This window comes from Ranitomeya imitator, chromosome 6 (genome assembly GCF_032444005.1).
Source record: "Ranitomeya imitator isolate aRanImi1 chromosome 6, aRanImi1.pri, whole genome shotgun sequence".
NCBI lineage: Eukaryota > Metazoa > Chordata > Amphibia > Anura > Dendrobatidae > Ranitomeya > Ranitomeya imitator.
In genome coordinates this window covers 204,792,302-205,080,659 of record NC_091287.1, presented here as the reverse complement: position 1 = coordinate 205,080,659, position 288,358 = coordinate 204,792,302, and the positions used below count along the sequence as shown (strand labels likewise).

Here is a 288,358-nt window from a genome sequence, read left to right as displayed (position 1 = left end):
CAAACTTTTGATCTGTAGATTCAGTGAAACCCATGTTATATATGGTTTGACATTGGACAGGTTTCTGTATGTGGTTTGGCCAGACACGGTCAGGATCAGATTCTTCAAATTGTGCAGTGATCTCCCCGTATAGCGAAACTGTTTTGATTCCCAGAGGATGAAGGTTTTGTAGAAATTGATTAAGTCTAAGAACTGCTGCCATCTGTTTCTGTGTGAAGGACACTAAATTTCTAATTCTGATGGAAGGGGTGAATGATGCCACTGCGCAATTGCTTGTGAGTTTATCCTCTCTGTTTTTATCTCAGCTAAGTGCCTGATGGGAGAGGTGAATGATGCCGCTGCGCGAGTTCTTTATTTTTTTTTGTCTGTGGTGTAGTACTTGCTGGGAGATTTATGTTTAAAGCAACAGTACTGTATTGAAGTAGAAAGAAACTAGGGTGGAGCGACTTTTAGTTTTTTAGGGTCGAGTCGGGTTTCGCGAAACTCAACTATCTCAAAAGTCGAGTCGAGTGAAATCGGCCGATTATCGCGAAAAGTCGGGGATCGACCGAAACACGAAACCCAATGCAAGTCAATGGGGGAGCATAGTCGGCAGTGAGTGGAGGCCAGGAAAACATGTACAGTGCCCATTTTAATGGCAAAAAACATACATTCTTGTTACTGAAGCTTGTCAATCTAAATTTACCTTATAATAATAGTAAGGCATTGGAAATTGGGGGTCATTTGGCTAAAGTTGTGGGGGGTAGGGCTGGTTCAAGTATTTAGTGGGCCCAGGAAATCTGGACCACGTCACGGCAGTGGAGCAGGGAGAGGTAAGTATTTCAACTTTGCAAGTGCTGTGATCCTGAGCAAGCAGGGGGGGCCCACTCGTTGGCATTGGCACTGGCACAGGGCCCCTCAAAGTACGGCGGTGTCTTTGCACGGCGGGGGCGCCTCCCACCAGCAGCGACACTTTTGCGAACTATGAGGGGCCCTGTGCCTGTGACGCCGCCAACGAGTATTCCTCTCCCCACCTGATGAAGGAACCTGCACTTTCATCTGCACCTTCCTCTTTGTCCCCGTGTAAGGTGGTATGGTATGCGGGAAGGGGAACCTGACTTTCAGCAGGGTCACAATCTTGCTGTGTAGCGTGCACGGGGAATGTTGCGTTATGGGTCAATGTACCAGCAGACTCATCTATCACTGGCTGGGCAATGGGCAGGATGAGGAGGAAACACAGATATAGGCCCAAAGAATAAAGTGGGCTAAATGCAGCTCAAAATTGGTAACAGGACTAACCAGGGGGCATTGCTTTGTTCAGTGGAGGACAACTGTAATGAGAGGCTGACACAGAGAGTAGGCCCAAATCAGTAAGTAGTCTAAATGCAGTTCAAAATTGGCAACAGTAGTAAACAGGCGGCACAGCTTTGTTCAGTGGAGGAGAACAGCAAGGAGCGGCAGACACCGATAGTAGTCCCCAACCCAACTAGTAGGCCAAATGCAGTCTAACATTAACAACAACTTAACGAGAGCCTGAAAATGGAAGTTCAGGACAGGAAACCAGGAGAACAGCAAGGAGCGGCAGACACTGTAAGTAGGCCCCAACCCAACTAGTATGCCAAATGCAGTTGTTCCATTTAACAACTATTTAACAAGAGCCTGAAGATAGAAGCTCAGGAAAGGCAACCAGGAGAACACTTGGAGCGGCAGACACTGTTAGTAGGCCCCAACCAAACTAGTAGGCCCACTGCAGTTTTAAAATTCCGATAGGCTGAAAACCAGATAATTGCAGGTCATTTTTTGTAAAGAAGATAGCTGTATTGAGTGGCGCAGCCAGACACTACAAGTAGGCCTTATACCACAAAGTTGGTTCGACGCAGGTTTAAAAAAGGTTACATGGGTACACGGTCTGCATTGGTGTGCTCAGTGGAGAACAATTGGAAGGAGGGACAGCAAAAAGACTTAGTAGGCCTAAAATAACAAAATAGGCTCTATGCAGCTTCGATTATGTGGCAACCTGGAGAACACCTTGGAGCGGCAGACACCGTCTCTACGACCCAGACCCAACTTGTAGGCCTAATGCAGTGTTGTTTCAGGTACTACTTAACGAGAGCATGAAAATTGAAGCTATGGAGAGGCAACCTGGAGAACACCTTGGAGCGGCAGACACCGTCTCTACGACCCAGACCCAACTTGTAGGCCTAATGCAGTGTTGTTTCAGCAACTACTTAACGAGAGCATGAAGATTGAAGCTATGGAGAGGCAACCTGGAGAACACCTTGGAGCGGCAGACACCGTCTCTACAACCCAGACCCAACTTGTAGGCCTAATGCAGTGTTGCTTCAACAACTACTTAACGAAAGCATGAAGATTGAAGCTATGGAGAGGCAACCTGGAGAACACCTTGGAGCGGCAGACACCGTCTCTACAACCCAGACCCAACTTGTAGGCCTAATGCAGTGTTGTTTCAACAACTACTTAACGAGAGCATGAAGATTGAAGCTATGGAGAGGCAACCTGGAGAACACCTTGGAGCGGCAGACTCCGTCTCTACGACCCAGACCCAACTTGTAGGCCTAATGCAGTGTTGTTTCAACAACTACTTAACGAGAGCATGAAGATTGAAGCTATGGAGAGGCAACCTGGAGAATACCTTGGAGTGACAGACAATCTTAGTAGGCCCCAACCAAAATAGTAGCCCCACTGCAGTTGTTCGATTAAAAAACTATTTAAGACGAGCCTGAAGATTGAAGCTCAGGAAAGTAAACCAGGAGAACACCTTGGAGCGACAGACAATCTTAGTAAGCCCCAACCAAACTAGTAGCCCCACTGCAGTTGTTCGATTAAAAAACTATTTAAGACGAGCATGAAGATTGAAGCTCAGGAAAGTAAACCAGGAGAACACCTTGGAGCGACAGACAATCTTAGTAAGCCCCAACCAAACTAGTAGCCCCACTGCAGTTGTTCGATTAAAAAACTATTTAAGACGAGCCTGAAGATTGAAGCTCAGGAAAGTAAACCTGGAGAACACCTTGGAGCAACAGACAATCTTAGTAGGCCCCAACCAAACTAGTAGCCCCACTGCAGTTGTTCGATTAAAAAACTATTTAAGACGAGCATGAAGATTGAAGCTCAGGAAAGTAAACCAGGAGAACACCTTGGAGCGACAGACAATCTTAGTAGGCCGCAACCAAACTAGTAGCCCCACTGCAGTTCGATTAAAAAACTATTTAAGACGAGCCTGAAGATTGAACCTCAGGAAAGTAAACCAGGAGAACACCTTGGAGCGACAGACAATCTTAGTAGGCCCCAACCAAACTAGTAGCCCCACTGCAGTTGTTCGATTAAAAAACTATTTAAGACGAGCCTGAAGATTGAAGCTCAGGAAAGGCAACCAGGAGAACACCTTGGAGCGGCAGACACCGTTAGTAGGCCCTACCGAAGTAGTAGCCCCAATGCAGTTTTCAAATTCCTATAGGCTGAAAACCAGACAATTGACGCTCAGCTTTTTTTAGAGGAGGACAGCTGTATTGAGTGGCGCAGACAGACACAGGTAGTAGGCCTTAAACAAAAAATTTGGCTCAATGCAGTTTAAAAAAGGTTACAGGGGTACACAGGCAGCATTGGTGTGGTCAGCGGAGGACAATTTGAATTAGGGACTGCAGACAGACTTAGTAGGCTGTCCCCTGTGGACCATGCATCCACCACATTAACCCAGTGCGCCGTAATGGACACGTAACCTTCCGTGGACATGCCTACTGGTCCATGCGTCTGTTGTCAGATGCACCTTTCTACTCTTAGATTGCCTGAGTGCATGGACAATGCGGACTTTTTCATGCTGGTGGAGGGCTGGGATGGCTTTTCTTGCAAAAGAAGTGTCGACTGGGTAGCTCGAACCGTGGTACAGCGTAGATCATCTGGGCTTTATAAATATAAAATCAAGAAAAAAAAGTACGCTCTATGCTCTTTCAGCTAGGTTCCAGGGGTACACGGCCAGCATTGGTCTGGTCAGTGGAGGACTATTGGAAGGAGGGACCGCAGACAGGCTTAGTAGGCCTAACATAAGAAAAGTAGGCTGTAGGCACTTAAAAATAGGTTCCAGGGGTACACGGGCAGCAGTGGTGTGGTCACTGAAGGACAATTTCTATTATGGACCGCAGACAGACTTAGTAGGCCTAACATAAGAAAAGTAGGCTGTAGGCACTTTAAAATAGGTTCCAGGGGTACACGGGCAGCAGTGGTGTGGTCAGTGAAGGACAATTTCTATTATGGACCGCAGACAGACTTAGTAGGCCTAACATAACAAAAGTAGGCTCTATGTACTTGGAATTATCTTGCAGTGGTACACAGGCAGCATTGGTGTTGTCAGCGGAGGCCGATTGTAAGGAGTGTCTGACAGTACTCCCAAAAAATAAATAGATGTTAATGTCTCGCAAAACAACAAAACCAAAAAACAAAAGGGTGGCATACTTAGGTACAGGGGTGGGCTCCTCTGCTGAGTTTCAGACCTAGTAATTTGGCGCTAAGTATTTACTGGTGTAAGTATAGGACACTGCCCCTGACTATTTTAAGTAGCATCATACATGTCAACACATTGGTATTGTCAGTGCCAGGCATTGAAGGATGTCAGCGCATAGACTAAACATTGGTGGAGTTGTGAGAGATAATTTTGCAAATCGTAGAGCACTGTTTGAGCTGGGGGGGAACTGTCTTGTGGCCGGTGGTACAGGCCCAGGGACCCTCATGTTACAACGGTGTGTCTGACGTTGGTTGCGCGCCACCACCGCCAGAGATACTTTATTGTACTATGAGGGACCCTGTGGCAGTGCCGTCGACCAAAAGCGTGCACACCCACCTCTTCAGACAAACGGCACTCTCACGGGTGCTCGCGCCAAGTGGGGAGACCACGGCCCCGTAGGGGGAGTTTGCCCATTTAGGGAGGTGTAAACATGTCGTATACTGGACAAACAGCTGCTGCAAATTACGAGATTGGAAAACTCAGTCAGACCAATCCACAAGCAAGACCTTTTCATAGGAAAGCTAGATGTCAGCCGGGAAAGGTGGGGCAAAATAATTCGAAATCCAGGAGTGGTTCATTTTAATGAAGGTTAGATCATCAACATTTTGGGTAGCCAGACGAGTCCTTTTTCCGGATAATATTGAACCAGCAGCACTGAATACGCTTTCTGATAGCACACTAGCTGCTGGGCAAGCAAGCTCCTGCAATGCATATTCTGCCAATTCTGGCCAGGTGTCTAATTTGGATGCCCAGTAATCAAATGGGAATGACGGTTGAGGGAGAACATCGATAAGGGATGAAAAATAGTTAGTAACCATACTGGACAAATGTTGTCTCCTGTCACTTTGAATTGATGCTGCAGTACCTGTCCTGTCTGCGGTCATAGCAAAATCACTCCACAACCTGGTCAGAAAACCCCTCTGTCCAACACCACTTCTGATTTGTGCACCTCTAACACCTCTGGTCTGCTGCCCCTGCAACTCGTGTGAGAACCATCACCGGCACTGTGTGCTGGGAATGCCTGAATCAAACGGTCAACAAGAGTTGATTGTTTGGTTGCTAATATTTGTTCCAGGTTCTCATGTGGCATTATATTTTGCAATTTGCCTTTATGGCGAGGATCAAGTAGGCAGGCCAACCAGTAATCGTCATCGGTCATCATTTTAATAATGCGTGGGTACCTTTTGAGGATACGTAAGGCATAATACGCCATGTGGGCCAAAGTTCCAGTTGTCAAATCTGCGGTTGTGCTGGGTTGAGGGGCAGTTACAGGCAAATCTACGTCACTTGTGTCCCTCAAAAAAACAGAACCCGGCCTTGCCACGCTAACCAATTTCCATTGGCCCCGGAGAAGCTTCCTCATTAAAAAAATACTCATCCCCATCATCCTCCTCGTCCTCCTCCTCCTGTTCGCCCGCTACCTCGTCCTGTACACTGCCCTGACCAGACAATGGCTGACTCTCATCAAGGCTTTCCTCTTCCTCTGCTGCAGACGCCTGCTCCTTAATGTGCATCAAACTTTGCATCAGCAGACGCATTAGGGGGATGCTCATGGTTATTATGGCGTTGTCTGCACTAACCAGCCATGTGCATTCCTCAAAACACTGAAGGACTTGACACATGTCTTGTACCTTCGACCACTGCACACCTGACAACTCCATGTCTGCCATCCAACTGCCTGCCCGTGTTTGTGTATCCTCCCACAAATACATAACAGCACGCCTCTGTTCGCACAGTCTCTGAAGCATGTGCAGTGTTGTTTCATCTTGTTGCAACGTCGATGATTAGGCGATGCTGGGGAAGGTTCAAAGACCGCTGATAGTTCTGCATACCGCTGGAGTGTACGGGCAAACGGCGGATATGTGAGCAAAGTCTGCGCACTTTGAGGAGCAGGTCGGATAACCCCGGATAACTTTTCAGGAAGCACTGCACCACCAGGTTTAAGGTGTGAGCCAGGCAAGGAATGTGTTTCAGTTGGGAAAGGGCGATGGCAGCCATGAAATTCCTTCCGTTATCACTCACTACCTTGCCTGCCTCAAGATCTACAGTGCCCAGCCATGACTGCGTTTCTTTCTGCAAGAACTCGGACAGAATTTCCGCGGTGTCTGTTGTTGCCCAAACACTTCATTGCCAATACAGCCTGCTGACGCTTGCCAGTAGCTGCCCCATAATGGGAAACCTGGTGTGCAACAGTGGCAGCTGCGGATGGAGTGGTTGTGCGACTGCGGTCTGTGGACGAGCTCTCGCTTCTGCAGGAGGACGAGGAGGAGGAGGAGGGGGTGCGAACGGCTACAGCCAACTGTTTCCTAGACCGTGGGCTAGGCAGAACTGTCCCAAAATTCCTGTCCCCTGTGGACCCTACATCCACCACATTCACCCAGTGTGCCGTGATGGACACATAACGTCCCTGGCCATGCCTACTGGTCCATGCATCTGTTGTCAGGTGCACCTTTGTACTCACAGATTGCCTGAGTGCATGGACGATGCGCTCTTTAACATGCTGGTGGAGGGCTGGGATGGCTTTTCTCGAAAAGAAGTGTCGACTGGGTAGCTCGTAGCGTGGTACAGCATAGTCCATCAGGGCTTTGAAAGCTTCACTTTCAATTGACCGGTAGGGCATCATCTCTAACGAGATTAGTCTACCAATGTTGGCGTTCAAACCCTGTGTAAGCGGATGCGAGGATGATTACTTCCTTTTTCTAATGAGAATCTCATGTAGGGTGAGCTGGACTGGAGAGCTGGAGATCGTGGAACTAGCTGGGGTGCCGGTGGACATGGCAGACTGAGAGACGGTTGGAGACGGTATTCTTGCCGGTGCCCTACATGCAGTGTTTCCTACTACGAAACTGGTGATTCCGTGACCCTGACTGCTTTGGCCTGGCAACGAAACCTGCACAGATACTGCAGGTGGTGCGGGAAATGGTGGCCTTACAGTGACGGAAGGGATGTAGCGTTGCTGACTAGCTTCATTGGCCGAGGGTGCTACAACCTTAAGGGACATTTGGTAGTTAGTCCAGGCTTGCAAATGCATGGTGGTTAATTGTCTATGCATGCAACTTGTATTTAGACTTTTCAGATTCTGACCTCTGCTTAAGGTAGTTGAACATTTTTGACAGATGACTTTGCACTGATCATTTGGATGTTGTTTAAAAAAAATGCCAGACTGCACTCTTTCTACCATTGAATACCTTTTCAGGCATTGCAGACTGAGCTTCTTTAACCGGATGGCCATGCTGTCCTCCGACTAGTTTTGGCTTTGCCACGTGTTTTGGGCCAGATACGGGCCCGGCAGATGGAACCTGTTGCGATGTTGATGCCTGCTGCGGCCCCTCCTCCTCCGCTTCAGAACTACTGACGCCTGCACCCTGTTCCCCCAATGGCTGCCAATCGGGGTCAACAACTGGGTCATCTATGACCTCCTCTTCTATCTCGTGTGCAACTTCGTCTGTGTCACCGTGTAAGCCGGTGGTATAGCGTTCGTGATGGGGCACCATAGTCTCATCAGGGTCTGATTCTGGATCAGTACACTGCGAGGGCAATGTTGTGGTCTGAGTCAAAGGAACAGCATAGTAATCTGGCTGTGGCTGTGCATCTGTGCACTCCATGTCCGATTCAACTTGTAATGGGCATGGCCTGTTAACTGTTTCACTTTCTAACCCAGGAAAGATATGTGTAAAGAGCTCCATGGAGTAACCCGATGTGTCGCCTGACGCATCCTTCTCTGTTGTTGTTTTTGCTGAAGAGGACAAGGAAGCGACTTGTCCCTGACCGTGAAAATCCACTAACGACGCGCTGCTTTTACATTTACCAGTTTCAGAAGAGGAGGCAAAAGAGCTAGAGGCTGAGTCAGCAAGGAAAGCCAAAACTTGCTCTTGCTGCTCCGGCTTTAAAAGCGGTTTTCCTACTCCCAGAAAAGGGAGCGTTCGAGGCCTTGTGTAGTCAGACGACGAACCTGGCTCCACAACTCGAGACTTAGGTGCTATATTGCTTTTCCCACGACCACCTGATGCTCCACCACCACTACCATCATTACCAGCTGGCAATGACCGCCCACGGCCACGACCTCTTCCACCAGACTTCCTCATTGTTTGAAAAACGTAACCAAAGTAACGGTATTTGTTACTGCAAAACAACTTACAAGGTGAACTCAAACTTCTGTAGGATTTAGATATCCCTTTATAGGTGGGTGAGACTGCAAGGAAAATCAGGCACAATGTTACACACTAGGTTTTCTGTGGCACAAAATGAGAGAGATGCCACACACGCAGGACTGTCACTCAAGCACAAATGCCAATATTAATCTCCCACTATTTTTTTTTAAGGGAGAATTAAAAAAACAAACAATAAAAAACAGTATTATAGAAACTAGGCTTTCTGTGCCCCACAATTAGAGAGAGATGGCACACACGACTGGCACTCAAGCACAAATACCAATATTAATCTCCCACTATTTATTTTTTTTCAGGGAGAATTAAAAAAAAAAAAAAACAGTACTAGACACTAGGCTTTCTGTGCCCCAAAATTTGAGAGAGATGGCACACACGACTGGCACTCAAGCACAAATGCCAATATTAATCTCCCACTATTTGTTTTTTTAAGGGAGAATTAAAAAACAAAAAAAAACAGTATTATAGACACTAGGCTTTCTGTGCCCCACAATTTGAGAGAGATGGCACACACAACTGGCACTCAAGCACAAATGCCAATATTAATCTCCCACTATTTACTTTTTTTAGGGAGAATTTAAAAAAAAAAAAAAAAAAAAACAGTATTAGACACTAGGCTTTCTGTGCCCCAAAATTTGAGAGAGATGGCACACACGACTGGCACTCAAGCACAAATGCCAATATTAATCTCCCACTATTTATTTTTTTAAGGGAGAATTAAAAAACAAAAAAAACAGTATTATAGACACTAGGCTTTCTGTGCCCCACAATTTGAGAGAGGTAGCACACACGACTGGCACTCAAGCACAAACGCCAATATTAATCTCCCACTATTTATTTTTTTTCAGGGAGAATTTAAAAAAAAAAAAAAAACAGTATTAGACACTAGGCTTTCTGTGCCCCAAAATTTGAGAGAGATGGCACACACGACTGGCACTCAAGCACAAATGCTAATATTAATCTCCCACTATTTATTTTTTTAAGGGAGAATTAAAAAACAAAACAAAAAAAAAACAGTATTATAGACACTAGGCTTTCTGTGCCCCACAATTTGAGAGAGATAGCACACACGACTGGCACTCAAGCACAAATGCTAATATTAATCTCCCACTATTTATTTTTTTTCAGGGAGAATTTAAAAAAAAAACAAAAAAACAGTATTAGACACTAGGCTTTCTGTGCCCCAAAATTTGAGAGAGATGGCACACACGACTGGCACTCAAGCACAAATGCCAATATTAATCTCCCACTATTTATTTTTTTTCAGGGAGAATTAAAAAAAAAAAAAAAAACAGTATTAGACACTAGGCTTTCTGTGCCCCAAAATTTGAGAGAGATGGCACACACGACTGGCACTCAAGCACAAATGCCAATATTAATCTCCCACTATTCTTTTTTTAAGGGAGAATTAAAAAAAAAAAAAGAGTATTATAGACACTAGGCTTTCTGTTCCCCACAATTTGAGAGAGATGGCTCACACGACTGGCACTCAAGCACAAATGCCAATATTAATCTCCCACTATTTTTTTTTTTTCAGGGAGAATTTAAAAAAAAAAAAAAAACATTATTAGACACTAGGCTTTCTGTGCACCAAAATTTGAGAGAGATGGCACCACACAGGACTGGCACTCAAGCAGAAATGGCAATCTTAATCTCCCACTATTTTTTTTTTTTATTTCTGGGAGAACTGGCAAGAAATCAGGCCCACTGTTAGACTGTATGTTTTCTGTGCCAGAAAATGAGACACAGATGCCACACACAGGATTGCCACTGATGCAGATTTGCCAATTTTAATCTGCACCCTTTTTTTTATTCAGGGAGACTAGTGAATAAATGTGGGCCACTGTATTAGAGTATATTTTCTGTGGCAGAAAGTGGCTTGAAGAGATGTAACGAGAAAAAAAAAGAAGGGACTGTCCTACAATTACTATCTCCCTGCAGTTATCTCAGCAATGTATGGCAGGCAGCAATAACAAGGAGTGGACTGCTGCACAAATTAAATCAAAGTGTGGACAAACAAACAAGATGTAGCTGTGCAGAAAGGAAGGAACAACATGATTTGTGCTTTGTAAAAAGCAGTTGGTATGCACAGCGGTGTACAAACAGCAATGCAGCTATCAGGGAGCCTTCTAGGGCAGCCCAATGAGCTACAGCGCTGAGGAAAAAAATGTAGCCTCCACTGTCCCTGCTAACAAAAGGTGGTGTAGGACAGTGGAAATCGCTACACACAAGCGGTTTCGGGGTTAATGTACCCTGCCTAACGCTATCCCTGCTTCTGACAAAGCGGCAGCAACCTCTCCCTATGCTCAGATCAGCAGCAGTAAGATGGCGGTCGGCGGGAACGCCCCTTTATAGCCCCTGTGACGCCGCAGACAGCAAGCCAATCACTGCAATGCCCTTCTCTAAGATGGTGGGGACTGAGACCTATGTCATCACGCTGCCCACACTCTGCATCCACCTTCATTGGCTGAGAAAGGGCGCTTTTCACGTCATTGAAACGCGACTTTGGCGCGAAAGTCACGTACCGCATGGCTGACCCCACACAGGGATCGGGTCGGGTTTCATGAAACCTGACTTTGCCAAAAGTCGGCGACTTATGAAAATACAACCTGCAGTAACCACCGATCGACCAAACCGCTGCACGGCCAGCTCTACCCTACCTACTGTATCCTCACCCATCCCTTGTAGATTGTGAGCCCTCGCGGGCAGGGTCCTCTCTCCTCCTGTACCAGTTGTGACTGGTATTGTTCAAGATTATTGTACTTGTTTATTATGTATACCCCTCCTCACATGTAAAGCGCCATGGAATAAATGGCGCTATAATAATAAATAATAATAATAATAATAATAATAAAATGAACGATCCATTTTGCTCAACCCCAAAAGAAACATTGTAAGTTGAAAGTTGAAAGTAAAATATGGTGCCTGTTTTAGAAGGAAACTTGTAAGCGATTATTTGGTCATCAGTGTTTGTTGTCACCTGCTTCTAGTTGTGTGATTGATATATAGCTAATTGAGGATCAACAAAAGGAGGTAGCCAACTGCACGGCTGATCTAACACATCTGGCCTTCTCACTTTAGTCAGCGGGTTTTTGTTGTGGGTGAGAGGCAAAGAGCCTTCCCACGTTCCATTGAGCTGGGCTAGTAGGTTAGAGGCCTATTACTTCTGGCCTTCCCATTCTAGTCAGCTGATCTAATGGGTGAGAGGCAAAGAGCCTTCTCGTTACATCCTGTAGGTGTACCAGGTTAGAGGCAAGGAGCCTTCCTGCTTGACAGGCTCGCTCTGATCTGCTACATGTGGCCAGTAGACAAGGTCCAGGCACAATACAAGGGCATTTGCAGAATAAAGGTGAGCTGTCTGGAGAATAAGTTGAAGCCATGGGCAACTTGTTCTGTGTGCAGTCAGGGCCCCCAATGGGATCCAAAACAGCTATACAGATTGTAAAAGACAGAGAAAGAGAGGAAGCAGTGAACAATGTGGGACCAATATTGAAAAAGCCAAAATGCCAGACTGGATGTTTGTATGTACAAAACAGGCACAGACAAGGGAGGAAAATAGCAAGTGACTAAATGGTGTCTGTACAGCAATACAGAAGTAAGGTGTTTTATGATTGTTTTGATGCACAAAAGTCCGACTATGACTGACACATTACTGCTACCATCATACCTTTGTTTAACCAGAGACCCAGACAAGACAGATGGATTTGCAAACACTATGGTCAGACAAACCCAGACTGGGTAACCTGTGCTACCGAGCAAAGTGAATTGCACTAAATCCTGTCCGGACAAACATAGTAACATAGTAACATAATTAGTAAGGCCGAAAAAAGACATTTGTCCATCCAGTTCAGCCTATATTCCATCATAATAAATCCCCAGATCTACGTCCTTCTACAGAACCTAATAATTGTATGATACAATATTGTTCTGCTCCAGGAAGACATCCAGGCCTCTCTTGAACCCCTCGACTGAGTTCGCCATCACCACCTCCTCAGGCAAGCAATTCCAGATTCTCACTGCCCTAACAGTAAAGAATCCTCTTCTATGTTGGTGGAAAAATCTTCACTCTTCCAGACGCAAAGAATGCCCCCTTGTGCCCGTCACCTTCCTTGGTATAAACAGATCCTCAGCGAGATATTTGTGTATTGTCCCCTTATATACTTATACATGGTTATTAGATCGCCCCTCAGTCGTCTTTTTTCTAGACTAAATAATCCTAATTTCGCTAATCTATCTGGGTATTGTAGTTCTCCCATCCCCTTTATTAATTTTGTTGCCCTCCTTTGTACTCTCTCTAGTTCCATTATATCCTTCCTGAGCACCGGTGCCCAAAACTGGACACAGTACTCCATGTGCGGTCTAACTAGGGATTTGTACAGAGGCAGTATAATGCTCTCATCATGTGTATCCAGACCTCTTTTAATGCACCCCATGATCCTGTTTGCCTTGGCAGCTGCTGCCTGGCACTGGCTGCTCCAGGTAAGCTTATCATTAACTAGGATCCCCAAGTCCTTCTCCCTGTCAGATTTACCCAGTGGTTTCCCGTTCAGTGTGTAATGGTGATATTGATTCCTTCTTCCCATGTGTATAACCTTACACTTATCATTGTTAAACCTCATCTGCCACCTTTCAGCCCAAGTTTCCAACTTATCCAGATCCATCTGTACTATCTTCTCTTGTATTAACTGCTTTACATAGTGTTATTTCATCTGCAAATATCGATATTTTACTGTGTAAACCTTCTACCAGATCATTAATGAATATGTTGAAGAGAACAGGACCCAATACCGACCCCTGCGGTACTCCACTGGTCACAGCGACCCAGTTAGAGACTATACCATTTATAACCACCCTCTGCTTTCTATCACTAAGCCAGTTACTAACCCATTTACACACATTTTCCCCCAGACCAAGCATTCTCATTTTGTGTACCAACCTCTTGTGCGGCATGGTATAAAACGCTTTGGAAAAATCGAGATATACCACGTCCAATGACTCACCGTGGTCCAGCCTATAGCTTAACTCTTCATAAAAACTGATTAGATTGGTTTGACAGAAGCGATATCTCATAAACCCATGCTGATATGGAGTTAAACAGTTATTCTCATTGAGATAATCCAGAATAACATCCCTCAGAAACCCTTCAAATATTTTACCAACAATAGAGGTTAGACTTACTGGCCTATAATTTCCAGGTTCACTTTTAGAGCCCTTTTTGAATATTGGCACCACATTTGCTATGTGCCAGTCCTGTGGAACAGACCCCGTCGCTATAGAGTCCCTAAAAATAAGAAATAATGGTTTATCTATTACATTACTTACGGTAGTTCTCTTAGTACTCGTGGGTGTATGCCATCCGGACCCGGAGATTTATCTATTACAAGATCACATGTAGTGACATAAGAAGCTGACACAGGAGTGTGGTTAGTGGGTAGTGGGGACACTGACTTTTGGGGAGGAAGTTGTAGAACAGCATGTCACCCCCACTGATCATCCGGTCACTTCCACCACCAGACAACCAACCACATCAGGACCAAGAAGGGTGAGTAGGGTAACACAGATACAGAAGTATTATCCCTGGAGCCCCTCTGACTAGCTAGCTACGCTAAAACAGTTGCCTAACCCTGAGAACCAACCTTTCCCATTTTACAGACAAATAAAGACAATACAACCGAAGTATAAGTGCGCCTGGGAAGACCTAGAGAGTTTAGTGGGTGTGCAAAGGCAGGTGACGTAGTAGGATGCATAACTTAGACTTTTAGAGATGTGACAAAAAGACGCTAAGTAGACTGATTTTTTTTAACACTGGGGCAGCCGGGACTGTGGTACACAAAGACTTTATAATGCCAGACATGACTACTAATGAGATTGTGGAATGTGTGGGGGTAGAGGGACAAATGACTGAAGGGTTCTTTACTAAGCAAATATGACTAAAATTACATGATAGCCAAGAGGTGCTTACAAAACTTATTGTTAGTGACAATACCCCTATCAATTTGCTGGGATCAGATGTGTTGAGTGCTATACAGGCCACCATACAGTACTCTCCTAAAGATATTATAGTCACAAGTCCCCTCTCAGATAAACACTGTGTGTAAAATTGCAGCAATGGTGTATATGACAAAAGCGGTGAAAGTATCACCTGACGCCAGAATGTCTGAGCACAGGTAAATGAGTTAGGTACCAGATACCGTTTGGGCAAAGGAAAAAAAACTGATGTGGGTAGGCTGCCCATTCCCCTGGTCATGATAAAATTAAAAGAAGGAACCATACTAGTGGTGAGCGAGCACTAAAATGCTCGGGTGCTCGCTGCTCGGGTCGAGCAGATTGGAATACTCAGATACTAGGCCAAAACAATGAGCCCAATGTAAGTCTATGGGAAACCTGAGTATTTTTACCGCGATCCCCCCTGGGGATCCTTTTAAGGTCTAAAAACGTCTGAAAATGATGGAAACAGTGCTCAAATGACACAGGAACATCATGCGGATCGCCCTTGGAAGCATTCCTGACTCCTAATTCACAACTTTAAACATTTTTTTCCGAGGTTCATGCCATTTTTCCAGGTGCCACAAAAACGGTAATTAGACCTACCGGTAATTGTATTTATAATATACAGAGTTCCAAAATCATAGCGACAGTCTGGGTAAAGGCACAAAAAAGTAATGGGCCCCCAGACAAATTAAATCCGCTCCATAAATAGCATATAGAACAAGGAGCAAAAAATGGACGGAATTATATATAAACAATGTCTTTTATTGATACAAACATTGAAAGGTAATTATCAGTAGTGAGTCATAATATTTACGGTTCCAATAGATAAGTAAAAGGGAGACCACTTCCCCAAAACACCCCTGACTGTTAGTGAATAGTAGCCCAAACAATAAGGGAAAAGGCAGGGCATAATCCCTGCACAGGATATTCAATAGATGAGCCCATGCAAATATACATACACTGAATGCCCAGATCATACATCCCTAAAGTAGGGGTAGAGTCATGCATCATATAGATAATTAAGGTATGCCGGCAAAAATAACAAATGGGCTTACCACAGGAGGGATGAGGAGGGAGGCGCACAGCCGGAGAGCGACCCCTGACGCGCGTTTCGCGGCGCTGCCACGCCGTTTTCTCAAGGGGATGAGGAATGAGATCAACCAGGACCTTATAATAACCCCCCTGACCCCGGTCACATGGGTATATCCGGCCAATGGAAGTGGCGCAAGCGGCGCATGCGCACTGCGACGGCAGGGTCCTGGCATGGAGACAGGGCGTCAGCCAAAGTGCGCAGGCACCGGGAAAAAGTCCCGGAGCAAGCACACCAGGTGAGAAGGCGCCCGCCCACATGCCCGAGGCGGCCATACACAGTGCGATGCGCACTGCCACATAAATGAACAAGCTGCCAAAGGTATATTAACGGCGAACAGACTGAAGAGAGTGTACCCATTAATTATTGCAGCATCATTGATAACATACAAAGTGAACATACAAACAATAATGTATACATAGTAAAAGTCCCATAAGTTGCTGCATGGGTACATAGAAAGTCCGTTCGCTTTGTAGACAGCCTGTTCTTGTTCCAATATAGGATATTCTCATTTGTGAATGGCAGGAATGTTGATTACTTGAATCCATAGAGGGTGGAGGGAGTCATGCCCATGACGAATTTTACTTTGTTTTTGTGTTGGGGGGGTCGGATATATGCATAAGTCTACCCCTACTTTAGGGATATATGATCTGGGCATTCAGTGTATGTATATTTGCATGGGCTCATCTATTGAATATCCTGTGCAGGGATTATGCTCTGCCTTTTTCCCTTATTGTTTGGGCTACTATTCACCAACAGTGAGGGGTGTTTTTGGGAGGTGGTCTCCCTTTTACTTATCTATTGGAACTGTAAATATTATGACTCACTACTGATAATGACCTTTCAATGTTTGTATCAATAAAAGACATTGTTTATATATAATTCCGTTTTTTGCTCCTTGTTCTCCTTGTTCTATACGGTAATTGTATTTCCAGGAATCCATCCTGACAGCACCATGGAGGATGTCCTTCTTATCCATAGTGGGACAGGAAACCACAAGAGTTTAAAAGGACCCTCCCCCTACGACCCTTCAGTGATTTTCCAAAGTAACACCTCTGGATGGATGCAAAAAAAGAATTTATTTGAACATAACAAACATTATGCAAATGTTACTCGAAATAAGTATGCAGTATAGGGGGAGGGAAATAGGGAGGGAACTAACAGTGCTGTCAGGATGGATTCCTGGAAATACAATTACCGGTAGGTCTAATTACCATTTTCCAGGTCACCATTAACAGCACCATGGAGAAGTACCAAAGGAGATTTTTTGGTTCTAGGGTGGGACAACTGCATGAAGCACCTTCCTGCCAAAGGCTAGCTGAGACGACACTACGTCTAGTTTGTAATGCTTAGAAAAGGTACTGAGACTAGACCAGGATGCAGCCCTGCAGATCTGATCTGCCGAAGCACCCCCTTTCTCTGCCCAAGAAGCGGCTATCGCCCTGGATGAATGAGCTTTTAGGATGCCTGGGGGGCTCTTTCCCTGTGCCTCATATGCTAGGCTAATGGTGGACCTAATCCATCTCGAAATGGTAGATTTTGATGCTTTTTTCCCCTTATTAGGGCCTCTAAAGAGGATAGATTAGTATCCTGTCTCCAGGCCCTAGTTGCCTCCAAGTACTAAAGTACGGTCTCCCTAACATCTAGGTTATGATAAAAAATTTTCCTTCTGGTTTTTGGGAAACTGACAAAATGATGGAAGCACTACCTCCTGATTCATGTTTGAATCTGAGACCACCTTAGGAAGAAAGCCTGGGTCAAGTCTTAAGACTAGTCTATCATCAAATATTTGCAAATAGGGATTTTGAGTGGACAAGGCCTGAAGTTCTCCCAGTTTCTTAGCCGAAGTAATGGCCACTAGAAAGGCTGCTTTGAGGGAAAGATTAGCGATGTCTATATCTCCAGCTAGGTCAAAAGGATTTTTGCACAATTCATTAAGGACCAGGCTAAGATCCCAAGGTGGGATGGCTCTCCTGACCAAGGGTCTTAGCCTCAGAACTGCCCTGGAAAATCGAGCTATCCAGGGGTGGCAGGCTAAGGAAGAATCATAAAATACGCTGAGGGCTGCCACTTGGACTCTCAGAGTACTCGGTTTAAGACCTTTCTTAAATCCCTGGTGCCAAAAATCAAGGATCTTGGGAATGTTAGGGTGATCAAGATCAACCATCGTGTCTCCACAAAAACTGCAGAATTTCTTCCAAATTTTCAAATAAATTGCAGAAGTTACTGGCTTCCTACTTCCTTGGAGGATGGAGATGACCTCTTCTGATAGACCTTTCACTTTCAGGATCTGGCATTCAGGATCCAAGCCGCTATTTGGAGGCTGTCTGGGTTCTGATGAAGAATTGGGTCCTGGAGGAGTAGATCCCTTCTTTTCAGAAGGAGAAAAGGTTTTTCTATCGCCAACTTTCTTAGTAGAGGAATCCAGCTCCTCTTGGGCCAAAACGGAACCACTAGAATGATCTGAGCTCTGTCCTCGTATATCTTCCTGAGGATTCTTGGGATTAGTGCAAGAGGGGGGAAGCATATAAGAGACTCCTGCTCCATGATTGGGAAAGCGCGTCTACTCCCGCCGGTCTTTCCCAAGGGTACAGAGAATAAAAGGTTTTGACCTTCGCGTTCCGTCTGACAGTGAATAAGTCCACCTCTGGTGTTCCCCATCGTTGGCATAGTTCACTGAAAACTTCGCTCTTTAGCTCCCACTCCTTAGCTGACAGCTTCTCTCTGCTCAGATACTCCGCCACTTGGTTCTTCGAACCCTCCAGATGTACTGCTGAAACTGAGAGAACCAATCTCTCCACCCAACCGAAGATTTGATCCGCTAGCCATTGTAATTTTGGATGTCTTGGACCACCCTGATGCTGAAGAAAGCATCAGGGTGCTTACGTCGTCGTGTTGTCCGAGACAATCTTCAGGTGTTTGTTCTTTAGCATAACTTGTGCTGAACAGAGTACCTTCCAAACCGCGTGTAGTTCTCTGTGATTCGAGGAATTCTTGCTGTCTTCTGAATTCCACTGTCCCTGATTGTATCTTCCAAGGACTTGACCACCCCAACCTTGTTGGCTTGCGTCTGTGGTCACCGTAACTGCTGGAGACTGGATCCACGGAACGCCAACCAGGAGATTTATGGGAACAGACCACGAGTGTAGGGATCGTCTGACCTGATGGGATAGACGGAACTCCCTGTCCAGAGGTCTTTCTTCTGTCCCAGGAAGCGAGAACTGCTCTCTGTAACTGATGGGAATGAGATTGGCTCCAGTTGACACAAGGAATGCAGGCTGTCATCAACCCAAGGATCTTCATTGCATCCCTGATGGAGACTCGATTTCTTGAAAAATGGCGAATCTTTCTTATTATATCGGTCCGCTTCTCGTCTGGAAGAAAAGATTGTCTGACATTTGAATCTAGGATAACTCCTAGAAACTTTATTCTTGGTTTGGGTGTCAGGTCTGACTTTGACCAGTTCACCACCCAACCTAATTTCGGCAGAGTGGAGATCACCAACTGACAATCGATCTTGAGCTGCCCTATAGGATCTAACACTATTAGGAAATCGTCTAAATAGGGTACAATAGTGATGTCTCGATTTCTCAGATAAGCCACTATTTCTACAACAAGTTTTGTAAAAACTCTGGGCGCTGTTGCCAACCCAAAAGGGAGGTAGCAAAACTGGTAATGTTAGATTCTTCCTTCCTTTTCTACAGCAAATCTGAGGTATTTTTGGTGATAACTAGGGTTGAGCGAAACGGGTCGGCCATTTTCAGAAGTCGCCGACTTTTGGCAAAGTCGATGAAACCCGACCCCTGTGTGGGGTCGGCCATGAAGTCGGCGATCTTCTGAATCTGGTATCGGAATTCCGATCCCGAGTTCCGATATGTTTGCAATATCGGAAATCGGTATCAGAATCCATATTTAAGTTTAAAATAAAGAATTAAAATAAAAAATATCGCTATACTTACCGTCTGACGCGCCCTGGTACTAACCGGCAGCCTTTCTTCCTTCGAATCAGCTCTTGCAGGACCTTGCAATGACGTCGCGGCTTGTGATTGGTCGCGCGACCGCCCATGTGACCGCTCGCGCGACCAATCACAAGCCGCGACGTCACCGCAAGGTCCTGCAGGCGCTGATTCTTAGGAAGGAAGGCTGCCGGAAAGAAGCAGGGCGCGTCCGAGGGTGAGTATATACCTAATAGGAACATACTCACCCTCGGACGCGCCCTGCTTCTTTCCGGCAGCCTTCCTTCCTAAGAATCAGCGCTTGCAGGACCTTGCGGTGACGTCGCGGCTTGTGATTGGTCGGGCGAGCGGTCACATGGGCAGTCGCGCGATCAATCACAAGCCGCGCCGTCACCACAAGGTCCTGCAAGCGCTGATTCGAAGGAAGGAAGGTTCCCGGTTAGTACCAGGGCGCGTCCGAGGGTGAGTATAGCGATATTTTTTATTTTAATTATTTTACACTTAAATATGGATCGCAGGGCCTGAAGGAGAATTTCCTCTCCTTCAGACCCTGGGAACCATTGGAAACCCAATGCACTGCATTGGGTTTCAAGTTTCGGCCGACCCCGACTTTTTTATAGGATCGGCCGATTTCACTCGACCCGACTTTTGAAAAAGTCGGGTTTCGAGAAACCCGACCCGATCCTATAAAAGTAAAAATCGCTCAACCCTAGTGATAACTGCAGATTGGTACGTGATAATATGCACTCTTTAGGTCTAAAATGCAAATTACCATGTCCTTTCCTAAGAGGGGAATTGTAGAGCGAATGGATTGCATTTTGAACCTCTTGTATTCTAGCTATTTGTTTAGGGGTTTGAGGTTTATTATAGTTCTGGATTCCCCAGAATGCTTTTTGCTATTTCCCGATGAGGAACTGGGGATATTGCTGCCATTCGCATAAGATCTTGGATGTCTAACCACATAGGGGAGACTGAAGAGAGATGGACGTTGAACACAAAAAATCTTTCTGGGGGAGGGGAGTTGAATTCTATCTTGTACCCCTGAGAGATAACCTGGAGAACCCAAGGACTTCTGGTAATTTTCTCCCACTCTATCCGAAAGTTCAACAGCCGCCCTCCTATTCTGTTGGTGTAATTTCTTTCGGAATTCTGATCTGGAAGTCGAGGGACCTAAATCCCTATTTTTGCTCCTATTTTCTCCCCCTTTTTGATAGCTCCAGCTCCCTTGCTTTCCTTTACCCCTATAGTCTGATCTCTGACTATAATAAGTCCTGCGAAAGGGCTGGTACTTCCTACGTTTTTCCTCTGGAAATCCCTTCTTTTCATCTGAAGCTTTTTCCAGGATATCATCAAGAATGGGCCCAAAGACCCTATCCCCTAAGAAAGGGATGGAGCACAGCTTAATCTTAGAATTGGACATCCCCTGACCAGTTTTTCAGCCATATGGCTCTCCTGGCTGTATTTGATAAAGACTGGCCCCTAGAAGTAAACCATTACACACTGAATGGGAAACCACTGGGTAAATCTGACAGGGAGAAGGACTTGGGGATCCTAGTTAACGATAAACTTACCTGGAGCAGCCAGTGCCAGGCAGCAGCTGCCAAGGCAAACAGGATCATGGGGTGCATTAAAAGAGGTCTGGATACACATGATGAGAGCATTATACTGCCTCTGTACAAATCCCTAGTTAGACCGCACATGGAGTACTGTGTCCAGTTTTGGGCACCGGTGCTCAGGAAGGATATAATGGAACTAGAGAGAGTACAAAGGAGGGCAACAAAATTAATAAAGGGGATGGGAGAACTACAATACCCAGATAGATTAGCGAAATTAGGATTATTTAGTCTAGAAAAAAGACGACTGAGGGGCGATCTAATAACCATGTATAAGCATATAAGGGGACAATACAAATATCTCGCTGAGGATCTGTTTATACCAAGGAAGGTGACGGGCACAAGGGGGCATTCTTTGCGTCTGGAGGATAGAAGGTTTTTCCACCAACATAGAAGAGGATTCTTTACTGTTAGGGCAGTGAGAATCTGGAATTGCTTGCCTGAGGAGGTGGTGATGGCGAACTCAGTCGAGGGGTTCGAGAGAGGCCTGGATGTCTTCCTGGAGCAGAACAATATTGTATCATACAATTATTAGGTTCTGTAGAAGGACGTAGATCTGGGGATTTATTATGATGGAGTATAGGCTGAACTGGATGGACAAATGTCTTTTTTCGGCCTTACTAACTATGTTACTATGTTACTATGTTACTATGTAACTGACTCTGCAGTAGCATCTGCTAGAAAACCGGTTGCTAGTTTTAATAGAGGAATTGCTTTAATAATGGTCTCTCTAGGGGTTCTGTCTGACAACTGATCTTTCAAGTCATCTACCCACAAATGCATACCCCGCGCCACGGATGTTGCCGCTATATTTGTGCGGATTACCGCCGCTGAGCTTTCCAGGCTCTCTTAAAGACTCCATCCGCCTTGTGACACATCGGCTCCTTTAAGTTAGAGGAGTCCTCAAATGGAATGGCAGTTCTCTTATAAACTTTTGCAAGAGAAATGTCAATTTTTGGGATATCCTCTCAGTCCTTGACTTCTTCATGATCGAAAGGGAGGCAGAGTCTAAAGTCTTTAGGGATTGATAACCTCTTTTCTGCTTCCTCCCATTCTTCTAGAATCATAGAACGAATATGGGCATTAACAGGAAAGACTTTTGAGGTCTGAGAACGCAGCCCCCCAAACATTTCATCTTGAACCGACGGAGTAGATGCGGGTTCTTCAATCTGCATAGTCTGTCTAACTGCTCCCAAGAGCTCCTCTATATCATTTAGACAAAAACAGACATTTTTTTCCCCCTCTCAGGAGGATCTCTGCTTACCGTATATACTCGAGTATAAGCCGAGATTTTCAGCCCACTTTTTGGGGCTGAAATTCCCCCTCTCGGCTTATAATCGAGTCATACCCAGGGGTCGGCAGGGAAGGGGGAGCGGGGGCTGTCTAATTATACTTTCCTACTCCTGGTGCGGTCCCTGTACGTCCCTGCTTCTTCCAGCGCTGCAGCTTCTTCCTGTAGTTAGCGGTCACATGGTACCTCTCATTACAGTAATGAATATGCGGCCCCACCTCCCATAGAGGTGGAGCCGCATATTCATGACTGTAATGAGCGGTAACAGTGACCGCTCACTACAGGAAGAAAATGCAGCGCCGGGGAACAGACCTGCAGCGACGGCGCCAGGAACAGTATGATGGGGGGCAGTGCGCGATACTCACCTGCTCCTTGTGCCACCGGCGGCGCCGCTATGTCTTCCGCAGTGACGCTCAGGTCAGAGGGTGCGGTGACGCGATTAGTGCATGCTGCCCTCTTCCTGAACGTCGGCACAGAGGATGGGAAGACACAGCGGTGGTCAGCGGTGGAACGGGAAAGGTGAGTATAGCAAGTGCCGGGGGCCTGAGAGGTGAGTATGTAATTTTTATATTTTTTTAATCGCAGCAATAGCATATGGGGCAAATATCTGTATGGAGCATTTGTATTGGGCCATGTTCAGCATTATATGGGGGCAAATATCTGTATGGGGCATCTTATGTGGCCATGCGCAGCATTATATGGGGCAAATGTCTGTATGGAGCATCTTATGTGGCCATGTGCAGCATTATATGGGGCAGTTATCTGTATGGAGCATCTTATGGGGCCATGTGCAGCATTATAGGGGGCAAATGTCTGTATGGAGCATCTTACGGGGTCATAATCAACATTTGTGGAGCATTATATGGGGCATATTTTAATATGAAGCATCTTATGGAGCCCATCATAAAGTGTATGAAGCATTATATGGGGCTCCTGATTCAATATGGATATTCAAAAACACTTTACCTACTGTTGTCTCAATTTATTTTACTTTTATTGGTATCTATTTTTATTTTTGAAATTTACCAGTAGCTGCTGCATTTTCCATCCTAGGCTTATACTCGAGTCATTGTTTTCCCAGTTTTTGGTGGCAAAATTAGGGGGTTGGCTTATACTCGGATCGGCTTATACTCGAGTATATACGGTAATTCTTCCTCTTCCAAATCTGATTCAAAAGAGCTGTCCTCGGATGACAGATCCTATTCTCTCTGTCTTTTCTTGGATCTCTGTGGATCCTGGGGGTCAGACTGGATGGGCTGGAGAAATGTGTTGCCAGATATTGAGGCCTGCAGTGATTCTCTGACAATGGCCCTCATATTTGTCATCAAAGAGGCCTGTTCTTCTCCCACAATACGACTTGTGCATGACTTGCATAGGGACTTCTGCCAGGAATCCTTAAGTCTTATGGCACAAATGGGACATTTCCTGCACTTCCCAGATTTCTTAGCCGTAGGCGCCTATAAAACATAATATATATCTATAGATAAATGTCACAAGGGCCTATACGTGATTAAAGACTCTGAGGGAGCAGGCCTCTGCCTGGGACTCACATGTGCATGGGCCTCCTGCATTATCTCGGGTTTTGCATTATCCTCCATATTGTTGGACAAGACCCCTTAGCCCACACATACCTTTTATACAGTTGCCGCCATGTCCTGGACCTCCAAACACTCAGGGAGTAGGAGGAGAAGAAGACGCTGACCCATGCTGCCAGCTGCGACCCGGAAGTGACATGCATGACAGCCGCGAACCGGAAGTGACTCGCGCAGGAGCGCGATGCGGAAGCGAGCATGTGCCGCGCTCCCAGACTGCAGCCACGCCAATCGCAAACCTCCGAGGTGACCTGCGGCATTACCCCCGTGTCCGCTTACGAAGGATTTTACCCAGCAGAGGCATCCACTGATGGCAGGTACATCGGGGTCTTGCGCCAAGGGTCGAGAGTCCCCGAGGGGAAGCGACCCTAAAACCAGGAGCAGCGCTACACTGGTTGATGCTGAGGGACCCTATAACTCACGTGTCAGCGCGGCAGAGTTTTCTAGTGGGAAGGAAGAGGCCGAGCCCCCCCGAACCTCACTCTCTGCACGGGACAGACGGACGAACTCTCGTCGTTCCCATCCACAGTGGGACAGGAAAAACACTGAAGGGTGGTAGGGGGAGGGTCCTTTTAAACACTCATGGTTTCCTGTCCTACTATGGATAAGAAGGACGTCCTCCATGGTGCTGTCAGGTGGTGACCTGGAAAAACACATTAAAACGAAACAAAAAATGATTTTCCTGACAAATATCTTAAGGCACTTCCTTTGCAGATGAATGACTTGCCTGTAAGGCCAAATATTTAATCCCAGACCGAAAATTTCCTTCTCCACTTAGGCTTAGTTCAGACACAGCGTTTTTGAAGCGTTTTTCAACTTTAACATTGCTTTCAACCACTACAATTGCATTCACTGGGAAATGTCATTGTAACATTTAACAACCCCAGCTGGCCATGTGGTGTTTGACACATAAGCAGACCCATCTTGCTTCATTTATGAAGGAGGAACTCAATGTCACAGAGCCTATTTTTACTGGTGCATCAGGCGGCATTAATCTTCTTAAAGGGCCATTATGAAACAGTGGGTCTCCTAATCTGTTGTAGCCTATGCTGTGAGTGGTTGGGCTGCCAAGTACTACAATACACCACAATATCCCTGTCACAAGATGTCCAGGGGGGACTCCTGAAAAAGTGTTGCATTTAATTCAAGGCCTGCCCTGCTAGCAATTTATATGCACCTCAATAAGCCTTTGAACCCACATACTGGATGGGCCTATGAAAATCCACTTCACAATATGCATTTTGTTCTCCCGTACTCCTTTGTTTTACACATTGGCCGCAAGGCCAGCCCTGCTGCATAGTCAGTCTTATGCACCCCATTAGGCCTTTGAACCCACATACTGGATGGGCCCATGAAAATCCACTTCACAATATGCATTTTGTACTCCCATACTCTTTTTTTACACATTGGTAGCAAGGCTAGCCCTGCTGCATAGTCAGTCATATGCACCCCATTAGACATTGGAACCCACATACTGGATGGGCCCATGAAAATCCACTTCACAATATGCATTTTGTACTTCCGTACTCCTTTATTTTACACATTGGCAGCAAGACCAGCCCTGCTGCATAGTCAGTCTTATGCAGCCCATTAGGCCTTGGAACCCACGCACTGGATGGGCTAATCCTTGCAATACAAATCAATTTCATTCCAAACTACAAAATTCAAGGAATAGTATGATTGAATAGTGTGAGTGCGTACTCTTTTGTATATGTTAACATACAAAGGTTAATAAGTACATATAAGGATTACCGTATATACTCGAGTATAAGCCGAGATTTTCAGCCCAAATTTTTGGGCTGAAAGTGCCTCTCTCGGCTTATACTCGAGTCAATGTGGGCGGCAGGGTCGGCGGGTGAGGGGGTGAGGGCGCTGAGGCATACTTACCTAGTCCCAGCGATCCTCGCGCTGTCCCTGCTGTCCCACGGTCTTCGGTGCTGCAGTTCTTCCTCTCTTCAGCGGTCACGTGGGACCGCTCATTAGAAAAATGAATAGGCGGCTCCACCTCCCATAGGGGTGGAGCCGCGTATTCATTTCTCTAATCAGCGGTGCCGGTGACCGCTGATAGAGGAAGCTGCGGCACCAAAGACCAGCTGTGACAGGCGGGGGCAGCGTCAGGAGCGGCGGGACTAGGTAAGTATTTTATATTCACCTGTCCACGTTCCAGCTGCCGGGCGCCGCTCCATCTTCCCGGTGCCTCCATCTTCCCGGCGTCTGCGCTCTGACTGTTCAGGTCAGAGGGCGCGATGACGCGTATAGTGTGCACGGCGCCCTCTGCCTGATCAGTCAGAGCAGAGACGCCGGGAAGATGGAGGCGCCGGGACCGGACGCCGGGAGCTGCAAGCAAGAAAGGTGAGTATGTGTTTTTTGTATTTTTTTTATTGCAGCAGCAGCAGCAGCGGCACAGATTTATGTGGAGCATCTATGGGGCACAATGAACGGTGCAAGAGCACTATATGGGGCACAATGAACGGTGCAGAGCATATATGGGGCACAATGAACGGTGCAGAGCATATATGGGGCACAATGAACGGTGCAGAGCATATATGGGGCACAATGAACAGTGCAGAGCACTATATGGGGCACAATGAACGGTGCAGAGCATATATGGGGCACAATGAACGGTGCAGAGCATATATGGGGCACAATGAACGGTGCAGAGCATATATGGGGCACAATGAATGGTGCAGAGCATATATGGGGCACAATGAATGGTGCAGAGCATATATGGGGCACAATGAATGGTGCAGAGCATATATGGGGCACAATGAACGGTGCAGAGCATATATGGGGCACAATGAACGGTGCAGAGCATATATGATGCACAATGAACGGTGCAGAGCACTATATGGGGCACAATGAACGGTGCAGGCATATATGGGGCACAATGAATGGTGCAGAGCATATATGGGGCACAATGAACGGTGCAGAGCACATATGGGGCACAATGAACGGTGCAGAGCATATATGGGGCACAATGAACGGTGCAGAGCATATATGGGGCACAATGAACGGTGCAGAGCATATATGGGGCACAATGAACGGTGCAGAGCATATATGGGGCACAATGAACGGTGCAGAGCATATATGGGGCACAATGAACGGTGCAGAGCATATATGGGGCACAATGAACGGTGCAGAGCATATATGGGGCACAATGAACGGTGCAGAGCATATATGGGGCACAATGAACAGTGCAGAGCATATATGGGGCACAATGAACGGTGCAGAGCATATATGGGGCACAATGAGCGGTGCAGAGCATATATGGGGCACAATGAACGGTGCAGAGCATATATGGGGCACAATGAACGGTGCAGAGCATATATGGGGCACAATGAACGGTGCAGAGCATATATGGGGCACAATGAACGATGCAGAGCATATATGGGGCACAGCTATGGGACAATAATGAACGGTGCTGAGCATATATGGGGCACAGCTATGGGACAATAATGAACGGTGCCGAGCATATATGGGGCACAGATATGGGACAATAATGAACGGTGCCGAGCAGAGCACTGTATGGGGCAGAGCTATAGGACAAAATGAACGGTGCAGAGCAGAGCACTGTATGGGGCAGAGCTATGGGACAAAATGAACGGTGCAGAGCACTATATGGGGCAGAGCTATGGGACAAAATGAACGCTGCAGAGCATATATGGGGCACAGATATGGGACAATAATGAACGGTGCCGAGCAGAGCACTGTATGGGGCAGAGCTATGGGAAAAAATGAACGGTGCAGAGCATATATGGGGCACAGATATGGGACAATAATGAACGGTGCCGAGCAGAGCACTGTATGGGGCAGAGCTATGGGACAAAATGAACGGTGCAGAGCATATATGGGGCACAGATATGGGACAATAATGAACGCTGCCGAGCAGAGCACTGTATGGGGCAGAGCTATGGGACAATATGAACGGTGCAGAGCACTGTATGGGGCAGAGCTATGGGACAAAATGAACGGTGCAGAGCACAGTATGGGGCACAGCTATGGGACAAAATGAACGGTGCAGAGCACTGTATGGGGCACAGCTATGGGACAAAATGAACGGTGCAGAGCACTATATGGGGCACAGCTATGGGACAAAATGAACGGTGCAGAGCACTGTATGGGGCACAGCTATGTGGAAATATGAATGGTGCAGAGCACTATATGGCACAGCTATGGGGAAATAATGATCTATTTTTATTTTTGAAATTCACCGGTAAATGCTGCATTTCCACCCTAGGCTTATACTCGAGTCAATAAGTTTTCCCAGTTTTTTGTGGCAAAATTAGGGGGGGTCGGCTTATTCTCGGGTCGGCTTATACTTGAGTATATACGGTACATAAATATAGTGATTATGTAAATATGAATACAGTAAAATAAAATACATACAGTATACTTAGATCATCAGCAAGAGGCTTTTAAACATCATCCATCTGGAATATCAGAGAAGCAACACCAAGACAGAAAACCCCTGGGAGATTACCTACACTGCATGGGCGTCCCCAATTATGCAGATATCAGGACACTGTACATGTACAGGTATGCCAGTATTGGCATCTGTCTTAGTCATGTTTCTCTGGTCTTATATAGTGATTTCCACTATGTAAAAACTATAGTTTCACACACACCTTGACCACTTTTCAAGGTTGGATGAAACTGAGATATCATGGAGTCATCAGACGAGGGGCCATAAACCCCTAGAAAATAAAAGCCACAAGGATTTACAATTACAAACAGCAAACCTATAGAGGCATAGAACTGTTTGTGAAGTGAGTAAAAAAACATTTCTCAAGATTGTGTCACTATGAGCATTGTTTGGCACATCTGTATATGTTTTACATGAAATGCAGCTATGTAATTGTCTGAATGCATTCGGTATACAGTATTTCAATCTTGTTTACAAATTGCCATTTGTATATTCTCCATTTGTACATTTGAGGCAGCCAAAGTTGTGGCTCTCAAGGAGAGAAAGTAATATAGTGGTCAAAGAAATAATTTTAATGAACTACTGAGCCAAACTAACAGCATTGCTTTATCAAATTTATATGAAGTGTATTGTGTCCAATGTGAGCAACCAGGCAACACAAAAAGGAGCTTTTCAAGTGAGCTCTTTAAGGTACACAAATGTTAAGAAGTGTTTGCCATCAAGGATGTGGTTTTACCAATGTGGGGTACCTTTTTTTAAAATATACTATTGCCATCACAGCCCCCCTTGCCCAAACTACACCAGCCTATAACAGTATAAAACATGTTCACCTTGGTGATCTAGTGCCAGTTAAACAAGAGACATTGCAGGAGACAGAGTTAAGAAGTAGGCCCAATGTAATGGTGTGTGTCTCTGAGACGTGTAATGCAGTGCCTGATCTGCCAAACAATTCCCCAATGGGGGTATCTTTTTAAAAAATAGACTACTGCCATCGCAGGCCCCTTGCCCAAACTTCACTGGCCGATAACAGTACTGAGCACGTTAACCCTGATGATCTAGTGGCAGTTAAAGGACACATTACAGGAGACAGAATGAAGAAGTAGGCCCAATGTAATGTCATGCCCAATTCCCCAGTGTGGGGTCCTTTTTTGACTTAAAAAATAGTGCCATCACAGCCCCATTGCCCAAAATTTACTGGCCTATAACAATACTGAGCACTTTCGCCCTGGTGATCTAGTGGCAGATATAAGACAGATTGCAGGAGATGGAATGAAGAAGTAGGCCCAATCTAATGTCATGCCCAATTCTCCAAGGAGGGGTCCATATTTTTAAAAAAATAAGAGTGCCATCACAGCCCCCTTGCCCAAAATGCACAGTACAGAGCACGTTCATCCTAGTGATCTTGTGGCAGTTAAAGGACACATTGCAGGAGACAGAATGAAGAAGTAGACTGTTATGATCTGGTGGCCTAGGAGCAGCATGAGACATACTCTGGAGAAGGTGGTACCTGTACTGAACGCAGACCCTGAACTTAGCAACAAAACTAGATGTAGCCGTGGGATGTACCTAACGCTCCCTAGACACCTTGACACAGCCTGAGGACTAAATACTCCTAAAGAGAGAAACGGAAAACTATCTTGTCTCAGAGAAAATCCCCAAAGGAAAGACAGCCCCCCACAAATATTGACTGTGAGAGGAGAGGGAAATGACAAACGCAGACTGAAATCAGAATTTAGCAGAGGAGGCCATACTAGCTAAATAGAAAGTATAGTACAGAGAACTATGCGTTCAGTATTAAAACACTAGAAAATATCCACCACAGAAAATACAAAACTCCACATCTGACTAAAGACATGGAGGGTATATCTGCATCTCCAGAGATACCGCTTGGCTGCAAAAAATCCTTTCACAGACAAGCTGGACAAGACAATACATGAAAATGCACAGAGCTATAAGGCCCACAGCATGTGGACAGCAAAAACAAAGCCAGGACTTATCTTTCAAGAAAAGCACAGCAAACAGGAGAGACCAGAAAGGGATGTGAATCCTCTAAAAACAATGGACAACTGGCACTGACTAAAGGATCAATCAGGACTAAATAGCTGAGTTCAAATTGCAAAAAGTGAAAACACCTGATAGATGCTGCGATCCACAGACAGCAGCACTACCACTCATAACCACCGGAGGGAGCCCAAGAGCAGAATTCACAACAGTAGACCCAATGTAATGGCATGACCAATTCCCCAATGTGGGGTCCTTTTTTGAATTAAAAAAAAAGTGCCATAACAGCCCCCATGCCCAAAATTCACTGGCCTATAACAGTACAGAGCACGTTCTCCCTGGTGATCTACTGGCATGAGATTGCAGGAGACCGCGTTAAGAAGTAGGCCCAATGGAATGTCATGCCCAATTCCCCAATGTGGTGTCCTTTTTTTACTTTAAAAAATAGTGCCATCACAGCACCCTTGCCCAAAATTCACTGGCCTATAACAGTACCGACCACGTTCACCCTGGTGATCTAGTGGCATGAGATTGGTACAAGACAGATTGCAGGAGACCAAGTTAAGAAGAAGGCCCAATTGAATGTCATGCCCAATTCCCCTATGTGAAATCCTTTTTTTTTAAAAAAAATATGAGTGCCATCACAGCCCCCCTGACCAACATGCACCGTACAGAGCACGTTCACCCTGGTGAACTACTGGCAGGTACAAGACAGATTTTAGGAGACCAAATTAAGAAGTAGGCCCAATGGAATGTCATACAAAATTCCCCAATGTGTTGTCCATTTAAAAAAAATAAGAGTGCCTTCACAACCCCCTTGCCCAAAATGCACCGTATAGAGCACATTAACCCTGGTGATCTAGTGGTTCTGGATGATAACGATGAGGAAAAGGAGGAGGATAACAACAAACAGACCAAGTATTATAGCGTATACCCATGCGTGGTTGTGGAGAGGTGCATGAGAATACACCTCCCCAAAAGAGAGAATGTGTTTGAGGTTATGTTTCGCTGTTTTCACTTGGTGGTGTACAGAAGTCTTTCCCAATCCAGGCCTTGTTCATTTTTATAAGAGTCAGCCTGGCAGAATTTTCAGTTGACAGGCGGATGCAATTATCTGTTAAAATTCCACCAGCAGCACTGAAAACCCTATCTGACATAACACTAGCAGCAGGGCAGGCCAGGACCTCCAAGGTGTAGAGAACCAGTTCATGCCTCGTGTCCAGCTCGGATACCCATCAATTAAAAGGCACAGAGGAATCACTGAGGACGTTTTTACAATCTTCAAGGTACTCCCTCACGATCTTCATAAACATTGCACTTCATGTAACAGCAGCCCCTGCCTCTGGGCCGCCACGACGGGAGGGTCTGAGAAAACTGTCCCAGAACTTGGCCATTGTTCCCTTGCCTGAGCTGGATTGTACTTCTGTCTCTCTTGCTTGGACTCCTTGGCTGTACAACAAACTTTGACGTCTGCTGCCAGCGTTCTCACATGGAGATTTTCTAAGTAATTCCGCTACAAGTGCCCTCGGGTACTGCAACATTTTAGTAAACCTCTCTGCCTCAGGCAGAAGAGATTGAAAGTTCTCCTTGTAGAGTGGGTCTTAAAGTGTCACCAACCAGTAATGAGTGTCATCCATAATTTTGATAATGCGAGGGTCACATGAAATGCAGCGCAACATAAAGTCAACCATGCATGCCAGACTGCTAACAGGCAAGACTTCCATGTCCTCACCAACAGGACGACTGACCAAGCTGTCCTCCTCATCCTCATCTCCCTCCTCCCTGTCCTCAGGCCATCCCCGCTGAACACATGCTAATACAGATGTGTTTGTTGTACCATCTGTACCGCATGAAAGTAGCTCCTGCTCTTCCTCCTCCTCATTGCCTACCAATCCACGTTAAGAAGACATGAGGCTGGGCTGATTGTAATCCCCCTGTATGTTTCCTTGCTCCATGTCCTCGTGCTCTGCCTGAAATGCATCCTCTTTAATTGTGAGAAGAGAGGTTTTCAGAATGCTGAGAAGCAGGATGGTGATGCTCATTATGGTTTCATCGCCGTTCACCATCTTGGTGCAGTCCTCAAAGTTTTGGAGGATGGTACATATGTCTGACATCCATGTCCACTCCTAAGGTCTTATGTGTGGAGTTTGAACTGAATATCGACGCCCTTGTTAATGTTGGTAGTCAACAACTGCCCTCTTCAGCTCACAAATCCTTTCCAAAATATGAAGTGTAGAGTTCCAGCGCGTGGGGACATCACACACCAGTCGGTGAGCTGGAAGCTGCAAAAGCTGCTGAAGCATGGCAAGGGCGGCTGAAACTGTAGATGACTTTCTAAAATGGGCAGACAGATGGCGTACTTTCACTAGCAGATCTGGCAGCTCCGGGTAGCTTTTCAGAAAATTTTGAACCATGAGGTTAAGCACATGGGCCAAGCAAGGTACGTTGTGTGAGCTCACCTTGCCTGAGAGCCGCCAGAAGGTTACGGCCTTTGTCACACACGACCATGCCTGGCTGTAGGTTTAGCAGTGCCATCCAAATATCGGAGTGCTCTTTTAGAGCTGTCTACAACTCTTCATCATGATTAAGGGTGCTTAGTCACCGGAAACGCGTTGACCTTGGTTTTAATTTTTTTGTATGCTGATGTTTTGTCCTTTCACTATATTTTAAGTGAAATAAATTATGGATTTTTCACTATTTCGTTGAGCTGGATCTCCTTCTTTTTCCTGTTCGTCCACGCCCTGACACAGCGGTTCCGTGCTCCGAGCTCTTGGGAATGTCGGTATGGTGAGCTGGATTTTGTTTTTTCCACAACTCTTCTGCATTGTGCAGTTTGTCACCTATGCAGATTAGCTTCAGCACAGCCTGTTGCCATTTGGTTGAGGCAGTGCTGCAGTGCTTCCAGCTTCTGACTGATGTGTTGATGTCAGAGATGGAGGATGAAGAGGAGGAGGAGGTGCAGGAGCTGTAGACTGTGGGGGCAACCCTGATTGACGTAGGGCCAGCAATCCTCAGCGTGGAGAGGATGTGTTCCATCCCAAGTTCTGACTGGGTTCCTGCTTTTACTATGTTAACCCAGTGTGCCATCAGTGAGAAGTACCGTCCCTGTTATGATCCAGTGACCTTGGAGCAGCATAAAAACTTTCACTGGAGTAGGTGGTAACTGTACTGACCGCAAATCCTGATATTATCACCGCAACTAGAAGTAGCCGTGGGGTGTACCTAACAAACCCTAGACACCTCGTCACAGCCGGAGGAATAAATACCCCTATAGATGGAAATAGGAATTCTACCTTGCCTCAGAGCAGAACCCCAAAGGATAGGCAGCCCCCCACAAATATTGGCTGTGAGTAGGAGAGGAAAGACACACACAGGCAGAAAACAGGATTTAGCACAAGAGGCCACTCTAGCTAAAATAAGAAAGGATAGGACAGAGTACTGTGCGGTCAGTATTAAAACCCTTCCAAAAATATCCACAGCAGATTATACAAAAATTCCTCCATCTAACTAAAGATGTGGAACGTACATCTGCAACTCCAGAGAATCCTACACTCAGAGCAGGAATACAATCAAAAAACAAGCAAACAGCATGTGTGCCATAGAAAAAGAAACAGACACTTATCTTTGCTGAATTGGCAGCTAAGCAGGAGAAGCCAGACAGAGGTCCAACACTTCCCAAGAAACATTGACAACTGGCAAGGACTAATGAGTCCTGCAAACCTAAATACCCCAGTCAGAATTGCAATCAGCAGATACACCTGTCCAGGACTGCAGCCCAGGGACAACTGCATTACCACCTACAACCACCGGAGGGAGCCCAAAAGCAGAATTCACAACACGTCCCTGCCCACAAACACTTGTCCACGTGTCCATGGTTAGATGGGCTTTCCCTGTAACAGCATTGTTGAGGGCATGGGTAATGTTGTGGGACACATGCTGGTGTAATGCCGCTACAGCCCACTGTGAGAAATAGTAGGGACTGGGGACCGAGTATCTTGGGATGGCCGCCACCATCAGGTTGCGGAAAGCTTCCGTCTCAACAAGCCTAAAAGGCAGCATTTCTAGCGCAAACAGAAGAGAAATATTAGAATCTATGACTGTGGCCTGTGGGGCATTGAAGGGGTATTTCCACTTGCATTCCAAAGACTGTGTTAAAGACAATTGAAGGCTGTGCTAGGAAAAGGACGTGGACGGGCTTGATGATGATACTGCTTGACTGTGGATCACAACAGGTGCAGGGCTAGAGGCATCTTTACATGCACGGTGTACTGGCGATTGGTTTCTCCACAAAACAGTGTCAGAAGCAGTGGTGTGACCTGCAGGCAGTGGTCCTGGAGCCTTTGGTTCAGCCCACAAAGTCGGGTGCTTTGCTACCATGTGCCTGATCATGCTGGTGGTGGTCAGGCTGGTCGTTTTGCTTCCCCTGCTGATGCGTGCATGGCAGGTGCTGCAAATGGCCTGTTTGGGGTTATCAGCAGAGTGTTTAAAAAATAGTTAGACTAGGGAAGATCTCATAGGTGGAACGGCAACTTAACTCATGTTGGTGTTACGGGGAACGGATGCACACCTTCTTTCTGTGGCCAACACACTGCTTCTTCCTGCCTGTTGGGGGGATATGCCTCCTTCCTTCTGTGTGCTGCTGTCCTTGCTATGCATGTCGTCCTGCCAGGTTTGGTCACTCACTATGTCATCCACCACCTCGTCTTCCACATCCACACCCTGCTCCTCCTCGTGACTTTCTGGAAATTGTGTCTCATCATCGTCCGCCTCTTGTGACACTTTCCCACCATTGCCTTCGTGTGACCGAGGCTGGTCAAAGCTTTGGGCAGCTCTACATGCGATATCATCTGTCCCCACTTGTGGTTGACTGGCAGAGAGTCCGGAATCTTGAAATGGAAAACTGAACAGCTCTTCAGAGTGTCCAAGTGTGGGATCAGTTGTCTCAGGGCACTTGGCATAGTGGGAATTAGGATCAGGGTGAAGAATATCCGGGCCACACTCACGGCTACTCAGACTTGACCATGTGGAAGACATGGTGTTGGTGGTGGTTAGGGTTGAGCGACTTTTAGTTTTTTAGGGTCGAGTCGGGATTCGCAAAACCCGACTATCTCAAAAGTCGAGTCGAGTGAAGTCGGCCGATTATCGCGTAAAGTCGGGGTCGGGATCGACCGAAACACGAAACCCAATGCAAGTCAATGGGGAAGCATAGTCGGCAGTGAGTGGAGGCCAGGAAAACACCTACAGTGCCCATTTTAATGGCAAAAACATCCATTCTTGGTACTGAAGCTTGTCAATCTTAATTTACCTTATAATAATAGTTAGGCATTGGACACTGGGGGTAATTTAGCAAAATTTGTGGGGGGTATGGCTGGGTCAAGTATTTAGTGGGCCCAGGAAACGTGGACCACGTCACGGCAGTGGAGCAGGGAGAGGTAAGTATTTCAACTTTGCAAGTGCTGTGATCCAGAGCAAGCATGGGGGGGCACTCGTTCGCATTGCCACTGGCACAGAGCCCCTCAAAGTACGGCGGTGTGTTTGCACGGTGGGGGCGCCTCCCAACGGCAGCGACACTTTTGCGTACTATGAGGGGCCCTGTGCCAGTAGCAATGCGAACGAGTGGGCCCCCCCACCTGATGAAGGAACCTGCACTTTCATCTGCACCTTCCTCTTTGTCCCCGTGTAAGGTGGTATAGTATGCGGGAAGGGGAACCTCACTTTCAGCAGGGTCAGAATCTGGCTATGTAGCGTGCAAGGGGAATGTAGCGGTCTGGGTCAATTTACCAGCAGCGTCATCTAGCACTGGCTGGGCAATGGGCAGGATGAGGAGGAAACACAGATATAGTCCCAAATACAAAAGTAGGCTAAAAGCAGTTCAAAATTGGTAACAGGAATAAACAGGCGGCATTGCTTTGTTCAGTGGAGGACAACTGTAATGAGAGGCTGACACAGAGAGTAGGCCCAAATCAGTAAGTAGTCTAAATGCAGTTCAAAATTGGCAACAGTAGTAAACAGGCGGCACAGCTTTGTTCAGTGGAGGAGAACAGCAAGGAGCGGCAGACAACGTTAGTAGGCCCCAACCCAACTAGTAGACCAAATGCAGTGTAACATTAACAACTACTTAACGAGAGCCTGAAAATGGAAGTTCAGGACAGGAAACCAGGAGAACAGCAAGGAGCGGCAGACACCGTTAGTAGGCCCCAACCCAACTAGTAGGCCAAATGCAGTGTAACATTAACAACTACTTAACGAGAGCTTGAAAATGGAAGTTCAGGACAGGAAACCAGGAGAACAGCAAGGAGTGGCAGACACCGTTAGTAGGCCCCAACCCAACTAGTAGGCCAAATGCAGTGTAACATTAACAACTACTTAACGAGAGCCTGAAAATGGAAGTTCAGGACAGGAAACCAGGAGAACAGCAAGGAGCGGCAGACACTGTTAGTAGGCCCCAACCCAACTAGTAGGCCAAATGCAGTGTAACATTAACAACTACTTAACGAGAGCCTGAAAATGGAAGTTCAGGACAGGAAACCAGGAGAACACCTTGGAGCGGCAGACACTGTTAGTAGGCCCCAACCAAACTATTAGCCGCACTGCAGTTTGAAAATTCCGATAGGCTGAAAACCTGATAATTGCAGGTCATTTTTTTAAAGAGGACAGCTGTATTGAGTGGCGCAGCCAGACACTGCTAGTAGGCCTTACACCACAAAGTTGGATCAACGCAGGTTTAAAAAAGGTTACATGGGTACACGGTCTGCATTGGTGTGCTCAGTGGAGGACAATTGGAAGGAGGGACCGCAGAAAGACTTAGTAGGCCTAAAATAACAAAATAGGCTCTATGCAGCTTCGATTATGTGGCAAACTGGAGCATACCTTGGAGCGGCAGACACCGTCTCTACAACCCAGACCCAACTTGTAGGCCTAATGCAGTGTTGTTTCAACAGCTACTTAACAAGAGCATGAAGATTGAAGCTATGGAGAGGCAACCTGGAGAACACCTTGGAGCGGCAGACACCGTCTCTACAACCCAGACCCAACTTGTAGGCCTAATGCAGTGTTGTTTCAACAACTACTTAACAAGAGCATGAAGATAGAAGCTATGGAGAGGCAACCTGGAGAACACCTTGGAGCGCCAGACACCATCTCTACAACCCAGACCCAACTTGTAGGCCTAATGCAGTGTTGTTTCAACAACTACTTAACAAGAGCATGAAGATAGAAGCTATGGAGAGGCAACCTGGAGAACACCTTGGAGCGGCAGACACCGTCTCTACAACCCAGACCCAACTTGTAGGCCTAATGCAGTGTTGTTGCAACAACTACTTAACAAGAGCATGAAGATAGAAGCTATGGAGAGGCAACCTGGAGAACACCTTGGAGCGGCAGACACAGATTGTAGACCCCAACGAAACTTGTGGCCCCGATGCAGTTTTAAAATTCCGACAGGCTGAAAACCAGACAATTGCAGCTCATTTTTTTTAAAGATAAGGAGGACAGCTGTATTGAGTGGCGTAGACAGACACTGCTGGTAGGCCTTACAACACAAAGTTGGATCGACGCAGGTGTAAAAAAGGTTACATGGTGTAAGACTCATGTCGGTGTGGTAGTTGGGGGCAGGTATATCTCGCCCAGTTATTTGTCCTATGTGAATTAGGCCGCTCAGTATCTTCAGGATGCTAATGGGTTAACAAGTGCAGGAATAAAGGATGACCAGCTGGGGGTTTCCAGCGTCAGCCTGGGGCACACAGATTGCCTGTCTGTGTGAGACAAACGTGAGTGAGAGCTGTGCTCAAGAATTGTGTGATGTTAGCTGGGTGGGAGAATCCCCCTAGTTGTTGAGATAGCAACGTGTTGGTTTAGTTAGCGCCGGACAGGCTAGGATTTATTTTTATGTTTTGTTTTATCTATGTTGCTTTCACGTTAATAAATCTGACCTGAGGTCAGCCTGCTCAGAAAACATGCTGTACGCCTCAGATTCAATGCACAAACCACGTGACCTTTGACCCCCGCAAAGGCGATCCCGGAGTGTTGTGTCACATTGTGGTGGAGAATGCGGGCATACCGTGGCACAGGCGACAGCATGGAAGACGTGGTGAAAGCCCTAGTACAGTCCACTGCCGTACAGCAGCAGGCCACTGCCGCACAGCACGAAGCTAATCGCTTGATGGCCGCACAGCTGAACGAGTTAGTGGACATGACGGTTGCAGACCGCCAACTGCTCCAACAGGTGGCGCAGCGCCTGGTGAGCATGCCTGACGCTGACCCGGAAGCAGAGTCTAGAAGGATCCATGTGAGTCGATACTGGCAAAAGCTGACTGCAGAAGATGACGTCGAGGCATACCTGACAACGTTTGAGCGAACGGCATTGAGAGAGAAGTGGCCGAAGGCACGATGGGCCGATTTGATTGCCCCGTTTCTCTCCGGCGAGGCCAAAGAAGCTTACCATGATTTGGACCCGGAGGTCGCTCAGGACTTTGAGACGCTGAAAGCTGAGATCCTGGCCCGGCTGGGTGTGACGACGGCTGTCCAGGCACAGAGGGTACATCAGTGGACATACCAGCAAGATAAACCGGCGCGGTCTCAGATGTTCGACCTGATCTACTTGACAAAGAAATGGCTGCAACCCGAGGTACTGACAATACCCGAAATAATCCAGCGGGTTGTCCTGGACAAGTACCTGAGAGTACTACCACCAGCGCTGAAAAGGTGGGTAAGCCAAGGAAATCCCACGACAGCAGATCAACTTGTGGAATTGGTCGTGCGTTATTCCGTGGCAGAAGGACTTCCCGACGACACAGCCAGCCCTCGGTCTGTGCCTCCTCCTCGTGGAACCGGTAAGACTGTTCCAGGGACCACAGGTGAAGGAAAATCGCTTAAAACTGTGGGGGAGGAACCCGGGACTGCTCGCACTCCGAGACCGAGAGTATTGGACGGTGGTCTCAGTAGGTAGGTAGTAGACCTGTTAGGTGTTTCCGCTGCCATGAGAAGGGCCATGTTTCTGCGAACTGTCCTGTTACCGCTGAACCCATGCAGTGCGACGTTATAGACTCTAAAAAACGCATGTCTTTGGTTACACGGCTAGTGAGTGTGAATGCGGGTCAAAATGATACAGCGAAACACCTGTGTGAATTATCTGTTGATGGGAAAAATGTTGTGGCATTACTAGACTCTGAAAGTGTGGTGACTCTGGTGAAAGCTAGTCTGGTGGCACTTCCATCTGGTCCGTCTGACAAGTTTTCTGTAACGTGTGTGCATGGTGACACCTGCTCGTACTTAACAGCGGTCATATGGATTTCCACTCCCTATGGGTCAGTGCAGCACAAAGTGGGACTCGTTCCCGCATTGTTACAGGATGTAATCCTGGGCAGGGATTTTCCCTATTTCTGGCAGTTGTGGGAGAATCAGTTGCTCCTTCACGGTAGCTGCACCCGTGAATCTTCTCCCATGCCATCTGGAGGTCCCGAGTCCCTAGAGGAGACCCCACAGGAAGATGTTGCTGGGGAGGTTAGTGAATCTAACCTTCAGTACCCCTTCTCTGTCATGGCGGGGGAAACGGAGGAAACTGAGGAACCTCAGCGAGAGGCGGAGGCAGACAGCCATCCGGCACCCTGCCTGCCAGATCTTGGAGTCCAGTTGGATGACTTCCACAGAGAGCAAATGAAAGATCCTACCCTGACTCCGGCTAGGAAAAATGTAAAAATGATAGATGGGGTACCCGTAGAACCTGACACTAAGCTAGCGTACCCGTATATGGTTCTTGAAAATGATTTGCTGTACCAGGTAGAAAAAAAAGGGGAAGACACAGTGCAACGGTTAGTGGTACCCAAACCTTATCGGCGGAAGGTACTGGACTTGGCCCACGGACATATAATGGGGGGACATCTGGGGGTACAGAAAAACACAGAAAGGATATCGCATTGTTTTGTGTGGCCTGGCATACATAATGATGTGCGTAACTATTGTGAGTCCTGTCCAGAGTGCCAAATCTCGGCACCTAAACCTCGGTTCCGTAGCCCTTTGGTACCCCTTCCTATCATTGGAGTCCCTTTTGAGAGAATTGGAATGGATTTGGTTGGGCCCCTTCCCTGATCCGCACGTGGGCACCAACATTATCCTTGTCATCATGGACTATGCCACTCGATACCCGGAAGCCATCCCTTTGCGTAACACAGCTACCAAGACGATCGCCAAGGAATTGGTACAAGTGTTTAGTCGGGTGGGAATTCCAAAACAGATACTCACCGACGAGGGGACTCCCTTTATGTTGAGGGTAATGAAGGAGCTCTGCAGACTCTTACAAATAGACCCGTTGCGTACGTCTGTCTATCACCCTCAAACAGATGGCCTGGTTGAGCGGTTCAACAAAACCTTAAAACAGATGCTCCGGAAGACGATAGACAAAGATGGGAAGAACTGGGATTTCTTGTTACCCTATTTGCTGTTTGCCATTAGGGAAGTTCCCCAGTCTTCCACAGGGTTTTCGCCTTTCGAACTGTTGTACGCCCGTCGTCCCCGGGGACTGTTGGATGTCGCAAAAGAAACCTGGGAAGGTCAAGTCACTCCCTTTAAAACGGTGATCGACCATGTAACACAAATGCAGGACCGTATTGCCGCTGTCATGCCCATTGTTAGGGACCATATGTTACAGGCCCAGGGAGCCCAGAGGCAAAGTTATGATAGAGGCGCTAAGGTCCGTACATTTGCATCCGGGGATAGGGTGTTGGTCCTAATCCCTACGGTGGATAGTAAATTTCTGGCGAAATGGCAGGGCGCATTTGAGGTCCTGGAAAGAGTTGATGAAGTGAACTATAAAGTGTACCAGCCTGGTAAGAGAAAACCAGAACAGATTTATCATGTGAATCTGATAAAACCCTGGAAAGACCGCTCTGCCCTAACGGCGGATCTGCTCCGTCCGGTTTGCTCACCTACCGTACCGGAGGTGCAGGTTGCCGAGACTCTCTCGGAATGACAAAAATCTGAGGTTAAGCAGTTTTTGTTACAGAACCGACAGTTTTTCTCGGAAAAACCTGGCCGGACTAAGCTAGTGAAACATGAGATTGTCACAGAGCCTGGCGTCACAGTTCATGTGAAGCCCTACCGGATTCCGGAAGCACGCCGTGAAGCCATCTCCCGGGAAGTGATGGCAATGTTGGACTTAGGAGTCATTGAGGAGTCGCACAGCGCCTGGTCCAGTCCAATCGTGTTGATACCTAAACCGGATGGCTCCATACGGTTTTGTAATGACTTTAGGAAACTGAATGCGGTTTCTAAATTTGATGCGTACCCTATGCCCCGGGTCGATGAGTTGATCGGCCGGCTTGGTAAAGCCTGATACATTACGACCCTGGATTTAACAAAGGGGTACTGGCAGATCCCTCTGGCCGAGGCGGCCAGAGAGAAGATGGCATTTGCTACACCGGAAGGTCTGTTCCAGTATGTCTACATGCCGTTTGGACTTCACGGAGCCCCCGCAACGTTCCAGAGATTGATGGATCGAGTCTTGAGGCCCCACAGACAGTACGCTTCTGCCTACCTGGATGACATCGTAATTTACAGCATGGACTGGGAAACTCACTTCCGGAAGGTACAAGCGGTGATTGATGACCTGCGAGATGCAGGCTTAACGGCAAACCCCAAGAAATGTCACATCGGGCTTGAAGAAGCCCGATACTTGGGCTACGTGATTGGCAGAGGAGTGGTTAAACCCCAGATCGACAAAATACAGGCAATCCAGGGCTGGCCACAACCAGTGAACAAAAAACAAGTACAAGCTTTCCTGGGGATTGCCGGCTATTATCGCCGGTTCATACCCAATTTTGCAGCCATGGCTACCCCCTTGACGGATCTTACCAAAGGGAGGGGTTCCGTCATGGTAAAATGGACCTCAGCTGCTGAAGAGGACTTCCACAGCCTGAAACGGGTTTTGTGCTCTCAGCCCGTACTAGTGACTCCTGATTTCAGCAGTGAGTTTGTGGTACAAACTGATGCCTCTGATACTGGTGTCGGAGCTGTACTTTCCCAGGTGAGGGACGGAGTCGAACACCCGGTCCTCTACCTCAGCCGGAAACTTATTATTATTATTATTATTATTATTATTATTATTATTATTATTATAAACTGAATGTACATGAGCAGAGGTATGCAGTGGTTGAAAAAGAGTGCCTAGCCATTAAATGGGCTCTCGACTCCCTCAAGTATTACCTGGCCGGTAGGAAGTTTAGGCTGATCACGGACCATGCCCCTCTCAAGTGGATGCACCTCCACAAGGACCGTAATAGTCGGGTAACCCGGTGGTTCCTTGCCCTGCAGGCTTACTCTTTTACGGTGGAGCACCGACCTGGGGTGCAGATGGGGAATGCCGATGCCCTGTCCCGAGTGCACTGTTTCAAGAGTGTTCTTGCTCGACCGGAGTGGTCTGAGCAAGGGGGGGGATATGTAAGACTCATGTCGGTGTGGTAGTTGGGGGCAGGTATATCTCGCCCAGGTATTTGTCCTATGTGAATTAGGCCGCTCAGTATCTTCAGGATGCTAATGGGTTAACAAGTGCAGGAATAAAGGATGACCAGCTGGGAGTTTCCAGCATCAGCCTGGGGCACACAGATTGCCTGTCTGTGTGAGACAAATGTGAGTGAGAGCTGTGCTCAAGAATTGTGTGATGTTAGCTGGGTGGGAGAATCCCCCCAGTTGTTGAGATAGCAACGTGTTGGTTTAGTTAGCGCCGGACAGGCTAGGATTTATTTTTATGTTTTGTTTTATCTATGTTGCTTTCACGTTAATAAATCTGATCTGAGGTCAGCCTGCTCAGAAAACCTGCTGTACGCCTCAGATTCAATGCACAAACCACGTGACCTTTGACCCCCGCAAAGGCGATCCCGGAGTGTTGTGTCACACATGGGTACACAGGCAGCATTGGTGTGGTCAGCAGAGGACAATTTGAAGGAGGGACCGCAGACAGACTTAGTAGGCCTAACATAAAAAAGGTGGCTCTGTGCACTTTTAAATAGGTTCCAGGGGTACACAGGCAGCATTGGTGTGGTCAGCGGAGGGCAATTTGAAGGAGGGACCGCAGACAGACTTAGTAGGCCTAACATAACAAAAGGTGGCTCTATGCACTTTTAAATAGGTTCCAGGGGTACACAGGGAGCATTGGTGTGGTCAGCGGAGGCCAATTTGAAGGAGGGATCGCAGACAGACTTAGTAGGCCTAACATAAAAAAGGTGGCTCTATGCACTTTTAAATAGGTTCCAGGGGTACACAGGCAGCATTGGTGTGGTCAGCGGAGGGCAATTTGAAGGAGGGACCGCAGACAGACTTAGTAGGCCTAACATAAAAAAGGTGGCTCTATTCACTTTTAAATAGGTTCCAGGGGTACACAGGCTGTTAGGAGTCGAGTTTCCTCTGCTGCACAGGGGGAATCTCGATCTGTCTCCGCTGTGGTCTCCCATTCTTCTCCAGCCGCAGTGGAGTCTGCTCAGTAGGGACGTCGATACCAGCGTCTCGCTCAGTCTGACTCTGTGCGAAGAGTTACTGCTGCTTTTCCTGCTTCTGCCATTGAAGCCAGTGCTGGGCAGCGACGAGTGGATGTTTCTGGATCTAAGTCCTGCTTTTCTCTGTCTGAGCATGCCCAGGGCAGGATCTCCCGTTGGAGATCGAGGGTCACATGCTCAGGTATTGTAGCACATCCCATTGGTCCTCTTGGCAGGTCCTGAAAGGGCAAAACTTCTGGAGCTGCTTCATGTGCTGCTACTATATAAACTGCGCATGACCGCATGGCCATGCGCTAGTATTGTCTTGTAAATATGTGTGTGTGTTGTGAGTGAAAGTCGCTCTTTAAATAACCCTCCCTATTGAATGTCTGTTCGCGGAAGGTGTATGTTTGCTATCTAGCGCCCGACTTATCCTACAGCACGTAACACACATTACAGCTACCAGTTGCTGTGTCCGCCAGTACGGCGCCGTGCGCTTGCTCTGCGCTTTCCTGACCCAAGCCTGGGTGGTTAGTGGCGTCCGTCAGTGCGGCACTGCACGCACTCTTGTGCCTTTATATTATTATTTATGTTCCTCTGACACACCCAGTTGCGGTGTTGTGCCAGCAAGTGTCTAATCAGACTTCAATCCTGTGTAGGGGTTGAGTCCGCTGACTTCTTGCTTGCGCTTTATGTGCGGTACTGCTTTCCTGTGACGCAACAGGATCGCTTTCTTCACGCAGGGTGAAGTTAACCCATGTGTGTATACTTAGTACCGCCATATAGTCCGTCTTACTAGCAGCAGGGTCTTTTACCTGCACGGTGGACCTCGGACAGCGAACGCACCTAGTTTCTAATTATCTATACTTGGTGCGTTGCGCCGGTCCTTAACACAGGCAGCATTGGTGTAGTCAGCGGAGGCCAATTTGAAGGAGGGACCGCAGACAGACTTAATAGGCCTAACATAAAAAAGGTGGCTCTATGCACTTTTAAATAGGTTCCAGAGGTACACAGGCAGCATTGGTGTGGTCAGCGGAGGACAATTGGAAGGATGGACAGCAGACAGACTTAGTAGGCCTAAAATTTTAAAAAATAGGCTCAAAGCACCTTCGATTATGTGGCAGGGGTACACAGGCAGCATTGGTGTGGTCAGCGGAGGACGATTGGAAGGAGTGTCTGACACAGTTAGTACTCCCAAAAAAGAAATAGATGTTAATGTCTCGCAAAACAACCAAACAAAAAAAAAAGGTGGCATACTTAGGTACAGGGGTGGGCTCCTCTGCTGAGTTTCAGACATAGTAATTTGGCGCTATATATTTACTGGTGTAAATATAGGACACTGACCCTGACTATTTTAACTAGCATCATACAGGTCAACAAATTGGTATTGTCAGTGCCAAGCATTGAAGGATGTCAGCGCATAGACTAAACATTGGTGGAGCTGTGAGAGATAATTTTGCAAGTGGTAGAGCACTGTTTGAGCTGGGGGGGGAACTCTCTTGTGGCCGGCGGTACAGGCCCAGGGCCCCTCATGTTACAACGGTGTGTCTGACGTTGGGTGCGCACCACCACCGCCAGAGACACTTTATTGTACTATGAGGGACCCAGTTGCAGTGCCGTCGACCAAAAGCGTGCACACCCACCTCTTCAGACAAACGGCACTCTCACGGGTGCTTGCGCCAAGTGGCGAGATCACGGCCCCGTGGGGGGAGTTAGCCCATTTAGGGAGGTGTAAACATGTTGTATGCTGGACAAACAGCTGCTGCAAATTAAGAGATTGGAACAGTCAGTAAGACCAGTCCACAAGCAAGACCTTTTCATAGGAAAGCTAGGTGTCAGCCGGGAAAGGTGGGGCAAAATAGTTCGAAATCCATGAGCGGTTCATTTTAATGAAGGTTAGATCATCAACATTTTGGGTAGCCAGACGAGTCCTTTTTTCGGTCAATATTGAACCCGCAGCACTGAATACTCTTTCTGATAGCACACTAGCTGCTGGGCAAGCAAGCTCCTGCAAAACATATTCTGCCAATTCAGGCCAGGTGTCTATTTTGGATGCCCAGTAATCAAATGGGAATGACGGTTGAGGGAGAACATCGATAAGGGATGAAAAATAGTTAGTAACCATACTGGACAAATGTTGTCTCCTGTCACTTTGAATTGATGCTGCAGTACCTGTCCTGTCTGCGGTCATTGCGAAATCACTCCACAACCTGGTCAGAAAACCCCTCTGTCCAATGCCACTTCTGATTTGTGCACCTCTAATACCTCTGCCCTGTTGCCCCCTGCAGCTCGTGTGAGAACCATCACCGGCGCTGTGTGCTAGGAATGCCTGAATCAAACGGTCTACAAGAGTTGCTTGTTTGGTTGCTAATATTTGTTCGAGGTTCTCATGTGGCATGATATTTTGCAATTTGCCTTTATAGCGAGGATCAAGGAGGCAGGCCAACCAGTAATCGTCATCGGTCATCATTTTAATAATGCATGGGTCCCTTTTGAGGATCCGTAAGGCATAATCCGCCATGTGGGCCAAAGTTCCAGTTGTCAATTGTGCGCTTGTGCTGGGTTGAGGGGCAGTTTCTGGCAAATCTACTTCACTTGTCTCCCTCAAAAAGCCTGAACCCGGCCTTGCAACGCCACCAGTTTCTATTGGCCCCGGAGAAGCTTCCTCATTCAAAAAATACTCATCCCCATCATCCTCCTCGTCCTCCTCCTCCTCTCCCGCTACCTCGTCCTGTAGACTGCCCTGACCAGACAATGGCTGACTGTCATCAAGGCTTCCCTCTTCCTCAGCTGCAGACGCCTGCTCCTTTATGTGCGTCAAACTTTGCATCAGCAGACGCATTAGGGGGATGCTCATGCTTATAATGGCATTGTCTGCACTAACCAGCCGTGTGCATTCCTCAAAACACTGAAGGACTTGACACAGGTCTTGTACCTTCGGCCACTGCACACCTGACAACTCCGTGTCTGCCATCCACCTGCCTGCCCGTTTATGTATATCCTCCCACAAATACATAACAGCACGCCTCTGTTCGCACAGTCTCTGAAGCATGTGCAGTGTGGAGTTCCACCTTGTTGCAACATCGATGATTAGGCGATGCTGTGGAAGGTTCAAGGACCGCTGATGGTTCTGCATACGGCTGGAGTGCACGGGCGAATGGCGGATATGCGAGCAAAGTCTGCGCACTTTGAGGAGCAGGTCGGGTAACCCCGGATAACTTTTCAGGAAGCACTGCACCAACTGGTTTATGGTGTGAGCCAGGCAAGGATTGTGTCTCAGTTGTGAAAGGGCTATGGCAGCCATAAAATTCCTTCCATTATCACTCACTACCTTGGCTGCCTAAAGATGTACAGTGCCCAGCCATGACTGAGTTTCTTTCTGCAAGAACTCGGTCAGAACTTCCGCGGTGTGTCTGTTGTCGCCCAAACACTTAATTGCCAATACAGCCTGCTGACGCTTGCCACTAGCTGTCCCATAATGGGACACCTCATGTGCAACAGTGGCAGCTGAGGATAGAGTGGTCGTGCGACTGCGGTCTGTGGGCGAGCTCTCGCTTCTGCAGGAGGACGAGGAGGAGAAGGGGGGACGAATGCCTACAGCCAACTGTTTCCTAGATCGTGGGCTAGGCAGAACTGTCCCAATATTGCTGTCCCCTGTGGACCCTGCATCCAGCACATTAACCCAGTGTGCCGTGATGGACACGTAACGTCCCTGGCCATGCCTACTGGTCCATGCATCTGTTGTCAGGTGCACCTTTGTACTCACAGCTTGCCTGAGTGCATGGACGATGCGGTCTTTTACATGCTGGTGGAGGGCTGGGATGGCTTTTCTCGAAAAGAAGTGTCGACTGGGTAGCTCGTAGCGTGGTACAGTTTAGTCCATCAGGGCTTTGAAAGCTTCGCTTTTAACTAACCAGTAGGGCATAATCTCTAACGAGATTAGTCTAGCAATGTGGGCGTTCAAACTCTGTGTACGCGGATGCGAGGATGAGTACTTCCTTTTCCTAACTAGAGTCTCATGTAGGGTGAGCTGGACTGGAGAGCTGCAGATCGTGGAAGTAGCGGGGGTGCCGGTGGACATGGCAGACAGAGAGGGTTGGAGATGGTATTCTTGCTGGTGCCCTACATGCAGTGTTTCCTACCACGAACCTGGTGATTCCGTGACTGCTTTGGCCTGGCGATGAAACCTGCACATTTACTGCAGGTGGTGCGGGAAATGGTGGGCTTACAGTGAGGGAAGGGATGTAGCGTTGCTGACTAGCTTCATTGGCCGAGGGTGCTACAACCTTAAGGAACATTTGGTAGTTAGTCCAGGCTTGCAAATGCATGGTGCTTAAATGTCTACGCATGCAACTTGTATTTAGACCTTTAAGATTCTGACCTCTGCTTAAGGTAGTTGAACATTTTTGACAGATGAATTTGCGCTGATCATTTGGATTTTGTTTAAAAAAATGCCAGACTGCACTCTTTCTACTATTGGATACCTTCTCAGGCATTGCAGACTGAGCTTCTTTAACTGGATGGCCACGCTGTCCTACAACTGGTTTTGGCTTTGTCCCGCTTTTTTGGCCAGATACGGGCCTGGCAGATGGAACCTGTTGCGATGTTGATGCCTGCTGCGGCTCTTCCTCCTCCGCTTCAGAGCTACTGCCGCCTGCACCCTGTTCCCCCAATGGCTGCCAATCGGGGTCAACAACTGGGTCATCTATGACCTCCTCTTCTATCTTGTGTGCAACTTCGTCAGTGTCACCGTGTAAGCCAGTGGTATAGCGTTCGTGACAGGGCACCATAGTCTCATCAGGGTCAGATTCTGGATCAGTACACTGCGAGGGCAATGTTCTGGTCTGAGTCAAAGGAACAGCATTAGTAATCTGGTTGTAGCTGTGCATCTGTGCACTCCATGTCTGATTCAACTTGTAATGGGCATGGCCTGTTAACTATTTCACTTTCTAGCCCAGGAACGGTATGTGTAAAGAGCTCCATGGAGTAACCCGTTGTGTCGCCTGACGCATCCTTCTCTGTTGCTCTTGGTGAAGAAGACAAGGAAGCGACTTGTCCCTCACTTGTCCACTAACGACGCGCTGCTTTTGCATTTAGCAGTTTCAGAAGAGGAGGCCAAAGAGCTAGAGGCAGAGTCAGCAAGGAAAGCCAAAACTTGTTCTTGCTGCTCCAGCTTTAAAAGCGGTTTTCCTACTCCCAGAAAAGGGAGCATTCGAGGCCTTGTGTAGCCAGACGACGAAGCTGGCTCAACAACTCGAGACTTAGGTGCTATATTGCTTTTCCCACGACCACCTGATGCTCCACCACCACTACCATCATTACCAGCTGGCAATGACCGCCCACGGCCACGTACTCTTCCACCGGACTTCCTCATAGTTTGAAAAACGTGACCAAACTAACGGTATTGCTTACTGTAAAACAAGTTACAAGGTGAACTCTAACTTCTGTTGGATTTATATATCCCTTTATAGGTGGGTGAGACTGCAGGGAAAATCAGGCCAAATGTATAACAGTACACAGCTTCAGTGGCAGACAGATATGCCACTAACAGGACAGACGCGAACTCAGTCGAGGGGTTCAAGAGAGGCCTGGATGTCTTCCTGGAGCAGAACAATATTGTATCATACAATTAGGTTCTGTAGAAGGACGTAGATCTGGGGATTTATTATGATGGAATATAGGCTGAACTGGATGGACAAATGTCTTTTTTCGGCCTTACTAACTATGTTACTATGTTACTATGTTACTATGACGCAGATGCACACACTACCAATAAAAATCTCCCCAGTTTTATTTTTTCAGGGAGAATATTGAAGAAATGTGGCCCTCTCTTATACAATAAAATGTTCTGTGGCACAAAATGAGAGACAGATGGCACACACTGGACTGGCACTGAGGCAGAAATGCCAATCTTAATCTCCCACTATTTGTTTTTTATTTATGGGAGAATTGTCAAAAAAATCTGGCCACGTGATACACACTAGGTTTTAAGTGGCACAAAATGAGAGAGATGGCACACACACTGGTCTGGCACTGAGGCAGAAATGCCAATCTTAATCTCCCACTATTTGTTTTTTATTTATGGGAGAATTGTCAAAAAATCTGGCCAAGTGATACACACTAGGTTTTAAGTGGCACAAAATGAGAGAGATGGCACACACACTGGTCTGGCACTGAGGCAGAAATGCCAATCTTAATCTCCCACTATTTGTTTTTTATTTATGGGAGAATTGTCAAAAAATCTGGCCAAGTGATACACACTAGGTTTTAAGTGGCACAAAATGAGAGAGATGGCACACACACTGGTCTGGCACTGAGGCAGAAATGCCAATCTTAATCTCCCACTATTTGTTTTTTATTTATGGGAGAATTGTCAAAAAATCTGGCCAAGTGTTACACACTAGGTTTTATGTGGCACAAAATGAGAGAGATGGCACACACTGGACTGGCACTGAGGCAGAAATGCCAATCTTAATCTCCCACTATTTTTTTTTTTATTTATGGGAGCATTGGCAAGAAATCAGGCCCACTGTTAGACTGTATGTTTTCTGTGCCAGAAAATGAGACACAGATGCCACACACAGGACTGCCACTGATGCAGACTTGCCAATTTTCATCTGCACCCTTTTTTTTTTTTTTCTTCAGGGAAACTAGTGAATAAATCTGGGCCACTGTAGTAGAGTATATTTTCTGTGGCAGAAAGTGTCTTGAAGAGATATAACGAAAAAAAAAAATAAATAAAAAAAGGGACTGTACTACAATTACTATCTCCCTGCAGTAATCTCAGCAAAGTATGGCAGGCAGCAATAACAAGGAGTGGACTGTTGCACAAAAAAGTCAAAAGTGTGGACAAACAAGATAGCTGTGCAGAAAAGAAGAAGCAACAGGATTTGTGCTTTGAAAAAAGCAGTTGGTTTGCACAGCGGCTGTTGTGAATTCTGTGGCTGAATTCACTCCTGTGGTCACAAGTGGTACTGCAGCTTCTGAGCTTCCTCCCTCAGGTGTTCTGGTGAGCTCGTTGACTGCTTCATTACTTAACTCCGCCTGATGCTGCGATCCTTGCTCCTTGTCAATGTTTCAGTGTTGGATCTGAGCTTCTCCTGATTGTTCCTGTGACCTGCTGCTCTGTATAGCTAAGTGCTTTTTGCTTTTTTGTTGCTTTTTTTCTGTCCAGCTTGTCTTTTGTTTTGCTGGAAGCTCTGAGACGCAAAGGGTGTACCGCCGTGCCGTTAGTTCGGCACGGTGGGTTTTTTTTGCCCCCTTTGCGTGGTTTTGCTTTAGGGTTTTTTGACTGCAAAGTTCGCTTTACTGTCCTCGCTCTGTCCTAGAATATCGGGCCCCACTTTGCTGAATCTATTTCATCCCTACGTTTTGTCTTTTCATCTTACTCACAGTCATTATATGTGGGGGGCTGCCTTTTCCTTTGGGGAATTTCTCTGGGGCAAGTCAGGCCTATTTTTCTATCTTCAGGCTAGCTAGTTTCTTAGGCTGTGCCGAGTTGCCTAGGTAGTTGTTAGGCGCAATCCACAGCCGCTTTTAGTTGTGTTTAGGATAGGATCAGGTGTGCAGTCTACAGAGTTTCCACGTCTCAGAGCTCGTTCTTGTATTTTTGGGTATTTGTCAGATCACTGTGTGCGCTCTGATCGCTAAGCACACTGTGTTTCTGGATTGCCTTCATAACACCTGTCATTAGCAAACATAACAGTACAAGGAGCCAACTAATGATTCTCAATAGAGGGAAAGAAAAAGTTCTGACATCATTTTTTTTTTTTTTTTTTTTTTTCTGCTCTGTGTTCATTTTTTTTTTTCCCCTAGACATTTGAGTGATTCTGGACACAGGTGTGGACATGGATATTCAGGGTCTGTGCTCTTCAATGGATAATCTCGTTATAAATGTACAAAAAATTCAAGATACTATTGATCAGAAATCTATGTTAGAACCAAGAATTCCTATTCCTGATTTGTTTTTTGGAGATAGAACTAAGTTTCTAAGTTTCAAAAATAATTGTAAGCTATTTCTGGCCTTGAAACCTCATTCTTCTGGTAATCCTATTCAACAGGTTTTGATTATTATTTCTTTTTTGCGCGGCGACCCTCAAGACTGGGCATTTTCTCTTGCGCCAGTAGACCCTGCATTGAGTAGTGTCGATGCGTTTTTCCTGGCGCTCGGATTGCTGTACGATGAGCCTAATTCAGTGGATCAGGCTGAGAAAAATTTGCTGGCTTTGTGCCAGGGTCAGGATGATATAGAAGTATATTGTCAGAAATTTAGGAAATGGTCAGTACTCACTCAGTGGAATGAATCTGCGCTGGCAGCTTTGTTCAGAAAGGGTCTCTCTGAGGCTCTTAAGGATGTCATGGTGGGATTTCCTATGCCTGCTGGTTTGAATGAGTCTTTGTCTTTGGCCATTCAGATCGGTCGACGCTTGCGCGAGCGTAAATCTGTGCACCATTTGGCGGTACTGCCTGAGGTTAAACCTGAGCCTATGCAGTGCGATAGGACTATGACTAGAGTTGAACGGCAGGAATACAGACGTCTGAATGGTCTGTGTTTCTACTGTGGTGATTCCACTCATGCTATTTCTGATTGTCCTAAGCGCACTAAGCGGTCCGCTAGGTCTGCCGTCATTGGTACTGTACAGTCCAAATTCCTTCTGTCCATTACCTTGATATGCTCTTTGTCGTCGTTTTCTGTCATGGCGTTTGTGGATTCGGGCGCTGCCCTGAATCTGATGGATTTGGATTATGCTAAACGTTGTGGGTTTTTCTTGGAGCCTTTGCGGTGTCCTATTCCATTGAGAGGAATTGATGCTACACCTTTGGCCAAGAATAAACCTCAATACTGGGCCCAGCTGACCATGTGCATGGCTCCTGCACATCAGGAAGTTATTCGCTTTCTGGTGTTGCATAATCTGCATGATGTGGTCGTGTTGGGGTTGCCATGGCTACAAACCCATAATCCAGTATTGGATTGGAATTCCATGTCGGTATCCAGCTGGGGTTGTCAGGGGGTACATGGTGATGTTCCATTTTTGTCGATTTCGTCATCCACCCCTTCTGAGGTCCCAGAGTTCTTGTCTGATTATCAGGATGTATTTGAAGAGCCCAAGTCCGATGCTCTACCTCCGCATAGGGATTGTGATTGTGCTATCAATTTGATTCCTGGTAGTAAATTCCCTAAAGGTCGATTATTTAATTTATCCGTGCCCGAACACGCCGCTATGCGCAGTTATGTGAAGGAATCCCTGGAGAAGGGACATATTCGCCCATCGTCATCACCACTGGGAGCAGGGTTCTTCTTTGTAGCCAAGAAGGATGGTTCGCTGAGACCGTGTATTGATTACCGCCTTCTTAATAAGATCACTGTTAAATTTCAGTATCCCTTGCCATTGTTATCTGACTTGTTTGCTCGGATTAAGGGGGCTAGTTGGTTCACTAAGATAGATCTTCGTGGTGCGTATAATCTGGTGAGAATCAGGCAAGGAGATGAATGGAAAACTGCATTCAATAAGCCCGAGGGTCATTTTGAGTATCTAGTGATGCCGTTCGGACTTGCCAATGCTCCATCTGTGTTTCAGTCTTTTATGCATGACATCTTCCGTGAGTATCTGGATAAATTCCTGATTGTTTACTTGGATGACATTTTGATCTTCTCAGATGATTGGGAGTCTCATGTGAAGCAGGTCAGAATGGTTTTTCAGGTCCTGTGTGCTAACTCTTTGTTTGTGAAGGGATCAAAGTGTCTCTTCGGTGTGCAGAAAGTTTCATTTTTGGGGTTCATCTTTACCCCTTCTACTATCGAGATGGATCCAGTTAAGGTCCAAGCCATCCAGGATTGGATTCAGCCGACATCTCTGAAAAGTCTGCAAAAGTTCCTGGGCTTTGCTAATTTTTATCGTCGCTTCATCTGTAATTTTTCTAGCGTTGCCAAACCATTGACCGATTTGACCAAGAAGGGTGCTGATTTGGTTAATTGGTCTTCTGCTGCTGTGGAAGCTTTTCAGGAGTTGAAGCGTCGTTTTTGTTCTGCCCCTGTGTTGTGTCAGCCAGATGTTTCTCTTCCGTTCCAGGTCGAGGTTGATGCTTCTGAGATTGGAGCAGGGGCGGTTTTGTCACAGAGAGGTTCTGATTGCTCAGTGATGAAACCATGTGCTTTCTTTTCCAGGAAGTTTTCGCCCGCTGAGCGTAATTATGATGTGGGCAATCGAGAGTTGCTGGCCATGAAGTGGGCATTCGAGGAGTGGCGTCATTGGCTTGAAGGAGCTAAGCATCGCGTGGTGGTATTGACTGATCATAAGAACTTGACTTATCTCGAGTCTGCCAAGCGCTTGAATCCTAGACAGGCCCGTTGGTCGTTATTTTTTGCCCGCTTCGACTTTGTGATTTCGTACCTTCCGGGCTCTAAAAATGTGAAGGCGGATGCTCTGTCTAGGAGTTTTGTGCCCGACTCTCCGGGTTTATCTGAGCCAGCGGGTATCCTCAAGGAAGGAGTCATTGTGTCTGCCATCTCCCCTGATTTGCGGCGGGTGCTGCAAAAATTTCAGGCGAATAAACCTGATCGTTGTCCAGCAGAGAAACTGTTCGTCCCTGATAGGTGGACTAATAGACTTATCTCTGAACTTCATTGTTCGGTGTTGGCTGGTCATCCTGGAATCTTTGGTACCAGAGAGTTAGTGGCTAGATCCTTCTGGTGGCCATCTCTGTCACGGGACGTACGTACTTTTGTGCAGTCCTGTGGGATTTGTGCTAGGGCTAAGCCCTGCTGTTCTCGTGCCAGTGGGTTGCTTTTGCCCTTGCCGGTCCCAAAGAGGCCTTGGACACATATTTCGATGGATTTCATTTCTGACCTTCCCGTTTCTCAAAAGATGTCAGTCATTTGGGTGGTCTGCGATCGCTTTTCTAAAATGGTCCATCTGGTGCCCTTGGCTAAATTGCCTTCCTCCTCTGATTAAGGAACCTTTGTTCTTTCAGCATGTGGTTCGGTTGCATGGCATTCCTGAGAATATTGTTTCTGACAGAGGTTCCCAGTTTGTTTCAAGGTTTTGGCGAGCCTTTTGTGGTAGGATGGGCATTGACCTATCCTTTTCCTCGGCTTTCCATCCTCAGACTAATGGCCAGACCGAACGAACCAATCAGACCTTGGAAACATATCTGAGATGTTTTTTTTCTGCAGACCAGGATGATTGGGTGTCCTTTTTGCCGTTGGCTGAGTTCGCCCTTAATAATCGGGCCAGCTCGGCTACCTTGGTTTCTCCATTTTTTTGCAATTCTGGGTTCCATCCTCGTTTCTCTTCAGGACAGGTTGAGTCTTCGGACTGTCCTGGTGTGGATTCTGTGGTGGATAGGTTGCAGCAGATCTGGACTCAGGTAGTGGACAATTTGATCTTGTCCCAGGAGAAAGCTCAACTTTTCGCTAATCGCAGACGCCGTGTGGGTCCCCGACTTCGTGTTGGGGATCTGGTTTGGTTATCTTCTCGTCATATTCCTATGAAGGTTTCCTCTCCTAAATTTAAACCTCGTTTTATTGGTCCGTATAGGATTTCTGAGGTTCTCAATCCTGTGTCTTTTCGTTTGACCCTCCCAGACTCCTTTTCCATACATAATGTATTCCATAGGTCGTTGTTGCGGAGATACGTGGCACCTATGGTTCCATGTGTTGAGCCTCCTGCCCCGGTTTTGGTGGAGGGGGAATTGGAGTATATTGTGGAGAAGATTTTGGATTCTCGTGTTTCTAGACGGAAACTCCAGTATCTGGTTAAATGGAAGGGTTATGCTCAGGAAGATAATTCCTGGGTTTTTGCCTCTGATGTTCATGCTTCCGATCTTGTTCGTGCCTTTCATGCGGCTCATCCTGGTCGGCCTGGGGGCTCTGGTGAGGGTTCGATGACCCCTCCTCAAGGGGGGGGGGTACTGTTGTGAATTCTGTGGCTGAATTCACTCCTGTGGTCACAAGTGGTACTGCAGCTTCTGAGCTTCCTCCCTCAGGTGTTCTGGTGAGCTCGTTGACTGCTTCATTACTTAACTCCGCCTGATGCTGCGATCCTTGCTCCTTGTCAATGTTTCAGTGTTGGATCTGAGCTTCTCCTGATTGTTCCTGTGACCTGCTGCTCTGTATAGCTAAGTGCTTTTTGCTTTTTTGTTGCTTTTTTTCTGTCCAGCTTGTCTTTTGTTTTGCTGGAAGCTCTGAGACGCAAAGAGTGTACCGCCGTGCCGTTAGTTCGGCACGGTGGGTTTTTTTTGCCCCCTTTGCGTGGTTTTGCTTTAGGGTTTTTTGTAGACTGCAAAGTTCGCTTTACTGTCCTCGCTCTGTCCTAGAATATCGGGCCCCACTTTGCTGAATCTATTTCATCCCTACGTTTTGTCTTTTCATCTTACTCACAGTCATTATATGTGGGGGGCTGCCTTTTCCTTTGGGGAATTTCTCTGGGGCAAGTCAGGCCTATTTTTCTATCTTCAGGCTAGCTAGTTTCTTAGGCTGTGCCGAGTTGCCTAGGTAGTTGTTAGGCGCAATCCACAGCCGCTTTTAGTTGTGTTTAGGATAGGATCAGGTGTGCAGTCTACAGAGTTTCCACGTCTCAGAGCTCGTTCTTGTATTTTTGGGTATTTGTCAGATCACTGTGTGCACACTGTGTTTCTGGATTGCCTTCATAACACCTGTCATTAGCAAACATAACAAGCGGCGTACAAACAGCAATGCATCTCTCAGGGTGCCTTCTAGGGCAACCCAATGAGCTACAGCACTGAGGAAAAAAAAATGTAGCCTCCACTGTCCCTGCAAACAAAATGTGGTGTTGGACAGTGGAAATCGCTACAGCACAAGCGGTTTGGGGGTTAATGTACCCTGCCTAACGCTATCCCTGCTTCTGACGAAGCGGCAGCAACCTCTCCCTATGCTCAGATCAGCAGCAGTAAGATGGAGGTCGGCGAGAACGCCCCTTTTTAGCTCCTGTGACACCGCAGAGAGCAAGCCAATCACTGCCATGCCCTTCTCTAAGATGGTGGGGACTGAGACCTATGTCATCACGCTGCCCACACTCTGCGTCCACCTTCATTGGCTTTGAAATGGCGCTGAACGCGTCATAGAGACGCAACTTTGGCGTGAAGGTCGCGTACTGCATGGCCGACCCCACACAGGGATCGGGTCGGGTTTCATGAAACCCGACTTTGCCAAAAGTCGGCGACTTATGATAATGACCGATCCATTTCGCTCAACCCTAGTGGTGGTGGCTAAGTGACTGGAAGCATTATCCGCTATCCAACCAACAACCATTTCACACTGGTCTGGCTTCAATAGTGGTGTGCTGCGGTCCCCTAGAAACTGGGACAGGAAGATCGAGCAAGAAGATGTGGGTCTTTGTTGTTGCCCACTTTCACCTTGGCCACGGCCTTGTCCTCTGAATGCACCATCAGCATCATGTCCACTTCAATGTCCCTTGCCCCTTGCCTTAACCATTTTAAATGGACTACTGCACTATTTCAAATGCTCAACAAAAATGTAATTGTTAGTAGCGAAATAATATCTGATCAGTATGCCTGCAAATCTATGATTGTTCTAAACCAAACACCAGGCAGGCCTCAGCCTGATCCAACAGACTGCATTCAATTGTTGGGGGCTTTTTGGTGAAGTTAATATATGCTAAATAGTGATGTATACAATTAGAGTATCAGACAGCAAAATAAGAGGTACACTTGGCCTACAATGCACAAACTTGAAGTACACAGATATATGAAGGCTGTCATGGAAATACCACACAGGCAAATATGTGGCCTTTTCTTATAAAATGCCAAATACTGCTGTATATAATTAGAGTATCAGACAGCAAAAAAAGAGGTACACCAGCCTACAATGCACAAACTTGGAGCACACAGATATATGAGGGCTGTCACGGAAATCCACACTGTAAAATGTGGTCTTTTTTTTTCTTAAGATGCAAAAAACTGCTGTATAGAATTAGAGTATGAGACAGCAAAAAAAGAGGTACACCAGCCAACAATGCACAAACTTGGAGCACACGTGGCCTTTTTTTTTAAGATAAAAAATACTACTGTACAGAATTAGAGTATCAGACAGCAAAAAAAAGGTACATCGGCCTACAATGCACAAACTTGAAGCACACAGATACATGAGGGCTGTCACTGAAATACCACACTGTCAAATATTTGGCCTTTTTTTTTAAGATGCAAAAGACTGCTGTATAGAATTAGGCCGGCGTCACACTATGCGTATGAAAATACGGTCCGTTTTTTACGGCCGTAATATGCAGAAATAATCCAGAAATAGTGTTCCGTATGTAATCCGTTGTCAAGGTGTGGCCACATATTTTGCGCATGTAATGTTGCGTATGTAATCCGTATGACTTCCGTACTGCGTTTTTTCCATGCAGCCTGACAAAATGGACATTTATCAGTTTTGTAGGCTGAAATTAATTTAAATCACCATCAGCAACCCTATGTAAAGCCTCTACAACAGGTGGCACCCTCCCTTATGGCCATTTTGTGGTTGTGCATCTGTTGGTGTGTTGTGGTAATGTTTGCACCATGTCTGACGTACTGCACTTCACCCCAACTCAGCGGGTCTTATTTAACTGGGTCTTGTCGCGTCGGTTTGGGCAGCCATACCCTGTGATTGTTGATACGCGAAGGAGGAGAAGAAGATTGTGGGTGCATCCTCTTTTGACCCAACGCCTCACTAAAGGCCATCAGAGGCTCTATACAGCTCTGCGTGCACATCCTGATAAGTTTTACCTATACTGTCGAATGACAATACCAACATTTTATATCTTGTTGGAGACAGTACGTCCAGGACTCACGTATCAGGACACCAGAATGCAAAAAAGCATATCCGCAGAGGAGCGTCTTCTCCTTACTTTAAGGTATGTATTCAACATCCTCACATACTGTATGTTGATGATGTTTTTTTATGCGTTGTTTTCTACCAGCTATTTTTAAAAATATGTGTATATTAGGGCAAAAGCACATTCTAAATATGTATTTGTAATGTTCTACTTATTCCTGTGTTTTGGAATCTACAACATACTTGGGCTTTTTCATGTTTTGTGTAAACTATTGTTACCTACCAACTATTATTTTTTCTGTCCTTTCAGCTTCCTGTCAACTGGATTGTCTTATGCGGGACTACACCTGGAGCTTCTCATTTGTCGGTCCACGATTTCTGGCATTGTGCGCTTAACATGTAATCAAATATGGGCTAAACTACAGGAACTTGTCATGCCTGAGCCAAAAATTGATGATTGGCTCAAAATAGCCCGTGGGTTCAATGACACTTGTGACTTCCCACACTGCACTAGAGCCCTGGATGGGAAACATATCAGGGTGCGTAAGCCGCCGAACTCTGGCTCACAATTCTACAATTATAAGCAGTTTTTCTCTGTAGTTCTGCAAGCTGTAGTTGACAGTAACTACAGGTTTATAATTGTAGACATTGGGGCCTATGGGCGAACAGGAGACTCTAGGGTTTTCAATTCATCCATTATGGGTCGGCGGCTATGTGAAAACCAGTTAGACCTCCCACCACCGCAACAACTCTCAGGCTCCAATGCAGAAGCAGTGCCATATGTTCTTGTGGGAGATGATGTAAGAGGGTGGTGCTGTTATGGACAGTAAGGAACATGCTGTCACTTTAAGAGGCTGCACCCCCTTGTCTGGCATGATGGAATGTTCTGCTTCTCCCCTGCAATAATCGTTGTAATAAACTACTTTGCAGAGTGCAGGTGTGGAGCTGGAGCAGCGTGTGTGAGCTGAGGCTGTTGTAGAGAGGACTTTTTGTGCTGATAGCTGAAAGAGAGAAAAACTGTGTCCTGGTATAGCTGCAAGAGAGCCATGAAGATACAGAGAAAGGGTTTTACAGTTTCCAGGAGCATCCCTAGGATCTAGAAGCAAGGAGAAGACCACGTTTCACAGAGCTGACAGAAAGCCGTGCGCACCACCGTATTGGACTGCTGGGGGCCCCCTGGAACTGGATCTGATTCTCCAACATCACTGTGATTTTGTTCCTGTTTGGTGCACCTGTTAGGGCCTAGTGTAGGCTTCAATAGTCAGTACACGGGAGCCATGTGGCCTGCTTAGTAAAGGCCAGGAAGTGTTGTGAATTCTGTGGCAGAGCTCCCTCCTGTGGTCACAAGTGGTACTTCGGCTGATTCTCTCTGTGAGCTTCCGTTGGTGGAGGAAAGTGGTACTGCGGCTTCTGAGTTTCCTTCATCAGGTGATGTGGTGAAGTCGTTAGGTGCTGCTCTATTTAACTCCACCTAGTGCTTTGATCCTGGCCTCCAGTCAATGTTCTAGTATTGGACCTGTTTCCTCCTGGATCGTTCCTGTGGCCTGCTGCTCTGCATAGCTAAGTTCCTCTTTGCTATTTGTTTGCTGTTTTTTTCTGTCCAGCTTGTCTATTTGTTTTTTTCTGCTTGCTGGAAGCTCTGGGACGCAGAGGGTGTACCTCCGTGCGTTAGTTCGGTACGGAGGGTCTTTTTGCCCCCTTTGCGTGGTTTTTGTAGGGTTTTGTGTTGACCGCAAAGTTACCTTTCCTATCCTCGCTCTGTTCAGAAAGTTGGGCCTCACTTTGCTAAATCTATTTCATCTCTACGTTTGTCTTTTCATCTTAACTCACAGTCATTATATGTGGGGGCTGCCTTTTCCTTTGGGGTATTTCTCTGAGTTAAGGTAGGCTTATTTTCTATCTTCAGGCTAGCTAGTTTCTCAGGCCGTGCCGAGTTGCATAGGGAGCGTTAGGCGCAATCCACGGCTGCCTTTAGTGTGGTTGGTGAGGATTAGGGATTGCGGTCAACAGAGTTCCCACGTCTCAGAGCTCGTTCTTGTTTTTTGGGTTATTGCCAGGTCACTGTATGTGCGCTGACCTCTATGTCCATTGTGGTACTGAATTACCTTTCATAACAAGGAAGGTTATACGTAGAGTAGCATCATTACTCGTTTATTGTTTACATTTGCTTGTTGACATATTTTGAGTCTGTTATAGCTGGAGCATCGTGCTATTTTACAGAAAAGATAAAGTTTATTACTCTTGTAAATTGTCTTTTGCCATTGTATACCCCTGTTTGCATCTTCCTCATTCCCTTCATTCCTTGCCTTCCAATAAATCTACCCTTTGTTGCTTGCACCTCATCTTGTGGACAGTAGTCTTCCTGCACCGTAGTGGTCCCCGGCCATCGCTTCAAGTGGCGCTGCGAGCAGGGTGCTGTCACCAAGATGGAGGCAGCAGACAGCAATGGCGGGAATGCTAATGTTAATGGAGATGCTGTGGGCATTGGTGGAACCCTTGCAAGGACACTCCCTATGGGCACTATATTTAGTGTGCTACCAAAGTTTGACGGCAAGAGTATGCCACTGTTCGACTGGTTGTTCCGCCTGCAAAGCACCCTGAAGATTTATAACATCAGCCCAGACCTTGAAGTGGACATTGCGTTAACTGCCCTAGAGGAAGAAGCCCATAGAAACGTCTGCCTACAACCAGAACTCACCTGCTGTACCCTGAAGGAGCTAGTAAAGTTCCTGGAAGAGATCAATGGTGAGACTGCTAGCGCCGGACACCTTCGCGCCAAATTTTTCTCTAGGCTGCAGCGTGAAGAATATACCCATAGTCCACGGTATTGCTTATAGTCACTTCGATATACATAAACACATATCCTGGTGTGGTATCCCATACCAGAAAAGAAGTGAAAGAAAAGGAAATTGTTAAAATAAAAGAATAAATTTTATTACATAATTTAGTAGCATAATACAACAATAAAATGAATGAAAGAAAAAAGGAGAAAAAAAGAAAACAGGGGGGGGGGGTGGAAAAACACCAGACTACCACGGGAATAAATAGCACCGAAGTCAAATGCTCCTAGAAAAAAAAACAACACAGCCAAAACGGTTATAATAGTAAACTGATGGATTATATCAATTGATATCGCTATTACATCATAATAACTTCAGCCAACTGTAACAGGTACTAAATATAAAGGGTACTTGATATAATATAACAGGTACTAAATATAAAGAGTACTTGATATAATATAAATCCCCCAGAGGAATATACTGACTATCAGAGAGAGTCAAATAACTAAATATATTAAATATGAGGGCTAACAATGAAAGGCTGATAGACCAGAGAATGCAACAAGGGTTGCTAATACACCTGGTGTGTGCACTAAGCACTAACACTGTGCCTGCAATGTAATGTGCCCGGTATGAAGGAGATTCCAAAAGGGGAGGTGGTGGTTACCTGTAGTATAGCTGCTATATCAAAGGAAGGCTGGCTGTGCCGAATGCAGGATGACCGGTGCTATGGTCCCGAGCTATAATCCATCAGTTTACTATTATAACCGTTTTGGCTGTGTTGTTTTTTATATTGCTACATAGCTCCAATATTTCTGCTCCCATTTTTTCTAGGAGCATTTGACTTCGGTGCTATTTATTCCCGTGGTAGTCTGGTGTTTTTCCACCAGCCCCCGTTTTCTTTTTTTCTCCTTTTTTCTTTCATTCATTTTATTGTTGTATTATGTTACTAAATTATGCAGTAAAATTTATTCTTTTATTTTAACAATTTCCTTTTCTTTCACTTCTTTTCTGGTATGGGATACCACACCAGGATATGTGTTTATGCAGCGTGAAGAAGAAGGAATTTCTTAGTATGCAACAGCACTGCAAGAAGTGTTAGCAGAGGTACAGAGAAAGGAGGCGGATGGATTTGGCCGCATGGGCTCTAAAGACCGGATACTCCAGGAGCAATTCATTCTGGGGCTGCACAGCACATCCTTGAGGCGAGCACTGTCAGAACGGGTTCGGACAGATCCAGCTCTTATGTTTTGTCAAATCCTGGCGGAAACAGTGGCCCAAAGTAAAGAGAGCTATGCGTCTGGGGTGATGCGTGTCCAGGGTGCCAATACCAGAGGGGAACCAAACCATCAGGAAGTGCTGGTCCAGGTGGTGCAAGACTTGCAGCGGTCCCTTTTCAACGTGCAAGAGAAACTGACCCAGATGGAGCGAAGAGTGGGGGAACTACAACAGTCTGACCCACCGTACTCATGCAACCATACTTCAGCCCGTCCGATAAGGCATCAGTGGGAGTAAGCCCCCTCCCGTCAGGCATCGGAGGCATGAGGACAGGCTCGATGTACCCCCCGGCGAGGAGGAGGCATCCAATGCTGGGAATGTGGAGGACGGGGGCACCTTGCCAGAGACTGTCGGAACTATACTCAAGGCCAGCGGAAGCCACCATTAAACTACCAACTCCCGCAGTAGTGCGGCACTCTGCGGGGGAGGCGAGGAGAGGGGCCGCTCCATATCATAACGAACACTTGATTGCTGGGAGCCCCATCCTACGTGCTGAATTTGAAGGAGTTCTAGTGGATTGCCTGATAGATACCAGATCACAAGTGACAACGATGCCAGAAGCGTATTTCAAGCAGCATTTCCAGGACCTTGCCAAGCCAGAAAAAGAGACATTGATCCGGTTGTTTGCTGTCAACCAACAACTGATCCCGGTCACAGGGGTCGTGTGGATGAATATTCGAATCTGTGGGCATGAAGTTGGGAGAAAAGGGATCCTGCTAGTCCCTGAGCCTATCAAGGAAGATGTGCCTGTAGTACTGGGAATGAACATCCTACGTGAACTCGATCAGATTATGTTTACCAAATGGGGACCTGGATATTGGAAGAAGGCTACTACACATAAGCCTACTCAAGAAGCCCTTCAACGACTGATCCGCGTCTGTGGGACGCAGAAGAGTGTGCCATCTTATCAGACGGTACGAGTCATCAGGACTCCTAGTAAATAACCTGTATTCCTACCTCCCGAGCGAGAAACTATAGTATATCTTCCAGTGGGGACTCACCGCAACCTTGAAGGGTTGGAAGTGGTTGTTCAGCCTGTGGTAGGCGTAGGAGTGGACCAAGAAGTCATGATAGCTCATACGATAGCTGTTGTCCAGCGAGGACATGTCCCCATAAGAGCTTTGAATGTGGGCCCCGGGGAGGTCACCTTGCCACGAGGGACAGATCTGGCCCTGGTGTACCTACATAAGGGTGAAGTGGTTAGTCAGAAGGAGATGTCTTTATCACCGAAAGAAGGTGTGGGGTGGACCCTAGCAGTTGCTGCGGGGGACAAAGAGACGCCATCCCCGGAGTGGAGTGGACGGGTCATCCTTGATCAAATGGAAGTGGATATAAAACCTCTGGGCACTGTGCGTGTGCAAGCAATAGAAACTATGCTGTGGGAAAATCAGGCCGCATTCGCCCGTCACGCCGAAGATTTCTGCTGTACTGAAGCCATCACACATGAGATACCGACTGGGGAAGCTCGTCCAATTCGAGAATGATACCGGCAGATCCCGCCCAAGATGTATCAAGAGGTGAAAACATTATTGAGGCAGATGCTGGATTCAGGAGTGGTGCGGAGTAGTCAGAGCCCTTGGGCAGCCCTGGTGGTGCTCGTCAAGAAAAAGGATGGGACCATCCGGTTCTGTGTAGATTACAGGAAACTCAATGCCTGCACTGTTCGAGACTCGTATCCGTTGCCCCGCATCGAGGAATCCTTGACAGCTTTGGGGAAAGCCAAGTACTTCTCCACCCTGGACCTAGCAAGTGGATACTGGCAAGTAGCCGTGGCAGAGAAGGACAAAGAGAAAACCGCCTTCATCCTCCCTATGGGGCTGTTCGAGTTTAACCGGATGCCCTTCGGGCTCTCCAATGCTCCAGGCACATTTCAACGGCTGATGGAAAAGTGTTTGGGAGACTTAAATTTTGAGGCTACCCTGATCTATCTAAATGACATCATTGTGTTTTCGGGCTCATTCGAAGAACACCTTGCCCAGCTTGGACATGTACACGGAAGACTGCGGGCTCATAACCTTAAGGTGAAGCCAAAGAAGTGCCACCTCTTCAAGAGAGAGATCGAGTACCTGGGCCACATAGTATCACAAGATGGAGTTCTACCCTCGCCAGAAAAAGTGGCTGCTATCCAGAAGTGGCCAGTCCCTCGAACATTGAGAGAACTCCAGGCCTTCCTGGGACTCGCTGGGCATTACCGCTGGTTTGTTAAAGACTTTGCGAAGGTGACGGGTCCTCTCAATGAGTTGCTGAGGGGGACCGCTGGAGTACCGAAGACCCAGCGCATCCCCTGGGCACAGGGACAAGACGAGGCCTTCCAGGCTATAAAGAATGCCCTTACTTCAGCCCTGATTTTGGCCTACGCAGACTTCGATCAACCGTTCCTGTTGTACACAGATGGTAGCCTTCATGGACTCGGTGCAGCACTTTCTCAGATACAGGATGGACATGAGAGAGTCATCGGGTATGCCAGCAGGTCCCTGCGAGACAGCGAAAGAAACCCTCACAATTACAGCTCCTTCCGGTTAGAGTTCCTGGCCCTGGTGTGGGCCGTGACAGAAAAGTTTGCAGGCTTCCTGACAGGTAACAAGATTCAAGTTCGAACAGACAATAATCCCCTGGCCCACCTTGAGAATGCTAAATTGGGGGCCTTAGAACAACAACTTAGCCAAGTTCGACTTTACCATCCGTTTTCGCTCTGCTACCGAAAACGCAAATGCTGATGGGCTGTCAAGAGTGACTGTGGAGACTCCAGTGGGGGATCTTGATGAGCAACTCGAAGAAGAGGAAACCCCAGACTTTCGCAAGTTTAAGTCCCCAATGGTTGCAGCCCAGTCAAGAAGGGAGGCCTGTGCATTACCCCGGGTCCCTGTGGAGAACCAATGAGGAATGGGGACACGTTCAGGATGAAGACGAAGGGCTGAGACAGATGAAATGGTGGGTAACTCAAAAGCGGAAGCGTGGCAAATAAGAGAGAGATGATCTGGACTCTGAAATGAGGAGTGTGTTACATCAGTGGGATAGACTGGAGGTGCTATATCGTAAGAGGCAACAGCCAAAAGATATGGAAGTAAGGTGGCAAGTTGTTATCCCAGGAAGAATGGCTCATAAAAGTAGCTAAAGAAGCCCACGAATTTGGAGCACACTTCGGCCCCACGAACACCTACCAATGGTTACAACGGTATGTGTATTGTCCCCGGATGGAGTTTGTGGTGGAAGAGGATTGCCAGCAATATCGAGTATGTGACCTCATTAAGAGTACCGAACAGAGGGCACCCATCCAGACCATACAAACTAAGGAACCGCTAGAAGTCTTGATGATCGACTACCTCCTCGTGGGACACTCAGCCCGGGGGCTGCAATACACGTGTTGGTGATCGGTATGATTTCTCTAAGTTCGCAGTAGTCACTCCGACTAGAGATCAGACTGCGGAATCGGCATCACGAGCCATCTGTCAAGACTTCATCTGGGTGTATGGGTGCCCAAAGTGCATCCACTCCGACCAAGGCGCATGTTTCCAAGGCAAGGTGATGGAAGAATTGTATCGTATGTATGACATCGAGCGGTCCCGGACCACCCCTTACCACCCTCAAGGCAACCGAGCTTGTGAACGCTTCAATCGAACCTTACTTCAAATGCTGAGAACATTGGAGGAGGATAAGAAGGCGTGTTGGTCAGACTATCTGCCGGAATTGGTCTGGACCTACAACAATCGGGTCCACTCTACCACGGGTTATACCCCCTATCTACTGTTGTTTGGAAGAGCTGGACGAGAGATCATTGAGCTGAATTTGGAACAGCCAGAGGAGCTGATGGAGCTAACTGTCACCTCATGGGTGAAAGAGCATCCGCAACGATTGCCAATGATATGGCGGTTGGCGGGTCAGCAGCTGCAAGAAAAAGAACATACGGGCCGCAAACCGACTCAAAAGTTACCGCTCCAACCTGGAGACCGAGTATTAGTCAGAGAAAAACGCCCCAAGGGAAAACTAAGTGAGAGATGGGAAGTACAGCCGTACAAAGTTATCGAGCGAGTGTAATGGCCCTGTCTACAAGATACAGATTGAGACTGGGGCATCCGCCCCTAGAGTACTTCACAGAAATATGCTGCGGCCTTACCGGTCTGAGGTCTGTTCTATGCCATTGTCGCCTGAAGGCACTACTCCACTTCCTAAATCTGTCATGCCTGATGGTGAAATCGATGATGAGTGGTGGACTGTCACTGACACAGTAGGGGGGTCCTCAGATGCACAGAGACGGTAATCCCATGGATGTACCAGTACCGCCATGCGAGGAAGAGACCAGACAAGAGCTCACAATGTCTCCTGCAACAAGTGTTTCTCTGGAAGATAGTCAAGCCTTGCCTGACAGCCAAGAGCTTTGGAGATCCCAGAGGTCTAATGCAGGGGTTCCACCAGTCCGATATGTAGAACAGTGTGCTCTGTCTGTTTTTACACCTTTTTTGCCTCCTTTATAGGTGCTGTTTCCGAATTCAGAAAAAAAAAAGAGTATATTTCAGCTCACCCTTAGTTCATCTGTCCGATGTGGTAAGTATCCATCCGAGCACGGAAACAAAGTGTTGCTGCCACAACACTGGTCGACGTGTAGAGAAAGGAAATATGGATCCAGCTCCAGGAATAAAATGTAAAAACTTTATTAGTTCACATTAAAATGCTGCTGAGACATGACCGGCATAGTGGGTAAAGGAGAGCAACCAGCACCCGACTGGACGCGTTTCGAGCAACAAATGTGCCCTTAGTCCTCAGTATGTTTCCGAATTGCACGTTCTTCCATTACACTTTGACCCTGATGCTGTGATGGCTGAGGACGACCATTATTAAGAAGGGAGGCATGTAAGAGGGTGGTGCTGTTATGGACAGTAAGGAACACGCTGTCACTTTAAGAGGCTGCACCCCCTTGTCTGGCGTGATGGAATATTCTGCTTCTCCCCATGCACTTGTTGAGTTCGGGGAAGGTGCAATAGGTTATGTGGTGACAGCTGCCTTCTCTCAATAAATTCGAACACCTCATAGGGGTCATTTGGGAAGGTGCATAAATCAATCAGGATGTGAATACAGCCTCTCACACGTAGCCTCACCTCACGGGGAAGGGGACGTAAGTACCGGGCCAGGCTGCAAGCAAAGGCCTCCTCACCATCATCCGTGGCTGCCCTTGCCAAATAATTAAGGACACCAGCTTCCACATTCCTCCTACTGTCTTGCAGCTCTCTCCTTCTGCGGCCTCTGCGTAAAGGCCCAGCAGCCTGTGGGGAGGACACCAGTGGGACAGTAGGGCTGCTGCTGTGTCCATGATCTTCCTGGCTTACAGGATCTGGTGCTGCTGTTGGTGGTGGTGCTGCATCTTGCACACTTGTTGCTGGATCTTGGGATGTGCAAGCAGATGGTCCAGGAAGGATGGATCTTGAAGAGGCCAAAGAAGGGCCTGCCACCTCTTCTTCTACATCAACCGGATCGAAGACAACCTCCGAGTCTGACCCGGTCTCCCTCTCAGTGAGGTTGGACTGTGTTCTGTTATTAAATTAATAAAATTAATAACCATAATTAAGAGTTTACACAATTGCTAACATATGTGTATTGTGTCGTGAGGTTTTTACTTACGGTCTTAGATCCATACTTGGATCCAAAAAGGCGAGGCGATCATAGTATATATATTTATGTTTTTTGCTAGGAGCTGCTGACCCACTCCTGGCACGCTGCTGCCTTTCCCTTCGATATTGGTTCCTGATGCTGCGCCATCGTCTCATAACATCTTCCACTGCAATGACATAGAATCAAATGTTCTATAAGGTCATTCTGCACATTTCTTAACAACAGTTGTCATTGAGAGATCATATTTTAACGAGGATATTAAAATGTATTTTTAAATGAAGTTAATAAAGAAAAAATTGTTGGAAAAAAAACACAATAAAATGAAACCTCACAAGTACAGGGTCCACACCCCTCTGTACCAGTCTGGCGTTCAAAAGAATATTACCCTACGCAACATCTCTATCTCTGTACGTAACCCCTTTCTCATGTCCACAATCTTTTTTTAACTCAAAATACCTTAAAACCCTGCTGTTCTGTTGGTCAAAAATGACCGACTTTGAACTTCAATATTCTTTAAAATATTCAAGATGCGGCTCTGAAACCCGTGGCCGACCGACCCATCCTCATTTAAGTCAATCAACCACAAGTTTCAGAACCGCATCTTGAACACCCCAAAAAATACCAAAGTTCAAAATAGGTCTCTCCAGACCGAACAGAACAGCAGGGTTAAAAAAACAAAAACCAGACTAAGCCCAAAAAATATCTGCATGAAATCATGTAGGTAAATCATTTTTTTAAGGTAAATTAATGTTGAAAACATGAGTGTACTTACAAAGTTGTGTCCGAACCGCACGTGTGCGTTGGTCAAAATCTGGGAATAAGATCCCACAGATGGTCCTCCAAGCTGCCTCTTTCCAGGCCCGGTTTGAATAGTTGGGATCCCGCTGGACCCATATTTCAGGCCTTTCTTGGACCAGGATGAGGAACATATCCACATTAATTATGGATGCCATGCTGCTTGCAACTCCGTGGAGGCGAGCGCCAGACTTCCAGGATGTCTGTCTGGCTTTTTCAGCTAATTAGCATGTCTGAGCTTCCTGATTGAGGGCTTGGCACAATTCCTGGCACCTGGAGATGTCTGGCGTATTTCTCGCAAGTCACACAGCTGGTCCGTGTGTAATTCGTATTTTTCTCGCCCCCATTGATGTTTTGGTGTATTTTTTGCGCAATACACTGACAAACGCAGTATGCTGCGATTTTCTACGGCCGTATAATACTGTATAATAGGGATGCGTAAAATACGGCAGATAGGAGCTGCCCCACAGAAAAACATTTGTGCAATGCGCATTTTCTGCACCTCTCATACGTCCGTAAAACTCGCTAGTGTGACGCCGGCCTTAGAGTTTCAGACAGCAAAAAAAAGAGGTACATCGGCCTACAATGCACAAACTTGGAGCACACAGATATATAAGGGCTGTCACGGAAATACCACACTATAAAATATGTGGCCTTTTATAAAAAAAAAATGCAACACACTGCTGTAAAGAATTAGAGTGTCAGACAGCAAAAAAAGAGGTACACCATACTGCAATGCACAAACTTGGAGCACAGAGATATATGAGGGCTGTCACGGAAATACCACACTTTAAAATATGTGGCCTTTTTTTAAGATGCAAAATACTGCTCTATAGAATTAGAGTATCAGACAACAAAAAAATAGGTACATTGGCCTACAATGCACAAACTTGGAGCGCACAGATATATGGGAGCTGTCACGGAAATTACACACTGGCAAATATGTGGTCTTTTTTTTTAATTAAATGCCAAATACTGCTGTATAGAATTAGAGTATCACACAGCAAAAAAATAGGTACATTGGCCTACAATGCACAAACTTGGAGCACACAGATATATGAAGGCTGTCACGGAAATAACACACTGGCAAATATGTGGCCTGTTTTTTTTATAAAATGGAAAATATTGCTGTATAGAATTAGAGTATCACACAGCAAAAAAAAGAGGTACAACGGCCAACAATGCACAAACTTGGAGCACACAGATATATGAGGGCTGTCACGGAAATACCACAATGTAAAATATGTGGCCTTTTTTTCTTTAACATGCAAAATACTGCTGTATAAAATTAGAGCATCACACAGCAAAAAAAAGAGGTGCACCATCCTACAATGCACAAAATTGGAGCACACAGATATATGAGGGCTGTCACGGAAATACAACACTGTAAAATAAGAGGCCTTTTTATTAATGATTCAAAATACTGCTGTATAGAAATAGAGTATCAGACAGCAAAAAAGAGGTAAACCGGCCTACAATGCACAAACTTGGAGCACACAGATATATGAGGGCTGTGACGGAAATACCACACTGTAAAATAAGTAGCCTTTTTTTTAAGCTGCAAAATACTGCTGTATAGAATTAAAGCATCAGACAACAGAAAAAGAGGTACACCGGCCTACAATGCACAAACTTGGAGCACACAGATATATGAGGGATGTCACGAAATACCACACTGTAAAATATGTGGTCTTTTTTTTAAGATGCAAAATACTGCTGTATAAAATTATATTATCAGACAGCAAATAAAGGGGTACACCAGCCTTCAATGCACAAACTTGGAGCACACAGATATATGAGAGCTGTCACGGAAATACCACACTGTAAAATATGTGGCCTCTTTTTTTTTAAGGCCGGCGTCACACACAGCGTATGAAAATACGGTCCGTATATTACGGCCGTAATACGCTGAAAAGTCCCGAAAATAGTGGTCCGTAGCTCTACTATACTATCTACTATATAAAGCTGAATGTGTGTATGTGTGTGTGTGTGTGTATGTGTGTGTGTGTGTGTGTGTGTATGTCCGGGATTGGCATCTGCACCGTCGCAGCTACAGCCACAAAATTTTGCACAGTCACACGTATGGACCCCGAGAGCGTCATAGGCTATATTGTGAGGCGAAATTTTAACCCCGCGCGTTCCAATTCACCAAACAATTTTGCCCCTATCTACATAATGGGGAAAAAAGTGAAAGGAAAAGTGTTGGAAGCGTCGCAGCTACAGCAACAAAATTTTGCACAGTCACACGTCTGGACCCTGAGAGCGTCATAGGCTACGTTGTGAGGTGAAATTTTAACCCCGCGCTTTCCAATTCACCAAACAATTTTGCCCCTATCTACATAATGGGGAAAAAAGTGAAAGGAAAAGTGTTGGAGGCGTCGCAGCTACAGAAACAAAATTTTGCACAGTCACACGTCTGGACCCTGAGAGCGTCATAGGCTACGTTGTGAGGTGAAATTTTAACCCCGCGCGTTCCAATTCACCAAACTATTTTTCCCCTATCTACATAATGGGGAAAAGTGAAAGGAAAAGTGTTGGAGGCAAATTGACAGCTGCCAGATGTGAACAAGGGGGACTTAAAGAATGAGAGCGATGGCGCCAAAGAGTATATACCGCACAGTTGCTAAGGTGGGGCCTCGACATGGGATGCTCACCACACACGGGGATATGAACACACACACAAAATGCGCCACACACTACCACGTGCTTGAACACATATACCACCCTCAGCACACATTTCACCACACATACACCAACCTTGCCACATAAAAGTAGAAACACAAAAGTCGCCGCTCAAAACTCGCCACGCGCAAAACTCGCCACATGCAAAAACTAAGCTCACGCAAAACTCGCCACAAGTGCAAAACTCACCTCATGGAAAACTCGCCACACGCAAAACTTGCACACGCGGAAAAATTGCCACATGCACAAAATTTGCAACACATGCAAAAGTTGCCTCACAAAAAGCTTGCACATACTCAAAAGGCACCAGACATAAAACTCACCACGCGCAAAACTCGCCATGCGCAAAACTTGCTGCACACAACTTGCTACACTAACCTGTCACATGCAACTCGACACACAAAAAGTTGCTACACGCATGTTGCCACACAAAACTCATCTCACAAAAGTCGCTACATGCATGTCGCCACACACAACTCAACACACACAACTTGACAAACGAAACTCGCCCTAAAACACACACAAGTCTGGTATTAGCCTTCAAAAATAAAAATCTGATTAATAAGCAGACAAACTACAAGAGCAACAAATGTACCATATAGGAAATACGGCAGCTGTCGGTCACATGACCTGTCTATTATGTGTATGTGTGAGCTAATATATACTGCCAGGGGGGAGGGCTTCCTGTTGGCTGGGGATCAGGCTGCCAATTTATCTTACAAATACTGAGGTAAAAATACTGAGCAAATAACGTGTGAACGAGGTCTAATACAGGAGATCACACAGGTATATACTATATACAGGGGAGATGACACACAGATATATACTATATACAGTAGAGATGACACACAGGTATATACTATATAGAGGAGGAGATGACATACAGGTACATACTATATAAAGGAGTAGATGACATACAGGTATATACTATATACAGGAGGAGATGACACACAGATAAATACTATATACAGGGGAGATGACACACAGGTATATACAGGATGAGATGACATACAGGTATATACTATACATAGAAGGAGATGACATACAGGTATATACTATATATAGGAGATGACATACAGGTATATACTATATATAGGAGGAGATGACATACAGGTATATACTATATATAGGAGGAGATGACATACAGGTATATACTATATACAGCGGAGATGACACACAGCAGGTATATACTATATACAGGGGAGATGACATACAGGTATATACTATATATAGGAGATGACATACAGGTGTATACTATATATAAGGGAGATGACAAACATGTATATACTGAGGTGAAAATGAGAGGTGTGAGGTGAAAATGAAAAGGTGTGAGTGCAAAATGAGAGGAGTGAGGGAAAATAGTGTAGTGATCGGAAAATGACAGATGTGAGGTCGAAATGACAAGTGTTAGGGGGGAATGAGAGGAGTGAGGGGGAAAATGAGAGATGTGATTGGGAAAATGAAAGATGTGATTGGGAAAATGAGAGGCGTGATGGGAAAATAAGAGAAGTGAGGTGCTATAACTAACCACAGATATTTACTATGCCCAGGCAACGCCGGGCTCTTCAGCTAGTCTAATATATAAAGCTGAATGTGTGTATGTGTGTGTGTGTGTGTGTGTGTGTGTGTGTGTATGTCCGGGATTGGCATCTGCACCGTTGCAGCTACAGCCACAAAATTTTGCACAGTCACACGTCTGGACCCCGAGAGCATCATAGGCTATATTGTGAGGTGAAATTTTAACCCCGCGCGTTCCAATTCACCAAACAATTTTGCCCCTATCTACATAATGGGGAAAAAAGTGAAAGGAAAAGTGTTGGAGGCGTCAAAGCTACAGCCACAAAATTTTGCACAGTCACACGTCTGGACCCCGAGAGCATCATAGGCTATGTTGTGAGGTGAAATTTTAACCCCGCGCATTCCAATTCACCAAACAATTTTGCCCCTATCTACATAATGGGGAAAAAGTGAAAGGAAAAGTGTTGGAGGCGTCGAAACTACAGCCACCAAATCTTGCACAGTCACACGTCTGGACCCTGAGAGCGTCATAGGCTATGTTGTGAGGTGAAATTTTAACCCCGTGCTTTCCAATTCACCAAACAATTTTGCCCCTATCTACATAATGGGAAAAAATGAAAGGAAAAGTGTTGGAGGCAAATTGACAGCTGCCAGATGTGAACAAGGGGGACGTAAAGAGTGAGAGCGATGGCGCCAAAGAGTATATACCGTACAGTTGCTAAGGTGGGGCCCGACATGGGATACTCACCACACACGGGGATATGAACACACACACAAAATGCGCCACACACTACCACGTGCTTGAACACATATCACCCTCAGCACACATTTTCCCACACATTCTCCAACCTCGCCACATAAAAGTCAAAACACAAAAGTCGCCGCTCAAAACTCGCCACGCGCAGAACTCACCACATGCAAAAACTAGGCTCTTGGAAAACTCGCCTCAAGTGCAAAACTCACCTCATGGAAAACTTGCCACACGCAAAACTTGCACACGCGGAAAAATTGCCACATGCACAAAAGTTGCAACACATGAAAAATTTGCCTCACACAAAACTTGCACATACTCAAAAGGCACCACACAAAACTCGCCACGCGCAAAACTCGCCATGCGCAAAACTTGCTGCACACAAATTGCTACACTAACCTGTCACATGCAACTTGACACACAAAAAGTTGCTACACGCATGTTGCCACACAAAACTCATCTCACAAAAGTCGCTACATGCATGTCGCCACACGGAACTCAACACACACAACTTGACAAACGAAACTCACCCTAAAACACACACAAGTCTGGTCGTATCCTTCAAAAATAAAAATCTGATTAATAAGCAGACAAACTACAACAAATGTACCATATAGGAAATACGGCAGCTGTCAGTCACATGGCCTGTCTATTATGTGTATGTGTGAGCTAATATATACTGCCAGGGGGAGGGCTTCCTGTTGGCTGGGGATTTATCAGGCTGCCAATTTAGCTTACAAATACTGAGGTAAAAATACTGAGCAAATAACGTGTGAACGAGGTCTAATACAGGAGGAGATGACACACAGGTATATACTATATACAGGGTAGATGACACACAGATATATGCTATATACAGGAGAGATGACACACAGGTATAAACTATATAGAGGAGGAGATGACATACAGGTACATATATATACAGGAGGAGATGACATACAGGTATATACTATATACAGGAGGACATGACACACAGGTATATACTATATACAGGGGAGATGACACACAGGTATATACTATATACAGGAGGAGATGACATACAGGTATATACTATATATAGAAGGAGATGACATTCAGGTATATACTATATATAGGAAAGATGACACACAGCAGGTATATAATATATACAGGGGAGATGACTGTTGTGAATTCTGTGGCTGAATTCACTCCTGTGGTCACAAGTGGTACTGCAGCTTCTGAGTTTCCTCCCTCAGGTGTTCTGGTGAGCTCGTTGGCTGCTTTGTTATTTAACTCCACCTGATTATGTCTTCCTTGCTCCTTGTCAATGTTCCAGTGTTGGATCTGAGCTTCTGGATCTTTCCTTTGGCCTGCTGCTCTGCTTAGATAAGTGCTTCTTTGCTTTTGTTGCTGCTTTTTCTGTCCAGCTTGTCTATTCGTTTTGCTGGAAGCTCTGAGACGCAAAGGGTGTACCGCCGTGCCGTTAGTTCGGCACGGTGGGTCTTTTTGCCCCCTTTGCGTGGTTTTTTGCTTTAGGGTTTTTTGTAGACTGCAAAGTTCTCTTTGCTATCCTCGCTCCATCTAGAATATCGGGCCTCACTTTGCTGAATCTATTTTCATTCCTACGTTTGTCTTTTCATCTTGCTAACAGTCATTATATGTGGGGGGCTGCCTTTTCCTTTGGGGTATTTCTCTGAGGCAAGTCAGGCTTGTTTTTCTATCTTCAGGCTAGTCAGCTCCTCAGGCTGTGCCGAGTTGCATAGGTAGTGACAGGCGCAATCCACAGCTGCCTTTAGTTGTGTTTAGGATAGGTTCAGGTATTGCGGTCTACAGAGATTCCACGTCTCAGAGCTCGTTCTATTGTTTTAGGGTTTTGTCACATCACTGTATGTGCTCTGATTGCTGGCACACTGTGTCACTGGATTGCCTTCATAACAGATGACATACAGGTATATACTATATACAGGAGATGACATACAGATGTATACTATATATAAGGGAGATGACAAACATGTATATACTGAGGTGATGAGGTGAAAATGAGAGGTGTGAGGTGAAAATGAAAAGGTGTGAGTGCAAAATGAGAGGAGTGAGGAAAAATAATGGAGTGATCAGAAAATGACAGATGTGAGGTTGAAATGACAAGTGTTAGGGGGGAATGAGAGGAGTGAGAGAGAAAATGAGAGATGTGAGGGGGAAAATGAAAGATGTGATTGGGAAAATGAGAGGCGTGATGGGAAAATAAGATAAGTGAGGTGCTATAACTAACCACAGATATTTACTATGCCCAGGCAACGCCGGGCTCTTCAGCTAGTATATATATATATATATATATATATATATATATATGTCAGTAGACACATACAGTATATGTATATATATTAATATTTCATCCAGCGCGATATAGCAGAAAGCCGGTAATTCAATTACCGGCTTTTGCTTTCTCCTTCCTAAAACCCGACATGATATGAGACCTGGTTTACATACAGTAAACCATCTCATATCACCATTTTTTTTGCATATTCCACACTACTAATGTCAGTAGTGTGTCTATGCAAAATTTGGCCGTTCTAGCTATTAAAATAAGGGGTTAAATGGCGGAAAAAATTGGAGTGGGCTCCCGCACAATTTTCTCCGCCAGAGTAGTAAAGCCAGTGACTGAGGGCAGATATTAATAGCCTTGAGAGGGTCCATGGTTATTGGCCCCCCCCTGGCTAAAAACATCTGCCCCCAGCCACCCCAGAAAAGGCACATCTGGAAGATGCGCCTATTCTGGCACTTGGCCACTCTCTTCCCATTACTGTATAGAAAATAGTCCCGAAGTCATTATAGTCTAATAATAATACCATGCATACAGTGGCATGTATATGCTAAATAGCATATTTGACAACAGGCAAGAGACGACTCAAAACATAACTAATATAAACAGGAGGACAGTGAGTCAAAGAAATATGCCAATAGTAACAAATGTGAAAAAGCTTTATTAATAGTGAGATAAACAAAAACAAAAAAAAAAAAAAACAGAACTGTTTAAAAAGTATCTATAGTTCAAATGAGCAATCAACACAGAATATGGCAATATTAACAACAGGTGTCAAGCGAGATTCCAATTAAAATAATGAACGGTACACCAAACCTAGATAACTGCATAGGATGTAACATGCTCTGTCAAAAAATGTCCATGACTACGGTACTGAAGGTTATATGCACAAGGAATATATCAAAGTGCATCCATAGACCAGACAGAAACGTATGTCCATGAATATGGGCAAAGAGTAAAGCAGTGAAGCAGGGGTGTATATGTGGAAGGAGTTAAACTAGTCCTTAAGGCAGCATAAATAATGTGTCCTCCATTAGTCCATATCTTATCCACCCACAAACAACTCCCAGAGCATAAAGAGTCGGTCTAGACCAACAGTGTATGTCCTCCAGCTAAACCGCAGAGACAAAGAAGTAAAAAATAGCAGCTAGTAGTTACCCATGTGTTAGAAGGCAGGTGAAACCGATCCTATGTCCCCAACGCACGTTTCGGTGCGGGTACACCTTCCTCAGGGGGCGTGGTTTTGAAGGTAACACAAGACCCTCCCTATATATCCGGCCCTAGGTGTCACATGGTGCGGTTTCCACCAATCACAGTGAGATACCAACACTATTACACAGAAATGCACAGCGCTCATATTAACCCCATATTACCCTGGCTAAATCACATAAAGCAGCGAGTGATGACATCCAGTCCATGCCATCACTGACGTGCTTTTTTGATTAAATATATTGAAATGGGTCTCACGCCGAGGGGTCTGAGGGTCCAAGTTTTTCCGTCCTTTGAGGTGGAGGATTCAGTGTTCAGGCAGAAGTGGGAGGCATTGGCTACAACATGTTCAAAAGGCTTCATGGAGTTATTGGCCCAATCCAATAAGGATACTATAGACTTGTTGGATGGGGAAATTGAAACTATACAGGGAGTGCTCAAACGGGATCTGTCTGAAGTAGAATGGCAAACGCTAAATGGTGAAATGGATAAGGAATTCCAGAAGTGGGAAAAAGATATCTGTACCACTAAGACCACCTGCCTTCTAACACATGGGTAACTACTAGCTGCTATTTTTTACTTCTTTGTCTCTGCGGTTTAGCTGGAGGACATACACTGTTGGTCTAGACCGACTCTTTATGCTCTGGGAGTTGTTTGTGGGTGGATAAGATATGGACTAATGGAGGACACATTATTTATGCTGCCTTAAGGACTAGTTTAACTCCTTCCACATATACACCCCTGCTTCACTGCTTTACTCTTTGCCCATATTCATGGACATACGTTTCTGTCTGGTCTATGGATGCACTTTGATATATTCCTTGTGCATATAACCTTCAGTACCGTAGTCATGGACATTTTTTGACAGAGCATGTTACATCCTATGCAGTTATCTAGGTTTGGTGTACCGTTCATTATTTTAATTGGAATCTCGCTTGACACCTGTTGTTAATATTGCCATATTCTGTGTTGATTGCTCATTTGAACTATAGATACTTTTTAAACAGTTCTGTTTTTTTTTTTTTTTTGTTGTTGTTTATCTCACTATTAATAAAGCTTTTTCACATTTGTTACTATTGGCATATTTCTTTGACTCACTGTCCTCCTGTTTATATTACTTCTCATTACTGTGTAGCGGTGGGATATGGGGTAATGAAGGGTTAATGCCACCTTGCTATTGTAAGGTGACATTAAGCCTAATTAATAATGGAGAGGCGTCAATTCTGACACCTATCCATTATTAATCCAATACTAGTAAAGGGTTAATAAAATACACAAAACACATTATTAAAAATTAATTTATTGGAAAAATCACAAAGGCTGTTGTATTAATTTATTCTACTCTCAATCCATTCACTGAAGACCCTCGATCTGTAAATAAAAAAAAAAAAAAACCAAGAATATACATACCTTCCGAGGATCAGGCACGTCCAACGATGTAGATCCATCTGAAGGGGTTAAAATATTTTGCAGACTCCGCTAATGCAGGATGCTCATTTCTGCAAAACCCCGGCGAATGAAGCTAAATATAGGTCAATGATCTATATTTAGCTTCATTTGCGGTGAGGCGCCCTCTGCTGGCTGTTCCTAGATCGTGGGAACTTTCCTAGAAAGCTCCCTGGCTCGAGTTCATATGAGGACAACCAGCAGAGGGCGCCCTCTTATGATCTCGAAATTTCATCTCAATACTTTGTAATATATCCTTTGTTGGCAATGACAGAGGTCAAACGTTTTCTGTAAGTCTTCACAAGGTTGCCACACACTGTTGTTGGTATGTTGGCCCATTCCTCCCTGCAGATCTCCTCTAGAGCAGTGAAGTTTTTGGCTTTTCGCTTGGCAACACGGACTTTCAACTCCCTCCAAAGGTTTTCTATAGGGTTGAGATCTGGAGACTGGCTAGGCCACTCCAGGACCTTGAAATGCTTCTTACGAAGCCACTCCTTTGTTGCCCTGGCGGTGTGCTTTGGATCATTGTCATGTTGAATGACCCAGCCACGTTTCATCTTCAATGCCCTTGCTGATGGAAGGAGGTTTGCACTCAAAATCTCACGATACATGGCCCCATTCATTCTTTCATGTACCCGGATCAGTCGTCCTGGCCCCTTTGCAGTGAAACAGCCCCAAAGGATGATGTTTCCACCACCATGCTTTACAGTAGGTATGGTGTTTGATGGATGCAACTCAGTATTCTTTTTCCTCCAAACACGACAAGTTGTGTTTCTACCAAACAGTTCCAGTTTGGTTTCATCAGACCATAGGACATTCTCCCAAAACTCCTCTGGATCATCCAAATGCTCTCTAGCAAACTTCAGATGGGCCCGGACATGTACTGGCTTAAGCAGTGGGACACGTCTGGCACTGCAGGATCTGAGTCCATGGTGGCGTAGTGTGTTACTTATGGTAGGCCTTGTTACATTGGTCCCAGCTCTCTGCAGTTCATTCACTAGGTCCCCCCGCGTGGTTCTGGGATTTTTGCTCACCGTTCTTGTGATAATTCTGACCCCACGGGGTGGGATTTTGCGTGGAGCCCCAGATCGAGGGAGATTATCAGTGGTCTGATTTTCTAATTATTTCTCCCACTGTTGATTTCTTCACTCCAAGCTGGTTGGCTATTGCAGATTCAGTCTTCCCAGCCTGGTGCAGGGCTACAATTTTGTTTCTGGTGTCCTTTGACAGCTCTTTGGTCTTCACCATAGTGGAGTTTGGAGTCAGACTGTTTGAGGGTGTGCACAGGTGTCTTTTTATACTGATAACAAGTTTAAACAGGTGCCATTACTACAGGTAATGAGTGGAGGAAAGAGGAGACTCTTAAAGAAGAAGTTACAGGTCTGTGAGAGCCAGAAATCTTGATTGTTTGTTTCTGACCAAATACTTATTTTCCACCATAAAATGCAAAAAAAATGATAAAAAAACAGACAATGTGATTTTCTGGATTTTTTTTTCTCAGTTTGTCTCCCATAGTTGAGGTCTACCTGTGATATAAATTACAGATGCCTCTCATCTTTTTAAGTGGTGGAACTTGCACTATTGCTGACTGACTAAATACTTTTTTGCCCCACTGTATAGTATATACCTGTATGTCATCTCCTCCTGTATACAGTATATACCTGTGTGTCATCTCCCCTGTATATAGTATATATCTGTGTGTCATCTCCTCCTGTATATAGTATATACCTGCATGTCATCTTCTATATATAGCATATACCTGTATGTCATCTCCTCCTGTATATAGTATATACCTGTAGGTCATCTGCTCCTGTATATAGTATATACCTGTGTGTCATCTCCTCCTGTATATAGTATATACCTGTATGTCATCTCCTCCTGTATATGTATGTACCTGTATGTCATCTCCTCCTCTATATAGTATATACCTGTGTGTCATCTCTCCTGTATATAGCATATATCTGTGTGTCATCTCCCCTGTGTATAGTATATACCTGTGTGTCATCTCCTCCTGTATTAGACCTCGTTCACATGTTATTTGCTCAGTATTTTTACCTCAGTATTTGTAAGCTAAATTGGCAGCCTGATAAATCCCCAGCCAACAGGAAGCCCTTCCCCTGGCAGTATATATTAGCTCACACATACACATAATAGACAGGTCATGTGACTGACAGCTGCCATATTTCCTATATGGTACATTTGTTGTAGTTTGTCTGCTTATTAATCAGATTTTTATTTTTGAAGGATACGACCAGACTTGTGTGTGTTTTAGGGTGAGTTTCGTTTGTCAAGTTGTGTGTGTTGAGTTGCGTGTGGCGACATGCATGTAGCGACTTTTGTGAGATGAGTTTTGTGTGGCAACATGCGTGTAGCAACTTTTTGTGTGTCGAGTTGCATGTGACAGGTTAGTGTAGCAACTTGTGTGCAGCAAGTTTTGCGCATGGCGAGTTTTGCGCGTGGCGAGTTTTGTGTGGTGCCTTTTGAGTATGTGCAAGTTTTGTGTGAGGCAAATTTTTCATGTGTTGCAACTTTTGTGCATGTGGCAATTTTTCCGCATGTGCAAGTTTTGCGTGTGGCGAGTTTTCCATGAGGTGAGTTTTGCACTTGAGGCGAGTTTTCCAAGAGCCTAGTTTTTGCATGTGGTGAGTTCTGCGCGTGGCGAGTTTTGAGCGGCGACTTTTGTGTTTCGACTTTTATGTGGCGAGGTTGGAAAATGTGTGGGGAAATGTGTGCTGAGGGTGATATGTGTTCAAGCACGTGGTAGTGTGTGTGTGTGTTCATATCCCCGTGTGTGGTGAGTATCCCATGTCGGGGCCCCACCTTAGCAACTGTACGGTATATACTCTTTGGCGCCATCGCTCTCACTCTTTACGTCCCCCTTGTTCACATCTGGCAGCTGTCAATTTGCCTCCAACACTTTTCCTTTCATTTTTTCCCATTATGTAGATAGGGGCAAAATTGTTTGGTGAATTGGAAAGCACGGGGTTAAAATTTCACCTCACAACATAGCCTATGACGCTCTCAGGGTCCGGACGTGTGACTGTGCAAAATTTTGTGGCTGTAGCTGCGACGCCTCCAACACTTTTCCTTTCACTTTTTCCCCATTATGTAAATAGGGGCAAAGTTGTTTGATGAATTGGAAAGCACGGGGTTAAAATTTCACCTCACAACATAGCCTATGATGCTCTCGGGGTCCAGACGTGTGACTGTGCAAAATTTTGTGGCTGTAGCTTTGACGCCTCCAACACTTTTCCTTTCACTTTTTTCCCCATTATGTAGATAGAGGCAAAATTGTTTGGTGAATTGGAACGCGCGGGGTTAAAATTTCACCTCACAACATAGCCTATGACGCTCTCGGGGTCCAGACGTGTGACTGTGCAAAATTTTGTGGCTGTAGCTTCAATGCCTCCAACACTTTTCCTTTCAGTTTTTTCCTCATTATGTAGATAGGGGCAAAATTGTTTGGTGAATTGGAACGCGCGGGGTTAAAATTTCACCTCACAATATAGCCTATGACGCTCTCGGGGTCCAGACGTGTGACTGTGCAAAATTTTGTGGCTGTAGCTGCAACGATGCAGATGCCAATCCCGGACATACACACACACACATACACACATTCAGCTTTATATATTAGACTAGCTGAAGAGCCCGGCGTTGCCTGGGCATAGTAAATATCTGTGGTTAGTAGGGTTGAGCGAAACGGGTCGAACATTTTCAAAAGTCGCCGACTTTTGACAAAGTCGGGTTTCATGAAACCCGATCCGACCCCTGTGCGGGGTCGGCCATGCGGTACGCGACTTTCGCGCCAAAGTCGCTTTTCAATGACGCAAAAAGCGCCATTTCTCAGCCAATGAAGGTAAACGCAGAGTGTGGGCAGCGTGATGACATAGGTCCTGGTCCCCACCATCTTAGAGAAGGGCATTGCAGTGATTGGCTTGCTGTCCGCGGCGTCACAGGGGCTATAAAGGGGCGTTCCCGCCGACCGCCATGTTACTGCTGCTGATCTGAGCTTAGGGAGAGGTTGCTGCCGCTTCGTCAGAAGCAGGGATAGCGTTAGGCAGGGTCCATTAACCACCAAACCGCTTGTGCTGTAGCGATTTCCACAGCCCAACACCACCTTCGGTGTGCAGGGACAGTGGAAGCTACATTTTTTTTTTTTTTTTCCCCTCAGCGCTGTAGCTCATTGGGCTGCCCTAGAAGGCTCCCTGATAGCTGCATTGCTGTGTGTACGCCGCTGTGCAAACCAACTGCTTTTTTCAAAGCACAAATCCTCTTGTTCCTTCCTTTCTGCACAGCTATCTTGTTTGTTTGTCCACACTTTTTATTTAATTTGTGCATCAGTCCACTCCTTATTGCTGCCTGCCATACCTGGCTGAGATTACTGCAGGGAGATAGTAATTGAAGGACAGTTCCTTTTTTTTTTTTTTTTTTTGTGGGAGATTAAGATTGGCATTTCTGCTAGAGTGCCATCCCTGTCTGTGTCATCTCTCACTCAGTGGGCCATAGAAAGCCTATTTATTTTTTTGCTTGATTTGGGTTCTAAAATCTACCTGAAAAAATCACTACATCAATCAGTGGGAGAAAACTATTGGCCTCAGGGCTTGTGTGCCACTCCTTACTCCTGTGTGTGCCATCTCTCACTCAGTGGGCCATAGAAAGCCTATTTATTTTTTTGCTTGATTTGGGTTCCAAAATCTACCTGAAAAAATCACAACATCAATCAGTGGGAGAAAAATATTGGCCTCAGGGCTTGTGTGCCACTCCTGACTCCTGTGTGTGCCATCTCTCACTCAGTGGGCCATAGAAAGCCTATTAATTTTTTTGCTTGATTTGGGTTCTAAATTCTACCTGAAAAAATCAATAAATCAATCAGTGGGAGATTAATATTGGCCTTTGGGCTTGTGTGCCAGTCCTAAGCGTGCCATCTCTCTCTCTCAGATAGTGGGCCATAGAAAGCCTATTTATTATTTTTTTTATTGGGTTTATAAATTTTCCCTGGAAAAAAAAAAAAAAGTGGGAGATTAATATTGGCCTCTGGGCTTGTGTGCCAGTCCTGAGCGTGCCATCTCTCTCACAAATAGTGGGCCATAGAAAGCCTATTTATTTTTTTGGTTGATTTGGGTTCTAAATTCTACCTGAAAAAAATCACTAAATCAATCAGTGGGAGATAAATATTGGCCTCTGGGCTTGTGTGCCACTCCTGACTCCTGTGTGCGTCTTCTCTCACTCAGTGGGCCCTAGAAAGCCTATTTTTTGTTTTATTTGTTTTCTAAATTCTCCCTGAAAAAATCATTTTATTTTATTTGGTTTCTAAATTCTTCCTGAAAAAATCATTTTTTTTTTATTTTTTTTTTCTAAAGTCTCCCTGAAAAAAAAAAAAAAATCAAATCAGTGGGAGATTAATATTGCCCTTTCTGCTTGTGTGCCAGTCTTGACTCCTGGGTGTGCCATCTCTCTCTCTCTCTCCAATTGTGGGCCATAGAAAGCCTATTTATTTTTTTGCTTGATTTGGGTTCCAAAATCTACCTGAAAAAATCACTAAATCAATCAGTGGGAGATAAATATTGGCCTCTGGGCTTGTGTGCCACTCCTGACTCCTGTGTGCGTCCTCTCTCACTCAGTGGGCCATAGAAAGCCTATTTTTTTTTAATTTGTTTTCTAAATTCTCCCTGAAACAATCATTTCATTTTATTTGGTTTATAAATTCTTCCTTAAAAAATCATTTTTTTTTATTATTTTTTTTTTTTCTAAAGTCTCCCTTTTAAAAAAAACAAAACAAATCAGTGGGAGATTAATATTTACATTTGCGCTTCAGTGACAGTCCTGCGTGTGTGGCATCTCTCTCATTTGTTGCCACCAACAACAGAGTGTGTAACATTGTGCCTGATTTTCGTTGTTGTCTCACCCACCTGTAAAGGGGTAGCTAAATCATACTGAAGTTATAGCTCACCGTGTAAGTTGTGTGACAGCAACAAATACCGTTAGTTTGGTAACGTTTTTAAAACAATGAGGAAGTCTGGTGGAAGAGGTCGTGGCCGGGGGCGTTCATTGTCAGCTGGTAATGAGGGTAGTGGTAGTGGTGGAGCATCAGGTGGTCGTGGGAAAAAAAATATTGCACCTAAGTCTGGAGCTGTGGAGCCAGGTTCGTCGTCTGGCTACACAAGGCCTCGAATGCTCCCTTTTCTGGGAGTAGGAAAACCGCTTTTAAAGCCGGAGCAGCAAGAGCAAGTTTTGGCTTATCTTGCTGACTCAGCCTCTAGCTCTTTTGCCTCCTCTCGTGAAACTGGTAAATGTCAAAGCAGCGCGTCGTTAGTGGATGTTCACGGTCAGGGACAAGTCGCTTCCTTGTCCTCTTCAGCAAAAACAACAACAGAGAAGAATGCAGCAGGCGACACAACGGGTTACTCCATGGAGCTCTTTACACATACCGTCCCTGGCTTAGAAAGTGAAGCAGTTAACAGTCCATGCCCATTACAAGTTGAATCTGACATGGAGTGCACTGATGCACAGCCACAGCCAGACTACTATGCTGGTCCTTTGACTCAGACCACAACATTGCCCTCGCAGGGTGCTGATCAAGAATCAGAACCTGATGAGACTATGTTGCCCCATCACGAACGCTATACCACCGACCGACACGGTGACACAGACGAAGTTGCACACGAGCAACAAGAAGAGGTAATAGATGACCCAGTTCTTGACCCCGATTGGCAGCCATTGGGGGAACAGGGTGCAGGCGGCAGCAGTTCTGAAGCGGAGGAGGAGGGGCCGCAGCAGGCATCAACATCGCAACAGGTTCCATCTGCCGGGCCCGTATCTTGCCCAAAACGCGTGGCAAAGTCAAAACCTGTTGGAGGACAGCGTGGCCATCCGGTTAAAGCTCAGTCTGCAATGCCTGAAAAGGTATCCAATGCTAGAAAGAGTGCAGTCTGGCATTTTTTTAAACAACATCCAATTGATCAGCGCAAAGTCATCTGTCAAAAATGTTAAACTACCTTAAGCAGAGGGCAGAATCTGAAAAGTCTCAATACAAGTTGCATGCATAGACATTTAATCACCATGCATTTGCAAGCTTGGACTAACTACCAAACGTCCCTTAAGGTTGTAGCACCCTCGGCCAATGAAGCTAGTCATCAACGCAACATCCCTTCCGGCAGTGTAGGGCCACCATTTTCTGCACCACCTGCAGTATCTGTGCAGGTTTCTTTGCCAGGCCAAAGCAGTCAGGGTCAGGAAATCACCAGTTTCGTAGTAGGAAACACTGCATCTAGGGCACCGGCGGCAACAATACCATCTCCCACCGTCTCTCAGTCTGCCATGTCCACCGGCACCCCCGCTAGTTCCACGATCTCCAGCTCTCCAGTCCAGCTCACCCTACATGAGACTATGGTTAGAAAAAGGAAGTACTTAGCCTCGCATCCACGTACACAGGGTTTGAACGCCCACATAGCTAGACTAATCTCGTTAGAGATGATGCCCTACCGGTTAGTTGAAAGCGAAGCTTTCAAAGCCCTGATGGACTACGCTGTACCACGCTACGAGCTACCCAGTCGACACTTTTTTTCCAGAAAAGCCATCCCAGCCCTCCACCAGCATGTTAAAGAGCGCATCGTCCATGCACTCAGGCAATCTGTGAGCACAAAGGTGCACCTGACAACAGATGCATGGACCAGTAGGCATTGCCAGGGACGTTACGTGTCCATCATGGCACACTGGGTAAATGTGGTGGATGCAGGGTCCACAGGGGACAGCAAGTTTGGGACAGTTCTGCCTAGCCCACGGTCTAGGAAACAGTTGGCTGTAGCCGTTCGCACCCCCTCCTCCTCCTCCTCGTCCTCTTGCAGAAGCGAGACCTCGTCCACAGACCGCAGTCGCACAACCACTCCATCCGCAGCTGCCACTGTTGCACACCAGGTCTCCCATTATGGGGCAGCTACTGGCAAACGTCAGCAGGCTGTATTGGCTATGAAGTGTTTGGGCGACAACAGACACACCGCTGAAGTTCTGTCCGAGTTCTTGCAGAAAGAAACGCAGTCGTGGCTGGGCACTGTAGATCTTGAGGCAGGCAAGGTAGTGAGTGATAACGGAAGGAATTTCATGGCTGCCATCTCCCTTTCCCAACTGAAACACATTCCTTGCCTGGCTCACACCTTAAACCTGGTGGTGCAGTGCTTCCTGAAAAGTTATCCGGGGTTATCCGACCTGCTCCTCAAAGTGCGTGGACTTTGCTCACATATCCGCCGTTCGCCCGTACACTCCAGCCGTATGCAGACCTATCAGCGTTCTTTGAACCTTCCCCAGCATCGCCTAATCATAGACGTTGCAACAAGGTGGAACTCAACACTGCACATGCTTCAGAGACTGTGTGAACAGAGGCGGGCTGTTATGTTTTTGTGGGAGGATACACATACACGGGCAGGCAGTAGGATAGCAGACATGGAGTTGTCAGGTGTGCAGTGGTCGAAGATTCAAGACATGTGTCAAGTCCTTCAGTGTTTTGAGGAATGCACACGGCTGGTTAGTGCAGACAACGGCATAATAAGCATGAGCATCCCCCTAATGCGTCTGCTGATGCAAAGTTTGACGCACATAAAGGATCAGGCGTCTGCAGCTGAGGAAGAGGAAAGCCTTGATGACAGTCAGCCATTGTCTGGCCAGGGCAGTGTACAGGACGAGGTAGCGGGCAAAGAGGAGGAGGAGGACGAGGAGGATGATGGGGATGATTATATTTTTAATGAGGAAGCTTTTCCGGGGCCAGTGGAAATTGTTGGCGCGGCAAGGCCGGGTTCTGGTTTTTGGAGGGACACAAGTGACGTGGATTTGCCTGAAACTGCCCCTCAAACAAGCACAACCACAGATTTGAGAACTGGAACTTTGGGCCACATGGCGGATTATGCCTTACGTATCCTCAAAAGGGACACACGCATAACAAAAATGATGAACTATGACGATTACTGGTTGGCCTGCCTCCTTGATCCTCGCTATAAAGGCAAATTGCAAAATATAATGCCACATGAGAACTTGGAACTAATATTAGCAACCAAACAATCAACTCTTGTTGACCGTTTGCTCCTGGCATTCCCTGCACACAGCGCCCGTGATCGTTCTAACACGAGCTGCAGGGGCCAGCAGACCAGAGGTGTTAGAGGGGCAGAAATCAGAAGTGGCGTTGGCCAGAGGGGTTTTCTGACCAGGTTGTGGAGTGATTTTGCTATGACCGCAGACAGGACAGGGACTGCAGCATCAATTCAAAGTGACAGGAGACAACATTTGTCCAGTATGGTTACTAACTATTTTTCATCCCTTATCGACGTTCTCCCTCAACCGTCATTCCCATTTGATTACTGGGCATCAAAATTAGACACCTGGCCAGAATTGGCAGAATATGCATTGCAGGAGCTTGCTTGCCCGGCAGCTAGTGTCCTATCAGAAAGAGTATTCAGTGCTGCAGGTTCAATACTAACAGAAAAAAGGACTCGTCTGGCTACCCAAAATGTAGATGATCTAACCTTCATTAAAATGAACCACAACTGGATTTCGAAATCTTTTGCCCCACCTTGCCCGGCTGACACCTAGCTTTCCTATGTAAAGGTCTTGCCTGTGGACTATTCTGAATGACTTTTCCAATCTCGTAATTTGCAGCACCTGATTGTCCAGCATCCGACATGTTAACACCTCCCTAAATGGCCAAAGTCCCCACACGGGGCCGTGGTATCGCCACTTGGCGCCAGCACCCGTGAGAGTACTGTTTGTCTGAAGAGGTGGGTGTGCCCGCCTTTGGTCGACGGCACTGCCACTAGGTCCCTCATAGTACAATAAAGTGTCTGGCGGTGGTGGTGCGCACCCAACGTCAGGCACACCGTTGTAATATGAGGGGCCCTGGGACTGTACCGCCGGCCACAAGACAGTCCCCCCCCCCCAGCTCAAACAGTGCTCTACCACTTGCAAAATTTTCTCTCACAGCTCCACCAATGTTTAGTCTATGCGCTGACCTCCTTCAATGCCTGGCACTGTCAATACCATTGTATTGACATTTTTCTTATGTTAGGGCTTCGAAGCCTGTGTGCGGTCCCTCCTTCCACTAGGCCTCCACTGACCTGTCTACTGCCGCCCGTGTTCCCCTGGAACCAATTTTAAATTGCCTACAGCCAGCCCAATTTATTATGTTAGGGCTTCGAAGCCTGTCTGCGGTCCCTCCTTCCACTAGGCCTCCACTGACCTGTCTACTGCTGCCCGTGTTCCCCTGGAACCAATTTTAAATTGCCTACAGCCCAATTTTTGTTATGTTAGGCCTTCGAAGCCTGTCTGCGGCCCGTTCTTTCCACTACTACTACACTGACCTGACTACTGCCGCCCGTGTTCCCCTGGAACCAATTTTAAATTGCCTACAGCCAGCCCAATTTATTATGTTAGGGCTTCGAAGCCTATCTGCGGTCCCTCCTTCCACTAGGCCTCCACTGACCTGTCTACTGCTGCCCGTGTTCCCCTGGAACCAATTTTAAATTGCCTACAGCCAGCCCAATTTATTATGTTAGGGCTTCGAAGCCTGTCTGCGGTCCCTCCTTCCACTAGGCCTCCACTGACCTGTCTACTGCCGCCCGTGTTCCCCTGGAACCTATTTTAAATTGCCTACAGCCAGCCCAATTTATTATGTTAGGGCTTCGAAGCCTGTCTGCGGTCCCTCCTTCCACTAGGCCTCCACTGACCTGTCTACTGCTGCCCGTGTTCCCCTGGAACCAATTTTAAATTGCCTACAGCCCAATTTTTGTTATGTTAGGCCTTCGAAGCCTGTCTGCGGCCCATTCTTTCCACTACTACTACACTGACCTGGCTACTGCCGCCCGTGTTCCCCTGGAACCAATTTTAAATTGCCTACAGCCAGCCCAATTTATTATGTTAGGGCTTCGAAGCCTGTCTGCGGTCCCTCCTTCCACTAGTCCTACACTGACCTGTCTACTGCTGCCCGTGTTCCCCTGGAACCAATTTTAAATTGCCTACAGCCAGCCCAATTTATTATGTTAGGACTTCGAAGCCTGTCTGCGGTCCCTCCTTCCACTAGGCCTCCACTGACCTGTCTACTGCTGCCCGTGTTCCCCTGGAACCAATTTTAAATTGCCTACAGCCAGCCCAATTTATTATGTTAGGGCTTCGAAGCCTGTCTGCGGTCCCTCCTTCCACTAGGCCTCCACTGACCTGTCTACTGCCGCCCGTGTTCCCCTGGAACCAATTTTAAATTGCCTACAGCCAGCCCAATTTATTATGTTAGGGCTTCGAAGCCTGTCTGCGGTCCCTCCTTCCACTAGGCCTCCACTGACCTGTCTACTGCTGCCCGTGTTCCCCTGGAACCAATTTTAAATTGCCTACAGCCCAATTTTTGTTATGTTAGGCCTTTGAAGCCTGTCTGCGGCCCGTTCTTTCCACTACTACTACACTGACCTGGCTACTGCCGCCCGTGTTCCCCTGGAACCAATTTTAAATTACCTACAACCAGCCCAATTTATTATGTTAGGGCTTCGAAGCCTGTCTGCGGTCCCTCCTTCCACTAGGCCTCCACTGACCTGTCTACTGCTGCCCGTGTTCCCCTGGAACCAATTTTAAATTGCCTACAGCCAGCCCAATTTATTATGTTAGGGCTTCGAAGCCTGTCTGCGGTCCCTCCTTCCACTAGGCCTCCACTGACCTGTCTACTGCTGCCCGTGTTCCCCTGGAACCAATTTTAAATTGCCTACAGCCCAATTTTTGTTATGTTAGGCCTTCGAAGCCTGTCTGCGGCCCCTTCTTTCCACTACTACTACACTGACCTGGCTACTGCCGCCCGTGTTCCCCTGGAACCAATTTTAAATTGCCTACAGCCAGCCCAATTTATTATGTTAGGGCTTCGAAGCCTGTCTGCGGTCCCTCCTTCCACTAGGCCTCCACTGACCTGTCTACTGCTGCCCGTGTTCCCCTGGAACCAATTTTAAATTGCCTACAGCCAGCCCAATTTATTATGTTAGGGCTTCGAAGCCTGTCTGCGGTCCCTCCTTCCACTAGGCCTCCACTGACCTGTCTACTGCTGCCCGTGTTCCCCTGGAACCAATTTTAAATTGCCTACAGCCAGCCCAATTTATTATGTTAGGGCTTCGAAGCCTGTCTGCGGTCCCTCCTTCCACTAGGCCTCCACTGACCTGTCTGCTGCCGCCCGTGTTCCCCTGGAACCAATTTTAAATTGCCTACAGCCAGCCCAATTTATTATGTTAGGGCTTCGAAGCCTGTCTGCGGTCCCTCCTTCCACTAGGCCTCCACTGACCTGTTTACTGCTGCCCGTGTTCCCCTGGAACCAATTTTAAATTGCCTACAGCCCAATTTTTGTTATGTTAGGCCTTCGAAGCCTGTCTGCGGCCCGTTCTTTCCACTACTACTACACTGACCTGGCTACTGCCGCCCGTGTTCCCCTGGAACCAATTTTAAATTGCCTACAGCCATCCCAATTTATTATGTTAGGGCTTCGAAGCCTGTCTGCGGTCCCTCCTTCCACTAGGCCTCCACTGACCTGTCTACTGCCGCCCGTGTTCCCCTGGAACCAATTTTAAATTGCCTACAGCCAGCCCAATTTATTATGTTAGGGCTTCGAAGCCTGTCTGCGGTCCCTCCTTCCACTAGGCCTCCACTGACCTGTCTACTGCTGCCCGTGTTCCCCTGGAACCAATTTTAAATTGCCTACAGCCCAATTTTTGTTATGTTAGGCCTTCGAAGCCTGTCTGCGGCCCGTTCTTTCCACTACTACTACACTGACCTGGCTACTGCCGCCCGTGTTCCCCTGGAACCAATTTTAAATTGCCTACAGCCAGCCCAATTTATTATGTTAGGCCTTCGAAGCCTGTCTGCGGTCCCTCCTTCCACTAGGCCTCCACTGACCTGTCTACTGCTGCCCGTGTACCCCTTGAACCAACATCAGAAAATATAAAAATAAGTATTTTGCTTATAAAAAAGAAAATACTGTAGAGATATCAAATGCAGACATTTTAACATTAAAAACAAACACATACAACAAAAATCTGGTACAGTACTAAAAATGGCCACCAGCTACAATAACTTTCTCCTGCAAGTAGTTAACTGAAAGTTTTTTTCAATTTAAAACACAGATATGGCATCCACCGAGTGTTGTCCTGTCGCGTCTTCTTTATATTATTGCCAAGAAGATGCAAAACAATGAAAATAATAAAATCATTATTTACCAAAAAAATAGAGTAAGTCAAAACCACATTGCAAATAAACATTCATTACAAATAAAGAAGCAGCGCGCGTCCGAGGGTGAGTATATACCTAATAAGAATATAATCACCCTCGGACGCGCCCTGCTTCTTTCCGACAGCCTTCCTTCCTAAGAATCAGCCCTTCCGTGGTGTAGAGAGAGGGTGTGTTACACTCCAAGGTGTTCCCAGGTTGCCTTTCCTGAGCTTCGATCTTCATGCTCTCGTTTAGTAGTTGTCGGAAAGTAGGCTGCATTAGGCCTACAAATTGGGTATGGGGTGGAGAGAGATGGTGTGTTACACACCAAGGTGTTCCCCAGGTTTCCTTGCCATTGCTTCGGTCTTCCGACTCTCGTTTAGTAGTTGTAGAAAACTACACTGCATTAGGCTTACAAAATGGGTGTGGGGTGGAGAGAGATGGTGTGTTACACTCCAAGGTGTTCCCCAGGTTTCCTTGAAATTGCTTCGGTCTTCAGACTCTCGTTTAGTAGTTGTAGAAAACTACACTGCATTAGGCCTACAAAATGGGTATCGGGTGGAGAGAGATGGTGTGTTACACTCCAAGGTGTTCCCCAGGTTTCCTTGCCATTGCTTCGGTCTTCCGACTCTCGTTTAGTAGTTGTAGAAAACTACACTGCATTAGGCCTACAAAATGGGTATAGGGTGGAGAGAGATGGTGTGTTCCACTCCAAGGTATTCTCCAGGTTGCCTTTCCAGAGCTTCGATCTTAATGCTCTCGTTTAGTAGTTGTTGGAAACTACACTGCATTAGGCCTCCAAATTGGCTATGGGGTGGAGAGAGATGGTGTGTTACACTCCAAGGTGTTCTCCAGGTTTCCTCGCCATTGCTTCGATCTTCAGACTCTCGTTTAGTAGTTGTAGAAAACTACACTGCATTAGGCCTACAAAATGGGTATCGGGTGGAGAGAGATGGTGTGCTACACTCCAAGGTGTTCCCCAGGTTTCCTTGCCATTGCTTCGGTCTTCCGACTCTCGTTTAGTAGTTGTAGAAAACTACACTGCATTAGGCCTACAAAATGGGTATAGGGTGGAGAGAGATGGTGTGTTCCACTCCAAGGTGTTCTCCAGGTTGCCTTTCCAGAGCTTCGATCTTAATGCTCTCGTTTAGTAGTTGTTGGAAACTACACTGCATTAGGCCTCCAAATTGGCTATGGGGTGGAGAGAGATGGTGTGTTACACTCCAAGGTGTTCTCCAGGTTTCCTCGCCATTGCTTCGATCTTCAGACTCTCGTTTAATAGTTGTAGAAAACTACACTGCATTAGGCCTACAAAATGGGTATCGGGTGGAGAGAGATGGTGTGTTACACTCCAAGGTGTTCCCCAGGTTTCCTTGCCATTGCTTCGGTCTTCCGACTCTCGTTTAGTAGTTGTAGAAAACTACACTGCATTAGGCCTACAAAATGGGTATGGGGTGGAGAGAGATGGTGTGTTCCACTCCAAGGTGTTCTCCAGGTTGCCTTTCCTGAGCTTCTATCTTCAGGCTCTCGTTAAATTGTGGTTAAATGGAACAACTGCATTTGGCGTACTAGTTGGTTTGGGGCCTACTAACAGTGTCTGCCGCTCCTTGCTGTTCTCCTGGTTTCCTGTCCTGAAATTCTGTTTTCAGGCGCTCGTTAAGTAGTTGTTAATGTTAGACTGCATTTGGCCTACTAGTTGGGTTGGGGCCTACTATCGGTGTCTGCCACTCCTTGCTGTTCTCCTCCACTGAACAAAGCTGTGCCGCCTGTTTACTACGGTTGCCAATTTTGAACTGCATTTGGACTACTTACTGATTTGGGCCTACTCTCTGTGTCAGCCTCTCATTCCAGTTGTCCTCCACTGCAATGCCCCCTGGTTATTCCTGTGTTACCAATTTTGAACTGCATTTAGCCAACTTTATTCTTTGGGCCTATATCTGTGTTTCCTCCTCATCCTGCCCATTGCCCAGCCAGTGATAGATGAGTCTGCTGGTACATTGACCCATAACGCAACATTCCCCGTGCACGCTACACAACAACATTGTGACCCTGCTGAAAGTCAGGTTGCTCTTCCCGCATACCATACCACCTTACACGGGGACAAAGACGAAGGTGCAGATGAAAGTGCAGGTTCCTTCATCAGGTGGGGGGAGGAATACTAGTTGGCGACGTCACTGGCACAGGGCCTCTCATAGTACGCAAAAGCGTTGCTGCCGGTGGGAGGCGCCCCCGCCGTGCAAACACACCGCTGTACTTTGAGGGGCCCTGTGCCAGTGCCAATGCCAACGAGTGGGCCCCCCCTGCTTGCTCAGGTTCACAGCACTTGCAAAGTTGAAATACTTACCTCTCCCTGCTTTACTGCCGTGACGTGGTCCAAATTTCCTGGGCCCACTAATTACTTGAACCAGCCCTACCCACCACAACTTTAGCCAAATGACCCCCAATTTCAAATGCCTTCCAATTATTATAAGGTAAATTACGCTTGACAAGCTTCATTAAGAAGAATGGATGGTTTTGACATTAAAATGGGCACTCTAGGTGTTTTCCTGGCCCCCACTCACTGCCGACTATGCTGCCCCATTGACTTGCATTGGGTTTCGTGTTTCGGTCGATCCCGACTTTACGTCATAATCGGCCGATTTCACTCGACCCGACTTTTGAGATAGTCGGGTTTCGCGAAACCCGGCTCGACTCTAAAAAGGTCAAGGTCGCTCAACTCTAGTGGTTAGTTATAGCACCTCACTTCTCTTATTTTCCCATCACGCCTCTCATTTTCCCAATCACATCTCTCATTTTCCCCCTCACTCCTCTCATTCCCCCTAACACTTGTCATTTCGACCTCACATCTGTCATTTTCCGATCACTACACTATTTTCCCTCACTCCTCTCATTTTGCACTCACACCTTTTCATTTTCACCTCACACCTCTCATTTTCACCTCAGTATATACATGTTTGTCATCTCCCTTATATATAGTATACACCTGTATGTCATCTCCTATATATAGTATATACCTGTATGTCATCTCCCCTGTATATAGTATATACCTGCTGTGTGTCATCTCCCCTGTATATAGTATATACCTGTATGTCATCTCCTCCTATATATAGTATATACCTGTATGTCATCTCCTCCTATATATAGTATATACCTGTATGTCATCTCCTATATATAGTATATACCTGTATGTCATCTCCTTCTATGTATAGTATATACCTGTATGTCATCTCATCCTGTATATAGTATATACCTGTGTGTCATCTCCCCTGTATATAGTATATACCTGTATGTCATCTTCTATATATAGCACATACCTGTATGTCATCTCCTCCTGTATATAGTATATACCTGTAGGTAATCTGCTCCTGTATATAGTATATACCTGTGTGTCATCTCCTCCTGTATATAGTATATACCTGTATGTCATCTCCTCCTGTATATAGTATGTACCTGTATGTCATCTCCTCCTCTATATAGTATATACCTGTGTGTCATCTCTACTGTATATAGTATATATCTGTGTGTCATCTCCCCTGTATATAGTATATACCTGTGTGATCTCCTGTATTAGACCTTGTTCACACGTTATTTGCTCAGTATTTTTACCTCAGTATTTGTAAGATAAATTGGCAGCCTGATCCCCAGCCAACAGGAAGCCCTCCCCCCTGGCAGTATATATTAGCTCACACATACACATAATAGACAGGTCATGTGACCGACAGCTGCCGTATTTCCTATATGGTACATTTGTTGCTCTTGTAGTTTGTCTGCTTATTAATCAGATTTTTATTTTTGAAGGCTAATACCAGACTTGTGTGTGTTTTAGGGCGAGTTTCGTTTGTCAAGTTGTGTGTGTTGAGTTGTGTGTGGCGACATGCATGTAGCGACTTTTGTGAGATGAGTTTTGTGTGGCAACATGCGTGTAGCAACTTTTTGTGTGTCGAGTTGCATGTGACAGGTTAGTGTAGCAAGTTGTGTGCAGCAACTTTTGCGCATGGCGAGTTTTGCGCGTGGTGAGTTTTATGTCTTGTGCCTTTTGAGTATGTGCAAGTTTTGTGTGAGGCAACTTTTGCATGTGTTGCAAATTTTGTGCATGTGGCAATTTTTCCGCGTGTGCAAGTTTTGCGTGTGGCGAGTTTTCCATGAGGTGAGTTTTGCACTTGTGGCGAGTTTTGCGTGAGCTTAGTTTTTGCATGTGGCGAGTTTTGCGCGTGGCGAGTTTTGAGCGGCGACTTTTGTGTTTCGACTTTTATGTGGCAAGGTTGGTGTATGTGTGGTGAAATGTGTGCTGAGGGTGGTATATGTGTTCAAGCACGTGGTAGTGTGTGGCGCATTTTGTGTGTGTGTTCATATCCCCGTGTGTGGTGAGCATCCCATGTCGAGGCCCCACCTTAGCAACTGTACGGTATATACTCTTTGGCGCCATCGCTCTCATTCTTTAAGTCCCCCTTGTTCACATCTGGCAGCTGTCAATTTGCCTCCAATACTTTTCCTTTCACTTTTCCCCATTATGTAGATAGGGGAAAAATAGTTTGGTGAATTGGAACGCGCGGGGTTAAAATTTCACCTCACAACGTAGCCTATGACGCTCTCAGGGTCCAGACGTGTGACTGTGCAAAATTTTGTTTCTGTAGCTGCGACGCCTCCAACACTTTTCCTTTCACTTTTTTCCCCATTATGTAGATAGGGGCAAAATTGTTTGGTGAATTGGAAAGCGCGGGGTTAAAATTTCACCTCACAACGTAGCCTATGACGCTCTCAGGGTCCAGACGTGTGACTGTGCAAAATTTTGTTGCTGTAGCTGCGACGCTTCCAACACTTTTCCTTTCACTTTTTTCCCCATTATGTAGATAGGGGCAAAATTTTTTGGTGAATTGGAACGCGCGGGGTTAAAATTTCGCCTCACAACATAGCCTATGACGCTCTCGGGGTCCAGACGTGTGACTGTGCAAAATTTTGTGGCTGTAGCTGCGACGGTGCAGATGCCAATCCCGGACATACACACACACACACAAACACATACACACACACACACATACACACATTCAGCTTTATATAGTAGATATATATATATATATATATCTATTCTATGTGTACACATTTATTATACCTATTCTACTGTAAGCTGTCAGTGTGATTTTACTGTACACCGCAATGAATTACCGGCTTTTCTCGCTAACACCGCTGCGTATTTCTCGCAAGTCACACTGCTGGTCCGTGTGTAATCCATATTTTTGGGGCTTCCATAGACTTTCATTGACGTTTTATTTGCGCAATACGGTGACAAACGCAGCATGCTGCGATTTTCTGCGGCCGTAGTAAGCCATATAATACTAATCAGTAAAATACGGCAGATAGGAGCAGGGGCATAGAGAATAATTGTGCCGGATTTTTTGCGAGTTTTACGGACGTAGTTTCTGCGCTCTTACGTCCGTAAAACTCGCAAGTGTGACGGCGGCCTAAGATGCAAAATACTTCTGTAAAGAATTAGAGCATCAGACAGCAAAAAAAGAGGTACACCGGCCTACAATGCACAAACTTGGAGGACACGGATATATGAGGGCTGTCAAGGAAATACCACGCTGGCAAACATGTGGCCTTCTTTTTTAACGATGCAAAATACTGCTGTATAAAATTAGAGTATCAGACAGCAAAAAAAGGGGTACACCGGAATACAATGCACAAACTTGGAGCACACAAATATATGAGAGCTGTGACGGAAATACCACACTGTAAAATATGTGGCCTTTTTTTTTTTAAGATGCAAAATAATGTTGTATAGAATTAGAGTTTCAGACTGCAAAAAAAGAGGTACACTAGCCTACAATGCACAAACTTGGAGCACACAGATATATGAGGGCTCTCACGGAAATACCACACTGGCAAATATGTGGCCCTTTTTTTCATAAAATGCCAAATACTGCTGTATAGAATTAGAGTTTCAGACAGCAAAAATAGAGGTACACCGTCCTACAATGCACAAACTTGGAGCACACAGATATATGAGGGCTGTCATGGACATACGACACAGGCAAATATGTGGCCTTTTTTTTTTAAGATGCAAAATACTGCTGCATAGAATTAGAGTATCAGACAGCAAAAAAAGGGGTACACCGGAACACAATGCACAAACTTGGAGCACACAGATAAATGAGAGCTGTCACGGAAATACCACAATGTAAAATTTGTGGCCTCTTTTGTTTTAAGATGCAAAATGCTGCTGTATAAAATTAGTGTATCAGACAGCAAAAAAAGAGGTACACCGGCCTACAATGCACAAACTTGGAGGACACAGATATATGAGGGCTGTCACGGAAATACCACACTGGCAAACATGTGGCCTTTTTTACAAAAAAAATGCAAAATACTGCTCTATAGAATTAGAGTATCAGACAGCAAAAAAAGACGTACACCGGCCTACAATGCACAAACTTGGAGCACACATACTGTATATGAGGGCTGTCATGGAAATACCAGACTTTAAAATATGTGGCCTTTTTTTAATATGCAAAATACTGCTGCATAGAATTAGAGTATCAGACAGGAAAAAAAGAGGTACACCTGCCTACAATGCACAAATTTGGAGCACACAGATATATGAGGGCTAGGGTTGAGCGAAACGGATTGGACAATTTCAAAAATCGCAGACTTTTGGCAAAGTCGGGTTTCGTGAAACCCAACCCGATCCTAGTGTGGGATCGGCCATGAGGTCGCGCCAAAGTCACGTTTCATATGACGCTTTCAGCGCCATTTCTCATCCAATGAAGGCGAACGCAGAGTGTGGGCAGCGTGATGACATAGGTCTCGATACCCACCATCTTAGAGAAGGGCATTACAGTGATTGGCTTGCTTTCTGCGGCGTCACGGGGGCTATAAAGGGGCGTGCACGCCGACCGCCATGTTACTTCTGCCGATCTTAGCATAGGGAGAGGTTGCTGCCGCTTCGTCAGAAGCAGGGATAGCGTTAGGCAGGGTACATCAGAAGAAGGGATATAGTTGATTAACCCCGAAACTGCTTGTGCTGTAGCGATTTCCACTGCCCAACACCACCTTTTGTTTGCAGGGACAGTGGAGTTTTTTTTTTTTTGTGCATCAGTGCTGTAGCTTATTAGGCTGCCTTATAAGGCTCCCTGAAAGCTGCATTGCTGTTTGTACACCGCTGTGCAAACAAACTGCTTTTTTAAAAGCAAAAATCCTGCTGCTCCATTCTGCACAGTTCTATTGTTTCTTTGTCCACACTTTTGTGTGCAGCAGTCCTTTTTATTGCTGCCATACTTGTCCTTTGATCATTGTGGGGAGATTGAAATTGTACTAAAGCCCTTGTATTTTTTGATATATCTGCCAGCCACGTTCTGCCACTTACAATGTGTAGTGTGATACACAGGGCCTGTTTTTTGAGGCAGTCTCCCCCCAAAAAAAAGTGAGATTTAAATTGACAAGAAGTTTCTATACGTCAGTTCTGTTGGTCGTATATCTGCCAGCCACATTGTGCCACTTACATTGTGTACTGTAATACACAGGGCCTGTTTTTTGCTGCAGTCTCCCCTCCAAAAAAGTTAGATTTAAATTGACAACAAGTTTCTATACGTCAGTTCTGTTGGTCGTATATCTGCCCGCCACGTTGTCCCACTTACATTGTGTATGTTAATACACAGGGCCTGTTTTTTGCTGCAGTTTTCCCCCCCAAAAAAGTGAGATTTAAAATGACAACAAGTTTCTATACGTCATGACCCTGGTAATGTCGAGTACCCGGGGTATGATAGGACAACGTCACCACACCTTCTAACACCATAACATTGCCGTTAACTCCAAATAAAAACGTAAGTCAATTTTTTCTTTGGAAATTATAGGCCACAGCAGCCATTTTATTTAACATAAAACAAAATACATTACAATAAACATTAACAATTTTAAAACTAGGAGGAGTCCTTGGAGCTCCCAAGAATCTGGTGATTAACACTGCATAGCCTGAATGCACATCAAACCAAATTACTCCCAGCCGCTACCACCCTGGCTCGGGAGCACCAAAAACCCCAGCGGGTTCACTGTTCATGCTAAAATTCAAGGGGAACTGACCACCTGCCGGAACTCCCTTCCACTATTCACCAGATCCAACAAACAATTTGAATTCCAAAGACAGAGGAGCCATAATCCATTGGATCCCCTAACCCAATTTCCACCAACTCCAAGGACTCCACCCAGCCACCATAACGAGGGTCTTTGAATACCTCAAAGGCCCGAGACCCCACCACAACGAAACGCTATGACCTTCTCCACACCTTCTTGCAAACCAAGAGCCCAAAAATCAATACCAACCGCATTCAAGTGTACCCCATCGGCCCACCAGAAGGCACATCACCCCTCTCCAACTCAAAATGCCTAACAGCTACCCCACCGTTCCTGACCACAAATGATGACACAGCCCTGTTAACTTTTATCCTGGCCTTGTCCAGCTTTTCCAACGACCACATATTCCTCCAGCGTTTGCGCGGCACAATATCAGACCAGACAATAGATAACCCAGGATACAAAAGCCATAAACGCAACAAATCTTGCTTTATGTCCCTGACCAATTCACGAAAAGGCCGCACCCCCAAATCATTACCTCCAACATGCAGCACCAAAATATCAGGGGCCTTATCCAAACTTACAGCATTGTGTATTTCCCGCAAAACCCTACTCCAGGCCATTCCCCTAAAACCAATCCATCTGACCACAGCCGTCTTGCGATCGAATCCCAGCTTCCTATCCTCCGACTGTACATCAGCTTGCAGCGCTCCCCAGTGCACATAGGAATGGCCGAAAATCCACACCAAGAGCGGCAACGGACCTGGAAAATACAAGCACAAATCACTCAAAAACCCGCCCCTGACTTTTTTTTTTATAAATACACAAAAATTCCACAGTTCCAGGGGGCAACCAACCACCTTCTAAGTCCTCACGTGACTGCGATACCTATCGAATTTCCATCTCCCAATCCGCTTAATGGCCTCAACCTCCAAACCCCCAACAGCTGCCTCAGTTGCCGCCCCAATTCGAAACGAGTGAGGTGCGAAACGATCATCATCCAAACCCAAAACTCTAAGCACTTTCCTGAAAACCATATTAAACTGATATCTGGAAAAGATGGAACCATCTTCATGGCAGTGTAGAGGTCCAACCCTACGAAGCATGAGCTCCCAAAAATGTACCAGACAGCCAACCGGACACATTCCCGACTCGGCGACAGCACCTAATACAATCTTCTTACCTCGTCCTTCAGGGACTGTTTTAGAACGGCGTAACCAAAACTCACCCGCCCTTGCGACAAGAAGACATCTTGTGCTAAAATGCCCCCCATCAGTTTTTTGGTGGGAGACACCAGTTCCCCAATTCTCATTGCCGCAAAGAAAGCGAGCGAAAAAGCCAAACCAAAGAGCCGACATTCAAAATCGGACCCACAACAAGAAAACAACACCTCCCTCAATCTTTCCAACAAAGAAAAAGACACGGGACGCCTCAAATCCAAATGACCCTTGCCTCTACGATAGCCCTTCACGGCCTGTCTCACCAAAAAATCTTAGACAAATCCTGTTGCCCCCGCAACTTGAAACTGAAAGCCAGTGCAGCCATAATGCGAGACACTTTCGTACAAGACCAACCCTCAGAAGCCCCACGACTTAACCAAGACAACAGTACCCCTACTTGTTCATCAGTGCCTCCCACACAAGGGCAAGCTGCCAAAACTTCCTCCCAAGACGCCCAAACCGCCTGATAAGCCTCCCATGTTTTTGGAACCAGCGACGACTTGATCAACTCTTCTGCGTCCCTGATTACACAAGCCAAAGGTCCGCCGGACATTCCAATCCGATGACCTCTGCCTCCGGAGCCAACGACCGAAAACACTCGAACTGAAATCGAGAAAGGGAGTCGGCAATAGAGTTACGAATACCAAGAACATGAGACACCGTAACATGAGAGTTCAGGGCCAAACAAGATAACACCAGCTGCCAAAGCACCCGCACCACAGGCGGTGACGATGCCGTAAGACCGTTTACCGCACAAACCACCCCCATGTTATCACAGTTGAAACGAATACGTCTATTACAAAATTCCTGTCGCCACAAATGCACTGACACCAAAATCGGAAAAAGTTCCAGTAAAGCAATGTTTTGCACCAAACCCGACGAAAACCACTCAGTCGGCCAGGGCTCTGCACACCACTCCCCCTTGAAGTAAGCTCCGAAGCCAGTACCTTCAGCCGCATCCGTAAACAGTTCCAATGAATCGCTGTCCATGACTTCGTCCATAAGCAGCGAACGAAAGTTATAAGTCTCCAAAAACGTACTCCAAACTGCCAAATAGGGTTGAGCGAAACGGATCGGTCATTTTCATAAGTCGCCGACTTTTGGCAAAGTCGGGTTTCATGAAACCCGACCCAATCCCTGTGTGGGGTCGGCCATGCGGTACGCAACCTTCGCGCCAAAGTCGCGTCTCTATGACGCGTTCAGCGCCATTTCTCAGCCAATGAAGGTGGACGCAGAGTGTGGGCAGCGTGATGACATAGGTCTCAGTCCCCACCATCTTAGAGAAGGGCATGGCAGTGATTGGCTTGCTTTCTGCGGCATCACAGGGGCTATAAAGGGGCGTTCCCGCCGACCTCCATCTTACTGCTGCTGATCTGAGCATAGGGAGAGGTTGCTGCCGCTTCGTCAGAAGCAGGGATAGCGTTAGGCAGGGTACATTAACCCCCAAACCACTTGTGCTGTAGCGATTTCCACTGTCCAACACCACCTTTTGTTTGCAGGGACAGTGGAGGCTACATTTTTTTTTTCCTCAGCGCTGTAGCGCTTTTTTTTTTGGAAGTGCATTTGGACAGCAAGGTGGATTGCTGTTAAGGGAACTAGAGAAAAAAAATCTATAAATCTTCAGCAGAGCGAGTGTGAGCGAGCTGAGTGTGGCCTCAGCGTAAGTGTGAACGGCGGTAAGTGTGACTTGTGATTAAGTGACTTTGGATTCAGGGAGTTTCTAAGGGAGGAATTACTGAATTGCTGTCTGTTTTTTATTAATACTTTGTATTTATTTTTTATATTTTTTTATTGAACTGTTCTGTCTGGTGAAATCCCCATTAGGAAATGTACTCCACTCTTGTTAATGCCATCCAGTGCACCTCTTGCCACATGTATGCAGTCCTTGAGCAGCCGGTCATGGGTGCATACTGCTGTGCGAGATGTGAGCACGTTGTGCATTTGGAAAACCAGATTCTGAATCTAAATGTGCAGCTGGCAACAATGAGATCCATAGACAATATGGAGAGGAGTCTTCTGCTCACGGAGCAGACGTTCAATGGGACAGATGAGGGGGAGGATGGTGGGATGGAGCTGCAGGACAATGAAGTAGCAAGCTGGGTGACAGTTAGGAAGCGGGGTAGAGGGAAGAGTGCCAGGGAGGCTATTCCTGATCTGGAACACCCCAATAAGTTTGCTAAGTTGGCAGATGAGGGGGGTGCCAGTACAGGGGTAGCACTGCTGCAGCCAGGCATGTCCTCTGAAAGCCGGAGGAGTGACTGCTCCAGTAAGGAGGGAAATAGGAAAGCAGGGCAGGCCAGACAGGTGCTGGTAGTGGGCGACTCAATTATTAGGGGAACAGATAGGGCAATCTGTCACAAAGACAGGGATTGTCGAACGGTGTGCTGCCTACCTGGCGCTCGAGTCCGACACATCGCTGATTGGGTGGACAGATTATTGGGAGGGGCTGGTGAGGACCCAGCGGTCATGGTGCACATTGGCACTAATGACAAAGTTAGAGGTAGGTGGAAGGTCCTTAAAGATGATTTCAGGGAATTAGGCTGCAAGCTGAAAGCAAGGACCTCCAACGTGGTATTTTCTGAAATACTTCCTGTTAGGGAGGTTAATAGGTGGCTCAAGAATTGGTGTAGGAAAGAGGGGTTTGGGTTCCTGCAGAACTGGGCTGACTTCTCAGTTGGCTACAGGCTCTACGCTAGGGACGGGCTGCACCTCAATGGGGAGGGTGCAGCTGTGTTGGGGGAGAAAATGGCTAGAAGGTTGGAGGAGTGTTTAAACTAGGAATTGGGGGGGAGGGTATTCATTTTATAGGAGGGGAAGATAGTGCAGATAGAGACCTGGGCACAAATAAGGAAGATGGGGGTGGCGGTGACATGGGGGGTGGGATTAGAACAGTTAATAATTTTAGAAATAGAAGTACAGAGAGGAACATCAAGTGCATGTATACTAATGCCAGAAGCCTCGCCAACAAAATGGACGAATTAGAACTAATGTTGTTGGAGCATAATTATGACATGGTGGGGATATCTGAAACATGGCTGGATGAGAGCCATGACTGGGCTGTTAACTTGCAGGGCTATAGCCTGTTCAGAAATGACCGTACAGATAAGCGAGGGGGTGGGGTGTGTCTGTATGTAAAATCGTCCTTAAAACCCATCCTGCGTGATAATATAGGTGAATTTAATGAAAATGTAGAATCTCTGTGGGTGGAGATAAGGGGAGGGGGAAAAAATAATAAATTACTGGGGGTTTGTTATAAATCTCCAAAAATAATGGAAGCAATGGAGAATATCCTCGTAAAGCAGATAGATGAAGCTGCGACTCAAGGAGAAGTCATTATTATGGGGGACTTCAACTACCCTGAAATAGATTGGGGAACAGAAACCTGCAGGTCCAGCAAAGGTAATCGGTTTTTGACAACTATGAGAGACAATTACCTTTCACAACTGGTTCAGGACCCACCAACTGCTAGACCTAATATTAACCAACAGGCCAGACAGCATAGCAAATATAAGGGTTGGGGGTCACTTGGGAAATAGCGATCACAAAATAATAAGTTTTCATGTATCCTTTAAAAAGATGTGTAGTAGATAGGGTTGAGCGAAACGGGTCGAACATTTTCAAAAGTCGCCGACTTTTGGCTAAGTCGGGGTTTCATGAAACCCGATCCGACCCCTGTGCGGGGTCGGCCATGCGGTACGCGACTTTCGCGCCAAAGTCGCGTTTCAATGACGCGAAAAGCGCCATTTCTCAGCCAATGAAGGTAAACGCAGAGTGTGGGCAGCGTGATGACATAGGTCCTGGTCCCCACCATCTTAGAGAAGGGCATTGCAGTGATTGGCTTGCTGTCTGCGACGTCACAGGGGCTATAAAGAGGCGTTCCCGCCGACCGCCATCTTACTGCTGCTGATCTGAGCTTAGGGAGAGGTTGCTGCCGCTTTGTCAGAAGCAGGGATAGCGTTAGGCAGGGTCCATTAACCACAAAACCGCTTGTGCTGCAGCGATTTGCACTGTCCAACACCACCCTCGGTGTGCAGGGACAGTGGAATTTTTTTTTTTTTTTTTTTTCCCCTCAGCGCTGTAGCTCATTGGGCTGCCCTAGAAGGCTCCCTGATAGCTGCATTGCTGTGTGTACGCCGCTGTGCAAACCAACTGCTTTTTTCAAAGCACAAATCCTCTTGTTCCTTCCTTTCTGCACAGCTATCTTTTTTGTTTGTCCACACTTTTTATTTCATTTGTGCATCAGTCCACTCCTTATTGCTGCCTGCCATACCTGGCTGAGATTACTGCAGGCAGGGAGATAGTAGCTGCCTGCCATACCTGGCTGAGATTACTGCAGGCAGGGAGATAGTAATTGTAGGACATTCCCTGTTTTTTTTTTTTTTTTTTTTTTGGTGGGAGATTAAGATTGGCAATTTGGCATTTCTGCTAGAGTGCCATCCCTGTGTGTGCCATCTCTCTCACATAGTGGGCCATAGAAAGCCTTTTCATTTTTCTGTATTTTTTTTTGTGGGGTGTATAAATTCTCCCTGATAAAAATACAGTGGGAGATTAATATTGGCCTTTGGGCTTGTGTGCCAGTCCTGAGTGTGCCATCTCTCTCACAAATAGTGGGCCATAGAAAGCCTATTTTATTTTTTTTTGGGTTTTATAAATTCTCCCTGAAAAAAAGGGAGATTAATATTGGCCTCTGGGCTTCTGTGCCAGTCCTGAGCGTGCCATCTGTGCCAGTCCTGAGCGTCCCATCTCTCTCACAAATAGTGGGCCATAGAAAGCCTATTTAATTTTTTTTTTGGTTTTATAAATTTTCCCTGAAAAAAGGGAGATTAATATTGGCCTCTGGGCTTGTGTGCCAGTTGTGAGCGTGCCATCTGTGCCAGTCCTGAGCGTGCCATCTCTCTCACAAATAGTGGGCCATAGAAAGCCTATTTAATTTTTTTTTTGGTTTTATAAATTTTCCCTGAAAAAAGGGAGATTAATATTGGCCTCTGGGCTTGTGTGCCAGTTGTGAGCGTGCCATCTGTGCCAGTCCTGAGCGTGCCATCTCTCTCACAAATAGTGGGCCATAGAAAGCCTATTTAAATATTTTTTTGGTTTTATAAATTCTCCCAGAAAAAAAGGGAGATTAATATTGGCCTCTGGGCTTCTGTGCCAGTTGTGAGCGTGCCATCTGTGCCAGTCCTGAGCGTGCCATCTCTCTCACAAATAGTGGGCCATAGAAAGCCTATTTAAATATTTTTTTGGTTTTATAAATTCTCCCAGAAAAAAAGGGAGATTAATATTGGCCTCTGGGCTTCTGTGCCAGTCCTGAGCGTGCCATCTGTGCCAGTCCTGAGCGTCCCATCTCTCTCACAAATAGTGGGCCATAGAAAGCCTATTTTATTTTTTTTTTGGGTTTCAGAAATTCTCCCTGGAAAAAAAAAGGGAGATTAATATTGCCCTTTGGGCTTGTGTGCCAGTACTAAGCGTTCCATCTCTCTCTCTCTCTCAGTCAGTGGGCCATAGAACGCATATTTTTGGTTTTATTTGTTTTCTAAATTCTCCCTGAAAAAATCATTTTATTTTATTTGGTTTCTAAATTCTTCCTGATAAAATCATATTTTTTTTATTATTTTTATTTCTAAAGTCTCCCTGAAAAAAAAAAAAAAAAAAAACAACCAAAAAAACAGTGGGAGATTAATATTGGCCTTTCTGCTTGTGTGCCAGTCTTGACTCCTGGGTGTGCCATCTCTCTCTCTCTCTCTCTCTCTCTCTCTCTCTCTCTCTCTCTCTCCAATTGTGGTCCATAGAAAGCCTATATTTTTTTTCCTTGATTTGGGTTCTAAAATCTACCAGAGAAAATAACTACATCAATCATTGGTAGAAAAATATTGGCCTCTGGGTTTGTGTGCCACTCCTGACTCCTGTGTGCGTCATCTCTCAGTCAGTGGGCCATAGAACGCCTATTTTTGGTTTTATTTGTTTTCTAAATTCTCCCTGAAAAAATTATTTTATTTTATTTGGTTTCTAAATTCTTCCTGATAAAATCATATTTTTTTTATTATTTTTTTTTCTAAAGTCTCCCTGAAAAAAAAAAAAAAAAACAGTGGGAGATTAATATTGGCCTTTCTGCTTGTGTGCCAGTCTTGACTCCTGGGTGCGTCATCTCTCAGTCAGTGGGCCATAGAACGCCTATTTTTGGTTTTATTTGTTTTATAAATTCTCCCTGAAAAAATCATTTTATTTTATTTGGTTTCTAAATTCTTCCTGATAAAATCATATTTTTTTTATTATTTTTTTTTCTAAAGTCTCCCTGAAAAAAAAAAAAAAAAAACAACCAAAAAAAACAGTGGGAGATTAATATTGGCCTTTCTGCTTGTGTGCCAGTCTTGACTCCTGGGTGCGTCATCTCTCAGTCAGTGGGCCATAGAACGCCTATTTTTGGTTTTATTTGTTTTCTAAATTCTCCCTGAAAAAATCATTTTATTTTATTTGGTTTCTAAATTCTTCCTGATAAAATCATATTTTTTTTATTATTTTTTTTTCTAAAGTCTCCCTGAAAAAAAAAAAAAAAAAAAACAACCAAAAAAAACAGTGGGAGATTAATATTGGCCTTTCTGCTTGTGTGCCAGTCTTGACTCCTGGGTGCGTCATCTCTCAGTCAGTGGGCCATAGAACGCCTATTTTTGGTTTTATTTGTTTTCTAAATTCTCCCTGAAAAAATCATTTTATTTTATTTGGTTTCTAAATTCTTCCTGATAAAATCATATTTTTTTTATTATTTTTTTTTCTAAAGTCTCCCTGAAAAAAAAAAAAAAAAAAACAACCAAAAAAAACAGTGGGAGATTAATATTGGCCTTTCTGCTTGTGTGCCAGTCTTGACTCCTGGGTGTGCCATCTCTCTCTCTCTCTCTCTCCAATTGTGGTCCATAGAAAGCCTACATTTTTTTTCCTTGATTTGGGTTCCAAAATCTACCAGAGAAAATAACTCCATCAATCATTGGTAGAAAAATATTGGCCTCTGGGCTTGTGTGCCACTCCTGATTCCTGTGTGCGTCATCTCTCACTCAGTGGCCCATAGAAAGCATATAGTTTGTTACATTTGTTTTCTAAATTCTCCCTGCAAAAATCTATTTTTTTTTTTTTGGGGGGTTTCTAAAGTGTTCCTGAAAAAAATAAAAATAAAAAAAAAATAATAGTGTGACATTAATATTAACATTTGTGCTTCAGTGACAGTCCTGCGTGTGGGGCATCTCTCTAATTTGCAGCCACCAAAAAAAGAGTGTGTAACATTGGGCCTGATTTTCGCTGTGGTCTCACCAACCTGTAAAGGGGTAGCTAAATCATACAGAAGTTATAGCTCACCGTGTAAGTTGTGTGACTGCAACAAATAACGTTAGTTTGGTTACGTTTTTAAAACAATGAGGAAGTCTAGTGGAAGAGGTCGTGGCCGGGGGCGTTCATTGTCAGCTGGTAATGAGGGTAGTGGTAGTGGTGGAGCATCAGGTGGTCGTGGGGGAAAAAATATTGCACCTAAGTCTGGAGCTGTGGAGCCAGGTTCGTCGTCCGGCTACACAAGGCCTCGAACGCTCCCTTTTCTGGGATTAGGAAAACCGCTTTTAAAGCCGGAGCAGCAAGAGCAAGTTTTGGCTTATCTTGCTGACTCAGCCTCTAGCTCTTTTGCCTCATCTCGTGAAACTGGTAAAAGTAAAAGCAGCGCGTCGTTAGTGGATGTTCACGGTCAGGGACAAGTCACTTCCTTGTCCTCTTCAGCAAAAACAACAACAGAGAAGAATGCAGCAGGCGACACAACGGGTTACTCCATGGAGCTCTTTACACATACCGTCCCTGGCTTAGAAAGTGAAGCAGTTAACAGTCCATGCCCATTACAAATTGAATCTGACATGGAGTGCACTGACGCACAGCCACAGCCAGACTACTATGCTGGTCCTTTGACTCAGACCACAACATTGCCCTCGCAGGGTGCTGATCAAGAATCAGACCCTGATGAGACTATGTTGCCCCATCACGAACGCTATACCACCGAACGACACGGTGACACAGACGAAGTTGCGCAGGAGGTACAAGAAGAGTTATTAGATGACCCAGTTCTTGACCCCGATTGGCAGCCATTGGGGGAACAGGGTGCAGGCGGCAGCAGTTCTGAAGCAGAGGAGGAGGAGGGGCCGCAGCAGGCATCAACATCGCCACAGGTTCCATCTGCCGGGCCCGTATCTTGCCCAAAACGCGTGGCAAAGCCAAAACCTGGTGGAGGACAGCGTGGCCATCCGGTTAAAGCTCAGTCTGCAATGCCTGAAAAGGTATCCGATGCTAGAAAGAGTGCAGTCTGGCATTTTTTTAAACAACATCCAATTGATCAGCGCAAAGTCATCTGTCAAAAATGTTCTACTTCCTTAAGCAGAGGTCAGAATCTGAAAAGTCTCAATACTAGTTGCATGCATAGACATTTAACCACCATGCATTTGAAAGCTTGGACTAACTACCAAACGTCCCTTAAGGTTGTTGCACCCTCGGCCAATGAAGCTAGTCATCAACGCAACATCCCTTCCGGCAGTGTAGGACCACCATTTAGCGCACCACCTGCTGTATCTGTGCAGGTATCTTTGCCAGGCCAAAGCAGTCAGGGTCAGGGAATCACCAGTTTCGTAGTAGGAAACACTGCATCTAGGGCACCGGCGGCAACAATACCATCTCCCACCGTCTCTCAGTCTGCCATGTCCACCGGCACCCCCGCTAGTTCCACGATCTCCAGCTCTCCAGTCCAGCTCACCCTACATGAGACTATGGTTAGAAAAAGGAAATACTTAGCCTCGCATCCGCGTACACAGGGTTTGAACGCCCACATAGCTAGACTAATCTCGTTAGAGATGATGCCCTACCGGTTAGTTGAAAGCGAAGCTTTCAAAGACCTGATGGACTACGCTGTACCACGCTACGAGCTACCCAGTCGACACTTTTTTTCCAGAAAAGCCATCCCAGCCCTCCACCAGCATGTTAAAGAGCGCATCGTCCATGCACTCAGGCAATCTGTGAGCACAAAGGTGCACCTGACAACAGATGCATGGACCAGTAGGCATGGCCAGGGACGTTACGTGTCCATCACGGCACACTGGGTAAATGTGGTGGATTCAGGGTCCACAGGGGACAGCAAGTTTGGGACAGTTCTGCCTAGCCCACGGTCTAGTAAACAGTTGTCTGTAGCCGTTCGCACCCCCTCCTCCTCCTCCTCCTCGTCCTCCTGCAGAAGCAAGAGCTCGTCCACAGACCGCAGTCGCACAAACACTCCATCCGCACCTGCCACTGTTGCACACCAGGTCTCCCATTATGGGGCAGCTACTGGCATACGTCAGCAGGCTGTATTGGCTATGAAGTGTTTGGGCGACAATAGACACACCGCGGAAGTTCTGTCCGAGTTCTTGCAGCAAGAAACGCAGTCGTGGCTGGGCACTGTAGATCTTGAGGCAGGCAAGGTAGTGAGTGATAACGGAAGGAATTTCATGGCTGCCATCTCCCTTTCCCAACTGAAACACATTCCTTGCCTGGCTCACACCTTAAACCTGGTGGTGCAGTGCTTCCTGAAAAGTTATCCGGGGTTATCCGACCTGCTCCTCAAAGTGCGTGGACTTTGCGCACATATCCGCCGTTCGCCTGTACACTCCAGCCGTATGCAGACCTATCAGCGTTCTTTGAACCTTCCCCAGCATCGCCTAATCATAGACGTTGCAACAAGGTGGAACTCAACACTGCACATGCTTCAGAGACTGTGCGAACAGAGGCGGGCTGTTATGTTTTTGTGGGAGGATACACATACACGGGCAGGCAGTAGGATGGCAGACATGGAGTTGTCAGGTGTGCAGTGGTCGAAGATTCAAGACATGTGTCAAGTCCTTCAGTGTTTTGAGGAATGCACACGGCTGGTTAGTGCAGACAACGCCATAATAAGCATGAGCATCCCCCTAATGCGTCTGCTGATGCAAAGTTTGACGCACATAAAGGATCAGGCGTCTGCACCAGAGGAAGAGGAAAGCCTTGATGACAGTCAGCGATTGTCTGGTCAGGGCAGTGTACATGACGAGGTACCGGGCGAAGAGGAGGTGGAGGATGAGGAGGATGATGGGGATGAGTATATTTTTAATGAGGAAGCTTTCCCGGGGGCACGGGAAATTGGTGGCGTGGCAAGGCCGGGTTCTGGTTTTTTGAGGGACACAAGTGACGTAGATTTGCCTGCAACTGCCCCTCAACCAAGCACAACCGCAGATTTGACAACGGGAACTTTGGCCCACATGGCGGATTATGCCTTGCGTATCCTCAAAAGGGACACACGCATTACAAAAATGATGAACGATGACGATTACTGGTTGGCCTGCCTCCTTGATCCTCGCTATAAAGGCAAATTGCAAAATATTATGCCACATGAGAACTTGGAACTAATATTAGCAACAAAACAATCAACTCTTGTTGACCGTTTGCTTCTGGCATTCCCTGCACACAGCGCCCGTGATCGTTCTCACACGAGCTCCAGGGGCCAGCAGACCAGAGGTGTTAGAGGGGCAGAAATCAGAAGTGGCGTTGGACAGAGGGGTTTTCTGACCAGGTTGTGGAGTGATTTTTCTATGACCGCAGACAGGACAGGTACTGCAGCATCAATTCAAAGTGACAGGAGACAACATTTGTCCAGTATGGTTACAAACTATTTTTCATCCCTTATCGACGTTCTCCCTCAACCGTCATTCCCATTTGATTACTGGGCATCCAAATTAGACACCTGGCCAGAATTGGCAGAATATGCATTGCAGGAGCTTGCTTGCCCGGCAGCTAGTGTCCTATCAGAAAGAGTATTCAGTGCTGCAGGTTCAATACTAACAGAAAAAAGGACTCGTCTGGCTACCCAAAATGTAGATGATCTAACCTTCATTAAAATGAACCACAACTGGATTTCAAAATCTTTTGCCCCACCCTGCCCGGCTGACACCTAGCTTTCCTATGAAAAGGTCTTGCCTGTGGACTATTCTGAATGACTTTTCCAATCTCGTAATTTTCTTCACCTGATTGTCCAGCATACGACATGTTTCCACCTCACGAAATGGCCAAACTCCCCACACGGGGCCGTGCTATCGCCACTTTGCGCTTGGACCCTTGAGAGTGCTGTTTGTCTGAAGAGGTGGGTGTGGCCGCTTTTGGTCGACGGCACTGCCACTGGGTCCCTCATAGTACAATAAAGTGTCTCTGGCGGTGGTGGTGCGCACCCAACGTCAGACACACCGTTGTAATATGAGGGGCCCTGTGCCTGTACCGCCGGCCACAAGACAGTTCCCCCCCCCAGCTCAAACAGTGCTCTACCACTAGCAAAATTATCTCTCACAGCTTCACCAATGTGTAGTCTAGCCGCTGACATCCTTCAATGCCTGGCACTGACAATACCATTGTTTTGACATTTTTGTTATGTTAGGCCTTCGAAGCCTGTCTGCGGTCCCTTCTTTCTACAACTACTACACTGACCAGGCCACTGCTGGCCGTGTTACCCTGGAACCAATTTAAAAGTGCCTACAGTCAGCCCAATTTTGTTATGTTAGGCCTTCGAAGACTGTCTGCCGTCACTCCTTCCACTAGACTTCCACTGACCATACACTGCTGCCCATGTACCCCTGGAACCAATTTAAAGTGCCTACAGCCAGCCCAATTTTGTTATGTTAGGCCTTCGAAGCCTGTCTGCGGTCACTCCTTCCACTAGACTTCCACTGACCAGACCACTGCTGCCCGTGTACCCCTGGAACCAATTTAAAAGTGCCTACAGCCATGTGTTATTATTTTAGGCCTTCGATGCCTGTCTGCGGTCACTCCTTCCACTAGGCCTCCACTGACCACACCACTGCTGCCCGTGTACCCCTGGAACCAATTTAAAATTGCCTACAGCCAGCCCAATTTTTTTATTTTAGGCCTTCGATGCCTGTCTGCGGTCCATTCTTTCAACTACTACTACACTGACCAGGTCACTGCTGCCCGTGTACCCCTGGAACCAATTTAAAATTGCCTACAGCCAGCCCAATTTTTTTATTTTAGGCCTTCGATGCCTGTCTGCGGTCCATTCTTTCAACTACTACTACACTGACCAGGTCACTGCTGCCCGTGTACCCCTGGAACCAATTTAAAATTGCCTACAGCCAGCCCAATTTTTTTATTTTAGGCCTTCGATGCCTGTCTGCGGTCCATTCTTTCAACTACTACTACACTGACCAGGTCACTGCTGCCCGTGTACCCCTGGAACCAATTTAAAATTGCCTACAGCCAGCCCAATTTTTTTATTTTAGGCCTTCGATGCCTGTCTGCGGTCCATTCTTTCAACTACTACTACACTGACCAGGTCACTGCTGCCCGTGTACCCCTGGAACCAATTTAAAATTGCCTACAGCCATGTGTTATTATTTTAGGCCTTCGATGCCTGTCTGCGGTCACTCCTTCCACTAGGCCTCCACTGACCACACCACTGCTGTCCGTGTACCCCTGGAACCAATTTAAAATTGCCTACAGCCAGCCCAATTTTTTTATTTTAGGCCTTCGATGCCTGTCTGCGGTCCATTCTTTCAACTACTACTACACTGACCAGGTCACTGCTGCCCGTGTACCCCTGGAACCAATTTAAAATTGCCTACAGCCAGCCCAATTTTTTTATTTTAGGCCTTCGATGCCTGTCTGCGGTCCATTCTTTCAACTACTACTACACTGACCAGGTCACTGCTGCCCGTGTACCCCTGGAACCAATTTAAAATTGCCTACAGCCATGTGTTATTATTTTAGGCCTTCGATGCCTGTCTGCGGTCACTCCTTCCACTAGGCCTCCACTGACCACACCACTGCTGTCCGTGTACCCCTGGAACCAATTTAAAATTGCCTACAGCCATGTGTTATTATTTTAGGCCTTCGATGCCTGTCTGCGGTCACTCCTTCCACTAGACTTCCACTGACCAGACCACTGCTGCCCGTGTACCCCTGGAACCAATTTAAAAGTGCCTACAGCCAGCCCAAGTTTGTTATGTTAGGCCTTCGATGCCTGTCTGCGGTCCATTCTTTCAACTACTACTACACTGACCAGGTCACTGCTGCCCGTGTACCCCTGGAACCAATTTAAAATTGCCTACAGCCAGCCCAATTTTTTTATTTTAGGCCTTCGATGCCTGTCTGCGGTCCATTCTTTCAACTACTACTACACTGACCAGGTCACTGCTGCCCGTGTACCCCTGGAACCAATTTAAAATTGCCTACAGCCAGCCCAATTTTTTTATTTTAGGCCTTCGATGCCTGTCTGCGGTCCATTCTTTCAACTACTACTACACTGACCAGGTCACTGCTGCCCGTGTACCCCTGGAACCAATTTAAAATTGCCTACAGCCATGTGTTATTATTTTAGGCCTTCGATGCCTGTCTGCGGTCACTCCTTCCACTAGGCCTCCACTGACCACACCACTGCTGTCCGTGTACCCCTGGAACCAATTTAAAATTGCCTACAGCCATGTGTTATTATTTTAGGCCTTCGATGCCTGTCTGCGGTCACTCCTTCCACTAGGCCTCCACTGACCACACCACTGCTGTCCGTGTACCCCTGGAACCAATTTAAAATTGCCTACAGCCATGTGTTATTATTTTAGGCCTTCGATGCCTGTCTGCGGTCACTCCTTCCACTAGACTTCCACTGACCAGACCACTGCTGCCCGTGTACCCCTGGAACCAATTTAAAAGTGCCTACAGCCAGCCCAAGTTTGTTATGTTAGGCCTTCGATGCCTGTCTGCGGTCACTCCTTCCACTAGGCCTCCACTGACCACACCACTGCTGCCCGTGTACCCCTGGAACCAATTTAAAATTGCCTACAGCCAGCCCAATTTTTTTATTTTAGGCCTTCGATGCCTGTCTGCGGTCCATTCTTTCAACTACTACTACACTGACCAGGTCACTGCTGCCCGTGTACCCCTGGAACCAATTTAAAATTGCCTACAGCCAGCCCAATTTTTTTATTTTAGGCCTTCGATGCCTGTCTGCGGTCCATTCTTTCAACTACTACTACACTGACCAGGTCACTGCTGCCCGTGTACCCCTGGAACCAATTTAAAATTGCCTACAGCCATGTGTTATTATTTTAGGCCTTCGATGCCTGTCTGCGGTCACTCCTTCCACTAGGCCTCCACTGACCACACCACTGCTGTCCGTGTACCCCTGGAACCAATTTAAAATTGCCTACAGCCATGTGTTATTATTTTAGGCCTTCGATGCCTGTCTGCGGTCACTCCTTCCACTAGGCCTCCACTGACCACACCACTGCTGTCCGTGTACCCCTGGAACCAATTTAAAATTGCCTACAGCCATGTGTTATTATTTTAGGCCTTCGATGCCTGTCTGCGGTCCATTCTTTCAACTACTACTACACTGACCAGGGCACTGCTGGCCGTGTACCCCTGGAACCAACATCAGAAAATATAAAAATAAGTATTTTGCTTATAAAAAAGAAAATACTGGTGAGATATCAAATGCAGACATTTTAACATTAAAAACAAACACACAACTCTAATCTGGTACAGTACTAAAAATGGCCACCAGCTACAATTACTTTCTCCTGCAAGTAGTTAACTGAAAGTTTTTTTAAATTGAAAACACACATATGGCATCCACCGAGTGTTGTCCTGTCGCGTCTTCTTTATATTATTGCCGAGAAGATGCAAAATAATGAAAATAATAAAATCATTAATTACCAAAATAATAGAGAAAGTCAACACCACATTGCAAATAAACATTCATTCCAAATAAAGAAGCAGGGCGCGTCCGAGGGTGAGTATATACCTAATAAGAATATAATCACCCTCGGACGCGCAATGCTTATTTCCAACAGCCTTCCTTCCTAAGAATCAGCCCTTCCGTCGTGTAGAGAGACGTTGTGTTACACTCCAAGGTGTTCCCCAGGTTGCCTTTCCTGAGCTTCGATCTTCCGGCTCTCGTTTAGTAGTTCTTGGAAACTACTCTGCATTAGGCCTTCAAATTGGGTATGGGGTGTAGAGAGATGGTGTGTTCCACTCCAAGGTGTTCCCCAGGTTGCCTTTCCTGAGCTTCGATCTTCCGGCTCTCGTTTAGTAGTTGTTGGAAACTACGCTGCATTAGGCCTTCAAATTGGGTATGGGGTGTAGCGAGAGGGTGTGTTACACTCCAAGGTGTTCCCCAGGTTGCCTTTCCTGAGCTTCGATCTTCCGGCTCTCGTTTAGTAGTTCTTGGAAACTACACTGCATTAGGCCTTCAAATTGGGTATGGGGTGTAGAGAGAGGGTGTGTTACACTCTAAGGTGTTCCCCAGGTTTCCTTGCCATTGCTTCGGTCTTCCGACTCTCGTTTAGTAGTTGTAGAAAAGTACACTGCATTAGGCCATACAAAATGGGTATGGGGTGGAGAGAGATGGTGTGTTACACTCCAAGGTGTTCCCCAGGTTGCCTTTCCTGAGCTTCTATCTTCAGGCTCTCATTAAATTGTGGTTAAATGGAACAACTGCATTTGGCGTACTAGTTGGTTTGGGGCCTACTATCGGTGTCTGCCACTCCTTGCTGTTCTCCTCCACTGAACAAAGCTGTGCCGCCTGTTTACTACGGTTGCCAATTTTGAACTGCATTTCGACTACTTACTGATTTGGCCCTACTCTCTGTGTCAGCCTCTCATTCCAGTTGTCCTCCACTGCAATGCCCCCTGGTTATTCCTGTGTTACCAATTTTGAACTGCATTTAGCCCACTTTCTTCTTTGGGCCTATATCTGTGTTTCCACTTCATCGTGCCCATTGCCCAGCCAGTGATAGATGAGTCTGCTGGTACATTGACCCATAACGCAACATTCCCCGTGCACGCTACACAACAACATTGTGACCCTGCTGAAAGTCAGGTTGCTCTTCCCGCATACCATACCACCTTACACGGGGACAAAGAGGAAGGTGCAGATGAAAGTGCAGGTTCCTTCATCAGGTGGGGGGAGGAATACTAGTTGGCGACGTCACTGGCACAGGGCCTCTCATAGTACGCAAAAGTGTTGCTGCCGGTGGGAGGCGCCCCCGCCGTGCAAACACACCGCTGTACTTTGAGGGGCCCTGTGCCAGTGCCAATGCCAACGAGTGGGCCCCCCCTGCTTGCTCAGGTTCACAGCACTTGCAAAGTTGAAATACTTACCTCTCCCTGCTCCACTGCCGTGACGTGGTCCAGATTTCCTGGGCCCACTAATTACTTGAACCAGCCCTACCCCCCACAACTTTAGCCAAATGACCCCCAATTTCAAATGCCTTCCAATTATTATAAGGTAAATTACGCTTGACAAGCTTCATTAAGAAGAATGGATGGTTTTGACATTAAAATGGCCACTCTAGGTGTTTTCCTGGCCCCCACTCACTGCCGACTATGCTGCCCCATTGACTTGCATTGGGTTTCGTGTTTCGGTCGATCCCGACTTTACGTCATAATCGGCCGATTTCACTCGACCCGACTTTGGACATAGTCGGGTTTCGCAAAACCCGGCTCGACTCTAAAAAGGTCAAGGTCGCTCAACTCTAGTAGTAGAGGGGTTACAAGGACACTAAACTTCAGGAGGGCAAATTTCCAACGGATGAGATAGGATCTTGGTGCAATTAACTGGGACGATATCCTGAGACACAAAAATACACAAAGAAAATGGGAGACATTTATTAGCATCCTGGATAGGACCTGTGCACAGTATATACTGTATGGGAATAAACATACTAGAAATAGGAGGAAACCAATATGGCTAAATAGAGCTGTAAGGGGCGCAATAAGTGACAAAAAGAAAGCATTTAGAGAATTAAAGGAAGTAGGTAGTGAGGAGGCATTAAATAAATACAAAAAATTAAATAAATTCTGTAAAAAGCAAATCAAGGCAGCAAAGATTGAGACAGAGAGACTCATTGCCAGAGAGAGTAAAAATAATCCTAAAATATTCTTTAACTACATAAATAGTAAGAAACTAAAAAATGATAGTGTTGGCCCCCTTAAAAATAGTCTGGGTGAAATGGTGGATGAGGATGAGGAAAAAGCCAATATGCTAAATGACTTTTTTTCATCAGTATTTACACAAGAAAATCCCATGGCAGACAAAATGACTAGTGATAAAAATTCCCAATTAAATGTCACCTGCTTAACCCAGCAGGAAGTGCGGCGGCGTCTAAAAATTACTAAAATTGACAAATCTCCGGGCCCGGATGGGATACACCCTCGAGTACTGCAGGAATTAAGTACAGTCATTGATAGACCATTATTTTTAATCTTTAAAGACTCCATAATAACAGGGTCTGTACCACAGGACTGGCGTATAGCAAATGTGGTGCCAATATTCAAAAAGGGGACAAAAACTGAACTCGGAAATTATAGGCCATTAAGCTTAACCTCTACTGTGGGTAAAATCCTGGAGGGCATTCTAAGGGAAGCTATACTGGAGTATCTGAAGAGGAATACCCTCATTACCCAGTATCAGCACGGGTTTACTAGGGACCATTCATGTCAGACTAATTTGATCAGTTTCTATGAAGAGGTAAGTTCCGGATTGGACCAAGGGAACCCAGTGGATGTAGTGTATATGGACTTTTCAAAAGCTTTTGATACGGTGCCACACAAAAGGTTGATACATAAAATGAGAATAATGGGGACAGGGGAAAATATGTGCAAGTGGGTTGAGAGCTGGCTCAGGGATAGGAAACAAAGGGTGGTTATTAATGGAGCACACTCTGACTGGGTAGCGGTTAGCAGTGGGGTACCACAGGGGTCAGTATTGGGCCCTCTTCTTTTTAACATATTTATTAATGACCTTGCAGGGGGCATTCAGAGTAGAATTTCAATATTTGCAGATGACACTAAACTCTGCAGGGTAATCAATACAGAGGAGGACAATTTTATATTACAGGATGATTTATGTAAACTAGAAGCTTGGGCTGATAAATGGCAAATGAGCTTTAATGGGGATAAATGTAAGGTCATGCACTTGGGTAGAAGTAGGGTTGAGCGAAACGGGTCGTTCATTTTCAAAAGTCTCCGACTTTTGGCAAAGTCGGGTTTCATGAAACCCGATCCGACCCCTGTGCGGGGTCGGCCATGCGGTACGCGACTTTCGCGCCAAAGTCGCGTTTCAATGACGTGAAAAGCGCCATTTCTCAGCCAATGAAGGTAAACGCAGAGTGTGGGCAGCGTGATGACATAGGTCCTGGTCCCCACCATCTTAGAGAAGGGCATTGCAGTGATTGGCTTGCTGTCTGCGGCGTCACAGGGGCTATAAAGGGGCGTTCCCGCCGACCGCCATGTTACTGCTGCTGATCTGAGCTTAGGGAGAGGTTGCTGCCGCTTCGTCAGAAGCAGGGATAGCGTTAGGCAGGGTCCATTAACCACCAAACCGCTTGTGCTGTAGCGATTTCCACTGCCCAACACCACCTTCGGTGTGCAGGGACAGTGGAAGCTACATTTTTTTTTTTTTTCCCTCAGCGCTGTAGCTCATTGGGCTGCCCTAGAAGGCTCCCTGATAGCTGCATTGCTGTGTGTACGCCGCTGTGCAAACCAACTGCTTTTTTCAAAGCACAAATCCTCTTGTTCCTTCCTTTCTGCACAGCTATCTTTTTGGTTTGTACACACTTTTTATTTAATTTGTGCATCAGTTCACTCCTTATTGCTGCCTGCCATACCTGGCTGAGATTACTGCAGGGAGATAGTAATTGAAGGACACTCCCTGTTTTTTTTTTTTTTTTGTGGGAGATTAAGATTGACATTTCTGCTAGAGTGCCATCCCTGTCTGTGTCATCTCTCACTCAGTGGGCCATAGAAAGCCTATTTATTTTTTTGCTTGATTTGGGTTATAAAATCTACCTGAAAAAATCACTACATCAATCAGTGGGAGAAAAATATTGGCTTCAGGGCTTGTGTGCCACTCTTGACTCCTGTGTGCATCATCACTCACTCAGTGGGCCATAGAAAGCCTATTTATTTTTTTGCTTGATTTTGGTTCTAAAATCTACCTGAAAAAATCACTACATCAATCAGTGGGAGAAACATATTGGCCTCAGGGCTTGTGTGCCACTCCTGACTCCTGTGTGCATCATCACTCACTCAGTGGGCCATAGAAAGCCCATTTTTTTTTTTTTTTTGCTTTATTTGGGTTCTAAATTCTACCTGAAAAAATCAATAAATCAATCAGTGGGAGATTAATATTGGCCTTTGGGCTTGTGTGCCAGTCCTAAGCGTGCCATCTCTCTCTCTCAGATAGTGGGCCATAGAAAGCCTATTTATTTATTTTTTTTTTAAATGGGTTTATAAATTTTCCCTGGAAAAAAAAAAAAAAGTGGGAGATTAATATTGGCCTCTGGGCTTGTGTGCCAGTCCTGAGCGTGCCATCTCTCTCACAAATAGTGGGCCATAGAAAGCCTATTTATTTATTTTTTTTTGGTTTTATAAATTCTCACTTAAAAAAAAAGGGAGATTAATATTGGCCTTTGGGCTTGTGTGCCAGTCCTAAGCGTGCCATCTCTCTCTGTCTCTCAGATAGTGGGCCATAGAAAGCCTATTTATTATTTTTTTTATTGGGTTTATAAATTTTCCCTGGAACAAAAAAAAAAAAGTGGGAGATAAATATTGGCCTCTGGGCTTGTGTGCCACTCCTGACTCCTGTGTGCGCCATCTCTCACTCAGTGGGCCATAGAAAGCCTTTTTTTGTTTTATTTGTTTTCTAAATTCTCCCTGAAAAAATCATTTTATTTTATTTGGTTTCTAAATTCTTCCTGAAAAAATCATTTTATTCTATTATTTTTTTTCCTAAAGTCTCCCTTAAAAAAAAAAAAAAATCAAATCAGTGGGAGATTAATATTTACATTTGTGCTTCAGTGACAGTCCTGCGTGTGTGGCATCTCTCTCATTTGTTGCCACCAACAACAGAGTGTGTAACATTGTGCCTGATTTTCGTTGTGGTCTCACTCACCTATAAAGGGGTAGCTAAATCATACTGAAGTTATAGCTCACCGTGTAATTTGTGTGACAGCAACAAATACCGTTAGTTTGTTTACGTTTTTAAAACAATGAGGAAGTATGGTGGAAGAGGTCGTGGCCGGGGGCTTTCATTGTCAGCTGGTAATGAGGGTAGTGGTAGTGGTGGAGCATCAGCTGGTCGTGGGAAAAAAAATATTGCACCTAAGTCTGGAGCTGTGGAGCCAGGTTCGTCGTCTGGCTACACAAGGCCTCGAACGCTCCCTTTTCTGGGAGTAGGAAAACCGCTTTTAAAGCCGGAGCAGCAAGAGCAAGTTTTGGCTTATCTTGCTGACTCAGCCTCTAGCTCTTTTGCCTCCTCTCATGAAACTGGTAAATGTCAAAGCAGCGCATCGTTAGTGGATGTTCACGGTCAGGGACAAGTCGCTTCCTTGTCCTCTTCAGCAAAAACAACAACAGAGAAGAATGCAGCAGGCGACACAACGGGTTACTCCATGGAGCTCTTTACACATACCGTCCCTGGCTTAGAAAGTGAAGCAGTTAACAGTCCATGCCCATTACAAGTTGAATCTGACATGGAGTGCACTGATGCACAGCCACAGCCAGACTACTATGCTGGTCCTTTGACTCAGACCACAACATTGCCCTCGCAGGGTGCTGATCAAGAATCAGACCCTGATGAGACTATGTTGCCCCATCACGAACGCTATACCACCGACCGACACGGTGACACAGACGAAGTTGCACACGAGCTACAAGAAGAGGTAATAGATGACCCAGTTCTTGACCCCGATTGGCAGCCATTGGGGGAACAGGGTGCAGGCGGCAGCAGTTCTGAAGCGGAGGAGGAGGGGCCGCAGCAGGCATCAACATCGCAACAGGTTCCATCTGCCGGGCCCGTACCTTGCCCAAAATGCGTGGCAAAGCCAAAACCTGTTGGAGGACAGCGTGGCCATCCGGTTAAAGCTCAGTCTGCAATGCCTGAAAAGGGATCCGATGCTAGAAAGAGTGCAGTCTGGCATTTTTTTAAACAACATCCAATTGATCAGCGCAAAGTCATCTGTCAAAAATGTTCAACTACCTTAAGCAGAGGACAGAATCTGAAAAGTCTCAATACAAGTTGCATGCATAGACATTTAACCACCATGCATTTGCAAGCCTGGACTAACTACCAAACGTAAGCTTTCAAAGCCCTGATGGACTACGCTGTACCACGCTACGGGCTACCCAGTCGACACTTTTTTTCCAGAAAAGCCATCCCAGCCCTCCACCAGCATGTTAAAGAGCGCATCGTCCATGCACTCAGGCAATCTGTGAGCACAAAGGTGCACCTGACAACAGATGCATGGACCAGTAGGCATGGCCAGGGACGTTACGTGTCCATCACGGCACACTGGGTAAATGTGGTGGATGCAGGGTCCACAGGGGACAGCAAGTTTGGGACAGTTCTGCCTAGCCCACGGTCTAGGAAACAATTGGCTGTAGCCGTTCGCACCCCCTCCTCCTCCTCTTCGTCCTCCTGCAGAAGCGAGAGCTCGTCCACAGACCGCAGTCGCACAACCACTCCATCCGCAGCTGCCACTGTTGCACACCAGGTCTCCCATTATGGGGCAGCTACTGGCAAACGTCAGCAGGCTGTATTGGCTATGAAGTGTTTGGGCGACAACAGACACACCGCGGAAGTGCTGTCCGAGTTCTTGCAGAAAGAAACGCAGTCGTGGCTGGGCACTGTAGATCTTGAGGCAGGCAAGGTAGTGAGTGATAACGGAAGGAATTTCATGGCTGCCATCTCCCTTTCCCAACTGAAACACATTCCTTGCCTGGCTCACACCTTAAACCTGGTGGTGCAGTGCTTCCTGAAAAGTTATCCGGGGTTATCCGACCTGCTCCTCAAAGTGCGTGGACTTTGCTCACATATCCGCCGTTCGCCCGTACACTCCAGCCGTATGCAGACCTATCAGCGTTCTTTGAACCTTCCCCAGCATCGCCTAATCATAGACGTTGCAACAAGGTGGAACTCAACACTGCACATGCTTCAGAGACTGTGTGAACAGAGGCGGGCTGTTATGTTTTTGTGGGAGGATACACATACACGGGCAGGCAGTAGGATGGCAGACATGGAGTTGTCAGGTGTGCAGTGGTCGAAGATTCAAGACATGTGCCAAGTCCTTCAGTGTTTTGAGGAATGCACACGGCTGGTTAGTGCAGACAACGCCATAATAAGCATGAGCATCCCCCTAATGCGTCTGCTGATGCAAAGTTTGACACACATAAAGGATCAGGCGTCTGCAGCTGAGGAGGAGGAAAGCCTTGATGACAGTCAGCCATTGTCTGGCCAGGGCAGTGTACAGGACGAGGTAGCGGGCGAAGAGGAGGAGGAGGACGAGGAGGATGATGGGGATGATTATATTTTTAATGAGGAAGCTTTTCCGGGGCCACTGGAAATTGGTGGCGCGGCAAGGCCGGGTTCTGGTTTTTTGAGGGACACAAGTGACGTGGATTTGCCTGAAACTGCCCCTCAACCAAGCACAACCGCAGATTTGAGAACTGGAACTTTGGCCCACATGGCGGATAATGCCTTACGTATCCTCAAAAGGGACACACGCATAACTAAAATGATGAATGATGACGATTACTGGTTGGCCTGCCTCCTTGATCCTCGCTATAAAGGCAAATTGCAAAATATAATGCCACATGAGAATTTGGAACTAATATTAGCAACCAAACAATCAACTCTTGTTGACCGTTTGCTTCTGGCATTCCCTGCACACAGCGCCCGTGATCGTTCTCACACGAGCTGCAGGGGCCAGCAGACCAGAGGAGTTAGAGGGGCAGAAATCAGAAGTGGCGTTGGCCAGAGGGGTTTTCTGACCAGGTTGTGGAGTGATTTTGCTATGACCGCAGACAGGACAGGTACTGCAGCATCAATTCAAAGTGACAGGAGACAACATTTGTCCAGTATGGTTACAAACTATTTTTCATCCCTTATCGATGTTCTCCCTCAACCGTCATTCCCATTTGATTACTGGGCATCAAAATTAGACACCTGGCCAGAATTGGCAGAATATGCATTGCAGGAGCTTGCTTGCCCGGCAGCTAGTGTCCTATCAGAAAGAGTATTCAGTGCTGCAGGTTCAATACTAACAGAAAAAAGGACTCGTCTGGCTACCCAAAATGTAGATGATCTAACCTTCATTAAAATGAACCACAACTGTTCAACAACAACAACAATCGGAACGTGTCTTTAGTGCCGCAGGTGGTGTACTAACAGACCGTCGCATGCGACTATCCTCCGATAACGTTGACCGGCTTACTTTCCTGAAAATGAACCAGGCCTGGATCTGGCAGGAATTTGCCACTCCTCTGCCTGATTAAGTAATTGGGTGTCATCCAGGTCTCCTGCTGTGTTCATCTTTCTACCACCTGAACTGCTATTCCTGGGCTCCAACACCGCCAGTTGCGGCTCAGAAGTGCAGGCTGCACAGTAAAAACGTACGACCCAGTGTTATTGGGTTTCAGTAACGTCAGCTGATCCCTAGCTGTGTAGCCGGCAATGTGTCCTGCGACCGCCACGCTGGCACAACAACCTAAATGTAAGGGAACCTGTGTCCCCCCCCCGTCGTTTGTTACTGAAAGAGCCATCTTGTGCAGCAGTAATGCTGCACAAGGAAAAGGTAGCTCTTTTTTTTTAGCTCCTTGCACACGCAGAACTTAACACTTATAAAATGTGTTCACTGATACCGTTATACTGTCCCGGGGCTGGGACTTTCCTTCGTAATGTGACTCAGCACAGCCGTCATTCCTACCCCCTTGGTGCCATGCGCTGCCTCCTCAGCGTTGTTTTAAGCTGTCACGGAGCCTGCGCTGTTCTGTTATCCCTTGGGCATGCCCTATTTGCGCTGCCTGTCTTCTGACATAATTTGGTGTCAGGCTGGCTGCGCCTGTGCGGCCGCGCTGCCCGAGATCCCGCCTCGCAGTGTCTTCTGATTGAGTCACACTGCGGGCCTGGGATCCATGGGCATGCGCAGTGCATATCTTCCCCTCGGGCTCTCGCTCATTTCCCTCCGCCTTCTTTAGACTGTGCGCCGTCAGCTGATCCCTAATAGCATGCCACGGCCGTGACACCGCACAGTCTGAAGAAGAGGGAAGGAGGGGAGTGAGAGTCGAGGATATGCACTGTGCATGCCCATGGTTCCAAGGCCCGCAGTGGGATTACGTTAGACGAGACTGCGAGGTGGGATCTGTAGCAGCGTGGACGCACAGGCACTGACAGCCTGACACCAAATTATGTCAGAAGACAGGCAGCGCTAATTGGGCATGGCCAAGGGCTAACAGAACAGCGCAGGCTCCGTGACAGCTTAAAACAACGCTGAGGAGGCAGCGCACGGCACCAAGGGGATAGGAATGACAGCTGTGCTGTGTCCCATTACGAAGGAAATTCGCACCTCCGGGACGGTTTAACGGTATAAGGGGACACATTTTTAGTTTTTACTTCGGTGTTTGCAAGGAGCATAATTAAAAGAGCAACCTTTTCCTTTTGCATCCTTAGAGCTGCACAAGATGGCTCTTTCAGCTACAAACGTCTTGGGGGGGGGGGTTAAAGGTTCCCTTTCAACTTGCTCCAATCAGGCTTCGGCCTACACTCTGTTCCTCTGCTCCTCCTGCTGTCCCTGGGCTCTAACACCGCCAGTTGGTGCCTGGAAGTGCTGTGTGCACAGTCAACAGTCGCTCCTCTGTTATTGGGGTTCAGTAACGTCAGCTGATCCCCAGCTGTGTGTGCGGCAATACCTCCAATCTGCTCCTCCTGCTGTCCCTGGGCTCTAACACCGCCAGTTGGTGCCTGGAAGTGCTGTGTGCACAGTCAACAGTCGCTCCTCTGTTATTGGGGTTCAGTAACGTCAGCTGATCCCCAGCTGTGTGTGCGGCAATACCTCCAATCTGCTCCTCCTGCTGTCCCTGGGCTCTAACACCGCCAGTTGGTGCCTGGAAGTGCTGTGTGCACAGTCAACAGTCGCTCCTCTGTTATTGGGGTTCAGTAACGTCAGCTGATCCCCAGCTGTGTATCCGTCAACGTGTCATGCGACCGCCACGCTGGCACAACTAAAATGTAAGGGGACCTGTCCCCCCCCCCCCCTAGGCGTTTGTTACTGAAAGAGCCACCATGTGCAGCACTAATACTGCACAAGAGAAAGGTCGCTCTTGAAATTATGCTCCTTGCAAACGCTGAACTACACACTCATGTAATGTGTCCCCTCACACCGTCCAACCGTCCCGGAGGTGGGACTTTCCTTTGTAATGTGACGCAGCACAGCCGTCATTGCTAACCCCTTGGCACCGTGCGCTGCCTCCTTAGCGTTGTTTGATTCCGTCATGGACCCTGCGCTGTTATGTTATCCCTTGGCCATGCACAGTTTGCGCTGCCCGTCCTCTGACATCATTTGTTGTCGTCCTGGCTGCGCCTGTGCGTCCACGCTGCCCAAAATCACATCTCGCAGTGTCGTCTAATGTGATCCCACAGTGGGCCTGGCATCCATGGCCATGCGCAGTGCATATACTAGCCTCTCGCTCCCCTTCTTCACGCTTCTTCAGACTAGGCGGCGTCAGCTGATCCCTAATAGCATGCCACGGCCGTGACGCCGCACAGTCTGAAGAAGCAGGAAGGAGGTGAGTGAGAGGCGATGATATGCACTGCGCATGCCCATGGATCCCTGGCCCGCAGTGGGACTACATTAGATTACACTGCAAGGTTGGATCTCGGGCAGCTTGGACGCACAGGCACTGCCAGCCTGACACCTACGTGATGTCAGAAGACGGGCACCACTAACTGTGCATGGCCAAGGGATAACATTACAGCGCGGACTCCGTGACAGAACCAAACAACGTTGGGGAGGTGGCGCCCGGCACCAAGGGGGTTGGAATGACGGCTGTGCTGTGTCACATTACAAAGGAAAGTCCCACTTCCGGGATGGTTTGACGGTGTGAGGGGACACATTATATGAGTGTGTACTTCAGCGTTTGCAAGGAGCATAATTTTCGGAGCCACCATTTTCCATGTGCAGTATTACTGCTGTACAAGATGGCTCTTTCAGCAACAAATGCCTGGGGGGGGGGGTTAAAGGTTCCCTTTCAACTTGCTCCACTGCAGGCTTCAGCCTACACTCTGCTCCTCTTTGATTCCCTGGGTTTCAACACTGTCAGTTGCCAACTGGAAGTGTTGTCTACACAGAAAAAACACTAGGTGATGTGTCAGTGGGGTTCAGCACCGCCAGCTGTTCCCCTGCTGTGTAGTCGGCAACGTGTCCAGCACAAGCCACGCTGGCACAACAGAACAAGAGCTGCCACCAGTGCAGGCTTCGGCCTACACTCTGCTCCTCTCCTCCTCCTGCTGACCCTGGGCTCAAACACCGCTAGTTTTTGCCCGGAAGTGCTAGCTGCACAGAGAAAAACACCAGCCAATGTGTTAGTGGGGTTCAGCAACGCCAGCTGTTCCCCTGCTGTGTAGCCGGCAACGTGACCTGCAAACGCCACGCAGGCACATGAACTGAAATTAAAGGGAACCTGGCCCCACCCCCCCAGGTGTTTCTATGTATAACAGCCACCTAGTACAGCAGTAATGCTGCATTTGTACAAGGTGGCTGACTTTTTATCCTTGCCCACGTGGAACTCAACACGTACAAAATGTGTCTCATTGAGACCATTCCACTGTCCCTGAGGTGTGACTTTCCTTTCTAATGATACGCAGCATCCTCCTTGGTAGCGTTTCCCGTCTTTTGACATCATGGTTAGCTGGCTGCGCCTGTTCATCCGCCCTGCTAGAAACAACGCCCCTCGTTGTCATATTTATTTTGTCAGCGAGGGTGTGATTTATGGGCACGAGCAGTGCATATGTTCGCCTGTCTTAACTCATCTCCTTCCGCCTTCTTCAGACTGTGTGGCCTCCTGGCCGTGGTAGGCGATAAGGGATCAGCTGAGGCCGCCCAGTCTGAAGCAGGTGTAAGGACATGTGTGAGCGGCAAACCTATTTACTGCAAAAGGCCACGAATCCCAGCCATGCAGTGTGTTTTTTGGAAAACACACTGCGGGCCTGGGATTCATATTCATTGCTAACCGCAACGGCCAACATAAAATGAGGTGAGAAGACAGGCAGCGCTCACAGCGCATGGCCAAGGGATCACAATAGCGCAGACTCCTGTACAGCTAATAACAACGCTCATGAATCTGCGCCCAGTACCTAGGTGCAAATTTTGACACCTGTACTGCGTCTCCTTAAAAAGACAAGTCACGCCTCCACAACTGTTTGACAGTATAATGGGCTAAATAGTGTACGTGTTTTATTCAGCGTGTGCAAGGAGCAAACTAAATAGAGCAACCTTTTACTTGTGCAGCATTAATGCTGCACAAGGTGTGGCTCTTGTACCTTGCAACACCTGAGAGGGGGTTAAAGGTAACCTTTGAAATTGGTTCAACTAGGCTTCGGCCTACACTCTGCTCCTCTCCTCCTCCTGCTGACCCTGGGTTCTAACACTGCCAGTTTTTGCCCGGACATGCGATCTGCACAGAGAAAAACACCAGTCAATGTGTCAGTGGGGTTCAGCAACGCCAGCTGTTCCCCTGCTGTGTAGCTTGCATCGTGTCCAGCACAAGCCACGCTGGCACAACCGACCAAAAGCTGCCACCAGTGCAGGCTTCGGCCTACACTTTGCTCCTCTCCTCCTCCTGCTGACCCTGGGCTCTAACACCGCCAGTTTTTGCCCGGACATGCGAGCTGCACAGAGAAAAACACCAGTCAATGTGTCAGTGGGGTTGAGCAACGCCAGCTGTTCCCCTGCTGTGTAGCTTGCATCGTGTCCAGCACAAGCCACGCTGGCACCACCGACCAAAAGCTGCCACCAGTGCAGGCTTCGGCCTACACTTTGCTCCTCTCCTCCTCCTGCTGACCCTGGGCTCTAACACCGCCAGTTTTTGCCCGGACATGCGAGCTGCACAGAGAAAAACACCAGTCAATGTGTCAGTGGGGTTCAGCAACGCCAGCTGTTCCCCTGCTGTGTAGCTTGCAACGTGACCTGCAAACGCCACGCAGGCACATGAACTGAAATTGAAGGGAGCCTGCCCCCCACCCCCAGGTGTTTCTATGTATAATAGCCACCTTGTACAGCAGTACTGCTGCATTTGTACAAGGTGGCTGACTTTTTCTCCTTGCCCACGTGGAACTCAACACGTAAAAAATGTGTCTCATTAGAGACCATTACAATGTCCCGGAGGTGTGACTTTCCTTTTTAATGACACGCAGCACCCCCATTGTTAGCGCTGCCCGTCTTCTGACATCATTGGTTGCCTGCCTGTGCCTGTGCGTCCGCCCTGCCCGACACAACGCCCCTCGTTGTCTCATATATTTTGGCTGCGAGGGTGTGATTGATGGGCATGTGCAGTGCATATGTTTGCCTGTGTTCACTCATCTCCTTCCGCCTTCTTCAGACTGGGTGTCCTCATGGCCGCGGCATGCGATAAGGGATCAGATGAGGCCGCCCAGTCTGAAGCAGGTGTAAGGACATGTGTGAGCGGCAAACATATTAACTGCACAAGGGCACGAATCCCAGCACCGCAGTGTGATTTTTTGAAAACACACTGTGGGTCTGGGATTCATGTCCACCGCTAACCGCAACGGCCAACATGAAAGGAGGTCAGAAGACAGGAAGCGCTCACAGCGCATGGCCAAGGGATAACAAGAGCGCAGACTCCTGTACAGCAAATAACAATGCTCAGGAAGCTGCACCCAGCACCTAGGTGTAAATTTTGACACTTGTGCTGCATCTCCTTAAAAAGACAAGTCATCACGCCTCCACTACTGTTTGACAGTATAATGGGCTAAATAGTGTACGTGTTTTATTCAGTGTGTGCAAGGAGCAAATTAAATAGAGCAACCTTTTACTTGTGCAGCATTAATGCTGCACAAGGTGTGGCTCTTGTACCTTGCAACACCTGAGGGGGGGTTAAAGGTAACCTTTGAAATTGGTTCAACTAGGCTTCGGCCTACACTTTGCTCCTCTCCTCCTCCTGCTGACCCTGGGCTCTAACACCGCCAGTTTTTGCCCGGACATGCGAGCTGCACAGAGAAAAACACCAGTCAACGTGTCAGTGGGGTTCAGCACCGCCAGTTGTTCCCCTGCTGTGTAGCCACCATCGTGTCCAGCACAAGCCACGCTGGCACAAATGACCAAAAGCTGCCACCAGTGCAGGCCTCGGACTACACTCTGCTCATCTCCTCCTCCTGCTGACCCTGGGCTCTAACACCGCCAGTTTTTGCCCGGACATGCGATCTGCACAGAGAAAAACACCAGTCAATGTGTCAGTGGGGTTCAGCAACGCCAGCTGTTCCCCTGCTGTGTAGCTTGCATCGTGTCCAGCACAAGCCACGCTGGCACAACCGACCAAAAGCTGCCACCAGTGCAGGCTTCGGCCTACACTTTGCTCCTCTCCTCCTCCTGCTGACCCTGGGCTCTAACACCGCCAGTTTTTGCCCGGACATGCGAGCTGCACAGAGAAAAACACCAGTCAATGTGTCAGTGGGGTTCAGCAACGCCAGCTGTTCCCCTGCTGTGTAGCTTGCAACGTGACCTGCAAACGCCACGCAGGCACATGAACTGAAATTGAAGGGAGCCTGCCCCCAACCCCCAGGTGTTTCTATGTATAATAGCCACCTTGTACAGCAGTACTGCTGCATTTGTACAAGGTGGCTGACTTTTTCTACTTGCCCACGTGGAACTCAACACGTACAAAATGTGTCTCATTGAGACCATTCCACTGTCCCTGAGGTGTGACTTTCCTTTCTAATGATACGCAGCACCCCCCTTGGTAGCGTTTCCTGTCATTTGACATCATGGTTAGCTGGCTGCGCCTGTGCATCCGCCCTGCTAGAAACAACGCCCCTCGTTGTCATATTTATTTTGTCAGCGAGGGTGTGGTTTATGGGCACTAGCAGTGCATATGTTCGCCTGTCGTCACTCATCTCCTTCCGCCTTCTTCAGACTGTGTGGCCTCATGGCTGCGGCATGCGAAAAGGGATCAGATGAGGCCGCCCAGTCTGAAGCAGGTGTAAGGACGTGTGTGAGCGGCAAAAATATTTACTGCTCAAGGCCACGAATCCCAGCACCGCAGTGTGACTTTATGAAAAGGCACTGTGGGTCTGGGATTTATGGCCATCGTTAACCGCAACGGCCAACATAAAATGAGGTCATAAGACGGGCAGCGCTAACAGGGCATTGCCAAGGGATAACACAAGAGCGCAGACTCCTGTACAGCAAAAAACAACGCTCAGGAAGCTGCGCCAAGCACCAAGGCGTTATTTGGGACACCTGTGCTGCGTCTCCTTAAAAATACAAGTCACGCCTCAACTACAGTTTGAGTGTAGAGTGGGCTAAATTGTGTACGTGTTGCATTCAGCGTGTGCAAGTAGACAAATTAATAGAGCAACCTTTTACTTGTGCAGCATTAATGCTGCACGAGGTGTGGCTCTTGTACCTTGCAACACCTGAGGGGGGTTAAAGGTTACCTTTGAAATTGGTTCAACTAGGCTTCGGCCTACACTCTGCTCCTCTCCTCCTCCTGCTGACCCTGGGCTCTAACAACGCTAGTTTTTGCCCGGAAGTGCTAGCTGCACAGAGAAAAACACCAGCCAATGTGTTAGTGGGGTTCAGCACCGCCTGCTGTTCCCCCACTGTGTAGCCGGCAAAGTGTCCTGCAAACGCAATGCAGACACAAAGCTGAGTCCAGTGCAGGCTTCGGCCTACACTCTGCTCCCCCTGCTTACCCTTTGCTCCAACATCGCTAGTTGGGGCTGTAGGAAGCCAATCTTTGATAGGCAACGCATCTGGGTTCCAGCTCCGCCAGCTGGTTCTCGGCAGTGTTTTTGTCACGGGTACTCCCTCGTGCCAAGCCTGGTTTCAGCACCGTCAGCTGTTTCCTGGTTGTGTCAAGCTCACTGAGACGCCTATGCTTGCCCCGTCATGGTGCGGTCGGGTTAGCCAACTCCAGGGTGCCTCCAGTTTAGGAGCTTCCTATGTGGGCTGCGTGAACTGGTAGTCAAGGCTGGTTCTGTAGTGCCAGTAGGCCCAGCTCCCCCTGTAGGACTGTTGGGGTTCGGTAACTGCGGCTGCCTCGCGGCCTAGCTGTTCTCTCCTCTCCTGTGGGCCTTCGGGTCCACCTCCTGGTTCCAGCACTGTCAGCTGGTTCCAGGCCGAGCCTTTGGCTTAGGTGCCTCCTCCTGGGTATCCGAGTTCCGCCAACGTCAGGCGGTCCTTGGTAGTGCTTTTAAGCGCGGGCACCTACAGCTTAGTAACCGGGTTCCAGCACCGTCAGCTGATCCTCGGTCGTCCCATTGGCTCTTGCACACTGGGGCAACGCATCCGGGTTCCAGCACCGCCAGCTGGTTCTCGGCAGTGTTCTTGTCACAGGTACTCCCTCGTGCCAAGCCTGGTTTCAGCACCGTCAGCTGTTTCCGGGTTGTGTCAAGTTCACTGAGACGCCTATGCTTGCCCCGTCGTGGTGCGGTCGGGTTAGCCAACTCCAGGGTGCCTCCAGTTTAGGAGCTTCCTATGTGGGCTGCGTGAACTGGTAGTCAAGGCTGGTTCTGTAGTGCCAGTAGGCCCAGCTCCCCCTGTAGGACTGTTGGGGTTCGGTAACTGCGGCTGCCTCGCGGCCTAGCTGTTCTCTCCTCTCCTGTGGGCCTTCGGGTCCACCTCCTGGTTCCAGCACCGTCAGCTGGTTCCAGGCCGAGCCTTTGGCTTAGGTGCCTCCTCCTGGGTATCCGAGTTCCGCCAACGTCAGGCGGCCCTTGGTAGTGCTTTTAAGCGCGGGCACCTACAGCTTAGTAACCGGGTTCCAGCACCGTCAGCTGGTCCTCGGTCGTGCCATTGGCTCTTGCACACTGGGGCAACGCATCTGGGTTCCAGCAACGCCAGCTGGTTCTCGGCAGGGTTTTTGACACAGGTACTCCCTCGTGCCAAGCCTGGTTTCAGCACCGTCAGCTGTTTCCGGGTTGTGTCAAGCTCACTGAGATGCCTATGCTTGCCCCGTCGTGGTGCGGTCGGGTTAGCCAACTCCAGGGTGCCTCCAGTTTAGGAGCTTCCTATGTGGGCTGCGTGAACTGGTAGTCAAGGCTGGTTCTGTAGTGCCAGTAGGCCCAGCTCCCCCTGTAGGACTGTTGGGGTTCGGTAACTGCGGCTGCCTCGCGGCCTAGCTGTTCTCTCCTCTCCTGTGGGCCTTCAGGTTCACCACCTGGTTCCAGCACCGTCAGCTGGTTCTCGGCAGTGTCTTTTGCTCTTGTACCTTCTGCTCCCCATCCTGGTTCCAGTACCGTCAGCTGGTTCCGGGCAGAGCCTTTGGCTTAGGTGCCTCCTTCTGGGTATCCAAGTTCCACCAACGTCAGGTGGTCCTTGGTAGTGCTTTCAGGCACGGGTACCTCCTGCTTAGTAACCGGGTTCCAGTAACGTCAGCTGGTCCTCGGTAGTTCCATTGGCTCTTGGACCTTCGGCTACCCATCCGGGTTCCAGTACCGTCAGCTGGTTCTCGGCAGTGTCTTTTGCTCTTGTACCTTCTGCTCCCTATCCTGGTTCCAGTACCGTCAGCTGGTTCCGGGCAGAGCCTTTGGCTTAGGTGCCTCCTTCTGGGTATCCGAGTTCCGCCAACGTCAGGCGGTCCTTGGTAGTGCTTTTTAGCACGGGTACCTCCTGCTTAGTAACCGGGTTCCAGTAACGTCAGCTGGTCCTCGGTAGTTCCATAGGCTCTTGAACCTTCGGGTAGCCATCCGAGTTCCAGTTCCATCAGCTGGTTCTTGGCATTTTCTCAGCCTTCTTGTACCTTCTGCTACATTTCCAAGTTGAAGACCCTAAAGTCGACGACCCGGAAGACCACCCCGATGACGACGACGACGACCCGGAGACCACCCCGATGACGGCGGAGACGACGACGGCGGAGACGACGACGGCGGAGACGACGACGGCTGAGACGACGACGGCGGAGATGACGACACTGGAGACGACGACCCTGGAGACGACGACATGGAAGACCGAGAAGCAGAAGAACAAGAGGCTGCAGAACAAAGAGCAGAAGAACATTAAGCATAAGACTTAATATCAGAGCAAAAGATATTATCTAAATTATATGCAGAAGAAGACTAAGCAGTCTATGGGGGTGAGTCCGTTCCTCCTCGTGGTGCCCCTGGATAAAGCCTGATGCTGCAGGCCAAACTGAACGCGGACAAATGTAACTTTTGTGACTGGCAGAACGGAAGGTGTAATCTTCAAACTTTTATAGATAACAACTACGGGAATGCCTGTCACAAATGAGAATATGATGAAGAAGTAGAATAGGAAGAATAATAACAGTGGAATAAAAAGAATATGTAGAATAGGAATACTAATAATAGTTGAATAAAATGAATATGAAGAATGTAATCAAAAAAAAAAAAAGGTAAAGGATGAAGAAGAAGATGAATAAGGTGAAGAAGAAGTTGATGTCAAAGATGCTGATGATGATGAAGATGAAAGTGTGGGAAAAGAAAAAAAAAAAAGAAAAAAAAGAAGGGGAAGGGCGTGGAATAGTGAAACATCAATATCTGACAAAAAAATTACATAGTCAATATCTTTGTCACTCCGAACGTCTTAAAAAAAAAAACAAAAAACATGCTATTCTATTTGATTGGGATAAACCTCTATGACTTTAATGTCTCCGCCACCTCCCCAAATACATCCGACATTATTCTTAGTTGTTTTCCTTCATGTAGAATGAACCTACAAGGCAAGAAAGGGTTTATTTTAATTCCGATATTTTGGTCCCATTGACTTGCATTGGGATCGGGTATCGGTATCGGCGATATCCGATATTTTTTGAATATCGGCCGATCCTATCCGATACCGATACTTTCCGATATCGGAAGGTATCGCTCAACACTAGTAGTAGGCCTAACATAACAAAATTAGGCTGTAGGCACTTTAAAATTGGTTCCAGGGGTACACGGGCAGCAGTGGTCTGGTCAGTGGAGGACTAGTGGAAGGAGGGACCGCAGACAGGCGTAGTAGGCCTAACATAACAAAATTAGCCTGTAGGCACTTTAAAATTGGTTCCAGGGGTAAACAGGCAGCAGTGGTCTGGTCAGTGGAGGACTAGTGGAAGGAGGGACCGCAGACAGGCTTAGTAGGCCTAACATAACAAAAGTTGGCTGTAGGCACTTTAAAATAGCTTCCAGGGGTACACGGGCAGCAGTGGTGTGGTCAGTGGAGGACTATTGGAAGGAGTGACCACAGACAGGCTTAGTAGGCCTAACATAACAAAAGTTGGCTGTAGGCACTTTAAAATATCTTCCAGGGGTACAGGGGCAGCAGTGGTGTGGTCAGTGGAGGACTAGTGGAAGGAGTGACCGCAGACAGGCTTAGTAGGCCTAACATAACAAAAGTAGGCTGTAGGCACTTTAAAATAGCTTCCAGGGGTACACGGGCAGCAGTGGTGTGGTCAGTGGAGGACTATTGGAAGGAGTGACCACAGACAGGCTTAGTAGGCCTAACATAACAAAAGTTGGCTGTAGGCACTTTAAAATATCTTCCAGGGGTACAGGGGCAGCAGTGGTGTGGTCAGTGGAGGACTAGTGGAAGGAGGGACCGCAGACAGGCGTAGTAGGCCTAACATAACAAAAGTGGGCTGGAGACACTTGGAATTCTCTTGCAGGGGTACACAGGCAGCATTGGTGTTGTCAGCGGAGGCCGATTTTAATGAGTGTCTCCCAGTTAGTACTCCCAAAAAATAAATAGATGTTAATGTCTCGCATTACACCAAAACCAAAGCACAAAAGGGTGTAATACTTAGGTACAGGGGTGGGCTCCTCTGCTGAGTTTCAGACCTAAAGAAAGAAAAAAAAAAAATAAAAACACAAGGCGCCCCCAATGTGTCTCACTTTATTTGAAAGAATACAATCCTTTGCGGGAAATGTGCTCACCTATTTCAGTTGTGAACCAAAGGTCACAACTCCCATGAAGGCATAACCGTAGCAGCAGGTCTCCACAAAAATCCAAAAGGATATTGAGGGTAGTAGTCTTGGGCGAACTGAAGACCGCGCTCACGAGGTAGATTTTAGGTTTTTTATTGAAGCCTACGCGTTTCAAGAGCTTTCTTACTCTCTTCTTCAGGGCCCTGAAGAAGAGAGTAAGAAAGCTCTTGAAACGCGTAGGCTTCAATAAAAAACCTAAAATCTACCTCGTGAGCGCGGTCTTCAGTTCGCCCAAGACGAGTTTCAGACCTAGTAATTTGGCGCAAAGTATGTACTGGTGTTAATATAGGACACTGCCCCTGACTATGTTAAGTACCATCATACATGTCAACACAATGGTATTGTCAGTGCCAGGCATTGAAGGATGTCAGCGCATAGACTAAACATTGGTGGAACTGTGAGAGATAATTTTGCAAGTGGTAGAGCAATGTTTGAGCTGGGGGGGAACTCTCTTGTGGCCGGTGGTACAGGCCCAGGGCCCCTCATGTTACAACGGTTTGTCTGACGTTGGGTGCGCACCACCACCGCCAGAGACACTTTATTGTACTATGAGGGACCCAGTGGCAGTGCCGTCGACCAAAAGCGGGCACACCCACCTCTTCAGACAAACGGCACTCTCACGGGTGCTTGCGCCAAGTGGCGAGACCATGGCCCCGTGGGGGGAGTTTGGCCATTTAGGGTGGTGCAAACATGTCGTATGCTGGACAAACAGCTGCTGCAAATTACGAGATTGGAAAAGTCAGTCAGAGTAGTCCACAAGCATGACCTTTTCATAGGAAAGCTAGGTGTCAGCTGGGCAAGGTGGGGCAAAAGAATTCGAAATCCAGTTGTGGTTCATTTTAATGAAGGTTAGATCATCAACATTTTGGGTAGCCAGACGAGTCCTTTTTTTCGGTTGATATTGAACCTGCAGCACTGAATACTCTTTCTGATAGGACACTAGCTGCCGGGCAAGCAAGCTCCTGCAATGCATATTCTGCCAATTCTGGCCAGGTGTCTAATTTGGATGCCCAGTAATCAAATGGGAATGGCGGTTGAGGGAGAACATCGATAAGGGATGAAAAATAGTTTGTAACCATACTGGACAAATGTTGTCTCCTGTCACTTTGAATTGATGCTGCAGTACCTGTCCTGTCTGCGGTCATAGCAAAATCACTCCACAACCTGGTCAGAAAACCCCTCTGTCCAACGCCACTTCTGATTTGTGCACCTCTAACACCTCTGGCCTGCTGACCCCTGCAGCACGTGTGATAACGATCACCGGTGCTGTGTGCTGGGAATGCCTGAATCAAACGGTCAACAAGAGTTGATTGTTTGGTTGCCAATATTTGTTCCAGGTTCTCATGTGGCATAATATTTTGCAATTTGCCTTTATAACGAGGATCAAGGAGGCAAGCCAACCAATAATCGTCATCGGCCATCGTTTTACAAATGCGTGTGTCCCTTTTGAGGATACGTAAGGCATAATCCGCCATGTGGGCCAAAGTTCCAGTTGTCAAATCTGCGGTTGTGCTGGGTTAAGGTGCAATTTCAGGGATTTCTTAGTCACTTGTCTCCCTAAAAAAACCTGACCCCGGCCTTGCAACGCCACCAGTTGCTATTGGCCCCGTAGAAGCTTCCTCATTAGAAAAATAATCATCCCCACCATCCTCCTCGTCCTCCTCCTCCTCCTGTTCGCCCGCTACCTCGTCCTGTACACTGCCCTGACCAGACTATGGCTGACTGTCATCAAGGCTTTCCTCTTCCTCTGCTGCAGACGCCTGCTCATATATGTGCGTCAAACTTTGCATCAGCAGACGCATTAGGGGAATGCTCATGCTTATTATGGCATTGTCTGCACTAACCAGCCGTGTGCATTCCTCAAAACACTGAAAGACTTGACACATGTCTTGTATCTTCGACCACTGCACACCTGACAACTCCATGTCTGCCATCCTACTGCCTGCCCGTGTATGTGTATCCTCCCACAAATACATAACAGCACGCCTCTGTTCGCACAGTCTCTGTAGCATGTGCAGTGTTGAGTTCAACCTTGTTGCAACGTCGATGATTAGGCGATGATGGGGAAGGTTCAAAACCGCTGATAGGTCTGCATACGGCTGGAGTGTACGGGCGAACGGCGGATATGCGAGCAAAGTCCGCGCACTTTGAGGAGCAGGTCGGATAACCCCGGATAACTTTTCAGGAAGCACTGCACCACCAGGTTTAAGGTGTGAGCCAGGCAAGGAATGTGTTTCAGTTGGGAAAGGGAGATGGCAGCCATGAAATTCCTTCTGTTATCACTCACTACCTTGCGTGCCTCAAGATCTACAGTGCCCAGCCACGACTGCGTTTCTTTCTGCAAGAACTCGGACAGAACTTCCGCGGTGTGTCTGTTGTCCCCCAAACACTTCATAGCCAATACAGCCTGCTGACGCTTGCCAGTAGCTGCCCCATAATGGGACACCTGGTGTGCAACAGTGGCAGCTGCGGATGGAGTGGTTGTGCGACTGCGGTCTGTGGACGAGCTCTCGCTTCTGCAGGAGGACGAGGAGGAGGAGGAGGGGGTGCGAACGTCTACAGCCAACTGTTTCCTAGACCGTGGGCTAGGCAGAACTGTCCCAAAATTGCTGTCCCCTGTGGACCCTGCATCCACCACATTCACCCAGTGTACCGTGATGGACACGTAACGTCCCTGGCCATGCCTACTGGTCCATGTATCTGTTGTCAGGTGCACCTTTGTACTCACAGATTGCCTGAGTGCATGGACGATGCGCTCTTTAACATGCTGGTGGAGGGCAGGAATGGCTTTTCTGGAAAAGAAGTGTCGACTGGGTAGCTCATAGCGTGTTACAGCGTAGTCCATCAGGGCTTTGAAAGCTTCGCTTTCAACTAACCGGTAGGGCATCATCTCTAACGAGATTAGTCTAGCTATGTGGGCGTTCAAACCCTGTGTACGCGGATGCGAGGCTAAGTACTTCCTTTTTCTAACGAGAGTCTCATGTAGGGTGAGCTGGACTGGAGAGCTGGAGATCGTGGAACTAGCGGGGGTGCCGGTGGACAGGGCAGACTGAGAGACGGTTGGAGACCGTATTGTTGCCGCCGGTGCCCTAGATGCAGTGTTTCCTACTACGAAACTGGTGATTCCCTGACCCTGAGTGCTTTGGCCTGGCAACGAAACCTGCACAGATACTGCAGGTGGTGCGGAAAATGGTGGCCTTACAGTGACGGAAGGGATGTAGCGTTGCTGACTAGCTTCATTGGCCGAGGGTGCTACAACCTTAAGGGATGTTTGGTAGTTAGTCCAGGCTTGCAAATGTATGGTGGTTAAATGTCTATGCATGCAACTTGTATTTAGACTTTTCAGATTCTGACCTTTGCTTAAGGTAGTTGAACATTTTTGACAGATGACTTTGTGCTGATCAATTGGATGTTGTTTAAAAAAATGCCAGACTGCACTCTTTCTAGCATCGGATCCCTTTTCAGGCATTGCAGACTGAGCTTTAACCGGATGGCCACGCTGTCCTCCAACAGGTTTTGGCTTTGCCACGCGTTTTGGACCAGATAAGGGCCCGGCAGATGGAACCTGTTGCGCTGTTGATGCCTGCTGCGGCCCCTCCTCCTCCGCTTCAGAACTACTGCCGCCTGCACCCTTTCCCCCAATGGCTGAAAATCGGGGTCAACAACTGGGTCATCTATAACCTCCTCTTCTATCTCGTGTGCAACTTCGTCTGTGTCACCGTGTAAGTCTGTGATATAGCGTTCGTGACGGGGCACCATAGTCTCATCAGGGTCTGATTCTGGATCAGTTCCCTGCGAGGGCAATGTTGTGGTCTGAGTCAAAGGAACAGCATAGTAATCTGGCTGTGGCTGTGCATCTGTGCACTCCATGTCCGATTCAACTTGTAATGGGCATCGCCTGTTAACTGTTTCACTTTCTAAGCCAGGGACGGTATGTGTAAAGAGCTCCATGGAGTAACCCGTTGTGTCACCTGCCGCATCCTTCTCTGTTGTTGTTTTTGCTGAAGAGGACAAGGAAGCGACTTGTCCCTGACCGTGAACATCCACTAACGACGCGCTGCTTTTATATTTACCAGTTTCAGAAGAGGAGGCAAAAGAGCTAGAGGCTGAGTCAGCGAGGTAAGCCAAAACTTGCTCTTACTGCTCCGGCTTTAAAAGCGGTTTTCCTACTCCCAGAAAAGGGAGCGTTCGAGGCCTTGTGTAGCCAGACGACGAACCTGGCTCCACAGCTCGAGACTTAGGTGCTATATTGTTTTTCCCACGACCACCTGATGCTCCACCACCACTACCATCATTACCAGCTGGCAATGAAAGCCCACGGCCACAACCTCTTCCACCAGACTTCCTCATTGTTTTAAAAACGTAACCAAAGTAACGGTATTTGTTACTGTAAAAAAATTACAAGGTGAACTCAAACCTCTGTAGGATTTAGATATCCCTTTATAGGTGGGTGAGACTACAAGGAAAATCAGGCACAATGTTGCACACTTGGTTTTCTGTGGCACCAAATGAGAGAGATGCCACACACGCAGGACTGACACTCAAGCACAAATGCCAATATTAATCTCCCACTGTTTATTTTTATTTTTTTTTTCCAGGGAGAATTTAAAAAACAAAACAAAACAAAAAAAACAGACACTAGGCTTTCTGTGGCCCACTATTTGAGAGAGATGGCACACAGGACTGGCACACAAGCACAAAGGCCAATATTAATCTCCCACTGTTTATTTTGTTTTTCAGGGAGAATTTAAAAACCAAAAAAAGACACTAGGCTTTCTGTGGCCCACTATTTGAGAGAGATGGCACACAGGACTGGCACTCTAGCAGAAATGCCAATCTTAATCTCCCACTTCTTTTTTTTTTAGGGAGAATTACAATTACTATCTCCCTGCAGTAATCTCTGCCAGGTATGGCAGGCAGCAATAACAAGGAGTGGACTGCTGCACAAATTAAATCAAAAGTGTGGACAAACAAAAAAGATAGCTGTGCAGAAAGGAAGGAACAACATGATTTGTGCTTTGAAAATAGCAGTTGGTTTGGACAGCGGCGTACACACAGCAATGCAGCTATCAGGGAGCCTTCTAGGGCAGCCCAATGAGCTACAGCGCTGAGAAAAAAAAATGTAGCTTCCACTGTCCCTGCAAACAAAAGGGGGTGTTGGACAGTGGAAATCGCTACAGTACAGGCGGTTTGGGGGTTATTGGACCCTGCCTAACGCTATCCCTGCTTCTGACGAAGCGGCAGCAACCTCTCCCTATGCTCAGATCAGCAGCAGTAAGATGGCGGTCGGCGGGAACGCCTCTTTATAGCCCCTGTGACGCCGCAGACAGCAAGCCAATCACTGCAATGCCCTTCTCTAAGATGGTGGGGACTGAGACCTATGTCATCACGCTGCCCACACTCTGCGTCCACCTTCATTGGCTGAGAAATGGCGCTTTTAGCATCACTGAAACGCGACTTTGGCGCGAAAGTCGCGTACCGCATGGCCGACCCCACACAGGGATCGGGTCGGGTTTCATGAAACCCGACTGTGGCAAAAGTCGGCGACTTTTGAAAATGAACGATCCGTTTCGCTCAACCCTATAGGCATTGTTTGTATTCTTCCCATGTGAGGATCACAATATAGGAACCCTCTTGTTTGGACCCGTCTGGTCTAGTCCTTGGAGTGTCCCATTTGAAGATCACCCCCTCAGGGCTCACGTCCAGCGGTATGCCCATGGATGTTGGTAGCGGGGGCAGCGTCTCGTTGGCCATGTTGGGAGTCGTTAGGACCAGAACGGTGGCTGGGGGTTGGTCACAGTCCAGGCGGGGAGCGGTCGGTGGGGCAGAGGCACTTCCTGTACCTGCGTCTGATGTGGTACCACCGATGACGATCTGCTCCGCTGATGAGGACGCTGGAGTCAGCTGCCACTTGAACTGCAATTCCTCCAGTACGACCCTCCCGCACAGCTCAGACTTCCATTCCTCCACTGCAGTCGGCTCCGCATCTGGGAGTAAATTGCTCGGTTCCTCCAGCAGCGGCAAGTTCGGGTTCACCTCCAGCCGCCCGAGATGACCCTGGGTCACTTTGCCATTGTTCAGGTACCTGCTGGTCGCCATCTCTGCTCCCGGCACTTCGGCAGCATACGCACACTGCTCCTCCATGTACTGGGGTTCGAGCTCCTTGATTTCTGAGCTCACCATCATCCTGCAGCCGTAGTCGGAGGGGGCGGTCGTTACTCTTGGCGCCGCTTTGGTAGTCTCCTCCCATGTTGGCCCGCCCTTCTTCTTTACCTGAGCTCCTCGTGGTCTGACAATGGCGGCGGTTTTGGTGGGAATTTTGGCGGTAAATGGCAATACACAGTCTTTAAGCACAAACAGTTCAAATACGATTCTGGCACAGTTCTTAGGCACACATGACACGATTTTTCAGGCTTAAGTAGATCCTGTTTGTGACGCCAAAGTTGGAGCGCCCCCACTTCCGGGCAATGGGGTACTCGGCACTGAGTCCTTCAGTTATCAGTGGGGATGTCATGGTGGCTGACATGGTCCACGGCCCTAGGGGAACGTCCGTTGATAAATTGGGGGGCAAAGGTCTTTAAAGGGATAATGTTCGTGATGCCACCTGAGGTATTCGGTCAGGATGACCGACGTTGCTTAGGGGCCCACTGGGGTGATGTTATGTCAGCTAGATGGTATATCTTCCCAAAGGTGAAGTATGTCCCCAGGGCTTCCCAGAGTGTAGATGGTGCATGGTGGTTGATGTAAGGCGCAGTGAATAACAAGGACACAAGGTTGCAGTCTCTTTACCTTTACTGAAGGCTTCAGCATCCACAGTCCAGGGTAGGGACCACTGGGTAGGCAGAGTCCGGCTGATCTGAAGGCAAATCCAGAGTCCCCTTACCCAGAAGGAAATCAGTAGCCTTCCTCTAGTACCTGGGCATTGTAGTACCTCCCTGCTGTGCAACTCGGTAAGGTCCTCACAACTATTGTAGATGTTAAGTCTCTTCCTGTCTGTCCCCCTGATGGATATGACAAAACCATATGACTGGTGGCCTGAGGCTTTTTATAGGGACCCTAGAGAAGCCCCGGCCCCCACAAGTTTCCACCCTGCCTCCTGGGTATATGGTCGGGCAGCCAACTTGGAATCAACTGTTCTGCCCGTCTCTGAAGTAACGGCATAAAGATCCTTACTCCCTCGGTGTTCTGGCTACCGGTACTGCGCTTCAGAAGGAGGCAGCCTGCTTCTAGCTGGTCTCCCGCTGATGTTCCTCTACTGTTGCTATGACTTCGTTGCTCACTCACTGCAACACAATTCCTTTCAATTTCTCTTTCGTGGGATGCTGGCGCAGCTCCGTGTACCCTCATCTTCCACAGGCCGCAGTCTGGAGCTGGCTGGAACCTACTCCAACCAGCCTCTGACAAACTCGGTCGGAACTCACTGACTATCTCCTACTCCCTCCAGTCAGCTTCTGTCTAACTCCCCAACCAACCCACCAGTTTTAAGTGTGAGGAGTGCCCAAATAGATAGAAGCATGGCTCCCCCTGGTGGACTGGAGTGTGAAGTGTGTTTTGTGGTTGTGATACCTGGACAGAAGATCTCTTTCATTGCCTTCAGACGTAACATCACTCCCCCCTGGTGGAAGAATAACATTACTGCAACGACCAGGACTCTGGGGCGCTGCACACGACATAAACGATTTACGTGAATAACTTCTGAAATACACAAAGAGTTGATTATTTTTGGGGCAAATATTATTCAGGACTAGAGTTGAGCGACTTTTACTTTTTTAGGATCGAGTCAGGTTTCGCGAAACCCGACTTTGTCAAAAGTTGGGTCGGGTGAAATCGGCCGATTATTGCGAAAAGTCGGGGGCCGACCGAAGCACGAAACCCAATCCAAGTCAATGGGGAATCAAAGTCGGCAGTGAGTGGAGGACAGGAAAACACCTACAATACCCATTTTAATGCCAAAAAACAGCAATTCTTATTTCTTAAGCTTATCAATCTTAATTTACTTTATAATAATAGTTAGGCATTGAAAACAGGGGCTCATTTGGAAAAGTTGTGGGGGGGGGTGAGGCTGGCCCAAGATTTTCGTGGGCCCGGGATACACGTAATACGTCACGGCAGTGGAGCAGGAAGAGGTAAGTATTTCAACTTTGCAAGTGATGCGATCCTGAGCATGCAGGGGGGCCCACTAGTTGGCAGTGGCACAGGGCCCCTCATAGTACGGAGGTGTGCTTGACGGCGGGCAGCGCCTCCCACTGCCAGAGACACTTTTGCGTTCAATGAGGGGCCCTGTGCCAGTGCCAACGAGTATGCCCCCCACCTGATGAAGGAACCTGCACTTTCATCTGCACCTTCCTCTTTGTCCCCGTGTAAGGTGGTATAGTATGCGGGAAGGGTAGCTTGACTTTCAGCAGGGTCAGATTCTGGCTGTGTAGAGTGCAAGGGGAATGTAGTGGTCTGGGTCAATCTACCAGCAGACTCATCTAGCAGTGGCTGGCCAATGGGCAGGATGAGGAGGAAACACAGATATAGGCCCAAATAATAAAGTAGACTAAATACAGTTCAAAAGTGGTAACAGGACTAAACAGGCGGCATTGCATTGTTCAGTGGAGGACAACTGTAATGAGTGGCAGACACAGTGAGTAGGCCCAAGTACTAAAGTGGGTCAAATGCAGTTCAAAATTGGTAACAGGTGTAAACAGGCGTCTCAGCTTTGTTCAGTGGAGGAGAAAAGCAAGGAGCGGCAGACACCATTAGTAGGCCCAACCAAACAAGTAGGCCAAATGCAGTTTAATATCTGAAACAGGGTGAAAATTGAGGCTCAGCTTTGTTCAGTGGAGGAGAAAAGCAAGGAGCGGCACACACTGTTAGAAGGCCCAACCAAACAAGTAGGCCAAATGCAGTTTAATATCTGAAATGGTGAAAATTGAGGCTCAGCTTTGTTCAGTGGAGGAGAAAAGCAAGGAGCGGCAGACACCAATAGAAGGCCCAACCAAACAAGTAGGCCAAATGCAGTTTAATATCTGAAATGTTGAAAATTGAGGCTCAGCTTTGTTCAGTGGAGGAGAAAAGCAAGGAGCGGCAGACACCATTAGAAGACCCAACCAAACAAGTAGGCCAAATGCAGTTTAATAACTGAAACTGTGAAAATTGAGGTTCAGCTTTGTTCAGTGGAAGACGACTGTAATGGAAGGCATTATCACGATGAGGAAGGTGCTTCACTAATAGGAGGTGCTCTGGAGAAGAAACAATTCAATATACAAAAAACTCCGGCACACTAAGAGTCCAAAAAGAATTTAACTAATTCATATATTTTTTATTATTCAAAATGGGATTTCCAAAAGTAAAGAAGATCGTTCTGTACACTTGAATAGGACATATATAATTTTTCAACGTTTCGGCTAACAAGCCTTTCTCAAGAAATGTCCGTTTGCTAGTACGCAGAACTAGGCAGGGAAATCCACTTGTCAGCGTGTCACCAATGAATATCACACCTGATGCAGATGACCGAGGAACCGTGACCGCTATGTGAAAGGCACGAGTGCCTTTCACATAGCGGTCACGGTTCCTCGGTCATCTGCATCAGGTGTGATATTCATTGGTGACACGCTGACAAGTGGCACGAGTGCCTTTCACATAGCGGTCACGGTTCCTCGGTCATCTGCATCAGGTGTGATATTCATTGGTGACACGCTGACAAGTGGATTTCCCTGCCTAGTTCTGCGTACTAGCAAACGGACATTTCTTGAGAAAGGCTTGTTAGCCGAAACGTTGAAAAATTATATATGTCCTATTCAAGTGTACAGAACGATCTTCTTTACTTTTGGAAATCCCATTTTGAATAATAAAAAATATATGAATTAGTTAAATTCTTTTTGGACTCTTAGTGTGCCGGAGTTTTTTGTATATTGTAATGGAAGGCAGACACAGTTAGTAGGCCTAAATAAGTAAGTAGGCTAAATGCAGTTCAAAATTGGTAACTGGAGTACACAGGCGGCATAGCTTTGTTCAATGGAGGACAGCTGTAATGAGTGGCGCAGACAGACTTAGTAGGCCTAAAATAAAAATGTTGGCTGAAAGCAGGTCAAAATTGGTAACAGGTGAAAACAGGCGGCTTAGCTTTGTTCAAAGAAGGACAGCTGTAATGAGTGGCGCAGACAGACTTAGTAGGCCTAAAATAAAAAAATTGGCTCAAAGCAGTTCAAAATTGGTAACAGGAGAAATTAGGCGGCTTAGCTTTGTTCAATGGAGGACAGCTATAATGAGTGGCGCAGACAGACTTAGTAGGCCTAAAATAAAAAAGTTGGCTCAAAGCAGTTCAAAATTGGTAACAGGTGAAAACAGGCGGCTTAGCTTTGTTCAATGAAGGACAGCTGTAATGAGTGGCGCAGACAGACTTAGTAGGCCTAAAATAAAAAATTTGGCTCAAAGCAGTTCAAAATTGGTAACAGGAGTAACAGGAGTAAACAGGCGGCTTAGCTTTGTTCAGTGGAGGAGGACAACTGTTATGAGAGGCTCACACAGACTTAGTAGGCCTAAAATAAAAAAGTAGGCTAAATGCAGTTCAAAATTGGTAAGAGGAGTACACAGGCGGCATAGCTTTTTTCAACGGAGCAGGACAACTATTATGAGAGGCTCACACAGTTACTAAGCCCAAGTAACGAAGTAGGCTAAATGCAGTTCAAAATTGGTAACAGGACTACACAGGCGGCATTGCTTTGTTCAGCGGAGGAGAACAACTGTTATGAGAGGCTCACACAGATATGTAGGCCTCCCACTCAGGCAGGAACAATAATTATCAACGCCGCGGTCGCTACAACATAACCCAAAAGTCTGCACACGGTATCACTGCCACCAGCTTCGATTAAACGGGTCCGAAGCTAACCCAACACAACAGTAGCGTATTTCCCTTCAGAAGACTTAGGGTACGTTTAGAGCATGGAGAATGAACTAATATTAAATATTATATCCCATAAAAATTAGGCAGTGCTTTATCAAAAATATTTCATAAAGATGTTACAAATGAGACAATTGCAAATATGTACAAGGTAATTATAAAATAAACAGGGATTAAATGAGAAAAGGTAACACTCACATGTTCTCAGTTCATTGCATGGCAGGCAACCATACGTCCCAGCTCATTGGACGTCCTCAGGGCTTCAGGAGAAGACAAGAAGTCAAGAAGAAGACTGAGCTGGGGATCGTGGCAGACAGTTATAGCTTCAGCCTGTGACATCCCAGAAAGGGGTTGGATCACCTCGTCCCTCCTACCTCTTCAGTCTAACTAAACTTTAAACTATTTTCTCTAATTTCTATAACTTCTCTACAAAACATGTCATAGTCATAACAAACCCAGCATTCATCTCGGATTAACGTGGGCATTCTAATGAGATCAAATATGTCCTGTCTGTGATACATATTTACCGAGAAATCCCTACTTCTTTACCAGATGGAGTTAGAAGCCCGTGCTTCGAGGGATGGGTAGGTCCACCAAGGGAGATTAAGATTATATATTTTCGTGTTCGTAACGTAAACGGTTTGCATAATATCTTACAAACACAAAACAAAGGACTTCCATGAATTTTGGAGCCATTTTTCCAGTTCCAGCTAGTGCAGGTGGGAGGGGCGAGTGACTTTCATCGAGCCTGGAATTTATGACCCCAGGGCAATAAAACCCCCTTCTAGCATACAGTCCATAGCCCAGAGAGAAACAAGGAGAGTCAGCTAGAGAAGGGGGGGTTTAGCCCACCTCATGAGCTGAAGAGCAACTAAACTTATATGATATTTCATACCATATCGTGACACCTCCCCTTTTGGTGTGTGCTAGGGAGGCAGAACCCCACGGTATGCCTCCATGGGCACCTCAGTAGGTTCACCCTGGCAGGACAGTCCATCTGCATTCCCATGCTCTTTGCCCGTTTTGTGTTCTATGGTGAAGTCAAACTGCTGAAGGGCAAGGCTCCAGCGTAGCAACCTGCCGTTGGTTCCACACATGGCATTTAGCCAGCACAGAGGGTTGTGGTCAGTCACCACAGTGAAGGGGCGACCGTACAAGTAGGGCTGCAAGCGCTGCAGGGCCCAGACTATGGCCAGGCACTCCTTCTCGATGGTGGAGTATGCCACTTCCCTCGGCAAAAGTTTCCGGCTCAGGTATAACACGGGGTGCTCTTGGTCCTCCGAGTCAACCTGGCTGAGTACAGCACCAAGGCCAAACTCGCTGGCGTCGGTCTGCACCAAGAAGGGTCGACTACTGTCGACCGCTTTCAACACAGGGGCGTTGCACAGTGCAGTTTTCAATGCCTGGAAGGCCCCCTGACAGCCATCTGTCCAGTTGACAATGTGGGGTAGCTTCTTCCTGGTGAGGTCCGTCAAAGGTTTTGCCAGGCTACTATAGTGCTGTACGAAGCGCCTATAGTACCCGGCAGTGCCCAAGAAGGACATCACCTGTTTCTTGGTCACGGGAGTGGGCCAGTTCACGATCGTGCCCACTTTCTCCGGCTCTGGCTTCAGGGTGTTCCCGCCTACCCGGTGCCCCAGGTAGTGAACCTCCCTCATGCCCATCTGGCACTTTCCCGGATTGATAGTCAGTCCTGCTTGGTGAATTCGCCTGAGCACCTCCTCGAGATGCTGCAGGTGTTCCTTCCAGGAGGAACTGAAGATGGCAATGTCATCCAAGTACGCCACGGCATACTTCTCCAGTCCCTGAAGCAGGAGGTTGACCATCCGCTGGAAAGTGGCAGGGGCATTTTTCATGCCGAAGGGCATGACCGTGGACTCATACAGTCCAAAGGGTGTGATAAAGGCGGACTTCTCCTGCGCCTCGGGGCTCAGGGGAATCTGCCAGTATCCTCGACTCAGATCCATTATTGTTAGGTAATCTGTGCCAGCTAACTTATCCAGCAGCTCCCCGATGCGCGGCATTGGGTGCACGTCAGAGGCTGTGATGGCGTTGAGCCCCCTGTAGTCCATGCAGAACCAGGTGGTCCGGTACTTCTTTGGTATGAGAACTACAGGTGATGCCCACGCGCTCTTTGACCGTCGAATCACCCCCAGCTGTAACATCTCATCGATCTCTTGGCGCATAATCTGCTGCACCTGGTCAGAGATTCGATAGGGTGTTCGCCGTAGTGGGGCGTGATTCCCGGTGTCCACCTCGTGGACTGCTAACTGAGTCCTCCCAGGTCGGTTGGAGAACAAGACCCGGAAGGGTTCCAGTGTGGTTTGCAACTGCAACCGCTGGGGTTCAGTTAACGTGGCGCTTACCTCCACGTCCTCGATGGACCCATTGGTCTTGGCTTGGGCCAGCATGTCCAGGAGGGTGTCTTCCTCCCCGTCTTCGGGCAAGCTGCAGTCCGGTAGGACGAAAGGTTCACGTTCGTGATGAGCCTTCATCATGTTGACATGAAAGGCCTTTCGCCTACCCCGAGCGTGGTCAAGTTTGACCTCGTAAGTGACCGGGTTGAGCTGTTGGTGGACGACGTACGGGCCCTCCCAGGCTGCCTGAAGCTTATCCGTTGTTACGGGGACCAGCACCCACACCTTTTGACCCACATGGTAGGTCCACTCTCGGGCGTTCCGGTCGTACCAGTGCTTGCTTCTGATCAGCCTGAGCCTGCGTCATGTTGTCATGCACCAACTGCGTCAAGGTCTGCATCTTGTCACGGAAGCGCATGACATTCTCCACTATGGACACTTCAGAAGGGTTCGGCTCCTCTTCCCAGGATTCTCTTACCAACCCAAGGGGTCCTCGAACTCGCCTGCCGTACAGGAGCTCGAAGGGGGAGAACCCCGTTGAGGCCTGCGGAACCTCTCGGTAAGCAAACAGCAGGTGTGGGAGGTACCGCTCCCAGTCGCGCCCTTGAGTCTCAACCAGCATGCGTAGCATCTGTTTGAGGGTACCATTGAAGCATTCACACAAGCCATTGGTCTGTGGGTGATACGCACTCGATACCAGGTGCTTCACCTGCATTCTCTTACAGGGAGCCTCCATTAGGCGAGACATAAATTGGGTCCCTTGATCAGTAAGCATTTCCCTGGGAAATCCTACACGTGAAAAGATAGCTACCAGGGCATCCGCCACCTTATCTGCCCTAGTTGACGACAGAGCTACTGCCTCTGGGTACCAGGTAGCATAGTCTACCACAGTAAGGATGTATTGCTTTCCAGAGCTGCTGGGGACGGCCAGCAGGCCCACAATGTCCACCGCGATCCTCTGGAAAGGCTCCTCTATCACTGGCAAAGGGATCAGGGGAGCCTTAATAGCAGGCCCCGCCTTCCCCACTCTTTAACAGGTGACACAGGAGCGGCAGTAGTTTGACACATCTGTCCCCATCTTAGGCCAATAGAAGTGTTGAGACAGCCGGGCCTTAGTTTTGCTGATCCCCAAGTGTCCAGCTAGCGGGATCTCATGGGCAATCCGCAACAACTCACCCCGGAATTGCTGAGGGACGACCAGCTGTCTTTCCCTCAACCACTCCTTTTGTGATTCTCCGGGTACTGTCTCCCGGTACAACCTTCCTCGTTCCCAGAACACCTTCTCCTTATCAGTCTCGGAGAAGAGCGTCCCGGCAAGTTGTCTCAAACTCTCTATGCTCGCATCTGCGTGCAGAGCGGCCTGAGACTCCTGGCTAGGGGAAGCCAGAAGCGATGTCAGGGTCCCTTCCCCACGGGAACCCTCTTGGACCTGCTCTGGGTCCACCTCTGGTTCAGTCACAGTGATGACTGAGGAGGGTCTGGAAGGCAGACAGTTATCTGCGTTCCGGGCACTCTGACTGCGGGTGACAGCAGCTACGTAGGCTGTCTCCCCGGGGGTTTCTACAGACCCATCAGCCGGCGTTGCTATGGGCTCTACCTCCCCATCCATCCCCAACACTCCAGGGGCAGTGCTACTTATGGGCCAGTTACCTTCCTCGGTGGCACTGGTCACTTTCATGGCATCATCTTCCCCACGGCTCCCATGCATCTCCCCATTTCCTGTAGCACCGACACTTGCCCCTGCTAGGGGTTCCTCAGCCGTCTCACTCCACAGAGTGCCGTGGCTGGGCACGCCTGTACCTATGGACACATTAACCTTCACAGAAAAATCATTATCAGGTTCAGCTGGCACAGGTACAACATTTTCACCATCAATCCTAGGAAAAAAATGGTTATTAGATGCATCATTACAAGATAAAACATGGTCAGGTAACACATGCGATTTCCCATCATCATCATCATCATCAGGGTTAACATTACCCTTATTAGTAGATTGGGGAGGGGTGTCAGGAACGTAGTATGCAACCAACCTCCCCAAATCAGTCCCCAACAAAACATCAGTGGGCAAATTATCAGACAGCCCCACTTCCTTCACCCCGCTCCCGGCACCCCAATCAATAAAAACCCGGGCCATCGGTAAGGGACAGCTGATGCCCCCAATCCCAGTGACAGTTAGGGTTTTCCCTGGAATGATTTCTTCAGGGGCCGCCAGTTCGGGTCGGATGAGGGTTCGTTCAGCCCCGGTGTCCTTGAGGCCTGTAGCAACATGGCCTCCCACCATGACGTGATGTACGTTGTCACACACCCTCCCAACCACACCACCCACCAAAAGAACTGCTGCATTAGGCCTTGGGGCCTTGGCTGGGGTGTTCTTCTGCTTGGTTGGGCAGGAGGGACTGAGATGACCAGTCTGATTGCAGGAGTAACACTTGCGAGGTTCGGTGGTAGGTCTGGTGCTGTTGGCCACGGGGCCAGGACCTCTGGTGTGTTGGCTGGCAGGGGTACTGGCGTTGGTTAGAGGCTTACCCCCTCTCCAGCTGGTGGTGACTGGCTTCCGCACTTCCGATCTACAGTTGGCCTCATAGGCATCAGCAATCTGTGCTGCTTTCGTCACGTCTTTGGGTTCTCTGTCCATCACGAACTGTCGCACCTCAGCTGGGCAAAGATGAAAGAACTGGTCTTTGATCATCAGGTCTCGCAGCTGTGCAAAGGTGGTCACTGACAGTCCATGGGTCCACTGGTCAATGTGGGTCCCCAGTCCATGCACCACATCACTAAAACTGTCGTGTGGGCCACGTTGGAGGGTCCGGAACTTTCTACGGTACACCTCGGGTGTAAGCTGGTACTTTGCTATCAGGACCTGCTTGATGGCCTCATAGTCACCATCTTGTTCTTGAGGGACGGCAACAAACGCCTCCAGAGCTTTGCCTCTCAGCCTGGGTGTCAGGTATCGTGCCCATTCATCTGTAGGCAACCGGTACTGTCTGCAGGCTTTCTCAAAGGCCCACAGAAAAGTGTCCAAGTCTCCGTCCTTCTCCATAACAGGAAAGTGATCGGGCCGGGGCTTAAGTATCTGAGCGCTGCTGGGCTCACGGCTGGACTAGGACGACCCCTGCATTTGCAGTTGGGCTAACTGCAGTTGGTACTCCCGCTCCGCTTGCCGCTCGGCTCACTGGGCCTGGGTGTTATGAACAAGTAATTCAGAACCACAATGGACATTGAAGTTCAGAGCACACAAAGTGACCTGACAATTACCAAAAAACATAGGACGAGCTCTGAGACGTGTGAACTCTGCTGACCGCAATCCCTAATCCTATCCAACCACACTAGAGGTAGCCGTGGAGCGCTCCTGACCAGTCCTATGCGCCTCGAGCACAGCCTGAGAAACTAGCTAGCCCTGAAGACAGAAAAATAAGCCTACCTTGCCTCAGAGAGATACCCCAAAGGAAAAGGCAGCCCCCCACATATAATGACTGTGAGTTGAGATGAAAATACAAACGCAGAAATGAAATAGATTTAGCAAAGTGAGGCCCGACTAACTGAACAGACCGAGGATAGGAAAGATTGCTTTGCGGTCAACACAAAACCCTACAAACAACCACGCAGAGGGGCAAAAAGACCCTCCGCACCGACTAACGGTACGGAGGTGCTCCCTCTGCGTCCCAGAGCTTCCAGCAAGCAAGAAAAACCAATAAAGCAAGCTGGACAGAAAAAATAGCAAACAAAAATAACACAAGCAAAACTTAGCTTATGCAGAGCAGACAGGCCACAGGAACGATCCAGGAGGAAGCAAGACCAATACTAGAACATTGACTGGAGGCCAGGAGCAAAGCACTAGGTGGAGTTAAATAGAGCAGCACCTAACGACTTCACCACATCACCTGAGGAAGGAAACTCAGAAGCCGCAGTACCACTCACATCCACCAACGGAAGCTCATAGACAGAATCAGCCGAAGTACCACTTGTGACCACAGGAGGGAGCTCTGCCACGGAATTCATAACAGTACCCCCCCCTTGAGGAGGGGTCACCGAACCCTCACCAGAGCCCCCAGGCCGACCAGGATGAGCCATATGAAAGGCACGAACAAGATCGGCAGCATGGACATCAGAGGCAAAGACCCAGGAATTATCTTCCTGACCATAACCCTTCCACTTAACCAGATACTGGAGTTTCCGTCTCGAAACACGAGAATCCAAAATCTTCTCCACAATATACTCCAACTCCCCCTCCACCAAAACCGGGGCAGGAGGATCAACAGATGGAACCATAGGTGCCACGTATCTCCGCAACAATGACCTATGGAATACGTTATGGATGGAAAAAGAATCTGGAAGGGTCAAACGAAAAGACACAGGATTAAGAACCTCAGAAATCCTATACGGACCAATGAAACGAGGCTTAAACTTAGGAGAGGAAACCTTCATAGGAATATGACGAGATGACAACCAAACCAAATCCCCAACACGAAGTCGGGGACCCACACAGCGTCTGCGATTAGCAAGACGTTGAGCCTTCTCCTGGGACAAGGTCAAATTGTCCACTACATGAGTCCAAATCTGCTGTAACCTGTCCACCACAGTATCCACACCAGGACAGTCCGAAGACTCAACCTGCCCTGAAGAGAAACCAGGATGGAACCTAGAATTGCAGAAAGACGGCGAAACCAAGGTAGCCGAGCTGGCCCGATTATTAAGGGCGAACTCAGCCAAAGGCAAGAAGGACACCCAATCATCCTGATCAGCAGAAACAAAGCATCTCAGATATGTTTCCAAGGTCTGATTGGTTCATTCGGTCTGGCCATTTGTCTGAGGATGCAAAGCCGAGGAAAAAGACAAATCAATGCCCATCCTAGCACAAAAGGCTCGCCAAAACCTCGAAACAAACTGGGAACCTCTGTCAGAAACGATGTTCTCTGGAATGCCATGTAAACGAACCACATGCTGGAAGAACAATGGCACCAAATCAGAGGAGGAAGGTAATTTAGACAAGGGTACCAAATGGATCATCTTAGAGAAGCGATCACAAACCAGCCAAATGACCGACATTTTTTGAGAGACGGGGAGATCCGAAATAAAATCCATAGAGATATGTGTCCAAAGCCTTTTCGGGACCGGCAAGGGCAAAAGCAACCCACTGGCACGAGAACAGCAGGGCTTAGCCCGAGCACAAATCCCACAGGACTGCACAAAAGAACGCACATCCCGCGACAGAGACGGCCACCAAAACGATCTAGCCACTAAATCTCTGGTACCAAAGATTCCAGGATGACCAGCCAACACCGAACAATGAACCTCAGAGATAACTTTATTCGTCCACCTATCAGGGACAAACAGTTTCTCCGCTGGGCAATGATCAGGTCTATTAGCCTGAAATTTTTGCAGCACCCGCCGCAAATCAGGGGAGATGGCAGACAAAATTACTCCCTCTTTGAGAATACCCGCTGGCTCAGACAAACCCAGAGAGTCGGGCACAAAACTCCTAGACAGGGCATCCGCCTTCACATTTTTAGAGCCCGGAAGGTACGAAACCACAAAGTCAAAATGGGAGAAAAACAGCGACCAACGAGCCTGTCTAGGATTCAACCGTTTGGCAGACTCGAGATAAGTCAAGTTCTTGTGATCAGTCAAGACCACCACGCGATGCTTAGCTCCTTCAAGCCAATGACGCCACTCCTCAAATGCCCGCTTCATAGCCAGCAACTCTCGATTGCCAACATCATAATTTCGCTCAGCAGGCGAAAACTTCCTGGAAAAGAAGGCGCATGGCTTCATCACCGAGCAATCAGACCCTCTTTGCGACAAAACAGCCCCCGCTCCAATTTCAGAAGCATCAACCTCGACCTGGAACGGAAGCGAAACATCTGGTTGACACAACACAGGGGCAGAAGAAAAACGACGCTTTAACTCTTGAAAAGCTTCCACAGCAGCAGAAGACCAATTGACCACATCAGCACCCTTCTTGGTCAAATCGGTCAATGGTTTAGCAATACTAGAAAAATTACAGATGAAGTGACGATAAAAATTAGCAAAGCCCAGGAACTTTTGCAGACTCTTCAGAGATGTCGGCTGAGTCCAATCATAGATGGCCTGGACCTTAACAGGGTCCATCTCGATAGTAGAAGGGGAAAAAATGAACCCCAAAAATGAAACCTTCTGAACACCAAAGAGACACTTTGATCCCTTCACAAACAAAGTATTAGCACGCAGGACCTGGAACACCATTTTGACCTGCTTCACATGAGACTCCCAATCATCCGAGAAGACCAAAATATCATCCAAGTACACAATCAGGAATTTATCCAGGTACTCTCGGAAGATGTCATGCATAAAGGACTGAAACACGGATGGAGCATTGGCAAGTCCGAATGGCATAACTAGGTACTCAAAATGGCCCTCGGGCGTATTAAATGCAGTTTTCCATTCATCGCCCCGCTTAACCCTCCGTCACATACAATATTCGGACTAACGAGTTCACATACAATGTGCCTGTCAGGCGCCTGCTGGAAAAATACCTATAATATCTAATGTTTGCAATTTCAGTGCTCTAAAAGTGATCAGTGACCTTCATAGGGATGTAATAAAAGAGACTACACATAATCAGTTGCAAAAAAAAAACATTTACTTAACATAAAACTAATAACTATGAAATACAAACTTTTCAAAACTCCCGCCAAATAGTCCCCAGTAGGGTTGAGCGAAACGGGTCGAACATTTTCAAAAGTCGCCGACTTTTGACAAAGTCGGGTTTCATGAAACCCGATCCGATCCTGTGCGGGGTCGGCCATGCGGTACGCGACTTTCGCGCCAAAGTCGCGTTTCAATGACGCGAAAAGCGCCATTTCTCAGCCAATGAAGGTAAACGCAGAGTGTGGGCAGCGTGATGACATAGGTCCTGGTCCCCAACATCTTAGAGAAGGGCATTGCAGTGATTGGCTTGCTGTCCGTGGCGTCACAGGGGCTATAAAGGGGCGTTCCCGCCGACCGCCATGTTACTGCTGCTGATCTGAGCTTAGGGAGAGGTTGCTGCCGCTTCGTCAGAAGCAGGGATAGCGTTAGGCAGAGTCCATTAACCACCAAACCGCTTGTGCTGTAGCGATTTCCACTGCCCAACACCACCTTCGGTGTGCAGGGACAGTGGAAGCTACATTTTTTTTTTTTTCCCCCTCAGCGCTGTAGCTCATTGGGCTGCCCTAGAAGGCTCCCTGATAGCTGCATTGCTGTGTGTACGCCGCTGTGCAAACCAACTGCTTTTTTCAAAGCACAAATCCTCTTGTTCCTTCCTTTCTGCACAGCTATCTTGTTTGTTTGTCCACACTTTTTATTTAATTTGTGCATCAGTCCACTCCTTATTGCTGCCTGCCATACCTGGCTGAGATTACTGCAGGGAGATAGTAATTGAAGGACAGTTCCTTTTTTTTTTTTTTTTTTTGTGGGAGATTAAGATTGGCATTTCTGCTAGAGTGCAATCCCTGTCTGTGTCATCTCTCACTCAGTGGGCCATAGAAAGCCTATTTATTTTTTTGCTTGATTTGGGTTCTAAAATCTACCTGAAAAAATCACTACATCAATCAGTGGGAGAAAAATATTGGCCTCAGGGCTTGTGTGCCACTCCTTACTCCTGTGTGTGCCATCTCTCACTCAGTGGGCCATAGAAAGCCTATTTATGTTTTTGCTTGATTTGGGTTCCAAAATCTACCTGAAAAAATCACAACATCAATCAGTGGGAGAAAAATATTGGCCTCAGGGCTTGTGTGCCACTCCTTACTCCTGTGTGTGCCATCTCTCACTCAGTGGGCCATAGAAAGCCTATTAATTTTTTTGCTTGATTTGGGTTCTAAATTCTACCTGAAAAAATCAATAAATCAATCAGTGGGAGATTAATATTGGCCTTTGGGCTTGTGTGCCAGTCCTAAGCGTGCCATCTCTCTCTCTCTCTCAGATAGTGGGCCATAGAAAGCCTATTTATTATTTTTTTTATTGGGTTTATAAATTTTCCCTGGAAAAAAAAAAAAAAGTGGGAGATTAATATTGGCCTTTGGGCTTGTGTGCCAGTCCTGAGCGTGCCATCTCTCTCACAAATAGTGGGCCATAGAAAGCCTATTTATTTTTTTGGTTGATTTGGGTTCTAAATTCTACCTGAAAAAATCACTAAATCAATCAGTGGGAGATAAATATTGGCCTCTGGGCTTGTGTGCCACTCCTTACTCCTGTGTGTGCCATCTCTCACTCAGTGGGCCATAGAAAGCCTATTTATGTTTTTGCTTGATTTGGGTTCCAAAATCTACCTGAAAAAATCACAACATCAATCAGTGGGAGAAAAATATTGGCCTCAGGGCTTGTGTGCCACTCCTTACTCCTGTGTGTGCCATCTCTCACTCAGTGGGCCATAGAAAGCCTATTAATTTTTTTGCTTGATTTGGGTTCTAAATTCTACCTGAAAAAATCAATAAATCAATCAGTGGGAGATTAATATTGGCCTTTGGGCTTGTGTGCCAGTCCTAAGCGTGCCATCTCTCTCTCTCTCTCAGATAGTGGGCCATAGAAAGCCTATTTATTATTTTTTTTATTGGGTTTATAAATTTTCCCTGGAAAAAAAAAAAAAAGTGGGAGATTAATATTGGCCTTTGGGCTTGTGTGCCAGTCCTGAGCGTGCCATCTCTCTCACAAATAGTGGGCCATAGAAAGCCTATTTATTTTTTTGGTTGATTTGGGTTCTAAATTCTACCTGAAAAAATCACTAAATCAATCAGTGGGAGATAAATATTGGCCTCTGGGCTTGTGTGCCACTCCTGACTCCTGTGTGCGTCCTCTCTCACTCAGTGGGCCCTACAAAGCCTATTTTTTTTTTATTTGTTTTCTAAATTCTCCCTGAAACAATCATTTTATTTTATTTTGTTTCTAAATTCTTCCTGAAAAATTCTTTTTTTTGTATTTTTTTTTACTAAAGTCTCCCTGAAAAAAAAAAAAATCAAATCAGTGGGAGATTAATATTGCCCTTTCTGCTTGTGTGCCAGTCTTGACTCCTGGGTGTGCCATCTCTCTCTCTCTCTCCAATTGTGGGCCATAGAAAGCCTATTTATTTTTTTGCTTGATTTGGGTTCCAAAATCTACCTGAAAAAATCACTAAATCAATCAGTGGGAGATAAATATTGGCCTCTGGGCTTGTGTGCCACTCCTGACTCCTGTGTGCGTCCTCTCTCACTCATTGGGCCCTACAAAGCCTATTTTTTTTTTATTTGTTTTCTAAATTCTCCCTGAAACAATCATTTTATTTTATTTTGTTTCCAAATTCTTCCTGAAAAATTCTTTTTTTTGTATTTTTTTTTCTAAAGTCTCCCTGAAAAAAAAAAAAATCAAACCAGTGGGAGATTGATATTGCCCTTTCTGCTTGTGTGCCAGTCTTGACTCCTGGGTGTGCCATCTCTCTCTCTCCAATTGTGGGCCATAGAAAGCCTATTAATTTTTTTGCTTGATTTGGGTTCCAAAATCTACCTGAAAAAATCACTAAATCAATCAGTGGGAGATAAATATTGGCCTCTGGGCTTGTGTGCCACTCCTGACTCCTGTGTGCGTCCTCTCTCACCCAGTGGGCCCTACAAAGCCTATTTTTTTTTTATTTGTTTTCTAAATTCTCCCTGAAACAATCATTTTATTTTATTTTGTTTCTAAATTCTTCCTGAAAAATTCTTTTTTTTTGTATTTTTTTTTTCTAAAGTCTCCCTGAAAAAAAAAAAAAATCAAATCAGTGGGAGATTAATATTGCCCTTTCTGCTTGTGTGCCAGTCTTGACTCCTGGGTGTGCCATCTCTCTCTCTCTCTCCAATTGTGGGCCATAGAAAGCCTATTTATTTTTTTGCTTGATTTGGGTTCCAAAATCTACCTGAAAAAATCACTAAATCAGTGGGAGATAAATATTGGCCTCTGGGCTTGTGTGCCACTCCTGACTCCTGTGTGCGTCATCTCTCACTCAGTGGGCCCTAGAAAGCCTATTTTTTTATTTATTTGTTTTCTAAATTCTCCCTGAAAAAATCATTTTATTTTATTTGGTTTCTAAATTATTCCTGAAAAAATTATTATTATTTTTTTTTTTTTTCTAAAGTCTCCCTGAAAAAAAAAAAAAAATCATATCGGTGGGAGATTAATATTGCCCTTTCTGCTTGTGTGCCAGTCTTGACTCCTGGGTGTGCCATCTCTCTCTCTCTCCAATTGTGGGCCATAGAAAGCCTATTAATTTTTTTGCTTGATTTGGGTTCCAAAATCTACCTGAAAAAATCACTAAATCAATCAGTGGGAGATAAATATTGGCCTCTGGGCTTGTGTGCCACTCCTGACTCCTGTGTGCGTCTTCTCTCACTCAGTGGGCCCTACAAAGCCTATTTTTTTTTATTTGTTTTCTAAATTCTCCCTGAAACAATCATTTTATTTTATTTTGTTTCTAAATTCTTCCTGAAAAATTCTTTTTTTTGTATTTTTTTTTTCTAAAGTCTCCCTGAAAAAAAAAAAAAAATCAAATCATTGGGAGATTAATATTGCCCTTTCTGCTTGTGTGCCAGTCTTGACTCCTGGGTGTGCCATCTCTCTCTCTCCAATTGTGGGCCATAGAAAGCCTATTAATTTTTTTGCTTGATTTGGGTTCCAAAATCTACCTGAAAAAATCACTAAATCAATCAGTGGGAGATAAATATTGGCCTCTGGGCTTGTGTGCCACTCCTGACTCCTGTGTGCATCTCTCACTCAGTGGGCCATAGAAAGCCTATTTTTTTTTATTTGTTTTCTAAATTCTCCCTGAAACAATCATTTCATTTTATTTGTTTTCTAAATACTTCCTTAAAAAATCATTTTTTTTTATTATTTTTTTTTTCTAAAGTCTCCCTTTTAAAAAAACAAACACAAATCAGTGGGAGATTAATATTTACATTTGCGCTTCAGTGACAGTCCTGCATGTGTGGCATCTCTCTCATTTGTTGCCACCAACAACAGAGTGTGTAACATTGTGCCTGATTTTCGTTGTGGTCTCACCCACCTGTAAAGGGGTAGCTAAATCATACTGAAGTTATAGCTCACCGTGTAAGTTGTGTGACAGCAACAAATACCGTTAGTTTGGTAACGTTTTTAAAACAATGAGGAAGTCTGGTGGAAGAGGTCGTGGCCGGGGGCGTTCATTGTCAGCTGGTAATGAGGGTAGTGGTAGTGGTGGAGCATCAGGTGGTCGTGGGAAAAAAAATATTGCACCTAAGTCTGGAGCTGTGGAGCCAGGTTCGTCGTCTGGCTACACAAGGCCTCGAGCGCTCCCTTTTCTGGGAGTAGGAAAACCGCTTTTAAAGCCGGAGCAGCAAGAGCAAGTTTTGGCTTATCTTGCTGACTCAGCCTCTAGCTCTTTTGCCTCCTTTCGTGAAACTGGTAAAAGTAAAAGCAGCGCGTCGTTAGTGGATGTTCACGGTCAGGGACAAGTCGCTTCCTTGTCCTCTTCAGCAAAAACAACAACAGAGAAGAATGCAGCAGGCGACACAACGGGTTACTCCATGGAGCTCTTTACACATACCGTCCCTGGCTTAGAAAGTGAAGCAGTTAACAGTCCATGCCCATTACAAGTTGAATCTGACATGGAGTGCACTGATACACAGCCACAGCCAGACTACTATGCTGGTCCTTTGACTCAGACCACAACATTGCCCTCGCAGGGTGCTGATCAAGAATCAAACCCTGATGAGACTATGTTGCCCCATCACGAACGCTATACCACCGACCAACACGGTGACACAGATGAAGTTGCACACGAGCTACAAGAAGAGGTAATAGATGACCCAGTTCTTGACCCCGATTGGCAGCCATTGGGGGAACAGGGTGCAGGCGGCAGCAGTTCTGAAGCGGAGGAGGAGGGGCCGCAGCAGGCATCAACATCGCAACAGGTTCCATCTGCCGGGCCCGTATCTTGCCCAAAACGCGTGGCAAAGTCAAAACCTGTTGGAGGACAGCGTGGCCATCCGGTTAAAGCTCAGTCTGCAATGCCTGAAAAGGTATCCGATGCTAGAAAGAGTGCAGTCTGGCATTTTTCTAAACAACATCCAATTGATCAGCGCAAAGTCATCTGTCAAAAATGTTCAACTACCTTAAGCAGAGGGCAGAATCTGAAAAGTCTCAATACAAGTTGCATGCATAGACATTTAACCACCATGCATTTGCAAGCTTGGACTAACTACCAAACGTCCCTTAAGGTTGTAGCACCCTCGGCCAATGAAGCTAGTCATCAACGCAACATCCTTTCCGGCAGTGTAGGGCCACCATTTTCTGCACCACCTGCAGTATCTGTGCAGGTTTCTTTGCCAGGCCAAAGAAGTCAGGGTCAGGGAATCACCAGTTTCGTAGTAGGAAACACTGCATCTAGGGCACTGGCGGCAACAATACCATCTCCCACCGTCTCTCAGTCTGCCATGTCCACCGGCACCCCCGCTAGTTCCACGATCTCCAGCTCTCCAGTCCAGCTCACCCTACATGAGACTATGGTTAGAAAAAGGAAGTACTTAGCCTCGCATCCGCGTACACAGGGTTTGAACGCCCACATAGCTAGACTAATCTCGTTAGGTTTGGAACAGTTCTGCCTAGCCCACGGTCTAGGAAACAGTTGGCTGTAGCCATTCGCACCCCCTCCTCCTCCTCCTCGTCCTCCTGCAGAAGCGAGACCTCGTCCACAGACCGCAGTCGCACAACCACTCCATCCGCAGCTGCCACTGTTGCACACCAGGTCTCCCATTATGGGGCAGCTACTGGCAAACGTCAGCAGGCTGTATTGGCTATGAAGTGTTTGGGCGACAACAGACACACCGCTGAAGTTCTGTCCGAGTTCTTGCAGAAAGAAACGCAGTCGTGGCTGGGCACTGTAGATCTTGCGGCAGGCAAGGTAGTGAGTGATAACGGAAGGAATTTCATGGCTGCCATCTCCCTTTCCCAACTGAAACACATTCCTTGCCTGGCTCACACCTTAAACCTGGTGGTGCAGTGCTTCCTGAAAAGTTATCTGGGGTTACCCGACCTGCTCCTCAAAGTGCGCAGACTTTGCTTGCATATCCGCCGTTCGCCCGTGCACTCCAGCCGTATGCAGAACCATCAGCGGTCTTTGAACCTTCCACAGCATTGCCTAATCATCGACGTTGCAACAAGTTGGAACTCCACACTGCACATGCTTCAGAGACTGTGCGATCATAGGCGTGCTGTTATGTATTTGTGGGAGGATACACGTACATGGGCAGGCAGTTGGATGGCAGACATGGAGTTGTCAGGTGTGCAGTGGTCGAAGGTACAAGACCTGTGTCTAGTCCTTCAGTGTTTTGAGGAATGCACACGGCTGGTTAGTGCAGACAATGCCATAATAAGCATGAGCATCCCCCTAATGCGTCTGCTGATGCAAAGTTTGACGCACATAAAGGATCAGGCGTCTGCAGCTGAGGAAGAGGAAAGCCTTGATGACAGTCAGCCATTGTCTGGCCAGGGCAGTGTACAGGACGAGGTAGCGGGCGAAGAGGAGGAGGAGGACGAGGAGGATGATGGGGATGATTATATTTTTAATGAGGAAGCTTTTCCGGGGCCAGTGGAAATTGTTGGCGCGGCAAGGCCGGGTTCTGGTTTTTGGAGGGACACAAGTGACGTGGATTTGCCTGAAACTGCCCCTCAACCAAGCACAACCACAGATTTGAGAACTGGAACTTTGGCCCACATGGCGGATTATGCCTTACGTATCCTCAAAAGGGACACACGCATAACAAAAATGATGAACGATGACGATTACTGGTTGGCCTGCCTCCTTGATCCTCGCTATAAAGGCAAATTGCAAAATATAATGCCACATGAGAACTTGGAACTAATATTAGCAACCAAACAATCAACTCTTGTTGACCGTTTGCTTCTGGCATTCCCTGCACACAGCGCCCGTGATCGTTCTAACACGAGCTGCAGGGGCCAGAAGACCAGAGGTGTTAGAGGGGCAGAAATCAGAAGTGGCGTTGGCCAGAGGGGTTTTCTGACCAGGTTGTGGAGTGATTTTGCTATGACCGCAGACAGGACAGGTACTGCAGCATCAATTCAAAGTGACAGGAGACAACATTTGTCCAGTATGGTTACTAACTATTTTTCATCCCTTATCGACGTTCTCCCTCAACCGTCATTCCCATTTGATTACTGGGCATCAAAATTAGACACCTGGCCAGAATTGGCAGAATATGCATTGCAGGAGCTTGCTTGCCCGGCAGCTAGTGTCCTATCAGAAAGAGTATTCAGTGCTGCAGGTTCAATACTAACAGAAAAAAGGACTCGTCTGGCTACCCAAAATGTAGATGATCTAACCTTCATTAAAATGAGCCACAACTGGATTTCGAAATCTTTTGCCCCACCTTGCCCGGCTGACACCTTGCTTTCCTATGTAAAGGTCTTGCCTGTGGACTATTCTGAACGACTTTTCCAATCTCGTAATTTGCAGCACCTGATTGTCCAGCATCCGACATGTTAACACCTCCCTAAATGGCCAAAGTCCCCACACGGGGCCGTGGTATCGCCACTTGGCGCCAGCACCCGTGAGAGTACTGTTTGTCTGAAGAGGTGGGTGTGCCCGCTTTTGGTCGACGGCACTGCCACTAGGTCCCTCATAGTACAATAAAGTGTCTGGCGGTGGTGGTGCGCACCCAACGTCAGACACACCGTTGTAATATGAGGGGCCCTGGGCCTGTACCGCCGGCCACAAGACAGTCCCCCCCCCCAGCTCAAACAGTGCTCTACCACTTGCAAAATTTTCTCTCACAGCTCCACCAATGTTTAGTCTATGCGCTGACATCCTTCAATGCCTGGCACTGTCAATACCATTGTATTGACATTTTTCTTATGTTAGGCCTTCGAAGCCTGTCTGCGGCCCGTTCTTTCCACTACTACTACACTGACCAGGCCACTGCTGCCCGTGTTCCCCTGGAACCAATTTTAAATTGCCTACAGCCAGCCCAATTTATTATGTTAGGGCTTCGAAGCCTGTCTGCGGTCCCTCCTTCCACTAGGCCTCCAGTGACCTGTCTACTGCCGCCCGTGTTCCCCTGGAACCAATTTTAGATTGCCTACAGCCAGCCCAATTTATTATGTTAGGGCTTCGAAGCCTGTCTGCGGTCCCTCCTTCCACTAGGCCTCCACTGACCTGTCTACTGCTGCCCGTGTTCCCCTGGAACCAATTTTAAATTGCCTACAGCCCAATTTTTGTTATGTTAGGCCTTCGAAGCCTGTTTGCGGCCCGTTCTTTCCACTACTACTACACTGACCAGGCCACTGCTGCCCGTGTTCCCCTGGAAACAATTTTAAATTGCCTACAGCCAGCCCAATTTATTATGTTAGGGCTTCGAAGCCTGTCTGCGGTCCCTCCTTCCACTAGGCCTCCACTGACCTGTCTACTGCCGCCCGTGTTCCCCTGGAACCAATTTTAGATTGCCTACAGCCAGCCCAATTTATTATGTTAGGGCTTCGAAGCCTGTCTGCGGTCCCTCCTTCCACTAGGCCTCCACTGACCTGTCTACTGCTGCCCGTGTTCCCCTGGAACCATATTTAAATTGCCTACAGCCCAATTTTTGTTATGTTAGGCCTTCGAAGCCTGTCTGCGGCCCGTTCTTTCCACTACTACTACACTGACCAGGCCACTGCTGCCCGTGTTCCCCTGGAAACAATTTTAAATTGCCTACAGCCAGCCCAATTTATTATGTTAGGGCTTCGAAGCCTGTCTGCGGTCCCTCCTTCCACTAGGCCTCCACTGACCTGTCTACTGCTGCCCGTGTTCCCCTGGAACCAATTTTAAATTGCCTACAGCCCAATTTTTGTTATGTTAGGCCTTCGAAGCCTGTCTGCGGCCCGTTCTTTCCACTACTACTACACTGACCAGGCCACTGCTGCCCGTGTTCCCCTGGAACCAATTTTAAATTGCCTACAGCCAGCCCAATTTATTATGTTAGGGCTTCGAAGCCTGTCTGCGGTCCCTCCTTCCACTAGGCCTCCACTGACCTGTCTACTGCTGCCCGTGTTCCCCTGGAACCAATTTTAAATTGCCTACAGCCCAATTTTTGTTATGTTAGGCCTTCGAAGCCTGTCTGCGGCCCGTTCTTTCCACTACTACTACACTGACCAGGCCACTGCTGCCCGTGTTCCCCTGGAACCAATTTTAAATTGCCTACAGCCAGCCCAATTTATTATGTTAGGGCTTCGAAGCCTGTCTGCGGTCCCTCCTTCCACTAGGCCTCCACTGACCTGTCTACTGCTGCCCGTGTTCCCCTGGAACCAATTTTAAATTGCCTACAGCCCAATTTTTTTTATGTTAGGCCTTCGAAGCCTGTCTGCGGCCCGTTCTTTCCACTACTACTACACTGACCAGGCCACTGCTGCCCGTGTTCCCCTGGAACCAATTTTAAATTGCCTACAGCCAGCCCAATTTATTATGTTAGGGCTTCGAAGCCTGTCTGCGGTCCCTCCTTCCACTAGGCCTCCACTGACCTGTCTACTGCTGCCCGTGTACCCCTTGAACCAACATCAGAAAATATAAAAATAAGTATTTTGCTTATAAAAAAGAAAATACTGGAGAGATATCAAATGCAGACATTTTAACATTAAAAACAAACACATACAACAAAAATCTGGTACAGTACTAAAAATGGCCACCAGCTACAATAACTTTCTCCTGCAAGTAGTTAACTGAAAGTTTTTTTCAATTTAAAACACAGATATGGCATCCACCAAGTGTTGTCCTGTCGCGTCTTCTTTATATTATTGCCAAGAAGATGCAAAACAATGAAAATAATAAAATCATTATTTACCAAAAAAATAGAGTAAGTCAAAACCACATTGCAAATAAACATTCATTACAAATAAAGAAGCAGGGCGCGTCCGAGGGTGAGTATATACCTAATAAGAATATAATCACCCTCGGACGCGTCCTGCTACTTTCCGACAGCCTTCCTTCCTAAGAATCAGCCCTTCCGTGGTGTAGAGAGAGGGTGTGTTACACTCCAAGGTGTTCCCCAGGTTGCCTTTCCTGAGCTTCGATCTTCATGCTCTCGTTTAGTAGTTGTCGGAAAGTAGGCTGCATTAGGCCTACAAATTGGGTATGGGGTGGAGAGAGATGGTGTGTTACACTCCAAGGTGTTCCCCAGGTTTCCTTGCCATTGCTTCGGTCTTCAGACTCTCGTTTAGTAGTTGTAGAAAACTACACTGCATTAGGCCTACAAAATGGGTATCGGGTGGAGAGAGATGGTGTGTTACACTCCAAGGTGTTCCCCAGGTTTCCTTGCCATTGCTTCGGTCTTCAGACTCTCGTTTAGTAGTTGTAGAAAACTACACTGCATTAGGCCTACAAAATGGGTATAGGGTGGAGAGAGATGGTGTGTTCCACTCCAAGGTGTTCTCCAGGTTGCCTTTCCAGAGCTTCGATCTTAATGCTCTCGTTTAGTAGTTGTTGGAAACTACACTGCATTAGGCCTCCAAATTGGCTATGGGGTGGAGAGAGATGGTGTGTTACACTCCAAGGTGTTCCCCAGGTTTCCTTGCCATTGCTTCGGTCTTCCGACTCTCGTTTAGTAGTTGTAGAAAACTACACTGCATTAGGCCTACAAAATGGGTATGGGGTGGAGAGAGATGGTGTGTTACACTCCAAGGTGTTCTCCAGGTTGCCTTTCCAGAGCTTCGATCTTAATGCTCTCGTTTAGTAGTTGTTGGAAACTACACTGCATTAGGCCTCCAAATTGGCTATGGGGTGGAGAGAGATGGTGTGTTACACTCCAAGGTGTTCCCCAGGTTTCCGTGCCATTGCTTCGGTCTTCCGACTCTCGTTTAGTAGTTGTAGAAAACTACACTGCATTAGGCCTACAAAATGGGTATGGGGTGGAGAGAGATGGTGTGTTCCACTCCAAGGTGTTCTCCAGGTTGCCTTTCCAGAGCTTCGATCTTAATGCTCTCGTTTAGTAGTTGTTGGAAACTACACTGCATTAGGCCTCCAAATTGGCTATGGGGTGGAGAGAGATGGTGTGTTACACTCCAAGGTGTTCTCCAGGTTTCCTCGCCATTGCTTCGATCTTCCGACTCTCGTTTAGTAGTTGTAGAAAACTACACTGCATTAGGCCTACAAAATGGGTATCGGGTGGAGAGAGATGGTGTGTTACACTCCAAGGTGTTCCCCAGGTTTCCTTGCCATTGCTTCGGTCTTCAGACTCTCGTTTAGTAGTTGTAGAAAACTACACTGCATTAGTCCTACAAAATGGGTATGGGGTGGAGAGAGATGGTGTGTTACACTCCAAGGTGTTCTCCAGGTTTCCTCGCCATTGCTTCGATCTTCCGACTCTCGTTTGGTAGTTGTAGAAAACTACACTGCATTAGGCCTACAAAATGGGTGTCGGGTGGAGAGAGATGGTGTGTTACACTCCAAGGTGTTCCCCAGGTTTCCTTGCCATTGCTTCGGTCTTCAGACTCTCGTTTAGTAGTTGTAGAAAACTACACTGCATTAGGCCTACAAAATGGGTATAGGGTGGAGAGAGATGGTGTGTTCCACTCCAAGGTGTTCTCCAGGTTGCCTTTCCAGAGCTTCGATCTTAATGCTCTCGTTTAGTAGTTGTTGGAAACTACACTGCATTAGGCCTCCAAATTGGCTATGGGGTGGAGAGAGATGGTGTGTTACACTCCAAGGTGTTCCCCAGGTTTCCTTGCCATTGCTTTGGTCTTCAGACTCTCGTTTAGTAGTTGTAGAAAACTACACTGCATTAGGCCTACAAAATGGGTATGGGGTGGAGAGACGGTGTGTTCCACTCCAAGGTGTTCCCCAGGTTTCCTTGCCATTGCTTCGGTCTTCCGACTCTCGTTTAGTAGTTGTAGAAAACTACACTGCATTAGGCCTACAAATTTGGTATGGGGTGTAGAGACGGTGTGTTCCACTCCAAGGTGTTCCCCAGGTTTCCTCTCCATTGCTTCAATCTTAATGCTCTCGTTTAGTAGTTGTTGCAAACTACACTGCATTAGGCCTACAAATTGGGTATGGGGTGTAGAGACGGTGTGTTCCACTCCAAGGTGTTCCCCAGGTTTCCTCTCCATTGCTTCAATCTTAATGCTCTCATTTAGTAGTTGTTGGAAACTACACTGCATTAGGCCTACAAATTGGGTATGGGGTGTAGAGAAACGGTGTGTTACACTCCAAGGTGTTCCCCAGGTTTCCTCTCCATTGCTTCAATCTTAATGCTCTCGTTTAGTAGTTGTTGGAAACTACACTGCATTAGGCCTACAAATTGGGTATGGGGTGTGGAGACGGTGTCTTCCACTCCAAGGTGTCCTCCAGGTTGCCTTTCCTGAGCTTCTATCTTCAGGCTCTCGTTAAATTGTGGTTAAATGGAACAACTGCATTTGGCGTACTAGTTGGTTTGGGGCCTACTAACAGTGTCTGCCGCTCCTTGCTGTTCTCCTGGTTTCCTGTCCTGAAATTCCGTTTTCAGGCGCTCGTTAAGTAGTTGTTAATGTTAGACTGCATTTGGCCTACTAGTTGGGTTGGGGCCTACTATCGGTGTCTGCCACTCCTTGCTGTTCTCCTCCACTGAGCAAAGCTGTGCCGCCTGTTTACTACGGTTGCCAATTTTGAACTGCATTTCGACTACTTACTGATTTGGGCCTACTCTCTGTGTCAGCCTCTCATTCCAGTTGTCCTCCACTGCAATGCCCCCTGGTTATTGCTGTGTTACCAATTTTGAACTGCATTTAGCCCACTTTATTATTTGGGCCTATATCTGTGTTTCCTCCTCATCCTGCCCATTGCCCAGCCAGTGATAGATGAGTCTGCTGGTACATTGACCCATAACGCAACATTCCCCGTGCACGCTACACAACAACATTGTGACCCTGCTGAAAGTCAGGTTGCTCTTCCCGCATACCATACCACCTTACACGGGGACAAAGAGGAAGGTGCAGATGAAAGTGCAGGTTCCTTCATCAGGTGGGGGGAGGAATACTAGTTGGCGACGTCACTGGCACAGGGCCTCTCATAGTAAGCAAAAGTGTTGCTGCCGGTGGGAGGCGCCCCCGCCGTGCAAACACACCGCTGTACTTTGAGGGGCCCTGTGCCAGTGCCAATGCCAATGAGTGGGCCCCCCCTGCTTGCTCAGGTTCACAGCACTTGCAAAGTTGAAATACTTACCTCTCCCTGCTCCACTGCCGTGACGTGGTCCAGATTTCCTGGGCCCACTAATTACTTGAACCAGCCCTACGCACCACAACTTTAGCCAAATGACCCCCAATTTCAAATGCCTTCCAATTATTATAAGGTATATTTCGCTTGACAAGCTTCATTAAGAAGAATGGATGGTTTTGACATTAAAATGGGCACTCTAGGTGTTTTCCTGGCCCCCACTCACTGCCGACTATGCTGCCCCATTGACTTGCATTGGGTTTCGTGTTTCGGTCGATCCCGACTTTACGTCATAGTCGGCCGATTCCACTCGACCCGACTTTTGAGCTAGTCGGGTTTCGCGAAACCCGGCTCGACTCTAAAAAGGTCAAGGTCGCTCAACTCTAGTCCCCAGTTCGACTCTCTCAAAAAAATGTACAAAGAAAATTTTTGAACACAAACTTAATTTTAAGGTACCTTAAGTACTATTAAAAACATATTCAATCTGAAGTAGATGCTGAGGTTTCCCCAGAAAAGTCACACTTGCAGAGCAAATAGCAAGAATTACACACCATTTTTGCATGTATCAGGCAAATTGCTTTATGACATTTGAGACATTCATAATTTGAAAGCCTTCTGGTTCCGCTTTCCGTTTGGCAGGTGGTGCATCTCCTTCTTTTGTGAGGTGGTGCAGATGGTGACTTTTCACCATCATCTTCTGGGCGGAACCTTTTGAGCTGAACTTGAAGGCGAGAGGGGATACCGATTGTTTTCACGCTTCTCCTGCGTAGCTCTCCAAGTACTAGTTCATGGGCCAATTTTTTCAGATACAATCGTCTACGGAGTGGTTCAAGCTTGTTTTCAAGATAAATTACTTGTGAATTTATACCACCCAAATTCAACATAGCAAAAAATATGACCATTGGCCAGCGTGAGGTCTCTATCATCTAACAGCATGTTTGTAACTTCCTCAACATCAAGTTGTTTGGATAAATTGTACATTTTCCTCTCCATTTCAGCAGATAATCTGAAGCAAGAGAAGGAATATGTTAGGGAACTACTGTATATGCCTGAGCAGCACACTTTCTTTTATAAAATCTCCCTTATTTCTATGAAATATCCTCACATTTTGTGCTATACATTCATAAAACAAGCTAAATAAACTATTGTGATGAATAAAAACATAAAATACCAACATTACTGAATGTGACATATTCACATACAATGAGCCTGAGAGATCTGTGCAGCTATATCCTCTCCCCTAAAGCTCTGAAATCCAACTTTGATATCAGGTTTCACAGACCTTCAAGAGACAGGAGACTACCTGGAGGGAGGGGGTTTCCTCACAATCTGGTGAGGAAGGAGAAATGAAAGTAAAAGAGAAGCGCCTGTCAGATCAGTTGTATGTGACGGAGGGTTAATACGCACAAAATTATACGCACCACGAAGATCTATCTTGGTGAACCAACTAGCCCCCTTGATCCGAGCAAACAAATCAGATAGCAGCGGCAAGGGGTACTGAAATTTGACCGTAATTTTATGTAGAAGGCAGTAATCTATACAAGGTCTCAGCGAACCATCCTTCTTGGCCACAAAAAGAACCCCGCTCCCAATGGCGACGATGACGGGCGAATATGACCCTTCTCCAAGGACTCCTTCACGTAACTCCGCATAGCGGCGTGCTCAGGCACAGATAAATTAAACAGTCGACCTTTAGGAAACTTACTACCAGGAATCAAATCAATAGCACAATCACAATCCCTATGCGGAGGTAGGGCATTGGACTTGGGCTCATCAAATACATCCCGGTAATCAGACAAGAACTCTGGGACCTCAGAAGGGGTGGATGACGAAATAGACAGAAATGGGACATCACCATGTACCCCCTGACAAACCCAGCTGGACACAGACATTGATTTCCAATCTAATACTGGGTTATGGACTTGTAGCCATGGCAATCCCAACACGACCACATCATGCAGATTATGCAACACCAGAAAGCGAATATCCTCCTGATGTGCAGGAGCCATGCACATGGTCAGCTGGGTCCAGTACTGAGGCTTATTTTTGGCCAAAGGCGTAGCATCAATTCCTCTCAATGGAATAGGACACTGCAAGGGCTCCTAGAAAAACCCACAACGCCTAGCATACTCCAAGTCCATCAAATTCAGGGCAGCGCCTGAATCCACAAATGCCATGACAGAATAAGATGACAAACAGCAGATCAAAGTAACGGACAAAAGAAATTTTGACTGTACCGTACCAATGGTGGCAGACCTAGCGAACCGCTTAGTGCGCTTAGGACAATCGGAGATAGCATGAGTGGAATCACCACAGTAGAAACACAGCCCATTCTGACGTCTGTGTTCTTGCCGTTCAACTCTGGTCAAAGTCCTATCGCACTGCATAGGCTCAGGTTTATGCTCGGATAATACCGCTAAATGGTGCACAGATTTACGCTCACGCAAGCATCGACCGATCTGAATGGCCAAAGACATAGACTCATTCAGACCAGCAGGCATAGGAAATCCCACCATGACATCCTTAAGGGCTTCAGAGAGACCCTTTCTGAAAATAGCTGCCAGCGCAACTTCATTCCACTGAGTGAGCATGGACCACTTTCTAAACTTCTGACAATAAATCTCTATCTCATCCTGACCCTGACCCTGACACAGAGCCAGCAAATTTTTCTCTGCCTGATCCACCGAATTAGGTTCATCGTACAGCAAGCATCGTCCGAGCGCCAGGAAAAACGCATCAATATTACATAATGCAGGATCTCCTGGCGCAAGGGAAAATGCCCAGTCTTGAGGGTCGCCACGTAATAAAGAAATAATAATCCTAACTTGTTGAACTGGGTCACCAGAGGATCGAGGTTTCAAAGCCAGAAACAGTTTACAATTATCTTTGAAACTCAGAAATTTAGCTCTATCTCCAGAAAATAAATCAGGAATAGGAATTCTTGGTTCTAACATAGAATTCTGAACCACAAAGTCTTGAATATTTTGTACTCTTGCAGTGAGATGATCCACACATGAAGACAGACCTTTAATGTCCATCACTACACCTGTGTCCTGAACCACCCAAATGTCTAGGGGGAAAAAAATGGCAAAATACAGTGCAAAGAAAAAAAAATGGTCTCAGAACTTCTTTTTTCCCTCTATTGAGAAGCATTAGTACTTTGGGCCTCCAGTACTGTTATGAACAAGTAATTCAGAACCACAATGGACATTGAAGTTCAGAGCACACAAAGTGACCTGACAATTACCAAAAAACATAGGACGAGCTCTGAGACGTGGGAACTCTGCTGACCGCAATCCCTAATCCTGTCCAACCACACTAGAGGTAGCCGTGGAGCGCTCCTGACCAGTCCTATGCGCCCCCTGGTTGCCAGTAGGGCCCGTATTCAGTAATTGGACCTCTGCTGCAGCACCATGTTCGCTTGTGCTGGCTTCTGCGGCCTCTGGGCTCTGTGGCCTGGCTTGGTCTGCTTCAAATTGCACCAGTTCAGCGACCATTTGAGCCTTGGTCTTACCCTGAGGGCTTCAGGCCATGGCACGTGCATATCCCAGCAAGAAAGTCCTTCTTCTGCTGGTTGTACCAGGCTTCGCCTTTCACAGCCATGGTTGCCAAATAAAAGATAGGATAGAAAAACGAAGAGAAAGGGAGGGGATAATTACCAGTACACAATTGTCTCAAGACTAATAAACGCTGAGTTACATAGTTACATAGTTACATAGTTATTAAGGTTGAAGGAAGACTATATGTCCATCTAGTTCAACCCATAGCCTAACCTAACATGCCCTAACATGTTGATCCAGAGGAAGGCAAAAAAAACCCATGTGGCAAAGAGTAAGCTCCACATTGGGGAAAAAAATTCCTTCCCGACTCCACATATGGCAATCAGACTAGTTCCCTGGATCAACGCCCTATCAAGGAATCTGGTGTATATACCCTGTAACATTATACTTTTCCAGAAAGGTATCCAGTCCCCTCTTAAATTTAAGTAATGAATCACTCATTACAACATCATACAGCAGAGAGTTCCATAGTCTCACTGCTCTTACAGTAAAGAATCCGCGTCTGTTATTATGCTTAAACCTTTTTTCCTCCAACCGCAGAGGATGCCCCCTTGTCCCTGTTTCAGGTCTATGATTAAAAAGATCATCAGAAAGGTCTTTGTACTGTCCCCTCATATATTTATACATTAAAATAAGATCACCCCTTAGTCTTCGTTTTTCCAAACTAAATAGCCCCAAGTGTAATAACCTATCTTGGTATTGCAGACCCCCCAGTCCTCTAATAACCTTGGTCGCTCTTCTCTGCACCCGCTCCAGTTCAGCTATGTCTTTCTTATACACCGGAGACCAGAACTGTGCACAGTATTCTAAGTGTGGTCGAACGAGTGACTTGTATAGAGGTAAAATTATATTCTCCTCATGAGCATCTATGCCTCTTTTAATGCATCCCATTATTTTATTTGCCTTTGTAGCAGCTGCCTGACACTGGCCACTGAATTTAAGTTTGTCATCCACCCATACACCCAGGTCTTTTTCATTTTTGCCCAGAGTTTTAGAATTAAGCACATAATTATACATCTTATTACTTCTACCCAAGTGCATGACCTTACATTTATCCCCATTAAAGCTCATTTGCCATTTATCAGCCCAAGCTTCTAGTTTACATAAATCATCCTGTAATATAAAATTGTCCTCCTCTGTATTGATTACCCTGCAGAGTTTAGTGTCATCTGCAAATATTGAAATTCTACTCTGAATGCCCCCTACAAGGTCATTAATAAATATGTTAAAAAGAAGAGGGCCCAATACTGACCCCTGTGGTACCCCACTGCTAACCGCTACCCAGTCAGAGTGTGCTCCATTAATAACCACCCTTTGTTTCCTATCCCTGAGCCAGCTCTCAACCCACTTGCACATATTTTCCCCTATCCCCATTATTCTCATTTTATGTATCAACCTTTTGTGTGGCACCGTATCAAAAGCTTTTGAAAAGTCCATATACACTACATCCACTGGTTTCCCTTGGTCCAATCCGGAACTTACCTCTTCATAAAAACTGATCAAATTAGTCTGACATGAACGGTCCCTAGTAAACCCGTGCTGATACTGGGTCATGAGGTTATTCCTCTTCAGATACTCCAGTATAGCGTCCCTTAGAATGCCCTCCAGGATTTTACCCACAGTAGAGGTTAAGCTTACTGGCCTATAGTTTCCGAGTTCAGTTTTTGTTCCCTTTTTGAATATTGGCACCACATTTGCTATACGCCAGTCCTGTGGTACAGACCCTGTTATTATGGAGTCTTTAAAGATTAAAAATAATGGTCTATCAATGACTGTACTTAATTCCTGCAGTACTCGAGGGTGTATCCCATCCGGGCCCGGAGATTTGTCAATTTTAGTGATTTTTAGACGCCGCCGCACTTCCTGCTGGGTTAAGCAGGTGACATTTAATTGGGAATTTTTATCACTAGACATTTTGTCTGCCATGGGATTTTCTTGTGTAAATACTGATGAAAAAAAGTCATTTAGCATATTGGCTTTTTCCTCATCCTCATCCACCATCTCACCCAGACTATTTTTAAGGGGGCCAACACTATCATTTTTTAGTTTCTTACTATTTATGTAGTTAAAGAATATTTTAGGATTATTTTTACTCTCTCTGGCAATGAGTCTCTCTGTCTCAATCTTTGCTGCCTTGATTTGCTTTTTACAGAATTTATTTAATTTTCTGTATTTATTTAATGCCTCATCACTACCTACTTCCTTTAATTCTCTAAATGCTTTCTTTTTGTCACTTATTGCGCCCCTTACAGCTCTATTTAGCCATATTGGTTTCCTCCTATTTCTAGTATGTTTATTCCCATACAGTATATACTGTGCACAGGTCCTATCCAGGATGCTAATAAACGTCTCCCATTTTCTCTGTGTATTTTTGTGTCTCAGGATATTGTCCCAGTTAATTGCACCAAGATCCTCTCTCATCCGTTGGAAATTTGCCCTCCTGAAGTTTAGTGTCCTTGTAACCCCTCTACTACACATCTTTTTAAAGGATACATGAAAACTTATTATTTTGTGATCGCTATTTCCCAAGTGACCCCCAACCCTTATATTTGATATGCGGTCTGGCCTGTTGGTTAATATTAGGTCTAGCAGTGCCCCCCTTCTTGTTGGGTCCTGAACCAGTTGTGAAAGGTAATTGTCTCTCACAATTGTCAAAAACCGATTACCTTTGTTGGAACTGCAGGTTTCTGTTCCCCAATCTATTCCAGGGTAGTTGAAGTCCCCCATAATAATGACTTCTCCTTGAGTCGCAGCTTCATCTATTTGCTTTACGAGGATATTCTCCATTGCTTCCATTATTTTTGGAGATTTATAACAAACCCCTATCAGTAATTTATTATTTTTTCCCCCTCCCCTTATCTCCACCCACAGGGATTCTACATTTTCATTAAATTCACCTATATTATCATGCAGGATGGGTTTTAAGGACGATTTTACATATAGACACACCCCACCCCCTCGCTTATCTGTACGGTCATTTCTGAACAGGCTATAGCCCTGCAAGTTAACAGCCCAGTCATGGCTCTCATCCAGCCACGTTTCAGATATCCCCACCATGTCATAATTATGCTCCAACAACATTAGTTCTAATTCGTCCATTTTGTTGGCGAGGCTTCTGGCATTAGTATACATGCACTTTATGTTCCTCTCTGTACTTCTATTTCTTAAATTATTAACTGTTCTGACCCCACCCCCATGCCACCGCCACCCCCAGAGTTCGTTCTCCAAACTTATTTGCGCAGAGTCCTCGCAAGAACTTTCTGCAAGTTTTTGGTGAGGGGAATGATTGCTCAAACCAAATCACTAATGCTCTAAGATATCCCACCACCTTGCCACCAATTGTCAGAATTCCTTGACCGCTGCCACGAATTTGTCACGATTCACACCATGACCATCACCCCTACGTCACGGGTTGGGGTGACTTTAGGCCAACAGACGGCTATCACATGTGCAGGGGGCTTATCTTGGTTATCCCTCCACTGCTAACCATGCGATGAAAAAACACACACAAGGCTATTGACCTCTTAGTTTACAGCAGGGGCTTATTCTAGGTATCCCACTGCTCTTCAATATACCACAAACTGCAGAGATTTATGTATATCCCGCTTACAGTTCCACTTAACACTTGCAGCTCTCTGGCGCCCCCTTACTCTCAGGTCAGATTAGGTACTGCACCCTGGGTAATTAGTCGCCAGACAGGCTGCCTGCTATGTACTGGCTATTGGGCACGCTGCAGCGAGGCGATAAACTACTCCCACTCAGGCAGGAACAATAATTATCAACGCCGCGGTCGCTACAACATAACCCACAAGTCTGCACACGGTATCACTGCCACCAGCTTCAATTAAACGAAGCTAACCCAACACAACAGTAGCGGATTTCCCTTCAGAAGACTTAGGGTACGTTTAGAGCATGGAGAATGAACTAATATTAAATATTGTATCCCAAAAAATTAGGCAGTGCTTTATCAAAAATATTTTATAAAGATGTTACAAATGAGACAATTGCAAATATGTACAATGTAATTATAAAATAAAAAGGGATTAAATGAGAAAAGGTACCGCTCACATGTTCTCAGTTCATTGCATGGCAGGCAACCATACGTCCCAGCTCATTGGACGTGCTCAGGGCTTCAGGAGAAGACAAGAAGTCAAGAAGAAGACTGAGCTGGGGATCGTGGCAGACAGGTATAGCTTCAGCCTGTGACATCCCAGAAAGGGGTTGGATCATCTCGTCCCTCCTACCTCTTCAGTCTAACTAAACTTTAAACTATTTTCTCTCATTTCTACAACTTCACTACAAAACATGTCATAGTCATAACAAACCCAGCATTCATCTCGGATTAACGTGGGCATTCTAATGAGATCAAATATGTCCTGTCTGTGATACATATTTACCGAGAAATCCCTACTTCTTTACCAGATGGAGTTAGAAGCCCGTGTTTCGAGGGATGGGTAGGTCCACCGAGGGAGATTAAGATTATATATTTTTGTGATCGTAACGTAAACGGTTTGCATAATATCTTACAAAAACAAAACGCCAGCTGCTCCCCTGCTGTATGTGCGGCAATTTCTCCACTCATTTTCTAGCATTGACCTTGGGCTCCAACAACGCCAGTTGCTGCCTGGAAGTGCTGTCTGCACAGTCAACAGTTGCTCTTCTGTTATTAGGGTTCAGTAACGCCAGCTGCTCTTCTTCTGTGTGTGGAAATTTCTCCACTCAGTTTTTAGCTTTGACCCTTGGCTCCAACACTGCCAGTTGCTGCCCGGAAGTGCTGTCTGCACAGTCAACAGTTGCGCCTCTGTTATTTGGGTTCAGTAAAGCCAGCTGCTCCCCTGCTGTTCGTGCGGCGATTTCTCCACTCAGTTTCTAGCATTGACCATGGGCTCCAACACCACCAGTTGGTGCCCGGAATCGCTGTCTGCACAGTCAACAGTTGCTCCTATGTTACTCTCCTTCAGGCCCTGGGATCCATATTCAAGTAAAAAATAAAAAATAAAAAATATGGATATACTAACCCCTCCGGCGGACACTGGACCTTAGCGATGTAACCGGCAGCCTGCGTTCCTAAGAATGCAGGGTGAAGGACCTTCAATGACGTTGCGGCTTGTGATTGGTCGCGTGACCGCTCATGTGACCGCTCACGCGACCAATCACAAGCCGTGACGTCATCGCAGGTCCTTCACTCGCTCATTCTTAGGAAGCTAGGCTGCCGGTTGCAGCGGTTACAACTAGGGCGTGTCCGAGGGTGAGTATATCAATATTTTTTTTTTATTCTTTATTTTACACATGAATATTCATCCCGATACCGATACCAAAAATATCGTAACTCGGTATCGGAATTGCGATACCGCAAATATCGGCCAATACCCGATACTTGCGGTATCGGAATACTCAACACTACTCATTACAACATCATACGGCAGAGAGTTCCATAGTCTCACTGCTCTTACAGTAAAGAATCCGCGTCTGTTATTATGCTTAAACCTTTTTTCCTCCAAACGTAGAGGATGCCCCCTTGTCCCTGTTTCAGGTCTATGATTAAAAAGATCATCAGAAAGGTCTTTGTACTGTCCCCTCATATATTTATACATTAAAATAAGATCACCCCTTAGTCTTCATTTTTCCAAACTAAATAGCCCCAAGTGTAATAACCTATCTTGGTATTGCAGACCCCCCAGTCCTCTAAAAACCTTGGTCGCTCTTCTCTGCACCCGCTCTAGTTCAGCTATGTCTTTCTTATACACCGGAGACCAGAACTGTGCACAGTATTCTAAGTGTGGTCGAACTAGTGACTTGTATAGAGGTAAAATGATGTTCTCCTCATGAGCATCTATGCCTCTTTTAATGCATCCCATTATTTTATTTGCCTTTGTAGCAGCTGCCTGACACTGGCCACTGAATATGAGTTTGTCATCCACCCATACACCCAGGTCATTTTCATTGACGGTTTTGCCCAGAGTTTTAGAATTAAGCACATAATTATACATCTTTTTACTTCTACCCAAGTGCATGACCTTACATTTATCCCCATTAAAGCTCATTTGCCATTTATCAGCCCAAACTTCTAGTTTACATAAATCATCCTGTAATATAAAATTGTCCTCTTCTGTATTGATTACCCTGCAGAGTTTAGTGTCATCTGTGTTATGAATAGGTAATTCAGAACCACAATGGACCTTGAAGTTCAGAGCACACAAAGTGACCTGACAATAACCAAAAAACATAGGACGAGCTCTGAGACGTGGGAACTCTGCTGACCGCAATCCCTAATCCTATCACACCACACTAGAGGTAGCCGTGGATTGCGCCTAACGCTCCCCATGCAACTCGGCACAGTCTGAGAAACTAGCTAGCCCTGAAGATAGAAAAATAAGCCTACCTTGCCTCAGAGAAATTCCCCAAAGGAAAAGGCAGCCCCCCACATATAATGACTGTGAGTTAAGATGAAAATACAAACACAGAGATGAAATAGATTTAGCAAAGTGAGGCCTGACTTACTGAATAGACCGAGGATAGGAAAGATAGCTTTGCGGTCAACACAAAAACCTACAAACAAACACGCAGAGGGGAAAAAAGACCCTCCGCACCGACTAACGGTACGGAGGTGCTCCCTCTTCGTCTCAGAGCTTCCAGCAAGCAAGAAAAACCAAAATAGCAAGCTGGACAGAAAATATAGCAAACAAAAGTAACACAAGCAAAACTTAGCTTATGCTGGGAGACAAGCCACAGGAACGATCCAGGAGGAAGCAAGACCAATACTAGAACATTGACTGGAGGCCAGGATCAAAGCACTAGGTGGAGTTAAATAGAGCAGCACCTAACGACTTAACCTCAACACCTGAGGAAGGAAACTCAGAAGCCGCAGTACCACTCACATCCACCAACGGAAGCCCATAGACAGAATCAACCAAAGTACCACTTGTGACCACAGGAGGGAGCTCGACCACAGAATTCACAACAGTACCCCCCCTTGAGGAGGGGTCACCGAACCCTCACCAGATCCCCAAGGCCGACCAGGATGAGCCATATGAAAGGCACGAACAAGATCGGCAGCATGGACATCAGAGGCAAAGACCCAGGAATTATCTTCCTGACCATAACCCTTCCACTTAACCAGATACTGGAGTTTCCGTCTCGAAACACGAGAATCCAAAATCTTCTCCACTATATACTCCAACTCCCCCTCCACCAAAACCGGGGCAGGAGGATCAACAGATGGAACCATAGGTGCCACGTATCTCCGCAACAATGACCTATGGAATACGTTATGGATGGAAAAAGAATCTGGAAGGGTCAAACGAAAAGACACAGGATTAAGAACCTCAGAAATCCTATATGGACCAATGAAACGAGGCTTAAACTTAGGAGAGGAAACCTTCATAGGAATATAACGAGATGACAACCAAACCAAATCCCCAACACGAAGTCGGGGACCCACACAGCGTCTGCGATTAGCGAAATGTTGAGCCTTCTCCTGGGACAAGGTCAAATTGTCCACTACATGAGTCCAAATCCGCTGCAACCTGTCCACCACAGTATCCACACCAGGGCAGTCCGAAGACTCAACCTGCCCTGAAGAGAAACGAGGATGGAACCCAGAATTGCAGAAAAACGGCGAAACCAAGGTAGCCGAGCTGGCCCGATTATTAAGGGCGAACTCAGCCAACGGCAAAAAGGACACCCAATCATCCTGATCAGCAGAAACAAAACATCTCAGATATGTTTCCAAGGTCTGATTGGTTCATTCAGTCTGGCCATTTGTCTGAGGATGGAAAGCCGAGGAAAAAGACAAATCAATGCCCATCCTAGCACAAAAGGCTCGCCAAAACCTCGAAACAAACTGGGAACCTCTGTCAGAAAAGATGTTCTCTGGAATGCCATGTAAACGAACCACATGCTGTAAGAACAATGGCACCAAATCAGAGGAGGAAGGTAATTTAGACAAGGGTACTAAATGGATCATCTTAAAGAAGCGATCACAAACTACCCAAATGACCGACATTTTTTGAGAGACGGGGAGATCCGAAATAAAATCCATAGAGATATGTGTCCAAGGCCTCTTCGGGACCGGCAAGGGCAAAAGCAACCCACTGGCACGAGAACAGCAGGGCTTAGCCCGAGCACAAATCCCACAGGACTGCACAAAAGAACGCACATCCCGCGACAGAGACGGCTACCAAAACGATCTAGCCACTAAATCTCTGGTACCAAAGATTCCAGGATGACCAGCCAACACCGAACAATGAACCTCAGAGATAACTTTATTCGTCCACCTATCAGGGACAAACAGTTTCTCCGCTGGGCAACGATCAGGTATATTAGCCTGAAATTTTTGCAGCACCCGCCGCAAATCAGGGGAGATGGCAGACACAATTACTCCCTCTTTGAGAATACCCGCCGGCTCAGGCAAACCCGGAGAGTCGGGCACAAAACTCCTAGACAGGGCATCCGCCTTCACATTTTTAGAGCCCGGAAGGTATGAAACCACAAAGTCAAAACGTGAGAAAAACAGCGACCAACGAGCCTGTCTAGGATTCAACCGTTTGGCAGACTCGAGATAGGTCAAGTTCTTATGATCAGTCAAGACCACCACGCGATGCTTAGCTCCTTCAAGCCAATGACGCCACTCCTCGAATGCCCACTTCATGGCCAGCAACTCTCATAGTAACATAGTTAGTAAGGCCAAAAAAAGACATTTGTCCATCCAGTTCAGCCTATATTCCATCATAATAAATCCCCAGATCTACGTCCTTCTACAGAACCTAATAATTGTATGATACAATATTGTTCTGCTCCAGGAAGACATCCAGGCCTCTCTTGAACCCCTCGACTGAGTTCGCCATCACCACCTCCTCAGGCAAGCAATTCCAGATTCTCACTGCCCTAACAGTAAAGAATCCTCTTCTATGTTGGTGGAAAAACCTTCTCTCCTCCAGACGCAAAGAATGCCCCCTTGTGCCCGTCACCTTCCTTGGTATAAACAGATCCTCAGATAGATATTTGTATTGTCCCCTTATATACTTATACATGGTTATTAGATCGCCCCTCAGTCGTCTTTTTTCTAGACTAAATAATCCTAATTTCGCTAATCTATCTGGGTATTGTAGTTCTCCCATCCCCTTTATTAATTTTGTTGCCCTCCTTTGTACTCTCTCTAGTTCCATTATATCCTTCCTGAGCACCGGTGCCCAAAACTGGACACAGTACTCCATGTGCGGTCTAACTAGGGATTTGTACAGAGGCAGTATAATGCTCTCATCATGTGTATCCAGACCTCTTTTAATGCACCCCATGATCCTGTTTGCCTTGGCAGCTGCTGCCTGGCACTGGCTGCTCCAGGTAAGTTTATCATTAACTAGGATCCCCAAGTCCTTCTCCCTGTCAGATTTACCCAGTGGTTTCCCGTTCAGTGTGTAATGGTGATATTGATTCCCTCTTCCCATGTGTATAACCTTACATTTATCATTGTTAAACCTCATCTGCCACCTTTCAGCCCAAGTTTCCAACTTATCCAGATCCATCTGTAGCAGAATACTATCTTCTCTTGTATTAACTGCTTTACATAGTTTTGTATCATCTGCAAATATCGATATTTTACTGTGTAAACCTTCTACCAGATCATTAATGAATATGTTGAAGAGAACAGGTCCCAATACTGACCCCTGCGGTACCCCACTGGTCACAGCGACCCAGTTAGAGACTATACCATTTATAACCACCCTCTGCTTTCTATCACTAAGCCAGTTACTAACCCATTTACACACATTTTCCCCCAGACCAAGCATTCTCATTTTGTGTACCAACCTCTTGTGCGGCACGGTATCAAACGCTTTGGAAAAATCGAGATATACCACGTCCAATGACTCACCGTGGTCCAGTCTATAGCTTACCTCTACATAAAAACTGATTAGATTGGTTTGACAGGAGCGATTTCTCATAAACCCATGCTGATATGGAGTTAAACAGTTATTCTCATTGAGATAATCCAGAATAACATCCCTCAGAAACCCTTCAAATATTTTACCAACAATAGAGGTTAGACTTACTGGCCTATAATTTCCAGGTTCACTTTTAGAGCCCTTTTTGAATATTGGCACCACATTTGCTATGCGCCAGTCCTGCGGAACAGACCCTGTCGCTATAGAGTCCCTAAAAATAAGAAATAATGGTTTATCTATTACATTACTTAGTTCTCTTAGTACTCGTGGGTGTATGCCATCCGGACCCGGAGATTTATCTATTTTAATCTTATTTAGCCGGTTTCGCACCTCTTCTTGGGTTAGATTGGTGACCCTTAATATAGGGTTTTCATTGTTTCTTGGGATTTCACCTAGCATTTCATTTTCCACCGTGAATACCGTGGAGAAGAAGGTGTTTAATATGTTAGCTTTTTCCTCGTCATCTACAACCATTCCTTCCTCACTATTTTTTAACGGGCCTACATTTTCAGTTTTTATTCTTTTACTATTGATATAGTTGAAGAACAGTTTGGGATTAGTTTTACTCTCCTTAGCAATGTGCTTCTCTGTTTCCTTTTTGGCAGCTTTAATTAGTTTTTTAGATAAAGTATTTTTCTCCCTATAGTTTTTTAGAGCTTCAATGGTGCCATCCTGCTTTAGTAGTGCAAATGCTTTCTTTTTACTGTTAATTGCCTGTCTTATTTCTTCGTTTAGCCACATTGGGTTTTTCCTATTTCTAGTCCTTTTATTCCCACAAGGTATAAACCGCTTACACTGCCTATTTAGGATGTTCTTAAACATTTCCCATTTATTATCTGTATTCTCATTTCTGAGGATATTGTCCCAGTCTACCAGATTAAGGGCATCTCTAAGCTGTTCAAACTTTGCCTTCCTAAAGTTCAATGTTTTTGTGACTCCCTGACAAGTCCCCCTAGTGAAAGACAGGTGAAACTGCACAATATTGTGGTCGCTATTTCCTAAATGCCCAACCACCTGCAGATTTGTTATTCTGTCAGGTCTATTAGATAGTATTAGGTCTAAAAGTGCTGCTCCTCTGGTTGGATTCTGCACCAATTGTGAAAGATAATTTTTCTTGGTTATTAGCAGAAACCTGTTGCCTTTATGGGTTTCACAGGTTTCTGTTTCCCAGTTAATATCCGGGTAGTTAAAGTCCCCCATAACCAGGACCTCATTATGGGTTGCAGCTTCATCTATCTGCTTTAGAAGTAGACTTTCCATGCTTTCTGTTATATTTGGGGGTTTGTAACAGACCCCAATGAGAATTTTGTTACCATTTTTCCCTCCATGAATTTCAACCCATATGGACTCGACATCCTCATTCCCTTCGCTAATATCCTCCCTTAAAGTGGACTTTAGACAAGACTTTACATAGAGACAAACCCCTCCTCCTCTCCGATTTTTACGATCCTTTCTAAACAGACTGTAACCCTGTAAGTTAACTGCCCAGTCATAGCTTTCATCTAACCATGTCTCGGTTATTCCCACTATGTCAAAGTTACCTGTAGATATTTCTGCTTCTAGTTCTTCCATCTTGTTTGTCAGGCTTCTGGCGTTTGCGAGCATGCAGTTTAGAGGATTTTTTTTTGTTCCAATCTCCTCACTGTGGATTGTTTTAGAAATGTTCTTACCTCCCTTCTGAGTATGTTTTCCTGGGTTGTCTTTGTTCGAGTCTAATGTTTTTCTTCCCGTCCCCTCTTCTTCTAGTTTAACGCCCTCCTGATGAGTGTAGCGAGTCTTCTGGCGAATGTGTGTTTCCCAGGTTTGTTGAGGTGTAGTCCGTCTCTGGCGAGGAGTCCATCATACCAGTAATTCACACCGTGGTCCAGGAATCCAAATCCTTGTTGTCTGCACCATCGTCTTAGCCAGTTGTTTGCATCAAGGATCCTGTTCCATCTCCTGGTGCCATGCCCATCTACTGGAAGGATAGAAGAAAAAACTACCTGTGCATCCAGTTCCTTTACTTTCTTCCCCAACTCTTCAAAGTCCTTGTAGATTGTCGGTAGGTCCTTCCTTGCCGTGTCATTGGTGCCAACATGTATCAGAAGAAATGGGTGGACGTCCTTGGAGCTGAAGAGCTTTGGTATCCTATCGGTCACATCCTTGATCATCGCACCTGGAAGGCAGCATACTTCTCTTGCAGTTATGTCCGGTCTGCAGATGGCTGCTTCTCTGCCTCTCAGTAGTGAGTCTCCCACCACCACCACTCTTCGTTGCTTGTTGGCTGTACTTTTTGCTGTCACTTGTTGCTGTGTGCCCTTTTCTTTTTTGCTTGCTGGTATTACTTCATTCTTAGGTGTGCCATCTTCATCCTCTACAAAGATTTGATATCGGTTCTTCAGTTGTGTGGTTGGTGATTTCTCCACGGTCTTCTTGCTTCTTTTGGTCACATGCTTCCACTCATCTGCTTTTGGAGGTTCTCTGACACTTTTTGCACCTTCTGTGACCAGTAGAGATGCTTCTGTTCTGTCTAGAAAGTCTTCATTCTCTTTGATGAGTTTCAAAGTTGCTATTCTTTCTTCCAGACCCCGCACCTTTTCTTCTAAAAGGTCCACTAGTCTACACTTCTGACAGGTGAAATTGGATTCTTCTTCTGGTCGATCTGTGAACATGTAGCACATGCTGCAGCTCACCATGTAGGTTGTCACATCTGCCATGTTGCTCCTAGATCCTGCTGACTTGCTGTGTGTTTTCCTTCATGTGTAATCTACTCAGCCAAGCTCTCTTGCAATAATGTCCTACAGGCAAAAATTCACGCGCCGTAAGGCGCGCGGTTTGGTGATGCTTTCGAAGCAGCTGGTCCCAGCTGTACCCAACGATCTTCTAGCTTAGGGAGACTTCGCTTCTCCCAGAAGGCACCTGGAATATGCAAATTAGCCTCCTGAAGCTTGAATCCCTGGTTTGGTGATGCTTTCGAAGCAGCTGGTCCCGGCTGTACCCAACGATCTTCTAGCTTAGGGAGACTTCGCTTCTCCCAGAAGGCACCTGGAATATGCAAATTAGCCTCCTGAAGCTTGAATCCCTGGTTTGGTGATGCTTTCGAAGCAGCTGGTCCCGGCTGTACCCATGTACCCAACGATCTTCTAGCTTAGGGAGACTTCGCTTCTCCCAGAAGGCACCTGGAATATGCAAATTAGCCTCCTGAAGCTTGAATCCCTGGTTTGGTGATGCTTTCGAAGCAGCTGGTCCCGGCTGTACCCAACGATCTTCTAGCTTAGGGAGACTTCGCTTCTCCCAGAAGGCACCTGGAATATGCAAATTAGCCTCCTGAAGCTTGAATCCCTGGTTTGGTGATGCTTTCGAAGCAGCTGGTCCCGGCTGTACCCAACGATCTTCTAGCTTAGGGAGACTTCGCTTCTCCCAGAAGGCACCTGGAATATGCAAATTAGCCTCCTGAAGCTTGAATCCCTGGTTTGGTGATGCTTTCGAAGCAGCTGGTCCCGGCTGTACCCAACGATCTTCTAGCTTAGGGAGACTTCGCTTCTCCCAGAAGGCACCTGGAATATGCAAATTAGCCTCCTGAAGCTTGAATCCCTGGTTTGGTGATGCTTTCGAAGCAGCTGGTCCCGGCTGTACCCAACGATCTTCTAGCTTAGGGAGACTTCGCTTCTCCCAGAAGGCACCTGGAATATGCAAATTAGCCTCCTGAAGCTTGAATCCCTGGTTTGGTGATGCTTTCGAAGCAGCTGGTCCCGGCTGTACCCAACGATCTTCTAGCTTAGGGAGACTTCGCTTCTCCCAGAAGGCACCTGGAATATGCAAATTAGCCTCCTGAAGCTTGAATCCCTGGTTTGGTGATGCTTTCGAAGCAGCTGGTCCCGGCTGTACCCAACGATCTTCTAGCTTAGGGAGACTTCGCTTCTCCCAGAAGGCACCTGGAATATGCAAATTAGCCTCCTGAAGCTTGAATCCCTGGTTTGGTGATGCTTTCGAAGCAGCTGGTCCCGGCTGTACCCAACGATCTTCTAGCTTAGGGAGACTTCGCTTCTCCCAGAAGGCACCTGGAATATGCAAATTAGCCTCCTGAAGCTTGAATCCCTGGTTTGGTGATGCTTTCGAAGCAGCTGGTCCCGGCTGTACCCAACGATCTTCTAGCTTAGGGAGACTTCGCTTCTCCCAGAAGGCACCTGGAATATGCCAACATCATAATTTCGCTCAGCAGGCGAAAATTTCCTGGAAAGGAAGGCGCATGGCTTCATCACCGAGCAATCAGAACCTCTTTGCGACAAAACAGCCCCCGCTCCAATTTCAGAAGCATCAACCTCGACCTGGAATGGAAGCGAAACATCTGGTTGACACAACACAGGGGCAGAAGAAAAACGACGCTTTAACTCTTGAAAAGCTTCCACAGCAGCAGAAGACCAATTGACCACATCAGCACCCTTCTTGGTCAAATCGGTCAATGATTTAGCAATACTAGAAAAATTACAGATGAAGCGACGATAAAAATTAGCAAAGCCAAGGAACTTTTGCAGACTCTTCAGAGATGTCGGCTGAGTCCATTCATAAATGGCCTGGACATTAACAGGGTCCATCTCGATAGTAGAAGGGGAAAAATGAACCCCAAAAATGAAACCATCTGAACACCAAAGAGACACTTTGATCCCTTCACAAACAAAGAATTCGCACGAAGGACCTGGAACACCATTCTGACCTGCTTCACATGAGACTCCCAATCATCCGAGAAGACCAAAATATCATCCAAGTATACAATCAGGAATTTATCCAGGTACTCTCGGAAGATGTCATGCATAAAGGACTAAAATACTGATGGAGCATTGGCAAGTCCGAATGGCATAACTAGGTACTCAAAATGGCCCTTGGGCGTATTAAATGCAGTTTTCCATTCATCGCCCCGTTTAATACGCACAAGATTATATGCACCACGAAGATCTATCTTAGTGAACCAACTAGCCCCCTTAATCCGAGCAAACAAATCAGATAGCAGCGGCAAGGGGTACTGAAATTTGACCGTGATTTTATTTAGAAGGCGGTAATCAATACAATGTCTCAGCGAACCATCCTTCCTGGCCACAAAAAAGAACCCTGCTCCCAATGGCGATGACGACGGGCGAATATGACCCTTCTCCAAGGATTCTTTTACGTAACTCCGCATAGCGGCGTGCTCAGGTACAGATAAATTAAACAGTCGACCACTTGTGTGGTACCACTTGTGACCACAGGAGGGAGCTCGATCACAGAATTCACAACACATCTGCAAATATTGAAATTCTACTCTGAATGCCCCCTACAAGGTCATTAATAAATATGTTAAAAAGAAGAGGGCCCAATACTGACCCCTGTGGTACCCCACTGCTAACCGCTACCCAGTCAGAGTGTGCTCCATTAATAACCACCCTTTGTTTCCTATCCCTGAGCCAGCTCTCAACCCACTTGCACATATTTTCCCCTATCCCCATTATTCTCATTTTATGTATCAACCTTTTGTGTGGCACCGTATCAAAAGCTTTTGAAAAGTCCATATACACTACATCCACTGGGTTCCCTTGGTCCAATCCGGAACTTACCTCTTCATAGAAACTGATCAAATTAGTCTGACATGAACGGTCCCTAGTAAACCCGTGCTGATACTGGGTCATGAGGTTATTCCTCTTCAGATACTCCAGTATAGCATCCCTTAGAATGCCCTCCTGGATTTTCCCCACAGTAGAGGTTAGGCTTACTGGCCTATAATTTCCAAGTTCAGATTTTGTCCCCTTTTTGAATATTGGCACCACATTTGCTTTACGCCAGTCCTGTGGTACAGACCCTGTTATTATGGAGTCTTTAAAGATTAAAAATAATCGTCTATCAATAACTGTACTTAATTCCTGCAGTAATCGAGGGTGTATCCCATTCGGGCCCGGAGATTTGTCAATTTTAGTTATTTTTAGACGCCGCCGCATTTCCTGCTGGGTTATCACTAGTCATTTTGTCTGCCATGGGATTTTCTTGTGCAAATACTGATGAAAGAAAGTCATTTAGCATATTGGCCTTTTCCTCATCTTCATCCACCCAGACTATTTTTAAGGGGGCCAACACTATCATTTTTTAGTTTCTTACTATTTATGTAGTTAAAGAATATTTTAGGATTATTTTTACTCTCTCTGGCAATGAGTCTCTCTGTCTCAATCTTTGCTGCCTTGATTTGATTTTTACAGAATTTATTTAATTTTTTGTATTTATTTAATGCCTCCTCACTACCTACTTCCTTTAATTCTCTAAATGCTTTCTTTTTGTCACTTATTGCGCCCCTTACAGCTCTATTTAGCCATATTGGTTTCCTCCTATTTCTAGTATGTTTATTCCCATACGGTATATACTGTGCACAGGTCCTATCCAGGATGCTAATAAATGTCTCCCATTTTCTTTGTGTATTTATGTGTCTCAGGATATCGTCCCAGTTAATTGCACCAAGATCCTCTCTCATCCGTTGGAAATTTGCCCTCCTGAAGTTTAATGTCCTTGTAACCCCTCTACTACACATCGTTTTAAAGGATACATGAAAACTTATTATTTTGTGATCGCTATTTCCCAAGTGACCCCCAACCCTTATATTTGCTATGCGGTCAGGCCTGTTGGTTAATATTAGGTCTAGCAGTGCCCCCCTTCTTGTTGGGTCCAGAAACAGTTGTGAAAGGTAATTGTCTCTCATAGTTGTCAAAAACTGATTACCTTTGCTGGAACTGCAGGTTTCTGTTCCCCAATCTATTTCAGGGTAGTTGAAGTCCCCCATAATAATGACCTCACCTTGAGTCGCAGCTTCATCTATTTGCTTTGCGAGGAGATTCTCCATTGCTTCCATTATTTTTGGAGATTTATAACAAACCCCTATGAGTAATTTATTATTTTTTCCCCCTCCCCTTATCTCCACCCACAGGGATTCTACACTTTCATTAAATTCACCTATATTATCATGCAGGATGGGTTTTAAGGACGATTTTACATATAGACACACACCACCCCATTGCTTATCTGTACGGTCATTTCTGAACAGACTATAGCCCTGCAAGTTAACAGCCCAGTCATGGCTCTCATCCAGCCACGTTTCAGATATCCCCACCATGTCATAATTATGCTCCAACAACATTAGTTCTAATTCGTCCATTTTGTTGGCGAGGCTTCTGGCATTAGTATACATGCACTTTATGTTCCTCTCTGTACTTCTATTTCTTAAATTATTAACTGTTCTGACCCCACCCCCCATGCCACCGCCACCCCCAGAGTTCGTTCTCCAAACTTATTTGCGCAGAGTCCTCGCAAGAACTTTCTGCAAGTTTTTGGTGAGGGGAATGATTGCTCAAACCAAATCACTAATGCTCTAAGATATCCCACCACCTTGCCACCAATTGTCAGAATTCCTTGACCGTTGCCACCAATTTGTCACGATTCACACCATGACCATCACCCCTACGTCACGGGTTGGGGTGACTTTAGGCCAACAGACGGCTATCACATGTGCAGGGGGCTTATCTTGGTTATCCCTCCACTGCTAACCATGCGATGAAAAAACACACACAAGGCTATTGACCTCTTAGTTTACAGCAGGGGCTTATTCTAGGTATCCCACTGCTCTTCAATATACCACAAACTGCAGAGATTTATGTATATCCCGCTTACAGTTCCACTTAACACTTGCAGCTCTCTGGCGCCCCCTTACTCTCAGGTCAGATTAGGTACTGCACCCTGGGTAATTAGTCGCCAGACAGGCTGCCTGCTATGTACTGGCTATTGGGCACGCTGCAGCGAGGCGATAAACTACTCCCACTCAGGCAGGAACAATAATTATCAACGCCGCGGTCGCTACAACATAACCCAAAAGTCTGCACACGGTATCACTGCCACCAGCTTCAATTAAACGAAGCTAACCCAACACAACAGTAGCGGATTTCCCTTCAGAAGACTTAGGGTACGTTTAGAGCATGGAGAATGAACTAATATTAAATATTGTATCCCAAAAAATTAGGCAGTGCTTTATCAAAAATATTTTATAAAGATGTTACAAATGAGACAATTGCAAATATGTACAATGTACATGTGCATTAGTATACATGCACTTGATGTTCCTCTCTGTACCCCTATTTCTTAAATTATTAACTGGTCTAACCCCACCCCCCATGACACCGCCACCCCCAAACTCCTTATGTGTGCCCAGGTACCTATCTGCACTATCTTCCCCTCCTATAAATTGAATACTCCCCCCCCAATTCCTAGTTTAAACACTCCTCCAACCTTCTAGCCATTTTCTCCCCAGCACAGCTGCACCTTCCCCATTGAGATGCAGCCCAACCCTAGCGTAGAGCCTGTAGCCAACTGAGAAGTTGGCCCAGTTCTGCAGGAACCCAAACCCCTCCTTCCTACACCAATTCTTGAGCCACTTATTAACCTCCCTAATCTCCCGTTGCCTCTCTGGCGTGGCACGTGGTACAGGCAGTATTTCAGAAAATACCACGTTGGAGGTCCTTGCTTTCAGCTTGCGGCCTAATTCCCTGAAATCATCTTTAAGGACCTTCCACCTACCTCTAACTTTGTCATTTGTGCTAATGTGCACCATGACCGCTGGGTCCTCACCAGCCCCTCCCAGTAATCTGTCCACCCGATCAGCGATGTGTCGGACTCGAGCACCAGGTAGGCAGCACACCGTTCGACGATCCTTGTCTTTGTGACAGATTGCCCTATCTGTTCCCCTAATAATTGAGTTGCCCACTACCAGCACCTGTCTGGCCTGCCCTGCTCTCCTATTTCCCTCCTTACTGGAGCAGTCACTCCTCTGGCTTTCCGAGGACATGCCTGGCTGCAGCAGTGCTACCCCTGTACTGGCACCTCCCTCATCTGCCAACTTAGCAAACTTATTGGGGTGTTCCAGATCAGGACTAGCCTCCCTGGCACTCTTCTCTCTACCCCGCTTCTTAACTGTCACCCAGCTTGCTACTTCATCGTCCTGCAGCTCCATCCTACCATCCCCTCCTCATCTATCCCATTGAGCGTTGCTGCCCGGACATGCTGTCTGCACAGTCAACAGTTGCTCCTCTGTTATTGGGGTTCAGTAATGCCAGCTGCTCCAATGCTGTGTGTGCGGCAATTTCTCCTGCTCCCTCCACAATTAGACTACAACAGATATAAAACTTGCTCCAATTAGGCCTCGGCCTACACTCTGCTTCTAGCATTGACCCTTGGCTCCAACACCGCCAGTTGCTGCCTGGAAGTGCTGTCTGCACAGTCAACAGTTTCTCCTCTGTTATTGGGGATCAGTAATGCCAGCTGCTCCCCTGCTGTGTGTGCGCCAATGTCTCCTGCTCCCTCCACAATAAGACTACAACAGATATAAAACTTGCTCCAATTAGGCCTCGGCCTACACTCTGCTTCTTGAATTGACCCTGGGCTTCAACACCGCCAGTTGCTGCCCGGAAGTGCTGTCTGCACAGTCAACAGTTGCTCCTCTGTTAATAGGGTTCAGTAATGCCAGCTGCTCCCCTCCTGTGTGCGGCAATTTCTCCATTCAGTTTCTAGAATTGACCCTGGGCTCCAACACCGCCAATTGCTGCCCGGAAGTTCTGTCTGCACAGTCAACAGTTGCTCCTCAATTCAATTCAATTCAATTCAATTCAAATTCAATTTAAATGAGCTTTATTGGCAGGACTAAGTACATGTTAGCATTGCCAAAGCATATGGTAAGCATATGCTCCTCTGTTATTGGGGTTCAGTAACGCCATCTGCTCTCCTGCTGTGTGTGCGGCAATGTTTCCTGCTCCCTCCACAATAAGGCCGGCGTCACACTCAGCGTATAAAAATACGGTCCGTAATTTACGGCCATAATACGCAGAAAAGTCCCCAAAATAGTGGTCCGTATCTCCTGTGTAGGCAGGGTGTGTCAGCGTATTTTGCGCATGGCATCCTCCGTATGTATTCAGTATGGCATCCGTACTGCGAGATTTTCTCGCAGGCTTGCAAAACCGACATACAATGTATCCATGTGCTCCCAAAAACATATGTACTGTTTATATATATATATATACAGTGGGGCAAAAAAGTATTTAGTCAGTCAGCAATAGTGCAAGTTCCACCACTTAAAAAGATGAGAGGCGTCTGTAATTTACATCATAGGTAGACCTCAACTATGGGAGACAAACTGAGAAAAAAAAAATCCAGAAAATCACATTGTCTGTTTTTTTAACAATTTATTTGCATATTATGGTGGAAAATAAGTATTTGGTCAGAAACAAACAATCAAGATTTCAGGCTCTCACAGACCTGTAACTTCTTCTTTAAGAGTCTCCTCTTTCCTCCACTCATTACCTGTAGTAATGGCACCTGTTTAAACTTGTTATCAGTATAAAAAGACACCTGTGCACACCCTCAAAAAGTCTGACTCCAAACTCCACTATGGTGAAGACCAAAGAGCTGTCAAAGGACACCAGAAACAAAATTGTAGCCCTGCACCAGGCTGGGAGGACTGAATCTGCAATAGCCAACCAGCTTGGAGTGAAGAAATCAACAGTGGGAGCAATAATTAGAAAATGGAAGACATACAAGACCACTGATAATCTCCCTCGATCTGGGGCTCCACGCAAAATCCCACCCCGTGGGGTCAGAATGATCACAAGAACGGTGAGCAAAAATCCCAGAACCACGCGGGGGGACCTAGTGAATGAACTGCAGAGAGCTGGGACCAATGTAACAAGGCCTACCATAAGTAACACACTACGCCACCATGGACTCAGATCCTGCAGTGCCAGACGTGTCCCACTGCTTAAGCCAGTACATGTCTGGGCCCGTCTGAAGTTTGCTAGAGAGCATTTGGATGATCCAGAGGAGTTTTGGGAGAATGTCCTATGGTCTGATGAAACCAAACTGGAACTGTTTGGTAGAAACACAACTTGTCGTGTTTGGAGGAAAAAGAATACTGAGTTGCATCCATCAAACACCATACCTACTGTAAAGCATGGTGGTGGAAACATCATGCTTTGGGGCTGTTTCTCTGCAAAGGGGCCAGGACGACTGATCCGGGTACATGAAAGAATAAATGGGGCCATGTATCGTGAGATTTTGAGTGCAAACCTCCTTCCATCAGCAAGGGCATTGAAGATGAAACGTGGCTGGGTCTTTCAACATGACAATGATCCAAAGCACACCGCCAGGGCAACGAAGGAGTGGCTTTGTAAGAAGCATTTCAAGGTCCTGGAGTGGCCTAGCCAGTCTCCAGATCTCAACCCTATAGAAAACCTTTGGAGGGAGTTGAAAGTCCGTGTTGCCAAGTGAAAAGCCAAAAACATCACTGCTCTAGAGGAGATCTGCATAGAGGAATGGGCCAACATACCAACAACAGTGTGTGGCAACCTTGTGAAGACTTACAGAAAACGTTTGACCTCTGTCATTGCCAACAAAGGATATATTACAAAGTATTGAGATGAAATTTTGTTTCTGACCAAATACTTATTTTCCACCATAATATGCAAATAAAATGTTAAAAAAACAGACAATGTGATTTTCTGGATTTTTTTTTCTCAGTTTGTCTCCCATAGTTGAGGTCTACCTATGATGTAAATTACAGACGCCTCTCATCTTTTTAAGTGGTGGAACTTGCACTATTGCTGACTGACTAAATACTTTTTTGCCCCACTGTATATGTCAGTGAGACACACATATGTATATACATACTAGATTGTGGCCCGACTCTAACGCATCGGGTATTCTAGAATATGCATGTCCCCGTAGTATATGGACAATGATGATTCCAGAATTCGCGGCAGACTGTGCCCGTTGCTGATTGGTCGAGGCAACCTTTATGACATCATCATCGCCATGGCAACCATTATGACATCTACGTCGATACTGTGCCCGTCGCTGAATCAGAAACGTGGGATTTCTACGTCCTTTATGACATCATCGTCGCTGTGCCCGTTGCTGGCGGCCTCGACCAATCAGAGACGCGGCATTTCCCGGACAGACAGACAAAAAAACCCTTAGACAATTATATATATATATATATATATATATATGTATATATATATATATATATAGTAGTGTAGTGACCAATGGTACAGCCAGGGGGTGCTGTGTGTGCGCTGCAAGATGCACTTGGAGGCATAATTCTGATGAAACGGTGACTGGCAGAATTGTAGACGGCCGGTATGTGTGTCGCAGAGGAGGACACTCTGCGCTGTCAATCTAAGTTATGTTGTGGTCTGGGACCTGTAGTCCCACATGTAAATGTGTAAATTCTAATGGGAGATTGGCAGGGCTAGTTGTGTGAGATGGGCAGGACAAAGTAGCCACACATCCACACACTCCCATCCAGGGGAGTGGTTAAGGGTATATAATGTGACCAGGGTGTGGGTCACATGTTCATGTTTGGTCTTGGAGTGTGGACCTGAATGGTCTATGCCAGAAGGTCCTGGAAGCCTGTGTTGGAAGCCCTGGAGTATAGGATTCCTGAAGAGCACATGGCAGGACTCTGGACCTAGCACACGCCAGTGTGTGGAACGGATGGAGATCCATGTTGAACTGACCGGGGTCAGAGCGAGAAACGTCTGAAGGATACCTCTGTGGAGGAGAGGTATCTGAGAAACCTGTGCGGCACCAACATGTAACGGAAAGGGATCCGTGTTATGCTAACCGGGGTTAGAAGAGTGAGAGACATTGTGTACGGGGCACCTCTGAGGCCAAGAGGTGTCCAGGAACCTGTGAAGGTCGCCAGCAGGTAACGGACGAGGTCCGTGTCTTAAGCTGACCGGGGGCAGAGACGAACTGTGGTAAAGTTGCATATATCCAGATACTGTTCAAGCTGTTACTAAGTCCCTGTGGATGTGGTTTATGTTATGCGAAATAAACCGAAAAGACTGTGTTTTTGATAGAAAACTGTGCCCGAGTGTGTTAATCCCGTGCCAAGCGAGTGTCCCCCAAGACATGTAGTAGGCGCTATGCTACTATATATATATATATATATATATATATATATATATATATATATACAGTGGGGCAAAAAAGTATTTAGTCAGTCAGCAATAGTGCAAGTTCCACCACTTAAAAAGATGAGAGGCGTCTGTAATTTACATCATAGGTAGACCTCAACTATGGGAGACAAACTGAGAAAAAAAAATCCAGAAAATCACATTGTCTGTTTTTTTAACATTTTATTTGCATATTATGGTGGAAAATAAGTATTTGGTCAGAAACAAAATTTCATCTCAATACTTTCTAATATATCCTTTGTGGGCAATGACAGAGGTCAAACGTTTTCTGTAAGTCTTCACAAGGTTGCCACACACTGTTGTTGGTATGTTGGCCCATTCCTCCATGCAGATCTCCTCTAGAGCAGTGATGTTTTTGGCTTTTCGCTTGGCAACACGGACTTTTAACTCCCTCCAAAGGTTTTCTATAGGGTTGAGATCTGGAGACTGGCTAGGCCACTCCAGGACCTTGAAATGCTTCTTACGAAGCCACTCCTTCGTTGCCCTGGCGGTGTGCTTTGGATCATTGTCATGTTGAAAAACCCAGCCACGTTTCATCTTCAATGCCCTTGCTGATGGAAGGAGGTTTGCACTCAAAATCTCACGATACATGGCCCCATTCATTCTTTCATATACCCGGATCAGTCGTCCTGGCCCCTTTGCAGAGAAACAGCCCAAAGCATGATGTTTCCACCACCATGCTTTACAGTAGGTATGGTGTTTGATGGATGCAACTCAGTATTCTTTTTCCTCCAAACACGACAAGTTGTGTTTCTACCAAACAGTTCCAGTTTGGTTTCATCAGACCATAGGACATTCTCCCAAAACTCCTCTGGATCATCCAAATGCAAATGCAAATGCAAACTTCAGACGGGCCCGGACATGTACTGGCTTAAGCAGTGGGACACGTCTGGCACTGCAGGATCTGAGTCCATGGTGGCGTAGTGTGTTACTTATGGTAGGCCTTGTTACATTGGTCCCAGCTCTCTGCAGTTCATTCACTAGGTCCCCCCGCGTGGTTCTGGGATTTTTGCTCACCGTTCTTGTGATCATTCTGACCCCACGGGGTGGGATTTTGCATGGAGCCCCAGATCGAGGGAGATTATCAGTGGTCTTGTATGTCTTCCATTTTCTAATTATTGCTCCCACTGTTGATTTCTTCACTCCAAGCTGGTTGGCTATTGCAAATTCAGTCTTCCCAGCCTGGTGCAGGGCTACAATTTTGTTTCTGGTGTCCTTTGACAGCTCTTTGGTCTTCACCATAGTGGAGTTTGGAGTCGGACTGTTTGAGGGTGTGCACAGGTGTCTTTTTATACTGATAACAAGTTTAAACAGGTGCCATTACTACAGGTAATGAGTGGAGGAAAGAGGAGACTCTTAAAGAAGAAGTTACAGGTCTGTGAGAGCCAGAAATCTTGATTGTTTGTTTCTGACCAAATACTTATTTTCCACCATAATATGCAAATAAAATGTTAAGAAAACAGACAATGTGATTTTCTGGATTTTTTTTTCACAGTTTGTCTCCCATAGTTGAGGTCTACCTATGATGTAAATTACAGACGCCTCTCATCTTTTTAAGTGGTGGAACTTGCACTATTGCTGACTGACTAAATACTTTTTTGCCCCACTGTATATATATATAAATTTTAATATTTCATCCTGCGCGAGATAGCTTTAAAGCCGGTAATTCAATTGCCGGCTTTGCGATCTCCTTCCTAAACCTGACATGATATGAGACATGGTTTACATACAGTAAACCATGTCATATCCCCATTTCTTTTGCATAATCCACACTACTAATGTTAGTAGTGTGTATGTGCAAAATTTGGGCTGTCTAGCTATTAGTTTAAAGGGTTAAATGGCTGAAAAAATTGGCGTGGGCTCCCGCGCAATTTTCTCCGCCAGAGTAGTAAAGCCAGTGACTGAGGGCAAATATTAATAGCCTGGAGAGGTTCCATGGTTATTGGCCCCACCTTGCTAAAAACATCTTCCCCCAGCCACCCCAGAAAAGGCACATCTGGAAGATGCGCCTATTCTGGCACTTGGCCACTCTCTTCCCACTCCCCTGTAGCGGTGGGATATGGGGTAATGAAGGGTTAATGTCACCTTGCTATTGTAAGGTGACATTAAGCCAGATTAATAATGGAGAGTGTAATGCAGAGATGTCCTTGCTGTGCAGTGAGAAGGCAGTGACCCATATAAAGTTCAAAATAAAGTCTTGTTTATTTTGTAGCATACTCACAAACCGAAAACATAAGCAAACAAGTCCTTTGGTATACAGCCGGGAAAAACAAAGACAGTCCACAATCCATTGCCGTGAACGTATTACACCACTGTGTACGCTGGGTGTCAGGCTTTTTAGGCTCTGCCTGACCCTTGTTGCTCCACACGGAAGGAGCTCCACATAAGCCTCCTGCTAGGTCTGATTCCCAGACCAACACTGACACACCCAAACTCTCTTGCAGGGTTTTTTTTTCTTTCCTCCAGATTCTATGGCCATGGGCCACTATAAGATCTGGGCTGGAGGAAAAGGACCGGCCCCACTACCTTCCTGCAGTCCATTTCAAAAATAAAAGCCCATACCGGGTTTCCCTGAATAATTTCTGGGACAAATAACTTGACCCAGTTCACACTCACTTTTATTCTTTCCTGTGTCTCACAGGCAACCTGCTGTGAGCACAGGGCACTCCAGCGGATCTAATATGCTTCTAAGCACATCCTAGGGGAAACATAGCGACCCTCGCATATGACATCGGTCACTGCCTCACATACCTCCCCCTCTGTTCAGACTTGTGGGGTTGAACATTTGTCAGCATACATGGTGCCCGTGACAGGGCATCGGCATTTCCCTGTGATTTCCCAGCCCGATGTTCCACAGAGAACCTGAAGTTTTGTAGGGACAAGAACCATCTGGTCACACGGGCATTCCTCTCTTTTGGATTTCTCATCCAGACGAGGGGTAAATGGTCCGTTACCAACCGAAACTGACGCCGGAGCAAATAATAGCGTAGGGACTCCAAGGCCCATTTAATCGCCAGGCACTCCTTCTCCACTACGCTATAATTTTTCTCTGCTGGGGTCAGTTTCCTGCTTAAATAGGTGACTGGATGCTCATCCCCGTTCACCTCTTGTGACAGCACCGCTCCTAAGCCTACCTCTGAAGCATCAGTTTGCACAATAAAGGTTTTCTTGAAGTCGGGGCTGATGAGGACCGGCTGTCCACACAATGCCGACTTCAGACACTGGAATGCTTCCTCTGCTTGAGGATTCCACTTGACCATCACCGTTTTCTTCCTTTTTAACAGGTCCATTAGGGAAGCCGATTTACCTGCAAAATTGGGTATAAATCGACGGTAATACCCAATGATGCCAAGGAATGCCCTCACTTGTTTGGTACTTAAGGGCTTGGGCCAGTTTTGAATGGCTTCAATTTTGTTCACTTGGGGTTTGATAACCCCCCGGCCGATCACGTATCCTAAGTACAGGGCTTCTGTGAGACCTATCGCGCATTTCTTTGGGTTTAACCCTGCGACTCTAAGAGACTCCAGCACTGCTTATACCTGGGACAGATGAGTATCCCAGTCAGTACTAAAGATGACTATGTCATCCAAATAGGCCGACGCGTAACCTCTATGTGCTAACACAATGTCCATCAGCCTCTGGAATGTGGCCGGAGCCCCATGTAACCCAAAAGGTAAGAAAACGTATTGAAAGAGACCCTCTGGGGTTATAAAAGCAGTCTTTTCCTTCGCTGACTCTGTTAAGGGAACCTGCCAGTAACCTTTTGTGAGATCCAGCGTGGTGAAGTACTAGGCCTTCCCCAGTCTCTCAATTAGCTCGTCCACTCGTGGCATGGGACAGAGGTCAAATTTTGACACTTCATTTAACTTCCTAAAGTCATTACAGAAGCGTAATGACCCATCTTGTTTTGGTATTAGAACAATGGGGCTAGCCCACTCACTTCGGGACTCCTCAATGACTCACAACTGAAGCATTTGCTTTACCTCAGCCACGATGGCTTGCCTTCGGGCTTCTGGCACTCGGTACGGTTTCATCCGCACCTTAACCTGGGGCTCAGTGACAATATCATGCTGAATCACCGAGGTTCTCCCTGGCAGCTCTGAGAGCACATCCATATTCTGCTGTACCAAAGCTCGAGCCTCCCGGCACTGCTGTTTTGTGAGGGCATCATTGACTTTTACCTCACAGCCAGCTGTGTCCTTGGCCAGTGCCAGAGGAACCTCCGATTGTATGAGCGTAGTTGGTTCTGTGACCAAACATTCTCGGTCCTTCCAGGCCTTTAGCAAGTTGACATGGTACAACTGCTCGGGTTTTCTTTTCCCGGGTTTGTACACTTTGTAATTCACTTCCCCCACCTTCCCCCGTATCTCATAAGGCCCTTGCCACTTGGCCATGAGTTTACTCTCTGGGGTGGGTACTAGTACCAACACCCGGTCTCCTTCTTTAAAGGACCTGACCGTGGCAATTTTATTATAGGTACGGCTCTGAGCGGCCTGGGCATCCAACAGATGCTCTTTTACTATGGGTTGCACGACAGCAATCCGATCCTGCATACTTGCCACATACTCGATAACACTCTTATGTGGAGTGGGCTCCGGTTCCCACGTCTCTTTGGCTACATCCAGCAGTCCCCTCGGGTGCCTGCCATACGATAGCTCAAATGGGGAGAATCCCGTGGACGCCTGCGGTTCCTCGCGTATGGCGAACATTAAATATGGCAATAACATATCCCAATCCCTCCCATCCTTGGCGACCACCTTTTTGAGCATGGCCTTGAGGGTTTTATTAAACCTCTCAACCAACCCGTCGGTTTGTGGATGGTACACTGACGTACGTAATATTTTAATTTGGAGCAATTTACATAGCTCCTTAGTCACTTTAGACATAAAAGGAGTTCCCTGATCCGTAAGAATCTCCTTGGGTACCCAAGGCGACAAAACATGGCAAACAGTTCACGAGCTATTAATTTAGCCGAAGTGTGCTGGAGCGGTATCGCCTCTGGGTATCGGGTGGCGTAGTCTACGACTACTAATATGTGCTGGTGGCCCCGGGCGGATTTTACTATTGGTCCTACCAGATCCATCGCTACCCGCTCAAAAGGTACTTCTATGATGGGGAGAGGCACTAATGGACTCCGGTAGTTCTTGGTGGGTGAGGTTAGTTGACACTCAGGACATGTGTCACAGTACTTTGTAACCTCAGCGTAGATACCAGGCCAAAAAAACCTCTGTAATATGCGCTCTAACGTCTTTTTGGCCCCCAAGTGCCCCCCCAACATGTGAGTGTGAGCCATGTCGAGCACTGCCCGACGATAGGGTTGGGGCACTACCAGTTGTTCCACCACCTCATCCCAGATTTTATCAACCCTGTACAGTAACTCCTGGTTGATCATCATCCGGGGAAACTCCTTTTCTGCACCAGGTTGTTGTGCCACACCCCATTCACCTCGATTATTCTTTCCCTTGCCCGGGTCAGAGTGGGATCCTGGAGCTGGGCAGTCCCAAACTTACCAGGTTTCACCTCCAGCTCAGGAATTGGTGGATTCTCTTCTACTTCTCCTGCCAACACCTCTAGGGGAAACCTATCGGGATTACACACTGTCCCTATCGTGGCGACCCCTACGGCAGGTGTCCCTGACTCGGGATCTTCGGGTTCTGCACCCGGAATGCTTTTTACCCTGAGAGGGTTAACTCTGGTCTCCCAGAGGGACCAGAACAAGGGCAAGTCTCTACCCATCACGGTTCCATACGGAAGAGTCTTTACCACTCCCACCACATGTTTTATCTCTCCACATGGAGTGGAGAACGTGACCTCCGCAGTCGGGATCTCTCGGAGGTCCCCATGTATGCACACTACCCCCACCTTTTGTCCATTAGGACTGTCCCCAGCAACCAGGGACCCGTGTACCAGGGTCACCAAGCTCCATGAGTCCAAGAGAGCATCCGTCTGGTACCTGTTAACGAGTACTCTGCACAGCTGAGGTTCGGTACCAGCAGGGTCTGTAGTGGCAATGCAGACTGGCTGGGCATACATAGACACCCGGCGGGTATACCCGCAGTCCATGGGCTCTGTTGTTAGGGGGCAATTAGCAACCACATGTCCAGGTTCTTGGCACCACCAACACGTAATGACTGTGGCACGAGGTAACCTTGGGGCCAGTTTAGGGGACACCGGTCTGTGGTCACTCTCTTTCCGAGACAACCCCTCTGCACGGACTCGGTCCGGTTTTGTCCCAGTGGAGGGTCGTGGACTTTTCTCAGACTCCTGAGCTGGCGGAGCCTTACGTGATAGCCGAAGCGGAGCAGTGTCCCGTATAAAGTCCTGGGTGGCCTTATATCGCTCTATCAGACCTACAACCTGGTCTATGTTACCCGGGTCCCCTTGACCCACCCAACGCTGTATGGCTGCTGGCGAAGCCCTCACCAGTCGGTCGACCACCACCCTCTCCACTATCTGACTTGTGGATAAAGTCTCAGGTTGGAGCCACCATTTCACAAGCTGCAGTAAGTCAAAAATCTGAGACCGGGCAGGCTGGGCTTCCAAAAAAGTCCAAGAAAACACCCGTTGAGCTCTCACATAAGTATTAACCCCCAGTCGGGCAAGGATCTCACCTTTTAGCTTGGAATAGTCCTGGGCATCCTCCCGACTGAGGTCAAAGTAGGCCTTTGGCGCATCACCCCTCTAGAACGGAGCCACAACTTCAGCCCACTGTGCTGCTGGCAGATTCTCCCGCTCTGCCGTGCGCTCATAGTTGGTGAGGAAAGCTTCCACGTCATCTTCCGGACTCAATTTCCTCAAAGCAGAGCGGACCTTGTCTCGGGCATCGCGACGTTCCGGGGTCGGTGCTGGAGGTGCCTCACGCAGGGCTGTAATTTGCTGCAGCAACAGGTTATTAGTTTGTTGCTGTGTGAGGACCAGATGCCTCAGGATCTCCTCCATTTTGTCTGTAGGCCTGAATTGTAATGTAGCAGGCTTAATAACAGACATGCAAATAGTGTTGGGGTATGCCTTAATTCACACTGCCCGCATTCTCCACCAAATGTGATGCAGCGATGTCCTTGCTGTGCAGTGAGAAGGCAGTGACCCATATAAAGTTCAAAAGAAAGTCTTGTTTATTTTATAGCATACTCACAAACCGAAAACATAAGTAAACAATTCCTTTGGTATGCAGCCGGGAAAAACAAAAACAGTCCACAATCCGTTGCCGTGAACGTATTACACCACTGTGTACGCTAGCATGTCAGGCTTTTTAGGCTCTGCCTGACCCGTGTTGCTCCACACGGAAGGAGCTCCACATAAGCCTCCTGCTAGGTCTGATTCCCAGACAAACACTGACACACCCAAACTCTTTTGCAGGGTTTTTTTTTCTTTCCTCCAGATTCTATGGCCATGGGCCACTATAAGATCTGGGCTGGAGGAAACGGACTGGCCCCACTACCTTCCTGCTGTCGGTTTAAAAAATAAAAGCCCATACCGTGTTTTCCTGAATAATTTCTGGGACAAATAACTTGACCCAGTTCACACTCACTTTTATTCTTCCCTGTGTCTCACAGGCAACCTGCTGTGAGCACAGGGCACTCCAGTGGATCTAATATGCTTCTAAGCACATCCTGGGGGATACATAGCGACCCTCGCATATGACACCGGTCACTGCCTCACAAGAGGCATCAATTATGACACCTATCCATTATTAATCCAATAGTAGGAAATGGTTACAAAAAACACACACACAATATTGCAAAGTATTTTAATGAAATAAACACACAGGTTGTTGTAATATTTTATTCCACTCTCAATCCACCTGAAGACCCTCGACCTGTAACAAAGTAAAAATAATAAACCAACAATATTTCATACCTTCCGTCGATATGTCCCACGATGTAAATCCATCTGAAGGGGTTAAATTATTTTACAGGCAGGAGCTCTGCTATAATGCAGCTGTGCAGTGGCTACTTACTGGTGCTATACTTTAATGCACATGCACCTTATGATTTAATGTATTATTTTGCACTAAGGGGCAAATGCTACTGGTGATTCCAGGTTACCCTGGTATTGTGTCTGCACATGTATCACTTTATTTGATTGTCTTTTGAAAACTATATATGATATGTAATGTGAACTATCAATAAATTTGACTTTTTACTCTTATTACCCAAGAAAACTCTTGTTTCTCCCTGTAAGTATGTCTGTTTGAGTGGGTATAATTTCTCTTGTTGTATGGGCTAATTATAGCCTTCTATGCTGACAGAATTATGTCAAAGAGGTTGTGGTGGCTAATATATATATATATATATATATATATATATATTTATATTACTGTAGCATAGTGCCTACTACGTGTCTTGGGGGACACTTGCTTGGCACAAGATTCAAGCACTCAGGCACGATACCTCACATGAGTCTGGTTTATTAAACTGCATAGACCATATGATGTACAGTCCATTGCAATACAGCCACGAAACATTAAAGGACATCAGACAGTCCATGTAGCAGATAGGCTTTTTTGCTGTATATTACAATCCCCTTGTCCGGGGTTACCTCTCAGGAGTTCCACTCCTCACACTGACTTCACGTCAGTCCCAGGTCCTCAACACAGACCGTCCAGGTCTACGGTCTCCAGGTGCTTCCAGGACGACTCCACTCCCAGGAGTAGGGTTGAGCGACCTTGACCTTTTTAGAGTCGAGTCGGGTTTCGCGAAACCCGCCTATCTCAAAAGTCGAGTCGAGTGGAATAGGCCGATTATCGCGAAAAGTCGGGGATCGACAGAAACACGAAACCCAATGCAAGTCAATGGGGGAGCATAGTCGGCAGTGAGTAGAGGCCAGGAAAACATGTACAGAGCCCATTTTAATGGCAAAAACATCCATTCTTGTTACTGAAGCTTGTCAATCTTAATTTAGCTTATAATAATTGTAAGGCATTTGAAATTGGGGGTCATTTTGCTAAAGTTGTGGGGGGTAGGGCTGGTTCAAGTAATTAGTGGGCCCAGTAAATCTGGACCACGTCACGGCAGTGGAGCAGGGAGAGATAAGTATTTCAACTTTGCAAGTGCTGTGATCCTGAGCAAGCAGGGGGGCCCCCTCGTTGGCATTGGCACTGGCACAGGTGTTGTGAATTCTGTGGCTGAATTCACTCCTGTGGTCACAAGTGGTACTGCAGCTTCTGAGCTTCCTCCCTCAGGTGTTCAGGTGAGCTCGTTGGCTGCTTTGTTATTTAACTCCACCTGATTCTGTCTTCCTTGCTCCTTGTCAATGTTCCAGTGTTGAACCTGAGCTTCTGGATCTTTCCTGTGGCCTGCTGCTCTGCTTAGATAAGTGCTTCTTTGCTTTTGTTGCTACTTTTTCTGTCCAGCTTGTCTTTTCGTTTTTGCTGGAAGCTCTGAGACGCAAAGGGTGCACCGCCGTGCCGTTAGTTCGGCACGGTGGGTCTTTTTGCTCCCTTTGCGTGGTTTTTTGCTTTAGGGTTTTTTGTAGACTGCAAAGTTCTCTTTGCTATCCTCGCTCTATCTAGAATATCGGGCCTCACTTTGCTGAATCTATTTCATCCCTACGTTTGTCTTTTCATCTTGCTAACAGTCATTATATGTGGGGGGCTGCCTTTTCCTTTGGGGTATTTCTCTGAGGCAAGTCAGGCTTGTTTTTCTATCTTCAGGCTAGTCAGCTCCTCAGGCTGTGCCGAGTTGCATAGGTAGTGACAGGCGCAATCCACTGCTGCCTTTAGTTGTGTTAGGATAGGTTCAGGTATTGCGGTCTACAGAGATTCCACGTCTCAGAGCTCGTTCTATTGTTTTTGGGTTATTGTCAGATCACTGTATGTGCTCTGATTGCTGGCACACTGTGTCACTGGATTGCCTACATAACAGTACAAGGAGACACCTAATGATTCTCAATAGAGGGAAAAAAGAAGTTCTGACATCATTTTTTTTTCTCAGCTCTGTGTTCAGTCTTTTTTTCCCCCTAGACATTTGGGTGTTTCAGGACACAGGTGTGGACATGGATATTCAGGGTCTGTGCTCTTCAATGGATAATCTCGTTACAAATGTACAAAGGATTCAAGATACTATTGATCAGAAATCTATGTTAGAACCAAGAATTCCTATTCCTGATTTGTTTTTTGGTGATAGAACTAAGTTTCTTAATTTCAAAAATAATTGTAAGCTATTTCTGGCCTTGAAACCTCATTCTTCTGGTAATCCTATTCAACAGGTTTTGATTATTATTTCTTTTTTGCGCGGCGACCCTCAGGACTGGGCATTTTCTCTTGCGCCAGGAGACCCTGCATTGAGTAATGTCGATGCGTTTTTCCTGGCGCTCGGATTGCTTTACGATGAGCCTAATTCAGTGGATCAGGCTGAGAAAAATTTGCTGGCCTTGTGCCAGGGTCAGGATGATATAGAAGTATATTGTCAGAAATTTAGGAAGTGGTCAGTACTCACTCTGTGGAATGAATCTGCACTGGCAGCTTTGTTCAGAAAGGGTCTCTCTGAGGCTCTTAAGGATGTCATGGTGGGTTTTCCTATGCCTACTGGTTTGAATGAGTCTATGTCTTTGGCCATTCAGATCGGTCGACGCTTGTGCGAGCGTAAATCTGTGCACCATTTGGCGGTATTGTCTAAGATTAAACCTGAGCCTATGCAGTGCGATAGGACTATGACCAGAGTTGAACGGCAAGAACACAGACGTCTGAATGGTCTGTGTTTCTACTGTGGTGATTCCACTCATGCTATTTCTGATTGTCCTAAGCGCACTAAGCGGTTCGATAGGTCTGCAGTCATTGGTACTGTACAATCCAAATTCCTTCTGTCCATTACCTTGATATGCTCTTTGTCATCGTATTCTGTCATGGCGTTTGTGGATTCAGGCGCTGCCCTGAATCTGATGGATTTGGATTATGCTAAACGTTGTGGGTTTTTCTTGGAGCCTTTGCGGTGTCCTATTCCGTTGAGAGGAATTGATGCCACACCTTTGGCCAAGAATAAACCTCAGTACTGGACCCAGCTGACCATGTGCATGGCTCCTGCACATCAGGAAGTTATTCGCTTTCTGGTGCTACATAATCTGCATGATGTGGTCGTGTTGGGGTTGCCATGGCTGCAAACCCATAATCCAGTATTGGATTGGAACTCCATGTCGGTATCCAGCTGGTGTTGTCAGGGGGGTACATGGTGATGTTCCATTTTTGTCTATTTCGTCATCCACTCCTTCTGAGGTCCCAGAGTTCTTGTCTGATTATCAGGATGTATTTGAAGAGCCCAAGTCCAATGCCCTACCTCCGCATAGGGATTGTGATTGTGCTATCAATTTGATTCCTGGTAGTAAATTCCCTAAAGGTCGAATATTTAATTTATCCGTGCCTGAACACGCCGCTATGCGCAGTTATGTGAAGGAATCCCTGGAGAAGGGACATATTCGCCCATCGTCATCACCACTGGGAGCAGGGTTCTTTTTTGTAGCCAAGAAGGATGGTTCGCTGAGACCATGTATTGATTACCGCCTTCTTAATAAGATCACTGTTAAATTTCAGTATCCCTTGCCATTGTTATCTGACTTGTTTGCTCGGATTAAGGGGGCTAGTTAGTTCACTAAGATAGATCTTCGTGGTGCGTATAATCTGGTGAGAATCAGGCAAGGAGATGAATGGAAAACTGCATTTAATACGCCCGAGGGTCATTTTGAGTATCTAGTGATGCCGTTCGGACTTGCCAATGCTCCATCTGTGTTTCAGTCATTTATGCATGACATCTTCCGTGAGTATCTGGATAAATTCCTGATTGTTTACTTGGATGACATTTTGATCTTCTCAGATGATTGGGACTCTCATGTGAAGCAGGTCAGAATGGTTTTCCAGGTCCTGCGTGCTAATTCTTTGTTTGTGAAGGGATCAAAGTGTCTCTTCGGTGTGCAGAAAGTTTCATTTTTGGGGTTCATCTTTTCCCCTTCTACTATCGAGATGGATCCGGTTAAGGTCCAAGCCATCCAGGATTGGACTCAGCCGACATCTCTGAAAAGTCTGCAAAAATTCCTGGGCTTTGCTAATTTTTATCGTCGCTTCATCTGTAATTTTTCTAGCATTGCCAAACCATTGACCGATTTGACCAAGAAGGGTGCTGATTTGGTTAATTGGTCTTCTGCTGCTGTGGAAGCTTTTCAGGAGTTGAAGCATCGTTTTTGTTCTGCCCCTGTGTTGTGTCAACCAGATGTTTCTCTTCCGTTCCAGGTCGAGGTTGATGCTTCTGAGATTGGAGCAGGGGCGGTTTTGTCACAGAGAGGTTCTGGTTGCTCAGTGTTGAAACCATGTGCTTTCTTTTCCAGGAAGTTTTCGGCTGCTGAGCGTAATTATGATGTGGGCAACCGAGAGTTGCTGGCCATGAAGTGGGCATTCGAGGAATGGCGTCATTGGCTTGAAGGAGTTAAGCATCGCGTGGTGGTATTGACTGATCATAAGAACCTTACTTATCTCGAGTCTGCCAAGCGCTTGAATCCTAGACAGGCCCGTTGGTCGTTATTTTTTGCCCGCTTCGATTTTGTGATTTCGTACCTTCCGGGCTCTAAAAATGTGAAGGCGGATGCTCTGTCTAGGAGTTTTGTGCCCGACTCTCCGGGTTCATCTGAGCCGGCGAGTATCCTCAAGGAAGGAGTCATTGTGTCTGCCATCTCCCCTGATTTGCGGCGAGTGTTGCAAAAATTTCAGGCGAATAAACCTGATCGTTGTCCGGCGGAGAAACTGTTCGTCCCTGATAGGTGGACTACTAAAGTTATCTCTGAACTTCATTGTTCGGTGTTGGCTGGTCATCCTGGAATATTTGGTACCAGAGAGTTAGTGGCTAGATCCTTCTGGTGGCCATCTCTGTCACGGGATGTACGTACTTTTGTGCAGTCCTGTGGGATTTGTGCTAGGGCTAAGCCCTGCTGTTCACGTGCCAGTGGGTTGCTTTTGCCCTTGCCGGTCCCAAAGAGGCCTTGGACACATATTTCGATGGATTTCATTTCTGACCTTCCCGTTTCTCAAAAGATGTCAGTCATTTGGGTGGTCTGTGATCGCTTTTCTAAAATGGTCCATCTGGTGCCCTTGGTTAAATTGCCTTCCTCCTCTGATTTGGTGCCTTTGTTCTTCCAGCATGTGGTTCGTTTGCATGGCATTCCTGAGAATATTGTTTCTGACAGAGGTTCCCAGTTTGTTTCGAGGTTTTGGCGAGCCTTTTGTGGTAGGATGGGCATTGACTTGTCCTTTTCCTCGGCTTTCCATCCTCAGACTAATGGCCAGACCGAACGAACCAATCAGACCTTGGAGACATATCTGAGATGTTTTGTTTCTGCTGACCAGGATGATTGGGTGTCCTTTTTGCCGTTGGCTGAGTTCGCCCTTAATAATCGGGCCAGCTCGGCCACCTTGGTCTCTCCATTTTTCTGCAATTCTGGGTTCCATCCTCGTTTCTCTTCAGGACAGGTTGAGTCTTCGGACTGTCCTGGGTGGATTCTGTGGTGGACAGGTTGCAGCAGATCTGGACTCAGGTAGTGGACAATTTGACCTTGTCCCAGGAGAAGGCTCAACTTTTCGCTAATCGCAGACGCCGTGTGGGTCCCCGACTTCGTTTTGGGGATCTGGTTTGGTTATCTTCTCGTCATATTCCTATGAAGGTTTCCTCTCCTAAATTTAAACCTCGTTTTATTGGTCCGTATAGGATTTCTGAGATTCTCAATCCTGTGTCTTTTCGTCTGACCCTCCCAGACTCCTTTTCCATACATAATGTATTCCATAGGTCGTTGTTGCGGAGATACCTGGCACCTATGGTTCCATCTGTTGAGCCTCCTGCCCCGGTTTTGGTGGAGGGGGAATTGGAGTATATTGTGGAGAAAATTTTGGATTCTCATGTTTCTAGACGGAAACTCCAGTATCTGGTTAAATGGAAGGGTTATGCTCAGGAAGATAATTCCTGGGTTTTTGCCTCTGATGTCCATGCTCCAGATCTTGTTCGTGCCTATCATGTGGCTCATCCTGGTCGGCCTGGGGGCTCTGGTGAGGGTTCGGTGACCCCTCCTCAAGGGGGGGTACTGTTGTGAATTCTGTGGCTGAATTCACTCCTGTGGTCACAAGTGGTACTGCAGCTTCTGAGCTTCCTCCCTCAGGTGTTCTGGTGAGCTCGTTGGCTGCTTTGTTATTTAACTCCACCTGATTCTGTCTTCCTTGCTCCTTGTCAATGTTCCAGTGTTGGACCTGAGCTTCTGGATCTTTCCTGTGGCCTGCTGCTCTGCTTAGATAAGTGCTTCTTTGCTTTTGTTGCTACTTTTTCTGTCCAGCTTGTCTTTTCGTTTTTGCTGGAAGCTCTGAGACGCAAAGGGTGCGTCTGGTTTATTAAACTGCATAGACCATATGATGTACAGTCCATTGCAATACAGCCACGAAACATTAAAGGACATCAGACAGTCCATGTAGCAGATAGGCTTTTTTGCTGTATATTACAATCCCCTTGTCCGGGGTTACCTCTCAGGAGTTCCACTCCTCACACTGACTTCACATCAGTCCCAGGTCCTCAACACAGACCGTCCAGGTCTACGGTCTCCAGGTGCTTCCAGGACGACTCCACTCCCAGGAGTAGGGTTGAGCGACCTTGACCTTTTTAGAGTCGAGTCGGGTTTCGCGAAACCCGCCTATCTCAAAAGTCGAGTCGAGTGGAATCGGCCGATTATCGCGAAAAGTCGGGGATCGACCGAAACACGAAACCCAATGCAAGTCAAAGGGGGAGCATAGTCGGCAGTGAGTAGAGGCCAGGAAAACATGTACAGAGCCCATTTTAATGGCAAAAACATCCATTCTTGTTACTGAAGCTTGTCAATCTTAATTTAGCTTATAATAATTGTAAGGCATTTGAAATTGGGGGTCATTTGGCTAAAGTTGTGGGGGGTAGGGCTGGTTCAAGTAATTAGTGGGCCCAGTAAATCTGGACCACGTCACGGCAGTGGAGCAGGGAGAGATAAGTATTTCAACTTTGCAAGTGCTGTGATCCTGAGCAAGCAGGGGGGCCCCCTCGTTGGCATTGGCACTGGCACAGGTGTTGTGAATTCTGTGGCTGAATTCACTCCTGTGGTCACAAGTGGTACTGCAGCTTCTGAGCTTCCTCCCTCAGGTGTTCTGGTGAGCTCGTTGGCTGCTTTGTTATTTAACTCCACCTGATTCTGTCTTCCTTGCTCCTTGTCAATGTTCCAGTGTTGGACCTGAGCTTCTGGATCTTTCCTGTGGCCTGCTGCTCTGCTTAGATAAGTGCTTCTTTGCTTTTGTTGCTACTTTTTCTGTCCAGCTTGTCTTTTCGTTTTTGCTGGAAGCTCTGAGACGCAAAGGGTGCACCGCCATGCCGTTAGTTCGGCACGGTGGGTCTTTTTGCTCCCTTTGCGTGGTTTTTTGCTTTAGGGTTTTTTGTAGACTGCAAAGTTCTCTTTGCTATCCTCGCTCTATCTAGAATATCGGGCCTCACTTTGCTGAATCTATTTCATCCCTACGTTTGTCTTTTCATCTTGCTAACAGTCATTATATGTGGGGGGCTGCCTTTTCCTTTGGGGTATTTCTCTGAGGCAAGTCAGGCTTGTTTTTCTATCTTCAGGCTAGTCAGCTCCTCAGGCTGTGCCGAGTTGCATAGGTAGTGACAGGCGCAATCCACAGCTGCCTTTAGTTGTGTTAGGATAGGTTCAGGTATTGCGGTCTACAGAGATTCCACGTCTCAGAGCTCGTTCTATTGTTTTTGGGTTATTGTCAGATCACTGTATGTGCTCTGATTGCTGGCACACTGTGTCACTGGATTGCCTACATAACACACAGGTACTGGCTCAAAGTACAGCGGTGTGTTTGCACGGCGGGGGCGCCTCCCACCGGCAGCAACACTTTTGCGTACTATGAGGGGCCCTGTGCCAGTGACGTCGCCAACGAGTATTCCTCCCCCCACCTGATGAAGGAACCTGCACCTTCATCTGCACCTTCCTCTTTGTCCCCGTGTAAGGTGGTATGGTATGCGGGAAGGGGGACCTGACTTTCAGCAGGGTCACAATCTTGCAGTGTAGTGTGCACGGGGAATGTTGTGTTATGGGTCAATGTACCAGCAGACTCATCTATCACTGGCTGGGCAATGGGCAGGATGAGGAGGAAACACAGATATAGGCCCAAATAATAAAGTGGGCTAAATGCAGTTCAAAATTGGTAACAGGACTAACCAGGGGGCATTGTTTTGTTCAGTGGAGGACAACGGGAATGAGAGGCTGACACAGAGAGTAGGCCCAAATCTGTAAATAGTCTAAATGCAGTTCAAAATTGGCAAGAGTAGTAAACAGGCGGCACAGCTTTGTTCACTGTAGGAGAACAGCAAGGAGCGGCAGACACAGATAGAAGGCCCCAACCCAACTAGTAGGCCCACTGCAGTTTTAAAATTCCGATAAGCTGAAAACCAGATAATTGTAGGTCATTTTTTGTAAAGAGGACAGCTGTATTGAGTGGCGCAGCCAGACACTACAAGTAGGCCTTAAACCACAAAGTTGGCTCGACGCTGGTTTAAAATAGGTTACATGGGTACACGTTCTGCATTGTTGTGCTCAGTGGAGGACAATTGGAAGGAGGGACTGCAGAAAGACTTTGTAGGCGTAAAATTACAAAATAGGCTCTATGCAGCTTCGATTATGTGGCAACCTGGAGAACACCTTGGAGCGGCAGACACCTTCTCTACGACCCAGACCCAACTTGTAGGCCTAATGTAGTGTTGTTTTCAACAACTACTAAACAAGAGCTTTAAGATTGAAGCAATGGAGAGGCAACCTGGGGAACACCTTGGAGTGGAACACACCGTCTCTACACCACAGACCCAACTTGTAGGCCGAATGCAGTGTTGTTTTCAACAACTACTAAACAAGAGCTTTAAGATTGAAGCAATGGAGAGGCAACCTGGGGAAAACCTTGGAGTGGAACACACCGTCTCTACACCCCATATCCAACTAGTAGGCCTAATGCAGTATTGTTTTCAACAACTACTAAACGAGAGCCAGAAGATCGAAGCAATGGAGACGAAACCTGGGGAACACCTTAGAGTGGAACACACCATCTCTACACCACAGACCCAACTTGTAGGCCGAATGCAGTGCTGTTTTCAACAACTAAACGAGAGCCAGAAGATTGAAGCAATGGAGAGGCAACCTGGGGAACACCTTGGAGTGGAACACACCATCTCTACACCCCAGACCCAACTTGTAGGCCGAATGCAGTGTTGTTTTCAACAACTACTAAACGAGAGCCAGAAGATTGAAGCAATGGAGAGGCAACCTGGGGAACACCTTGGAGTGGAACACACCGTCTCTACACCCCATACCCAACTAGTAGGCCTAATGCAGTGTTGTTTTCAACAACTACTAAACGAGAGCCAGAAGATCGAAGCAATGGAGACGAAACCTGGGGAACACCTTAGAGTTGAACACACCATCTCTACACCCCTGACCCAACTTGTAGGCCGAATGCAGTGTTGTTTTCAACAACTACATAAGAAGAGCCAGAAGATCGAAGCAATGGAGAGGCAACCTGGGGAACACCTTGGAGTGGAACACACCGTCTCTACACCCCTGACCCAACTTGTAGGCCGAATGCAGTGTTGTTTTCAACAACTACTTAAGAAGAGCCAGAAGATCGAAGCAATGGAGATGCAACCTGGGGAACAACTTGGAGTGGAACACACCGTCTCTACACCCCTGACCCAACTTGTAGGCCGAATGCAGTGTTGTTTTCAACAACTACTTAAGAAGAGCCAGAAGATCGAAGCAATGGAGAGGCAACCTGGGGAACACCTTGGAGTGGAACACACCGTCTCTACACCCCATATCCAACTAGTAGGCCTAATGCAGTATTGTTTTCAACAACTACTAAACGAGAGCTTTAAGATTGAAGCAATGGAGAGGCAACCTGGGGAACACCTTGGAGTGGAACACACCGTCTCTACACCCCATACCCAACTAGTAGGCCTAATGCAGTGTTGTTTTCAACAACTACTAAACGAGAGCCAGAAGATCGAAGCAATGGAGACGAAACCTGGGGAACACCTTAGAGTGGAACACACCGTCTCTACACCCCAGACCCAACTTGCAGGCCGAATGCAGTGTTGTTTTCAACAACTACTAAACAAGAGCCAGAAGATTGAAGCAATGGAGAGGCAACCTGGGGAACACCTTGGAGTGGAACACACCGTCTCTACACCCCAGACCCAACTTGCAGGCCGAATGCAGTGTTGTTTTCAACAACTACTAAACGAGAGCCAGAAGATTGAAGCAATGGAGAGGCAACCTGGGGAACACCTTGGAGTGGAACACACCGTCTCTACACCCCAGACCCAACTTGCAGGCCGAATGCAGTGTTGTTTTACACAACTACTAAACAAGAGCTTTAAGATTGAAGCAATGGAGAGGAAACCTGGAGAACACCTTGGAGCGGAAGACACCGTCTCTACAACCCAGACCCAACTTGTAGGCCTAATGCAGTGTTGTTTTCAACAACTACTAAACGAGAGCTAGAAGCTCGAAGCTATGGAGAGGAAACCTGGGGAACACCTTGGAGCGGCAGACACCGTTAGTAGGCCCGAATGAATTAGTAGTAGCAGCCCCAATGCAGTTTTCAAATTCCTATAGGCTGAAAACCAGACTATTGACGCTCAGCTTTTTTAAAAGGAGGACAGCTGTATTGAGTGGCGCAGACAGACACTGGTAGTAGGCCTTAAACACAACATTTTGCTCAATGCAGTTTAAAAAAGGTTACAGGGGTACACAGGCAGCATTGGTCTGTTCAGTGGAGGACAATTTCAATTATGGACCACAGACAGAGTTTGTATGCCTACTAGTGTTGAGCGATACCGTCCGATACTTGAAAGTATCGGTATCGGATAGTATCGGCCGATACCCGAAAAATATCGGATATCGCCGATACCGATATCCGATACCAATACAAGTCAATGGGACATCAAGTATCGGAATGTATCCTGATGGTTCCCAGGGTCTGAAGGAGAGGAAACTCTCCTTCAGGCCCTGGGATCCATAGTGAGGTGTAAAATAAAGAATTAAAATAAAAAATATTGATATGCTCACCTCTCCGCCGGCCCCTGGACATCACGCTGGTAACCGGCCGGCTTCTTTGTTTAAAATGAGCGCCTTTAGGACCTGCGAATGACGTTGCGGCTTCTGATTGGTCGCGTGCCGCTCATGTGACCGCCACGCGACCAATCAGAAGCCGCGACGTCATTCGCAGGTCCTCAATTCCTAGAATTAGGAGTTTAGTGAATGAGAATGACGTCGCGGCTTCTGATTGGTCGCGTGGCGGTCACATGGGCGGCACGCGACCAATCAGAATCCGCAACGTCATTCTCAGGTCCTAAAGGCACTCATTTTAAACAAAGAAGCTGGCCGGTTACCAGCGTGATGTCCAGGGGCCGCCGGAGAGGTGAATATATCAATATTTTTTATTTTAATTTTTTATTTTACACATCCCTATGGATCCGATACCGATACCCGATACCACAAAAGTATCGGATCTCGGTATCGGAATTCCGATACCGCAAGTATCGGCCGATACCCGATACTTGCGGTATCGGAATGCTCAACACTAATGCCTACTATTAAAAAAGGATGCTCTATGCAATTTAAAATAGGTTCCAGGGGTACACGGGCAGCAGTAGACAGGTCACTGGAGGACTAGTGGAAGGAGGGACCGCAGACAGGCGTAGTAGGCCTAACATAACAAAATTTGGCTGTAGGCACTTTAAAATTGGTTCCAGGGGTACACGGGCAGCAGTGGTCTGGTCAGTGGAGGACTAGTGGAAGGAGGGACCGCAGACAGGCGTAGTAGGCCTAACATAACAAAATTTGGCTGTAGGCACTTTAAAATTGGTTCCAGGGGTACACGGGCAGCAGTGGTCTGGTCAGTGGAGGACTAGTGGAAGGAGGGACCGCAGACAGGCGTAGTAGGCCTAACATAACAAAATTTGGCTGTAGGCACTTTCAATTCTCTTGGTACACAGGCAGCATTGGTGTTGTCAGCGGAGGCCGATTGTAATGAGTGTCTGCCAGTTAGTACTCCAAAAAAATAAATAGATGTTAATGTCTCGCATTACACCAAAACCAAAGCACAAAAGGGTGTAATACTTAGGTACAGGGGTGGGCTACTCTACTGAGTTTTAGACCTAGTAATTTGGCGCTAATTATTTACTGGTGTAAATATAGGACACTGCCCGTGACTATGTTAAGTACCATCAAACATGTCAACACAATGGTATTGTCAGTGCCAGGCATTGAATGATGTCAGCGCATAGACTAAACATTGGTGGAACTGTGAGAGATAATTGTGCAAGTGGTAGAGCAATGTTTGAGCTGGGGGGGGGGAACTCTCTTGTGGCCGGCGGTACAGGCCCAGGGCCCCTCATGTTACAACAGTGTGTCTGACGTTGGGTGCGCACCACCACCGCTAGAGACACTTTATTGTACTATGAGGGACCCAGTGGCAGTGCCGTCGACCAAAAGGGGGCACACCCACCTCTTCAGACAAACGGCACTCTCACGGGTGCTTGCGCCAAGTGGCGAGACAACGGCCCCGTGGGGGGATTTTGGCCATTTAGGGAGGTGTAAACATGTCATATGCTGGACAATCAGCTGCTGCAAATTACGCGATTGGAAAAGTCAGTCAGAGTAGTCCACAAGCAAGACCTTTTCATAGGAAAGCTAGGTGTCAGCTGGGCAAGGTGGGGCAAAAGAATTCGAAATCCAGTTGTGGTTCATTTTAATCAAGGTTAGATCACCCACATTTTGGGTAGCCAGACAAGTCCTTTTTTCGGTTAATATTGAACCTGCAGCACTGAACACTCTTTCTGATAGGACACTAGCTGCCGGGCAAGAAAGCTCCTGCAATGCATATTCTGCCAATTCTGGCCAGGTGTCTAATTTGGATGCCCAGTAATCAAATGGGAATGACGGTTGAGGTAGAACATCGATAAGGGATGAAAAATAGTTAGTAACCATACTGGACAAATGTTGTCTCCTGTCACTTTGAATTGATGCTGCAGTACCTGTCCTGTCTGCGGTCATAGCAAAATCACTCCACAACCTGGTCAGAAAACCCCTCTGTCCAACGCCACTGCAGCTCGTGTGAGAACGATCACGGGCGCTGTGTGATGGGAATGCCTGAAGCAAACGGTCAACAAGAGTTGATTGTTTGGTTGCTAATATTAGTTCCAAGTTCTCATGTGGCATAATATTTTGCAATTTGCCTTTATAGCAAGGATCAAGGAGGCAGGCCAACCAGTAATCGTCATCGTTCATCATTTTAGTAATGCGTGTGTCCCTTTTTAGGATACGTAAGGCATAATCCGCCATGTGGGCCAAAGTTCCAGTTGTCAAATCTGCGGTTGTGCTGGGTTGAGGGGCTGTTTCAGGTAAATCTACGTCACTTGTGTCCCTCAAAAAACCAGAACTCGGCCTTTCCACGCCACCAATTTCCAGTGGCCCCGGAAAAGCTTCCTCATTAAAAAAAACTCATCCCCATCATCCTCCTCGTCCTCCTCCTCCTGTTTGCCCGCTACCTCGTCCTGTACACTGCCCTGACCAGATATTGGCTGACTGTCATCAAGGCTTTCCTCTTCCTCTGCTGCAGACGCCTGCTCCTTTATGTGCGTCAAACTTTGCATCAGCAGACGCATTAGGGGGATGCTCATGCTTATTATGGAGTTGTCTGCACTAACCAGCTGTGTGCATTCCTCAAAACACTGAAGGACTTGACACATGTCTTGTACCTTCGACCACTGCACACCTGACAACTCCATGTCTGCCATCCTACTGCCTGCCCGTGTATGTGTATCCTCCCACAAGTACATAACAGCACGCCTCTGTTCGCACAGTCTCTGAAGCATGTGCAGTGTTGAGTTCCACCTTGTTGCAACGTCTATGATTAGGCGATGCTGGGGAAGGTTCAAAGACCGCTGATAGGTCTGCATATGGCTGGAGTGTACGGGCGAACGGCGGATATGCGAGCAAAGTCCGCTCACTTTGAGGAGCATGTCGGATAACCCCGGATAACTTTTCAGGAAGCACTGCACCACCAGGTTTAAGGTGTGAGCCAGGCAAGGAATGTGTTTCAGTTGGGAAAGGGAGATGGCAGCCAGGAAATTCCTTCCGTTATCACTCACTACCTTGCCTGCCTCAAGATCTACAGTGCCCAGCCACGACTGCGTTTCTTTCTACAAGAACTCGGACAGAACTTCCGCGGTGTGTCTGTTGTCGCCCAAACACTTCATAGCCAATACAGCCTGCTGACGCTTGCCAGTAGCTGCCCCATAAGGGGACAACTAGTGTGCAACAGTGGCAGCTGCGGATGGAGTGGTTGGGCGACTGCAGTCTGTGGACGAACTCTCGCTTCTGCAGGAGGACAAGGAGGAGGAGGAGGGGGTGCGAACGGCTACAGCCAACTGTTTCCTAGACCGTGGGCTAGGCAGAACTGTCCCAAAATTCCTGTCCCCTGTGGACCCTGCATCCACCACATTCACCCAGTGTGCCGTGATGGACACATAACGTCCCTGGCCATGCCTACTGGTCCATGCATCTGTTTTCAGGTGCACCTTTGTGCTCACAGATTTCCTGAGTGCATGGACGATGCGCTCTTTAACATGCTGGTGGAGGGCTGGGATGGCTTTTCTCGAAAAGAAGTGTCGACTGGGTAGCTCGTAGCGTGGTACAGCGTAGTCCATCAGGGCTTTGAAAGCTTCGCTTTCAACTAACCGGTAGGGCATCATCTCTAGCGAGATTAGTCTAACTATGTGGGCGTTCAAACCCTGTGTACGCGGATGCGAGGCTAAGTACTTCCTTTTTCTAACCAGAGTCTAATGTAGGGTGAGCTGGACTGGAGAGCTGGAGATCGTGGAACTAGCGGGGGTGCCGGTGGACATGGCAGACTGAGAGACGGTTGGAGACGGTATTGTTGCCGCCGGTGCCCTAGATGCAGTGTCTGACTGCTTTGGCCTGGCAAAGAAACCTGCACAGATACTGCAGGTGGTGCGGAAAATGGTGGCCTTACAGTGACGGAAGGAATGTAGCGTTGCTGACTAGCTTCATTGGCCGAGGGTGCTGCAACCTTAAGGGACGTTTGGTAGTTTGTCCAGGCTTGCAAATGCATGGTGGTTAAATGTCTATGCATGCAACTTGTATTTAGACTTTTCAGATTCTGACCTCTGCTTAAGGTAGTTGAACATTTTTGACAGATGACTTTGCGCTGATCAATTGGATGTTTAAAAAAATGCCAGACTGCACTCTTTCTAGCATCGGATCCCTTTTCAGGCATTGCAGACTGAGCTTTAACCGGATGGCCACGCTGTCCTCCAACAGGTTTTGGCTTTGCCACGCGTTTTGGGCCAGATACGGGCCCGGCAGATGGAACCTGTTGCGATGTTGATGCCTGCTGCGGCCCCTCCTCCTCCGCTTCAGAACTACTGCCGCCTGCACCCTGTTCCCCCAATGGCTGCCAATCGGGGTCAACAACTGGGTCATCTATAACCTCCTCTTCTAGCTCGTGTGCAACTTCGTCGGTGTCACCGTGTAAGTCGGTGGTATAGCGTTCGTGACGGGGCAACATAGTCTCATCAGGGTCTGATTCTGGATCAGTACCCTGCGAGGGCAATGTTGTGGTCTGAGTCAAAGGACCAGCATAGTAGTCTGGCTGTGGCTGTGCAACAGTGCACTCCATGTCAGATTCAACTTGTAATGGGCATGGCCTGTTAACTGTTTCACTTTCTAAGCCAGGGACGGTATGTGTAAAGAGCTCCATGGAGTAACCCGTTGTGTCGCCTGCTGCATCCTTCTCTGTTGCTGTTTTTGCTGAAGAGGACAAGGAAGCGACTTGTCCCTGACCGTGAACATCCACTAACGGTGCGCTGCTTTTACATTTACCAGTTTCAGAAGAGGAGGCAAAAGAGCTAGAGGCTGAGTCAGCAAGGTAAGCCAAAATTTGCTCTTGCTGCTCCGGCTTTAAAAGTGGTTTTCCTACTCCCAGAAAAGGGAGCGTTCGAGGCCTTGTGTAGCCAGACGACGAACCTGGCTCCACAGCTCGAGACTAAGGTGCTATATTGTTTTTCCCACGACCACCCGATGCTCCACTACCACTACTGTCATTACCAGCTGGCAATGAACGCCCACGGCCACGACCTCTTCCACCAGACTTCCTCATTGTTTTAAAAACGTCACCAAACTAACGGTATTTGTTACTGTCAAACAACTTACAAGGTGAACTCTAACTTCTGTATGATTTAGATATCCCTTAATAGGTGGGTGAAACCGCAAGGAAAATCAGGCATGATGTTACACACTCTGTTTTCTGTGGCACCAAATGAGAGAGATATAAAGGCACAGATGATTGGCCTCGGGGAGACCAAAACATCCAACACCGCGGAGACACCATCATGTGTTTCTCAACGCAGTGATTCCAGAACACTGCCCCCATCCCTTATGGGAAATATGCAGATGCATGTAAAGAAGCTGCGGAGACACCATCACGTGTTTCTCGACGCAAGCAGTGAATAGCCAGGCCTTTCCCCGAGAAGGAACAACCACGGGAAGGGCAGCATCCTATGAAGGAAAGCCACCTATGCCAAGCATGGTATCCTGTTGTGAATTCTGTGGCCAAGCTCCCTCCTGTGGTCATGAGTGGTACTTCGGCTGGTTCTGTCTATGAGCTTCCTTTGGTGGATGAGAGTGGTACTGCGGCTTCTGAGTTTCCTTCCTCAGGTGACGAGGTTAAGTCGTTAGGTGCTGCTCTATTTAACTCCACCTAGTGCTTTGATCCTGGCCTCCAGTCAATGTTCTAGTATTGGTCTTGCTTCCTCCTGGATCGTTCCTGTGGCCTGTCTATCCTGCATAAGCTAAGTTTTGCTTGTGTCATTTTTGTTTGCTGTTTTTTCTGTCCAGCTTGCTATATTGGTTTTTCTTGCTTGCTGGAAGCTCTGGGACGCAGAGGGAGGACCTCCGTACCGTTAGTCGGTGCGGAGGGTCTTTTTGCCCCCTCTGCGCGGTTGTTTGTAGGGTTTTGTGTTGACCGCAAAGTTATCTTTCCTATCCTCGGTCTATTCAGTAAGTCGGGCCTCACTTTGCTAAAATCTATTTCATCTCTGCGTTTGTATTTTCATCTCAACTCACAGTCATTATATGTGGGGGGCTGCCTTTTCCTTTGGGGTATTTCTCTGAGGCAAGGTAGGCTTATTTTTCTTTCTTAGGGCTAGCTAGTTTCTCAGGCTGTGCTCGAGGCGCATAGGTCTGGTCAGGAGCGCTCCACGGCTACCTTTAGTGTGGTTGGATAGGATTAGGGATTGCGGTCAGCAGAGTTTCCACGTCTCAGAGCTCGTCCTATGTTTTTGTTAATTGTCAGGTCACTTTGTGTGCTCTGAACTTCAAGGTCCATTGTGGTTCTGAATTACCTGTTCATAACAGTACTGGAGGCCCAAAGTACTAATGCTTCTCAATAGAGGGAAAAGAGAAGTTCTGAGACCATTTTTTTTTCTTTGCACTGTGTTCTGTCTTTCTTTTCCCCTTTACATCAGGGTGGTTCAGAACACAGGTGTGGACATGGACATTCAGGGTCTGTTCTCTTTGATGGATAATCTCGCTATAAATGTACAGAATATTCAAGATTTAGTGGTTCAGAATCCTATGTTAGAACCTAAAATTCCTATTCCTGAGTTATTTTCTGGAGATAGAGCTAAGTTTTTGAATTTTAAAAATAATTGTAAACTATTTCTGGCTTTGAAACCCCCGCTCCTCTGGTGACCCAGTTCAAAGAGTTAAGATCATTATTTCTTTATTACGTGGCGACCCTCAAGACTGGGCATTTTCCCTTGCGCCAGGAGATCCTGCATTATGTAATATTGATGCGTTTTTTCTGGCGCTCGGATTGCTGTACGATGAACCTAATTCAGTGGATCAGGCAGAGAAAAATTTGCTGGCTCTGTGTCAGGGTCAGGATGAGATAGAGATTTATTGTCAGAAGTTTAGAAAGTGGTCCGTGCTCACTCAATGGAATGAATGTGCGCTGGCAGCTATTTTCAGAAAGGGACTCTCTGAAGCCCTCAAGGATGTCATGGTGGGATTTCCTATGCCTGCTGGTCTGAATGAGTCTATGTCTTTGGCCATTCAAATCGGTTGACGCTTCCGTGAGCGTAAATCTGTGCACCATTTGGCGGTATTATCTGAGCAGAAACCTGAGCCTATGCAGTGCGATAGGACTTTGACCAGAGCTGAAAGGCAAGAACACAGACGTCAGAATGGGCTGTGTTTCTACTGTGGTGATTCCACTCATGCTATCTCCGATTGTCCTAAGCACACTAAGCGGTTCGCTAGGTCTGCCACCATTGGTACGGTACAGTCGAAATTTCTTTTGTCCGTTACTTTGATCTGCTCTTTGTCTTCCTATTCTGTCATGGCATTTGTGGATTCAGGCGCTGCCCTGAATTTGATGGACTTGGAGTTTGCTAGGAGCTGTGGGTTTGTCTTGGAGCCCTTGCAGTGTCCTATTCCATTGAGAGGAATTGATGCGCCTTTGGCCAAGAATAAGCCTCAGTATTGGACCCAGCTGACCATGTGCATAGCTCCTGCGCACCAGGAGGATATTCGCTTTCTGGTGTTGCATAATCTGCATGATATGGTCGTGTTGGGGTTGCCATGGCTACAAGTCCATAACCCAGTATTAGATTGGAAATCAATGTCTGTGTCCAGCTGGGGTTGTCAGGGGGTACATGGTGATGTTCCATTTCTGTCTATCTCATCATCCACCCCTTCTGAGGTCCCAGAGTTCTTGTCTGATTACCGGGATGTATTCGATGAGCCCAAGTCCAATGCCCTACCTCCGCATAGGGATTGTGATTGTGCTATCGATTTGATTCCTGGTAGTAAGTTTCCTAAGGGTCGACTGTTTAATTTTTCTGTACCTGAGCACGCCGCTATGCGGAGTTACGTGAAGGAGTCTTTGGAGAAGGGTCATATTCGCCCGTCATGGTCGCCATTGGGAGCGGGGTTCTTTTTTGTGGCCAAGAAGGATGGTTCGCTGAGACCTTGTATTGATTACCGCCTTCTAAATAAAATTACGGTCAAATTTCAGTACCCCTTGCCGCTGCTGTCTGATTTGTTTGCTCGGATTAAGGGGGCTAGTTGGTTCACCAAGATAGATCTTCGTGGTGCATATAATCTTGTGCGTATTAAACGGGGCGATGAATGGAAAACAGCATTTAATATGCCCGAAGGCCATTTTGAGTACCTGGTTATGCCATTCGGGCTTTCTAATGCTCCATCAGTGTTTCAGTCCTTTATGCATGACATCTTCCGAGAGTACCTGGATAAATTCCTGATTGTATACTTGGATGATATTTTGGTCTTCTCGGATGATTGGGAGTCTCATGTGAAGCAGGTCAGAATGGTGTTCCAGGTCCTGCGAGCTAATTCTTTGTTTGTGAAGGGGTCAAAGTGTCTCTTTGGTGTTCAGAAGGTTTAATTTTTGGGGTTCATTTTTTCTCCTTCTACTATCGAGATGGACCCTGTTAAAGTTCAGGCCATTTATGATTGGACTCAGCCAGCATCTCTGAAGAGTCTGCAGAAGTTCCTGGGCTTTGCTAATTTTTATCGTCGCTTCATCAATAATTTTTCTAGTATTGCTAAACCGTTGACTGATTTAACCAAGAAGGGTGCTGATGTGGTCAATTGGTCTTCTGCTGCTGTGGAAGCTTTTCAGGAGTTGAAGCGTCGTTTTTCTTCTGCCCCTGTGTTGTGCCAACCAGATGTTTCGCTTCTGTTCCAGGTCGAGTTTGATGCTTCTGAAATTGGAGCAAGGGCTGTTTTGTCGCAGAGAAGTTCTGATTGCTCGGTGATGAAACCATGCGCCTTCTTTTCCCGGAAATTTTCGCCTGCTGAGCGAAATTATGATGTTGGCAATCGAGAGTTGCTAGCCATGAAGTGGGCATTCGAGGAGTGGCATCATTGGCTTGAAGGAGCTAAGCATCGCGTGGTGGTCTTGACTGATCACAAGAACTTGACTTATCTCGAGTCTGCCAAACGGTTGAATCCTAGACAGGCTCGCTGGTCGCTGTTTTTCTCCCGTTTTGACTTTGTGGTTTCGTACCTTCTGGGCTCTAAAAATGTGAAGGCGGATGCCCTGTCTAGGAGTTTTGTGCCCGATTCTCCGGGTTTGCCTGAGCCGGCGGGTATTCTCAAAGAGGGGGTAATTTTGTCTGCCATCTCCCCTGATTTGCGGCGGGTGCTGCAAAAATTTCAGGCTAATAGACCTGACCGTTGCCCAGCGGAGAAACTGTTTGTCCCTGATAGGTGGACGAATAAAGTTATCTCTGAGGTTCATTGTTCGGTGTTGGCTGGTCATCCTGGAATCTTTGGTACCAGAGATTTGGTGGCTAGATCCTTTTGGTGGCCGTCTCTGTCGCGGGATGTGCGTTCTTTTGTGCAGTCCTGTGGGATTTGTGCTCGGGCCAAGCCCTGCTGTTCTCGTGCCAATGGGTTGCTTTTGCCCTTGCCGGTCCCGAAGAGGCCTTGGACACATATCTCTATGGATTTTATTTCGGATCTCCCCGTCTCTCAAAGAATGTCGGTCATTTGGGTGGTTTGTGATCACTTCTCTAAGATGGTTCATTTGGTGCCCTTGTCTAAATTGCCTTCCTCCTCTGATTTGGTGCCATTGTTTTTCCAGCATGTGGTTCGTTTACATGGCATTCCAGAGAACATCGTTTCTGACAGAGGTTCCCAGTTTGTTTTGATGTTTTGGCGAGCCATTTGTGCTAGGATGGGCATTGATTTGTCTTTTTCCTCGGCTTTCCATCCTCAGACAAATGGCCAGACTGAACGAACCAATCAGACCTTGGAAACATATCTGAGATGTTTTGTTTCTGCTGATTGGATGATTGGGTGTCCTTTTTGCCTTTGGCTGAGTTCGCCCTTAATAATCGGGCCAGCTCGGCTACTTTGGTTTCGCCGTTTTTCTGCAATTCTGGGTTCCACCCTCGTTTCTCTTCAGGGCAGGTTGAGTCTTCGGACTGTCCTGGTGTGGATACTGTGGTGGATAGGTTGCAGCAGATTTGGACTCATGTAGTGGACAATTTGACTTTGTCCCAGGAGAAGGCTCAACGTTTCGCTAACCGCAGGCGCTGTGTGGGTCCCTGACTTCGTGTTGGGGATTTGGTTTGGTTGTCATCTCGTTATATTCCTATGAAGGTTTCCTCTCCTAAGTTTAAGCCTCGTTTCATTGGTCCATATAGGATTTCTGAGGTTCTTAATCCTGTGTCTTTTTGTTTGACTCTTCCAGCTTCTTTTTCCATCCATATCGTGTTCCATAGGTCATTGTTGCGGAGATACGTGGCACCTGTGGTTCCATCTATTGATCCTCCTGCTCCGGTTTTGGTTGAGGGGGAGTTGGAGTATATAGTGGAGAAGATTTTGGATTCTCGTGTTTCGAGACGGAAACTCCAGTATCTGGTTAAGTGGAAGGGTTATGGTCAGGAAGATAATTCCTGGGTCTTTGCCTCTGATGTCCATGCTGCCGATCTGGTTCGTGCCTTTCATGTGGCTCATCCTGGTCGGCCTGGGGGCTCTGGTGAGGGTTCGGTGACCCCTCCTCAAGGGGGGGTACTGTTGTGAATTCTGTGGCCAAGCTCCCTCCTGTGGTCGTGAGTGGTACTTCGGCTGGTTCTGTCTATGAGCTTCCTTTGGTGGATGAGAGTGGTACTGTGGCTTCTGAGTTTCCTTCCTCAGGTGATGAGGTTAAGTCGTTAGGTGCTGCTCTATTTAACTCCACCTAGTGCTTTGATCCTGGCCTCCAGTCAATGTTCTAGTATTGGTCTTGCTTCCTCCTGGATCGTTCCTGTGGCCTGTCTATCCTGCATAAGCTAAGTTTTGCTTGTGTCATTTTTGTTTGCTGTTTTTTCTGTCCAGCTTGCTATATTGGTTTTTCTTGCTTGCTGGAAGCTCTGGGACGCAGAGGGAGCACCTCCGTACCGTTAGTCGATGCGGAGGGTCTTTTTGCCCCCTCTGCGTGGTTGTTTGTAGGGTTTTGTGTTGACCGCAAAGCTATCTTTCCTATCCTCGGTCTATTCAGTAAGTCGGGCCTCACTTTGCTAAAATCTATTTCATCTCTGCGTTTGTATTTTCATCTCAACTCACAGTCATTATATGTGGGGGGCTGCCTTTTCCTTTGGGGTATTTCTCTGAGGCAAGGTAGGCTTATTTTTCTTTCTTAGGGCTAGCTAGTTTCTCAGGCTGTGCTCGAGGCGCATAGGTCTGGTCAGGAGCGCTCCACGGCTATCTTTAGTGTGGTTGGATAGGATTAGGGATTGCGGTCAGCAGAGTTTCCACGTCTCAGAGCTCGTCCTATGTTTTTGTTAATTGTCAGGTCACTTTGTGTGCTCTGAACTTCAAGGTCCATTGTGGTTCTGAATTACCTGTTCATAACAGTATCCATCCACAGACAGCTGTTTCTTTTTTTTTTTTTTTTCCCTCAGATGGGAAAATCCACGGTCCAGAAATCCAAGACCAAAGAAAAATCCCAAACAGCTGCGTCAAATCCAAAACACAAAAGCTGTTCCCATCATCATCAAAAAATATCAGTTTACTACAACATCAGAAAAAACAAGTCAAGACATATTTACAAGGTATCTCCACTTCTTCACCTTCCAAATCCCTTCGGCATCCACCTCCCCCCTTCTTCTTTTATCCCATAGAAAACACACATACATCTTCCCCAAAATCACTTTTAGACTATTCTTTACTACAATTTCCTTTCTCTTAAAAACATACACATTCCTCACATCCCATAATACTTCCTTTATACATGCAACTATTAACCACAACACTCTCTCCTTCACTCCATCACACATTCCCAAGCCAAACATGAACAACTCGAATGATAACAAGCTCACACCACACAATTCTTTACACAATGGTCCCATTCTTCCAATCACCTCCCTAGCATAATGACAATTCCAAAACACATGTACTACACTTTCCCTTCCACCACACCCACCTCTTGGACACATATCACTTCTCCCCAACCCACGATTCTTCTGAAATTCTCTAACTGGTAACACTCCATGCAAAGACTGCCACACAATCTCACTCTGCCTATTCGTCATACCGTCTAACCGCACTTTCTTCCATACTTTTTCTATATCATTCCCTCTAACCATGTTTATTCCACACTCTGTCTCTCTACATTCAATCATCCTATACACAGCCTTCTTATTACTCAACAACCTAACATCCACATCACACAACTCATACTTCACTAAAAATTTATAAACCCACACATACCATCTAGGCACGTCAAAAGCAACCGGATACCTCAGATCCCTCTCTCGCCACCTCAAACAAAATAAATACACTCCAAACAAAAACCTACACAGACAAGAAAACTTCCCATCCATCCTAATCACCCTCAACACAAAAACCACAATATTTACACCAAAGAACACCTCAAGGTTTGGAAAACCCAACCCACCTTTTTCTGAACGTTTCACCAAAACCTCCCTCCTAGCCCTCTCCATTCTAGAATTCCACAAAAACACAAACAGAATCCTATTTAACCCTCTCATACACATATACCCCGGCGGAAAGACCACTGCAATATATAAGAAAATAGGCAAAATCACACTTTTAATAACTAAGATTTTTCCAAAAAACGAAAGACTTCTCATCTTCCAAAAACATAACTTCCGCTCAACCTTTCCTTTCGCATCATCCCAACTTTCTTTCCCATCCAAACTCTCTGAAAATTTCACACCCAAAACCTTAATAGACCCAGTCACCTCGTTCACTCCTACATCCTTGCTTAAAACTCCTCCCCCAAAAACCTTACACTCACTCTTCTCCCAATTCACCTTAAATGCTGACGCACCACAAAAAATAGACGCTAATAACTTCACCCGCCTCACAGAATACTCAGAATCACACAACACACACACACGTCATCCATATAAGCACTAACCTTCCATTCCCTCCCCCCACCTCCTGGCACTTGTACACCTCTAATCACTTTATCTTTCCTCAACATACAAAGCAACGGTTCAATCGCACAAATAAAAACCACAGGAGACAAAGGACAACCTTGTCGCACACCTGAAAAAACATTCACTCTTCTACCCACAGAACCATTCATCAAAACACAACTATAAATGTCTTTATATAAGCTCCTCACCCTCCAAACAAAATCAGGCGGAAACCCCATTCTCAATAATACCCGGAACAAAAAACTATGTGCTAACCGATCATACGCCTTTTCAAAGTCCAAACTTAAAACAAATACACTCCTCTTCCGACTCATACAGTCCCACAAACAATCTCTCAACATACACACGCACTCATGTATACGTCTCCCAGGCACTGCACAACACTGTTCATCCCCAATCACACTCTCTATCACATCACGCATCCTATTCGCCATTACTTTCGCATAGATCTTATAATCGCAATTCAACAACGTTATCGGTCTCCAATTTTTTAAACTCTTCAAATCTCCTTTTTTAGGTATTAACACAACCATCCCTGCACGCATACTCTCAGCCACCTCCATACTAGACCACATATACTTACACACATCCACAAAATCCTTACCAATCACATGCCACATCACCCTATAAAACTCTATAGGAAGACCATCCTCTCCTGGAGTCTTATTTAACGCCATGCTATTCATTACCTTCCATACCTCATCACCTGTCACCTCACCCATCACTCTCTCTCTCTCCACCTCACTCAATTTATTTTCTAATACACTTAGTACATCCTCCTCCAAAGCCTCATCCCTCCACTTCACTGCATACAGCTCCTCATAAAACTTAGCCACATGTTCACACATATCCTCCCCACTTACCTCTCTTCCATCCACTGCATTCAAAACACCCATACTCTGCTTTTTCCCAAAAACCTTTTTAAAGAAAAACCTCGAACACCTTTCATCTTGCTCCATTCTATCAATTTTTGCCCTAAAAATAATACTCTTCCCTTTCTCTTCCAAAAACTCTTTAATTTCTTTTTTTAACCTTTTTTATCCCCTCCTCCACCTCCATTCCTCCTTCCCTCACTTTATACAATAAACATAAACGGGCATTCAACGTAACAAACTTTTCCCTCTTATTTGCTGCAAATTCATACCCCACACTTTTAAAAAACTTTTTTGTCTGCCTCTTAACCCAATCCCACCACTCACAAACATTCCCAAAACTTTCCTTACTTTTACACCACTGTTCATACTTTCTCACATACTCCTTCCTCACAGCTTCATTTTCCAACAATTTCACATTTAATTTCCACAAACCCTTTCCAAACACACCACTAACATTAATATCTAACTCGCACAACACACAAACATGGTCCGAAAAAACGACCCTATCCTGCTTATATCCAACAGGAATAATATTTTCAGAAATAAAACAATAATCCAACCTGGACTGTGCTCTTCCACCATCAGAAAAAAGGGTATCTAACAAAGGGTTAACCTTACACACACGCTGCATATCACTCAAATCAAAGTCAGTAACTAATTCCAGCAGAACTTTTCCAGACACATCCACATTCACTCCCCCCACATCACAATTCATATCACCCACAATCACCACAGGCACTCTTCCTTGAACAAAAAGCTTAACTTTTTCAAATAATAACTTACGCTCATTTTTTTCTACTGGCGCATAAATATTGATAACACAAAACGTAACATTTTTATATTCAAAATTTGCTAAGATACACCTCCCCACCTCCACCACCAAATAATTATTCAAAACAACCTCCTGCCCCTTAACTAAAATACCCACACCATCATTTCTATTATTTGCACTACCAGACCATACAGACGCACCATAAGACCACTCATCCCCTTTCACACCATCCACAATCCCACATTCTTGCAAACAAAAAATAGATGCACTCTGCATAGCTAAAAAATCCAAAATTGCTGCTCTCCTCCTCGCTTTCTTAAAAACTCTCACATTTTGAGAAACTATAGAAAAACCCATACTGCAAAAACAAAAAACACAATGCAAAAATTACCACAAAATTACACACATTACACAAAAAGACCTTGACAAAGGTCAAGACTCACAGAAAGGAGAGAAAAAAAAAACAACAGATCCACTGAGCTTTCATTTTACCCAGTATCACCATTGTCCTCTTCTGCCATTCGGACTGAACAGCAAGTCTCTGAACCACTAACCCCTTTGTGCTCACTCCATTTTTTTTTAGCTGGCCCAATGTTCCTCTTAGGCATACTACTGCATGCCTCATTACTTTCCCCATCCTCCTCCCTCTGACACTTTTTCCCACCCCTGTTCTCATCTGAAGAAAGCCCTCCAATATTCTGAGGATCTGAGGGGTGCACAGGGCTCTCAGCTTCAGAAATGTGCACGTTTTCCTCCGTTGCATCCATTGCTTCCTCAAGAGAAAACATTTCAGGCACAGTAGAGTCATCATCTTCTTCCTCATCTTCTTCCTGATCTCCTTCCTTATTAAACCCCTTCTCTACTTTTTTTGCCGCCGACCAAAACTCCTTATCTTCCTTCTCTGCATCACTCATAGCACCACGGGGTGCTAGCACAATGTCATCTTGAGTCACAGAGCGTCTTTCCCTCTCCCTCTCCCTCTCCCTCCTTTCCTCTCTCTCCATTCTTTCAGATTCCTTTCTGATAATTGCCAACCTCCTCCTTCTCTCCTCCTCCTCTCTCCATTCACTCTCTGAGCGTCTAGGCGCCCTCCGCGGACAATCCTTATACATGTGGTCACTACTACCACACACGTCACAGGTCTTAGCCATCGGGCAATCACCAGCCATATGCCCCTCCTTCTTGCAGTTTCGGCAACACTGCCCCTTCTGGCAGTCTGCCTGGACATGTCCAAAAGAGAAACATCTCCTGCAAAACAGAGGCTGCCCAGGATACGTGAAGAAACCCCTATGCCCTGCTACAGAGAAGTTCGCCGGAGGGTGTCTGAACCCACCCACACTGCCAGGATCTCTTCTGAACCTTACACGATACTTGTATCGACAATTGAAGATTCCTAAGCAGTTCACTTGCTTCTCTCCCTTTGAAACAAAGTCACAATACTTTGAGGAAGCTCTCCAACAATGCAGGTTCAGTAAAGGGGTTATAGACAGTGATAGTCACCTGCCTTTCCTGAAGACCAAACAGTGGTTCACATTTCACTCCCTTCAAACAGGGATCTCTGGCATGATTTCGGAACCACTCATAGATATTCAGGCAATAATGCTCTGACATAAAAGTAATGTTGTAGTTACCTTGATTAGGGAACTCATTGAAACTAAAGATGTTTTCTCGCTTTCCTCCAGCCTTTTCCTCAATAAGGTCACGAACAATAAAGACCACGCTGTTCCTTGCCCGGATAGATGGCTCCAACGTCACTCGGATGGTATTCTTCACGTAACTCATCTTCAAAGCTGTCGGTACAAAATACCACAGAAAAAAAACAGAATTCTCTGCAAAAGGGTCTGGATTCCTCCAGAAAACCTCACTCCTGACAGCTGTTTCGGGGTTTTTGCCCCTCATCTGTGTGGAGTAGGAAACTGGCTATTAGGAGCAGTGCCTAGTAAAAAGGCTATAAAGGCACAGATGATTGGCCTCAGGGAGACCAAAACATCCAACACCGCGGAGACACCATCACATGTTTCTCAACGCAGTGATTCCAGAACACTGCCCCCATCCCTTATGGGAAATATGCAGATGCATGTAAAGAAGCTGCGGAGTAGGAATCTGGCTAGTTTTGGTCTCCCCGAGGCCAATCATCTGTGCCTTTATAGCCTTTTTACTAGGCACTGCTCCTAATAGCCAGATTCCTACTCCACACTGATGAGGGGCAAAAACTCCGAAACAGCTGTCTGTGGATGGATACCATGCTTGGCATAGGTGGCTTTTCTTCATAGGATGCTGCCCTTCCCGTGGTTGTTCCTTCCCGGGGAAAGGCCTGGCTATTCACTGCTTGCGTCAAGAAACATGTGATGGTGTCTCCGCAGCTTCTTTACATGCATCTGCATATTTCCCATAAGGGATGGGGGCAGTGTTCTGGAATCACTGCGTTGAGAAACACGTGATGGTGTCTCCGCGGTGTTGGATGTTTTGGTCTCCCCGAGGCCAATCATCTGTGCCTTTATAGCCTTTTTACTAGGCACTGCTCCTAATAGCCAGATTCCTACTCCACACTGATGAGGGGCAAAAACCCCGAAACAGCTGTCTGTGGATGGATACCATGCTTGGCATAGGTGGCTTTCCTTCATAGGATGCTGCCCTTCCCGTGGTTGTTCCTTCCCGGGGAAAGGCCAGGCTATTCACTGCTTGCGTCGAGAAACACGTGATGGTGTCTCCGCAGCTTCTTTACATGCATCTGCATATTTCCCATAAGGGATGGGGGCAGTGTTCTGGAATCACTGCGTTGAGAAACACGTGATGGTGTCTCCGCGGTGTTGGATGTTTTGGTCTCCCCGAGGCCAATCATCTGTGCCTTTATAGCCTTTTTACTAGGCACTGCTCCTAATAGCCAGATTCCTACTCCACACTGATGAGGAGCTAAAACCCCGAAACAGCTGTCTGTAGATGGATACTATGCTTGGCATAGGTGGCTTTCCTTCATAGGATGCTGCCCTTCCCGTGGTTGTTCCTTCCCCGGGAAAGGCCTGGCTATTCACTGCTTGCGTCGAGAAACATGTGATGGTGTCTCTGCAGCTTCTTTACATGCATCTGCATATTTCCCATAAGGGATGGGGGCAGTGTTCTGGAATCACTGCGTTGAGAAACACGTGATGGTGTCTCCGCGGTGTTGGATGTTTTGGTCCCTCCACCTCCAAAACCAACTTCTCCACCATTACAGAAGACGGACTCTCCACTCTACTCTCAAGATCGCATCTCACCACCTGTGCACTTGACCCACCCCCATCCCACTTCATCCCAAACCTCACCACAGTCTTCATCCCAACCCTAACCCATCTCTTCAACCTATCACTAACAACTGGCATTTTCCCCTCAAGCTTTAAACATGCCTCAATCACACCTATCCTCAAAAAGCCCTCTCTTGACCCATCCTCTGTATCTAGCTATCGCCCTATATCACTTCTCCCCTTTGCCTCAAAACTACTGGAACAACATGTCCATCTTGAACTGTCCTCCCATCTATCTTCCTGCTCCTTCTTCGACCGCTTTCAATCAGGCTTCCGTTCACACCATTTCACTGAAACTGCCCTAACTAAGGTCACCAATGACCTATTAACCGCCAAGAGCAAGCGACACTACTCTCTCCTCCTCCTCCTGGACCTGTCCTCTGCCTTTGACACAGTGGACCATTCCCTGCTGCTGCAGACCCTCTCATCCCTTGGAATCACAGAATTGGCCCTATCCTGGATCTCATCATACCTAACTGACCGTACATTCAGCATCTCCCACTCACACACCACCTCCTCACCTCGCCCCCTATCTGTCGGAGTCCCGCAAGGTTCAGTTCTAGGACCCCTGCTCTTCTCCATTTACACCTTTGGCCTGGGACAGCTCATAGAATCTCACGGCTTTCAGTATCATCTCTACGCTGATGACACACAGATCTACATCTCTGGACCAGAAATCACCTCCCTACTAACCAGAATCCCTCAATGTCTGTCTGCTATTTCATACTTCTTCTCCACTAGATTTCTAAAACTTAACATGGACAAAACAGAATTCATCATCTTTCCCCCATCTCACACGACCTCCCCAACGAACCTATCCATTACAGTAAACGGCTGCCCGCTCTCCCCAGTCCCACAAGCCCGCTGTCTTGGGGTAATCCTTGACACTGATCTCTCCTTTAAACCACATATCCAAACCCTTTCCACTTCCTGCCGCCTCCAACTCAAAAATATTTCACGGATCCGCACATTCCTAAACCAAGAATCTGCAAAGACCCTAGTCCATGCCCTCATCATCTCCCGCCTTGACTACTGTAACCTCCTGCTCTGTGGCCTCCCCTCTAAAACTCTTGCACCCCTCCAATCTATTCTAAACTCTGCTGCCCGACTAATCCACCTGTCCCCCCGCTATTCCCCGGCCTCTCCCCTCTGTCAATCCCTGCACTGGCTCCCCATCACTCAGAGACTCCAGTACAAAAGCCTAACCATGACATACAAAGCCATCCACAACCTGTCTCCTCCATACATCTGTGACCTCGTCTCCCGATACTTTCCTGCACGCAACCTCCGATCCTCACAAGATCTCCTTCTCTACTCCCCTATTATCTCCTCTTCGCACAATCGCATACAAGATTTCTCTCGTGCATCCCCCCTACTCTGGAATTCTCTACCACAACATATCAGACTCTCGCCTACCATCGAAACCTTCAAAAAGAACCTGAAGACCCACCTCTTCCGACAAGCCTACAACCTGCAGTAACCACCGATTGACCAAACCGCTGCACGGCCAGCTCTACCCTCACCTACTGTATCCTCACCCATCCCTTGTAGATTGTGAACCCTCGCGGGCAGGGTCCTCTCTCCTCCTGTACCAGTTGTGACTTGTATTGTTCAAGATTATTGTACTTGTTTTATTATGTATACCCCTCCTCACATGTAAAGCGCCATGGAATAAATGGCGCTATAATAATAATAATAAATCTGTGCCTTTATAGCCTTTTTACTAGGCACTGCTCCTAATAGCCAGATTCCTACTCCACACTGATGAGGGGCAAAAACCCCGAAACAGCTGTCTGTGGATGGATACCATGCTTGGCATAGGTGGCTTTCCTTCATAGGATGCTGCCCTTCCCGTGGTTGTTCCTTCCCGGGGAAAGGCCTGGCTATTCACTGCTTGCGTCGAGAAACACGTGATGGTGTCTCCGCAGCTTCTTTACATGCAAATGAGAGAGATGCCACACACGCAGGACTGTCACTCAAGCACAAAGGCCAATATTAATCTCCCACTGTTTTTTTTTTTTTTTTCAGGGAGAATTTAGAAACCAAATTTAAAAAAAAAAAAAAAAATAGGCTTTCTATGGCCCACTATTTAAGAGAGATGGCACACTCAGGACTGGCACACAAGCAGAAAGGCCAATATTAATCTCCCACTGTTTTTTTTTTATTCAGGGAGAATTTAGATACCAAATTAAAAAAAAACACTAGGCTTTCTATGGCCCACTATTTAAGAGATATGGCACACTCAGGACTGGCACACAAGCAGAAAGGCCAATATTAATCTCCCACTGTTTTTTTTTAATTTTTTCAGGGAGAAGTTAGAAACCAAATTTAAAAAAAAACACTAGGCTTTCTATGGCCCACTATTTAAGAGAGATGGCACACTCAGGACTGGCACACAAGCAGAAAGGCCAATATTAATCTCCCACTGTTTTTTTTTTATTTTTTCAGGTTGAAGTTAGAAACCAAATTTAAAAAAAAACACTAGGCTTTCTATGGCCCACTATTTAAGAGAGATGGCACACTCAGGACTGGCACACAAGCACAAAGGCCAATCTTAATCTCCCACAACTTATTTTTTTAGGGAGAATTAAAAAAAAAAAAAAAAAAAGGGACTGTCCTACAATTACTATCTCCCTGCAGTAATCTCAGCCAGGTATGGCAGGCAGCAATAAGAAGGAGTGGACTGCTGCACAAATTAAATCAAAAGTGTGGACAAACAAAAAAGATAGCTGTGCAGAAAGGAAGGAACAACAGGATTTGTGCTTTGAAAAAAGCAGTTGGTTTGCACAGCGGCGTACACACAGCAATGCAGCTATCAGGGAGCCTTCTAGGGCAGCCCAATGAGCTACAGCGCTGAGGAAAAAAAATGTAGCTTCCACTGTCCCTGCAAACAAAAGGTGGTGTTGGACAGTGTAAATCGCTACAGCACAAGCGGTTTGGTGGTTAATGGACCCTGCCTAACGCTATCCCTGCTTCTGACGAAGCAGCAGCAACCTCTCCCTATGCTCAGATCAGCAGCAGTAAGATGGCGGTGGGCGGGAACGCCACTTTATAGCCCCTGTGACGCCGCAGACAGCAAGCCAATCACTGCAATGCCCTTCTCTAAGATGGTGGGGACCAGGACCTATGTCATCACGCTGCCGACACTCTGCGTTCACCTTCATTGGCTGAGAAATGGCACTTTTCGCGTCATTGAAATGCGACTTTGGCGCGAAAGTCGCATACCGCATGGCCGACCCCACACAGGGGTCGGGTCGGGTTTCGTGAAACCCGACTGTGCCAAAAGTCGGCAACTTTTGAAAATGAACGATCCGTTTCGCTCAACCCTACCCAGGAGCCTCCAACACCGACCGTCCAGGACCTTGCACAGGAACCTCACAGGCACATGTGACCCACACCCTGGTCACATTACATACCTGTAACTACTCCCTTGGGTGGGAGTGTGGGTGTGTGTGGCTAGTTTGTCCCGCCCATCTCACACAACTAGCCCAACCAGTCTCCCATTAGAATTTACACATTTACATGTGGGACTACAGGTCCCAGACCACAACATAACTTAGATTGACAGCGCAGAGTGTCCTCCTCTGCGACACACATACCGGCCATCTACAATTCTGCCAGTCACCGTTTCATCAGAATTATGCCTCCAAGTGCATCTTGCAGCGAACACACAGCACCCTCTGGCTGTACCATTGGTCACTACACTACAATACCTATTCTATGTGTACACATTTATTCTACCTATTCTATTGTAAGCTGTCAGTGTGATTTTACTGTACACCGCACTGAATTGCGGGCTTTTCTCTCTAACACCTCTGCGTATTACTTGCAAGTCACACTGCTGGTCCGTGTGTAATCCGTATTTTTCTGGCCCCCATAGACTTTCATTGGCGTATTTTTTGCGCAATACGGTGACAAACACAGCATGCTGCGATTTTCTATGGCCGTAGAAGACCGTATAATATGGATCAGTAAACAACAGCTGATAGGAGCTGGGGCATAGAGAATGATTGTACCGTATGCAATCCGTATTTTCAGCAGTTCTCTTACGTCCGTAAAACACGGTTGTGTGACGCCTGCCTAAGACTACAACAGATATAAAACTTGCTACAATTATGCCACGGCCTACACTCTGCTTCAAGCATTGACCATGGGCTCCAACACCGCCAGTAGCTGCCCGGAAGTGCTGTCTGCACAGTCAACAGTTGCTCCTCTGTTATTGGTGTTCAGTAATGCCAGCTGCTCCCATGCTGTGTGTGCAACAATGTCTCCTGCTCCCTCCACAATAAGACTACAACAGATATAAAACTTGCTCCAATTAGGCCTCGGCCTACGCTCTGCTTCTAGCATTGACCCTGAGCTCCAACACCGCCAGTTGCTGCCCGGAAGTGCTGTCTGCACAGTCAACAGTTGCTCCTCTGTTATTGGGGTTCAGTAACGCCAGCTGCTCCCCTGCTGTGTGCAGCAATTTCTCCACTCAGATTCTTGCATTGACCCTGGGCTCCAACACCACCAATTGCTGCCTGGAAGTGCTGTCTGCACAATCAACAGTTGTTCCTCTGTTATTTGGGTTCAGTAACGCCAGCTGCTCCCCTGCTGTGTGTGCGGCTATGTCTCCTTCTCCCTCCACACTAAGACTACAACAGATATAAATCTTGCTCCAATTAGGCCTCGGCCTTCACTCTGCTTCTAGCATTGACCCTGGACTCCAACACCGCCACTTGCAGCCTGGAAGTGCTGTCCGCACAGACAACAGCTGCTCCTTTGTTATTGGGGTTCAGAAATTCCAGCTGCTCCCCTGCTGTGTGTGCGGCAATTTCTCCACTCAGTTTCTAGCATTGACCCTGGGCTCCAACACCGCCAGTTGCTGCCCGGAAGTGCTGTCTTCACAGTCAACAGATGATCCTATGTTATTGGGGTTCAGTAATGCCAGTTGCTCCCCTGCTGTGTGTGCGGCAATGTCTCCTTCTCCCTCCACACTAAGACTACAACAGATATAAAACTTGCTCCAATTAGGCTTCGGCCATCACTCTGCTTCTAACATTGACCCTGGGCTCCAACACCGCCAGTTGCTGCCCAGAAGTGCTGTCTGCACAGACAACAGTTGTTCCTCTGTTATTGGGGTTCAGTAACGCCAGCTGCTTTCCTGCTGTGTGTGCAGCAATTTCTCCACTCAGTTTCTGGCATTGACCCTGGGCTCCTACACCGAGAGTTGCTGCCCGGAAGTGCTGTCTGCACAGTCAACAGTTGATCTTCCCGTTATTGGGGTTCAGTAATGCCAGCTGCTCTCCTGCTGTGTGTGTGGCAATTTCTCCACTCAGTTTCTAGCATTAACCCTGGGCTCCAACACCGCCAGTTGCTGCCCAGATGTGCTGTCTGCACAGTCAACAGTTGCTCCTCCGTTATTGGGGTTCAGTAACGCCAGCTGCTCTCCTGCTGTGTGTGCAGCAATTTCTCCACTCAGTTTCTAGCATTGACCCTGGGCTCCAACACCGCCAGTTGCTGCCCAGAAGTGCTGTCTGCACAGTCAACAGTTGCTCCTCTGTTATTGGGGTTCAGTAACGCCAGCTGCTCCCCTGCTGTGTGTGCGGCAATTTCTCCACTCAGTTTCTAGCATTGACCCTGGGCTCCAACATCGCCAGTTGCTGCCCGGAAGTGCTGTCTGCACAGTCAACAGTTGATCCTCTGTTATTGGGGTTCAGTAACACCAGCTGCTCCCATTCTGTTTGTGCGGGAATTTCTCCACTCAGTTTCTAGCATTTACCCTGGGCTCCAACACCGCCAGTTGCTGCCCGGAAGTGCTGTCTTCACAGTCAACAGTTGATCCTCTGTTATTGGGGTTCAGTAACGCCAGCTGCTCCCCTGCTGTGTGCGCAGCAATTTCTCCACTCAATTTCTAGCTTTGACCCTGGGCTCCAACACCGCCAGTTGCTGCCCGGAAATGCTGTCTGCACAGTCAACAGTTGCTCCTCTGTTATTGGGTTTCAGTAACGTCAGCTGCTCTCCTGCTGTGTGTGTGGCAATTTCTCCATTCAGTTCCTAGCATTGACCCTGGGCTCCAACACCGCCAGTTGCTGCCCGGAAGTGCTGTCTGCACAGCGGCAATGTCTCCTGCTCCCTCCACACTAAGACTTCATCAGATATAAAGCTTGCTCCAATAAGGCTTCGGCCTACCCTCTGCTTCTAACATTGACCCTGGTCTCCCACACCGCCAGTTGCTGCCCAGAAGTGCTGTCTGCACAGTCAACAGTTGCTCCTCTGCTATTGGGGTTCAATAACACCAGCTGCTCCCCTGTTGTGTGTGCGGCAATTTCTCCACTCAGTTTCTAGCATTTACTCTCATCTCCAACACCACCAGTTGCTGCCTGGAAGTGCTGTGTGCACAGTCAACAGCTGATCCTCTGTTAAAGGGGTTCAGTAACTCCAGCTGCTTCCCTGCTGTGTGTGCGGCAATTTCTCCACTCAGTTTCTAGCATTGACCCTGGGCTCCTGCACCACCAGTTGCTGCCTGGAAATGCTGTCTGAACAGTCAACAGTTGCTCCTCTGTTATTGGGGTTCAGTAACGCCAGCTGCTCCCCTGCTGTGTGTGCGGCAATTTCTCCACTCAGTTTCTAGCATTGACACTGGGCTCCGACACTGCCAGTTGCTGCCCGGAAGTGCTGTCTGCACAGTCAACAGTTGACTCTCTATAATTGGGGTTCAGTAACGCCAGCTGCTCCCCTGCTCTGTGTGCGGCATTGTCTCCTGCTCCCTCCATACTAAAACTACATGAGATATAAAGCTTGCTCCAATTAGGTCTCGGCTTACACTCTGCTTCTAGCATTGACCCTGGTCTCCAACACCGCCAGTTGCTGCCTGGAAGTGCTGTCTGAACAGTCAACAGTTGCTCCTCTGTTATTGGGGTTCAGTGACGCTAGCTGCTCCCCTGCTGTGTGTGCGGCAATTTGTCCACACAGTTTCTAGCATTTACCCTGGGCTTCAACACCGCCAGCTGCTGCCCGGAAGTGCTGTCTGCACTGTCAACAGTTGATCCTCTGTTATTTGGGTTCAGTAACTCCAGCTGCTCCCCTGCTGTGTGTGTGCCAATTTCTCCCCTCAGTTTCCAGCATTGACACTGGGCTCAACACCGCCAGTTGCTGCCCAGAAGTGCTGTCAGCACAGTCAACAGTTGCTTCCCTGTTATTGGGGTTCAGTAACGCCAGCTGCTCCCCTGCTGTGTGTGCGGCAATTTCTCCACTCAGTTTATAGCTTTGACCCTGGGCTCCAACACCGCCAGTTGCTGCCCGGAAGTGCTGTCTGTACAGTCAACAATTGCTCCTCTGTTATTGGGGTTCAGTAATGCCAGCTGCTCCCCTGCTGTGTGTGTGGAAATTTCTCCACTCAGCTTCTGGCATTTACCTTGGGCTCTAACAACACCAGTTGCTTCCCAGAAGTGCTGTCTGCAAAGACAACAGTTGATCCTCTGTTATTGGGGTTCAGTAACACCAGCTGCTCCCCTGCTGTGTGTGCGGCAATTTCTCCGTTCAATTTATAGCATTTACCCTGGTCTCCAACACCGCCAGTTGCTGCCCGGAACTGCTGTCTTCACAGTCAACAGTTGCTCCTCTGTTATTGGGGCTCAGTAACCCCAGCTGCTCTCCTGCTGTGTGTGTGGCAATTTCTCCACTTAGTTTCTAGCATTGACCCTGGGCTCCAACACCGCCAGTTGCTGCCCGGAAGTGCTGTCAGCAGTTAACAGTTGCTCCTCTTTTATTTGGGTTCAGTAATGCCAGCTGCTCCCCTGCTGTGTGTACGGCAATTTCACCACTCAGTTCCTAGCATTGACCCTGGGCTCTGACACTGCCAGTTGCTGCCCGGAAATGCTGTCTGCACAGTCAACAGTTGCTCCTCTGTTATTGGGGTACAGTAACGCCAGATGCTCCCCTGCTGTGTGTGTGGAAATTTCTCCACTCAGTTTCTAACATTGACCCTGGGCTCCAACACCGCAAGTTGCTGCCCAGACGTGCTGTCTGCACAGTCAACAGTTGCTCCTTTGTTATTGGGGTTCAGTAACTCCAGCTGCTTCCCTGCTGTGTGTGTGGCAATTTCTCCCCTCAGTTTCTAGCATTGACCCTGGGCTCAACACCGCCAGTTGCTGCCCAGAAGTGCTGTCGGCACAGTCAACAGTTGCTTCCCTGTTATTGGGGTTCAGTAACGCCAGCTGCTCCCCTGCTGTGTGTGCGGCAATTTCTCCATTCAGTTTCTAGCATTTACCCTGGTCTCCAACACCGCCAGTTGCTGCCCGGAAGTGCTGCCTTCACAGTCAACAGTTGCTCCTCTGTCATTGGGGCTCAGTAACCCCAGCTGCTCTCCTGCTGTGTGTGCGGCAATTTCTCCACTTAGTTTCTAGCATTGACCCGGGCTCCAACACCGCCAGTTGCTGCCTGGAAGTGCTGTCAGCACAGTTAACAGTTGCTCCTCTTTTATTTGGGTTCAGTAATGCCAGCTGCTCTCCTGCTGTGTGTGCGGCAATTTCACCACTCAGTTCCTTGCATTGACCCTGGGCTCCGACACCGCCAGTTGCTTCCCGGAAGTGCTGTCTGCAGTCAACAGTTGCTCCTCTGTTATTGGGGTGCAGTAATGCCACTTGCTCCCCTGCTCTGTGTGCAGCAATGTCTCCTGCTCCCTCCACACTAAGAATAGTACAGATATAAAATTTGCTCCAATTAGGCCTCCATCTACACTCTGCTTCTAGCATTGACCCCGGGCTCCATCACCGCGAGTTGCTGCCCGGAAGTGCTGTCGGCACAGTCAACAGTTGCTCCTCTTTTATTAGGGTTCAGTAACGACAGCTGCTCCCCTGCTCTGTGTGCGGCAATGTCTGCTGCTCCCTCCACACTAAGTACAACTAGGAACGAGGACAGTCTTAGTATCAGATAAAAACACTCTTTATTGATAACAGAATTTAACAATAAAAACAAGGACCCAAACCAACAGTGTGCAGTAGGCTAGCAGATGGTATGAAGTGCCAGAAGCAACATGAAAGGTAGTAGCCCAAGGAACGGTATGCCCTGCTGTAGAGCCAGGTACAACACATAGATATTATATAACAGTTAACATGTCAGAACATCTTGGCGATAAATAAACAGTGGCACCGATAAAAGTCTCTATAGTACACCTAGGCAGTAGGCAGTAGTATGGCCACAAATATGTAAAGCAAGTGCAGTATACATATCACCTGATAACGTGGACCAGGACCAGCGCATGGGACACCGAACCGCCCCGACACACGTTTCGGTAGATGTACCTTCCTCAGGGGGCGCATGGCGATATACGGGCACACCAAAACTATTTATAGCGGATCCGTGATTGGTAACCGGCTGCGCCGCAGGACGTGACTTCCGCCCACCCAGCATGCCAGATCAGCCGACGACCGGAAACACGTGGGGCCCAACGTGATCCAGAAGTACGTGATCGGCAGCTGGGACAGGCCGGAATAAAGTGGCGCATGCGCCAATGCGCATAGAGTATGAAGCGGCCATATTTGTAACGGGCAGAACGGAGGGCAGGAGCACCAGGAGTCAAACGGTCAGAGTCTAAGCACTGCATAGCCACGCAGCAGTGCAAGGCAGCATGAGCGACTATAAAGAAGCATAAGGGAGTGACACAGGAGGAATACAGGGATACATCATATATACATATGACCCAGAATGGTAAAATAATTGTTCTCCGTTCAGTGGAGAGTCCCGTCCAGCACCACGTAGTCCAAACACATAAATCTAAACATCAATATTCTCACTGTGGTCCCGGAACAAATATAAGGGCCAAGTATACAGAATATAGGGTGGTAAAAAATTCCCCCAAATATTGAGTCCATGTAACGTAGCGGCATATATCAAATTTCTTTGCGTTTAAGGCGTCCTTCTACCTACAGCTCCAGGGGACAGCCATGGGTGCGGCCTTTGCGCCAGCCTATGCTAATCTATTCCTGGGGCTGTGGGAGAGGAACCTCTTCCTGTCTGACAGGCTGTCATCGATGGACCGTGTCCCCTTTTGGATGCGGTACATCGATGACATCCTCTTTGTCTGGCAGGGTTAGGCCATTGACCTGAGGCAGTTAATTGAGTTTCTCAACAGCAATGATCTTAACATTAAGCTCACTTGTGTATGGAATAGGTCTAAGATTAGCTTTCTTGATGTGATGGTTGTCAAAGATGAGGCAGGAGATATACATACCGACATTTTCCATAAAACTACATCCACCAATATGGTGTTACATGCCTCATCCTGCCACCCCCGGCACATGATTTCCTCAATACCTGTTGGGCAGTTTCTCCATTTACGGAGGATGTGCTCAACAGATTTGGATTTCGAGAAACGTGCCGTAGAGCTATCAACACGGTTTATCGAACGGGGATATAGTAGACGTAGTATTAAAAAAGCCTACCATAGGGCTAAATATTCCACTCGGAATTGTTCTACTATATAAACCCCAGGGTGAGGGTAGGACTAATGGTGGTGACCAGCTTCGGTTCATTACTACCTTTAATCCCCAGACTGATAAAGTTCATTGGGCTACTACCTTTCATGTTGCTTCTGGCACTTCATACCATCTGCTAGCCCTACTGCACACTGTTGGTTTGGTTCCTTGTTTTTATTGTTAAATTCTGTTATCAATAAAGAGTGTTTTTATCAGATACTAAGACTGTATCTGTCCTCGTTCCTAGTTGTACTATGTGTTGGCAGTTCTCCGTATTGTCCATGCATGGGTGGAGCATGGAATTTGACAAATGCTATTAGATACCAAGTGACCTTTATGAACCACCAATAATGCCTATTGGAATTCTTTTCTATATCCCTCCACACTAAGACTACATCAGATATAAAGCTTGCTCCAATTAGGCTTCTTCCTACACTCTGCTTCTAGCATTGACCCTGGTCTCCAGCACCGGCAGTTGCTGCCCGGAAGTGCTGTTGCACAGTCAACAGTTGCTCCTCTGTTACTGGGGTTCAGTAATGCCAGCTGCTCCCCTGCTGTGTGTGTGGCAATTTCTCCACTCAGTATCTAGCATTTACCCTGGGCTCCAACACCGCCATTTGCTGCCCGGAAGTGCTGTCTGCACTGTCAACAGTTGATCCTCTGTTATTTGGGTTCAGCTGCACAGTCAACAGTTACTCATCTGTTATTGGGGTTCAGTAATGCCAGCTGCTCACCTGCTGTGTGTGTGGCAATTTCTCCACTCAGTTTCTGGCATTGATCCTGGGCTCCAATACCGCCAGTTGCTGCCCGGAAATGCTGTTGGCACAGTCTACAGTTTCTCTTCTGTTATTGGGGTTCAGTAATGCCAGCTGCTCCCCTGCTGTGTGTACGGTAATTTCTCCACTCAGTTTCTAGCATTGACCCTGGGCTCCAACACCGCCAGTTGCTGCCCGGAAGAGCGGTCTGCACAGTCAACAGTTGCTCCACTGTTATTGGGATTCAGTAACACCAGCTCCTCCCCTGCTGTGTATGCGGCAATTTCTCCACTCAGTTTCTAGCATTTACCCTGGGCTCCAACACTACCAGTTGCTGCCCGGAAGTGCTGTTTGCACAGTCAACAGTTGCTCCTCTGTTATTGGGGCTCAGTAACGCCAGCTGCTCCCCTGCTGTCTGTGCGGCAATGTCTCCTGCTCCCTCCACACTAAGACTTCATCATATATAAAGCTTGATCCAAATAGGCCTCGGCCTACACTCTGCTCCTAGCATTGACCCTGGTCTCCAAAACCGCCAGTTGCTGCCCGGAAGTGCTGTCTGCACAGTCAACAATTGCTCCTCTGTTATTGGGAATCGGTAATGCCAGCTGCTCCCCTGCTGTGTGCGCGACAATTTCTCCACTCAGTTTCTAGCATTGGCCATGGGCTCCAACACCGCCAGTTGATGCCCGGAAATGCTGTCTGCACAGTCAACAGTTGCTCCTCTGTTATTGGGGTTCAGTAACTCCAGCTGCTCCCCTGCTGTGTGTGCAGCATTTTCTCCACTCAGTTTCTAGCACCTGCCCTGGGCTACAACACCGCCAGTTGCTGCCCGGAAGTGCTGTCTGCACAGTCAACAGTTGCTCCACTGTTATTGTGGTTCAGTAACGCCAGCTGCTCCCCTTCTGGGTGTGCGGCAATTTCTCCACTCAGTTTCTAGCATTGACCCTGGGCTCCAACACCGCCAGTTGCTGCCTGGAAGTGCTGTCTGCACAGTCAACAGTTTCTCCTCTGTTATTGGGGCTCAGTAACGCCAGCTGCTCCCCTTCTGGGTGTGCGGCAATTTCTCCACTCAGTTTCTAGCATTGACCCTGGGCTCCAACACTACCAATTGCTGCCCGGAAGTGCTGTTTGCACAGTCAACAGTTGTTCCTCTGTTATTGGGGTACAGTAATGCCAGCTGCTCCCCTGCTGTGTGCGGTAAATTCCCCACTCAGTTTCTAGCATTGACCCTGGGCTCCAACACCACCAGTTGCTGCCCGGAAGTGCTGTCTGCACAGTCAACAGTTGCTCCTCTGTTATTGGGGTTCAGTAACACCAGCTGCTCACCTGCAGTGTGAGCGGCAATTTTTCCACTCAGTTTCTAGCATTGACCCTGGGCTCCAACACCGCCATTTGCTGCCCGGAAGTGCTGTCTGCACAGTCAACAGTTGCTCCTCTGTTATTAAGGTTCAGTAACGCCAGCTGCTCCCCTGCTGTGTGCGTGGCAATTTCACCATTCAGTTTCTAGCATTTAACCTGGGCAACAGCACCGCCAGTTGCTGCCCGAAGTGCTGTCTGCACAGTCAACAGTTGTTCATCTGTTATTGGGGTTCAGTAACGCCATCTGCTCCCATGCTGTGTGCGGCAAATTCTCCACTCAGTTTCTAGCATGTACCCTGTGCTCCAACACCGCCAGTTGCTGCCCGGAAGTGCTGTCTGCACAGTCAACAGTTGCTCCTCTGTTATTGGGGTTCAGTAACGCCAGCTGCTCTCCTGCTGTGTGCGCGGCATTTTCTCCACTCAATTTCAAGCATTGACCCTGGGCGCCAACACTTCCAGTTGCTGCCCGGAAGTCCTGTCTGCAAAATCAACAGTTGGTCCTCTGTTATTGGGGTTCAGTAACGCCAGCTACTCCCCTGCTGTGTGCGTGGCAGTTTTGCCACTCAGTTTCTAGCATTAACCCTGGGGTGCAACGCCGCCAGTTGCTGCCCGGAAATGCTGTCTGCACTGTCAACAGTTGATCCTCTGTTATTTGGGTTCAGCTGCACAGTCAACAGTTACTCATCTGTTATTGGGGTTCAGTAATGCCAGCTGCTCACCTGCTGTGTGTGTGGCAATTTCTCCACTCAGTTTCTGGCATTGATCCTGGGCTCCAATACCGCCAGTTGCTGCCCGGAAATGCTGTTGGCACAGTCTACAGTTTCTCTTCTGTTATTGGGGTTCAGTAATGCCAGCTGCTCCCCTGCTGTGTGTACGGTAATTTCTCCACTCAGTTTCTAGCATTGACCCTGGGCTCCAACACCGCCAGTTGCTGCCCGGAAGAGCGGTCTGCACAGTCAACAGTTGCTCCACTGTTATTGGGATTCAGTAACACCAGCTCCTCCCCTGCTGTGTATGCGGCAATTTCTCCACTCAGTTTCTAGCATTTACCCTGGGCTCCAACACTACCAGTTGCTGCCCGGAAGTGCTGTTTGCACAGTCAACAGTTGCTCCTCTGTTATTGGGGCTCAGTAACGCCAGCTGCTCCCCTGCTGTCTGTGCGGCAATGTCTCCTGCTCCCTCCACACTAAGACTTCATCATATATAAAGCTTGATCCAAATAGGCCTCGGCCTACACTCTGCTCCTAGCATTGACCCTGGTCTCCAAAACCGCCAGTTGCTGCCCGGAAGTGCTGTCTGCACAGTCAACAATTGCTCCTCTGTTATTGGGAATCGGTAATGCCAGCTGCTCCCCTGCTGTGTGCGCGACAATTTCTCCACTCAGTTTCTAGCATTGGCCATGGGCTCCAACACCGCCAGTTGATGCCCGGAAATGCTGTCTGCACAGTCAACAGTTGCTCCTCTGTTATTGGGGTTCAGTAACTCCAGCTGCTCCCCTGCTGTGTGTGCAGCATTTTCTCCACTCAGTTTCTAGCACCTGCCCTGGGCTACAACACCGCCAGTTGCTGCCCGGAAGTGCTGTCTGCACAGTCAACAGTTGCTCCACTGTTATTGTGGTTCAGTAACGCCAGCTGCTCCCCTTCTGGGTGTGCGGCAATTTCTCCACTCAGTTTCTAGCATTGACCCTGGGCTCCAACACCGCCAGTTGCTGCCTGGAAGTGCTGTCTGCACAGTCAACAGTTTCTCCTCTGTTATTGGGGCTCAGTAACGCCAGCTGCTCCCCTTCTGGGTGTGCGGCAATTTCTCCACTCAGTTTCTAGCATTGACCCTGGGCTCCAACACTACCAATTGCTGCCCGGAAGTGCTGTTTGCACAGTCAACAGTTGTTCCTCTGTTATTGGGGTACAGTAATGCCAGCTGCTCCCCTGCTGTGTGCGGTAAATTCCCCACTCAGTTTCTAGCATTGACCCTGGGCTCCAACACCACCAGTTGCTGCCCGGAAGTGCTGTCTGCACAGTCAACAGTTGCTCCTCTGTTATTGGGGTTCAGTAACACCAGCTGCTCACCTGCAGTGTGAGCGGCAATTTTTCCACTCAGTTTCTAGCATTGACCCTGGGCTCCAACACCGCCATTTGCTGCCCGGAAGTGCTGTCTGCACAGTCAACAGTTGCTCCTCTGTTATTAAGGTTCAGTAACGCCAGCTGCTCCCCTGCTGTGTGCGTGGCAATTTCACCATTCAGTTTCTAGCATTTAACCTGGGCAACAGCACCGCCAGTTGCTGCCCGAAGTGCTGTCTGCACAGTCAACAGTTGTTCATCTGTTATTGGGGTTCAGTAACGCCATCTGCTCCCATGCTGTGTGCGGCAAATTCTCCACTCAGTTTCTAGCATGTACCCTGTGCTCCAACACCGCCAGTTGCTGCCCGGAAGTGCTGTCTGCACAGTCAACAGTTGCTCCTCTGTTATTGGGGTTCAGTAACGCCAGCTGCTCTCCTGCTGTGTGCGCGGCATTTTCTCCACTCAATTTCAAGCATTGACCCTGGGCGCCAACACTTCCAGTTGCTGCCCGGAAGTCCTGTCTGCAAAATCAACAGTTGGTCCTCTGTTATTGGGGTTCAGTAACGCCAGCTACTCCCCTGCTGTGTGCGTGGCAGTTTTGCCACTCAGTTTCTAGCATTAACCCTGGGGTGCAACGCCGCCAGTTGCTGCCCGGAAATGCTGTCTGCACAGTCAACAGTTTCTCCTCTGTTATTGGGGTTCAGTAACGCCAGCTGCTCCCATGCTGTGTGTGCGTCAATTTCGCCACTCAGTTTCTAGCATTGACCCTGTGCTCCAACATCGCCAGTTGTTGCCCGGAAGTGCTGTCAGCACAGTCAACAGTTGTTCCTCTGTTATTGGGGTTCAGGAACGCAATCTGCTCCCCTGCTGTGTGTGCAGCAATGTCTTCTGCTCCCTCCACACTTAGACAACAACAGATAATAAACTTGCTCCAATTAGGCTTCGGCCTACACTCTGCTTCTAGCATTGGTCCTGGACTTTAACACCACCAGTTGCTACCCGGAAGTGCTGTCTGCAGACACAACAATTGCTCCTCTGTAATTAGGGTTCAGTAACGCCAGCTGGTCCCCTGCTGTGTGTGCAGCAATTTCTCCACTCAGTTTCTAGCATTGACCCTGGGCTCCAACACCGCCAGTTGCTGCCCAGAAATGCTGTCTGTACAGTCAACAGTTGCTCCTCTGTTATTGGGGCTCAGTAATGCGAGCTGCTCCCCTGCTGTGTGTGCAGCAATATCTCCACTCAGTTTCTAGCATTGACCTTGGGCTTCAACACCGCCAGATGCAGCCCGGAAGAGTTGTCTGCACAGTCAACAGTTGCTCCTCTGTTATTGGGGTTTAGTAACACCAGCTACTCCCCTGCTGTGTGTGCAGCAAATTCTCCACTTAGTTTCTACCATTGACCCTGGGCTCCAACACCGCCAGTTGCTGCTCGGAAGTGCTGTCTGCACAGTCAACAGTTTCTTCTCTGTTATTGGTGTTGAGTAACGCCAGCTGCTCCCCTGCTGTGTGTGCGGCAATGTCTTCTGCTCCCTCCACAATTAGACAACAACAGATAAAAAACTTGATCCAATTAGGCCTCGGCCTACACTCTGCTTCTAGCATTGACCCTTGGCTTCAACACCACCAATTGCTGCCCAAAAGTGCTGTCTGCACAGACAACAGTTGCTTCACTGTATATAAGGTTCAGTAACGCCAGCTGCTCCCATGCTGTGAGCGTGGCAATTATTTTACTCAGTTTCTAGCATTGACCCTGGGCTCCAACATCGCCAGTTGCTGCCCAGAAATGCTGTCTGCACAGTCAACAGTTGCTCCTCTGTTATTGGGGCTCAGTAACACCAGCTGCTCCCCTGCTGTGTGTGCAGCAATATCTCCACTCGGTTTCTAGCATTGAACTTGGGCTTCAACACTGCCAAATGAAGCCCGGAAGAGTTGTCTGCACAGTCAACAGTTTCTCCTCTGTTATTGGGGTTCAGTAACGCCAGCTGCTCCCCTGCTGTGGGTGCGGCAATTTCACAATTCAGTTTATAGCATTTACCCTGGACGTCAGCACCACCAGTTGCTGCCCGGAAGTGCTGTTTGCACAGTCAACAGTTGTTCCTCTGTTATTGGGGTTCAGTAACGCCAGCTGCTCCCCTGCTGTGTGCAGCAATTTCTCCACTCAGTTTCTAGCATGTACCCTGGGCTCCAACACCACCAGTTGCTGCCCGGATGTGCTGTCTGCACAGTCAACAGTTTATCCGCTGTGTTTGGGGTTCAGTAATGCCAGCTGCTCTCCTGCTGTGTGTGCAGCAATGTCTCCTGCTCCCTCCACACTAATACTACAAGAGATATAAAACTTGCTCCAATTAGGCTTCTGCCTACACTGTGCTTCTAGCATTGACCTTGGGCTCCAACACCGCCAGTTGCTGCCCGGAACTGCTGTCTGCACAGTCAACAGTTGTTCCTCTGTTATTGGGGTTCAGTAACGCCAGCTGCTCCCCTGCTGTGTGCGGCAATTTCTCCACTCAATTTCTAGCATTTACCCTGGGCTACAGCACCGCCAGTTGCTGCACGGAAGTGCTGTCTGCACAGTCAACAGTTGTTCCTCTGATATTGGGGTTCAGTAACGCCAGCTGCTCCCCTGCTGTGTGCAGCAATTTCTCCACTCAGTTTCTAGCATGTACCCTGGGCTCCAACACCGCCAGTTGCTGCCCGGAGTTGCTATCTGCACAGTCAACAGTTGCTCCTCTGTTATTGGGGCTCAGTAACGCCAGCTGCTCCCCTGCTGTGTGTGCAGCAATATCTCCCCTCAGTTTCTAGCATTGACCTTGGGCTTCAACACCGCCAGATGCAGCCCGGAAGAGTTGTCTGCACAGTCAACAGTTGCTCCTCTGTTATTGGGGTTCAGTAACGCCAGCTGCTCCCATGCGGTGAGCGCGGCAATTACTCCACTCAGTTTCTAGCATTGACCATGGGCTCCAACATCGCCAGTTGCTGCCCAGAAATGCTGTTTGCACAGTCAACAGTTGCTCCTCTGTTATTGGGGCTCAGTAACGCCAGCTGCTCCCCTGCTGTGTGTGCAGCAATATCTCCACTCAGTTTCTAGCATTGACTCTGGGCTCCAACACCGCCAGTTGCTGCCCAGAAGTGCTGTCTGCACAGTCAACAGTTTCTAATCTGTTATTGGGGTTCAGTAACGCCAGATGCTCCCCTGCTGTGTGTGCGGCAATGTCTTCTGCTCCCTCCACACTTAGACAACAACAGATAAAAAACTTGCTCCAATTAGGCTCCGGCCTACACTCTGCTTCTAGCATTGACCCTTGGCTTCAACACCACCAGTTGCTGCCCAGAAGTGCTGTCTGCACAGACAACAGTTGCTTCACTGTAATTAAGGTTCAGTAACGCCAGCTGCTCCCCTGCTGTGTGTGCAGCAATTTCTCCACTCAGTTTCTAGCATTGACCCTGGGCTCCAACACTGCCAGTTGCTACCCAGAAATGCTGTCTGTACAGTCAACAGTTGCTCCTCTGTTATTGGGGCTCAGTAATGCCAGCTGCTCCCCTGCAGTGTGTGCAGCAGTATCTCCACTCAGTTTCTAGCATTGACCTTGGGCTTCAACACCGCCAGATGCAGCCCGGAAGAGTTGTCTGCACAGTCAACAGTTGCTCCTCTGTTATTGGGGTTCAGTAATGCCTGCTGCTCCCCTGCTGTGTGTGTGGCAATTTCACCATTCAGTTTCTAGCATTTACCCTGGGCTACAGCACCGCCAGTTGCTGCCCCGAAGTGCTGTCTGCACAGTCAACAGTTGCTCCTCTGTTATTGGGGTTCAGTAACGCCAGCTACTCCCTTGCTGTGTGTGCAGCAATATCTCCACTCAGTTTCTAGCATTGACCTTGGGCTTCAACACTGCCAGATGCAGCCCGGAAGAGTTGTCTGCACAGTCAACAGTTTCTCCTCTGTTATTGGGGTTCAGTAACGCCAGCTGCTCCCCTGCCGTGGGTGCGGCAATTTCTCCACTCAGTTTCTAGCATTGATCCTGGGCTCCAAAACCGCCAGTTGCTGACCGGAAGTGCTATCTTCACAGTCAACAGTTGATCCTCTATTATTGGGGTTCAGTAATGCCAGCTGCTCCCCAGCCGCGTGTGCCAATTTCTCCACTTAGTTTCTAGCATGTACCCTGGGCTCCAACACTGCCAGTTGCTGCCTAGAAGTGCTGTCTGCACAGTCAACAGTTGCTCCCCTGTTATTGGGGTTCAGTAACGCCAGCTGCTCTTCTGCTGTGTTTGTGGCATTTTCTCCACTCAGTTTTTAGCATTGACCCTGGGCTCCAACACCGCCAGTTGCTGCCTGGAAGTGCTGTCTGCAAAGTCAACAGTTGGTCCTCTGTTATTGGGGTTCAGTAACGACAGCTACTCCCCTGCTGTGTGCGTGGCAGTTTTGCCACTCAGTTTCAGGCATTGACCCTTGGTTCCAACACCTCCAGTTGCTGCCCGGAAGTGCTGTTTGCACAGTCAACAGTTGATCGTCTGTTATTGGGGTTCAGTAACGCCAGCTGCTCCCCTGCTGTGTGCGACATTTTCTCCACTCAGTTTCTAGCATGTACCCTGGGCTCCAACACCGCCTGTTGCTGCCCGGAAGTGCTGTGTGCACAGTCAACAGTCGCTCCTCTGTTATTGGGGTTCAGAAAAACCAGCTGCTCCCCTACTGTATGTTCGGAAATTTTTCCACTCAGTTTCTAGCATTGACCTTGGGCTTCAACACTGCCAGATGCAGCCCAGAAGAGTTGTCTGCACAGTCAACAGTTGCCCCTCTGTTATTTGGGTTCAGTAACGCAATCTGCTCCTCGGCTGTGTGTGGGCGGCAATTTCTCCACTCAGTTTCTAGCATTGACCCTGGGCTCCAACACCACCAGTTGCTGCCCGGATGTGCTGTCTGCACAGTCAACAGTTGCTCCTCTGTTATTGGGGTTCAGTAACGCCAGCTGCTCCCCTGCTGTGTGTGCGGAAAAGTCTTCTGCTTCTTCCACACTTAGACAACAACAGATAAAAAACTTGCTCCAATTAGGCCTCAGGCTACACTCTGCTTCTAGCATTGACCCTGGACTCCAACACCGCCAGTTGCTGCCCGGAAGTGCTGTCTGCCCAGTCAACATTTGCTCCTCTTTTATTGGGGTTCAGTAATGCCAGCTGCTCCCCTGCTGTGTGTGCATCAATTTCTCCACTCAATTTCTAGCATTGACCCTGGGCTCCAACACCGCCAGTTGCTGCCCGGAAGTGCTGTCTGCACAGTCAACAGTTGCTCCTCTGTTATTGGGGTTCAGTAACGCCAGCTACCCCCCTGATCTGTGCGTGGCAGTTTTGCCACTCAGTTTCTAGCATTAACCCTGGGCTCCAACACCGCCAGTTGCTGCCCGGAAGTGCTGTGTGCACAGTCAACAGTTGCTACTCTGTTTTTGGAGTTCAGTATTGCCAGATGCTCCCCTGCTGTGTGTGCAGCAATTTCTCCACTCAATTTCTAGCATTGACCCTGGGCTCCAACACCGCCAGTTGCTGCCCGGAAGTGCTGTCTGCACAGTCAACAGTTGCTCCTCTGTTATTGGGGTTCAGTAACGCCAGCTACCCCCCTGATCTGTGCGTGGCAGTTTTGCCACTCAGTTTCTAGCATTGACCCTGGGCTCCAACACCGCCAGTTGCTGCCGGAAGTGCTGTCTGCACAGTCTACAGTTTCTCTTCTCTAATTTGGGTTCAGTAATTCCAGCTGCTCCCCTGCTGTGTGTGCGGCAGTTTCTCCACTCAATTTCTAGCATTGACCCTGGGCTCCAACACCGCCAGTTGCTGCCCGGAAGTGCTGTCTGCACACTCAACTATTTCTCCTCTGTTATTGGGGTTCAGTAACGCCAGCTACACCACTTCTGTGTGTGCGGCAGTTTTGCCACTCAGTTTCTAGCATTGACCCTGGACTCCAACACCGCCAGTTGCTGCCCGGAAGTGCTGTCTGCACAATCAACAGTTGCTCCCCTGTTATTGAGGTTTAGTAACGCCAGATGCTCCCATGCTGTGTGTGCGGCAATTTCTCTACTCAGTTTCTAGCATTGACCCTGGGCTCCAACACCGCCAGTTGCTGCCCGGAAGTGCTGTCTGCACACTCAACAGTTTCTCCTCTGTTATTGGGGTTCAGTAACGTCAGCTGCTCCCCTGCTGTGTGTGCAGTAATGTCTCCTGCTCCCTCCACACTAAAACTACAACAGATATAAAACTTGCTCCAATTAGGCCTCCGCCTACACTGTGCTTCTAGCATTGACCTTGGACTCCAACACCGCCAGTTGCTGCCCGGAAGTGCTGTCTGCCCAGTCAACATTTGCTCCTCTTTTATTGGGGTTCAGTAATGCCAGCTGCTCCCCTGCTGTGTGTGCATCAATTTCTCCACTCAATTTCTAGCATTGACCCTGGGCTCCAACACCGCCAGTTGCTGCCCGGAAGTGCTGTCTGCACAGTCAACAGTTGCTCCTCTGTTATTGGGGTTCAGAAATGCCAGATGCTCCCCTGCTGTATGTGCAGAAATTTTTCCACTCAGTTGCTAGCATTGACCCTGGTTTCCAACACCGCCAGTTGCTGCCCGGAAGTGCTGTCTGCACAGTCAACAGTTTCTCCTCTATTATTGGGGTTCAGTAACGCCAGCTGCTCCCCTGCTGTGTGTGCGGCAATTTTACTATTCAGTTTCTAGCATTGACACTGGGCTGCAGCACCGCCAGTTGCTGCTCGGAAGTGCTGTCTGCAAAGTCAACAGTTGTTCCTCTGTTATTGGGGTTCAGTAATGCCAGCTGCTCCCCTGCCATGTGCGCCAATTTCTCCACTCAGTTTTTAGCATGTACCCTGGGCTCCAACACCGCCAGTTGCTGCCCGGAAGTGCTGTCTGCACAGTCAACATTTGCTCCTCTGTTATTGAGGTTCAGTAACTCCAGCTGCTCTCGTGCTGTGTGCGCGGCATTTTCTCCACTCAATTTCAAGCATTGACCCTGGGCGCCAACACTGCCAGTTGCTGCCCGGAAGTCCTGTCTGCAAAATCAACAGTTGGTCCTCTGTTATTGGGGTTCAGTAACGCCAGCTACTCCCCCGCTGTGTGCGTGGCAGTTTTGCCACTCAGTTTCTAGCATTAACCCTGGGGTGCAACGCCGCCAGTTGCTGCCCGGAAGTGCTGTCTGCACAGTCAACAGTTTCTCCTCTGTTATTGGGGTTCAGTAACGGCAGCTGCTCCCATGCTGTGTGTGCGTCAATTTCGCCACTCAGTTTCTAGCATTGACCCTGTGCTCCAGCATCGCCAGTTGCCGCCCGGAAGTGCTGTCAGCACAGTCAACAGTTGCTCCTCTGTTATTGGGGTTCAGGAACGCAATCTGCTCCCCTGCTGTGTGTGTGACAATTTCTCCGCTCAGTTTTTAGCATTGACTCTGGGCTCCAACACCACCAGTTGCTGCCCAGAAGTGCTGTCTGCACAGTCAACAGTTTCTCCTCTGTTATTGGGGTTCAGTAACGCCAGCTGCTCCCCTGCTGTGTGTGCAGCAATGTCTTCTGCTCCCTCCACACTTAGACAACAACAGATAATAAACTTGCTCCAATTAGGCTTCGGCCTACACTCTGCTTCTAGCATTGGTCCTGGACTTTAACACCACCAGTTGCTACCTGGAAGTGCTGTCTGCAGACACAACAATTGCTCCTCTGTAATTAGGGTTCAGTAACGCCAGCTGGTCCCCTGCTGTGTGTGCAGCAATTTCTCCACTCAGTTTCTAGCATTGACCCTGGGCTCCAACACCGCCAGTTGCTGCCCAGAAATGCTGTCTGTACAGTCAACAGTTGCTCCTCTGTTATTGGGGCTCAGTAATGCGAGCTGCTCCCCTGCTGTGTGTGCAGCAATATCTCCACTCAGTTTCTAGCATTGACCTTGGGCTTCAACACCGCCAGATGCAGCCCGGAAGAGTTGTCTGCACAGTCAACAGTTGCTCCTCTGTTATTGGGGTTTAGTAACACCAGCTACTTCCCTGCTGTGTGTGCAGCAATTTCTCCACTTAGTTTCTACCATTGACCCTGGGCTCCAACACCGCCAGTTGCTGCTCGGAAGTGCTGTCTGCACAGTCAACAGTTTCTCCTCTGTTATTGGGGTTGAGTAACGCCAGCTGCTCCCCTGCTGTGTGTGCGGCAATGTCTTCTGCTCCCTCCACAATTAGACAACAACAGATAAAAAACTTGATCCAATTAGGCCTCGGCCTACACTCTGCTTCTAGCATTGACCTTTGGCTTCAACACCACCAGTTGCTGCCAGAAGTGCTGTCTGCACAGACAACAGTTGCTTCACTGTAATTAAGGTGAGCGTGGCAATTATTTTACTCAGTTTCTAGCATTGACCCTGGGCTCCAACATCGCCAGTTGCTGCCCAGAAATGCTGTCTGCACAGTCAACAGTTGCTCCTCTGTTATTGGGGCTCAGTAACGCCAGCTGCTCCCCTGCTGTGTGTGCAGCAATATCTCCACTCGGTTTCTAGCATTGATCTTGGGCTTCAACACTGCCAGATGCAGCCCGGAAGAGTTGTCTGCACAGTCAACAGTTTCTCCTCTGTTATTGGGGTTCAGTAACGCCAGCTGCTCCCCTGCTGTGGGTGCGGCAACTTCACCATTCAGTTTATAGCATTTACCCTGGACTTCAGCACCACCAGTTGCTGCCCGGAAGTGCTGTCTGCACAGTCAACAGTTGTTCCTCTGTTATTGGGGTTCAGTAATGCCAGCTGCTCCCCTGCTGTGTGCAGCAATTTCTCCACTCAGTTTCTAGCATGTACCCTGGGCTACAACACCGCCAGTTGCTGCCCGGATGTGCTGTCTGCACAGTCAACAGTATATCCGCTGTGTTTGGGGTTCAGTAATGCCAGCTGCTCTCCTGCTGTGTGTGCAGCAATGTCTCCTGCTCCCTCCACACTAAAACTACAAGAGATATAAAACTTGCTCCAATTAGGCTTCTGCCTACACTGTGCTTCTAGCATTGACCTTGGGCTTCAACACCGCCAGTTGATGCCCGGAAGTGCTGTCTGCACAGTCAACAGTTGTTCCTCTGTTATTGGGGTTCAGTAATGCCAGCTGCTCCCCTGCTGTGTGCGGCAATTTCTCCACTCAGTTTCTAGCATTTACCCTGGGCTACAGCACCGCCAGTTGCTGCACGGAAGGGCTGTCTGCACAGTCAACAGTTGTTCCTCTATTATTGGGGTTCAGTAACGCCAGCTGCTCCCCTGCTGTGTGAAGCAATATCTCCACTCAGTTTCTAGCATTGACCTTGGGCTTCAACACCGCCAGATGCAGCCCGGAAGAGTTGTCTGCACAGTCAACAGTTGCTCCTCTGTTATTGGGGTTCAGTAACGCCAGCTGCTCCCATGCTGTGAGCGCGGCAATTACTCCACTCAGTTTCTAGCATTGACCCTGGGCTCCAACATCGCCAGTTGCTGCCCAGAAATGCTGTCTGCACAGTCAACAGTTGCTCCTCTGTTATTGGGGCTCAATAACGCCAGCTGCTCCCCTGCTGTGTGTGCAGCAATATCTCCACTCAGTTTCTAGCATTGACCTTGGGCTTCAACACCGCAAGATGCAGCCCGGAAGAGTTGTCTGCACAGTCAACAGTTGCTCCTCTGATATTGGGGTTCAGAAACGCCAGCTGCTCCCATGCTGTGAGCGCGACAATTTCTCCGCTCAGTTTCTAGCATTGACTCTGGGCTCCAACACTGCCAGTTGCTGCCCAGAAGTGCTGTCTGCACAGTCAACAGTTTCTCCTCTGTTATTGGGGTTCAGTAACGCCAGCTGCTCCCCTGCTGTGTGTGCGGCAATGTCTTCTGCTCCCTCCACACTTAGACAACAACAGATAAAAAACTTGCTCCAATTAGGCTCCGGCCTACACTCTGCTTCTAGCATTGACCCTTGGCTTCAACACCACCAGTTGCTGCCCAGAAGTGCTGTCTGCATAGACAACAGTTGCTTCACTGTAATTAAGGCTCATTAACGCCAGCTGCTCCCCTGCTGTGTGTGCAGCAATTTCTCCACTCAGTTTCTAGCATTGACCCTGGGCTCCAACACCGCCAGTTGCTGCCCAGAAATGCTGTCTGTACAGTCAACAGTTGCTCCTCTGTTATTGGGGTTCAGTAACGCCAGCTGCTCCCTTGCTGTGTGTGCAGCAATATCTCCACTCAGTTTCTAGCATTGACCTTGGGCTTCAACACTGCCAGATGCACCCCGGAAGAGTTGTCTGCACAGTCAACAGTTTCTCCTCTGTTATTGGGGTTCAGTAACGCCAGCTGCTCCCCTGCCGTGGGTGTGGCAATTTCTCCACTCAGTTTCTAGCATTGATCCTGGGCTCCAAAACCGCCAGTTGCTGCCCGGAAGTGCTATCTTCACAGTCAATAGTTGATCCTCTATTATTGGGGTTCAGTAACGCCAGCTGCTCCCCTGCTGTGTGTGTGGCAATTTCACCTTTCAGTTTCTAGCATTTACCCTGGGCTACAGCACCGCCAGTTGCTGCCCAGAAGTGCTGTCTGCACAGACAACAGTTGCTTCACTGTAATTAAGGCTCAGTAACGCCAGCTGCTCCCCTGCTGTGTGTGCAGCAATTTCTCCACTCAGTTTCTAGCATTGACCCTGGGCTCCAACACCGCCAGTTGCTGCCCAGAAATGCTGTCTGTACAGTCAACAGTTGCTCCTCTGTTATTGGGGCTCAGTAATGCCAGCTGCTCTCCTGCTGTGTGTGCAGCAATATCTCCACTCAGTTTCTAGCATTGACCTTGGGCTTCAACACCGCCAGATGCAGCCCGGAAGAGTTTTCTGCACAGTCAACAGTTGCTCCTCTGTTATTGGGGTTCAGTAATGCCAGCTGCTCCCCTGCTGTGTGTGTGGCAATTTCACCATTCAGTTTCTAGCATGTACCCTGGGCTACAGCACCGCCAGTTGCTGCCCGGAAGTGCTGTCTGCACAGTCAACAGTTGCTCCTCTGTTATTGGAGTTCAGTATTGCCAGCTGATCCCCTGATGTGTGTGCAGCAATTTCTCCACTCAGTTTCTAGCATTGACCCTGGGCTCCAACACCACCAGTTGCTGCCCGGAAGTACTGTCTGCACAGTCAACAGTTGCTCCTCTGTTTTTGGAGTTCAGTATTGCCAGATGCTCCCCTGCTGTGTGTGCAGCAATTTCTCCACTCAGTTTCTAGCATTGACCCTGGGCTCCAACACCGCCAGTTGCTGCCGGAAGTGCTGTATGCACAGTCTACAGTTTCTCTTCTCTAATTTGGTTCAGTAATTCCAGCTGCTCCCCTGCTGTGTGTGCGGCAGTTTCTCCACTCAGTTTCTAGCATTGACCCTGGGCTCCAACACCGCCAGTTGCTGCCGGAAGTGCTGTCTGCACAGTCTACAGTTTCTCTTCTCTAATTTGGGTTCAGTAATTCCAGCTGCTCCCCTGCTGTGTGTGCGGCAGTTTCTCCACTCAGTTTCTAGCATTGACCCTGGGCTCCAACACCGCCAGTTGCTGCCGGAAGTGATGTCTGCACAGTCTACAGTTTCTCTTCTCTAATTTGGGTTCAGTAATTCCAGCTGCTCCCCTGCTGTTTGTGTGGCAATTTCACCATTCAGTTTCTAGCATTTACCCTGGGCTACAGCACCGCCAGTTGCTGCCCGGAAGTGCTGTCTGCACAGTCAACCTTTGCTCCTCTGTTATTGGGGTTCAGTAACGCCAGCTGCTCCCATGCTGTGAGCGCGTCAATTACTCCACTCAGTTTCTAGCATTGACCCTGGCTCCAACATTGCCAGTTGCTGCCCAGAAATGCTGTCTGCACAGTCAACAGTTGCTCCTCTGTTATTGGGGCTCAGTAACGCCAGCTGCTCCTCTGCTGTGTGTGCAGCAATATCTCCACTCAGTTTCTAGCATTGACCTTGGGCTTCAACACTGCCAGATGCAGCCCGGAAGAGTTGTCTGCACAGTCAACAGTTTCTCCTCTGTTATTGGGGTTCAGTAACGTCAGCTGCTCCCCTGCTGTGGGTGCAGCAATTTCTCCACTCAGTTTCTAGCTTTAACCCTTGGCTCCAACACCGCCATTTGCTGCCCAGCAGTGCTGTCTGCACGCTCAACAGTTTCTCCTCTGTTATTGTGGTTCAGTAACGCAATCAGCTCCCCTGCTGTGTGTGTGCGGCAATTACTCCACTCAGTTTCTAGCATTGACCTTGGGCTCCAACACCGCCAGTTGCTGCCCAGATGTGCTGTCTGCACAGTCAACAGTTTCTCCGCTGTGTTTGGGGTTCAGTAACGCCAGCTGCTCTCCTGCTGTGTGTGCAGCAATATCTCCTGCTCCCTCCACACTAAAACTACAAGAGATTTAAAACATGCTCCAATTAGGCCTCCGCCTACACTGTGCTTCTAGCATTGATCTTGGGCTCCAACACCGCTAGTTGCTGCCCGGAAGTGCTGTCTGCACAGACAACAGTTGCTCCTCTGTTATAAGGTTTTAGAAATGCCAGCTGCTCCCCTACTGTATGTGTGGAAATTTTTCAACTCAGTTTCTAGCATTGATCCTGGGCTCCAACACCGCCAGTTGCTGCCCGGAAGTGCTATCTTCACAGTCAACAGTTGCTCCTCTGTTATTGGGGCTCAGTAATGCCAGCTGCTCCCCTGCTGTGTGTGCAGCAATATCTCCACTCAGTTTCTAGCAATGACCTTGGACTTCAACACCGCCGGATGCAGCCCGGAAGAGTTGTCTGCACAGTCAAGAGTTGCTCCTCTGTTATTGTGGTTCAGTAACGCCAGCTGCTCCCATGCTGTGTGTGCAGCAATTTCTCCACTCAGTTTCTAGCATTGACCCTGGGCTCCAACACTGCCAGTTGCTTCCCAGAAATGCTGTCTGCACAGTCAACAGTTGCTCCTCTGTTATTGGGGTTCAGTAACGCCAGCTGCTCCCTTGCTGTGTGTGCAGCAATATCTCCACTCAGTTTCTAGCATTGACCTTGGGCTTCAACACTGCCAGATGCAGCCCGGAAGAGTTGTCTGCACAGTCAACAGTTTCTCCTCTGTTATTGGGGTTCAGTAACGCCAGCTGCTCCCCTGCCGTGGGTGCGGCAATTTCTCCACTCAGTTTCTAGCATTGATCCTGGGCTCCAAAACCGCCAGTTGCTGCCCGGAAGTGCTGTCTTTACAGTGAACAGTTGCTCCTCTGTTATTGGAGTTCAGTATTGCCAGCTGATCCCCTGATGTGTGTGCAGCAATTTCTCCACTCAGTTTCTAGCATTGACCCTGGGCTCCAACACCACCAGTTGCTGCCCGGAAGTACTGTCTGCACAGTCAACAGTTGCTCCTCTGTTTTTGGAGTTCAGTATTGCCAGATGCTCCCCTGCTGTGTGTGCAGCAATTTCTCCACTCAGTTTCTAGCATTGACCCTGGGCTCCAACACCGCCAGTTGCTGCCGGAAGTGCTGTATGCACAGTCTACAGTTTCTCTTCTCTAATTTGGTTCAGTAATTCCAGCTGCTCCCCTGCTGTGTGTGCGGCAGTTTCTCCACTCAGTTTCTAGCATTGACCCTGGGCTCCAACACCGCCAGTTGCTGCCGGAAGTGCTGTCTGCACAGTCTACAGTTTCTCTTCTCTAATTTGGGTTCAGTAATTCCAGCTGCTCCCCTGCTGTGTGTGCGGCAGTTTCTCCACTCAGTTTCTAGCATTGACCCTGGGCTCCAACACCGCCAGTTGCTGCCGGAAGTGATGTCTGCACAGTCTACAGTTTCTCTTCTCTAATTTGGGTTCAGTAATTCCAGCTGCTCCCCTGCTGTGTGTGTGGCAATTTCACCATTCAGTTTCTAGCATTTACCCTGGGCTACAGCACCGCCAGTTGCTGCCCGGAAGTGCTGTCTGCACAGTCAACAGTTGCTCCTCTGTTATTGGGGTTCAGTAACGCCAGCTGCTCCCATGCTGTGAGTGCGTCAATTACTCCACTCAGTTTCTAGCATTGACCCTGGCTCCAACATTGCCAGTTGCTGCCCAGAAATGCTGTCTGCACAGTCAACAGTTGCTCCTCTGTTATTGGGGCTCAGTAACGCCAGCTGCTCCTCTGTTGTGTGTGCAGCAATATCTCCACTCAGTTTCTAGCATTGACCTTGGGCTTCAACACTGCCAGATGCAGCCCGGAAGAGTTGTCTGCACAGTCAACAGTTTCTCCTCTGTTATTGGGGTTCAGTAACGTCAGCTGCTCCCCTGCCATGGATGCAGCAATTTCTCCACTCAGTTTCTAGCTTTAACCGTGGGCTCCAACACCGCCAGTTGCTGCCCGGAAGTGCTGTCTGCACACTCAACAGTTTCTCCTCTGTTATTGTGGTTCAGTAACGCAATCTGCTCCCCTGCTGTGTGTGCGGCAATTACTCCACTCAGTTTCTAGCATTGACCCTGGGCTCCAACACCGCCAGTTGCTGCCCGGATGTGCTGTCTGCACAGTCAACAGTTTCTCCGCTGTGTTTGGGGTTCAGTAACGCCAGCTGCTCTCCTGCTGTGTGTGCAGCAATATCTCCTGCTCCCTCCACACTAAAACTACAAGAGATTTAAAACATGCTCCAATCAGGCCTCCGCCTACACTGTGCTTCTAGCACTGATCTTGGGCTCCAACACCGCTAGTTGCTGCCCGGAAGTAACATAGTAACATAATATCATAGTTAGTAAGGCCGAAAAAAGACATTTGTCCATCCAATTCAGCCTATATTCCATCATAATAAATCCCCAGATCTACGTACTTGTACAGAACCTAATAATTGTATGATACAATATTGTTCTGCTCCAGGAAGACATCCAGGCCTCTCTTGAACCCCTCGACTGAGTTCGCCATCACCACCTCCTCAGGCAAGTAATTCCAGATTCTCACTGCCCTAACAGTAAAGAATCCTCTTCTATGTTGGTGGAAAAACCTTCTCTCCTCCAGACGCAAAGAATGCCCCCTTGTGCCCGTCACCTTCCTTGGTATAAACAGATCCTCAGCGAGATATTTGTATTGTCCCCTTATATACTTATACATGGTTATTAGATTGCCCCTCAGTCGTCTTTTTTCTAGACTAAATAATCCTAATTTCGCTAATCTATCTGGGTATTGTAGTTCTCCCATCCCCTTTATTAATTTTGTTGCCCTCCTTTGTACTCTCTCTAGTTCCAATATATCCTTCCTGAGCACCGGTGCCCAAAACTGGACACAGTACTCCATGTGCGGTCTAACTAGGGATTTGTACAGAGGCAGTATAATGCTCTCATCATGTGTATCCAGACCTCTTTTAATGCACCCCATGATCCTGTTTGCCTTGGCAGCTGCTGCCTGGCACTGGCTGCTCCAGGTAAGTTTATCATTAACTAGGATCCCCAAGTCCTTCTCCCTGTCAGATTTACCCAGTGGTTTCCCATTCAGTGTGTAATGGTGATATTGATTCCTTCTTCCCATGTATATAACCTTACATTTATCATTGTTAAACCTCATCTGCCACCTTTCAGCCCAAGTTTCCAACTTATCCAGATCCATCTGTAGCAGAATACTATCTTCTCTTGTATTAACTGCTTTACATAGTTTTGTATCATCTGCAAATATCGATATTTTACTGTGTAAACCTTCTACCAGATCATTAATGAATATGTTGAAGAGAACAGGTCCCAATACTGACCCCTGCGGTACTCCACTGGTCACAGCGACCCAGTTAGAGACTATACCATTTATAACCACCCTCTGCTTTCTATCACTAAGCCAGTTACTAACCCATTTACACACATTTTCCCCCAGACCAAGCATTCTCATTTTGTGTACCAACCAATTGTGCGTCACGGTATCAAACGCTTTGGAAAAATCGAGATATGCCACGTCCAATAACTCACCGTGGTCCAGCCTGTAGCTTACCTCTTCACAAAAACTGATTAGATTGGTTTGACAGGAGCGATTTCTCATAAACCCATGCTGATATGGAGTGAAACAGTTATTCTCATTGAGATAATCCAGAATAACATCCCTCAGAAACCCTTCAAATATTTTACCAACAATAGAGGTTAGACTTACTGGCCTATAATTTCCAGGTTCACTTTTAGAGCCCTTTTTGAATATTGGCACCACATTTGCTATGCGCCAGTCCTGTGGAACAGACCCTGTCGCTATAGAGTCCCTAAAAATAAGAAATAATGGTTTATCTATTACATTACTTAGTTCTCTTAGTACTCGTGGGTGTATGCCATCCGGACCCGGAGATTTATCTATTTTAATCTTATTTAGCCGGTTTCGCACCTCTTCTTGGGTTAGATTGGTGACCCTTAATATAGGGTTTTCATTGTTTCTTGGGATTTCACCTAGCATTTCATTTTCCACCGTGAATACCGTGGAGAAGAAGGTGTTTAATATGTTAGCTGCGGAATATGTTAGCGCTATATAAAAATAAAGATTATTATTATTATTATTAGCTTTTTCCTCGTCATCTACAACCATTCTTTCCTCACTATTTTTTAAGGGGCCTACATTTTCAGTTTTTATTCTTTTACTATTGATATAGTTGAAGAACAGTTTGGGATTAGTTTTACTCTCCTTAGCAATGTGCTTCTCTGTTTCCTTTTTGGCAGCTTTAATTAGTTTTTTAGATAAAGTATTTTTCTCCCTATAGTTTTTTAGAGCTTCAATGGTGCCATCCTGCTTTAGTAGTGCAAATGCTTTCTTTTTACTGTTAATTGCCTGTCTTACTTCTTTGTTTAGCCACATTGGGTTTTTCCTATTTCTAGTCCTTTTATTCCCACAAGGTATAAACCGCTTACACTGCCTATTTAGGATGTTCTTAAACATTTCCCATTTATTATTTGTATTCTTATTTCTGAGGATAGTGTCTCAGTCTACCAGATTAAGGGCATCTCTAAGCTGGTCAAACTTTGCCTTCCTAAAGTTCAGTGTTTTTGTGACTCCCTGACAAGTCTCCCTAGTGAAAGACAGGTGAAACTGCACAATATTGTGGTCGCTATTTCCTAGATGCCCAACCACCTGCAGATTTGTTATTCTGTCAGGTCTATTAGATAGTATTAGGTCTAAAAGTGCTGCTCCTCTGGTTGGATTCTGCACTAATTGTGAAAGATAATTTTTCTTGGTTATTAGCAGAAACCTGTTGCCTTTATGGGTTTCACAGGTTTCTGTTTCCCAGTTAATATCCGGGTAGTTAAAGTCCCCCATAACCAGGACCTCATTATGGGTTGCAGCTTCATCTATCTGCTTTAGAAGTAGACTTTCCATGGTTTCTGTTATATTTGGGGGTTTGTAACAGACCCCAATGAGAATTTTGTTACCATTTTTCCCTCCATGAATTTCGACCCATATGGACTCGACATCCTCATTCCCTTCGCTAATATCCTCCCTTAAAGTGGACTTTAGACAAGACTTTACATAGAGACAAACCCCTCCTCCTCTCCGATTTTTACGATCCTTTCTAAACAGACTGTAACCCTGTAAGTTAACTGCACAGTCATAGCTTTGATCTAACCATGTCTCGGTTATTCCCACTATGTCAAAGTTACCTGTAGATATTTCTGCTTCTAGTTCTTCCATCTTGTTTGTCAGGCTTCTGGCGTTTGCGAGCATGCAGTTTAGAGGATTTTGTTTTGTTCCAATCTCCTCGCTGTGGATTGTTTTAGAAATGTTCTTACCTCCCATCTGAGTATGTTTTCCTGGGTCTTCTTTGTTCAAGTCTAATGTTTTTCTTCCCGTCCCCTCTTCTTCTAGTTTAACGCCCTCCTGATGAGTGTAGCGAGTCTTCTGGCGAATGTGTGTTTCCCAGGTTTGTTAAGGTGTAGTCCGTCACAGACAACAGTTGCTCCTCTGTTATTAGGTTTCAAAAATGCCAGCTGCTCCCCTACTGTATGTGTGGAAATTTTTCAACTCAGTTTCTAGCATTGATCCTGGGCTCCAACACCGCCAGTTGCTGCCCGGAAGTGCTATCTTCACAGTCAACAGTTGATCCTCTGTTATTGGGGTTCAGTAATGCCAGCTGCTCCCTTGCTGTGTGTGTGGCAATTTCACCATTCAGTTTCTAGCATTTACCCTGGGCTACAGCACCGCCAGTTGCTGCCCGGAAGTGCTGTCTGCACAGTCAACAGTTGTTCCTCTGTCATTGGGGTTCAGTAACGCCAGCTGCTCCCCTGCTGTGTGCGGCAATTTCTCCACTAAGTTTCTAGCATTGACCCTGGGCTCCAACACTGCCAGTTGCTGCCCAGAAATGCTATCTGCACAGTCAACAGTTGCTACTCTGTTATTGGGGCTCAGTAACGCCAGCTGCTCCCCTGCTGTGTGTGCAGCAATATCTCCACTCAGTTTCTAGCATTGACCTTGGGCTTCAACACCGCCAGATGCAGCCCGGAAGAGTTGTCTGCACAGTCAACAGTTGCTCCTCTGTTATTGGGGTTCAGTAACGCCAGCTGCTCCCATGCTGTGAGCGCGGCAATTACTCCACTCAGTTTCTAGCATTGACCCAGGCCTCCAACACCACCACTTGCTGCCGGGAAGTGCTGTCTGCACAGTCAACAGTTGCTCCTCTGTTATTGGGGTTCAGTAACGCCAGCTACTCCCATGCTGTGTGCGCGGCAATTTCTCCACTCAGTTTCTAGCATGTACCCTGGACTCCAACACCGCCATTTGCTGCCCGGAAGCGCTGTCTGCACTGTCAACAGTTGTTCCTCTGTTATTGGGGTTCAGTAATGCCAGCTGCTCCCCTGCCGTGTGCGCCAATTTCTCCACTCAGTTTCTAGCATGTAACCTGGGCTTTAACACCACCAGCTGCTGCCCGGAAGTGCTGTCTGCAGAGACAACAGTTGCTCCTCTGTAATTAGGGTTCAGTAATGCCAGCTAGTCCCCTGCTGTGTGTGCGGCAATTTCTCCACTCAGTTTCTAGCATGTACCCTGGGCTACAACACCGCCAGTTGCTGCCCGGAAGTCCTGTCTGCACAGTCAACAGTTGCTCCTCTGTTATTGGGGTTCAGTAACGTCAGCTGCTCCCCTGCTGTGTATGCGGCAATTTCTCCACTCAGTTTCTAGCATTTAACCTGGGCTCCAACACCTCCAGTTGCTGCCTGGAAGTGCTGTCTGCACAGTCAACAGTTGCTCCTCTGTTATTGGGGTTCAGTAACGCCAGTTGCTCCCCTACTGTGTGTGCGGCAATTTGTCCACTCAGTTTCTAACATTGACCCTGGGCTCCAACACCACCAGTTGCTGCCCGGAAGTGCTGTCTTCACAGTCAACAGTTGCTCCTCTGTTATTGGGGTTCAGTAATGCCAGCTGCTCCCCTGCCGTGTGCACCAATTTCTCCACTCAGTTTCTAGCATGTACCCTGGGCTTTAACACCACCAGTTGCTGCCCGGAAGTGCTGTCTGCAGAGACAACAGTTGCTCCTCTGTAATTACGTTCAGTAATGCCAGCTGGTCCCCTGCTGTGTGTGCAGCAATTTCTCCACTCAGTTTCTAGCATTGACCCTGGGCTCCAACACTGCCAGTTGCTACCCAGAAATGCTGTCTGCACAGTCAACAGTTGCTCCTCTGTTATTGGGGCTCAGTAACGCCAGCTGCTCCCCTGCTGTGTGTGCAGCAATATCTCCACTCAGTTTCTAGCATTGACCTTGGGCTTCAACACCGCCAGATGCAGCCCAGAAGAGTTGTCTGCACAGTCAACAGTTGCTCCTCTGCTATTGGGGTTCAGTAACGCCAGCTGCTCCCATGCTGTGAGCGCGGCAATAACTCCACTTAGTTTCTAGCATTGACCCAGGCCTCCAACACCACCACTTGCTGCCGGGAAGTGCTGTCTGCACAGTCAACAGTTTCTCCTCTGTTATTAGGGTTCAGTAACGCCAGCTGCTCACCTGCTGTGTGTGCAGCAATTTATCCACTCCTGTTCTTGCATTGACCCTGGGCTCCAACACCGCCAGTTGCTGCCCGGATGTGCTATCTGCACAGTCAACAGTTTCTCCTCTGTGTTTGGGGTTCAGGAACGCCAGCTGCTCCCCTGCTGTGTGTGCAGCAATTTATCCACTCAGGTTCTGGCAATGACCCTGGCCTCCAACACGGCCACTTGCTGCCGGGAAGTGCTGTCTGCACAGTCAACAGTTTCTCCTCTGTGTTTGGGGTTCAGGAACGCCAGCTGCTCCCCTGCTGTGTGTAGCAATGTCTTCTGCTACCTCCACAATTAGACAACAACAGATAAAAAACTTGCTCCAATTAGGCCTCGGCCTACACTCTGCTTCTAGCATTGACTCAGGGCTTCAAAACCACCAGTTGCTGCCCGGAAGTTCTGTCTGCACAGTCAACAGCTGCTCCTCTGTTATTGGGGCTCAGTAATGCCAGCTGCTCCCCTGCTGTGTGTGCAGCAATTTCTCCACTCAGTTTCTAGCATTGACCCTGGGCTCCAACATTACCAGTTGCTGCCCAGAAGTGCTGTCTGCACAGTCAACAGTTGCTCCTCTGTTATTGGGCTCAGTAACGCCAGCTGATCCGCTGCTGTATGTTCAGCAATATCTTCACTCAGTTTCTAGCATTGACTTTGTGCTTCAACACCACCAGATGCAGCCCGGAGGAGTTGTCTGCACAGTCAACAGTTGCTCCTCTGTTATTGGGGTTCAGTAATGCCATCTGCTCCCATGCTGTGTGTGCGGCAATTTCTCCACTCACTATCTAGCATTGACCCTGGGCTCCAACACTGCCACTTGCTGCCCGGAAGTGCTGTCTTTACAGTCAACAGTGGATCCTCTGTAATTGGGGTTCAGTAACGCCAGCTGCCCCCTGCTATGTGTGCAGCAATGTCTCCTGCTCCCTCCACACTAAAACTACAACAGATATAAAACTTGCTCCAGTTAGGCCTCCGCCTACACTGTGCTTCTAGCATTGACCTTGGGCTCCAACACCGCCAGTTGCTGCCCAGAAGTTCTGTCTGCACAGACAACAGTTGCTCCTCTGTTATTAGGTTTCAGAAATGCCAGCTGCTCCCCTACTATGTGTGGAAATATTTCAACTCAGTTTCTAGCACTGACACTTGCCTCCAACACCGCCAGTTGCTGACCGGAAGTGCTATCTTCAAAGTCAACAGTTGCTCCTCTGTTGTTGGGGTTCAGTAACACCAGCTGCTCCCCTGCTGTGTGTGCATTAATTTCTCCACTCAGTTTCTAGCATTGACCCTGTGCTCCAACACTGCCAGTTGCTGACCGGAAGTGCTGTCTGCACAGTCAACAGTTGCTCCTCTGTTATTGGGGTTCAGTAACGCAATCTGCTCCCCTGCTGTGTGGTTAACAATTTCTCCGCTCAGTTTCTAGCATTGACCCTGGGCTCCAACACCGCTAGTTGCTGCCCGGAAGTGCTGTCTGCACAGTCAACAGTTTCTCCTCTGTTATTGGGGTTCAAAAATGCCAGCTGCTCCCCTACTGTATGTGCGGAAATTTTTCCACTCAGTTTCTAGCATTGACCCTGACCTCCAGCACCGCCAGTTGCTGCCCGGAAGTGCTGTCCGCAAAATCAACAGTTTCTCCTCTGTTATTGGGGTTCAGTAACGCAATCTGCTCCCCTGCTGTATGTGCAGCGATTTATCCACTCAGTTTCTAGCATTGACCCTGGGCTCCAACACCGCCAGTTGCTGCCCTGAAGTGCTGTCTGCACTCTCAACAGTTTCTCCTCTGTTATTGGGGTTCAGTAACGCAATCTGCTCCCCTGCTGTATGTGCAGCAATTTATCCACTCAGTTTCTAGCATTGACCCTGGGCTCCAAAACCGCCAGTTGCTGCCCGGAAGTGCTATCTTCACAGTCAACAGTTGATCCATAGTTATTGGGGTTCAGTAACGCCAGCTGCTCCCATGCTGTGTGTGTGGCAATTTCACCATTCCGTTTCTAGCATTTACCCTGGGCTACAACACCGCCAGTTGCTGCCCGGAAGTGCTGTCTGCACAGTCAACAGTTACTCCTCTGTTATTGGGGCTCAGTAACGCCAGCTGCTCCCCTGCAGGGTGTGCAGCAATATCTCCACTCAGTTTCTAGAATTGACCTTGGGCTTCAACACCGCCAGATGCAGCCCGGAAGAGTTGTCTGCAGTCAACAGTTGCTCCTCTGTTATTGGGGTTCAGTAATGCCAGCTGCTTCCCTGCTGTGTGCGGCAATTTCTCCACTCAGTTTCTAGCATGTACCCTGGGCTCCAACACCGCCAGTTGCTGCCCGGAAGTGCTATCTGCACAGTCAACAGTTGATCCTCTGTTATTGGGGTTCAGTAACGCCAGATGCTCCCATGTTGTGTGTGCGGCAATTTCTCCACTCAGTTTCTAGCATTGACCCTGGGCTCCAACACCGCCAGTTGCTGCCCTGAAGTGCTGTCTGCACTCTCAACAGTTTCTCCTCTGAGTTTGGGGTTCAGTAACGCCAGCTGCTCCCCTGCTGTGTGTGTTGCAATGTCTTCTGCTCACTACACAATTAGACAACAACAGATAAAAAACTTGCTCCAATTAGGCCACGGCCTACACTCTGCTTCTAGCATTGACCCTGGGCTTCAACACCACCAGTTGTTGTCCGGAAGTGCTGTCTGCACAGACAACAGTTGTACATCTGTAATTGGGGTTCAGTAACGCCAGCTGCTCCCCTGCTGTGTGTGCAGCAATTTCTCCACTCATTTTCTAGCATTGACTCTGGGCTCCAACATTGCCAGTTGCTGCCCAGAAGTGCTGTCTGCACAGTCAACAGTTGCTCCTCTGTTATTGGGGCTCGGTAACGTCAGCTGCTCCCCTGCTGTGTGTGCAGTAATATTTCCACTCAGTTTCAAGCATTGACCTTGTGCTTCAACACCGCCAGATGCAGCCCGGAAGAGTTGTCTGCATAGTAAACAGTTGCTCCTCTGTTATTGGGGTTCAGTAACACCAGCTGCTCCCATGCTGTGTGTGCAGCAATTTCTCCACTCAGTTTCTAGCATTGACCCTGGGCTCCAACACAGCTACTTGCTGCACGGTAGAGGTGTCTGCACACCCAACAGTTTCTGCTCTGTTATTGGGGTTCAGTAACACCAGCTGCTCTCCTGCTGTGTGTGCAGCAATGTCTCCTGCTTCCTCCACACTAAAACAACAACAGATATACAACTTCCTCCAATTAGGCCTCCGCCTACACTGTGCTTCTAGCATTGACCTTGGGCTCCAACAGCGCCAGTTGCTGCCTGGAAGTGCTATTTCCACAGACAACAGTTGCTCCTCTGTTATTAGAATTCTGAAATGCCAGCTGCTCCCCTACTGTATGTGCGGAAATTTTTCCACTCTGTCTCTAGCATTGACCCTGGCCTCCAACACGGCCAGTTGCTGCCCAGAAGTGCTATCTTCACAGTCAACATTTGATTCTCTGTTATTGGGGTTCAGTAACGCCAGCTGCTCCCCTGCTGTGTGTGTGGAAATTTCATTATTCAGTTTCTAGCATTTACCCTGGGCTACAGCACCGCCAGTTGTTGCCCGAAAGTGCTGTATGCACAGTCAACAGTTGTTCCTCTGTTATTGGTGTTCAGTAACGCCAGCTGCTCACCTGCTGTCTGTGTAACAATGTCTCCTGCTCCCTCCACACTAAGACTACATCAGATATAAAGCTTGCTACAATTAGGTCTTAGCCTACAATCTGCTTCTAGCATTGACACTTGTCTCCAACACCGCCAGTTGCTGCCTGGAAGTGCTGTCTGCACAGTCAACAGTTGCTCCTCTTTTTATTGGGGTTCAGTAACGCCAGCTGCTCCCCTGCTGTATGTGCAGCAATTTCTCCACTCAATTTCTAGCATTGACCCTGGGCTCCAACACCGCCACTTGCTGCCCGGAAATGCTGTCTGCACAGTCAACAGTTGCTCCTCTGTTATTGGGGTTCAGTAATGCCAGCTGCTCCCCTGCTGTGTGTGCGGCAATTTCTCCACTCATTTCGTAGCAATGACCCTGGGCTCCCACACTGCCAGTTGCTGCCCTGAAATGCTGTCTGTACAGTCAACAGTTTCTCCTCCGTTATTGGGGTTCAATAACGCCAGTTGCTCCCATGCTGTGTGTGCGGCAATTTCTCCACTCAGTTTCTAGCATTGACCCTGGGCTCCAACACCGCCAGTTGCTGCCCGGAAGTGCTGTCTGTACAGTCTACAGTTTCTCTTCTGTTATTGGGGTTCAGTAATGCCAGCTGCTTTTCTGCTGTGTGTGCAGCAATTTCTCCACTCAGTTTCTAGCATTGACCCTGGGCTCCAACACTGCCAGTTGCTGCCCGGAAGTGCTGTCTGCACAGTCAACAGTTGATCCTCTGTTATTGGGGTTCAGTAACGCCAGCTGCTTTCCTGCTGTGTGTGCAGCAATTTCTCCACTCAGGTTCTCGCATTTACCGTGGGCTCCAATACCGCCAGTTTCTGCCCAGAAGTGCGGTCTGCACAGTCAATGGTTGCTTCTCTTTTATTGGGGTTCAGTAATGCCATCTGCTCTCCTGCTGTGTGTGTGGCAATTTCTCCACTCAGTTTCAAACATTGACCCTGGGCTCCAACACCTCCAGTTGCTGCCTGGAAGTGCTGTCTGCACAGTCAAAAGTTGCTCCTCTGTTATTAGGGTTCAGTAACGCCAGCTGCTCCACTGCTGTGTGCGCGGCAGTTTTGCCACTCAATTTCTAGCAATGACCCTAGGCTCCAAAACCATCAGTTGCTGCCCGGAAGTGCTGTCTGCACAGTCTACAGTTTCTCTTCTGTTATTGGGGTTCAGTAATGCCAGCTGCTCCCCTGCTGTGTGCGCGGCAGTTTTGCCACTCAGTTTCTAGCATTGACCCTGGGCTCCAACACCAGATGCTGCCCGGAAGTGCTGTCTGCACAGTCAACAGTTGATCCTCTGTTATTGGGGTTCAGTAACGCCAGATGCTCCCATGCTGTGTGTGCGGCAATTTCTCCACTCAGTTTCTAGCATTGACCATGGGCTCCAACTCCGCCAGTTGCTGCCCTGAAGTGCTGTCTGCACACTCAACAGTTTCTCCTCTGTTATTGGGGTTTAGTAACGCCAGCTGCTCCCCTGCTGTGTGTGCAGCAATGTCTCCTGCTCCCTCCACAATAAAACTACAACAGATATAAAACTTGCTCCAATTAGGCCTCCGCCTACACTGTGCTTCTATCATTAACCTTGGGCTCCAACACCGCCAGTTGGTGCCCGGAAGTGCTTTCTGCACAGACAACAGTTGCTCCTCTGTTATTGGGGTTCAGAAATGCCAGCTGCTCCCCTGCTGTATGTGCGGAAATTTTTCCAGTCAGTTTCTAGCATTGACCCTGGCCTCCAACACCACCAGTTGCTGCCCGGAAGTGTTTTCTGCACAGTCAACAGTATCTCCTCTGTTATTGGGGTTCAGTAACGCCAGCTGCTCCCCTGCTGTGTGTGCGGCAATTTCACCACTCAGTTTCTAGCATTGACCCTGGGCTTCAACACCTCCAATTGCTGCCTGGAAGTTCTGTCTGCACAGTCAACAGTTGCTCCTCTGTTATTGGGGTTCAGTAACGCCAGCTACTCCCCTGCTGTGTGCGCTGCAGTTTTGCCACTCAGTATCTAGCATTGACCTGGGCTCCAACACCGCCAGTTGCTGCCCGGAAGTGCTGTCTGCACAGTCAACAGTTGTTCCTCTGTTATTGGGGTTCAGTATTGCCAGCTGCTTCCCTGCTGTGTGCGGCAATTTCTCCTCTCAGTTTATAGCCTTGACCCTGGCCTCCAACACCGCCAGTTGCTGCCCGGAAATGCTGTCTGCACAGTCAACAGTTGCTCCTCTGTTATTGGGGTTCAGTAACGCCAGCTGCTCACCTGCTGTATGTGTGACAATGTCTCCTGCTCCCTCCACACTAATACTACATCAGATATAAAGCTTGCTACAATTAGGCGGATGGGGTAATCAGAGACCACCTTGATATAGCCTTATAATTCATATACATGATTCCTTGACTAACAGAATATGTTTCAACATGTCTCAGGTCTCTGCTAAGTCATACCTGCTGACTATTGATTATCAATTAGAGTTGTTGACAGGGTGAGGGTAATTACATGGACCTTTAGCCCCTACGTGCCTGAACCCAAATACCCTCTTATGTAAGGATCACCTGATGAATTAATGATAGTTTCATATGTAATAAACAGCTGATTTGCGCACAAACATGATGTATACACCTACTCAAAAGTGTATATAACTGAATTTCCTTTCTGGAATAAAGCACGGCTTGATACAGATCTCCATCTGTCCGTGTCCGTCACTTCTCTGGAGAAACTCACACATTTGGAAGCCATCCAATATCCCTGAGGGTCTGACTTGCAGACCGCCCTAACATTTTGGTCTCCCTGGGTGGGCGGCCACAACGGAAGACCACCAATATCTGGAAGTCCGCCACACCGCAGACCTGAGACCAAGGACACACAGACAATCCCGGGAAGGTAAGAACCATTAGTTTCTTACAAACTCTGTGTCTTCATCTGTCTCATAATCTGCTGCCGACCTCCAGGTATGCTATAGTTAGGTCTCCTACAAGGCCGTCCATATTGTTTGGCAAAGAACCATAAAATATCCTACTTGATACTTTAAAGGCATATTGGATTGGTTGATTTTATGTGCTGCTATCTCTGTTATATGTCTTGTTATATGTCTAGCATATGACTGAAGAGTGCATGAGTGTGTGAATTCACCCGTGAGGAGACGTCCTCTTGAGTGATAGAGATACGGTGTAAAAAGCCAGTTGAATTGGGATAGGACCTCTGCAGTTCCCTACGGTGACTCCTTGGGGCATCCTGGGTCAGAGGTCAAGTCTGTCTGTGTCTATCTGTCCTTGCACGCACAAACTGCCCTTCCCTACATGGTGCTTGCAGGTCGGGAGAGAATTTTGGTCACATTAATCTGCCTGCTGTTAGCTAGTTTTGTTCTCTGGTTAATATATAGGGTTTCTGTATATGCCATACTACGACTGAAGGAGGTGCCCTTAGATAGACCAGGAGGCCTGAGTGGGATTAGTGAGTGACGCTGCGGCGGTCACAAGGGCAAAATCACTAATCATTGTCCCCTGCATGCCTATTGGCTGAGTATTTAGCATAAGAACAGAGCAGCAGAGAGGAGAGGGGACTTAGGGGTTAACACACCCCAGCACTGATACGTGAGTGCGGGGTCACTAAGTTGTTACGAGGTAGAGGCCGTGAGAGGTGGGCACAAAAGAGGCTACACATTAGATAACAGTGAGATATCAGTGTCAGTCAGGAAGACCAGAGAACGCAGAGAAAGAGAGAAAGAGCAGGCAGAAATGGGGAACATAGATAGTAAAGAGCACAGGGAGGGTTGCAGAGCCCATGAAATAGTGAAGAAAAGAAAAGGTAAAGTTGCTGAAAAGGACTCTAGTTAGTTGTTAAAAGGATTAGGAATGAAGAATGACCCGCTAGATTCTTTCCTCTGGGACTCAGCTCTAGCAGGGAGTATGGGATGGATTACGGATAATAAGTTATTGGTACAGACAAGGGCTTGGGCAGATGCAGCAAAAGAGTTAACAAGAGAAGGAGGATGGGTTAAGGTAGAAACACCGCAAGGAATGAGGTTCAGACAGAAAACAAAAATGCCTCCGCCATATCAACCCCATCTCACGGCTCCTGCTCTGCCAGGTCCGGAAGGGTGGGTGTGTGTGTGTGGACAGCAAAACCCCGACTGGCGTGAACAATGTTCTGCCTGCGGGAGACCAAGACCCTACGGGGCACCGACGACAGGACTTTATCCTGTCATCCACACACAGACTAGGACACAAGACCCTGGGCGCAATGTGACAATAAAATCAGAAAGAAACATAGGCACATCAGTAGATGACGGAGACTATCAACCTCCACTCCTCCACACCTTGGACAAAACTGGCGCTGTTGCAGCAACATCCACCCCCATGCGCACAACCACACCTATGATGACAACTGCCTCCCATTACAAACCATGGGGCCCAAAAGACCACATGACACTAGTCAAGGATGCACCAGACCCATATGACTTACCCATGGCCTTCTATAGATGGATGGTAGGATTGAATAATACCTGCACATGTACTTGGGTAGACTTAGAGACCATCTTGAGGGGGAAAATTGGGGACGCAAGAATGGAGTCAGTTCTGGATGCAATAAATAGGGCAGGGAGAGGATATGGTTTAGAACGAGACTTGGGAACACATTATGTCAGAACTGTGGAATCAGGAACAGACTTCCTACAGGGTCTACATGCATGGTGCCAGGACAGGATGGGGGAATCCACAATTTCTCTGCTAGACATAGTTCAAGGTCCTTATGATACAGTAGAACACTTCTGGGGGAACTTGAAGCTTAGACACGCAGATTTGGGCTATGGAGACATGGGGGAAGCAGGTAGGAGACTTTTCCATGGGGCATTCATGGCGGGGCTAAAGCCACAGCTCAGGCAGAAGGTCCAGGCAGCTAAACCCGACTGGAGAATATGCCAAATAGAGGAGTTGGTGCGGGTGGCAAAAGGGGTGGAATTAGATCAGAAGGCAAAGCAAGTACAGATACATTATGCGTCCAATGACATTCAGGGGTACGGGACAACTTCTACCAGAGGAGACCGGCGACAAATGAAGTGCTATAACTGTGGGAAGAGGGGGCACATGAGCCGTCAGTGTAGGGCACCCAGAAAGGAGACTCAGCCCAAGACGGACGCCCCAACCCAAAACCCACAATAGGAAACAGGCAACCCCGTAGCCATCTACCCCCTTAGGGCACCTACACACCGAAGCCCACAAGGGGTAGTCCCAGTACATCTCCCAGATGGTAGAAAAATCCCATTCCTGGTGGATACGGGGGCAGCAAAAACAGTAATCCGCCAGGAACATGTCAAATCATCAGACATATCAGATGACACCCTCTACACTCAAGGTTTTGAGGGACTGATCCAAGAATGCAAACTGACTAAACCACTGCCCCTCCGTTTAGTTGACCACACCTGCCTCGCTAGGCTGCTGATCAGTGACAAGTCACCTGTTAATTTGCTAGGTTCTGACGTACTACAGGCAATACAAGCACACATCATGTACGAACCTGACGGTACTGTTAAGTTGACAGCTGGGATTCCAGAAGCTGCGCTGTGCAAAGTGCTGGCGTGCCTGCATGTGTCTGACTCCCCCTCCCCTCCTGAAGCAGATGAATCACTAGCACAAGTCCCAGACTCGCTGTGGGCAAAGTCCAAAACTGGTATCGGACATATGCCTGTTCCTCCGGTAATGATTAACTTGAAATCAGGAGCAAAGCCAAATCAAGTTAGAAAGTACCCTTTAAGTGCTGCTCAGGAAGAAGCAATAGGGAAGAATATCACAGATCTAATTGCTTCGGGGGCCATAAAGCCTACAAAGTTTGTAGCAAACACTCAATTATTCCCAGTAAAGAAAAAGGGTAGGAAAGGGGAGCCGGTCACCTACAGAATGGTCCATGATCTCAGGGCCATAAATGCAGTCACTGAATTACTCACACCAGTGGTACCAAATCCACATACCATCATGTCACAGATTCCAATAACTGCAGCTTGCTTCACCTGCATTGACCTTGCAAATGCTTACTTCTCTATGCCGTTACACCATGACTGTCAATATCTTTTTGCTTTCACTTTCAGGGGCCAGCAGTATACTTGGATGGTGCTACCGCAGGGGGCTCACAACTCTCCCACCTTGTATATGGCTGCGTTGCAACTTGTTTTGCAGGATTGGATCATTCCACATGCTGAGGTAGTCCTACACCAGTATGTGGATGACCTGCTCCTTTGTGCCCCAGACAGAGATGTATGCTGTGAAGCTACAATCTCACTGCTCCTACATCTTGCTTCAAAAGGGTGTAAAGCTTCAAAGGAAAAGTTACAGTTTTGTCAACTAAAGGTTGTATTTCTGGGACATTGCATACCACAGGGAGCGCGCCACCTGACTGAGGACAGGAAAAAGGCAATTGAGCTGCTAAAACCTCCCACAGGGGTTCAATACCTACACACCTTTTTGGGATTAGCATCATATTGTAGGCCTTGGATTCGCTCAGCATCCATTCTCATGCAGCCACTCTATGATTGCCTACCCACACAGCCTTTTTACTTCAGGCAGGAGTAGTGTTGAGCATTCCGATACCGCAAGTATCGGGTATCGGCCGATACTTGCGGTATCGGAATTCCGATGCCGAATTCCGATACTTCCCGCGTATCGGATACCGGAATCGGAAGTTCCCAGAATTCAAACTGAACGCAGCAGCCAATGAGGAATGAATGGAAGTGTGGGCACATCCTGTTTAGCATGGTGGGCATGTAAGTACTGGCAAGGCTGTGATTGGCTGCTGAAATGATGTCACTCTGCACTATAAAAAATGCTGCCGCCATTTTGCGCTCACTCTGCTGTGATTTCAGTTAGGGACAGGACGCTCTGTTCTAACTGAGGGCCAGTTGAGATAGCTAATTGCTTTATTTTGTTTTTCCAAGGCTAATTTAGCAAACGCTGTGTTCACTGTTCAGTTCACCTTGCTCTTGCCTTGCAGCGCTGTTTTAACAGCGTTCTGCAAGGTCTCAGTGTGTGTGCAGCTCACTCTGTAGTCTGTGTGCAGCCATATACCAGGTTGTATTCAGCTCAGGGGGGGTTCACACTGCCTCACACAGTTCTATCCATTGTCCTTTTTTGCTCATAGTGCAGCCTGCTGCACATTTTTTCTAAAATTTCCTATTAGTGTCTTTCCACCCGTCTCCAGCCAAATAGTGGAAAAACACTAGATAGGATAACCTAGAGGGGAGTTTTTGGGCCTTGCAGCGCCGTTTACTGCTGTCTGCACGGTCTCCGTGTGAGCGCAGCTCTCCCTGTAGTCTGTGTGCAGCCACAGCCGGTTGTATTCAGCTCAGGGTTTTCTCACTGCCTCATACTGTAAAATAACTTGTCCTTTTTTCAAATAGTGCAGCCTGTTGAAAAATTTTTAAAAAATTTCCTATTAGTGTCTTTCCACCCGTCTCCAGCAAAATGGTGGAAAAACACTAGATAGGATAACCTAGAGGAGGGTTTTTGGGCCTTGCAGCGCCATTTACTGCTGTCTGCACGGTCTCCGTGTGAGAGCAGCTCGCCCTGTAGTCTGTGTGCAGCGACAGCCCGTTGTATTCAGCTCAGGGTTTGTCACTGCCTCATACCGTTAAATAACTTTTCCTTTTTTTCAACTAGTGCAGCCTGTTTAAAAATTATTTAAAAAATTCCTATTAGTGTCTTTCCACCCGTCTCCAGCTAAATAGTGGAAAAACACTAGATAGGATAGCCTAGAGGAGGGTTTTTGGGCCTTGCAGCGCCGTTTACGGCTGTCTGCACGGTCTCCGTGTGAGCGCAGCTCGCCCTGTAGTCTGTGTGCAGCCACAGCCCGTTGTATTCAGCTCAGGGTTTGTCACTGCCTCATACCGTTAAATAACTTTTCATTTTTTTTCAACTAGTGCAGCCTGTTGAAAATTTTGTAAATAATTTCCTATTAGTGTCTTTCCACCCGTCTCCAGCAAAATAGTGGAAAAACACTAGATAGGATAACCTAGAGGAGGGTTTTTGGGCCTTGCAGCGCCATTTACGGCTGTCTGCACGGTCTCCGTGTGAGTTAAACTCGCTCTGTAGCCCGATCTGCCCAAAAAAAAAAATGTAAAGTTCACCAAACACCACTTAACACTTGTGTAGGCCACATTTTATCAATAATAAAGTCTAGTCCACACTTTACAACATTAGTGTTTCTTACACCTGTTAGGAGGAGCATTTCAGGAATAAGCACACTAAGGCCTTAGTACTTTTCTGCTTATCTTTATCTGTTAACCAAGATGAAGAGGAGCAGGGATTAAGGGTCGTGGGCGCGAGCGTGGAGCAGGGAGAGGAGCAGGGAGAGGACGTGGTGATTCTGTGCCTGCTGCGGGCACCGGTGACTCACCATCACCCAGTTTCAGCAGGGAACAGTCCTTCATGCGCAGCTTTGTCGGAGAGCGCCGTGCACCGCTGCTGCGTCAAGATCAAATTGAAGCCGTTGTCGGATGGATGGCAGCTAACGCATCGACTTCAATTAGTGCCACATCCTCTCAGGCACAGACCACTGGAGAGCAGCCATCTGTCTCTTCACCACCTGCCAAATTGGCCAGGCAGTCAGAGAGCCCAGGACAGGAGCCGTCTCTACTTCTGTTCTCTGAATCTCTTGGCTTGGAAACAGGGGGCCAGCCAAGCAGTATTGGAGAAATGTAAGAAGAGGCAGTGTGCAGTGATGCCCAACAGCTTTGTCTCTCTGACTCTGAAGAGGCGGGTGGGTCAGTGCCTGCGGTGACCACAGCGCAGTACGCATCTGATGATGAAACTCAGGTGCCGCTTTCTGGTGCGTACTGTGCTGCCGAGACTACCCAGGAGGAGCAGTTGGTGGCAGAGGGTAGTGGAGATGATGAGGTCCTTGACCCATCGTGGCATGAGGAACAGGAAGGTGGTGGGAGCAGCTCAGAGGAAGAGATTCCCCTAACGGGCCAAAGAGGGAGAGGGAGGGGGAAGACTGCGGAGCCTGTAGCCTCCACTTTGGCACCAGTTAGGAGCCTGTCTCTTTCAAAAGCCAAAAAGGGCGCTCCCAAGACTTGCAGTGCCTGGTCCTTTTTTGACACAGTTGCAGATGACATTTGTTTTGTCAAATGCAAGCTGTGTCATCAGAAAGTAAAAAGAGGTAAAAGTGTCAGCAACCTCAATACCACAAATATGTGGAAACATGTGCGGACCAGGCACGCGGTGGAGTTCCAAAAACACACTGAAGACCTAGGCCAACCAACAGCGGCAGCTACCACCTCTTCAGCTCGTGTTGCTTCTTCCTCCAGCTCACGCACAGCTGGTTCGGCTTCCTCCTTGGATCGCCATGGAAGAACCTCTGGCACTGTTGTCCAGAGACCTAGTGTAATTCCACCCACAGCACCACGTTCCCAGTCATCCTCACACTCCCAGCCTAGTCTACAGCCATCGGTAGTACAGGCATGGGAGAAGAGGCGGGCATTCTCGGCAAACCACCCCCGAGCACAGGCGCTGAATGCAGGCATTGCCAAACTTCTGTCCCTGAAAATGCTCTCATTCAGGCTGGTGGAGACTGACAGCTTCCGTGACTTGATGGCATTGGCAGTCCCACAGTACCAGGTGCCCAGCCGCTTTTACTTCGGCAGGCAAGCTGTCCCTGCCCTGCACAAGCATGTGGAGAGACAAATAAAACATGCGCTACTGAACGCCGTCAGTAGCAAGGTCCACCTCACCACCGATGCGTGGACCAGTCAACATGGACAGGGGCGATACCTTTCCGTCACTGCCCATTGGGTTAATGTTGTTGAGCCGGGTACAGACCGTGCGAGTGGCGCAGGACGTGTCCTGCCCACTCCAAGGATTGCAGGAATCCAGTCTGTACGCATTGACTCCTCCTCTTACACCAGTTCCTCAGATTCCTCGCTGCAGGATCCATCACAGTCCACCTCCACATGGACCCGTGAACGTTTACCTGTTATGACTGTCATGAGCACAGCCGTGGCCAAACGTCAGCAGGCCGTCTTTAAATTAGTTTCTTTGGGGAATCGAAGCCACACAGCGCAGGAGCTTTGGAATGCCCTAAAGCAGGAGAGCGATGTGTGGTTTGTGCCAGCGAATCTCCAGCCAGGCATGGTAGTGTGTGACAATGGCCGAAATCTGGTGGCAGCTTTAGGCCTTGGCAACCTCACTCACATCCCATGTCTGGCACATGTGCTCAATTTGGTTGTGCAGAGTTTTCTGAGGGACTATCCGGATCTTGATGCACTTCTGCACAAGGCCCGCCTAGAGTGTGCTCACTTGCGGCGTTCCAGCTTGGCAAGATCCCGCATTGCTGCTCTGCAGCGTCGGTTTCGCCTTCCTGAACATCGCATCATATGTGACCTACCTACCAGGTGGAATTCCACGTTACATATGTTGGAGCGGTTGTGTGAGCAGCAGCAAGCAGTAATGGAGTACCAGCTGCATCAGGCGCAAAAAAGTCGCAGTCAGCGCCGCTCAGACTTCACAACCACAGAGTGGGCCACTATGAAGGACGTCTGCCAGGTTTTGCGTCCTTTTGATTATTCCACGCGGATGGCAAGTGCAGATGATGCACTAGTCAGCATGACTGTCCCCCTTATCTGCTTGCTTCAAGAAACCCTGCAAGGGATAAGGGATGATGTGGAAGAGGTGGAGGATGAGGAGTCACCTTTTCCATCAGGTTCTGGACAGTCAGCGCCACGTGGTTCCTCACAAAGGGGTCGGCAGGGGACCCTTTGTGAGGAGGATGAGGAGGAGTCAATGGACGAGGAAGAGCTACGTCCAGAGGAGGGAGTTCCACCATTGTCCAGTGGTCAGTGTGTACAGCGAGGGTGGGGTGATGAAGAGCGGGCAGAGATCATGTCTCAAGCAGGGGACAGCGTTTCTGGGCCAGTTGGCAGTCTGCAGCACATGGTTGAGTTCATGTTGCAGTGCCTGAGAGACGAACGCTGCATCGACCACATTCTCAACGTGCCTGATTATTGGGTGTACGCCCTCCTCGATCCTCGCTACTGTGACAATGTCCAAAACCTCATCCCGGCATTGACACGGGAGCGTAAAATGCGGGAGTACCACGACACACTGGTGAATTCCTTCATCTTCTCCAGTCCAACTGAGAGGAGTGCTGCTAGTGCTTTACAAAGCAGCTCAGTGCGTCAAGGCAGTGGAGGAGGGGGGTCTGCACAAAGAGGGAGCAGAAGCATTGCCTCTGCACAAAGCAAGCCAAGTATGGCACAACTGTGGCAAACTTTTGTGTGAACGCCCCAAATGTCTACACCATCACCGGCGGCTCCAGTCAGCAGGAGGCAACGGTTCCGTTAGATTGTGACAGACTACATGGCTTGCCCTCTTAGTGTATTCCCAGACGGCTCTTCCACGTTCAAGTTTTGGGTCTCTAAGCTGGATACATGGCCAGAGCTAAGCCAGTATGCATTGGAGGTGCTGGCTTGCCCTGCGGCTAGTGTCTTATCGGAACGTGTCTTTAGTGCCGCAGGTGGTGTACTAACAGACCGTCGCATGCGACTATCCTCCGATAACGTTGACCGGCTTACTTTCCTGAAAATGAACCAGGCCTGGATCTCGCAGGAATTTGCCACTCCTCTGCCTGATTAAGTAATTGGGTGTCATCCAGGTCTCCTGATGTGTTCATCTTTCTACCACCTGAACTGCTATTCCTGGGCTCCAACACCGCCAGTTGCGGCTCAGAAGTGCAGGCTGCACAGTCTAAACAAACGACCCAGTGTTATTGGGTTTCAGTAACGTCAGCTGATCCCCAGCTGTGTAGCCGGCAATGTGTCCTGCGACCGCCACGCTGGCACAACAACCTAAATGTAAGGGAACCTGTCCCCCCCCCCATCGGCGTTTGTTATTGAAAGAGCCATCTTGTGCAGCAGTAATGTTGCACAAGGAAAAGGTAGCTCTTTTATTTTAGCTCCTTGCACACGCAGAACTTAACACTTATAAAATGTGTTCACTGATACCGTTATACCGTCCCGGAGCTGGGACTTTCCTTCATAATGTGACGCAGTACAGCCGTCATTCCTACCCCCTTGGTGCCATGCGCTGCCTTCTCAGCGTTGTTTTAAGCTGCCATGGAGCCTGCACTGTTCTGTTATCCCTTGGCCATGGCCAGTTTGCGCTGCCTGTCTTCTGACATAATTTGGTGTCAGGATGGCTGCGCCTGTGCGCCCGTGCTGCCCGATAACCCGCCTCGCAGTGTCTTCTGATTGAATCACACTGCGAGCCTGGGATCCATGGGCATGCGCAGTGCATATCTTCACCTCGGGCTCTCGCCCATCTCCCTCCGCCTTCTTTAGACTGTGCGCCGTCAGCTGATCCCTAATAGCATGCCACGGCCGTGACGCCGCACAGTCTGAAGAAGAGGGAAGGAGGGGAGTGAGATTCGAGGATATGCACTGTGCATGTCCATGGATCCAAGGCCCGCAGTGGGATTACAATAGACGACACTGCGAGGTGAGATCTGGAGCAGCGTGGACGCACAGGCACTGACAGCCTGACACCAAATTATGTCAGAAGACAGGCAGCGCAAATTGGGCATGGCCAAGGGATAACAGAACAGCGCAGACTCCGTGACAGCTTAAAACAACGCTGAGGAGGCAGCGCACGGCACCAAGGGGATAGGAATGACAGCTGTGCTGCATCCCATTACGAAGGAAATTCCCACCTCCGGGACGGTTTTACGGTATAAGGGGACACATTTTTAGTGTTTACTTCTGTGTTTGCAAGGAGCATAATTAAAAGAGCAACCTTTTCCTTTTGCATCCTTAGTGCTGCACAAGATGGCTCGTTCAGCTACAAACGTCTTGGGGGGGGTTAAAGGTTCCCTTTCAACTTGCTCCAATCAGGCTTCGGCCTACACTCTGTTCCTCTACTCCTCCTGCTGTCCCTGGGCTCTAACACCGCCAGTTGGTGCCTGGAAGTGCTGTCTGCACAGTCAACAGTCGCTCCTCTGTTATTGGGGTTCAGTAACGTCAGCTGATCCCCAGCTGTGTGTGCGGCAATACCTCCAATCTGCTCCTCCTGCTGTCCCTGGGCTCTAACACCACCAGTTGGTGCCTGGAAGTGCTGTCTGCACAGTCAACAGTCGCTCCTCTGTTATTGGGGTTCAGTAACGTCAGCTGATCCCCAGCTGTGTGTGCAGCAATACCTCCAATCTGCTCCTCCTGCTGTCCCTGGGCTCTAACACCGCCAGTTGGTGCCTGGAAGTGCTGTCTGCACAGTCAACAGTCGCTCCTCTGTTATTGGGGTTCAGTAACGTCAGCTGATCCCCAGCTGTGTGTGAGGCAATACCTCCAATCTGCTCCTCCTGCTGTCCCTGGGCTCTAACACCGCCAGTTGGTGCCTGGAAGTGCTGTCTGCACAGTCAACAGTCGCTCCTCTGTTATTGGGGTTCAGTAACGTCAGCTGATCCCCAGCTGTGTATCCGGCAACGTGTCATGCGACCGCCACGCTGGCACAACTAAAATGTAAGGGGACCGGACCCCCCCCCAGGCATTTGTTACTGAAAGAACCACCTTGTGCAGCACTAATACTGCACAAGGAAAAGGTCGCTCTAGAAATTATGCTCCTTGCAAGCGCTGAACTACACACTCATGTAATGTGTCCCCTCACACCGTCCAACCGTCCCGGAGGTGGGACTTTCCTTTGTAATGTGACGCAGCACAGCCGTCATTGCTACCCCCTTGGCACCGTGCGCTGCCTCCTTAGCGTTGTTTGATTCCGTCATGGACCCTGCGCTGTTATGTTATCCCTTGGCCATGCACAGTTTGCACTGCCCGTCCTCTGACATCATTTGTTGTCGTCCTGGCTGCGCCTGTGCGCCACGCTGCCCGAAATCCCACCTCGCAGTGTCGTCTAATGTGATCCCACAGTGGGCCTGGTATCCATTGCCATGCGCAGTGCATATACTAGCCTCTCACTCCCCTTCTTCATGCTTCTTCAGACTAGGCGGTGTCAGCTGATCCCTAACAGCATGCCACGGCCGTGACGCCGCACAGTCTGAAGAAGCAGGAAGGAGGTGAGTGAGAGGCGATGATATGCACTGCGCATGCCCATGGATCCCTGACCCGCAGTGGGATTACATTAGATGACACTGCGAGGTTGGATCTTGGGCAGCTTGGACGCACAGGCACTGCCAGCCTGACACCTAAATGATGTCAGAAGACGGGCACCGCTAACTGTGCATGGCCAAGGGATAACATTACAGCGCGGGCTCCGTGACAGAACCAAACAACGTTGAGGAGGTGGCGCACGGCACCAAGGGGGTTGGAATGACGGCTGTGCTGTGTCACATTACAAAGGAAAGTCCCACTTCCGGGACGGTTTGACGGTGTGAGGGGACACATTATATGAGTGTGTACTTCAGCGTTTGCAAGGAGCATAATTTTAGGAGCCACCATTTTCCATGTGCAGTATTACTGCTGTACAAGATGGCTCTTTCAGCAACAAATGCCTGGGGGGGGGGTTAAAGGTTCCCTTTTAACTTGCTCCACTGCAGGCTTCGGCCTACACTCTGCTCCTCTTTGATTCCCTGGGTTTCAACACTGTCAGTTGCCACCTGGAAGTGTTGTCTACACAGAAAAAACACTAGCTGATGTGTCAGTGGGGTTCAGCACCGCCAGCTGTTCCCCTGCTGTGTAGTCGGCAACGTGTCCAGCACAAGCCACGCTGGCACAACAGACCTAAAGCTGCCACCAGTGCAGGCTTCGGCCTACACTCTGCTCCTCTCCTCCTCCTGCTGACCCTGGGCTCTAACACCGCCAGTTGGGGCCCGGAAGTGCTAGCTGCACAGAGAAAAACACCAGCCAATGTGTTAGTGGGGTTCAGCACCGCCAGCTGTTCCCCTGCTGTGTAGCCAGCAACGTGACCTGCAAACGCCACGCAGGCACATGAACTGAAATTAAAGGGACCCTGCCACCCATCCCAAGGTGTTTCTATGTATAACAGCTACCTTGTACAGCAGTAATGCTGCATTTGTACAAGGTGGCTGACTTTTTCTCCTTGCCAACGTGGAACTCAACACGTACAAAATGTGTCTCATTGAGACTATTCCACTGTCCCTGAGGTGTGACTTTCCTTTCTAATGGTACGCAGCACCACCCTTGGTAGCGCTGCCCATCCTCTGACATCATTGGTTGGCTGCCTGTGCCTGTGCGTCCGCCCTGCCCGACACAACCCCCCTCGTTGTCTCATATATTTTGGCTGGAGGGTGTGATTGATGTGCATGTGCAGTGCATATGTTCGCCTGTCTTAACTCATCTCCTTCCGCCTTCATCAGACTGTGCGGCCTCATGGCCGTGGTAGGCGATAAGGGATCAGCTGAGGCCGCCCAGTCTGAAGCAGGTGTAAGGACATGTGTGAGCGACAAACATATTTACTGCACAAGGCCACAAATCCCAGCCACGCAGTGTGATTTTTTGAAAACACACTGCGGGTCTGGGATTCATGGCCATTGCTAACCGCATCGGCCAACATGAAATGAGGTGAGAAGACAGGCAGCGCTCACAGCGCATGGCCAAGGGATCACAATAGCGCAGACTCCTGTACAGCAAATAACAACGCACAGGAGGCTGCGCCCAGCACCAAGGCGTTATTTATGTGCACCTGTGCTGCGTCTCCTTAAAAAGACAAGTCACGCCTCCAATACAGAACTGAACTACTGTTCAATGGGCTAAATTGTGTACGTCTTTAATTCTGCGTGTGCAATGAGCAAAACTTAAAGAGCAACTTTTAACTTGTGGAGCTTTACTGCTGCACAAGGTGTGGCTCTTCAACATTGTAACACCTGAGGGTGGGTTAAAGGTGACCTTTGAAATTGGTTCAAGTAGGCTTCCGCCTACACTCTGCTCCTCCTGCAGACCCTGGGCTCTAACTACGCCAGTTGGGGCCCGGAAGTGCTGGCTGCACAGAGAAAAACACCCACCATTGTGTCAGTGGGGTTCAGCACCGCCAGCTGTTCCCCTGCTGTGTAGCCGGCATCGTGTCCAGCACAAGCCACGCTGGCACAACAGACCAAAAGCTGCCACCAGTGCAGGCTTCGGCCTACACTTTGCTCCTCTCCTCCTCCTGCTGACCCTGGGCTATAACACCGCCAGTTTTTGCCCGGACGTGCTAGCTGCACAGAAAAAAACACCAGTCAATGTGTCAATGGGGTTCAGCACCGCCAGCTGTTCCCCTGCTGTGTAGCTGGCAACGTGTCCTGCAAACGCCATGCAGGCACCTGAACTGAAATTAAAGGGAACCTGGCCCCACCCCCCCAGGTGTTTCTATGTATAACAGCCACCTAGTACAGCAGTACTGCTGCATTTGTACAAGGTGGCTGATTTTTTCTCCTTGCCCACGTTGAATTAAACACGTAAAATACGTGTCTCATTACAGACCATTACAATGTCCCTGAGGTGTGACTTTTCTTTTTAATGACACGCACCACCCCCCTTGGTAGCGCTGCCCGTCTTCTGACATCATTGGTTGGCTGCCTGTGCCTGTGCATCCGCCCTGCCCGACACAACCACCCTCGTTGTCTCATATATTTTGGCTGCGAGGGTGTGAT

The 288,358-nt window shown here is 47.4% G+C and overlaps 1 protein-coding gene across 1 annotated transcript; it reads right to left on the bottom strand.

Moving 5' to 3' along the window:
- Nucleotides 1–67,569: 67,569 nt before the first annotated feature.
- On the bottom strand, nucleotides 67,570–277,318 carry LOC138641344 (uncharacterized). Its single transcript, XM_069728907.1, has 4 exons — nucleotides 277,298–277,318; nucleotides 231,970–232,128; nucleotides 68,550–68,706; nucleotides 67,570–68,459 (listed from the first exon to the last, which is right to left on the bottom strand). The coding sequence occupies exons 2-4, from the start codon at nucleotides 232,118–232,120 to the stop codon at nucleotides 67,826–67,828; spliced, it is 942 nt and encodes a 313-aa protein (XP_069585008.1). The 5' UTR covers nucleotides 232,121–232,128; nucleotides 277,298–277,318; the 3' UTR covers nucleotides 67,570–67,825.
- Nucleotides 277,319–288,358: the final 11,040 nt, after the last annotated feature.

Excerpts from the sequence above, each read along its gene's own strand:
- LOC138641344 (XM_069728907.1), bottom strand. The coding sequence starts at position 232,120 with ATGAGTTACGTGAAGAATACCATCCGAGTGACGTTGGAGCCATCTATC. Across the intron at positions 68,707-231,969 it reads CAATGAGTTCCCTAATCAAG|TGGAAGATGTTATGAGACGA; the intron begins GTAACTACAACA and ends ATGTCATTGCAG. Across the intron at positions 68,460-68,549 it reads CCAAGTATGGATCTAAGACC|AACACAGTCCAACCTCACTG; the intron begins GTAAGTAAAAAC and ends ATTTAATAACAG.